The sequence below is a fragment of the Melanostigma gelatinosum genome (assembly GCF_949748355.1).
Source record: "Melanostigma gelatinosum genome assembly, chromosome: 11".
NCBI classification, from domain to species: Eukaryota; Metazoa; Chordata; class Actinopteri; order Perciformes; family Zoarcidae; genus Melanostigma; species Melanostigma gelatinosum.
This window is the reverse complement of record NC_136644.1, coordinates 6,100,602-6,386,468: the sequence shown is the minus strand read 5'-3', so window position 1 is coordinate 6,386,468 and position 285,867 is coordinate 6,100,602. Positions and strand designations below refer to the sequence as shown.

The 285,867-nt window shown below is 43.5% G+C and overlaps 16 protein-coding genes and 1 long non-coding RNA gene across 25 annotated transcripts in view; 10 read left to right on the top strand and 7 right to left on the bottom strand.

Annotated features, from left to right (window-relative positions):
- Window positions 1-3,961, top strand: part of LOC306784570 (nuclear factor 1 X-type-like) — a gene marked incomplete at its 5' end in the record, with an annotated part of 12,336 nt that extends 8,375 nt beyond the window's left edge. Inside the window, one exon of the mRNA XM_079278603.1 lies at window positions 1-3,961. This exon is cut by the window's left edge and continues 826 nt beyond it.
- On the bottom strand, window positions 2,866-6,434 carry LOC306784073 (uncharacterized protein). Its single transcript, XM_079277906.1, has 4 exons — window positions 6,263-6,434; window positions 5,675-5,842; window positions 5,476-5,598; window positions 2,866-5,379 (listed from the first exon to the last, which is right to left on the bottom strand). Exons 1-4 carry the CDS (start codon window positions 6,263-6,265, stop codon window positions 5,320-5,322), a joined length of 354 nt encoding a protein of 117 aa, XP_079134032.1. The 5' UTR covers window positions 6,266-6,434; the 3' UTR covers window positions 2,866-5,319.
- A 1,188-nt stretch (window positions 6,435-7,622) lies between these two features.
- Window positions 7,623-10,376, top strand: rnf11a (ring finger protein 11a). The gene is made up of 3 exons (XM_079278369.1): window positions 7,623-7,898; window positions 8,380-8,552; window positions 8,824-10,376. Exons 1-3 carry the CDS (start codon window positions 7,800-7,802, stop codon window positions 8,993-8,995), a joined length of 444 nt encoding a protein of 147 aa, XP_079134495.1. The 5' UTR covers window positions 7,623-7,799; the 3' UTR covers window positions 8,996-10,376.
- Window positions 10,377-10,663: 287 nt separating this feature from the next.
- Window positions 10,664-14,209, bottom strand: hmox1b (heme oxygenase 1b). The gene is made up of 7 exons (XM_079278829.1): window positions 14,109-14,209; window positions 12,596-12,740; window positions 12,397-12,453; window positions 11,915-12,026; window positions 11,595-11,810; window positions 11,209-11,481; window positions 10,664-11,079 (listed from the first exon to the last, which is right to left on the bottom strand). The coding sequence occupies exons 3-7, from the start codon at window positions 12,444-12,446 to the stop codon at window positions 10,888-10,890; spliced, it is 843 nt and encodes a 280-aa protein (XP_079134955.1). The 5' UTR covers window positions 12,447-12,453; window positions 12,596-12,740; window positions 14,109-14,209; the 3' UTR covers window positions 10,664-10,887.
- Window positions 14,210-14,349: 140 nt separating this feature from the next.
- Window positions 14,350-17,402, top strand: hmgxb4b (HMG box domain containing 4b). Of its 3 annotated transcripts, none has more exons than XM_079278832.1 (6): window positions 14,350-14,532; window positions 14,759-14,829; window positions 14,918-14,974; window positions 15,213-15,438; window positions 17,042-17,164; window positions 17,266-17,402. In XM_079278832.1, exons 2-6 carry the CDS (start codon window positions 14,762-14,764, stop codon window positions 17,308-17,310), a joined length of 519 nt encoding a protein of 172 aa, XP_079134958.1. In that variant the 5' UTR covers window positions 14,350-14,532; window positions 14,759-14,761; the 3' UTR covers window positions 17,311-17,402. The 3 variants fall into 3 exon arrangements, with proteins under 3 accessions (XP_079134958.1, XP_079134957.1, XP_079134956.1); XM_079278831.1 differs by having other exon boundaries at window positions 15,070-15,438; XM_079278830.1 differs by having other exon boundaries at window positions 14,350-14,829.
- Window positions 17,403-18,904: 1,502 nt separating this feature from the next.
- LOC306784727 (uncharacterized protein) lies at window positions 18,905-25,782 on the top strand. Of its 3 annotated transcripts, none has more exons than XM_079278826.1 (8): window positions 18,905-19,025; window positions 20,789-21,123; window positions 21,389-21,499; window positions 22,256-22,378; window positions 22,788-23,142; window positions 23,234-23,293; window positions 23,397-23,707; window positions 23,883-25,782. In XM_079278826.1, exons 2-8 carry the CDS (start codon window positions 20,791-20,793, stop codon window positions 25,413-25,415), a joined length of 2,826 nt encoding a protein of 941 aa, XP_079134952.1. In that variant the 5' UTR covers window positions 18,905-19,025; window positions 20,789-20,790; the 3' UTR covers window positions 25,416-25,782. The 3 variants fall into 3 exon arrangements, with proteins under 3 accessions (XP_079134952.1, XP_079134954.1, XP_079134953.1); XM_079278827.1 differs by having other exon boundaries at window positions 18,916-19,009; XM_079278828.1 differs by lacking the exon at window positions 23,234-23,293.
- Window positions 25,783-29,269: 3,487 nt separating this feature from the next.
- Window positions 29,270-35,071, bottom strand: lyl1 (LYL1 basic helix-loop-helix family member). 2 transcript variants are annotated; one of them, XM_079279422.1, is made up of 4 exons: window positions 34,977-35,071; window positions 32,400-33,856; window positions 30,626-30,723; window positions 29,270-29,961 (listed from the first exon to the last, which is right to left on the bottom strand). In XM_079279422.1, exons 2-4 carry the CDS (start codon window positions 33,203-33,205, stop codon window positions 29,390-29,392), a joined length of 1,476 nt encoding a protein of 491 aa, XP_079135548.1. In that variant the 5' UTR covers window positions 33,206-33,856; window positions 34,977-35,071; the 3' UTR covers window positions 29,270-29,389. The 2 variants fall into 2 exon arrangements, with proteins under 2 accessions (XP_079135548.1, XP_079135549.1); XM_079279423.1 differs by having other exon boundaries at window positions 29,270-29,922.
- A 19,258-nt stretch (window positions 35,072-54,329) lies between these two features.
- On the bottom strand, window positions 54,330-55,338 carry LOC306784127 (forkhead box protein D3-like). Its single transcript, XM_079277969.1, has one exon. The coding sequence runs from the start codon at window positions 55,289-55,291 to the stop codon at window positions 54,425-54,427; it is 867 nt and encodes a 288-aa protein (XP_079134095.1). The 5' UTR covers window positions 55,292-55,338; the 3' UTR covers window positions 54,330-54,424.
- A 15,653-nt stretch (window positions 55,339-70,991) lies between these two features.
- Window positions 70,992-109,822, top strand: stx8 (syntaxin 8). Its single transcript, XM_079278800.1, has 8 exons — window positions 70,992-71,103; window positions 72,156-72,255; window positions 72,324-72,418; window positions 72,680-72,790; window positions 76,612-76,739; window positions 77,818-77,910; window positions 102,677-102,778; window positions 109,391-109,822. Exons 1-8 carry the CDS (start codon window positions 71,087-71,089, stop codon window positions 109,453-109,455), a joined length of 711 nt encoding a protein of 236 aa, XP_079134926.1. The 5' UTR covers window positions 70,992-71,086; the 3' UTR covers window positions 109,456-109,822.
- A 283-nt stretch (window positions 109,823-110,105) lies between these two features.
- ntn1a (netrin 1a) lies at window positions 110,106-160,522 on the bottom strand. The gene is made up of 7 exons (XM_079278798.1): window positions 160,395-160,522; window positions 159,129-160,186; window positions 133,480-133,668; window positions 125,956-126,105; window positions 123,924-123,977; window positions 116,778-116,852; window positions 110,106-112,615 (listed from the first exon to the last, which is right to left on the bottom strand). The coding sequence occupies exons 2-7, from the start codon at window positions 160,150-160,152 to the stop codon at window positions 112,287-112,289; spliced, it is 1,821 nt and encodes a 606-aa protein (XP_079134924.1). The 5' UTR covers window positions 160,153-160,186; window positions 160,395-160,522; the 3' UTR covers window positions 110,106-112,286.
- Window positions 160,523-165,928: 5,406 nt separating this feature from the next.
- On the top strand, window positions 165,929-186,579 carry pik3r5 (phosphoinositide-3-kinase, regulatory subunit 5). The gene is made up of 18 exons (XM_079279537.1): window positions 165,929-166,042; window positions 174,319-174,434; window positions 177,525-177,640; window positions 177,760-177,828; window positions 178,847-178,985; window positions 179,474-179,543; window positions 180,016-180,190; window positions 180,535-180,703; window positions 180,817-180,885; window positions 181,057-181,988; window positions 182,191-182,316; window positions 182,527-182,658; window positions 182,771-182,864; window positions 183,186-183,262; window positions 183,623-183,716; window positions 184,124-184,206; window positions 184,671-184,786; window positions 185,215-186,579. Exons 2-18 carry the CDS (start codon window positions 174,335-174,337, stop codon window positions 185,363-185,365), a joined length of 2,712 nt encoding a protein of 903 aa, XP_079135663.1. The 5' UTR covers window positions 165,929-166,042; window positions 174,319-174,334; the 3' UTR covers window positions 185,366-186,579.
- A 287-nt stretch (window positions 186,580-186,866) lies between these two features.
- pik3r6 (phosphoinositide-3-kinase regulatory subunit 6) lies at window positions 186,867-206,328 on the top strand. 2 transcript variants are annotated; one of them, XM_079279050.1, is made up of 21 exons: window positions 186,867-186,942; window positions 194,017-194,101; window positions 194,212-194,316; window positions 194,908-194,999; window positions 195,273-195,341; window positions 195,533-195,665; window positions 195,957-196,026; window positions 196,143-196,341; window positions 198,334-198,475; window positions 199,001-199,087; window positions 199,357-199,600; window positions 199,878-200,180; window positions 201,466-201,565; window positions 202,121-202,243; window positions 203,134-203,241; window positions 203,411-203,513; window positions 203,630-203,691; window positions 204,021-204,111; window positions 204,245-204,306; window positions 204,438-204,544; window positions 204,845-206,328. In XM_079279050.1, exons 2-21 carry the CDS (start codon window positions 194,044-194,046, stop codon window positions 204,999-205,001), a joined length of 2,415 nt encoding a protein of 804 aa, XP_079135176.1. In that variant the 5' UTR covers window positions 186,867-186,942; window positions 194,017-194,043; the 3' UTR covers window positions 205,002-206,328. The 2 variants fall into 2 exon arrangements, with proteins under 2 accessions (XP_079135176.1, XP_079135177.1); XM_079279051.1 differs by lacking the exon at window positions 186,867-186,942 and adding an exon at window positions 192,713-192,762.
- Window positions 206,329-206,728: 400 nt separating this feature from the next.
- Window positions 206,729-214,439, top strand: pik3r6a (phosphoinositide-3-kinase, regulatory subunit 6a). Its single transcript, XM_079277896.1, has 6 exons — window positions 206,729-206,813; window positions 210,787-210,907; window positions 212,010-212,083; window positions 212,872-212,986; window positions 213,950-214,020; window positions 214,304-214,439. Exons 1-6 carry the CDS (start codon window positions 206,735-206,737, stop codon window positions 214,414-214,416), a joined length of 573 nt encoding a protein of 190 aa, XP_079134022.1. The 5' UTR covers window positions 206,729-206,734; the 3' UTR covers window positions 214,417-214,439.
- A 5,517-nt stretch (window positions 214,440-219,956) lies between these two features.
- On the top strand, window positions 219,957-224,814 carry LOC306784178 (uncharacterized protein). 2 transcript variants are annotated; one of them, XM_079278035.1, is made up of 7 exons: window positions 219,957-220,073; window positions 220,781-220,903; window positions 221,268-221,409; window positions 221,537-221,645; window positions 222,664-222,754; window positions 223,288-223,473; window positions 223,770-224,814. In XM_079278035.1, exons 1-7 carry the CDS (start codon window positions 220,037-220,039, stop codon window positions 223,895-223,897), a joined length of 816 nt encoding a protein of 271 aa, XP_079134161.1. In that variant the 5' UTR covers window positions 219,957-220,036; the 3' UTR covers window positions 223,898-224,814. The 2 variants fall into 2 exon arrangements, with proteins under 2 accessions (XP_079134161.1, XP_079134160.1); XM_079278034.1 differs by having other exon boundaries at window positions 223,285-223,473.
- A 1,148-nt stretch (window positions 224,815-225,962) lies between these two features.
- On the top strand, window positions 225,963-236,691 carry LOC306784262 (phosphoribosyl pyrophosphate synthase-associated protein 1-like). Of its 2 annotated transcripts, XM_079278153.1 has the most exons (11): window positions 225,963-226,574; window positions 228,930-228,982; window positions 229,387-229,453; window positions 230,442-230,614; window positions 230,843-230,958; window positions 231,092-231,147; window positions 231,255-231,412; window positions 232,589-232,630; window positions 234,339-234,409; window positions 234,740-234,886; window positions 236,211-236,691. In XM_079278153.1, exons 1-11 carry the CDS (start codon window positions 226,417-226,419, stop codon window positions 236,367-236,369), a joined length of 1,200 nt encoding a protein of 399 aa, XP_079134279.1. In that variant the 5' UTR covers window positions 225,963-226,416; the 3' UTR covers window positions 236,370-236,691. The 2 variants fall into 2 exon arrangements, with proteins under 2 accessions (XP_079134279.1, XP_079134280.1); XM_079278154.1 differs by lacking the exon at window positions 232,589-232,630.
- A 3,024-nt stretch (window positions 236,692-239,715) lies between these two features.
- On the bottom strand, window positions 239,716-240,786 carry rasd4 (rasd family member 4). Its single transcript, XM_079278521.1, has one exon. It carries the CDS (start codon window positions 240,583-240,585, stop codon window positions 239,959-239,961), a length of 627 nt encoding a protein of 208 aa, XP_079134647.1. The 5' UTR covers window positions 240,586-240,786; the 3' UTR covers window positions 239,716-239,958.
- A 34,163-nt stretch (window positions 240,787-274,949) lies between these two features.
- Window positions 274,950-279,985, bottom strand: LOC306784060. The gene is made up of 4 exons (XR_013772341.1): window positions 279,814-279,985; window positions 279,566-279,650; window positions 279,021-279,347; window positions 274,950-276,596 (listed from the first exon to the last, which is right to left on the bottom strand). It is a non-coding gene; the product is annotated as an uncharacterized lncRNA (long non-coding RNA).
- Between the last annotated feature and the right edge of the window lie 5,882 nt (window positions 279,986-285,867).

The window sequence follows — 285,867 nt, the reverse complement described above, 5'->3', positions numbered from 1 at the left end:
GATCGCCATGAGGCCAGCGCTAGCGAGTGAACACGCGACAGACGGTCATAACACTAACTCTACAGGTGCTCTTTCGTCCCCTTCACCTATGCACTATTAATTTTTGATAAGGGATGAACGGTATTGCACATCGATGGCCAGATGAGCGATTAGAGAAGCGAGTCGAGGCTGGCCGCCACAGCGGGGATGTGGCTGCGCTCGCGGTCAAGTCTAGGCCCTGAAACATGCAGCACGCACACACGCGCACACACACGCTTGCAGACAGCACATACAGGCTATCTTCTTGTTATTCATTAACTTGGAATTTGATTCACAGTAATGCACACGCAGCATCGGCTTCATATTATTGGCTTTCATTTCGTTTGTAGGTGTTTTTCTTGCGAGTTCCCTTTTTATTTCCTTCATTTTTTGCCAGATTTGGTTTTATTTTTTGTCTCACTTGGATTGTTTTAGCCTTCTCGTGCATGTCATAACACTTTCTATTTTTCACTAGCTTGCAGTAATACGTTAAGTATCGCATTTCAGCGAATCAGTAACAGCAGTTTCTCAAATCTCTCACATATGGACACAGCGCAGTAACAACAGCTCATCACATGCAGCCCATGTATTGCTTCACCTTGTATCCCTTAAAACCCAGAGTACTACACACACACACACACACACACACACACAGACGCACGTATATAATGCACGCTAACACCAACAACCTGACATCGAATATTAAAGGGAAGCCTTTATATTTGGTTCTCCAGACTGCCTTTGTTCATGGTTTTTCATTCACTTCAGATTTGTCTTTTTTAATTTGAGATATATTTTTTTTTCCGACGTCAATGTTCACATCGAAATTTGCGATCGGTATCGTTCTCACCATGACGCAATCCAACAAAAGCCGACCTCACAAAATAACTGGACTGCCTCGCTGTTGGTTCTATTTTGCAGGGATAGTAAACGGGGCTGAGGCGTGGATCTCAGCCGCTCTAGTAACATTAGCTCTATGTACTAAAACCATATATCAAGACTATAACAATATATGAAAGTGCCTCTGTATTCCCTTCATGCAATTAGTAATAAACGTGACTTCAGGTTCTCTTCCCACAGATAAGCTAAAGCTACGGGGAATGGTAGTGTTGGTGCTTGTGGAAACCATTGGCCGAGGACAGATCTTTATAGAGGACTGCAAACCTTTTTGTTTTTGTAAAGACAGAGAGAGAGATCTTATACATATATATTTATGATATATGCTCCTTTTTAACTTTTACTCCATGAGCTGGTTGGCAGTCTAGTTATTTTCTGAACTCCCCCCCCCCCCTCACACACACACACACACAACCCGTTTCAGTAACGTCAGCTTACTGTTACCAGTACGAATCAAACGACACACGCCATCGCCACCTGCAGCGCAGCATCATAACGACTAGATGAACATGTCAAAAAAAATCGACAGTAGGTTTGAAGAAAAAAAAAAGTGTTTGTTTTTTGATGGAAAGTATTATTGTTGAAAAATATGTGTCGATTGAGCCACGTGCAATGCATTGGGTAGATCATTGTGTTTGTCTGTTAGAGATTTTTAAGAAAGCTAAGAGAAAAGAGAAAAAAAATGTATTTGTTTCAAGTCCGTAAGCTCCGGGACTCTAAACCAGGGGGCCATGAAAAATCCTAGTCTTTGTAAGTTGGGGGTATTTGTTTTTATTTCCTTTGTCTCTTTTTTTATGTTTTATGTGTAATCAATTGTTTATAAAAATGTGGGAGGGCTGAAGAAAAAAAAATAATTCTACACGACTTTGGGGGGAAAACATTCTCCATCAGATAAAAGCTGGTGCTTTAACACTATAAAGTACATTCAGAACTATTGTACATGAATGGTAATGAACAAATGTAACAGACCATTTAGGAAACAGCATTATTCCTCTCTCTATTTTTCTTCTTCTATTTGTATAGAGTGGGGGGAGAGGTTCCTATTCCTTAAGGTTGTGACACAAAAGGCATTTTGGTTCGACCTTTAGAGAAAGACTGACCCGTGCACTGCCTGAAACTCACCAGCAAAAAAAATAACAATCAACCCTCCCAATTTAGCTCATTTTTATCTCGTACATTGGCATAAATACACGACACGTTCCTCCCCGTACTGCGGGAGGCGCTTCACATCCAGACCTCTTTTATTCCCACGATCACGTTTCTGAATCTAGAGCTGGAGTCCAGCTGGTCGTGTGGAGACCCACCTGCCATGGAAAGAGTAATAGGTTACACGTTTTGTATCCTGCACGGATAGCAGAAGAAGAAATGGGGTTCATGAAAATCGTAAAAAAGTAGCTTCAAAATCTGCAAAAATGAGAGAGAATCCATTTGTGAAACAGGCAGCAAGATGAGCCTCTCCCCTGTCCCACCCCCCTCCTCTGTAAATGACTCTTATAGTGCTTGTGCTGTAGTGTATAGTTTCCCAGCAGTTAAAGGTTGTCCCTTAAAAGTGCCTTTTGTTCACAGACTCCATTTTGTAATCCAGATCGCCCCCCCCCCCTCCCCTTTTCTTTTTCTCGATTTCGAAACGGCTCGAGGTAACCGGTTGCCCCTGAGTGCCGCGAGGAGGCTGAAGGTCAGCGCTCAGGGACGACTCCCGCCTTCGAAATGAATCCCCTCCATTGTACCGCCCCTATATCCTCTCTTCCTTTTCAAAGCCATATGTATATATATATACACATATGTATGTGTATATATCTAGTACAAAAGGAAACTGGTGTGAATTAGTTCTTTACTTTTTATCGATAAATGACAAAAAAAAAAAAACTTTTTGAAAAGGCAAAAAAACTTGTTCTCGTTCAGCTCTTGCTTTTGTCTTCCCCTCTGTCTCCGCTGTCTGTTTTCTCTTAGACACTGGAGTAGTCTGTAACTGTGTGTCCGTCACTCTCTCTCCCTCTCTTCTCTCCCTCTCTCTCCCGCCCTCTCTGCCGTTGTGGGAGGGTGGGGGGAAAAAAAAAAAAAAAAAAGATTGCCGAAAAAACTTTTGTCTGAGCAGAATGCAGTTAGCTCACATGTTATTCTTGTCTGTATGCTTCACATTGTATTACCATACCCATCTTCTTCATTCAACAGCTAATGTAAGTGAACAAATTACGCTGACGGGCTTTTGGGGGTGTCCTTGGGTAGGTTAGGAAAAAAGGACGACCGGGGTTCGGGTTGAGGAGGTTTAGACGGACAGGGTCGAGAGGGCTGGACGAACTGCTTCAGGATGTTGGAATGGGGCTGCTTTGACTCGGATAAGAGTTTGCTCTTCTGTTTTAGCTATTTATTTTATTTGGCTTTGTTTTATTCCCCCTCCTCCTTTTTTTTTGATTTCCTTTTAATTTGGATTTCTTTTAATATTTGCTATCAGGGTATGCTGTCGTTTAGGCTCTCTTCGAGGATGCCTTTGGACTGTAAATGAAAGCTATACACGCACCTTATAACCGGACTTGTCCTGCACGAGGCTGGAAGAGGGGGAGGGGGGGGCATTTCCAGGACATATCCACAACCATTCAAACCAATCTTATAAAGTGAAGTATTAATGTTCGCGGCACAGCAGTATTATCCACTTAGAACGCACCAACCAGATCGATAAAAAGGCCAGCGTGAACCTGATGACTCAGATATTTGAGGATTCAGCGAAGTCCCTCCATTAGTCTCCTCTGACCACCTCATGCTGGACTGCTCCGTGTCTTTGTTCTGTTGTTCATTTTGTTCCTTTATCTTCTTAAGCGTGTCTGGTTATCGGTGTAATAGGCAGCACCCATAGGCCCCCTGACCCCCCAGCTCTGCTACGCCTCTGTCTAACGCCCTCAGTGCAGCACCACTTCTTTGTGAGAACACCCCCAGAGCTCTAGGTGAAATGCATGTGTTAATTACAGTTTCTTTTCCATAAGAAGAAAAACACAGTTTGAGAAGAGCAGCGCCGGATTGAATAAAAAAGGATGTTCTTGACTGTACCATCTTGCTGTGTGCCATGTCTTTATTTTCACCGACCAAATAAGGAAATGTCTCTTTAGTTTCACAATGAGCAGATGCCAGGAGACTTCCTGTAACAAGTGCAGCGTTATTATGAACTGTTACATTATGTGGGATTGTTGACTGATAAGCAAATGTTCACTAAAGCACACTAAACTGAATGTCATACTTCACTGTGCTATTATTGTCATTGTGAGCATGCTGACGTTAGCATTTTGCGAAGCTATCTTAGCTGTACGCTCTGTTACATCCTTCATATAGGGATTATAAAGCCTTAACAGCAACGTATTCAAGCTTTCCTCGTTGGAAGACATTGTGAGAGTTCAGAGCACGATTGAGTGCAATTCATGAAACACTTTGGAACGTGACAGAAACAAAATTAGCTCAGAATAAACATTTGAACACCAAATACGCATTTAAATACAAATTAAATAACACAAAAAATTTTTTTTAAAGCAATTACAGTATATATTCAATTCAAGTGCTCTTAATGTTTTGGAGTATACTGTGAATAAAGAAGTATTCCCACAGTTTACTATTGCACACAATTCCATACCAGGGGGGGAACTTAAAATAGACTTAAATAGAGAGGTATAGGTCAAACTCCAAAAACGCTTGATCCTACATTTACCATAAAGGTGCAACATACGGGATTCAGCCTCGTTCACGTGAACAAAGGAAGGAAAATAACCCTGGATTTGGCCAGTATGCTTCTTTTTTTTTACAACTTTTGGGGCCTAATGGATAAAATAAGCACAGTTAAGTGTCCACCTCACGCCGAGTTACAGTCGTCTCTATGCCAACGTAAGTCTAGGGGAAAACTTATTTTTGGGCCCCGTGACATCACGCGACGGACCCGGAGGTTTGGCCACTATGTAGAGTTAGCTTCAAAGCCCAGCACGCTTCCTGGGGGCTTGTGTTAGAACTGTTATCTGAGAGCCGCTGGCTCAGCCGTCGCCATGCCGAGAGACGTAATCTTGGATATTGCACCTTTAATTTAAACAAATCATATCCGTCCCGGGTAAGTGCCCGGTGTCTTTTAAACTCCCCGTTTTCTCCCCAGTCTGTAAAAACAACAGATTGGTTACGTCACTAAAACGTATATTTGAATTAAGGCTTTAGAGTTTCTCAAAGGCACAATAAAGGTGTATAACTAGAATTTGCATCACTAAAAGCAAAGCACTACATTATAAATTCAGCTCAGGTAACAAACATCTTTGGCCTGAGCATAAAGCGATGTGCTCAGTCAAGTGTACCATGTAACAGTGTTTCAGTGCAGTTCAGAACAGCCTTTTCTAGTACGAATGTAGATCCTTGTTTTTAAGTCACTAAAGAGCTTCAGGTCTATTGGTCCTCGTCGGCCTGGTCCGTCTGGTGGGCTTTTTCACCTCGCTGCTCAGTCATCTTGGAACAGAAAGAGAAATAAAAACACAAAGCTCATTTATTTCTTGTGTTTTATACGCGACATAGAAAGTGAGTTTGTACTTAAAGATAATCTACCTGCAGTGCAGGGTCAGTTTCCTGCACTGGTCGGTTATTCTCTTTACCACCAGACAGACCGTCTTCTTGTCCTTCTGAAGGAGGAGACTGACGGACATTTTGAATTAGGTGCAGCGCTGCATCCTGGATGTTGGGAGATTTCACAGTGAGTCTCACACCAACATAAGATTGTAGACAGATTGTGGAGGGAGACACTCACCTCTGCATCATGTACAGTCATTGGTGAGGGACTTGTCTCTTGGACCGGAAGGCTGGAGGAAAATGGTAGTGCAGCATACCCAGGGAGCGGTGGACGAGTACTACGAGGCTGGTTCCCACAGGGTTTAGGAGGTGTTGGTGGTTGTGGTGGTGGTGAAGGAGCAGTGGCCTAAATGTGTGAAGAGACCGATATTAGAGACAGCCAGAGTCACACTTTGTATCCAATCTAGGCCTTATTCCACAGCACACAAAGATCCAGTCCTCTGACCACTTTACCCTCTACAGCGGTTTTGTTTTTCGGCTAAACAGACAAATATATGCGACTGTAGTCGGGAGATACCTGCTATTCTCAACTCACCAACTCCTCCTCTGTGCAGTGTGTGCTACGGGGTCAGAGCCAGTATAAGTTTGAGCAGCTCGTTATTTTATAGCCCTAACAGTACAATTTGAAAATATTATATATTATAAAGTAATATATATTAGAGTGTAATATATATATATATATATATATATATATATATACATATATATATATATATATATATATATATATATATATATATATTATAATGTTGCCTCTTCCTCTTACCATTTTCAGTCCTTAAATCTCTCCTGTTGAAAAAAATGACAACAACAGCCCTGGACCGGAGTGGAGCAGGACGGGACACAAAGAAAACAGTACGTTTCTCTCCACCAAGTTTATCAGCATCGACACTTCGTCTCATCCACATCACCGTATGCGGAATAGACTGCATGGCATCTTGCAGTCAACAACACATCACGTGTATCCCAGCATCATCAGTACATCCGGCAATAGCAAACTTCAGAGTAAAAGCATCGGAATCACACTCTTTCATCTGTCATGTAATGTGTATCTGTGAATTTGTGTGTTTCAACAATCAAAGAGAGGTTTTACAATGCCCCGCATTGTAAAAAAATTGTTGTAGGTAAAAAAAATATTTACATGGAGAAGAAATCTGTGCTGAAGAGGCCAATAGAGCACAGGCCCAAGGGATCAGACCCCTAGGCCCGAACTTTGTTGGAGTCATCACAGAGATCAGTTAAAAGTAGATATGTCCTGATTACTACAGAAATCTTTATCTTTAAAATACACACAAATTAGTAAAGCAGAATAGCATTGCTTAAAGGTACGGTTCACCTCAAAATCAAAAATACATATTTTGTCCCTTACCTGTAGTATTTAGCAATATAAATTGTTTTGGTGTGAGTTGCCTTGTTTTGGAGATATTGGCCGTAGATATGTCTGCTTTCTCGCCAATGAAATGGACCTTTATGGAACTCGGCTTGCGGCGGCGGCAAAAAAAAACATTTGAAAATGTTAACAGCAATGTCCCTTTCCAGAAATCATGCCTCTGTCACTGAAGATCATCCACAGACCTTGTTGTGAGCAGTTTCATATAGGAATGGTTGAAAGAAAATAGTTCCTGCATGAAACATGGCATTTGACTTTTACGAAATGTATTTTTTCATGCTTTGAGTTCCAAAAGCCAAACTCTGTATCGTCCCATTATATTGGAGAGAAGGCAGACACCTCTGTGGCCAATATCTTCAACACTCTGCAACTCACAACAAGACAATGTAGATTGATAGCAACACCGGTAAGAGGGAAAAGATGTATTTTTGATTCGGAGTGAACTGTCCCTTTAAGAAAATAGAATCTTTCTATCATTCTTTGAGGTATTCTGTAGGATTTTGTGTGAATGCTACGGAATGATAAAACTTCATATTTGCAACCATTGTCTCATCATTTGTCTATTGGTGTTGTGATTATATACCAAATTATAGTGATAACATTTATTTAAACGTATCTGCTTTTATTCTGAATGTCCGAGGAGCGTATAATTGAAGGCGGAAGTGTTGTATTTTGCAAGCTTTCTGATGACGTCTTTCCGGTTTGTGTTTTTTTTGTTGTTATAAACACGGTAAAACGCTCCTCCCGTCGAGCTCCTCGCGGAATGACAACAAACTATCAGCTAACCGCTAGTTAAGCTAACGTCAGACAACTCGTTGCAACGTTAGCCGGATAGCTTAGCTCCAGTTGACGCTTGCTAAAGTGTCCGTCAGCCTCATAGCGACGTTGACACTCTCATGGTGGTCTCGGTTCAATGGGGAACTGCCTGTTTTCACAAGGTGCGGACGACCTGTCGCTGCTGAACGAGTCCGAGGGGGGCAGTCTGCCCGGAGAGCCTCCGCTGCCCTACCAGGTGAGTTTATGGGGCTCAAGTTAAATACACTCCGGTGATTTACGATCAGGTCACTTCGGTATGGTCAACTATGGTATTTTAAAACATGGACCCTGTTTCCCCTTGTTTATGTGTCTAAGTGAATAATGGACCTCTATACTTTATTCATTTAATTAGTTAAACACACACAGATGGACGCATCTTTTATTTTGTATTGAACATCCTTTCAAATGAAAAACAAACTAACAGTGTTAAATAAGGTTATCATAAATCACAAGGCCCCCCTGTATACACACATCAGAAATTAAACAAGGGATAGTTTGTTCTTTCTAATAATTGTTGCATCTTTTTTTTTTTTAAGTCAGGCTCTATTTATCCACTTCTCTGCCATGGTAGTTCAACAAAGAATTCCAGTATCAGTCAGGCTGTAGTGCAAAGTCTAAACTCCTTCCTTCAAGTACACTTGCTTCATAAATGTTGTCTTCTGTTGCTTCCTCTCCAGGAGCACACCCAACCTATGCCAGTGTACCATCCCACCCCGGGGGAGAGTCGCCTGGCTTACCAGCTGACCGAAGAGGAGCAGGTCCGCATTGCCCAGCGAATCGGTCTCATCCACCACCTGCCCAAAGGCGTCTTCGACCTGGGCTCTGACCCCTCTGACAAGAAAGTTAAAGAGTGGGTCTTCTTTTTTTTTTTTCTTTTTTTTTTTTTTTTTAACATTCTTCTCTTGCAGCTGTTGTTGTTTTGATCGAACCCAGTGGACTGGGCTCATTTTTGTACCCTTTTTAATTTAAAGCGGTACTCTTAGCCTTTGAAAAGGATGGGATCCTGTCATATTGAGTTAATAAAATAAATAACAATACTTTATACAACAAAGAAGATGTAAAGCAGTGGACTTACAATGTAGATCAGTACAGTCGCACAACTCTGTTTCTGTCTCCACCAGGTGTGTGATCTGCATGATGGACTTTGAGTACAGCGACCCCATTCGGTTCTTGCCCTGTCTTCACGTCTACCACGTGGACTGCATCGACCCCTGGCTGATGCGCTCCTTCACCTGCCCCTCCTGCATGGAGCCGGTCGACGCGGCCCTGCTGTCCTCCTACGAAACCAACTGAGCAACCCCGCGATGGCTGCTCCCGCCTAAAAGTAACCGCACCTTTTTAGCCGAAAATTGTCCTAGCTGTTCAAACAGGGAGCCGAGGTGATGTGGCACTATGCAGATGTTGCCTACAGTACGTTGCTTGAAGTCTGATATGCACCTGTTTGGGCTTTTGGAAACTCTTTGCCTTTAACAGTAGGACGATGTGCCAAATCACGCTAGATGAAGAATATGGAAAGCTGTACACGTAGCAAAATATTACTGCAAAGTAATGTCACTTTTGTACGACCGACAGCCTATTTTAATTTGTGATATTTTTACGGTAATTAGACGCATGTCACCATTGTGATTTACTTCCCCTTTCTAGACTCATTGTGCAATATGTCAAATCAATGGAGAAAATGCAGGAAATTTGTCTCGGTCCAGTGAAGTTTTTGTGTTTTTTTTTTTTTAAATTTTTTTATAAAACATGTGGCCTTGAATGTCACAAAACCACAGGCCTCTCTACTGATATGCAATCATCATCGTCTACAGCGCCATGAGATAGAATGGTGTCCCTTTTTAGATCTGTTTTATTTGACCACGGTTATCTGTACTGTTTTTCCTTTTGAAGCTGCTTTCCTAAATGTGGATGTTTTTTCTTTTTTTTTTGCCTTTCCGCAATATGGATCATCTCTTTTGCTTTGCCTTGAGTTTGTGCTCTGTTCTGTTTTAAACATCAGTCCTTAGCATGTCCTAATCATTGTTTACTGCCAGTGACATTTACAAAGACAAGATGTATGCTGTGCACCTTGGGGTACTCCTCGCCTGTAGACTCCGTGTGTGTGTGTGTGTGTGTGTGTTGAGACGGCAGGTAGAGATTGGCATGTCAGTTGTAAACCTCTGTGTAGTTCCTTCTCTTTTTCTAGCTCCAAGCTGTTTGGGTTTGTTCTGTGGTGATGGCTGTCTTACAGCAAATGATGGAGAGCTCCTGTGTCTGGTCAAACAAAAACACTCCTTTAGGTATTAGACGTGTACTCTCTTGATACTGTGTAATGTATAGTACAATTCTGAAAGAGAAGCTACAGCAGTAGAAAGGAATGTGTCTTGAATGTAAATCATTATTTCAGCTTTTAAAGATCCGGACAGTACGCGTGACAATAAGAGGACCTGACTGATTTACTCTGCTGTGCCTTTTGAGGTTGAGGAAAGCCAATTCCTGTGAAGTACAATCCTTTGTGACACGACTTTTTCCTTTTAGTTGTCCTCTCGGGGCAAACAGATACCAGCACTGTTCTGATTTGTGTCACTATGAATGAGCCAGACATTTAGCCAGACTCTGGCTGCTGTTAACAATCAGTTTGTGTTTTAATTTATAATGTGTGCCACCATTGGCAGATTTTAGGGAAAATCCTGAAACCACAATAAAGATGGAAAATTTTACACATTGCGTGTTGTCTTTTTATTGTGTGTGTTCTACCAGCAGTTGTTTATTAAATGTGCAATTCTGTGTACGGGGAATTTTTCCCAGTGTTTTATCAGGAACTATAATAAGACCGAGGGCCGAGCAGCAGGCTCCAACATGAGTGCAAATGTCAACCAGCTGCTCCCTGAACATCAGCAGTGTGCATGAGCAGCGCTAACTAAATCAGAGATGCACACTTCACAAAGCTGCACTAGGAAGAAGAGGTACTTTTCTCAACAAAAGATTTTTTTATTAAAAAGGTAACATATTTACAGTATTAAAAGCTCACTTTATTGCACACTGGAAAACAGTGTTACACAGAAAATCAACTTTAATTCAAACCTTGATAATACGGTTCGCAGTTTAACGACAAACTATTTTACAGTATTTAGTCATTTACAGGTATTTACAGTAACTGCAACAAAATAAAACAACCACACAGTATTCGTTGTTGTGTATCATCTCTAAAAAGCATAGATGCCTATACTGACTGTGGCCAGAGCCACAAAGAGTCCCAGCAGCGTCCTGAGCAGCGGGGATGATTGCATGATGGCTCCGGGGATCTGCAGTATCTTCACCGGTGTGGAGTGTGTTCTAGACGTCTGCAGCTGGTTCTCAGGGACACTCAGCAGCATCTTCTGCAAATCATCAAAGACCTGTGTGAAAAGAAAAGGGCAAGAACATCCATCAGCTGCTTCTGGCTTAAAAACTGTTTGAAGAGCAAAGTCTAGTTGACTGTGACATTCCCCCCCCCCCCCCCCCCCCCTCTCCACCTCGCTCTGTACCTGAATGTTAAACTCGAACGATCTGACAGCCTCCTCCAGCACGCCGTTCCTCTGCTCCTCCGTCAGCTCCACGCTGTTCATCCGGCTGCGATACAGCTGTTTGAAGCGGTTGGGGCTGGACACACCAGGGAAGGCGAAGAACGACAGACCCTCGCTGCCCTGCAGCCCCATGGACTTCTGGGCGATGCGACTCAGGACTTGCCCTCCAGACAGGTCACCTAGGTAACGAGTGTACGCATGGGCAATCAGAAATTCAGGGTTTTCTTTACCGATCTGGGGGGGAAAAAAAGCAGGAAAGAAGAGTTATTTTAGTGTCGAACAGTGGAGAAACGATTGTGTACTATATATGTATCTAAACATAAGTATCATACTATTGTGAAACATACTTGTCTGAGTCTGTGGCAGTATCTTTTAGTGGCAGCCGGGACAACAACCTTCTCTCTCCAGTCCTGGCCGTAGAAGTATTCCAGGTCTTTCTCGATGGCCTCCAGTCTGGCCAGTTCAGCCGGGAAGTAAATGGGAGCGACACCGGGGTGGTTGGAGTTCCTGTCCATCTCTTCCTCCAAGGCCTTGTAGACTTCATACATCGAGCACAGGAGGAGCTGAAGAAGAGGTGGTGTCAAGACAAAGACATCACAGCAGCCAATACAAAAAGGTATGAACGAAAGTGAGATCATCCAAAAGAAGGATTTAGGTTTTGTGTTACCTTAAACTGCGGCAGGGTGACTTGTCCCCTCTGGAAGCTCAGCATCAGCTCTGTGTTTTCTGCCCTGACGTGACTGTCCTTGGTCACCTTTTTGATTTGTTCTGACAGATCCCTGCAAAAAGAAAATGAAAAAAAAAGGTAAGAGAGGAAGGCATGAAATGAACATACAGAACAAACGTGGCACTCCAAAGTACAGAAGATGTACATCGTGTGAACCACTGCACCTATAAATGTTTGTCTAATGGAGGCGCCGTACAGATGATAAGACTTTACAAGCACGAACGCTGCACTAGAAACCTACTTTTGGATGCTGCAGCGCTAATGCAGACAAGAATCAAACTCTGTGTACATTTTTTTTAGGAAACGTACAGGTCGAACGCAATAATCTCAGGAGCATTTCAAGGGTGAACATTGCAATGGCCGTGGGTGAAATGTGAGGTGGCAAAAAAAAAAAAAAAAAAATCACAGCAGCTCATTCTCACTTGTCAGTCATCTGCTCTGCCGCTGTCTGAGTCTTCTTCTCTGTCTCCATTGTGGCCCTGAAAGCAAAGCGTTGAGGTGTCAGAAAAGTGCTTTTGGAGGCAACATGATCCCCAACATTCACATTCAAGAGCGATAAAATATCAGCAAGAGGTTATGGAAATCAAAAAAACAGCACCATAGATCATGTGTTTTACTCACTAGTTGGGATGACGACGTGTAGGTCTGGTAGTTTGTTGAATATGTCCACGGTGATTCTCTGGATGTGCAGTGCTGCTTGTGCTCTGTGTGCCTACAGTCGTCTCCCTCTTTTATAGGATCCTCCTCAGTCTCCTCCCTCCAGCAGCTGAATGAAAACAGGAACTCTGTGTCACAAAACCTCAGCTTAACATGATATGGCAACTTCAGCAAAAACAGAGGGAGGGACCGTGAGTTAACGTGATGCAGCAACTTTGAGAACAACTTGGAAAAGTTCAGAGGGAGGGACTACGGGACTTGGCATGAGCGAGGACGTTTCAGCAATGCCCGGGATCCCAGAGGGAGGAGGGCTGGGTGCTAAACATGACGGTGCAGCCGTGGAGCTCCCAAAGTTGGATCGGACGAGAGGAGGAGCCGACTCTAAACCTGACTGTGTGCGTTCCTGAAGCCAGAGGGAGGAAGTGTTGAAACAGTGACTCATGTTCCCGAGTGAAGAAACAATCACATGATTGTATCGAGAGAATGCAGCAACCGTTTTTCAAGTTCTTTCAAGTTCTTTCAAGTTTCAAGATCTTTAAAAACATGAACAAGTTTAACCACGTTAATAGATCACTGACACACGAAGAAAACAAGAGGCGGAGAAGAGCAGATATGAGCCGCGCAATGTCAAGCAGAAGACGCTGCTGCAATTATGTAATTGATGTAAATATGTATTGAGCCCAACCTACAAATATCAAATACAGATTTCGAGAGGATAATGTCAATGTTATGTAAAAAATAAAAAATAAAAAAGAGAGATAAATAACTGCAGACGAACGTGCTTCTGCACAGCCAGCTGCAGCGGGACGCCTACTAATTAGTCATCTATTAAATCCGTTGCCCTCCATGCTTAGCATGAATCAGCAGAGAGACGGGGGCGAGCACTAAACGTGAGTCAGCGCTTTATTGTCCGCTCTCTTCTGATTGTGGTTCACACTGTGACCCACATAAAGTCGACACAGAGTTTACCCGTGGCTTCCGACACGAAAGAAGACCCCAATTCAAGGTTGTTTTTTTCAGGTTGTTAGCCACATGCTCGCTTGTTGTTTTTGCAGTCGACAAAAACCCGGATGTATACAGAAAAGTTTCCCGAAATGAACGTTAGTTTGTAGCCATAACGTCACCGTCGACTTCTAATTTGTAATACGGTGACGCGTAACTTCTTAAATTACAGCCTGTCCTCAACTCACAAGACTTATTAGAGTTCGTTTATGTTGTCGACATAAACTGACTCAACCAGTTGGCGCATGCGCATTTGATCAAAGAGCTGACATTGAAGCCCTGCAGCGTTGGATGGAACCGTCCGCTGTTATTGTGTTCTGATGAGCAACACCTCCATGGTGCTAGACTCCTACAGGCAGTAGCATTAGTAGCAAAGCGAATCTAATCACCCACAGAATAAGACACACACCCCATACTGAGTTATTTCTGTTAAATGCACTTTATTCTTAATTTCAATCATAAATGGGGCTCATACCTTAATATTACTGCCGTTAAATCGTTGTCCCTCTCATCCTCCAGTGTGCAGAGAAGCAGGTCCACTGAGTGGAGACAGCCAGAGAGAGGAAAGGGTCCGAGAAAAGACTTAAAAGATGGAAGTGGAGGAGCCAGATCTGGATTTTGAGGAATGTAGCACCAACATTTAGTCTCTTGGTTGTTGTGGTATTGATACATTGGCATAAACAGTGTGCTACGTTGTGTTGCAGTGTCCGAGGTGTGTCCTGTAACTGCAGACATTTGAACTCTCAACCGTACTTTGTTGTGGCACTGTTCCTTAAAGTTGTTATTTTTGGATGTTGTGATTCATTTGAATTCCATATGTGTGACAGCTTATTGTTCACCTTTCTTTCTTTCTTTTCAGGAAGCAGAAGGCCTGCTCAACAGGGAGAGGAACCCCTCTGGTAAGGTGCTTTCATTCACCATGCGTCAGCTGCGTAGATGCTGAAGAAGTTCTCTCACAAATCCGTCATGGCTGTCATACAGTCTGTCTCAGTGGTGACTGTTGAGCACATTTCAGCTAAAGCAGCCATGACCAATCATATGAACACAATGCAATCTAAAGATGCAGGAAGGGCACTCCGTATGATGAAGATATGGTTCATAACAGCATCTGCTGACATATTGCAGGTGATGGTGAAGTCCCTGCTTATCCAGTCTGTGTGCCACAAGGCCGATGGGAAGGAAGAGGAGGAGAAGAGGTACGGGAACAGATACAATTATTTATATGTCTGTAATTTCATCCCCTCCATACTTACTCATGATTTATGTGCAAACTGTCTCTTCTAGGATATCCAAGAGAAGTTGTTGCATTTATGTTACACAGCAGAGGACAGCTTTGAGCAGGTAGTTATCCTCTATGTTGTTCAGTTCATTTCTACTTTCACTTCTACTCTTTATCATTTTTCGACCTTTTTTTTTTTTTTTTTTGTTCCTCCCAGGCAAGTCCATGCTCCATGTTGGAGTACTGGTTGCACTCGGATAACCAGCACAACATGGCCGACTGTCCTGGAGACAGGACCATCATCACCCCTCCTGCCACTCCAGTAACCCACAGGCCTTGTCCCTTCATGCCCGTTCCCAGTTCAGTGACGGCCGCTGCTTCTGCAGAGAGCTCTGTGGTTAAATCCGTGGCGTCCGGCCCCGTGACTGACACCTGCGGTCCTATTAGTTCTGTGTGCAGTCCCACCGGTTCAGCCTGGGACACTCTCAGATCCACATCTGACCGGGATCCTGTCAGTGCTGCAGCTCACCTCCACCTGTTGGGGGAATCCTTGTCCCTGATTGGACACCATCTGCAGGAGACAGACGTGAGTAGATTCAGTGGAGGAAAAACAATGTTTCCTATTAATTACTGCTCTGGGAAACTTTTTGTTGATATTGTGAGTTTGTTAAATGGATGAGTGGTTGCCAAACTGTTTTCAGTTATGTACCCCTTTGAAGTGCCCACGGACCAGCGCAAAATATGACATTATAAATGTACTTGTGAATGCGATTGTTGCGGCAGTTGACAGATTAAGGCAGCTCATGATTTCATTGAAAATAGGAACACCAAATATAAAATGTGGTTTGTTGAACTTACAGTGAGAGTTTTTATTATGTCTCTGAGACAGCGACCGCTGTGGCATTATGTCGAGTCCGTTCCCAGGAACGCAATATTTCAGGCCTGGAGGGAATTTCCACGAATGTCCACCTGCACTCGAGGTTGAGCTGATTTAGATTTTGGTGGTCAAAGGTCACTGTGATTTCTCAAAACACATTTTTAGCCATAACTCAAGAATTAATATGCTGATGATAACAATTTCACACAAATTTCTTTGAGGATAAAATGATGAAGTGATGACCTTTTGGGCAGACATGGACGTGAACTGGTTGGTGGAGGCATACAACCGCGAGGTGGGAATTCTAGTTGAACTTATTATTGCATAACTTTCTTTAGGAACCATGACTGACTGATATTTTATAACTTATATCTCACATACCTGCTGCAGTACTCCAAAGCCCTGGAGGTACTCGTACCCTCATTTTATGAAACACTGACAAGGATAATAACAGGGCTGCACCTTCATAATTGCATATCCATATTTTGAATCTAATTGGTCTCTAAGCAGATCATGGCTCTGTCCAGCAGCTGCATATTGCTCAAATCAACATGGCTACATCATGACACATTATTTAAAGGGCCAGGTTCGACCTATTATCGCTGACCAGCAATTATAACCACATTATTTAATTAATGGCTCTGATTATAACTGGTTGGTATAGTATAGGACTTGACTGTATGCTTCAAAGCCTGCAGTTTGCCTCAGTGATTTATATTCATACTAGTCATCTAGCCTACATTATGAGCTGGCATACACATAAGTCATGGTCGCGAATAAGCGAGAGAGACTGTTCAATTTGCTGCAACGACAATAACACTACAGCTCCCCGTCTGTTTCTTTTACACCTTCACGAGGAGTATTTATGACCAACGTTAACGGTTTCGTCTTCAAAAAATGTCTCACAACAGAGATATTGCCGGCTAACGTTTAGCTCAACAAAGTGCAAATGCTAACTTAGTTCATTGACAGAGAAAGTGACAGATACTGGTATATAGGTCCAGATGTATAGAGGCGTAAAGGAAAGAAAATTGGCGTTTGGCAACACCAATGTTGGCCCTCCTGAATATTGTTAAATATCACCACAGTGTGATGGTTGGTTAGTTATTGATAACAAAGATGATCTGTTCCAATTAAACGCAACGAGAGTTCAGTGACGTAATGACCCTTCCTTCTATTCATAGAGATGTGAAATATTACGAGGTCAAAATGAAACGGACTAGAAGATTAAGAAGTGTGGGTTGAATGTATCCTCCATTAAACAGCCATGCACTGCATTAAGAGCCGCTCGCTTTTCTTCCTCTCTCTGCAGAAAGCGGTGAGCATGTCGAGCAGCGTGTCTCTGCTCTTGGACTCTCTGCTGTGTGCTCTGGCTCCTCTCCTCTGCCTCACCGCACAGATACCAGAGCTGAAGAGCTGCACTCAGCACACACTGGTGAGAGATGCAGCCGCTGAACAGTGAATAGTCACCATACACCATGTTCGATGCTACACGCTCTACAAATGTAATATGATATTATCTGTGTTGTTTTTAAGCCCTCCACTCTGGAAAACATTTCCTATCTGATGCCCGGGCTGTGAGTGATGACGACCCCGCTGACGGCACACAGCACATTCTGATACTGAAAGTACATCTTGAATCTGTTTTGTTGTACAAAAACATTTGTTTGCACTATAGAAATGATTTGAGTGATATCACAATCATGCAAGTTTACTTTAATATGTCGGGATAGTTTCTTGTATTTGTTGTTTGATTAAAAGAGGTGTTTAACGATTGAATTATGGAGCTTTTTACTGACTCGATACATCGGTCTGTGTTTAAAAGTGTCAATGTTTTTTCTTCTGCCCTACAGTGGAGTTGATCAGGTGTCCCATACATTTAGTCTCTGAAATGTTCTTGGATTTACCCTGAAATGTAAAAGTTGAAGAAACTACAAATTTCATTTTAAGTAATATTACTATCTTTAGCCTGATACGTTTGACTGCATATGACCACAGAAGCCTCCATTTCATATATTATTGTCAACTAAAATAATTAATTTTCGTAAAGCTAAAACTAAATAGAAAAAATGTAATGACTGTAAATTCATTTCATTTTTTTTAAGCTATGACTATCTACCAATATAAAGGACACAGCACGAATTTCCGTCAAGTCTCGTGACGTTGAGCCACAGAACTGAATCGACTTTGACATTCCAGGAGATGGCGCTCATGAGATGGCGCATGTGCCACGATTGCTTCACAATCAGTCCCTGTTGTTTTTCACATGCAGTCTAGCCTTGTAAAATGAAATAACAAGAACATGATTGAAATATTGTCGTAGATTAAATGCCATATATCCTAGCTGTTCAGCTCAGGTGCAATGTTCACCAACTGGGGTCAAGAGGAAAAGGTCAGAAACGTTTGGTCTTGAAAGAGTAATCAAGATGATTCCAAAATCAAAAGATTTAAACATAGTGGGCATTTTTACTTTTCCAAGCACTTATTTTATATGTGTGTATAGCTACATACTTCTGAGTCATTGTACCTTAACAAAACAAACTACAACTAAGTCCATCAAATATTTTCTGAAAAACTGAAACGAAACAAAATCTTGCAAACGCACTCTGAAAATAGGAAGTCAAAACTGAACTGAAAGAAAATAATTAAAAACACCAAACTATTTTAAAGTAACCTTGTTTCATATCTAATGTTTACAAATGGTGCTCACAGTTTATGTGACCAATCCACTCGTGGCAAGTTAAATACATGCCTGGGAGAGTCATTTCAATTGAGCTTTTACAAATTATGAATTGACCACAGGTTAGCATTGTAAGACAATTGTCCACAATTGTTCACATCGTCAATTCGCCCTGACGACTGCAGCGTTACCAGTTATTAACCTGACGAACCCTGAAGTCCATGCTTATTTGACAGTCATCCATGCGTTTTGACACCTCCTGGGTGTGGTGGTAAAAGTAAGGTATGATTCACATGTGCCCCGGGATGCTCCGCCTCAGCTTGGAATGCCTGGCAGCCCGCGGCCAAAATAAACCAGTTGTGTACGCGGAAAGAAAAAAATATAAACTTCTGAGTGCATTCATGCGAGCATGCGTTCAGAATTGGGAGTGGCGAGCCGCCGGTTACCTCCCTAAAAGACTGCAATTCTCACCTGCGTAGGCAGCTGTTAGTCGTCGACATGAACTGTGCTGGTTGAGTTGTCTGGATGAGAGAAATAATTCCGTGAATACCGAACAAACCGAGCACGCAGAGAAGACAACACATGAACACAACGTAAAAGGTCCGAACACGATTGAGTAAGTATGTTTGCTTATTGTTTGAATGAGGCTGTTTCGTCACCATACAAATGGTTGTCAGTGTTCTGTGAAACAAGTGTCTGTCTGGCTTTACTCTCTACTTTCAGAATTAGGTTTAGTGCCAAGTTTGAGTTTCACTTTAGTGCTAAATTGTGTGCATTTGTTAGCGGATATATTTAGTGCAGGGGTCTCAAACTCATTTTCACTCCGGGCCACATCAGCATCATGGTCGCCCACAAAGGGCGGTTGTAAATGTAACTACTCGAAAGATATTGTTCAATAACTCTGCATTCACAGTTTAAAGTGGTCTTCAATGTACTCACAATACATTTCCATGTCAAATGTACAGTAACCAGTCAAAGAGCTGCTTCTATGACTGTTTAAGTATCTCATCATTTTGACTTTCTATTTCATAATTTTGACTTTCAATCTCAACTTTTTGACTTTCAATCTCATAATTTTGACTTTCAATCTCATCTTTTTGACTTTCAATCTCATCTTTTTGACTTTCTATTTCATAATTTTGACTTTCAATCTCATCTTTTTGACTTTCAATCTCATAATTTTGACTTTCAATCTCATCTTTTTGACTTTCAATCTCATAATTTTGACTTTCAATCTCATCTTTTTGACTTTCAATCTCATAATCTTGACTTTCAATTTCATAATTTAGATTTTCAATCTCATCTTTTTGACTTTCAATCTCATAATTTTGACTTTCTATCTCATCTTTTTGACTTTCTATCTCATCTTTTTGACTTTCTATCTCATAATTTTGACTTTCAATCTCATCTTTTTGACTTTCAATCTCATAATTTTGACTTTCAATCTCATCTTTTTGACTTTCAATCTCATAATCTTGACTTTCAATTTCATAATTTTGATTTTCAATCTCATCTTTTTGACTTTCAATCTCATAATTTTGACTTTCTATCTCATCTTTTTGACTTTCTATCTCATCTTTTTGACTTTCTATCTCATAGCTTTGACTTTCTATCTCAGAATTATGACTTTCTATCTCATAATTTCGACTATGGGGATATTTCTATTGTTATTAGTCTGACTTAAAAAAAAAAAAGAAAACTTACTTTTATTTTTTGCGGGCGGATTCGCGGGCCACATAAAATGATGTAGCGGGCCGGATTTGGCCCGCGGGCCGGGAGTTTGAGACCCCTGGTTTAGTGCATTTGAGTCCAAGCGTAAATGTCCTTGTAGAATGCTGTTGGACAGGACGGGCAAGGTGTGACGCATCATGCAAGCGAAGAAAAAAGGGATTGCGAAGGAAGAAAAATGTGACATGAAAGCTTCATGAAGGAGCCCAGCTATCCATTATCTTAGTTCTTGTTCACTCGGGTGAGAGGATGGAGAGAAAGGTGATGCTCAAAGGAAACTAAATAAGAAGACGGCGTTCTTTTAACTATCGGACACAAACGATCAGAGAGACACCCGCATCACAGATGAAAACGCATCGAAAGCCATCACATCTTTCAGCTGTTTGTTTAGACCTCACTTCTCCTGTTTACATTTCAGATGAGATGCGTAAACTCCTGCCCAACCCGTCCAATTCTGTTTTTCCAGTTTTATTTGCATCTTCTAAAAGTCAAACATTTGGCCGAAGGCCACATGTACAGTCACGCAATCTCACGACACACCTTTTGGTTGTTTGGTGTCGCTTCCCATCAAATAGCACCTGTAATCTTTGGTACTGAAATGCATCCAGCACATTTGACCCCTTCCTCCTCCTCCTCCTCCTCTCTTTCCAGCAATGAGTGAACTCTTGAGAGGGAGCTACTACGGGTCCTCGTTCCCAGAGCTGAGGCTTGTTCTCCTCGGAAACATCGGGTGTGGAAAGACGTCCTCGGGCGACACCATCCTGGCCCAGCTGTCCCTCATCTCCCCCGCTGCTTCCAGGAGCTGCCAGCTGCGGCAGGGCATCACAGAGGGCCGGAGTGTGACGCTGGTGGAGGCGCCGAGATGGTACTGGAGCGGCGGCAGGATGGAGGACAGCGTGAGGGAGGAGACAAAGCGAGCGATGGCGCTGGCCGCACCAGGCCCACATGCCATTCTACTAATGGTGCCTGTTAACCAATTCACAGAGGTGGGTTGTGGACTCACTCTGCCCTTCCACTTGTGTTGCTGTCATGGCTTTATGTCTCATTTACTCATGCAGTCAGCTGGTATCATTTCGGCAGTTTTAAAAGTAAAAGACGTGCTTTTGATTCCTCCTAATATCCAATATTCATTCATTTTCCTTTAATTTTTTTTTACAATGAACACCGATCTAAGGTGCATATATTTTTACATGCATATACAGTAAATTTAGCAATTAAAGTCCTAATATTATTCGTCTTTCTCGTTCCCAGATGGAGAGTATTGTGCCTGCAGAGCTGGAGGAGGCGTTTGGGAAGCAGGTGCTGGACCACACCATGGTCGTGCTGACCTGTGGGGACTACTTGATGGGAAAAACAGCGGAGGTATTAAGAGTTGCACACGCTGTCTGTGGTGTGCTGAGATATTCATTCCGAGCACTCTAATTTTTACTATAAAAAGGTTTTAAAGCCTCGGATTCACTTTGGTATCCTGCGACTCAACTTCAGCTCTGTATTTGAGTTTTAAATGAGTCGGCCAGTCTTGTGACACACCGAATATGAGAGCCATCCGCCGAAACTGAAGAGCCATCCGCCGAAACTGAAGAGCCATCCGCCGAAACTGAAGGGCCATCCGCCTAAACTAAAGAGCCATCCGCCTAAACTAAAGAGCCATCCGCCTAAACTTAAGAGCCATCCGCCTAAACTGAAGAGCCATCCGCCGAAACTGAAGAGCCATCCGCCGAAACTGAAGAGCCATCCGCCTAAACTTAAGAGCCATCCGCCTAAACTAAAGAGCCATCCGCCTAAACTGAAGAGCCATCCGCCGAAACTGAAGAGCCATCCGCCGAAACTGAAGAGCCATCCGCCGAAACTGAAGAGCCATCCGCCTAAACTAAAGAGCCATCCGCCTAAACTGAAGAGCCATCCGCCGAAACTGAAGAGCCATCCGCCGAAACTGAAGAGCCATCCGCCGAAACTGAAGAGCCATCCGCCGAAACTAAAGAGCCATCCGCCTAAACTTAAGAGCCATCCGCCTAAACTAAAGAGCCATCCGCCTAAACGTTCCCCCTAATTCCAAACTGATAACATTTTGTGTATACTTTGTGTATACCCGTTGCAAATCTAAAATGTTTTCCTCAGGAATACCTGCAGATAGAAGTCCCAGGCCTGAGGCAGATCATTGAGCGCTGCGGGGGGAGGTACCATGTCATCAATAATCGTCAGCGACAGAACAGGGAGCAGGTCTGCGAGCTGCTGGACAAGGTGAGGGCGTCTGCGTATGGAGCAATCAAAAGAACAGCATCAAGAGTCGAGTTTGCACACACACTTTGTTCAGTGTATATTGTTCACAGCTTCTCTGTTCTCATACTGATTGCGGTGGTTGTCTCACACTTTAGTCAGTTTTGGTGTATCGGCTCTTTGTTTTTTTTTTGTTTTTTGTCTGAGCATTCCTGTTTTTCCCACCAACGCCCTGTTTCACATTCAACGATCACACCCAGACGTAGCCTGAACTGGTATTAATAATTAGGCTGATTACAATGTCACTTTGACAGACATGAATTGTTTCCACATCGGAGATTAACTGCAGGAATTACAAAACATGGCACTATAATTGTAAATGTGAGGATGGGGGACATTTCCTAAATGAACTGTTTGTTTATTTATCCGAAAGGTGGACAATATGGTGATGAACAACGGTGTTTTCCATATGAAAACGGTCCAGGAGAGAGAGCTGGAGCAACGAGTGAATGACAGAAAGCGAGAACTTATGGAAAGTTACAGAGCTCAAAAGGAGGAGAGGAGAGAGGCCGTGTCCATCCCCAACCCAGAAACACGGAGGAGTGTGGAGCACAGCACCGCCTCAGAGAGGCGGAGGAGAGAAGAGAGGGACGAGATAGAGGGAAGTGTCGGCGTGAGACAAAGGTCTAACGGGCTCCATTCAACTCCAGCACCAGAGCAACGGTCATCTTCAGAGCCACACAACGACAGGCAGGCCAACAGGGCGCCCAGTTACAGACTAAATGCAGGTAAATATTTGCATTTTTGTACCTAAAAAAACAACTCGAAAATGAATGTGAGCGCAAAGCAGGACTCATATTTACTGTTTTTCCTCTGTAGATGGAGCTGTGCTCTCACAAATGTCTGAGGTTAAATCAACTCCAAAAGTGGTCACAACTTGTGAGTCACAGGGCCTCACTGTCTCGTATTATGTCACTTAAAAGTGCACTCCTATGATGCCAGATGTTACAAAAATAATTGTCATTTTCCATATTAAACTCAGTTCACCACAGAATGAACAGCTTCGAAGAGAGATCCCCCGAGGCGTCTCCTACCTCCGCTCCTCATTCGCCCTTCTTTTCCTCCTCGTCGACCTTCGCGTCCTCACCCGTCTCCCCTTCCTCATTCGCCGCATCGTCCTCGCCTTCATCTTCTCCGGAGCTGCGTCTGGTGCTGCTCGGGCGATCTGGAGCAGGGAAAAGTGCAGCTGGCAACAACATCCTGGGGCGGGAGGAGTTCGAGTCTCGCCCGGAGAGCCTCACTGCCATCACTCAGGAGTGCATGAAAAAGAAGGCGCTGGTTGAGGGAAGACAGGTATGTGATTAAGATGTTGTTTGCTTTCATTTTCCTTTCACTCCACGTGCCATCGCCGGCCCCCCAAAAATCTGATCCTTGACATGCTGCTTGTTTTGTGTCATAAAACAATCATGCTGGTTTTCCCTCAATCAACTCTCCACGTGGCTGCACGTGTCTCCTCTCTCTCCTGCAGGTGGCGGTGGTGGATACCCCAGACTGGTTCAATTCAGAGCAAACCCCAGATGAGGTGCGAGCTCAGATCTCCTCCTGCGTGGCGTTGTCCAGCCCTGGTCCACACGCCTTCCTCCTGTGCATCCCCTTAGACCAGCCTGCGAATACCGAGCTGCAGGCTCTAGAGGCCCTCGAGAACGTTTTTGGCCCTGAAGCGGTCCAGAATCACACTCTGCTGCTCTTCACTTACGCAGATAAACTGAGGGAGAGCGAGAACGTGGGGAAAGACGGCGTGGAGGCATACATCGCTGGTCAGCGGCGAGATTTGTTGAAGCTCGTAGAGAAATGCAGGGACAGGTTTCACGTGCTGGAGCAGGGAGAGGGTGGGGGGGACAGGAGGAGTGTGGCAGAGCTGCTGGAGAAGGTGGAGCAGATGGTGAAGGAAGCTGGAGGGCAGTGCTACTCCCATCCTGCTTTTCAGGAGGCGGAGAACCGAGTGAGGCAGAGACAGGTAGAGTTAGCAAGGGAGAGACGGAGAGGGACACCAGAGCAAGACGGACCGCTCGGCTCTGAGAGGCGGGTGCTTTATTCCTACATGCAGCCTGTGGCTGAGGCAGAAGAGGAAGTGAGAGAGGAGGAGATTGAGCAAACAAGGGATGAGGCGGAGATGAGTGTAAGGTCGATGACTATTCAGAGCCTTCCTCCCATTACGCGTTCCACCATGTCCCCTTCACTCCTACACTCCATTATGGAGAAAATGGAGTCGAGCGCAAAGATGTTACCCAAACTGTTGGCGGATAGCTCTGTGTGGGTCGGCGAGGGAGCAAAGAAGGTGAAGGGTAGTTCGGTGTGGGGGACAGTCGGCAGCGGAGCACAGAACGTCCACAAGAAGATGGTTGATAGTTCTGTATGGGGGAAGGTGGGAGCTAGTGCCGGACATGTGTCCAAACTAGTAGGAGATAGAGTTCCTAAGGTAATGGTGGACGGTTCTGTGTGGGTGGGATCTGGAGCAAAGTCGGTAGCAGCTAGTCCAATGTGGGGAAAAGTTGGATCGGGGTCCATGCGTGTTGGAGCTGGGATTGGAGCCGGGGCAAAGAATTTGGCGCAGAGTCCCATGTGGGGTAGAGTGGGATCCGGGGCCAAAAGTGGAGCTAAACGGATGGCTGAAAGCTCTGCGAGAGTTGGAGCTGGAATCGGTGCCGGGGCAAAGAAGGTGGCGCAGAGTCCAGTATGGGGGAAAGTGGGCTCCAGTGCCAAAGCAGGGGCCAAAATGGTGGCGGAGAGCTCCGTGTGGGAGAAAATTGGGACTACTGCAAAACAGGTGCCCATGGTAGTCATAGGGGGCGCACTGCTGGGTCTGGTGCTCGGAGTGGTCTTGGGAGGTGTGATCGGCGGAGCTGTCGGGGCAGCTGCTGGGTCTGCGGTAACCGAGGTGGGCAGACGGAAATTCAGCAACAAAAGCACGTTAGAAAAGACGGATGAAGCAGCGAAAACAGTGAACGACGGCATCGACTCTCTGGTAAAACAAGGAGAGAAAGCATTGAAGACTGAATGAACGGCTGAATAGAGCACGTATTTAAAATATATAACAGAAAGTTAAGACTTTTATTTGTGAATTGGTACCATCAGAGTGTAGAATTCAACAGTGGCAAATATGGTTTTCATTTTTATTTTGACACATTGACAATCTTTGTTTGTTTCCTTCTTTCGACACAAAAGTTGATTCCAAACTTCAATATCATTCCATTATTTGCATCAGTTTAATTCCAGCAGCTAATGAATAAGGATAGCTTTTTTTTTCTTTTTTAAAGGGTGAATGTCACGCACTAAATTATTTGTGCAAATGTTTTAGTGCAAAGGATAAGATTTGTATTTGATGATGTGTCAAATCATGTAAAAAAAATAAAAATGCTATTATTTTTAACCTACAATTTGTTATTTTCTGTCCAATCTCAGTGGTACATTCAAGGTGAATTTAAGTCATTCAAAAAGTTGTGTTAAACATGTACACTACAGTCACTTAGCAAATATAATACAGTTTGTTTTTGCATTTACTGAACCCGACAGCTTGTTACCTACCCTCTGCATTAAAGAGCTGTATCCTCATCATCAGCACACTGAAGCTGCTTTAGGAGAATGCTCATTCTTCACATGGGACGAGCAGTTTTTAGTGTGGGTGTGGCTGATGGAGTCGGGCTACTTTTATTTCTGTGTGCAGTGAGTGTATCAAGAGGGGCTCGACGTAGGGGTGGAGGCAAGGACATTATCTCTGAGTCCCAGGCTGGCCGCCATCACCCTGCTTGGCCTCCTGTATCAAAAGAGGGAGAGAATGTTAACGCACCAGCAGTCCCAAGCAACATTATGTGGTTTCAGTTTCCGAACCGAAAAAGCTGTGAAGTTCTTTTGATTTCTATACATTAAAAAAAATAAAATTGACTGAAAAAAGTGTTTGCAATTGCAGAATTCTGCAGTACCCCATGTTTGACCCCTGCCTCAGTCCTCTCTGTGGTTTCATAATGAAACAGGAGGGGGGGGGGGGCAGAACGGGCCAGAGGCAGCCGCATGGCAGCGTTGTGAAAGCTGCTCTTCCTGTCGTGTGGTCCTGAAACCGGTTGTGTAGGGGTTCCCAGAGCATCCTGGTGGTTGCGTTCTTCTTTTTTGTTTACCCCCACTCCCTTTCTCCCATGCAGTGGTTGCCACCTCACACACACACACACACACACACACACACACACACACACACACCCCTCCACCAGGAAACTCGTTGGCCGTCAATGAGACAGCACTAACTGTAGGCGTTTCCTGGCCCCTTGATAAACTTCTAACTTGTGCAGCCCTTCCCCCCCCCCCCCACACACACCACCAAGCTGAACCCCTTCTTCGACCGCATCCCACATCCACCCATACCTTCCTCACACAACCGCACGCCTGCAATTGTTGCTGTTACATAAATCTTTTGCCACACACGTAATGCACAGACACATCAAAAACATGTCGTGGAGGAGTAGGCCGACGTTTACTCAAGTACTGTGCGGAAGTGCAAATTTGAGGTACTTGTACTTTACTTGAGTATTTTAATTTTCTGCTACTTCACTATTTATTCAACAACATAGTAATACAATATATAAATCAAATAATGTGTTGTTAGAGATTCAGCCTAATTTACTAAAATACTGACTAAAACTACTCAATGAATAACACACACACACACAACCCCTGATCAATATGCAACCTCTTTATTGTTGTTTTCTTAGATGGACATTGTTATTGCTTCTATCTTTTTTTATATATATTGTTATATGTGGCATATTTTAAGTCTTTCTTTTATGGAGCCTCCCAATGAAAGCATTTCAGACAATTGTTCTCGTGTAACCGGAGTGACAATTAACATCTTGAATCTAAATTGAATTAGCTCCGTCAACTGAAACATGAGTGATGCACACATTATTGCATCAATAATTATTATCAGGGGTGGAAGTACCGTACATTTACCCTTGTTACTGTAGCAAAGTTGTTTTTTATATGTATGACAATTGGTATTTTTTTACTTTTACTAAAGTAGCCTACTATTTATCACCATTATTGTACTTTGTACATTGAAAGTCACATGTTAAAAGGCCTGATAAACTGTGAGTATGGAACAGAAGAAAGCTGCAGGTGTGTTCATGACCTGAACAGTAGGGGCGCGGTGGGTCTGGCTAACATGCTGAATGCTAACATGCTCTGGTGGATCCATCAGTGATGCCTTTGAGTTCACAGAGTAACTGTTATCTTCAGCGCACTGGGACCAGAGAGGCGAGCTCCCCTTTGCCGTGATATGTGTGTACATGGCTGCCGCTGATATGGAGGTAATATTGTTTATTACATGTCTGTGTTGTCTACTTTGGCGATGTGTTGACCAATTGTTGGATCCGAAAAGAAGTTTCAGGCCCATCACTCGTTTTTATCTTTTGTCGATCAGCTCATAGTCTGAGTTTTGTCTCTTGTCAGGTTAATTCCTGTGAAGCTAATCTGAGGAATCTGGTTGGTTTGGGGCAGAATGGGTCTTTCCACATGTATTAGGTGACATTCAATGCAATCTATTTAGTAGCGCCCCCCCCCCCCTTTAAAAAAAATTGAACACAGTACATTTTGACCTACTTTTACTTTACTACGTTTTTATACAAGCAGCCGACTCGTTACTTGAGTAAAATGTATTTAAAGTAACAATACCTGTACTTGAGTACAATATTCTACTCTTTCCACCTCTTAAAATCATGTGATATTGTTCTGAAATGGACGATTTTTGCACAATGAGTACTTTTACCCTTGGTGCTTAAAGTATGCCTATGCTTCGATGCCGATACCTTTACCGAACTAATGTTTTGAATGCAAAGAGTTGTAACAGAGTATTTTTACAATGTGATATTGCTTCTCTTACTGAAGTAAAAGAGTTCTTCTTCCACCACTGAAAACATGTACATACACCCTGAACCAGCTGCCCTGGAAGACTCCAAAACCTCATGGGACAAGCATCATTTTTTTTTTTTTTTCAAACTGTTATATTCATCTTCAGGAAAACACATCACTCACTATTGCTTTGAATATTCAGCACGCAATGTGTAGTAACAAGTTGTTGTGTCAATCTCTTAACATATGGACACATGACTTATCTACACGTTATTTCAAATAAGCAGTCACATTAAAGCCGGTTCTTTCATAACTCTTACCCAGTAACATTGCATTCATACATCTAACATCTGATGGCGATGGAGATGGTCTCACACGGAGAATCTCTTTGTACTGAACACTTTAAGGATACACAAATGTTCCCTAAACATTCGGACGTGTTGAGAAATCGTGCTGACAACGAGCAGTCTTTGGAGCGCAATAAGAGGATGTCAAATAAGGAACAGCAAACTAAAACGCACTTTATTTCTGTCTGGTACAAGTGTGTCACAATGTGAGGGTGGTACCATCTGCCTCGCCTCTCTGACAGCGACATTAAGAACTGGAAACTTTGCAGAGTATTCTATTGCAGTCACCATAATCGTACTGTGGCAATGCAGATTATTTACATCTATGAGGCCGCATGTAGACCAGAACAAAACAATACTGGTGTCTAACCCTCTGGTGGGAGATTTAGTATTTGTATACAGAGGAGAGTTCAAGAACCTGTATTTCTTCTGTTCTGTTCCTGTTTTGCATAATTCATCCACATTGTTAGACATGTAATGTTTGACAAAGGAACATTGTGACCTTATTTGGATATCGCGCGTTTCGAGTGTTTGAATGTTCTGTGATGTTTCGTGCCTCTCAGCTTGCCGCACAGCACAGATTCACTTGTAAAAGACATCGAGACAGTTAAAACTACAAAAATGTCTCCAGACCAACAACCCCCCCCCCCCCCACCCCTACTTCTTTCCCTACTTGTAGGTTGAGGAGAGAGAATCACACTTGTTCGTCAAACACTTGGGGTATCTGGCGATGATAGTGTGTCCTGTTCGTCACCGTGACATTTACACGTCTTTGTTTGGCCGTCTTCTGGTGTCACCGCTCGTCATTTGTGGCTGCCACCATCCTTATCTGACCCCTGACCTTTCCCAGAATGCCATGGGTCACCAAAGAGGTCTTAGCCCCAAAGCTCTCCTCGCTGTCCGTGTCGCCATAGCAACTGGATGTTGCCGGGGAGTTAGCCAGAGCGATGACGGAGTCAGTCGAGTCCCTGTCTCTGTGGACTGTCGCGGGACGGGCTGAGGATGGCGGGCCGGCGTGGGACGGAGGAGGAGTGTTGCACTGACAAAGACGGTTCTGTTTGTTACTGTCCAGCCCGGCCGCGGTGCTCTCGTCCTCGTCCTCAGCCGGGTCCCTGGTCTTGTCCTGTGCCTGGTCACTGAGCAGCGTGACCAGGAAGTTGATGTACTTGACAGCCAGACGGAGGATCTCGTTCTTGCTGAGCTTCTTGTCGGGTGGATGCGTGGGAATGAGTTTCCTCAGCTCAGAGAAAGCCCCGTTCACGTTCTGCTGTCGCCAGCGCTCGCGGCTGTTGGTGAAGACACGGCGAGCGATTTTCTGAGGAGGGCCTGTTAGACACACATAATCACTGTCTGAGTGTGCAGGGCCTTAAGGGACATAAGAAGAAGTTAATATGTATTGTTATTGTCAACAAATCCCATAAAAAGAACAACAATGAAATTGCACGAACAAGTCTTGTGTGGCCAAAGCCTGGTGTATCACATTCAAAACACATCAATGAGCCACACTGTTGTACTGGGACATCTTCATTCATTACGATGAACATGGACACTTTAGTTTGTTTTGAGTCAATCCCGCATATACCGCCTTGCTGCTGTGAATACTCACGAGAGCACCAAATGTGTATTAATCCACCGCTGAAAATAGTCCCCCAACAAATGCACTTTTTCAATCCTGTTGAGTTACATTTTCTAAAAACTACAGTGCCCTACTGTCTTCGGTAATTATTTAACTTTCAAAAATAACACTTTAATTTGTATCTATGACCCGTCTTGAGTGAAAACAATGGGCTTTGGGCTGAAAGGATTGTGTTGGAAAGTGTTGAGATGTGCTGACACGTCGTTGCTGTCAGTTGTTTCATAAGACTTGTTGACAATAAGGCAAACACAGAACATCCGCAACCTTATCTTTTAAATATATTGGATATTAACCTTCTCCACGACGTGAGCAGCAATTACATCAATACAATTTCAAACATTCTACATGTTGATATTGATGTCTCATTCTGTATTTGGTCACACAGAAACTCACAGTCATTGATCTCCAACTCAAAGTGTGACGAGGGTCTCCTCTTGATGCGGCTGCTGCTGATGACGCCATAGCTTCCTCCCGAGGGACTCAGGTAAGAACTAGAGATAAAAACACAGCGAAATGTGTGAAAATGTGGCATTTTTGTAACTGCATTTGCAATCAAGTGCAGCGAAATATATATAAAATACAGTTTGCAATGTTAAGTCCCTCCAGCATCTCTGTCCTTAAACAGAAGGAAATCTCGGGGAGTGGATGGAGAAGAAGGTGGTGGAAGCCATTAACTGCGTTGTGATTATGTTGGTGGCGTTGATTGAGTGTGCATGCGGAGTTTTAGCTCAGTCTCATTAAGCCTGCTGACGAGCTGATTCTACTTCAGGGGGATGAAATAGATCAATGCTTGCTGCTACAAACAGACCAGAGAGAAGTCTGCAGGGAATCTTATTCCCAGACCTGCGTGACAGATGGTGAAACCTTAGATGTTTTTTTTTAAATATTCACATAGCTACTTCTTTGTTACGGAAAGAAACTGTGAGGAAAATCTTGTTTTGGAGTCGAGAATAGATACACAGTATGAGGGCTCTGATAAAGTCTGCAAATGAGTGCCTTTCTTCATGAGAGTAAGCAAAGAGTTGCCAACTCTACAAGCCCCCAAAAAAGGCTTGAAGAGGTCTGTTTTGTAGTGTTTTGCCGGATCGACGACTAAATTTAGCTGCAATTAAAAGTAGAATCATTGTTTCAAAAGTGATATTTTTTTTTTTTTTAGTTTACTACTAAATGCACACAGAAAACATTCCACGATGCAACTCGTGGTCAGCGACCGAGTGTGCTGATGAGTAAATGTAGCGTGAGAAATGTGAGGTCCCTTCATAACAGCACACATCCTGCTGTCAGTTTTGCATAACAGCCACAATTAATCACCATGGGAAGTCGTGAAATCCAAGCAGTTGAGGTTTCATATGAAACGGGAAATTGTTACCAACGAGGAGGTGTCATCGTCGCTGGTATCTCAGGAAAGCGTATTTTGGTAGCTCCACACCTGTTTGCGTTCTCTGATGAAAAGAATGCGAAGGAGCATTGTGTGTCTTTTATTTAAGATACTGTTTGATGTTTCATAACTTATATTGTAATATTTTCCATCATTCAGAAATCCTTACATGATCAAATGCAACCTCCAGAAGTAATTAACTTAACGAGATGATTTAATACACTTCTGCTCATAACATTTGGCTTTCGGTGTTGTCTGCTAATGCTGTGGTTTCCAACCTTGGGGTCGGGACCCCTCAAAGGGGTCGCGAGATAAAAATGAGGATTTTCAAGATGATTGACTCAATAGGGAATATATTTTTTTGTTGACTGTTTTCTGACTTTTCTTTTTTTCAAATTAAGGAATAGAATTTTTTTCTTCTTTGTGTCCCCAAAATTATTCAAATGAAACAATCTGAGACAGGAAATCCACACCGGTTAGCTTTCACTGATGAGGGTCTGAAGAGGAGGTAAAGGATTCCACATTGCTTATGGATGAATCCATATCTGGGTTAAGAGGTTCGTCTGGGAACCGGAAGGTCAACGGTTCGATCCCCGACTGGGACGTGTCACATGTCGAAGTGTACCTGAGCAATACACTGAACCCCCGGCTCCCCGGGCGCCTGTCATTGGCAGCCCACTGCTCCCTATATACAGGGATGGGTCAAATGCAGAGAAAAATTCCCCCCTTAAAGGGATCAAGACAGTATAAATTCTATTCTATTCTTCTTCTATATCTACCGTATCTCACCTGGTGAAGAAGGGGTGTGCAGACAGGTACTGCTGAGGCAACAGGGGTCCTGGGGAGAGAGCTGAGGGGCCCCCAGAAGATCCAGAAGATCCAGAAGCTCCAGGGCTGGCCCCGGGGAAACAGGTCCGCTGACAGCGGCGAAAGTCCCCGTGGGGCCCATGCAGGAGGTTGGGTATTGGGTGGAGGGTAGTCAAAGGGGTATTGGGGAGCGGGAGAGGAGGTTTGCTGTGACCGAGGCTGATGACTGGAATGTGTGGAGGAAGAGGAGAGGATGATGAGCATGAGGGGAAGGAGACGGTGGAGGTTGGAGGCGGTACAGGGCACGTGGAGGTCCTGGCTGGTGCCGGGAGGAGCGGAGGCGGAGAGGAAAGAGTTGGGGACCCGTGGGAAAAGGCAGCAGGTCCTGCCTTTGCCTTTGGTCCTCCTCGCTTCTCCTCCTCCTCCTCCTCCTCCTCCCCGGTCTCCATGACAATGGGCTCAGGTGCAGCAGCTGAGTCTGCGTGGTGACCGGTTAAAGCCGTCGTCGTGGCAATGGGGGACTGAATCGAGCCAGAAGAGGGGACATCCGTGTGTCCCTTGTGCCCTGTCTTGTTAGCGGGACACGGGCTGCTGATGGCGTCCGAGGATGCCAAAGTCTTGTTGTGGAGGGGCCTGTGCTGCTCTACGGAGACGCAGGATGGGGAGGAGGCGGAGGATGAGGCGGAGGATGAGGATGAGGATGAGGATGAGGATGAGGAGGAGGAGGAGTGGCGAGGTAGGGCGGGGGGTGAGGCAGGTGGGCCGGTGGGGTTCAGCTTCTCCATCATGGTGGTGAATCCCCGTTAGTGCCAGCTGCCCAGCGAGTGAGTCAGCGTGTCTTTAGTTTGTGTGTGAGAGTCAGTAACGTGCTCATGTGTACCACCTGCAGCTCATCCTACAGAACTCTTTACACCTTCTCTAAACGTGTCTTTTCCTTGAAAGCCTTTATTTCTTTCTCCTTTGTTCCACTTTCCTGCAGATTACGCAATATTTTGCTGCTCTTCCTCAATAGATTTTCGCTTTGGCCAAGCTGAAATCCTTCAGTTATCGTTGCCAGGGTAAATGTGCGAGTCGTCAGTCTCTGGCTGTGTCTCTGGCTTTGAGTAAACGTGAGCCTGTATTCATTCCCTCACTTCAACGTCTCAGAGGGTGCCAATGACCGAAATGTTGCAGTCCATGGCGTTTTTAATGGAGGGCTTCTCCTGCAGTACCGTCTTTGGGTGCAGCGTGGAGCCGGGGTGGGTGTCGCGGTCGGATTTTGAGTGGATTCTTCTCACAGGGGATCCTGAGCAGCAGATTCTAGGTTGTGAATGTGAAGTCTCTAGTGGCTGCTCTCACTGAGTCCATCTGTCTGTGTGTATTTTGAGGATGTGAGTCAAAATCCTTTTCAGCATTCAAAACGCCCCAGACCCCCGAAGATTGGATTGATATCAAAGAGTCTGTTGAACAAAGAAAAACACACTCTGGTAAGTATACGGATATATATGGATATGAAAATGTGCTAAAAGGTCATAATTTGCAGATAAGCGTCACTAGAGCTAGAGACTAAAATGTCAGGAGTAGTTGTTGTTGTTGTTGTTTGTGGTTTCTTCAGTGGAAGCTGGTCCACAGATTGCATTACACACTGCTGCCCTGATGTTAAACTGCTGGATATCAAGTGAATTCACTGTTTGAAGTCCACTTCTTCAGGGAGACGCTTGTTGTCACTGAGCTGACAGGCGTGATGCTCTTATGATTTCTCAGGTTTTGCAATCGCAAGTGTTCCTGTTTTTCTCTTTTTCTGGTGGTCATGACTTTATTTTGGACAGTTCCCTCTTTCACAATGCTCTCAAAGTTATTTTTTTTTATGATTTCATTTTGCAGCAGTGTTATATTTACTGTGGTTTAAATATCTCGGTGGGAAGAACCCTTAGAGGAGCTGCACAGAAACAACCATCGATTCATATTTAAAAGGATTCATTGTAAAATACATTCACTGAAAACATAATTAGCTGCACACTTAATAATTCATTTTGCTGTGGAAGTCTGTGTTTCTGCACAACGAGCTGTTTCAAATCCTAAAATATAACATCTTTGATCATTTTGATAAACCTCCATGCTATTTTAATTCATTAATATAATCTTTATTACATTTTTTTTCTTTCTGTTTCTTTCTATATTATGTTTCATATTAATGTTTAAGCCAACTGCACAATATATTGGATTTTTACAATAACCAGACTGGTTAGAAAAAGGATGTAATTCAGCTTTCAACAGAACAATTTGTAAAGATAAATCTTTTAATATCACATTTATATCTTCATCGATTTAACACAAAACTATCAAATTTGAATCACCAGTTTTCAACAATTTGACTAAAAGTACACACCTTACATGGCTCATGTGACAGAAACTTCAATTAGATGCTGTTCTATTATTATTATTCAGACAATTATTTTTTTAAAACCACATAGATACATATACACACATATACATATATATATGTAATTGTTAGAGGCTGCGAACCTCAAAAAATCCACATATAAAATAAAAAAGAAGACACATTAAATAAGTACTCACAGATACATTATGACATCCAGTGTGGCTCGTCTGTCTGTCATGCAAAATCCATCAGAGTTCAAGCGATCTCAGAACGCACATGTTGTATCTCCTCAGTGTTTAAGGCCCTCCTCCTCCTCCTCCTCCTCCTCCTTCTTCTTCTTCTTCTTCAGGTCGCTCACACTCCACTGCAGCCTGTCAGTGTCTGAGGTCAGAGCTGTCTGACACCATATAAAACACTCCTCAGAAAAAAATGAAATCATAAAGTCCCAAATATTCACAAAGGCATTAAGTTTGATTGGATTGTAGAAACGCACATATTTATTTTTCGTTGAAAAGTTGCTCCTTAGAACGAAGACGCGCTCAAAGTGTGGAGATGTTCTCTGCCTCCCCCTCTGTCCATATGTCATTCTCACACCCCCCCCCCTCTCTCTCTCTCTCTCTCTCTCTCTCTTTCACTCTCTGTCTCTCTCTCTCTCTCCCTTTCACTGTCCTGTCTATCTCTTCTGTCTCTCACTCTCCTCGCCAAGGAGGCACAATGCTTTCGCTGGTTGCCAGTCGGAGAGCTCTGGAACTGGCGAGTTGGAGGTGGGAGAGAGAGAGAGAGGGGGGGGGGGGGAGTTTTCCGCTCCCTGCTGGACAAGAGGATGTGCTAGTAGAATATGGTGGCTGCTGATAAGAGCCTCAAAAGCTGCCTGTGGCCTGCAGATAAGGAACCTGCACCACCCTCCTCCCCCTCCTCTCTCCCCCCTCCACCACCACCAATACCAACACACACACTTCTCATAACACACACAAGCCGGTTCACGCCTCCATGCATGTACGCTCACACACCACACGAGACTGGTCAGTCAGACTTTGAAGATACCCGCCACTGCACTGATATCAAAATATAATAAATAGACAAAGGTGCACACATTCTTCTTCTTCACGCACAAAGTGGATGTTCATGCATAGACGATGACAAACAAGCCCCATGGGGAATCAACTAATATCTATCTATGTCTGCTGTTGATAGTCATCTTTATATCTTGATTATTAGCTGTAATCCCTTTTATAATGTGTATTTGTAGAAGCATTATACATTTATTTTATTTTATTCTGGATTTGAGACAAATTGATGTAGAGGAGGAGGTGAGCACAACACGAAGGATAGAGGAGGAGCAACTGCTCCTGAAGAGAGCTTTTCTTTTATTGAAGGGGATTGTCTTATCGTGGTTGCAATCTCAGTATGTCCGTCAATCAATTAGTTGATCAACACACAATCTGTTATTATTATTGATCTAACATTGTTTCAGTCATTTGTCCAAGGAGAAAGGCCTTCAGCTTTCAAATATGAGGATTTGTTGTTGTTTGTTTGTCTATGATGATGAACTAAATGTGTTGAGTTTTGGATTGTTGTCTGTATAAAACTGGCAGTATGAACATGAGCTTTAATGGGATATGATGAATTTATCTGTGAATTTTTTAATGGAGGATCACTTTTCATCGCACGCCAGACATATGTTTGGTCGGAGCTTCTCGGTTATGACATCAGAGCACACCTGTGTCACCGATGACCAACGCGCACGTCGTCATGGTGGTAACTTTCCTCTCCAAGAGTTCCCGAACTTCCTTCCTGAATCTATCTCTCACCCGCTCTCCTCCATGCTCACCCACGAATGCTCCTCCCGAAGTCTCTCGCTCTCTTTCCCTCTCCCGCTCCCTCTTTTTTTCCCTCTCTCTCTCTCTTTCTCTCTCTCCCTCCCTCTCTCTTTCCCTCTCCAGCTCCCTCTCTCTTTCCCTCTCCCGCTCCCTCTTTCTTTCCCTCTCTCTCTCTCTTTCTCTCTCTCTCTCTCTCTCTCTCTCTCTTTCTCTCTCTCCCTCTCTCTCTCTTTCCCTCTCCCGCTCCCTGTCTCTCTCCCTCTCTTTCCCTCTCCCGCTCCCTCTTTCTTTCTCTCTCTCCCTCTCTCTCTCTTTCCCTCTCCCGCTCCCTCTCTCTTTCCCTCTCTCTCTCTCTTTCTCTCTCTCCCTCTCTCTCTCTTTCCCTCTCCCGCTCCCTCTCTCTTTCCCTCTCTCTCTCTCTCTCGCTCGCTCTCTCTCTCTCGACCTCAACCTCAGGGTCAGCACCTTTTTTTTTTTACATTGACTCATTTCCTTCTTAGACAGACTGAAGCACAAACATTATAAAGGCTTTACAGTTGCGTGACCTTCGAGGTCCTGGGAAAGAAAGAAAGCAGTGCTGAGCAGCCGCTCAACAAATCTGTCATCACCTTCATCATCATCATTGTTGACGTTCTTTTTTTCTTTCATTGTAGTCCTCATCATAAACAATAACTGCACTGGGGTTCCGTACATATGCTGAAATAATATCGTCCACTCAGAGTGCAGACAGTGTCATCTATCGCTCCGTCACACTCTTTTGCGTCCGGCAGCTGTGGTTCCAGTCGGTCGCTCTCTGTGAGCCAGAATAACGTTGCAGTTGCACCGCTGCGCCTGCAGATGCTGCATGAATTTGCCTGTAACATAAAAAGCCACACAAGGGACAGCGAGTGATCCTTTGGGATTAACTTTCCCTGTGCTTTATATACGCTTCTCTCACGAGCAGTGTGATTCAGTGTCGTCACAGCGCTGTACTGTCAGCACGCGTTTGAGCCTGTTGCTTTTGGGGGTTTGTTAATATAACTGTAATAACGCATTCATATGCTTGTAGCTATTTTTAACTGTTTTGGTCCAAATATTTGACTTAGATAAAATTCTAGAAAGTAAAAATGGAGAAAAACAAGTTGGGATAAAAATGTATATGTATATATGCAATGCAAATAGATTGTAGTCTAGTTTTATTTCATGCTTTTCTTCTGTTTTCAAGTGTTTTTAGCTGCAATAATTGTTTTATAGTTTTGATGCTGTTTTCAGGTATTTCCAATGACAATAGATAGACTTTGAAAGAACCTGAAAGAAAAACTAAGTGGGAGGAAATGTATTAACAAGTAAATGGTTTAAGGTGTAAAGGTTTATCAGGTGCTTAACAAAGACGGAAATAAATGCATAGAGAGATCAACAATTATCCAAATGAAGCCTGGACTCCAAAAATGTTTGAGTGACAAAAGCCTCGAAACTCCTAAAGATAAAAAACAAATCAGAGAACATTTTGGGTTTCCCCTCTCTTACTGTAAACGCCTCATTTCTCACATAGTCACAATTTTATGGGCAGCTCATGGGCAGAAGAGAAATGACAAATCGTTGACTCTCTCATTTACGGCTCAGTGTGAACACCCAAACTGTAAACAGGGAATAATAATAGAAGCAAACGATAACAGACAGCTTCAGACTTTCCCTTGAGTGAGGAAGAAATCAAGAGAGGATTGTTTGAATCTCAGAGCCTCGCTGTCACGCCCTCCTCCTGGCTGCCTCAAAATACCAAACTCGATAAAAGGAGTACTGATTGGGGAGCCATTGAGCATGAGTGACGTGTTTGTGTGTGTGTGTGTGTGTGTGTGTGTGTGTGTGTGTGTGTATAAATACATGCATGCTTAAAAGCCAGGGCCAGGCTATTTGTTAAAATACCCGAGAGACTTCAGTAAAAATAAATGTAAAGGCTCTCTCTCTCTCTCTCTCCGTGTGTGTGTGTGTGTGTGTGTGTGTGTGTGTGTGTGTGTGTGTGTGTGTGTGTGTGTGCACCTGCAGAAACAACATTGATCTTCTTGCTGGGCCAGTAAGCATGTGTGGGTGAGGAGTGGAAAATGAAAAGCTTGTGGCCTATTCGAGATCTAAAGGAAGAACCAGCTGCTAAATTGTCATCCAGAAACCACAGTAATACAACATTAACTTCCTGTGTCCCTTCTGCAGAGACATAACGTTGACACGTCTAAACGTGTGACATTTTACAGCGAAATTTGAAGAACTTTGACACTTGAAATGTGCACGATTAAGCAATAGCCATGACATGGCTGATCTTTGGGGAAAATGAAAGAAAACTATAGCTTATTAGCTGTGTTGCATCACCAACTTTAATCTCACCCACCTCTTTCATAATTACTGCACAAAAATAGGCATGATATGCAGACAGAAGAGGATGGTACAAATACACTTTTGGAATAAACTTTTGGAGCTCATATTGTCGTGTTATAAGGACAGGCATGCTAATTGACAGTTAGCAAGCTAGTTTTTCCCTCTTTAATAAGCCGTTGTTGAACAAAGGGATGTACATTCCTGGGAAGAAAATGCTAGAACTTCGAAAAAAAGCCCTTGGAGTTATTATTGTTATGTCCACAAATAGCAAGCACGAGAAGGCTTACGTCAACGGATGGATTTTGCTGAGTCACGTCGTCTCCCTTTTCACTCACCCATTTCGTCAACATTGATAGTGTTTTTTCTTTCTGCTTGATTATTAATTTCTGTCCAATGTTTCAGTTTATTTGATAATTTATCAATCCGGTTATAGAAATATTAGTTTTACTGTTGTTTCATAAGATTATGATCTGTTGAGGTTCTCCTTTTTCACAGCACACATTTTGACATGTCACAGTAGGAGAAGCGCCTGTGTATTAAGTAACATTAATGATGGCTGCATTCCAGTTAGGAGAGGTCCTGGTATTGTCCATGCTGGTTCAGTGGAATATTTTACTTGGACACGAAATTCAACTGAGCCATCGTCGGCGTTTTGAATTTCATCAGCTTCGTCAAGTTGATGAACTTTGTCACAGCAAGTCTGCTGTGATAATATTCAATTGTGTGTGATATTTTTGTTGTTGTTGTTGTTCTGCCTGGGATGTCGGGGTAGATCAGCTGCTCAATCAGGGATTGTGAAAACAGGTTTGGCTAATTATTTCCTCTTGACAGGGAGGGACTGGGCCCTGTTAAGATGGAGGACGATAGGTCGAATAGTTCTGTAGTAGATTGCACTATGTTACTATTATATTATGTTATATATTATGTTTGTTTGATTTAGGTGAGGCTGAGAATGTAAAATACCTTCAGTGAAGTAGGGGGGAGGAAGGAGCTTTCATTGGTTTTGTGTTCTTTTTTTTTAGCTTCAGTTTAATTTTGTTTTGTTGAATTTAACGGTTTCATTTTTTCAGTCAACTTTTTGGTAATAAATGCTGTCCTTTGCACTGTTCTGCCTATCAATCTGGTTCTTCAACATCCCTTTTCAAAGTTTTTGCCCAGCAACATCCCTTTATTTGCGAAGGCGGCGCAACAAGTGGTCACTGTGACCACAAGTGGTAGAAACAAGATAGCAGCACATTGAATAATCTCTTATCTTTCCAAAAATCAGCAACATGTTACAACTTAATATTTCATCCACACACTTGTCAAAGCGTAGGAAAGTACATTGCTATCGCCAGATGAACTTTGTTAGCTAGCTAGGCATCTGTATGCTAGTTAGCTCGCTAGCAACACTTACGGGCCCACTGACGCGTGTTGTCACCACATTGATAATCACCACTATCTTTTTTTGTACTTGTCAAATTACCATTGGAATCAGTCCAATGTCCGTCCAACTCCCCTTCTGTTTCTTTGGTAGAGCCATAAAGACAGGAGGCTGACAAAGAAATTCCCGTTACACAACAATATGCGTCTAAAATTAGCTAACGTTAGCCTCCTTGAGCCACTGGTTGTACCAGACCAAGTAAAGCAGAACCTAAAGTGAGCTAGGCTGCACTGTATTCCCCATAAATAAAACTTTTGATTTTCAAAAGGAACATTGTGTTCATATTTTGAAAATTAAGAAAACGGGAGAACTATAACACCAATATTTTTCACCCTCAAAAAATACAGTGTGAACTTCATGAAAGTCATATGAACACACGTGCCCAAGAAAACACAGACACACACACACACACTCCCCAAAGTGGGCTCCATGGCCACATTTCCTCCACGTCATGTAAACACTATTGTGTGTCGGGCGATAGCGATCACTGGAACCTAATTGTTTGAGGCAATATTCGCAGTGCATTTCATGAAGAAAGTGACAAACAATGCTGCGAGCGCTGGCCAGGACAGACGCTCTCTCTCCTCCTCTGCTGCAACAGACGTCAACTCTATTTCGTTTTGCTGATTGTGCTGGAGACCGGCCATCCAACTACCGAAAACGACAACAAGAAGAATTTGAGTTCATGTGGTAGATTTAGGACAAAACATGAGGGTGTGTTTACACTGAATCTGACCTTACCCGCTTACATGACAGAGGCGGGACCCACACATGCTGTGTTTTTAAACTAGAGGTGGCGAAAGGAGCATGTTGCAATGTTATTGACACTATGCACATGAGAAAACTGATTTATTTTTAAATGTTTTCTAAAATATTCTTGTCTTGTAGATGAAAGAGTCAAATGAATAAAGATAGTAGAAAAAGTTGAGTTGGAGCGATTATTTATTCGTGTAAAAAAACATTGGACGAGCATGACTGCAGTGATATTATCACATCATAAACATGAGCGAATGAAAAACATGCACACAATTTGGACAAAAACATTGTTCAACACGAATTAAAATACTAGTATTTAATAAACATGATTGGACTCATGGTGGAAAGTAAAAAAAAAGATGAATGCAACAGAACCAGATCTATATTCTTTTTATTTCACAAATTCTTCTTGCTTGTCAAAACCTTGCACCTACATTACCCACAATGCAACTTGTTGGGAGATTCAGGTGGGTTATGTATAGCAGCCTCAAGCAGAGTTGAGGAGCGTGCATGAGGTCTTTTAAACTCACTTTTTTCTAACTCCACACCAACAGATTATTGTTCAGTCAGTCTTCAGCCCCAATCACTTGAGGCAATTTATCAGACTTCACGCAGCTCCCTCTGAGGCCACAAAACGCAACGTACAACTTTTTCCACGTGTGCAGTCGTTCTCCCCAACACCTGTAAACAGCCTTTGATGTGTAAAATCAGTGGAGTTCCTCTTTAAGTTCAGGAGAAGTGATCATTCGTCAGTCAACTGTGTCCGTTTCGTCCCAATCAGATAAAACAAATGATTTCACATTACTGATGTGTAACAACAAGGCCCAAACATTTTAGGGTTTCTTTCAAGTACAACAAGGAGCTTTCATTTTTATCTCGTCACTGTGTAAAGTTCACGGTGATCCTGATTCCTGTAACGACACCTCGTACCATGTCAGCCACATGTCGACGGTCACACATTGCTCCGTTCCCAGGATGCACCTGGACTGGGGCTAGCGGCCGGACGTGGGGGACAGCTGTTTCCTGTGCACACTTCCTGGTTCGGCAGTGCAGAATGGAGGGGGGGGGGGCTTAGTATGGGGAAGGGGGTTGGGTGGAGGGGCAGTCGAAGGGGTAAGGCCTTTTCCAAACAGGATATAGCTGCCACAGCCACAGGTGTGAACGTACCAACGCTCCTCATCCTCAAATACATTTTGAAAAATAAATCAAAGACCCGACTGATTTGAAGGGAGGGTTTGAACAGAAGGACGAGACGTATATAGAGGAAAAAGAAAGGAAGGTGGGTGAGACAGAAATAGGGAGGAGAAAGTGTTCCTTTATTGTCTCGGAATAGACTCACTCAGCTGGGAGGGAGAGAGCGGCCGGTGGGCCAATCAGAGCTTAATGGGTTCAATCAATAGTTTCCTTGATTGCACACATACTGTCCATGCAACGGCAACAGTTGAACAGGAGCCAGAAAAGCAGCATGTTTTCATGAGGTACTTAATTCAGGATGTCAAATATACAAAACCTTGTGATGATGTTTAATTGCACCGCTCTTCTGCAGCATAAACGGCACGTTGCTTTGTTTCTATGGCTACCAAAAAAAACATATTTAAAATGATGTATAGGGACAGTGAAGAAAATATTCACTGATACTGAAGATAATGAGGTAAATATTTACCTCTTTTACCCATGAGTAAAAAAAAAGTTTGGCTTGAAAACCTTTTTTTTTTTTTTGCCGAAGGCGTAAAAAGACGAACGTTTCAACTTCAGAGGTTCGGGAGAAGGCTGAGATGGAACTAGAGATGCAAACTTGTGCATTTAATGGTCATTTTGAAGATCTCCAGTTCAGATAAACTGAAACTATATGAGTGCTGTCACAATTATAAACTGACGAGAGTAAGATTATCATGCTCATTATTGCATTATATTTATATTTTGTACACAAATCATTTAGTATTGTTTGTTCATGTTCATGTATCTGTGCTTTAATTATTATTCAGGATAACAATTTTTAGCTGGAGTCCATTCCGTACTTGAGTGTCACCACCAGTAGAAGGAGAGCTGAGCAGTGTGGAAGAGATGATGACACTGCCCAGTAACTCTCACTGGGAGGACTGGTCTGACTCATTCCACCTCGAAGCCTCAGCATGACCTTTGACTCTGGGACGTCGTCACCTGGGCCGGATTACGTGCAGAACTTTACGAGTGCGCTGCGGCTTTTCAAACAGCCCACTCGCATCCACTTCCACTTTTGGCAACACAACTACAAATATTTCCAAATGAGATGAACACTGACAATAGCCTGTATGTGTGTGTGTGTGTGTGTGTGTGTGTGTGTGTGTGTGTGTGTGTGTGTGTGTGTATGTATTTATCCATCTATATTTGTGAGGACCAGTTTCAGACCTTCAGAGTGGGAACATTTTGTCCGGTTGTTTGAGGGTTCAGACTTAGTTTAAAGGTTAGCATTAGGTTTAGTGTTAGGGTACAGGGGTGAGTGTGTGTGTGTGTGTGTGCGCGCTCGGCCCCCGGGTCACGATGACACTGCGTCGAACAACAGCGTATTGCGTCTTCCTCTCTCATATTTCTCATCATCAGCACTGCCGCTGTCCAAATTCCACTGGTGCGCTCGCAGCATGGCGGAGGGACTCGGCCCTGTTGTCGACCTCCATCCTGCAATAATAGGAAACACAGCATCACTTTTCCACTTTCTCCCTCCCTTTTCAACGCTAATTCAAAATATATGAGTTCCTGTTTGGAGCTCCCTCGCTCCGGACTTTATTGTTTGTTTTGGATAAAACGCTGCAATGCAGTTTGCTTTCTTGTCCAAAATTCTTTTGTTGATAATGTGCTGCTGTTTTTCTGTATATGGGTGGAGGTTGGAACACGTTTGTAATGTAACAACTGCCTCTTCTGTTTTGGCACATATGCTGTATGTGCCAGGTCATGAGTAAAAATAATATCTAACCATAATGCAATTGACTCAGTCTGAAATTTTCGGGTTATATGTCACTGAAATGAAATCGCTTTTTCAGAAACACCATGTGCATTCACATGGTGTTTCTGAAGCCTGGATCAGTTCTGTGGCTTTTATTGATCGTCAATGTTTTGGTAAAACAATGATGAAGCAGCAGGCTTATGGTTAAACTATTTGATCACTACAGGCCCTGTTTTATTTATTATTATTATTACATTATGCAATGTTCATTTTATTTCATCAAGCACATATGACATGTGTGATTCTCTAAGTCTGAATTTCAAAATTAATTTTGATGTGCTCCACTGCATTATTTCCACATCTAATTTCTCTTTCACTTTTCTCACCGCGTCAGTCTGGGAAGTCTAGACTAGAGAATCGACTTCGCACCTGCAGAGCTGTTTCTCTTCCTCGCCTTATAACTCGCTACAAACGACAGGTGTTTTTATTATTTCGCCCATTACATTTATATCAATGAAGGTAGGCTAAATAATATAAACACCTGTCAGTGGACATACAGTTTAACAGCACCACAAAGTACAACAGTATACAGTTTAATCGACTCCTCTCTAAAACAGTTTCAATAAAAACTGAACCCTATCAACCTTAATCGGTTTAGCTGAGTGCTTCGAATAAACTGGCAACTCATATCAATGGATATTTGTTGTCTCACGCATTGTACTGTAAACAGATTTTATTATTTGTTTGTATTTTGGTGGGCTCACCACTAGATGGCGACAAAGACTAAGTATTACTAAACTTGCAAAGTCCAAGCAGCTTAACTTGATTATTTAATTAAAGGGACATTTTGTCAACCTTTTCTCTGTCACAGTGTGACATGTGTTAGTATGACATGTGTGTATTCACCATGGCCCCTGTCATTAAATGTGAAAATGAGATTACATTAAAAAAAAAACAGAAAAACTAAAGTTGAACCACTGTGTAAATGTATCGTCAGATGTAAAGTTAAAGTTGGCAATAGTTGTCCTGCAAAACTACAATTAACAACAAATAAACATGTCAATGCACACAATGTCCCCAAAGAAAAGGAATGGAAGTGCTTTCAATCTCAAGAAGGAACGAACAAGACGTTGTTTCGGTCCATATATTTTATCTTGTGCTGTTTGTAAAATGTAAAAATAAAATCACAGCAATGATATTTGTTGCATTTATAAACTGACATTATCATGTTTATGTGCTATCGGAAACTTAGAAAAATAATTTATAGGGGTTCTTTTGCACCAAACATACTGCTCATTTCCATTTGGGTAAACAAATGTAAGTACAGTTCTTCTATTGTAGGCATGAAGATGTAACACACACACACTTGCTCTCTGCTGGTGGGCCGCCGCCGCACCGCTCAGTGTGTGGGTGGTCTGGACCAGGTGGAGGAGAGAGGGATTAACACCAGGCCTGCCTAAAGGGGAAACAAAGTATAGAGGGAGAGAAAATAAGAGATGGAGGAGAGATACACATCTGTCCACCAGATGTGCTGTTCCAACATACAGAGGTGGTTTATGAAATCGAGAAAAGGGAATGAAAAGACTTTTAGTCACGAGGATCTGTGACAACTGGATGCATTGTGACTGAAATAACATTCAGCCTCCCTCTCCGTCTTCCTCAATCACTCTCTCTACTTTAAACGTGTGTGTGTGTGTGTGTGTGTGTGTTTGCTCTGGTTGTCTGTCATTTGGGTATATACATAACACACACACATTGGTTCTGTTTCCGTCTCTTCTTCCGTTCCCGGAGGAACTTCTGCAGGCTGCTATAATACAGTATAAACCAATGATGACCACCTGTCAAAACATGTCCAGTTACTGTGTGTGCGTGTGTGTGTGTGTGTGTGTGTGTGTGTGTGTGTGTGTGTGTGTGTGTGTGTGTGTGTGTGTGTGTGTGTTTAGAAGGGCGTTGATGACAGGGCATGAGACAGCTTGAACTTGCAGAGGAACAAAAGACTCATCTGAAACAGATCTTAGTGTTAAACATGATAGAAAATAAAGTAGAGCTGTTTACAGAGTACACTTTTCCACAAATGATCCACACTAAATGTTACATGACATTCCCTTGAAGCTCAACTTTGGTTGAACATCTTTTTTCTTTAGTTCCAATGGATTCACTGTTTCTTTCCTCTGCAGCATATGTGTGTGTGTGTGTGTGTGTGTGTGTGTGTGTGTGTGTGTGTGTGTGTGTGTGTGTGTGTGTGTGTGCGTGTGTGTGTGTGTGTGTGTGTGGTTTACAGCTGTTTCCAAAACTAACAGTGTGAGCCCATGTTCAACAAGCCCTACCTCTGGGATTTGAAAGGCCTATAAACTCTGGATGAAAGCTGAGGCCAAATTAATAAAGTCTAACAGGATAAAGATGTGGCTTGTTACACAGCACGACATTAAAATTGCCCTCCTAAGTGACAGAAAACAATCTGAATTTATGAGTTCCTGGCCATAGAACACCATATAAAGTACACCAGTTTGTTTTTGTGTGCGTCCTGTTTGCATTGCATCTTTTGCTCTTTCCATACCGAGTCTCTCCCTGAGCTTTCATATCTCCCGCTGGCTCAGTTGGCCTCAAAGCTCACTCTCATAATGAGATATTAAGTTAAACCAGCAAGATTCATTGATATTATGAAAATAAGAATTGTAGCCCATCTAAATGAACAGCTCCTTGCAAACTGCAATTGCAGCTTCTATCATATTTTTCCTGGATGGATACCCCAAAAAGAAAAAAACAACTCACACAGAGGGCTAACAAGCCACCATGATATGAACAGTACAAGCAAATCACTTCTGTAAAACAGACATCTCACACCAGTCTGCTTTTTTCACCGCTTCCCACTCACGGACAAATATTCCATAATTCATCCCTGTGTGGTCTACCGTCAACTTTCAAAAAAACGAAAGTCAAAAGCTTTATTTCTAAGTAAAATGCAATTTGAGAAGCAGCGCTTGTAGTTTTATTATCGGTTTTATTTGGCAGAATAAAAAAGCAGACTCAAGTTCTGATTGGAACTTTGATCAGTCGCTGAAGCGATTCAATTCTTTCAATCCGTCATTTTCCTGTCGTTCCACCTCGTGAATCATTAATGCAGCGGACATTAACAAACACTGAGCATTTCATTGATAAAGCGTACGGCCTGACAGACGGCTTCTTTCCTCTCCGCTGCAGAAACAGATGAGCATCGGATTCAAAGCATGTACAGTATCACTGTGGACGGAGCTGTCAGTCAGCTTTGGCACACACACTCACACGAGCTGCCCGTCACGAGCAGTCTGAAATGAAACAGACCCGCTCACGTTGTAATAACCCTCCCATTCATCCTCCCTCGCCCCCAAAAAGCAGGAAAGCTTGTATTTGGATCGGAAATCTGCTACAAATCTGGCAACCATATGTTGGGATGGATTCAGCTTTCATGTCTTTCAACTGGCTCTTTTTGTTTGTTGTTTCATGAAAGAGTCCACTTCTCCAAACATGTGCATCTCCCTTGTTGTGTAGTCGTGTTGTTTTTGCAGCGAATCCTGGCATTGTGTGCTTGCTGACAGTGCTCCGCTTAGCGAGGCCTTCTGCTGTGTGAGTGAACGTTTTGGGGGTTTACGGCTCAAAGGGAGTCGGCGCTGAGCTTGTAGAGGACATGGCCCGCACATGCACTTATTTCTGTTACACGTTGTCAACAGCTGGGGGATGTACTGCAGATTGGTTCCATATTGTCGTTACCGTGTTCTGACATTGACCTTATGTAAACCTTTGGTTGGATCACCAATTTTAAGAGCAGAGAAAATAAGGGGAGATAAAGAGTTAGTATGAGCAACATTTAAAGATGGTGGTGGGTAGGGGGTGTGCGCGTTTTAAGGATGATGTAGTTTGAGATCGTCATACATTCACTCACTTATACTGTGGCAACAATAGACTGTTTGTGCGTTGCGCACCTGGGACACTTGGAGATCGTATATCTTGGAAAGCTTGACTTGGAAAATGTGAACTCTGTTGTCTGAGACACAGCATGAAGTGTAGCAACTAGTTGTAGTATAGTTGGCGCGAGGTGCGCACCCTAGAAAGTTATGCAATTGGCGATCAGAGCTTTTCAGAGAGCTTACAGTTCATTGCAATCCCTCCTGGGCATTGTGGAAGTTGGTTTATGGCGTTGTTCCGGTTACACTCGTCTTCTTGCTTCTTCACAGCACATTTTTGTTTGTACGCCCTCCGGCCTTTTGGAGAACAATGCAACGTACGGTGCGCCATCTACAGAGGCTCACGCGAGCGGTCTATACATGCAAGTAAAGACTACGATTAAGCTCAAGTAACAGTTTCGTTAATCAGTTTGCTCATCTAGCAAATCCGTGCGTTTTCCTGGATGTCATTTGTCAGGAATGAAATCAGCTAAAATGGCTTTCCTGTCTGGTTATTTCATCCAGACAGGAAAAAAAAGTCTGCTGCATTGAAGTTTCCCAAGAGCACAGTGGTGTCCATAATTCTTCAATGAAGGACGTTTGAAACAACCAGGACTTTTCCTGCATGCTGTTAAGAGAGTGAACCAAGACCTTGGTGGTCACTCTGGCTGAGCTCCAGAGATCCTGCTTTGAGATGGAAGAAACATGGTGAAGCATGGAAGCATCATGCTGCGGGAGTGTTTTTTCAGCAGCAAGGACTGAGGGGGGATAACAGCCAAGAAAATGCAGTCGGGCTTATAGGGTCAACTCTTTGAATGTCCAAGAGTGGCCCAGACTCGAACCAAATCAGGAAATCTCCTTCGACATGGAAATGGCCATCTACCAACAGCCCCCATCCACTCAGACAGAGCTTGAGAGAATCCAGAGAATGGTAGAAATACTCAACTTTCTGCAAAGTTTGTCATGTCGAGCAAGAAGACTTGCCAGAAGTGCTTCAACTAATTACTGAGGGTCTGAATACTAACTTTTTTCTTTTGAATACATTTGCAAAAAACCCTTCCAGTTGTTGCTTTGTCTTTTTTGGGTTATTTTGTGTAGATTGATCACTTTTTTTTGCTCCAACAACTGAAAGAAATGCACGTTATATACATAAACTATGTAGGCTACTCACTGCAACATATGGGGGTTATGGTGATTGTTTTCATGGAGCCCCGGGTTCATCATGAACAACTTGCAGGATGCACGCACAAAGATAACAAGGCAGCCAACTAAGAAAACAGAAGTTCACGAGCTCACATGTGAGCGGAGGAAAGAGAGCAAGGGTGAAGGGGAGTGGGCTTTTATGAGGGTTGAGTCAACCAGGGTGGTCCTTTAAGCGGATGGGAGGCTTATCAACACAACACAACAGCAGAAAAACCTCCAAATCATCCCACTCCTTCAAACTTCTCCCATCTGCGGCTGCACATCCAGAGCTGGCCAATTGCTTCCCGCTACCCGCACGCCAAGTTCGGTCTGGCCAGCGGGTGTCTGGGAGCAGAAATGCCTTTGTTTCAATCCAACTCAAAACACTTCGCAGCTGTTTGTTTTTGCTGATTCAAGTCTCCCACTGTTGGCTAAAAAAAAAAACACAGTTCTAACCAGTCAATTTGAATTTGGACGGCAGCGGTTGATGTGTATACTTTTTGAAAGAAGCTGAAGTACTGAATTGTTTGATTCGTAAGTATTCCACAGTTCAAGTTCAGATCAAGCCAACGCTCATTAATGATTTCTCCAACTCTTGTTTTCCTGGCTCGGGTCTCCAGCACCTGTCAGCTTTTTTTATGAGCGCTGGAGGCAGGAGTGGATACAGAGCAGCAGGGTGGAGCGGTTTGGAGGGAGGAGGAGAGGAAAGGGGGATATTTGTGATATTTACGGGCGGCAGCGCAGCATATACTGCACAGCGTTTTATGGCACTTAGAGTTGTATTTCTTTTTAAATACTTGTCAACAAGCTGAGATTTGGAATTTTTAGGTTGATTCTTGTTTTAAAAAAAGGTTATGATTCTACGAATCTTGATACACCTGAACACATCACGATAACGTTATAATATACCTTCACCCTATACCCATTTTACTGAATACTGCAGAGCTTGAACGCATTTAACAAATTACAATGTAACTCAATGCAACCGTTATTCAGGACTGTATCGCCCACAGGTTCGCTCTCCTGCTGATTTCACAGAGTTTTTGTCCTTATAGTTGGTCACTTTTTCTTCTCAAATTTCAAATCATTTTCATACTGGCTCGAATTTCTAGTGTGGAACGGGGGAGTCAAATTAAGGCGAATAAGTCCATCAAGTACAGAAACATTTTTGAATGGGAGTGCTGTCACGATGAGGCTTTGCCTCCTGTGTCTCTGTGACTCTGTGACTCCGCCCTGGTCTCCTCCAGGCTCCCTCCTGATTGCACTGATTCTACTCACCTGTCCAGTCCACCCAGCTGCCTTCAATCTACTCATCACCCAGCACCTGTCAGCTTTTATGGAAGCCCGTTTCCGCCACTGTGAGGAGAAAATAAAGGTCCTGTTATCTCGAAATTTCGACTTAGTAAGTAGAAATTTCGAGATAGTAAGTAGAAATTTCGAGATAGTAAGTAGAAATTTCGAGATAGTAAGTCGAAATTATGAGATAATAAGTCGAAATTATGAGATAGTAAGTTGAAATTTCGAGATAGTAAGTAGAAATTTCGAGATAGTAAATCGAAATTATGAGATAGTAAGTTGAAATTTCGAGATAGTAAGTAGAAATTTCGAGATAGTAAGTCGAAAGTATGAGATAGTAAGTCAAAATTATGAGATACTATCTCGAAATTTCGACTTTCGATGAAGTTACGGTGCTTTTATTCTGAAATTGTATTTGACGTTGCGAACTGTTTCCGCTTCCGGTTGTGGTCGAATCAGATCGAGTCAATGACGATGTAAGTCATAGAACTGTAACTCTGAACCTATGTGGCGTAACTGTTCCGTTTGTAGTTGATGTTCTTCAGTGCATTTCCTGTTCTCGGCCGCTCAGTGTGGTTCATTCTGTTTCTGTTATTCTCACCTTGTCGTCGTCTGCCTGCAGTTTGGTCCATTCTCCCGGTTCCCGAGTCTGCCTCGGCCTGCCTGGGTTTCATCCTCACACCCTTGGATTCCCTGTTAAGTTCCCTTTGTGTTCACATTTCATTAAAACCTGTTTTCACTTTGCAATCTGGTCATGTCTGCGTTTGGGTCCACCACACCACCCTGTGACAAGTGCAAGTGTCTGTGACGCAAACACCCCATTCTATCATCCTTGATCTTGAATCCCATTTCTGTATAGTTGGCTTGGAAGTCAGATTTAGAAGATGTAAAGAGGTTTGCATGGACGTGGGCCTGTAACGAAGCTCTCTGCAATCTAAAGCGGTTCCTAAATTGCAACCAGATCTTGTAAGTGTGGGAGACCACGGGTTGCAGCGATTTGAAGCCTTGAGCTCGGCATGTTTGCCAGCGCCATCTTGGTTTTTGTGACTGATACTGCACTAACATGTTATACTTCTGTGGTGTAGTTCAAAAGATGCTATATTTGCAAAGAGTTCATGTGGATTTGTATGAAGAATATAACAAGATTTCTGACAAATTTAGTTTTTTATTGGTTGGAATTTTGTTTGACTGAAGAACCAAACAGCAGAAACCGGCTTCCTGTTTGTTAATAGAAATACAACAGGGACCCCTATCTAAACCATTTCTCAAATATTTATGAAACATAAACTGCATTTTTTTGTAAGTTAAACCACAACTGTAGATAATGGTTGTAATGACCTATACGACAATGAGATATGCATTTGACAAAATTAGCATTTACCGCCTGTTGGTCTGTAACACATCTGTCTACACTCCATAATCTGAGCTGCTGCTGGATAGATTTCCATGAAAGTCATGACAGTGATCACCTGACTTCTCCTCCAGCGCCACCATCAGGTTGCATTTTTCCTTGAAATGTGATTCGACTGCTGGACAGATTGCCGCGAAATTTGCTAAACGCATTCAGATGAATTGTGATTACCGATATGATTCTCGATGACATCATTGGATCAACATTTCAATTTGTCAAATGTTTTGGTTAACGACTGAATACCCGCAAAGCTAACGACATTCCCATCAGCCTCAGCACTCAGTACTTTGCATTCAGTGCTAGTTAGCAAATGCTAACTTAAGGTTGTGGACGTATACAAGCATCACCTGTCAAATATGCATGTCAGCAATTGCCAATGTGGGCGTGTGTGTGACCACACTGCAGATTAGCAGTTCGCTTATAAAGTATTTAGCATCTAGCGATGATATCGAGCAATTCTAAGCGTGGCTGTTTGGATAAAAAAGCTGCCAGTGGAAATAAACTGGATTGTTACCTTGACCTTTACAGTACTGTCATTCAGCCTCTTTTACCTGCACTTTTGTAGGATATCCATTTTCGCCAATAAAAGAAAAAGAAAAGTAAATTATGACGCTCATAGTTCGTCAAAATATTCCAATTTCCTACTTTTTTCTTCATGTTATACTTTTTACGATACAGTCTTTCAACAGAGCCATTCTCTTGCTATACAGACAGGATAAATCATGGGCTCATGGGTGGCTCTGCTGTTATATATCTGTCATCTGTCCATGTAGGTTTTAGGGATTGGAGAGGGGCCCCTCTCTTTTCTTCAAATATACACACTCTATCATATTTCCTGTCACGGGGCTCATGCTCCGGTCTGATTCACACACCACTGAGTGACTTTAGTGGGTCGCACTCACCTTTTTGTTTGTTTAAAGGAGGAGCAGGACTGTGAGCGTGCATGTGAGCTGTAATTGAATAAAACTCAAATATGACAGAGAGTGTCAGGAAAGGCAACCTGCTCCCTGGGGGGTTATTTAGGCGGTAGACAGATGTTTATGAGCTACATCCCACTCACACCAGCAGCTACATCCAGAGAGAGAGTTCCTCCACCCATCCTCTGAGTGGATTAAAGGAACAATGAAAACAACGTTCCTACGTTCTTATTATAAAATAACTGAAATAAATACATGCACTTTCACATGTTTCAGAAATTCAGAAAAGTTTTGAAAAAATGTGAAAGTGTAAGACTAAAAAGATAGAATAAATGGTTAATACGTGAGATAGTTCACGTGAGGTTTGGTATATGTGAGGAATGCTATTTTGGATTAATGGGGCTTGGACACTCACTCAAACAGATGAACAATCATCACACTGCAGATTTGTTCTAATCTCTCATTTGCCGGTGATAGTGATATATGTTTCCACTGTTTTGATTAGTGTTGCTGTTTACACTATGATCTCTGACAAACACAGAGATGAAATAGTTTTATAAACATAAAGATACATTAGCCAGGTGGAGTCCCTCCCTCATTCACAAATAATAACATGCAAAATCATGAAGATATTTATGCATTTATGGACTAACAGATGAACTCCACTTAAAGCTGTACATTAAAATGGTGACAATACACATAAATGCATCTTTTAAAAAAGGTCCATAATAATGTTTACGTTTTGCAGTTCATATTTACAGTATATATTAAGTCATGATTGTATATTTTTCAGTTGTGGTGTTTTTGCTGAACGACCTGAATCCTCCCTAAAAGCAGGAGCACTTCTACCGCTGCTATTTCCACATAAAACAAAACAGCAGTTTGAATGTGTAATAACCTGACGACCAGATGAACACGTGCTTGATATTCATGCAAACTCTGCTACGCTCTTGTTCTACTTATTCGGCTGCAAAGGAACAGCTGAACATCTTTTGGACTGTTTTTTTTGTAAAGCAGAACTTGTTGAAAGTGATGTGGCGGAATCCAGGGAGGGAGAGATCAAATGTGCACGCGCTCAGATATTTTGTGATCTCTTGTGTTTACATTTGATAAACCAGTAAAATAAACGCAATTCATTTTTCAGACGAGCGTATGTGTGCAAATCCGTAAAGGCCTATTGGATGAGATGAACATTAAGAGATGCGACTGTTATTTATTATAATAGGCTATTATTTTATTCATAAAACGGAATCCTTTGCCCCAAAATGATCTAATATTATTATCGTTGTTTTATATAATTAGATGTGCGCAATCATTTCAAAATTATTAAATAATTATATTTATTTTTGTGATTTGTTTCTTTTCTTTAGTGTTCTTCATTTCGCGCACATTCTTTTGTTAAGACAAAGAAAGAAAAGAAAAAGAGAAGTAAAATAGTCAATCAAACTGTAAAATCGTATAGGAAGCTATGTTTTGCTTTTTGATTTAAATTGCACAAACTCTGTAAATTCATTCACGTTTTATTCAAAACATCTTTTAAAAATTCGTTCAGACACCGATATCTAACTGAGGCCTGTCACATCATTAAAACACTGGGTGGCCATTTGTACATAATGCGGGTTTAGATTCATCGAGACAGTCGGGCATCATTACGTTACATAAATAAATTAGAGGAAACTTTTAGGAGTCCAGTGGGGGAACTGGACAGCTGAGAAACAGGGTAGTTGGGAAGCATTCCGTGCAGCGAGACGGGAGACACGAGCGAGCAGCCCGTAGACAGACACGGGACAGCGGCGCAGCGTCCCGGGCCGCAGTGCTCAAAGGTTACACACGAGGGGAAATTCTTGGAGAGGAGCGAGGTGAGTGCAGGTATGATGCTGGGACTAGTCTGTGCGCTTAATCGACTCCTTAATCCCAGGGCGTGGTACAAAGCGGGACCCTGGGGAGGAACACAGCTCATCCTGTGCGCTCCGAGGAGAGGAAACGCGGGCGTCGGACCGCGCTCCTTCGCCCTGAAGTCCCTCAAAAAGAAATGTTGCCTCTTGAAGCGTTTCCGCCGCCGAAGAAAACTCCCGTTTTCAAACATGCCGGCTGACATGGGATCCAGGGTCCAATAATTCCCCTTGCCGGGATTCCCGGGCTCCCGGGGCATTTTGACAAAGCAGTCGTTCAGAGACAAGTTGTGACGGATCGAGTTTTGCCACGCGGGGAACTTCTCCCGGTAATACGCAAAGCGCTGACCGATGAAGTTGCAAATCTCGCTGAGCGTGAGTCTCTTCCTCGGGCTCTGGAGGATTGCCATGGTGATGAGAGCGATGTAAGAGTACGGGGGCTTCACCGAGAAGGTCCCCCTGTCAGGACCCTCCTGTAGTCGGACCGCAAAGTCTCCCTCCTCCCGCACTCGAAAGGATGAAGCGCGTTGCTCCAAATTGGGATTGCTCGTGTTTATCAGTGAAGAAGCGGCGTTGTTCACGTCTTCACCTTCGCCCGTTTCCCTCATGACTTTGCTGTCCAAGGTCATGGTCCGAAATGTGTCCGGCGGCACGGCGGCCCCAAATAATGCGCTGATCTAGCCAGAGCCGGCGCAGACCCACTTCTCCCCTTTCATTCACATCTGACTACATGTTAAGACTCTTCCAGCCTCCCACTGCAAACTTTCTCCTCCTCCTCTTGCAAGCAGTCTGTCTTCATGAAAACAACAGCAGATGCAAATCGGACACTCGAGCTTTGAAGCCTAAAGGTTTAAAATAGATCTTCTACTGAGAAGACATAATCACAACGATTATCCACTGGTCTCAAACATCACAAAGTCGGGTTTTTTTAACACCAATAATCACTTGATTTATCCTCTATAATAGCCGAAACGTGATTTGCTCTGGATTGTCTTCTTCTTTTATTGTGGTTCAGTTTAAATCCAGACTCTCAGGAGGGGGACATTGGTCTTGCAGTCATGCCAAACATAGAACACACACAGACTTAAACACAAGATGCATAAACATAATAACATCGGAGAAACACATGCAAAGGTGACCGGTGACAGCTTTGAAACAAGTTGAGTACTTCAATCATGTTAAAATCAGTCATCTATATGTAAGAGGAAGACTGATTATCATCTGACTCATCCTGAACATTTATTAACAGCCAGAGAGATACAATCCTGCTTCACTCCTTTATTACTCATGTCTGAGGACTGAAAACAGACCCGCTGCATAAACACCTGACTTTACTAGATTATTTTCAAATGTGCATGTCTATATCTAGATGTTTTATTGGCTTGCGCTTTATGGCTCAATCATTCGTTAAGGTTTAGTGTGATATTAAGGTGGTCACAGCAGGTTTTTTGGATTGAAATATGTTGAATGTACACGTTCATTTTACTGAGCTTGTTTCTAACTTGTATACTCTTGGCGTACACAGCGCTCATTTCCGTCGGTTTTGCTCGTTGCAGGATGGTCTGGCACACGGTGACAGAGGCTACTCTGGCTGTTCACGTAAGAGGAAGATGTAATCCGTTTTGAAATAATAGCTGCTCTGTATCAATTCATGTGCGGCCACCCACTTGGCAAATGGGCCTGTACTGCAGGGAGGGCTGAGGAAACTGTGGGAAGTCTCACTAATGAACAATTCTTCCCTGTGCCTCTCGTTTAACGTGATGTGTGTGTGTGTGTGTGTGTGTACCCCTCTGAAACATATCCTATTTTATAATCATTGCCCTTTTCGCAGGGGATTCATATCAAGAGCGGGTCTTACCTATATCCCTACAAATAACAGGAAACAAATCAAATGTTTCATACAGAATTTAATACAGACCAAAACGCATGCAACACACACACAAATCTATGCGTATTCATCTCACAGAAAAACAGCAATGCTGAGGAAATCCGTGCACCAATTAACCTGGCATGCAACCCAAATGAACGACAACAAAAACAAACAAACCACAGTTATAATCGATGTCAAAGACAATAAATAACTTCATTTAACATGTGCAACTAAATGTGTATCCACTGAGCTTTCTGTCGAAAAAGGTCCCGAGAAGGAAATTGTTTTGCAGTTAATGACAGTGAACGCATGCACTGAGCTCAGGTTGCACTTTGTGGTCCTGTGCAAAAATAACTTTCGGCTGCAGCCATATGGCGCAGCGGACCATTATACACAAGCAACGCTGGAGCTATTTAGATGAAGAAACGCCAACACTTTCCACTTCTTAGCCCTTCAGGATCCCATTAATGCTACAGCGATGCTACAAATCAGTACAAAGTACGTCAACTGTACAGGTTGTTCTTTTCATGTTGTCTGTACAGCACCTTGAGAGCGGCCATAGAGCCAAAGGGAATTAGTGCCATTTCCTGAGGTACAACATTGTAGCAGTGACACTCATTTAAATACTGAGTCATAGAAGAAGCTGGTGCTGCTCCTCTACATTGGCATTCCCACCTGCAGTGAACCGTAGAGGACAAAGAGCTGCGGAGCCAGAGAGAGTAGTCTTGGATCGTCACATGTGGACGTAAAAAAAACCTTCGCTCCGAGTGTGTTTCTCTAGGCGGTGGGTTTCCGCTGAGCTGAGGTCAGCCTCACAAAGTTTCCACACTTGAGGCAGCGAGAGTTGGAGTTGCCCTCTTTCCTGGGGATGTGCCAGCATTTGACACAGCGCACTCTGTACTTCTTATACCTTGCAAGGTCAAGACAGAAAAAAAACACAGTATAGCGATTAAACCTTCTTTTGCTAGTTCATATTTATCTGTGACATGCATGTTTGACAGACCACATTTAAGATTGTCCCTCTGATCAGTGTAACAGATTCAGCAGAGCATCGAATCGTGTTTATTTCTGCAGGCTAAGACTATGAAAGACAAATACAACATCAACATACTCATACAAATAGTTTCATTTCGTCATCCTGGGATTAATTGTTGCATGTATCTCATGTAAGCAGTACAGTTTGTTTGACATGTATTCAGACTTTTACCTTTACTCTAGAAAACTTCCAACACTGAAATACTAAAGAAGAAACTGTGGGGAAGTAAAAGTATTTGATTTCACCTTCACGCTAATGAAACCCATGGTGACAATGAGCCAATATCTGTTTAAGTGTTATGCATGAAAACTATTTTTTTAAATTGAAAAATATGACAATATTTGAATGCAATTATACAAAGTCAAAGGCAGCCTAATTCTTGATATGTTCTAGGTGTTGGATGATATCATTTCTTCATAATAATTAACTTGGATAATCAATCTTCATGATCTAAGCAATGTCTGCTTCAAAGTAAAGACTAAATAGCATTAAATGTAAATGTGGCTTTCGGCTCCCACAGTGATCCAACAGATATGCTCTCGTACTTCATGTCTGTTTTTAAAGCATCCAACAGCCTTCAGTGTTAAAATGAGCTACCTTATTCCACAGGCATTACAGAGTGGGGTCCCGTCCTCTGCATCCCTCCACATGGGGGTCTTCCTGGTGCAGCAGGATGCACACACTTTACCCTCTAATGAAACCAAAACATATAACATTAGTGTTACAGTCAGTTTGAACTGCGTGTACTTAAAACTGTAATAATCGCGAACATAAACGAACAAGGCTGTGTATCTGGGTGGAGTCAGAGCAGACTGTCTGGTCTCTGAATGCTGGAGCTACAAACGTGTTCAAAGCACATGTACATTTCCAATAGTCAGGGTTTGTTATTTCAAACATGTGAGTGAGGAGAGACGCTAAATCACTGCAATGGCTTGAAACTCAAAGCATTGGCTGCACAGCTGAACGTTCAAATGTATATTCTGGTGCTTGTTTTGAAGGGAAGTTGATACCCATTATGGTCATAGGATGTTTACACAATAGTTTCCTCAAATAAATGTGCACCACCTGTCCTCAATAATGCTGTTAAGTCACATGTTTTGATGCGGTGGCGCCCTCTAGTGGAGAAGAAGGGCATGGCATGCAAAAACACTGTAGAGTAATGTTACTGATGTATTTATTTTAAACACATAGCATGGCATCATTCTATTAGAACATACGTCTGAACGCATGACCATTATGTATTGATTTAGTTAATATATATTATGTTAAGTCGCTTTATGTGGTTCTGTTATTCTCCTCATTAAGGTTTTTTTTGTTGAGTAAATGGTTTCTTATCTGAATCGAGGGGCTGAGGATGGACAGCGTTGTATGTTATACAGATTTTAAAACCTTCTGAGACAACATTTTTGACTCTGTACTGTGAATTTGATTCATCTATATCTTTATCAATGAGATTATCAGTTTAAGTTGCAGGGCCTCCACATTGCTGTCTAGGGAGCCTGTAAAAATATGAACTGACATCAGCTCCACAGACCAGCGAAGGCACTCAAGTGTCACTCACTGGAGACGCTGGCCGTCAGGTAACTCTCCTCATCCGAGCTGCTAGTTCGAATGGATTTCTGGGACGTCCGCGTCCTCGGCTTCCTCACACTCTTGTGGAGCTCCTCGCTGCAGCAGACACCAATGACAATGCGTGTTTAGTACTGTTAGCTGTTACTCAAGTGTTCGTCTACATGCCCCATGCAAACATGTAATGAATCTGTCACTACCTGTATTTGGAAGTTATGAGGAGCCGACACTGTTCCCTGTTGTTGTCCAGCTCTCTGTCCATCCTGAACGTCACTCCCTGGAAGTCTGGATCATGGATATCGGCACTCCGCCTGGGATGAGGTTGCTTTCTGGAAGTCTTGGTTCTCCACCTCTGGGTAGATGGAGATGCAATTTCCTCCTTTTGCAGTGGCCCCTGTTCCGTTTTTGTTGTCGCAGAAGGGGAAGGGTTTGTTTCTCCATTATAGCGTGAGGATTTCAGCTGTGCTACTGGAGGCCATTTTTCCGCTGTTGGAGCGTGTGTACATTCTGGTTTAGATGATGGGATTCTGTCATCTCTTTTTGCGAGCGACTGACACTTCTTTGTCGTGCCAAATAACAGCGATGCTGATCGCGGAGGAGGCAGGACGGGGTTCGGAGGGGGCAGCTGGGAGTGACATGGGGGCTCTGCAGTCAAAGAAAGGTTCGCATTGAGGTCCAGTGTTGGCTTCGACAGAGCTACCTGATCCGTTACATCTGCTGTCGCAGTCGATGATTTGTCAATTGAATGGCTTAACTTTGTGGTAGCTGATACTAAACTTGGTTCTGACTCCACATCTTGATGGAGGAGCCTCTCACACTGCCGATTGATCAGACCCAGTACTTTCCATGGGCTGTTGCATTTAGGATGTGGCTCAATCAAAGTGGTGACCGTGCTGCCGTGACTCTCCTCCTTCACTTTTTTCATCTGTTTATAAGGCGACAAACTATACTGGCAGGAACTATTAGAGATGTTAAACAGATGTGCATCCTCTTCTTCTTTTTTGACTACGAGAGGACCTTGTCTAGACGTCTCGTGCAGCCATGTGAAGGGTGGATTTGTGTCCAGGAAACTGTTGTGGACAGGGGATGCAAGCTTGGAAACTTCTTGGAAAAGGTAGAAGAGTGCTGAGTGGGAAGCGCCGTGTTCAACTGTGCTCTGGTTTCCCTGGATGAAGGCAGCTTGTTTCCTTGGTCCTGTGCTCATGTTGAGGAAGTGTCTGTAGCATAAAAACAAACAACTTTTAAGAACAGTAGTTCCCAACCTGGGGGCCAGGCGTTGTTTAGCAAAGTGGAAAATAATAAATAAACATATTTACTAAAATGTAAAAATCTTGCTCACAAAATTGCTTGTTGTCAGACATTTTTCTATATAATATTTGCTTTTTTTGTGGAGTTTCACCTCTTTCAATTACTAAATGTCTTTCAAATAAAACAGTCTGATGGAAAATCTATTTTTTATTAAACTGCTCACAGCTCATAGACATGCATGCAGCCTGTGAGGAGAATTGGACAGTAAATATTGCTTCATATCAAGACGTCACAAGTTTAAACGGTTGGAAACCGCTATTCTAGAGCGAATGGGATTTAAAACATTGGCACAACATAGACTATTACAATAATTGTACCATATGAACAGCCATTATGTCGTACAACTGAGCTACATATTGCTACTGGTGTTCGCATACACCACACTAAAGGAAGATAAGCCAGGGCTACTGCAGTTTTTGACAAGTTTGTTTCCAAACTGTGTCCAACTGTGGAAGTGATATTGAAAACGTGAACTGAAGAAAAGTTTAACTCGGCCCACATTATTAGCATTAGACCAGACATGGGCTAACGGGAATCAGCTAACGTTAGTGTCATAGTGTTGTTATTTAAAAGCCTAACACGGCCGAGCTGTCATTTCACTTGACAATATGACATGAATTCGCCTGAAGCAAGAAAGAGACGTCTTTTAACACATTGTAACTCAATTAACTCACCGGAAGAACTGTAACAAAACGGGGGGCTTTCAGTGCAGTTTAAATGTGTTCTAGAACACAAATGTAGCACTTTCGTTCTATGATTTTTCGCGGTTTTCGCGGAGTTTGACTGTCGCGAGCGCAGAAGCAGGTCGGAGGGATATTGACACAATATCAATTCCGAGAATCCCTGAAAGTATGACAGTAAATTCATATTGTTCCGCCTCTATTCTCTCATATCTGCATCAGATATTAGTTCACTGAGGCCTTAATGTTTTGGAGTACAAAAAAATAACTACTAGTGTTAATGGTCAGTGTGGACTACATTTTTAGCAAATGATGTGATTCAATGTATTACCTACAGGCATTCTGAAGCATACAGTCTGCTGGCTCACTGCAGGCGCCTGTAAGATAAATGGTTGCATGTTCCGATCCATTAACTATGATCTTAAAATTGGCAGTATCGACACTCTAGCGTTAAGAACACCGATCCTCGTCTTTATCCATTTGTTTACCTGTCATGGCCTCTACGGCAATCCACGTCTGTCACAGTTGGGCCTGAAGACAACAGTACACAATGTGGTCAAAGTCACACAGTCCAGTCCACCCAGATCGCTGTGCACAACTGTTGATGCTCACCTTAGATCTCCAAAATCGATCATCAACCTATTGCTGAAGTAAGCCGACTTACTGGGAACTCGCACCGCTGGAGATGGTTGTTATGACCGGGGTCGTGTTATGGACCAGGAGGAGTTACGCGGGTGTTTTTAGTTTACTAGATTGCACCTGCTGGGGAATAAAAGCGTTGCTCACGCTTCACTCCAGTTCCACTTGGTAGCTGCTGCAAAGCCCTTTTTGCGACAACACAAATGTTTGTTGAGATACTTGCTGGGTAAAAGTGGACATGTTTTACAAACAACAACCGCCTGCTAATTACGCAATTAACTAGCTGCGATCATTTAAGTACAATGGAAAGATCACCTTTGTCCCCTTTGAGTCCTCGTAGTGTTTGGTGGAACATGTTCTAGGTCGGGCCATCCTATCAATTTCAGCAAACATCCCAGTGTGATTTAATGCAAAAAAAAAATTAAAGTATCAAACACGCATTACTACTTTGCAGTTAAATATTTAACATTTATTCCAACACGAAAAAAGGCAGTAAATAACACTTATATAATATAATAGAACATGTTTATTTATTGAGATGCCCCTATGGACCTTGTTATAGGAGGTAAAGATCAGGAGAAGTAAACATGAAGTGTAATTATGAATACTGATGTTAAATTAAGCTATGATGAGTTTTCACTGTTAATTTAACATCTCTATTACATGTTGATGTCTCCATGACCAAGTTAAGCAGATGAGACTGAGGACAACTTTGTAGAAGAAAAGATGTTCACTTTGCCTAATATGTAGCTTGACATAGTACAGGGCAACAGTATGTGTATCAAGGCTGCATTGTTTCAGGCCTTTAATACAGGTCTTTATTTCCCTGTATTACACACCAAATGTATTTAGTTCCAGGTCAACTTTCAATAAATTATTTAACATATAATACTGATAATAAATAAATAATAAATATACCATTACCGCACAGTTCCCCCTCCCATAACCCAAATAGGAACATGTGATGAATAAGAAGTCTGTTCCTTGTGTATGTGTAAAATGTTTTTCTGTATCACATGATGGGGATTGCACCAATGTGATAACACTGGATTAAATGTGTCGTAAATATGAAGAAACATGCTTTTATTGATAATTCTGTGTGTCACTTGTCGTCATAGACATTATTGTAGAAACCAGTGTCGGGCCGTGCATTTTATACCTGGGCCTTCACTGCTGTCTTACCTCCTAATAACCTCATGATGGAGCCACAGCTACGGTTATTTGTTTCTAGGGGTGTAACATCACGTATTTGTTTTAAACCGTTCGGTACAAGGCTTACAAACCGAACAATAATACTGGTGCATTTGTAAAATGCAGAAGCTTAAATTGTGGTAAATATAACGTTTTCGGTAAACACCAGTCTGTCTGTCTGTTTTGCTTCCGGGGTCAGCTTCTGACCCCGGAAGCAAAACAACACGCACAAACTCACGCTGTTTTGTAACAGCATGGCGGTACCTCTGGGTCCACCTTCAGGACACAATTCACTTCTTTTTTTTGGTTTATTTTTTTGCAGAGTGGTATCCAAGAGTAGCAATGTTTTTTTTCCTCAATTTTTCATCCTTCAATGTTTTTTGTTTAATGATCATCACATCTTTACTGCCAGCATGGCCTGTTAGTTGTATGTGTGGAGAAAGCATTGTTTTTTTCTGTCTAACAAACCCAAGTTAATGCTTAATTACCTCATGAAATACTTAATATTATTCCTGAAGTGTTTACAATCCGTGTGTTCATCTTCTTACCTCCCTGACCGTTGATGGTTTCTCAGAGCTGTTGGATATGTGGCACTGCTTTGATCTGTGTATGGACTGATTTAAAATCCTGTGTTCTACAAAGTAAACCTCATGACTAGGTGTAGCTGCTTAATTGATTAATTATCTGTGTTTCTGTGTTTACACAATAACACACATTACTTTATATATATATATATTTATTTCACTAACAAAGACCACGGCAATAACAGTATGAGTTTCGAGAGGTTTATTGCATAGTGGAATGATTGTTAGATTCAAGAAGCGGAAGGGGTCGAGGGATGAATAGATATAGGGTAGGGGTAGAGGGATGAAGGGATGTGGGGTGGGGATGAAGAGATGAAGGGATGTAGGGTAGGGATGAAGGGATGTAGGGTAGGGATGAAGGGATGTAAGGAAGAAGAAACGAGGAGGGTTTGTGGAAAGGAAGTTAGGCGATCGATGGGGGACCGTTGATGTCCGGCGGCTGGCGGGAACGGGGGGAATGGAGACTGTAGGGTGGGGGCCGTCTCTTCGGAAGCTCCGGCGGTGCAGAGTCCCCTGTTGTTCCTGTAATCCTGCAAGAGAGAGAGAGAGAGATAGGAGGACAAAAACGGGGTTGGGGAGGGATGTGAAGACAGAGTCGAAGAGGAAGTGAACGGGTTCGTTGTGCTTAAATACTTTGTGCAGAGGAGATGAGCAGTGTTCTGGGCGTGGCCCTGTTCCTGAACTAAGTTTATAAAACTACATATAAGTATATATGCTCATACTCATCTTTTAGTCCAGCGTGAAAGGTAGCGGCTCAGGAGGTGGAGTGAGAGAGAGGAAAATAAAGACAACGGTAAGACAAATAATATTGTATTCATTGAATCAAAGACACTAAATTATTCATATAGTAAGTAAGACGGACAAATAAACTTTGAATGACTGAAAATGAATGAAATGAATTATGAACAAATAGACGTAGCATACAGTTTGTAGGTATGTTACATAGTATTACTTTGTTTTTATGTTGTAAACTATTCTAGGTCACTTTCTCAACAAAACAGAAGCTCCTACTTACTTCCCACCAAAGGGAACACACTGTCAGCCAGTCCCATCGTAGAGTCAATCCGAGTCGCTCTCTTCGGACCACCTCGGCCTCTTCGCAGCAGCCTCCTCCTCGTCGTCGCTCTCTTCCCTGGAGGAGTCCTCAAGGCCGACGACATCGATCTCAGGGTCCTCCTCCTCCTCCTCAGGTAGCCCATACCTGTACCTGTCAATAATACACTCAAAAGCAGCATTAAAAGCGTCACCATCATATGGGTCAGCGTTAGGGAAATCAGGGTCTTTGGGGAGTTTCCCTGGTCCATCCAGCATGCATAAACGAGTAGATACGATAGAAAAGCCCCAGTGCAAGGCGCTACATGGGGTGTCACTAGCTCAGCCAGAGGCAAAGGCCGGCCCTCAAGAATAAAGAAAGGTTGAGCTGTGAAAAAATGAAGAGATACTACAGAAAAGCCCCAGTGCAAGACGCTACATGGGTTTTCTCCAGCCTTGAAGATGCAAAGGACAGCACTCTGGATGAAATAAAGGTTGATCGATCCAGTGTGCAGATATGAGGCCCTCTGGGTTAAAGTGGGTCAATCCAACGGCCCCAGTGCAAGGCGCTACATGGGGTGTCATCAGCCCTGCCAGATGCAAAGGCTACCATGAGAACCACTGGTCCTGCTTAGATGTGGACTCAGTGGTTGCTCCGATGACGTTTCTGGGAGGATTGATCCATCCATCATGCATATACGAGTAGATACGATAGAAAAGCCCCAGTGCAAGGCGCTACATGGGGTGTCACTAGCTCAGCCAGAGGCAAAGGCCGGCCCTCAAGAATAAAGAAAGGTTGAGCTGTGAAAAAATGAAGAGATACTACAGAAAAGCCCCAGTGCAAGACGCTACATGGGGTGTCACTAGCTCAGCCAGAGGCAAAGGCCGGCCCTCAAGAATAAAGAAAGGTTGAGCTGTGAAAAAATGAAGAGATACTACAGAAAAGCCCCAGTGCAAGACGCTACATGGGTTTTCTCCAGCCTTGAAGATGCAAAGGACAGCACTCAGGATGAAATAAAGGTTGATCGATCCAGCGTGCAGATATGAGGCCCTCAGGGTTAAAGTGGGTCAATCCAACGGCCCCAGTGCAAGGCGCTACATGGGGTGTCATCAGCCCTGCCAGATGCAAAGGCTACCATGAGAACCACTGGTCCTGCTTCGATGTGGACTCAGTGGTTGCTCCGATGACGTTTCTGGGAGGATTGTTAGCCCGTCCCATCGTAGAGTCAATCCGAGTCGCTGTCTTCGGACCACCTCGGTCTCTTCATAGCAGCCTCCTGCTCGTCGTCGCGCTCTTCCCAGCGTCGTTTTGTGGAGGAGCCGAGGCCAGAAGTTGAAGGAACTATGTTTTCAAGATTCTCGTCCTCAAGTCCGACAACATCAATCTCAGGGTCCTCCTCCTCTTCAGGTAGCCCAGCATCAAAAGCATTATAATCAAAAGGTTCAGCGCCACGAAAAGCAGGGTCAGCGTGAGGGAAAGCAATGTCAGGGTCAGCGTGAGGGAAAGCAATGTCAGGGTCAGCGTGAGGGAAAGCAATGTCAGGGTCAGCGTGAGGGAAAGCAGGGTCAGGGTCAGCGTGAGGGAAAGCAATGTCAGGGTCAGCGTGAGGGAAAGCAGGGTCAGGGTCAGCGTGAGGGAAAGCAGGGTCAGGGTCAGCGTGAGGGAATGCAGGGTAGTAAACAGGGTAGTAAACAGGGTAGTAAACAGGGTAGTAAACAGGGTAGTAAACAGGAGGAGGAACAAAGCCTTGTTGTCCCTCCATCACAAAGTGTGGTGGTGGGAACTGCAGCTCACCCTCAGCCTCCTGAAGCCCGTCCACAGGATCCGCACCAACGCCAACCTCTTCCTCCTCGTCCTCGTAATCAGGAAGGACCGGGTCGTCGGGCACAAGGGCGGCATCAGGGCGGACTGAGGTAGGAAGAAAAACATTTATTTAAAAAAGTCACATCCACAAGCCACCAACTAACACAAAGCCACCGCTAGTCTGCTTCAAAAGGCAACTTTTTCAGTATTTATCAGGAGCAAATTATGAAAATGCTATTTCCATGTGAGACCATAGCCACGGCTTAGCTTAGAAGCTAGCTAGTCAAACATTCTTACACATTGGCTTTATTCTGGATTGTTGTTTTGTATTCATGTATGTGTATATGGACAGTTTGTAAGGCCATATTTCATGTTGTGTTTCCACAGTTTTACAAATTAAGAATGATCCTAACTAAAGCCCTGAAACTCTTCGACGGATGCCTGCGTCTTTATTGAAATGATCTACTGTTAGCTATCTGCTAAGCTTGGTGGAGGCGCCATTTTGTTTCCGAGATTTTCAACACAAAAATCGACAATTTGATCCCCTCGAACAAAAATAACGGTGTTTTCATGTCCCTACACATGTGTTAACACATTCCACACCTATTTGGAAGAAGAAAGTCCAGTCTTAACATATAATTATTGTTTTACACCAGAAACTGTGAGTGGCCTCAAAATCTGAGTTTTTCGAATTGCTAGCTTAAATTCTGAACATTCTTTTGCTTAATATTCAACAATTTAACGTAATTAAATGCACGTTTTGTACTGAAATGGCCTTTTATGGAGTCAAGGAACATTAATATACACATTTAGCATGAAATAAAAAAACATTTAAAAAAAATGTACCTGTAGGTCGGACGATACACACTGGTCTGCACACCGGGGGTCCACTGGAAGCCATTGTATCCAACAGGTATTGCTTGCTGTAGGTAGTCAAGTCAGTTCTCCAACAGGTTGTTTTCAACGTGATCAGATCTCTGAGAGCTCAATCTGGTAGGTTTTGCAGGTAAACTTGTTAGGTTCAAGTGCAACTCAGACAGGCCGTTTTTCGATGACGTCACTATTATGAGGCCACGCCCCCTCCACTAACGCAGGGTTGCGTGTGTGAGAGAGATTTTATTTTATCGTAAATTGTGTAAATGTAAATAGTTTGGACTGTGTGTGTTTACAATAGGTGTTTCCATAAATCCGTGATGTGTGTGATGATCTGTGATGAAACACTTCACATCATCTTGACCCAGAGCATACATACAAGGTTCAACCAAGAATGAAACATATCAGCAGTTTCATTTGTGTTGTTGTTGATTTAGATATGAATATAAAGGCAGTACACATGAGACATGAACTAAACTAAACTTGAATCACTGCATGCTTCCAACAACATCATGCAACGATGTGAAGAAATAAAATCACAGTTTTATTTTTGAATTGTTGTTAATATTCAACTTCATATGCACATAGTGAGAAGATCACTTTGTGGTGCATTTTGCGACATATTTCTAAAAACAAGGGACACGAATCATGCATGTATGTCATCTGGACAACCTCCACATGATGGCAGTATTGTATTGTTCATATCATGCAAATTTAACACTGATTTGAAACAGCATCTCCCCCCTGAACCAAATGTATTTACAAAACTCTGTTTCACTGATGTGGTGTTATATTATGAGTTCTGAAAATACTATAAGGTCACTAATGACTGTTGCTAATTGCAACAGCTTAGTACCACAGTCACATTTATATCATATTAATACAATCAGTGATAGCTGAATACTTGAAATGCTACACATAAAGTGAGCCTATATGTGATAATGATGAATGCTAAAACAGTGAACATATCTATTTAAAGGTTACATTTAAACATTCGCCGCCGATAAACTACTGGTCAGACCAGACCAAGTAAGCCTGTTGCAGAAAACCCCTGAATGTATTGAATTAATGGTGTCTTTTTTTGGTAAAGAACTTACTCATCTGTAAGGGATATGTTTTATTTCTTGATTCAAAAGCCTTGTAGTCTGGCATGCAAATAGTTTGGAATCTTGGCCACTCATGTGGGTCGGTTTCTTATGCTCCTGTATTGTTCTTATTTATTTAGCAGTCTTCTGGTTTTTAGACCTTACTAATCAAATTGTAAATACTCTTCAAAAAACATTGAGAAAAGAATCATCAGCATTAGTGACTTACGATTGTGAAACCAGCAATACATTCCAATGCAGAGGAACTGTTCTTAATGTATAGCTAGTATTTCTAAGGTTTCTCTGGAAACGGCCACAGTGAGATGATTGATGTGCATTTATCCAACATTCCAGATGTTGTACATAATTACCTGTTTCTGAAGTAACCTGTGGAAACTAAACTAATGCTCTTTAGCAAAAATCCTCCTGTCTTCATTTCATCCTCTGGGTTTCTCTTTTTTCAAACCAGTGCAGTTAATGAAGAACACAGTTCAGTACAAAATGGACGGCCCAAGGTACAGGGCAACAGTATGTGTATTTCATGATTAGAATTTCAATCCAACAATTTAACCTCCCTAAAAAGCATGTGCCAGACTTAACACACTGCAGATCTAAAGAAAACAAAAGCAGTTTCACTTCCCAAATGCTGTTCCATTTAAATACAAAGTCCATCCTCCTCTTTGTTTCCAAAGAGGTCAATAACTCGGCTGTGCAGTACATCCGTGCGTTTCAGTTCCAGCTAGAGGTCCTTTTCAGTATTTCCCTATTCTTCTTAACTTTTTCATTGTGGAGCTCCGTTTCCCTGCGAACTTGTTCGTTGATCTGGAGATCCACTCGGGTCCTTCCAAACGTTTTTAAGAGCATCGTAGCTTGCAAGTGTCCCGCCGTACTTTGGTGTCGTGTAGCGGCTTTGCTCAGGCAGCTTAATGTCCTTCTTGAGAAAGACGTTCCCAGTAACTCCGCCACTAAATCAGCTTCTCGTCCTTCCGCCATGATGTTAAAAAAACAAAGCGAAGTAAAAAAAACAACTAAAAATGCCATCATTTCTTCCATATCTTTCCACTTGAACTCTGACTGCTAACAACCTCAGTTCTGCTAGCAAGCACAAGTTTCACTTTAGTCACATGCTCGCCCACTGACCAATCACAGCACACTGCACCTAGCGGGAAAGCTACAGATGAACACTGAGCTGCACGTAATGCTGACGTCATTATAGGCCGCTAGCGGCCGCTGACACGTCAAAGAATACGCCCAACATGTCAAACTAAAGATCTGATTGGTTGAACACTATGACAATCAACAATATCGTCCCCATGTTCTTTAATCTGCACTGGCCGCAGAGCCGAGTCTGCAGGCCTCTGGCATAGACACACAGATCACAGATCACAGATCACAGATCTGAGAGCAACTGAGAGCAACTGAGGAAGACAGACGCTGTGCAATGAGAAAATAAGATAATGGGAAAAATATTTTTATAAATTATAATACATGTAGTGCATTTAAGAAAAATTATGAAATTATAAAATATTTTTTAGATATAAATAGCTTTGTGATTCTGTTTAGGCCAGCAGAGAAGGCCTTGCAGGCCCTGACGGCCCGCCACTGTCCAAGAGTGCAACAAACTGTCTGTGATTCATGTTCTTGCCCTGATGACGTTAACTATTTTAGTTACAACATCAATAACATGTTTAAGTTTGAGCACATTCTGATGTATAATGCAATGCAAAAATACACATTTCAGTTCTGGGTTTATTTAAGTCACTTTATCTTGCATCCGCTTTAAAAGTCCGACATTTCTCCCCGTCAGATTTGGACAACCATCGGTTGTGACACATGCCAGTTTGTCCCATTTCAGTCCAGAATGTACAGAATGAAAAGCATAACAGAGTTACAACACATATGACAGAACCACGGCAGGAGGCAAGACCATAGTGCAGGTATAACCAGGATCCACGGAAACCTGCGAGGCCAGAAAGCACAGAGACTCTGGGGAAGAAGCAAAGTTAGTAATGTGTGTTAAAGGTATCGTGTCAGACAAAGAGTCAGTCAGACAGACAGAGTCAGAAAGAAAGTCAGTCAGACAAAGTGATCAACAATCAAAATAAATATTATTAAGGAATGGCAGCATAGTTGGGATGTAGGAGACACAGGAAGACATCTTTATGTGGTTCAGAAAGAAGTTGGCAAAGGGAGGCCATCCAGAAGAAACACCATAGAAGAAAACATATTAACCAGACTGAGGATTGGGCACACAAGGCTGAACAAAACAATGCAACTAATACATAAACACCCAACAGGACTATGTGAGCACTGCCAAATATCAGAAACTGTCATTTGTCATTGTCAGAAATTCTCACTTGAGCGAGACAGGTTGAAGAGGAGGCTGGGAGTGGAGGAAATACATCTAAAAGATGCATTGACCTTGGGGGCAGGAAACTTGCTACAATACTTGAAAGATACAGGATGGAGCAAAAGTATTTAAGTGTCTGAAATGGTGAACTCCTTTTTGTTTTGTTTGTTTTATTTTATTTTAGTTTGGGTTAGGTTTTGTAAGGGGATAAGTTATCGGAGCCACACTCCATTATAGTAGGTGGCGGTAATGCACCATTCACTGGATGCTATCAGCCATAAAATCAAAAAGAAGAAGAAGTGCCGTCGTGACGTCACACCCAAACAAGAGACAGATTGCTGTTGATTACTGCATGGTGGTGCAAACTAACTGGATTTTCTCTTCATAGCTAACTTTGATCGTAATGTCTCAGGACCCGTGGTAAGCAATGTGTTCTCAGGCTACCGTAAATGATCTCAACTGTATTATTAACTACAACACATGGTGTTACTAACGCTAATAACCTGGCTACTCTTTCTGTATCCTTATCCTCTGCTAGCTAGTGTGGTAGCTAGCTAGCTAGCTCTTCCCTGTTTAGACGAACGTTGAACAAATACAATACTTGCACTTTATTAAGCCATTTAGATGATCTCTGTAAGTTGTAAAACGTAACGTTAGTATAGCGGTCACGGATAAGACTCATGACATTCGTGTTATTTAAGCGATATACTTGTATTTACTTTTCAGACTGAAGCCTGGTAACGTCAACAGAATCAGGAAAGAGGAAAAAGTCACATGATGAATGCAGCTATGGCTTCTTCTCTGACGTTTTACCCAATAATACCAAATTGTAATGACAAAAACGCACATTAGCATTAGCGCTGTATTGAATAATGCAGTCAGTGGTGTTTCATCCTTTCCCGACACTCGGTGGTAAGATATATTTACAACAACATTCAAAAAGTCCAGCATTAAAAACGACTAACGAGTTACATGAAGCAGTCTGAGCACTGATCATTATGAGCTAGATAGCAAAACTAGCTAATGTTTACTGCACTTTAGTGTGTTCCTGAAATACATGTTTTGTCGGTTGCACATTAGGAAAGAGACAAGTCAATTGTCTTCACCCTGTACAAATCCAATGCTCAGTGAGTGACCGTTTAGTTTTGTACATCACACTTTAACCACATAACTTATGTGGCTCCTTAATGTATATGTGCCAACTGTTTGTCACGAGGCAGTAATTCAATTTACACGTTTTCCTCAATTTTGTATGTGCAGATGTCGACCATATTTTCTGCCATGAGAATTGTTTTTGTTACTGTTGTTTACATTCCCTATGATGCAAAAAAAAAAAACAGAATAAAAAATGCACTCCAGGAATGTGCTTTGTGTTGCATCTGAATTTCGTTGTGGATCCCTGTGTTGCATCATGACAATAAATGAACCCCGAATCCCTGAATGACATCTCTATCCCGTTCACTGATCTGCAGGTTGCAGAACTATGACGCCACCTGTCGCTTGGCACAGGAAACAGCAGAAAACATTCATGAGCGCAACAGGCAGCAGAGAACAGGGGGGAACCCTGCAAAGGTAAGGTGTGCCGTCGCCTACACATTTCTCTGGTAGCCAGTCGGTGTGAACATCTTCTGTCTTTTCAGATCAACATGACGCTGCGGGCATCACTGCAGAAGCTCAAACAGAATATTTCCCAGCTTAGAGAGGGTTTGTTGCGAGCATCATCCAGTCGGCGCTTGTATCCTTTCTTCTGAGAATGTTCAGAGCGTTGGAAGTCATGCGGTTGAGATTACATCTTGTGCTGCAGGCTCCCCCCCTTGCTTGCAGTAGCAGTTGTCTTCCTCTAGAGGGCGGTAGAGTGCTATGAAAAAGTCTGCCCTAACTTCTCAAATAGAACAGTGTCTGTGTTCATGGGTTCATTCCAAACTGGTCCAAAGAAACATGTCAGGAGCATCCAAGGTCGTTTAAGGGATGATGACCTTTAACATGGCCCTATCAGAATGCAGCCAGAAGCCGATAGGAGGCAGAACCTCATCGACGACCTGCTAACCAGAGAGAAGCAGCTCAATGCCACCTTCAAGGGAGACTTCATGGAGCCTGAATCTTCAAGGTATTCAACATTCATGTAGATTATGCTGTCGTAAATGAGAGGGAAAGTTGGTAAATCTCACTCGGCATTCTCTACTGTTATGAGTGGGTCACACAAGGACTACATTTAGTAGGACTACAAAAACGATCTCTGTCCACACGGTTTTAGAAATTATATCCATTCATACTATCACACCTGAAAATTAATATCACGTGACTTCACGTACACTGGGCAAGCTTTAATAATAAAAGGTCGTGCTTGATACCTAAGATCTTCTATATTTCCCAAACACGCCCTCAAAACAGACAAATTTAGTGGAACGTTTTATTTCTCTAACTTAGTTGCAAGGCAAGGGTCTTGCTCTATCTTTCTCGCTCTCGCACACACATCACATTTAATTCAATAAATAAACACAAATCAAAATTTACTCGATTATGGGTCAATAAATTTGGTCAACACACGTCTGTGTCTCGGTCCCTCTCGGTTTCCTTGTTGTCTGTTCTCACACTCATAGCTTTGCCGGGTGGCTGGATGTCCCTGTCACACTGGAGAGCATTTATGCTTCGGTTCGTTTCCAGTTTCTTCCTGAACTTCACAATAATTGTGCCCCTAAAAAAAAAATCATTGATAACGAAAGAAAAATCCTCCGTTTAGTGTCCGTCACCCTCCTCAAAGCCGCCAACAGGGACTTGTAAACATCCGCTCCTTAGAGCTTATAATGCCGCCGGACATGCCAACAGCTTGCTTCTTCCGCATGTAGGCAGTAGTAGAATAATGAAATGCAGAATTAATTTGCACAACAGCCGCTAATACAGACAACAAGGTCAGCAACGCCTGTCATCGGTGATCCATGATGAATCCACCACTGGCAGTGGATCGGTAATCAAGGCTGGATCGGGGAAGGACACGTCTTGACTGCTAAGACCCAATCAAGTAGCGACCGCAAATGTCTAGTTCAGCGTTTTCAACGGTCTCCGGTTCTGCCCGTCCACACTACAACACACGTTCCAAACTAAAACGCTGTCGGCAGCGTTTTCAAACATCTCAGTTTAAGGGGTTCTACAACGCCGAAGTAGTGTGGACGCTAAGCGTAAACCTAGCAAAAGATATGCGTGTTAAAACTAAAACATAGTCGTTTGGATGTAGCCGAAGACAATTGGACCATTAGATCCAAATTTCAAAGGTTTGGGTGAGTCTCAACATATCTTTGACCAATGTGGTACTTTTGTGGTTCTCCCTTTTTTTTTTTAAAGCACACTTTTATTTTGAAAATGATTCTGGGACAGCCAGCTTGTTGCTGAAGTAATTTCTCCACCCTGAGTCTCCGTCAGTCAGTGTCAGAGTGCTGGGCGCCCAATTAAAAATAATGAATCCTCATTCTCTTGTCTATGTCCTGGACCAGAGAGGTCACAGGCTCCGTTCCCCGCTTTGATGAGACGTCACCGGTCACTGACTCTCTGCGAGAGTCCTCGTACATCCGGTACGACCCATGTGCCGTGACCTCTCCCTGTGCTATCACTCGGAAGGAAGTCTGCCTGTCTGCCATTTTGACAGGCCGCTTAACTTCACGCCTAATTCTTTTTCATTAAGAGAAATATCTCGCTTCGCCCTGCTGATCACACCTCCTGAGATGGACTCTCTCTCACACACACACACACACACAATCATGCGAATGCAGTTGTGCGTCTTGATGAACAAAGATGGAAGGAGCGGGTTTACAGTCAATGTGACAGCAGTCGTTACTTGGTGTAATGTCTGGCCCAGGTGTGACATTTGTTTGGACAGGAAGAGGAAACGGTGTCACGTTGTTTAAAGCCCGCCAGCTTTTCACGTCTGTCTTGTAAGTCTGTTTTTGGAGATGCTGCTTTTATATCGTACAGGACAGCGCAGGGTCTACTTCGCGCGACGACTTTTGAGGGGTAGCTGAAACGAGCGGTGAATGAAACCAAGCGTCACCGTTCCGTCAGATCAGTAGAACCAGATTCGAAAGCCCCTTTTCAATTGACGCCTTGACGATAAGACTGCCTTTCCCTGATCACTCTCACAAGCGTTTTTGGGATTGATCTACTTGGCGGTGCTTTGCACACACTTTCATCATTTTTTTTTTTAACAGACCACACACGCAATTACATAAAAGGCCCAGTAAAGAAAAAGAAATCTCAAATGACATTTGCCAATGAATTAGCTCAGCAAACTGCAATCATGTGGTCGTACGTTCTTTTAAGTTTTTTGAAAAAGTTTGCTCAGTCAGACCGAACTTTACTTGTGTTATGTGGAAGGTAATTTGGATTTGTGGGTAGGACACTTTCCCACTGTGTGGTCTCCCAGGACAGAGTGAGGGAGGGGGTGGATTGGCCATGCTTGGATAATCTAAGCCGCTCTCTTTTTTTTTTTTTTTTTTTTTTGGGTAGAAGAAAAGGGATAGAGGTTACAGCGGGGACTTTAATCTATCCCTGAAACAATACATTCTCAGCATCTCCATTTCCGACTCAGCAAAAGAAGCACATGGCGCCTACATTTGAAGACTCGGTTCGCCCTGTCGCCCACCTCTCCATCATTGTTCACTAACCTTTTCCTTTGCATCTGATCGCACTGGAAATAGTTGCAATGAGTTAAATCTCCCCTGTCCGAGTCAGTCAAGTCAGGACCCGGGTGCTCGGGGCCCCGGCGGCGGCAGTCTAGCGCCTCGCGGCTGCCAAGAGATGTGCCCGACTGATTTCGGCGCTCCCCCGCCGGCTGGTTAATTGGATCTTCACACACTGGGCACTTTTGCGGAGGAAGTGGCTAGCTGGCACACGGTCTCATAGTAATCAAACATGTCAGAGAGATTAGACCGAATGCCTTGTCTCACCTACTCCCCCGATGGTGTCAAGCCTCAGCTAGCTATCGCGTTGTGGATGGTCTGACGATGCTTTGCACTGCGAGGTGTACAAGATGAAGGGGAGATAAAAGCATGCAGAGAAAGAGATTCACCGAAACAGCTTTCACTGCTGCATTTGAAAGATTGAGTTTAAATGTGCCATTTAAAAGATGGCATTATGTTTTCGCTGGAAAACCCGCAGCAACACAGTTAGTAGTGGCATGACATGTGGTCTCTGGTCACTGTTTCCCCCGAGCTCAACCAGCAGACGACTTGCTCTCAGCGTACGCGGTTAAATCCGACCTCACGCAGCGATTGTGAACCCGTCACGGCAAGACGGGCGAAAGCTGAAACACAGCTTTAAGCTATTAGCAGAATAATAGCTTTTTAAAGCACACGGCGTTGTTCAGCATCGCATAGCACAGTACGGAGAGCTCTCGCTCTCCGCTCTGTCACTTCGTCAGGGCTAAACCTCCCCAGCAGTCCACAGTCCTGTGAAAGATTCACACGCAAGCTAACCTGGTACATTTCAATCAGTCAAGAAACTTCAAAGACAAAGTGGGTAAATACTTGTCCCTGTGATCTAAAGGGTTCCGTTGTCATAAACTGTTCGAAAGGGTAACGTATTGGAAAAGGAACATGCCTTGTACAGATGTGTTTGCTGCAAGAGGTTGTACAGATGTGCATTGCGCTCCTATCCGTACCAGGCATGTTGACCGTGTTTACTTATGCAGCTAAAAGTCACTCATGCGCGATGAGTGTGTCAGACTTGTGTGGAATGGTGATTGTCATCAAAATAAATGTTTTTTTTTGCCATTTATGTTGCGATGTATTGCACCGTTGGGTGATTTGTCTTTGTTAGTTTTACAGCTGCTGCTTTGCTTTCTTGGAGGAATAGTAATTTCATGGGCTCCAGAACTAATTAGATGAAAAATTACAAAAAGTTTTGCAAACTAAGTATTGTTATGACGACGTCCTTCAGGTCGACGTTGATGGGGACGAGCGGCGGCGGCGTTGCGGCGGCCAACCCCTGGCTGGTCAACGAATCAGAGGAGACCAGAGGGCTGACCTTTGGAGAGATCAAACAGCAGCAACAACGAATCATCGAAGGTAATAAGCAGCAAATGGACTGCGCTTGTTTCACGCTCTTCTACTTCTAAAAGCCAGAATCGAGCTCCACTGCGTGATCGAGCAACCGCGGTGTCAAGTACGCCGCTTCGTTTCTTTTTCAATTTAGTTGGCATCAAGACCAAATATGCGCATTGCAACCGTCCAGCATTAACAATTTCCTGCATCACTCGGATAATAATTATAACTCATACCTGCCCTTATTTATACCTCTCTAACAAGAATGCATTATGAACATATGAAACATCTCTTAATGTGTGTGTGAAAATATTATATTGCAATATTACATGAAACTAGTACTGGCTCTGCTGGTGTATGCTAACGTATAAGAAGATGATCATAATAATTCCCCTCTAGAAGACGTATTGAAAGCCCCCGCCTGCCTTTTCCCCGGTTTTCCCGAATGGCTCCGACGTGACTTGACATCAGTTCCCCTGACTCCGAGTGACACTTCATTGCTGCGTCTCCATCGCGGCTCTGGTTCTTGTCAATGTGGGATCACAGATTCCTCTTAAGTCGGTGAGAACCGAACCACACGGAGGTTGTTCTGGTCCCCTGTGGGGATTTCTGGTGGAGCTGGGTAATGGCGAGCGCCTGAACCTGCGGTCATAAATAAAATGATCCCAGTGGAGGAGAGCGCGTCAAACTCGGAAACCTTGCGGAGGCCAGGACCTTTCTTTGCTTTCGGCTTCACTGTTTTTGCTCTCCACCGTGGCCCGCCGCAGTTATAATAACAGGAGCAGGGCTGAGTGGGGTAAAGTGCTGAATGACTCACATGAGGCACTGTGAGCTGAGCTGGACCCCCGACAGCCTGTCATTCCTCTTTCCCAAATAGTTGCCTCATCATATCACAAGTGCAGTATGCTGTTATTATATTGCTCCCTTCTGTCAATTTGCTTTTTCAAACGTTTACTTTACCGTCTGTCCGCTAAATTTGACGTCTCATTGATTTAATTTGTCCTCCGAGTCTTTTTCTCTTCTCTCCTGCTTGCTCCTCTTTCTTCGTCTTTGGCTCAAGTGTGTTACAACGTTTCTATTTTCTGTCCGTTTCTCTTCACAGTCCAGGACGAGGGCTTGGATGCGCTAGCAGCCGTCATCAGCAGACAGAAGGTCATGGGCCAGGAGATTGGCAATGAGCTGGAAGAACAGAATGGTAAAGTTTAACTTGCACGTGCGTCTGTACAAATTCGTCCCAAAAAACTCAAATTCCAGACACATTACACACCGCTGTGTGAATCAGACATACTTGTTCTGGGACGGAATGACTCGCCTCATGTAACTTGCTGGACGGCGATACTCCCTCACACCACCGCAACACGGACATAGTTAGAACCAAGCACACACACACACACACACACACACACTTCCATTGTCAGAGCAACTGACCTCACATTCAGGTCAAGACCTTTGTCGTATATGTCTGATAGCGAATCTCCATTTTTGCTTAAAATGCATTAAAAAAAGTGTTCTGGAATCAGATCTGCTCAGAGATAATGGTGCTTTTGAGTTATTTCTGGCTAAATGCTTCTCTTTAGTCCATAAATAGCTTCCATCACAAGTAGAACGCGCCACACATTAACGGAGTGCATTTCCCCTGACTGCTTCTTTTTCTTTTTTTTACGCTCAGGCAGGTGGCACTCAAGACGTGAACACTGGTGTCTTTAGAGGGAACTCTAGACTTGATATTTCTCTATCGGCTTCAGTAATTAGTAGACTATGCCTCTATTATGGGAAGACATCTCAACAGAGGGATTGTTAGGCTTTATAAAACACATTCTAAGAGTATCCTGACAAGCTGTTGTCTCACACGCCTACAGCACAGCCAGTTATTGTCTTTTTCTTCCCAGCATCCGGTTGGGGAAAGAAGGCGTTGCACTGTCCTGTAATATCCTGTCTGAGCAGTTGTACCCAAACAAGCCCACGAGGTTGTACAACCGATTGATCTCGGCATGGAAACAAACGGCCAGCCCTTGTGCTGGGAAGGAATGGCAGATGTTTCTGTCGACACTGATGGGAGACTGGACGAGAAAGAAAGAAAGAAAGAAAGAGGGAGGGCGGATTGTTTTAGCCCCGCTCTCCCGTTACCGTATCGAACTAGACACAGATCACTGCTCGAACGCCCCGACTGGCGTGTTTTTCTTCTCGTTCTTTCAGCTTGATGTCAGTGTTTCCAATAGTATGAACCTGAACGGGCGATGGGAGGAGCCGTAACTGGGAATTGCACCAGTTCCACTGCAAGTAAGCGAGGGAAGGCAAATAGCTGTGGCCCTGGAAACAATGGCTTGTTACTGCTCCCGTGTTTAGAGCCAACATGACTCTTCAATATAAATTTGATGGGAACGCAACTCTTTTTTTTTCTTTCTCCTCTCCTGTAATGGCCCAAAATATCTAAGCAAGTATTGTAATCGGCTCCATTTGGGGAAATCCAAACCGTACAAATTTGGAGAAGCCCTCACTAAAAAAGGAACGCCTATCTTAGTGTTTTGCTATTATGATAAATCTATACTTGGATATATACACTGCGTTTTGTTTATTACAAAAAATATTTGTGGCGCATGCAGTGTAACCGGTCCCTGTGTTCACGCAGACTGTTGATAAAGTGTCGACATAGAGTTTCCTTACGGTCTGGCCACAATTTATGGCCAAACTTCAGGATCATAAGGCCTGCTGACACCAGGCAATGATTCTCAGGGCCGTCAAGGCTCTGGCCTTCCACTTCTTTCCTTTTGGGGGGACCTTTGCTGCCCCTCCATCTCTCATCTCACTCCCTGTTCTCCTGCGCCCCTTTTCAACAGTCCTTTATTTTATAAAGCTCTTTCCCATTTCTTCCGTCTCTGTGTCTCTTCTGCATCCTCCCCTGCTGAGTTATGGGAGAGGTCTTAGTTCCTTCGTGATTCTCAGGGTGGCGGGTGATATATCGCACATGTCGATGTGGAGCTAGTTGACCGCTGGTGTAGTCCCTGCGTTCCTTAAGCCTGATTTAGGGTTCTTCGGAGTCACTCACAAGCTTTGAGAAAGGAGCGCGGCTAGCTTTGGACACATTTCAAAATACACTTATGTATTTGTTCCTGTGTTTCCGAGAAGTTTTTCCTGACAAACAGAAAAGCCTGCCAGAAGGCTGCACCCATGTGTAAGTAACGTTTCCTTTTTTTTACCCCGTTAGTGTTTAACTCTGCATGTTGTCAGTCGGAACAGTGTGATCAGCCCCTCAACCAAATACGAAAAATGGCAAACTAGAAACCAAAATGTTCAATCATTTTTTCAACCTTATAGAAACGGAGCGCTACGAGTCATGCTCTTCAAACCACGCCCACCTGAGAAAAAAATGATCGGTGCCACAAAATGCAACTAAGGGCTGAAACACGTCGGTAGCTTGCTAAAAACATCAGAATTTATCATGTCAACGGATGTTTTAGCACACTATGTCTACCAGGGATGCAGTCTGTAACTAACATGGTGATGGACAAGTTAGCTACGTGTTAGCAAGTTACTGCAGACACAATAGTGCATCGCTTTCCACTATAGCACAAGTGTCCAAATGCTTTCGCTTAAAGTACAGGAATAAAGTTAGCCTAAAACTGACATTTGGACCGAATGCTTTCCCCCCCCCCCCTCAATCTGCTGATGCCTCGCTTCTTATTCCCTGTTTCCTCAGTTCCTCAACTTTTTCACCACACAGCAGATTTTACGCATGTTTCTGTTTGCCAGCAGACAAAAGTGACAAGGAGGCGGCTTCACACAATACAAAGTTAACGGAGGGCAGTGGATTGTTTTCCCCTCTGGTGTTGGCGGGACTTAAATGCGCTCCGTCTCTATTCCTACTGGGCATACCAAGTTACTGTGTAGTAGCGCTGTTGCTATAGCAGTTGTATTTATTACATATAATTCAAGTATAAAGAGAGTGCTGTGACTTCTCCGTTGTATGCCTTCAGGCCATAAAGCCGCAGCACTCGCTCCAGCTCTCTCCGGTAGTTAATCCAGTATGTGAGGAACGTGGCTTTTGTATTCTTAAGTTTTTATACCCTTGTTATTACAGCATTACCTCTGCATAGATTCAAACTATGTTTAAAGTGCGGTCTGTCCCAAGTACGGGTTTTCCTAATGTGAGACATTGAATCTCAATCAATTCACGATTTCTGCATTCAACAAAAATCTAAATCGTTCTTGTAGACGTGTACTGAAATGAGTTGTTAATATTATTGCACGAGACAGCTTTGTAGGTGCTGCATTTCTTACTCGTATTAAATGTCAAAATGGTTCATGTAAAATGTAATGGGATAGTTTAATGTTTTCGGAGAGGCAGTTGAAATAGATTTAAGTTGTAAAGCAGGGCAATGGCACGGCTCCTTGTTGATCTTGACAGTTGGCGCGTAACCCTGGCGTCCGACCGTCTTTCTGTCTCGCAGGGTTCCTTTTCCCCCCCTGATCACTGTACTGTAGCAGTGTTTTCCTATAAATAGATTAAGCTCTTTGTAGTTTGGCTCCTCAGGTTTAGCGCATGACCCAAGTGCAGTGGAGGTTGCAGTCATTTCCTTTTTCGGGAAACGAATCCGGTCGGCGAGGAAGATGACCCTTTTCAGAGGTTTAGTGATGAACCCAAAGCCCCCAGTTTCTCCCCGTCTCTGTCTCAACTGGGTCAGAATGGACCGAGATGTAGAAACGAGTAAGCAGACCGATTACCTTCATCTCGGTCTGCTTTATGGCTCATAACATGAATCCACTGCATGCTGAAGATTTTTCCAATTCGACTCGCCAGTCATAACAACAAGAGAAATTCAATCACGATTGTTAGTGTGTTAAAATGAGTTAAATGATGTGATGTCGTCCAGTTTTTTTTTGTTATTTTATCTTCATATTTTCAACATGATGCTACCAAACAGTATATTTTCATTTCCAAATTTAATGTTGCAGAAAATAGTCCGCCGCATATACCAGCTGCTTGCCTCAGCAGTAGTCTCCCTTCACACCCGAGAAAGATCAACATCAGTTTCACTTTACTGGTGTTGATATTTCTCAGATTGTGGCCTGGAACAATGACATCAGTCCACGTCGACATCTTGTATCCGGCGCTGGCGACAAACAGACCCTCATTTGGATTGAGACCTTCTGGAACACATTTTAGATGGATGCCGGAGATGTTTTTCTCCTCAGCACTGCAAAAGGCCTGACCACATGTCCACTCTTTGTTTTGTCTGACTCTTGGAGAAAAGAAGAAGTGGATGTCGTCTTTTTTGTTGTTGTTGCACGACACAGTAGCAGCCTGGACCAAAAGGTTGAACCTTGTGTGGTCTCGTAACAAGCCTTTGCTTATTTAACAACTTTACCTTTCACGATTATGCAGAGGGATTTAGCGCAGAATTAACTTGTACCTTAAGTGGACAGAACTAAATACTGTCGCCGACCTGACAGAACAAAAATATTCTCATAAATCTTATGAAATAAAAAGCTCTTATAAAATCCTGAATTCTGGGATCTCATCTGAGGATGCACCAATACCAGTGTAGTCATATACTCGTGAAACTGTTCAGATACAACCGCACCCGACACCACTGCTTGCGTCGTCGTGGTCACATGCAGCCGCTTAGCTTAGCTGCGAGGTTGTCATCTGTGTGTCTGCCTGACGTACTCGGTCAGGGTTTACGCCAGCGCATTGCAAGCATGGCGTAGCGTTACACCTGTGAACGTAGCGGTGTGTGTGTGCATGTTATTTGTTGGTGAGTAAATGCTCCTCAGGACCCGAGGAGCATTTATCACCTTTTATCACCTTTTTTGCTGTAGGGAAGGTTCAGTTCTGCAACCAAGCGTACACACGGTGACTGCAAAATAGCTTAATATGTGCAATTAACTTTGCATTCATAATTCCATCCTCACACCTTTTGCTATCGCATATGAAAGTGGTGATTGACAGAGGATGACGCATGCATACATAATGCCAAGTAGTGTCAGTAAAGCACATATAAAGACCTTTTCTTTTTTTAGTAATGCCTCTTTGTAATCAACTGTCTTTATAATGCGTTCAAAATGTTTGCTACTGCCCAGACACTGACAATGGGATCCTTTTGTTGCAAAGAATAATAAATCTAAGTACAGGGCAAAAGTGGTTACTCTATTAAGCCAAAGTTGTTTACATTATTATGCACTTCCCATTTATGTATTTAATGTGATTCATGGAGCCCTTAAACAGAACATATGGCTGTTGCAGTGACCTTTTGGTAATTGGAGTGTTTTTGAAGCACTCTGTCCATTCTCAAGGTAAATGTGCGCTACCTGCCAAGCGTCTTCTCTGTTAGCAAGCCAGCCGCTTAACAAAGGCTTTGCTCTTATGATGGACTTCTTGCTAATAATTAGATCACTTATTTTTGCGTCAGCAGAGCACGTATAGGGCCGGGGGCTGGACAGCACTAATGACTTCCAAATAAACAGTAGAGTGAGAGGAGAGAGGCACTCGCATGCTGCAGCACAGTGACATCAACCACCAGAGAACGCAGCCCTGCGCTCGCTTCTGCTTTTAGAAACAGCTCGGTGAGCAAATAAACCACACTAATGATGGCACTGGGCAGAGAGTCGGTGTGGTTCGACTTGCGGATTGATTTATTGTTTGTTTGATTCGCTCCGTTGGAAGGTGAGGCTGGTAGTAGTGAGTAGTGTTTTCCAGACTGCATGGAAATGCGGAGAGTCGTGATGTGATGTTCAAAAATAAAAGAGTGTTTTCATCGGAGGAATGTCAAGCTTGCAATGAGCCGCGAAAGAGGGCATCATTTTGTGCGACCACCAGATCGGCTGACTGATGTTTGACTTTGGGAATTATTGAGAACCATAGATGATGGAGGGATAACACACCCACTCTGTGATGTTATTTGGTCTATTTTTACATCAGAAAACCCAAAACTATCAGATTTGGGTTTTTTTGCTTTATGCTACAATTTTGATATGTATGTAAAGCTGCCACTAAGGATCAATTGCATACTTTGTATTCTAATTGTATTGATTAATTCATCATGTATTGTAAATATACCCCAAAAATGTGATAAATGCTGATTACCAAGTAATTAAAGTCTAAAATGGCCATTACCAGTAACTTCGCTTGTCAAATCAAAAACCAAAAGGTAACCAAATATGTGGTATGAAAAAGGACAAAAGCAAATCTTTCAAATACTGTGATTACAAGTCTGACTATGATATGAACATTTACTTGATGCTGTGCCTTTTAATTAACCCTTTGCTAAATCCCGCCCTTGAACACAGACCGGCCTTGCTTCTTCATGATTGTAACAGTGAATAACGACCTACCCGGCTTTACATTGTTCCTTTTATAACACTGTCTTCTGTCTCGATCACAAGATGATGTGGTGGTTCACTTTACTCCAGAATGATAATCTGTCTCATCAATGAAATTGTTTCACATTTATACTTGTAGATTCAATCTGTTTTCAGAGGGTTTAAGATTCCCAAAAGACATCGGATGTGGGATGGAAAGATGGCCAAATGAAGATGCACCGCAAGTCACCGGGTCAAGCCTCCTGTGCCACGCATCCTAACCAGGGCACAATCAATCATGAGCCCTTGTGTCCTTATTTCTCTATCTATCCATCCCGGCATCCATCTCTGTCTAAGGCCTGTTGGTGTCACACTGATAGAGTTGCGAAGAAGAGGGAGCTAACAATGAGATGAGGGACTTGGGTCACATCGACTACAGCCAAGTGATGAATAATCCAGTTTAGGCGCAGCAAGGAAATTAACATTCTTGGACGCTAAACAAAAACATCTTGAGACATTTCATCAATCACGCCTTCTTTTGTTTCCCTCAGTGGATTGATGCTCCCTTTTTATCACTCAGAGAGTGAGATTTTAGACTTTGGGTGTCTTTATTGTCTGGAAATGCATCCTGTTGTACCTTTTTAATGCCCCTGATTGGTTTCATGCGTCCTTTCACCAGCGTTTTTAGATGAAAGTCAGAAAACATGAGATTCTTAAGTGATTTCACTGGCTTTCATTGTGCAGAATTTCTTCATGGTCATGTAATGGCACCACAATCAGTCTCTGATCGGAATGAAAGTCTTTGGTGGATTGAGTGAAAAATCCATATATATAAAAAAGTTGCCTGAATGTTTCCTTATGTGGTTTTTCTGACACAGAAGGCTCAGTGCCAGTAGCTTATTTTCCATCGCACACTCACTTCTGATTTACTGAAGAAATGTTATTCAGTGACAATGGAGAGAAGGTAGTGGTACCCGGCTTTGATTATTAAGGTAACCTCATATGTTATAAGCATTAGGGCAAATTTTTGACGGAGTTGTTGCTTGTGTAAAGCATTTCAAAGCCACATAAGTTGCACAAGATATCACTGATATTTTCCGTGCCTGTATCATATAGGAGGAGCCATGTTTGCCCCGGAAGCAGCAGCAATTTACAAGACCCCGATCTCAATCAACCATTTGAACATAGTTTTAAATATAGATAAAGTAATCTTTACATTTGATATTTTCACACTTAGCTAACTCTCATAACACAAAGCTGTGGTACTTTAAATGTTTTGTGTCTCTCAACAGAGGACTAGGAATGAATTCCTCATTCTTATGTCATTTGTTATTAATAGATGGCAACATGTAGGAGGCTTTCACACTTGGAGTTTTCCCTCCTTCATGCTTTCTGCTTTACAAGCTGCACGCTTTGTTGCCGTATCGTGGCTTTGATTTGTCTCGATCCATCTGGAACAAATGTGTGCCGGTGTCGGTCGTAAGCAGGAAAGGCCCCACATTAAAAGGCCAGTGGCAGAAATTGTTAAGACTACAGGAATAGACAACCGTCTGAAAATGGGGAAGTAGCCATAGCTAGTTACGTTTGTATAATTGATTAATTTATTGAATGGCACCAATTATATAAACAGTAGCTTAACAAGCAGGTGATGGCTCCTTGAGAACTGAGATTTAGTTTTGGTAAATCCTGGTTATTTGTTGCCCAATAGATGGCAGATTAAAGCAAGGTGGGTGGAAAGAATAGAGCATATTGGAATGTGGCCAATGTCATCACGTTGGAGAATAATCACCAAAGGTTATCACATTTCTGGATGTTTCTATGTACTGTTGTGTCAGGGATTTTATAGTACATGAAGATTTATCCACCCCACAAGCTCTGTGGATCAAATGATCCTGACTCTGCATGTTCGTAGGAGCGGATGTTGTTTTTAACTGGAACTGGTATGGGAGAAATCTCTCATTTGACTCTTATTAATCTCAAATATTGCCTGTTTTGCACAACATTGGTTCCAACGCACTCCTCTCACAAACCAGTTAAAATGCGGTTTGTCTTGCTGCCATATTTTGTTTTAAGCAAATAAGTTGGAGAAATGATAGCTTTGAATTTGATCGATAAATTTGATTTGTAATAAAGACGTCTGCTTGATGCAGTAGGAGCATGGAAATAAAATAGGAGCAGAACAGACATTCACATTCCAATCAACGTAGCAGGATGGTCAGAGCGGTGGCCATTTTTATGTGTACCCTAACTTCCGTATGAACTAAACTGACATACAACAAGCCGCCGACTCACTGAGGGGAGGTTTTGCGATAACGAGTAAACAACTAAACAACTTAATGCTTCATTCTCACGCTCCTGATGAGTGACGACTTTGTTCGGCTCATTTCCTGTAACCAGTGTATCATTAAAGCATGGTGGAAGTAACAAACCAGCTAGCTGTCAATTTAGCTAGCTCGCTAATTCCCCCCATGCTTTAATGCTACATAGCTTACAGAAAACTAGCTAAACAGCAGACTGGTGGTCAGCAACAGCGCAGGAGGACAAGCTAACTAGCTAACTAGGCATCCATCTGTATGATGCTGGAATGAGGTGTGGTCGGTTCTGCTCAGCTCATCTGCAGACGCGGATCACATCCAGATGTCCACCAACAGGCTCGTGCATAGACTGGGCGAGGTTGTTTCCCCTTCTACTCCCTACTCCATCCATCCTTCACAGCACGCACAGCCACCATGCTGGCAGCCGCAAGCTTTCTCACAAACTATCAGTTCTCCCAGAAAACACATACGCCAATAAGAAAGGGAAAAAAGAGAAATCCAGGACGGTATGATTTCACCGGTTCTTTCCCACCACCATCCTTAAAAGCAGATGATGACACAACACTTGGAAACAAACACCTTTTGGACTGTGTGTGTGTTCTTTGAAGGGTTTGGTCTCATTGCCATGTCCTTGGGTAATCTGTCTTTATAGTACTGTCCAAGTGGACATTAGAGGGGGTTTAGCTGGCATTATGAGTTTTATTGTGATGCTAATAATGTGATTCTGCAATCGTTATAATCTATGATATTAATGTATTCACCATGCATGATTTCAAGAAGTTCAATACATTTTTTTTTTTACCATTTTACTTTCTATTATTGAAAGAGAAGGTTTGATGATAGTGAGGCAAAGTCCTGCCCCTTCCTGTGGACTACCATGTGACCTTATGGAAAAAAATAAACTGGTTGAGATAAATATTTGGTTTGAATGGCGCCATGAATTACACATATAATAATTTTGCAAGTCTATAAAGTTGCAGTTTGTCTGGCATACATGTCTTTTTCTGAAATATGTCCCATGGGGAACCCCGGAAGGGGAGGGACAAGCCTCTCTATTTTCAACCAGCTTCGTATCATTGCAATGTGGGTGGTATGTGCAAATGAACGATGTTAGGCTTCCCTCTGTGTTGCCGACGCCCAGAGCTCCCCAGTCCTTTGCCGTTGAGGGTCCAATGGATGATGCGAAACGTGCCATTTCACGCCGTCCGATGGACTTTCTCCGGCGAGTGAGCGTGGATCTCTGTGTGCTTGCAGCGTGGGAGGAGGTTGAACGCTGTTAATTTGCATAGACTACCCCGCACTGCAGTGATGCAAAGCTGGTTGAACACCGGCAAAGTGGAAGTCTGATGTGCCACTGTGGCCAGACTCTTGTACTCATCCACTTGGGGATGCTGAGTAGGGCGGCAGCCTCCCTGTACTGAACCACCATCAATCACTTTTAGATTTTTGCTCTAAAGGTACATGTCAGCGAACGCACACTTTAACGCAACTTGTTTGCTTGCTATGCCGCTGCGCTGTTAATACCGTCCTCCATAAGAATCATTTGGAAAATCCCACAATATGACTGTGAATGAGATAAGAACTGAATTCTTTTTCAACCTTTTTATTTATTCAAGAAAGTTTCACTGAGAGGAAGCCTCTCTTTTGCAGGAACGCCCTGAACCCATTTGCACAATTGACACACCTTCGCCGTCGTAACACTGAATGTGTGGTAATACATCAATCATATGAAGAACATGAAGTCATCATTACACTGATATTACTGGATTACCTGCTCAAAAGGATTTGCCTGCATTACGTTTGCACAGCCATTGCTGTGTTTAGTTTTTTTGGGGGGGGGCAGCCCGAGTGCGTGTGGTATGTGTACAATTTAACGGCAAACTGATGTTGATACTTTGCTGTAATTTTTCCCTGGGGAGTTCTTGCGGGCGGGTTGTCCAGGGGAAGCACATTAGCTGTATGTGTTGGTGGTATTGGCGGTTGGGAACCTCTGCTGAGCGTCTGCTGCCAGGTCCTTTGGCTCTGGGCGAAGGATTCCCTGCCATTTAACGGTACCTTAGACTGACTCGGGCTTGGCCCAGCAGGTTCCCCCCTTTTTGGCGAACGCAAGTGACAGCGGGAACAAATCCTCCTCCTCTGTTTATTTAATTGCTAACCGCTCCGGTTTGGAGGCCCCGTTCAAAGGGGCCGACGAGCCGAGAGCCGCCTCGCGTTCCCCTCAGCCTCGGGGAAGCATGGGTCATCCCACGTAATGAGTGGAAGGACTTACTTTACTCGACCCAAAGCCAGCACGTGGTTCCCATTTAAGCATTTGGGGAGGGGGGACTGCACCTTGATCTGCTGGGCATTTTTATGTGTTTATGTGTGTGTATACATCTGTTCTTCAGCACTCAGTGAGTGTGTGTGTTTGAGAGTGTAAGTGCCTCGTCTGAGTGTGAGGTCATTGTGTTTGTGCTGAAAGTCGACACCACATGTCCAGCATATTGTCGGGGTTGTTGCTGGCACACAGACCATGTTGATGTATCTGCACGAGGAGCTCAGAGGCCACCGGCCGGCCCGGGATGAGATAGGGACACACACAGAGTGCAGTAGACAGCAGGGTGGGCTAATCTTACAGTTGCACTGTGCAAAGACGGGGAGGCAAGGGAGTCTGAGAGTGACGAGATGGAAGGAGGGCGAGGGAGAAAAACAAATGCTAAAGAGTGTAAGAAATGGAGAGAGCGAAAAAGAAATTAAGATACTTCGAGATGTTATTCTTTCAAAGAAAAACTTGGCCAACTGAACTCACTTACGAGGAACATAAAAAAAATGTGTTGAGTTTTTTACTGACGATTTGTACTAAAATATCAGCGTAACTGTAGACATAACATCACTGTGTTGTTATTGCGTTGGGGAGGTATTTGACGGGAGGTAAATTTCAGCGATGGCTATCGCCTAACCTTCAAAGCGATGCTGTTCGTATCTGTCCCATTAGAAGCTGTTACAAGTCTTTGCAAAAGAAACGTGTCGCAGACATGTCACCTTTCTAGAACAAAAACCTTTCAAGTGGGAAACGCTTCATGTGTTATCTGATTACACATGAAACATGCATGTGTGCCGTCAGACACAATCTGCAGGCCAAACTGAGGATGAGTGCCCCCCCCCCACACACACACACACACCCCCTTAGACCAAAGATGAAAAACACAAGTTTGCCTCACAATTTAAATAAGAGGCCCTTTATTGGTCTTTTGTTTTCGTGTGTAAAATGTTTGAAGTCCGTTTAACGTGTTATGGGCACTGCAGAGATCTGTGCCTCTTGAACAAGCAAGGCCCCCCTAGAAGGAAGAAAGGCTTTTGATCCGTTATCTAATCATTCTCATCTGTTTCCAAGCTGCTATTGTTACACATCCAAGACTAAGTGCTTTAGTGTTAGCATATACCTGCACTGTCCAGAATAAAGAGGACAAACTTACGCGCAAAAACATATTGAACTTTTTTAGGAATTACTCAGATCTCATTTTTTTAAACATACTTGTATTTCTTAATAGTGTTCTGCCATGTTTTTGTTCAAAGGTAATCCACATCAGTAAAAGTCTCTTTACAATGCATACAGTATTTCTTTTAGTTTTGATATTACACATTAAAGTCTTTGTTGGCCAACGAAGGGACTTAAAAGAAGTATTTAACATGGCTGTAAAACTAAGTTTTCCACATGATTTCTGAACCACGATATAGTGTATGAACATGAAACGTTTTTGCTGTTGATATTGTTCATTGCTAGTGATTAGAAAAATGATAATAAAAGTGGTAAATGTTGCTGTCGTGAAGCACTTGAGCACTTGAGTCATTCAATGAGATTGAAATGGAGAAGGAAATCATGAGCGGCTCCCTCATGCAGCCCACACATGGACCCACTAGTGGGCGGCAGAGGCGGCACACCAGTTGTGTTCCTCAGTGAAACTCTTGGTGTGGAATGATTCTCGGCTCTGTGCTTTCCCCTCCGTGGGATGGAAGTGATTCGGTGGTGGAGGGATCCAAGTTTAGGGGCGGTGGTGGAGGGAGTCCCAGGATTAGTTTAATTCCTCGGAGGAGGTTTCTTCTTCGTCTTCTCCTCCTCCTCCTCCCTTTCAGCTCGGAGGAGCTGGGTAATCACACGACAGCTGTAGGTGCAGCTGTTTGAATGGCTGCAGCTTGTGTCGCACCGTCAGACCTCAGAGCCGCTGGACGACGACGAGACTCTCACCGTGGTGTTTCATTCACGCGCGTCATTCATTCGTGGGTCCTGTGTGTGTGTGTGTGTGTGTGGTTTGGCCTCCATGTCTTAGCTGTCCGTGCATCCAGCCATGTTTTTTAAGCGACTGTGGCCCACAGTGGAGCGTGCGGTCTTGTTGCGTCATGTGTTTTTTTGCCTGTTTGCTTAGTGCCCCACTCCGCTCCCGTGCACAAGCTATGTGGGAGGCTGTTTCCTCTCAGGATGGGAAGTTGTTCCAGCCGCGCTGTTGGCCAAACATTTACTCTGGCCTCCACGAGAGCGCAATTACCCAAAATCCACCGCATACTCACTATGATTTTTCAGCAATTACGTGCATCTGATGTGCCAATCCCTGGTATGCCCAGCTCCGTCCCGGTCAGTTCCAGATTCACGCCGGAGTTGTTGGCATCAGCGTATTCAAGCACATTGCGTCTAGATTGGGTTATGTGTGTAATGTAAAGCCCTTATCAGTTGGCTTTTGTCTTTGTTTGTCTTTGGATCCCATCCTCATGTGGCCACATTGTGTTTTTTCCCCATCCTGCAACTGTACTTTTGGGACTCTCCTCACGCGGTGGTGGGAGGAGAGTGTCTCCCTCTGTGCATGGCACATTTGTGTTTCTCTCATCTCCAAATTATGCGCTTCCTCCCATTTCCCACCTCTCTCGCTCTCTCTCACTTGCATTTGCAATACAAGAATATTTGCCCCTGATAGCGTTCCTTTGCCACAAAAGGAAAAGGCATTTGAAAGCCACCGTGACCTGCGTGTTTTTATTTTTCCATACACGGCTTCTTATTGTTTCCGAGCCACTGATAGACTCCCCTATCAGAAGTGCCACTTATTAGGACTTTGGACTCAAGATCCATATTGAAAGATGCTCACGCACAGTGCACGTTCCAAAGTAAAGTCCACCAATCCCGTCTTGTCTGAGAATATTACAGGCCGAACAACAACCCTGTGCTGTTTCATGTCCCGCACCCCCATTGATCTTTTCGCAGATAAATACCAGCTGGCCCTGAACTGTCTTTCCCACAATAAAACATCTCTATCGGGGGTGATCGAGCTCTGTGTGTCTCAACGCTCCCGTTCTCTCTCCCTAACGCTGTTGAGATGACTCCTCTTCAGCCCGCGGACGGAAAAAGTTTGTCTGACGCGTGTCACATCCGGGAGGTTTAGGTCTGTATGATGCTCATAGACAAAACACAGACGCATGTTTGTGTCAGCGTCTGTGCGTGTGAGCACATGTGTCTCCATGTGTGCGAGTGCATTATGAGTGAAACGGGGTCTGGCATCGAGATCAAAGTCCCTCCATAACTCCTCGGTCGGTCGGCCAGCCGACGTATTGCCAGGAAGCTCCACTCACCGCGGGGGATGTTGAGTTATTAGGCTCAGATCATTTCAATTACAACACAGTTGTTCACCCAGTGAGGAACTCTGTGTCTCTCTCTCTTTCTCTCTCTCTTTGTCTTTTTCTTACTTTGTTTACAACTCGGTCATGATTAGGAAAACTAATATGGTTTGTGATTGGAAAAACAGACTTGGATACTTTTCATGTCAGTTGAAGTGATTTTATTTGTTTATTTGTACATATATAAAAAGACAAGTTCAAACACTGTGCAGGAGAGGTTAGAAGCCAGAAATGACAAATTAAGGCACCTCTCCTATTAAATAGCAATAGTCATACTTGAAAAGAGGATAAAGGATTTAAAAAATCTAATAATTCAACAAAGTTTCAAGGCTAGGCAGTAATACAAAGTGCAAAATGCAATAAAATCCATGTAGTTATTAATTTGCTATTTTATGTCCTTTTCTGTGTTTTTTGGAATAACGATAAGATTGCAATCCTCAACAGGACACGTCAGAAAGCATCTTTGTTATTTTGGATGAATGTCATTCCACTTTAAACCTTGTCAAGCCTGCTTTGTAGATGAAGTGGGGGCAAAAATGTCCTTTAAGTTTTTTTTATTTCTGGTTAACGTTACAAATTGTAACTCGTCATTGCCAAAAAAAACAACATTTATCCCGTAGTTTATCCAGGGCTCTGGACTGTGACCAAGATGGTGAGCGTTCAAGTTCAACTTAACTGGGTTGCATTCGAACAAGTGCGTGATCATTGTCATTGGTGCCCCCTCCAGCACTTGGCAGCCTACGCACAGCGGGTGATTCGTGTGTCTAGCAGCGACAAATAATGTACATGTACACAAGCGGCACAGAACTTCAGGAAACAATCCGTTTAGCTGTTATCAGTTCCAAAAATAAAACTGTCTTGAGCTGGTTATTTAAAAAATAAAAGCAAAACAAGGAAGGAGAGACAGCGAGAGGTTTGGACAGACGCCACTGATGGCGAAAGTGCCGGGTGTGACCCAACCATGTGCTGCTGCGACCAAACGGAGAAACTTGGTAGCAGCAGTTCTACCAGCGGCATCGTTAGTCTGGAGCCCTGAGTTAATCGAAAGAATGCAACCTTCAAATAACCCACAACTGCCTTTGTGTCAATGTGTAATCATTAAGTTTACTTAATACTACAAATACACCAGTAGTTCATTTTCGTTCATAACACCTGTGGAAATCTACTGGTTCACTTCATCCAATCAAAACTATTCTCTTTCATCTTCTTTAAATTTATATTAATCAGCTCCTACGAGCTTCTCAATATGCAACCCCCCTCCTGGGTGTCCCTGCTAATGAAGTGTGATGGTAGTGATGAAGTGTAACAGCGGCTGGTTTGGAGGTGCTGTGCCAGTGACAGGGTGGTCCCTGCCTCACGCTGCTGCTGCTGCTGGCACCCTCATGCTCATCATGCACACATTGTTCGGTGGCACCTGGCCATAAGAAAGGTGATGGTGTAAAACCTGGTAATGATCAGACTTCTCCTCCATGCTGTTGGTCTTTGCGCTGTGTTCTCTGTGTGTGTGTGTAAATCCTTGTTGCTATTAATCCTAAAATGACAGAGCTGATCACGTGCGTGTTAATTGCATGTAATGCACCAGTCACTTCAATTCATTGTTGTTGCATTCACTGCCCGCCCAAATAAGATGAGGGATGGTGGTGAATCTGGCAGCCCTACGCAGAAAGAGTTAAGTGTAAAAGGCTGTTTATCTTTGTCTGTGGATGACATTATGGGTTTGATTTTTAAGTCATCGCGTGCATTATATATAGAAGGTTTCCAGCTGTCTCGGGACAGCCCACGCTCATAATTGTTAAAACCCATTACAGCCAAACGACACACGCCTGACAGTTCTGATAACCTCTCTGATTCTGCCTCTGGGGTTTTGTTTTTATTCTGCCGGTATCACAAGATGACAGCGTGACTCACCTGTTTTATTTTTTCTTCATGTGCACAGTGTTGATCATTTCCAGTTTCCAGGTTGTTTTAAAAAAAAAGCTGCAGCGCTATTCTAGTCATGCGATGCCCCTGAAAAGGCCCAGAGTGAATTATTATGTCCGATCCCAGCGGTGCGTTGGAGCGTCACAGGATGGGCAACTGTTGGAAGGAAGGAAATACATGTTGAAAGAATGAATGAAGAAGCAATTTTAAATGTCATAATAGTTGCTACTCAACAGAGCCAGCAAGTACAAGTGCCAAGTGATGAATGAACATGTCTTATCACCATAACTTGCCTGTCACCATAACGTGCTAACTTTGGTAACATGCTTAAGATAGCAGTCGCATGAGAAACCTTATGTTCTCCTCCCACATCACTTTGGTGGGTTCCCATAATTCACATGGACCTGGTCTTTGGAGTCCAGCAAGCGCAAACCCAATGGTCTGTGCGTGCTGAAACTGAACTAGTGCGGAGGCTTTTTCTCAATTTATGTGCTTTCCTTTGAAGTGTGCTCTTTCAAATGGAGGTTCAATTCCGAGAAATTCATTCATCAGCCGGTCGTTCAATTTTCGGTGTCCGTCATGTGCGGTGATGGATCTCGGGGTAAACCTAGCGGGGTTAGGGAGGTGAAACTGTCCGTGGACACACAGCCGGTTTCAGTTTCAAACTGGCACACAAGTGGTTGGGATTAGGGCTGGAAATGTGGAGGCCATGTAATGTATTGTTTGTCAAAGTGGTGGGTCACTGCTGTTCCAGCCTTTTGGTTTATTTATACTGCTTTTCGGCCTCTTCACATTCAGTTTGTATTATTTTTTTTTTTGTAATTTGGAATCCAAGAACGCGGGACTGTACGACTGTCTTCACAATGTACCAGTGGCTCTCTTTGTACCATTGTCATGAGAATACTTGATTCTGATTCATCGGCGAGTGCTCATCTCTGATGCCAATACTGTTTGAAATTAATATTTAGAGGTGGAAGGCGGCTTCCCTCTGCTGTCAGCGGGCTACAACCTCTCCTGCTGAAGTAGTAAAGGTACATTCAGTCCAAGGTTGACAAAGACGGTTCCAACACAAAGTTTTCATTGTTAGAGCGGGTGGCCCCACAACATGAATAAACAACACTATGTTTGGATCATTGGCTGCGTGAGCTGCTTAAAGCAAGACGTTTATCATCAGTCGGCTAGCCAATATCCTGGACAGAGAAACTGTCTAATGATGCAATAAAGGATATCTTACCCCCAAAGGTGTTGACCGGGGGAGCCTGTCAGTCCTTTTGGAGGGACTCAGAGATTCATTGGGGCCGGTGGTGATATCCAGCAGTGAGACTAATCTGTACACATGTGGCCCGGCACTTCAGAAGGCCAGATGTTGGAAGGGCGAATTGTTTGCATGGCGATGCCCTCAGAAACCCCACCAACATATGTGCACAAATTCGTTCAATAAGACACAAAAACAGGGTAGATACTAAACAGAGATACAGAATGGAGTTACCGCAATCAATGAGTTTGATGAGTGCATACATAATGGTGCAGTTCTGTTCCGTTTTTGGGACATTGGCTCTTTTTTAAGAATAAAGGCATGCAAGAAATGTTGAAAGTTTTTAGGACAAATTTGTTTTGCAGCGCCGGCCATTCTCGTGAACGCGATCTCTCAGGAACACCTGGAGGGAATCTCTTTAAATGTGGCTGAAAAACTTCCACCTACACTTAAGGATGAACTCATAAGAATTTGGAGGTCAAAAGTCATTGTGACCTCACATCCGTCCAATTTGTTGAGCGCGATCTCTCCGGAACGCTTCCGGAATGTGGCTCAACGCCCACTTGGACTCGAGGATGAACTGATTAGATTTTGGTGATCAAAGATCACTGTGATCTCACAAAACACATTTTTAGCCATAACTGAAGAGTTCATATGGTAATGATGACAATTTCACAAAAAAATCTCTTAATTGAATGAAATGGTGACATTTTGGACGGACATCGATGTAAACTGCAACATCACTGGTCGGCGGCATACAACCACGAGGCTGTGATTCTAGTTACATGTACAAAATGTTCCTTGAAGTGGCCTGCATTGTTTTTCACAGCAATAATATCCCTCGTATCCTAAATATCGCTCATTTCCCATCTTGTTCGCTCAAGTGGGCAGTACTGTGCATCATATTTCTATCGCATTTCAGAGAAATGTTACTTAATATTCATTGATTTCTGTTGTAGCACAATATGACCGGTTGGCCCCAGGGTGAAAAATATCATGGCCTTTTCCCGAACTGTTGGTGTTGGACACCACAGCAGATATCAAATCATTAGCTATCCATCACCAGTGTGAATATTTATACAATAGTAGAAAGCCCATCATGACGTTTTTATTGTCATGCTAGGGGATTGTTTCGGAAAAGAAAGTGCCTGTGTTTATGAGTCCTCACTTCTAACATGTCAGATTGACCATACACATTTTTAGGATTATTTCTATACCAAGGCTGATCTTTGCACATTTGTCTTTTTCTTTCTTCTTTTTTTCTTTTGTTGGCAGGCATTCAACTGATTTGTTGGGGTTTAAAACTGGTAAAACTGAGGTTTTGAGTGAAACTCCCCCTAATCCTCTCTCCCCACAAATCCTCAGGGTGAGTTTGTTTACAATAAGCAGCCGAGAGAGAAAAAAAATAAAGAAGTTGAAAGAAACTCTTCCAAGACTCTGCAACTTCTTGTAAATACCATAATTGCCCTGAGTTGTATCATCATGCTGAGTGCCCTGTGTGTGCCAAGTGAAGTTCCAGTTACATCCAGAGATGTGTGTGTGTGTTTTGGTTGGCAACAAAGCACCACTCTCTATACACAGTCAGTCACACCAGGGCCAATTGGTAACAGTTGTGGTCAGACCCCCTTGCACTACAACAAGGGATACAAGAGGAGGGTTGAGTGAAGAAAAAGAAAAAACCTGCTTCGCTCCCCTCTTTCTCCATATCCTCAGGAGAAATCATCTCCTGAATAAGCACAACAGAATTAGCCCCACTGAGTCGGATTGCGTTTTAAATCGGTGAGAGAAAACAAGCCTTTTCTCTGTGCGCTGTGCCCTCTCAGGGAACGAGTCCTACAATAACACACAGAGTTAATACAGCACATCCTGGAGCCATGCTGGGGTGTCACTGTTTATGGCAGTACCGCAACCACATGCACACACACACACAAACCAAAACCACCACTGCTATAGCCTCTGCGAAGATGAGTCAGCAATTTCCCGAGTCCCGGGGCGAGTATAGATCTGGGATGCAGGAATTTGATCATTAAGATAGAGCGTGTCGCCCAAACTTCTCACCGTTCTCCTGCGTGTGAGTGTCATATTTGCTGTCTGACTTGAATTAGGCTTCGTGGAGTTTTGAAGTGGAGGTTTAGGCTTTAATGCTAGAGTTGCATTCACCCAATGTGGTATCCGATGACTATCCGAGAAGGAATGGGCGAGGATCCTTAACTGTCTTGACTGCATACTCACGGTCCTTTCAGTGATGTCACTACCGAGGAAGACGCAGTCAGATTGTCAAATCAAGCTATTTATTACACAAAGTAACGCATATAAACAGCGATCTCGGCACGTGCACCTGTACTCACACAGGACGGTATAACAGCAATCTAACAGCGCCATAGATTATATTTATGGGACCAAAATAACACACAATCACATTTTTTTAAGGTGATACACGTCAAAAAATGTGACGACATACATTCAAAGCTTCATTTGAAAACCTCAATCAAAGCTTTACAAATTACGTTCGATACCGCCCAAAGTCAGGAACGGCTGAGCAGCGGTGGCTTCCCACAGTAACCGCTAACACAGCATATATCAATATGTAATTTAAATCTCTACATTAATAAGATAATTATAATTTAAACCGTCAAGCATTACCGAGGGTAGCGATGTTTAATCGACTAATGGCGCACATCCATATCTTCTTTGTATGTTTCCCATTCTCTGCATCCCGGTCTGTATAGTCAATGAACAATAATTAAGACCTAATGAGCAACATTCTTTCACAAGTGGTATCTTGGCCTGCTTGTTGTCCGTGCTTTGGCACTTGGCAATTTGTTTTCCATGTTATCCTGTTATTTTTTCCCTGGCCTTGACTTGCCTTTGTAGGTCTGGGTAATGTATCAAAGCTCTGCAGTTCTTTAGTGAACTTGCATCTGGCTTGTTTTGTTGTTACTTAAGTTGAGTCAAACAGTCCACTAATTGCTCAGTGAGTTGGTTTTCCATCATGTTGAGTTCTGTTGAAGGAACTTGGCTGCCGGGATAGGGTGTACTCCTGCAGGAGAGTTCAGCTGGTCGTCACTTTCAAGTCGGGCCGTAGTACGCTGCTGGACAACGGTGTGTTGCTCCCTTTCAGTCTGGAAGTGAGTCACTGTCCCACGAGAAGGAAGTATCTTGGAGCCATGTTCACAAGAAAAGCAAAGAGGGTGAAGGAGATCGACAGGCGGACTGTCAGCAGCCTGTTGATCAGCAGCTGGACGAAAAGCTCTCGATTTGCTGGTTGATCTACGTCCAACTCTCAGGCATCGTCATGAGCTTCGGTACCGAAAGAATATCACAAATACAAGTGTTCAAAAGGAATTGCCTTCTAAGGGTGTTTGGGACCACCCTTAGAGGTGGTGTAAGAAGCTCGGACATCCAGAAGGCACTTGGATTAGAACCGCTGGTCCTTTGCATTGACAGGAGTCAGTTGAGGTGGTTCAGGCCTCTAATGTGGATACCTCTTGTGGCGGTGTCCCAAGCACATCCAACAAAACTGGAGAACTAGCTTGAGAGAAGGAAGTAGGGGTTACCTCGCCACCGTGACCTGGACCCAGATAATAGGCAAAAAATGGAAATTTCCAGTTTGAAGATGCTTTTGAACCCAATAGCCACCATTGACCCGCGAGTGTCCCTTCGACTGCGAGCCGGGCCAGCAGTAGCACGGTCAGCCTTGCTCAAAGGTTCTGAGGACCACCTATAGGCTCACCGAATCTTCACCTCACTCAATGAAGATGGAGCAGAGTTCCAAAGTGCAATTAATTATAAATTCAGGGCCAGTAGAAGCAATCCAAACTGGATTCATATGGAATCTCTCTTAGTATTTTTTTGTAACAAAAAGAGTACGGTACATTGCAAGAGGTTAGCTACGAGAACACAACAGCTGGAGGGGTTTATTGTGTCTGTGTGGCACCCTCAGTCCAGCTACGCAGGGTGATGGGTGGGTGTGCTGTAAACACCCAGAAATTAAGTGGCAACGCTACTATCTGCCCTGTGTACAGGGACTGGCGGTATACTTTAACTGTAAGAGACTCGGCCCTCAAGTCTTTCCCTTCAGTTAGTGCCTTGGCCATGTCATCATTTAGCCCAGAGTGACCAGTGGCAGCCAATCCTGAGAATACTAGGTGTCTGTTCTTGGTTCCAGATGACGCTGACAGCCGCGGTAGAAACAGACCTGTTAACTAGTTAGCCCCCAGAGAGCGGGATGGCCACAGCGAGAGGCTGTTTATATATAAAAGCGGCAAAGCATTGGAACAGAGATGTAATGGCGTTGAGATTGCGCAGAGAGTCGGCAGCACGAGGGGTGACGTCATGTGAGCGCTACATCTGTCTCCTATTGGACTCTGTGCTCCAGGGCCCTCGTGCCGCTACACAGAAGGGCCACATTTTACCGACATTGGTTTTTGTGTGAATGAGAGGCACTGTTGGTAGCAGAGAAACAGAATAGAGGGTTTGCATTCCTGTTGCTTTCAGCCGAAGTATTTAGAAGTCAACATCTGCTTTACTTCCACATGTAGCTATAGATTCTTACATTTACAATTGTATCGACCAGGTTACTTTAAATATTACTGGTTACTTTAAATTACTTCATATTACTTTTCGTGTTTCATTATTTTTTATGTGATACACCAACTAGTGTAATATAACTGAGGTAATACACCACATATTTTTTTATGCAACAACACCTGCAGCTCGATGAAAATGTCTCACTGATTTCAAAAGGGAGAAAACCTCTTCCTAACCAGGACTAGATACCAGATACCAGGACTGTTTATGTTTAAGTCAAAGGTGTCTGCTAACAGTATTTGTGACCGGTCCTGTCTGTGGTTTAACTGAACTTTCCTCATATTGACAACAGCTGCAAAATAGTTGTCAGTCAATATAACGAAATATTATATATTCTCTGCCTCAATGCATTCAAATGAGTGTTCCTGTTTTAACAATGTCTGTTCACATAACCATCAAGTTTTTTTTTTTTTGTATATTATTATAACAGTGACTAGTATCGAGTCCCTGGGCCCAAAGAAAGCTTGTGACCTCTTGTTGAACATGCAGTAGATATAATCAGCTGGAGTCCCGACACGGAAGTGTAGCGTTTCCCCCGTCAAGTAAAGACTGTTAGCTCTGTTAGCACTTTTGCTGTAGTTTCCACTGTTGGTGCGGTTAGCACCGTTAACCAGCCATCGCCATGTTGAGAGCCATTGAGAGGTAATAGATATGCTCCCGAACTTGTAGATAGAACCTTTAATTGCATAATATAGCATCTCGTCAATCCAAATTCATGTCATTTCCAAATAATCTGAGGTACAGCACTCATGAGAAATGGTTTCGAGGGAGGGCACCCATTGTCTATTGTGCTTTAGAGGCCAAACAAGCATAAATGAATGCATCTTAAAGCAACTGGTGTTTGTGTACGGGCCGTGCTCTCCCACACTGTGGCTTTGGGGGTTCATTCAGCATTTTCAACTAACAATCCTTGCCTGAAACAGGGCTTTCTTTGTGGTCTGGCAGATCCAAGCCGCAGCTGTCATAGTGTACATGGAAGCAAAAAGTTACACTTGAGGAAATTGAGAATTATGTTGTTAGAAACATGACTTGATAACAGGGTGAGTTGAAGGAATATGCGCGTGGAAAGCGTGTACCTTGTATGTATCCCCTTCTGCAGCTGTAGTTTAAGGTCACGTCTTAGCTTAGAATTCGTCGATGAATTGAGATGTTACTGCAGGGCCAGAACTGAATCAAGAAACTTGGCAGCGGCAAACCAAAAACATCCTTTGTGAGTAGTTGGAGTGGCACGCGGCACAAATGGTTCAGCGTCTACACACCCCCTCCCCCGCCCATAAAGGAAGAGTTTCCTCTCTGCAAATTATTGCCTGATGCGTCGACGATGATGTGTCCGTCTCTGGGGACTCTGTACATACGGCGCTCTCACATCTCCCATCTCCTCGTCCTTCACGCTCCGGCCCTCCAAACTGTCATGCTTTTTACTTTTCCTTCCTTGAATTATCGGTGCGCCTTAATTATCTGATGTCAGCGAAAACGCAGACAGTCCCCGTCGAGCTGTGATTGCTTCTCGTTGATGAAAACGTGTTCTCTCACCGATCCAGTTGAAGGGCGGCTAGAGCTCGAGACAAGTGCGCTCACGAAGACAAATGCTGCAGATGACCCTGAGCGCTCACCTGTGGGAATTTGGTCACGGTTTGAAAAAAAAAGAAAAAGCTTAGAACGCACCGACTGTGTACTAATTTTCCATATTGCTGCAGCAACAGCAATAAAATGTCGTTTCCTCCCCAGAAGGGACCGTCTGTTTAACTTGGCACTGAACTGTGGTTTGAGGATGAGTCGAGCTTCCCATTCCTGTAAAACTTCCATTCATCAGAGGCTGTGAAGACCTTCCCTTTCTTCAACTCGACCTTGGTTTCTGTTTTACTAGTTTCTTTATAGTTCAGTCATGTATTCTTTTTGTCTTTTTTTAATTTAGAAGGCTACTGGAGAGGACATATCTAGCTCTCTATATTCACAGGTTTAAGTTGAAAGGGCCATTCTATTTCAGTAATGCAACAAAACTTCTACTAGAACGTGTTTACATGCTTTAATGTTCAATAAAACTTTCGATATTTTTCCGATACCGTCTGTCTGAATAACCGGTATTCACCCTCTGTCTGAGACGCTCCGTTTTAGCAAGTTTCAACAGAATTGCGTCGCCAACCAACGGCTTGAGTCCATGTTCACTTCCTGTCAGCTGATGTCAATCGCATACACCCCAACCGGAAGTAAACCGGGACACATTTTGAATGTTTAAAACTGTGAAATAGTCTTTATATTGTATAGTTGTGATTCCACAACTGTTCGGCTCGTTTAAAGGCACAGTGTCTGAATATTAGCGTAAAGGAATTGGACAGTTATCTGTTTTTGTTGTTGAGTCGGACCCTCTGGAGGCGCCGTGTCAACACTGCGGCTGGCTCTGACAAATCACACAGGCTTCCATCTGGACGACCTTCGAGTCAGGAACTCCTACTGAAGGGACCCGAGCCGCACAGCCAAACACGCACGCGCACAAAACCCACGCTCTCTTTCTTTGGACGCGCAGGCATAGTCCCCGAAGCACCGGGCTTACATCGTTAAAACTCATGAACAATGAGTGCCTGATTGAATCCAGAATGGATTCAGGAAGTAGTGAAACTGTTTGAAAGCGCGAGGAGCGCTTTCACACAGCCCACTCCCTCCATCACCACCACTCGTCTGTGCGTTGGCAGCCTCTTGCCTTTTTGAAGTTGTTGACTGCTCTGATGTCAACTACTCCCTTTAGAACCTGTCACTTTTTCATTTCGGGTAATTTCTTTTATTGCACTAAACATATTGGGAGGTCTTTTATGCAGTAAAATGAAGGGGGGAAAAAACATTGTGAAGTCTTAAAAATTGCAGATATCAACATAATACAAAGCCAAAATGTACTTTATTGACCTTTTCTCCTCCCCTTTTTTTCTTTCTCTGTCTTCGTCTCTCAGAAATCATTGACGACATCTCGCATCTCGTGGACAAGACGGACGACAGGATTCGTAACGAGACACGAAGGGTGAAGCTTGTGGAGACAAAGTCGGCCTCCTGTGGTGAGCCTTTACTGTGGAGCATCTTGGTCCAAAGCAAGCCTGGTATCTGTGTCCTCGAAAACAAATCACAATGAATCGGTTTATTTATATGAACGAGTACTGAGTGTCAGGTTTCCCCTGTTTCTTTTCCCTTCACGCAGTTCACAGAGCAGATGTCTAACAGACTATATAGCATTTATAGAGGACACGACGCCGCCTGGTGTGAGACGTAGAGTTGGACAAAAGAGTAACACTTCCCTTTGACGTAATATCATTTGACAGCGATAAAAAATTAGCAATACAAATTTTTCATCTTTAGTGTTCAGGAATTGAGCAATGTTGGCCTCAGTGGTGCAGCAAATATGATGCTGATATTGAAAAGCCCTCTGGGCACAGAGGATGTGGGTGGTGAAGGGTCGCTGGAGGCGTTTGTTGCCGCACTTATGACTCTGATTTTCTGATTTTCTGCCTGAATGTATCCCGTGTAGACGCACACGGAGCACCGCGGCTGTTAACGTGCCGCTCACGCTACGCCTCCGCTCAGACACGGACGTGAGTCATCGGCCTCTGTTCGTCTCAACTCCGGATTTTGACGAGTTGTTCAACGAGAGGCCTTGTGAACGCACGGCCCTCCCCTCTCAATTATCTCGGGTCCGCTTCGCTCTGTTTAACTTTTGTTTCGCCTCTTACATAAAGACTGTTTTTTTTTTGTTTTTCTCAGTGGGTAATGTTTTTCAGAGGAGAGCGGCTGCCATGAGAGGTGTGTCAGCTGGCTGAAGCCGATCCATGGAATGCGAGGGCTTCAGTTTGCCCAGTCAAACGCCAAACAGCCTTTCTATGGCAAAGGGCTGCATTGTTGCGCGCTGGGAGACCTGGCGAACGGGCGGTCGCAGAGCGGGCAGAAGGGAGGTCAGCCCTTCAGGATGCCTCCTTCTGTCCGCCGCGTCCCCATGGTGCCCGAGCGCGAGTTTGTTTGAAGATCCCAGAGCTCATATTGTGTTAGAATCAGGTCTCTTTTCTTTCCGTCTTTCCATTTGTTTATCTTGTTCTTTTCGCCACCCCAACTCCCTCCTCCCTCTCCTCCGTTCCAGGCTGAAGAATATCCGTGTGTGTGTGTGTGTGTGTGTTTTCCTGTGTGCATCTGCATGTTCATATGCATCGCATGCAGCGCACGGTACATATGTCTTGGAGTGCACTGGAAAGTGTGTGCAACTGTATTTGCAAAGTATGTTCTTGTGCATGCATGTATGTATTTGTGTGTGTGTGTGTGTGTGTGTGTGTGTGTGTGTGTGTGTGTGTGTGTGTGTGTGTGTGTCTTCTCTGTGAATGGAAAATTCCCCCATGGTCTTCTTCACTCTCACCTCTCTTTTTTTTTTTTTCTCCCCTCCATTCCTCTCTGTCATCCCCCTGTTCGTCTCCTCAGTTGTTTGACACTTGTCTTTGTGTCAAGCAGAGAAAGAATTGAAAATACCACATGCCACAAATAGTTTGGAGGGCTTTCCCTCTCTCTCTCTCTCTCTCTCTCTCTCTCTCTCTCTCTCTCTCTCTCTCTCTCTCTCTCTCTCTCTCTCTCTCTCTCTCTCTCTCTCTCTCTCTCTCTCTCTCTATCTCTCTCTATGGAAGCGTGTTTGTAATTCCTTAGCTTTAAGGCTTTATTTATTTTTGAAACCACTTCTCATCCGAAGCCGCCGTTTGGGTGTTATGTCTCAGCCGAGTCCTTCTCCAGCTAGAAACGTCTGGCTCTGACAGGCGGGAGCATGCTTAACATAACGATTGGTGGCCGCCTCGTTGTGGGGAAAAAAGGCGTCTTTGTTTTGCAGCCTAAAAGCTGGAGACGTTCCAAGAAATATGTTCTTCTCTGTAGGATTATCAATAGAGTTCATCAGACATTTGCACTCAGTTATTGGGCAAACAAACAGTTTTGAACGCAGGCACCAGAGATCTCCAAGAAGCAGCTGAAAGCCGAGCTGGGGGACGGCTCATCTCACTAAAAACAAGAGGGAAGGACCCACATGCTGCTCGAGCATGGTTGTTGTGGCATACTGTGCATGACTGGTGCCCGTAGTGTTGTGAAACATCCATTGTGTTGAAACATACTGGATTCTTCCACAGCACGGCCCTGCAGAGACATCCGTCTCCCTAAATGTACACGAGATTTAGACATTATTGAAACACTTTAAAGCAGTTGAAACCCGTCATTATTTTTACACTCTGCAAAAGGAACAAAGGGTTTTTTACAAAATGAAACCAATGCAAAACAACAACCTTACTAATTTTACTTCTTCAAATCAGTTTACTAATAAACTGTGTTTCATTAAAACTAAAAACACGAAATTAAACACTTTTGTGAATTCTGTTATTTTGATGAACTTATAAAAGGGATTTGGTAAGAAAAATACAATTATGTAAGTAAGTGGAAATAAGTATTGGTGCTGAAACTCACAATTGTAGTAGAGATTTGCAAACAATGCCCATCCTTATTTTTTGGTGGTGGTGACCAAGCTGTCACTTAGCCAAGCTAAGCCTGATTCACAGAGTCATTACCACTTGTTTTAGATGATGTTGGTGGGAATTGAGGAGTGGAGGCTTTGAGTTTGGTTGGATTAGTGTGGCAGATTAGTCCACGGGACCAAAGGGTCTCTTTGGAGAGTGGTGTGTGTGTGTGTGTGTGTGTGTGAGTTCCCCCAGAGCTTAGGCATCACCATCAGGCAACATCGGTGCTTGAGCAGCCCTTCTCAACAGAGCTAATCCTCAGTGTGTTCAGGGGGCACTTCTGCATCGCCGTGAATCCCGCATCTCAAGTAGGTTGGTGCTGTTCGGACTAGAGGGGACGCCGAAAGAGACTGTGGGTGAGGGGCAGCGTTTTAACAGCGTTGGAAGAAGAGCATGTAAATAGTTGGGAGTCGGGAGTTGTCAAGGAAACACTCATTTTGGTCAATAAGGAGGTCCAACTTTTAAAACTTTAATCAACTGGATCTTTCTTTCCAGCTCCTCCTGTTGTCCTGACGCGGTAAAGAGTTGGAAACTAGAAATGGCAATTGAATATGTTTCACATGGTTGATGGAAGGCTTGCTTACATCCTGCTAATGAGGTTCTCCTCAGCGAGTGGCAGGTCAAAGTAAACCTGCCTTTAGAAATCTATAAATATTTTAAACATTCATTCATGTCCCCCTGAGGACGAAGTGGAATCACACAGGTTTCATCTACCGTCATCATCAGGTCAAATGTTTAATTTGCTGTCAATCAAACCCCGGTGAGGACCGAAACGAAAAAACGAAAAAAGTGGACTCTGGTGCAGTTAGTTTGATGTGTAAAAGGAAAACCAACCAACCACAGGTTTTGGTGGTAGCAGACATGCAATTTTTGCCTGATCTCAAAAGCTAAACTACTAATAAATTCATCGGCGTTGTTGTAATTTAATCTGTATTCAAGGCTAGATATATATATATAAGCACGTCGGCGCCTGATATTTTCACAGACTAATAGGTCAGAAACTTTTCTCCAATAAAAAATGTGTGACAATGTGTGTCCTGATGAGCATCACACTGACCTTGTTAACACAAAACGATTCCCTTTTTTTCCTCGAAAGGTCACCCTGGCCTTTTGTGGTCCAAAAAGATCTTTGAACCATAAGCAGGGGGCCACGGTGGGGTGGGGGTGGGGGGAGGAGCAGCGAGGGGACGTTTCGGGGGTTGTCTCGGCCCGTCCAGAGTTCTCACCAATTATTCTTTCTCTCTGCGAGTCGTCTCACCGATTGCGTCCGAAAAAATTTGCCGAGATGGGATGAACCCAGACTCGGGCCTCCCAAAGCTCCTGGGTGGTCAGTCTATCAGCAGACACCGACTATCTCCCTCAGCATCAGTGTCACACCAGAGCCCCGAATCGATTTGGCAAGCAAACGCCATGATTGTCATTAGTCTCCGGAGGCCTCCTTGGGGGTCAGGAGTAGCTTGTTTAGTCACTGAGGCAGACGGGGCTGGTCCAAGGGGAGCGGGAGGGCGAGGGTCAGCGCGGGTGTCTTGACGGGGCTTCATGACTGACTGCTGCATGACATTAGGAGGGTGTGAGAGCCTCGCACCACACTAACATATGCGTGTGTTACACTGCCTTTATTGCTATTGTTGCTATGGTGTCGGCGAACGGAGTCGCTGACAGATGTTGGTCTGGGCTGAATGGAATTCTGATGTCTGAATCCAGCGCGGGCTGGGTGTCGTTTACACCCAAACAAAGATAATTGCTGGGAATGTGTGGTGTGTGTGTGTATTTGCTTTAAACATAAGGCTTTTAAAAAGCCATCACGAAAAAACTATCCGAGCGTGTGTTTCTCCTTTGACATTTATACTCCGCTCACATGTGTAAGTTATCAGGAGGAGAGGTCCTGTCTGGACCAGTGATAGCTTCTAACACGCATGTCCCGCGGACCTTTAATACAAACACCTTCCCCTCAAGTGGAAACACACTAAGAATTAACTATGCAGAGAAAGAGTCTATTCGCCATAAATACCTCAACGAAACAAAGGAATGGCACAATGAGTCAAAGACATCTGGACCCCTTACAGCCGCAAACCCCCGACTGCTGGCAGAGAAACCAGCGTCAGCCGTGCATTTCATCAGACCGCCGCCGCCTGCCGCTACCACCGCGGGCAATTAGTTCAGCATGGCTTATATCTCGGGCCGTCTCCCTGTGGGAAAGACGTCCAATTAGGCCGCTACAGGGGGAACGCGGGGAGGAGAGGGGCCAAAGAATGAGAGAAATGTAAACCCAACGTGAAGGGCTGGGGAAAATACCAGCCGTGCTAAAAAACAATGGACGAGTTGAGTGAAGGGGCCCGTCGGAGAAGCAGTTGTTTGAAATCTTCACTGCCGAGCATCTCTGGATGGAACGAAAGGGAGGAGGGCGGTGGGGGGGGGGGCAGGGGGTGACCGCGCCCTCAGAGAAAGTTCTCCATATCTAATGTGTGTGTGGTATAGATGAAAGAATATATGTAATACACTACACACCACATCCTAAAGACATTCACGTGTTTATGAAGCACATGATAGAAGCCACCCACCATCACTTCTCTTTCATATCCTCGAGAAAGCTGATGTCAGATTTTAATATATTTGACCGACCACTCTTTAAATTCCCAACGCTGTTGTGTTATCGCCATGACAGATGTTACCAAAGAGCTTTTAGGGTTGAGTTTCCATAGCTACTCCTGTTTTAAGATTCAGTAAAACACTGGATTTCTTTTTTTTTTTTTACAGATGTTGATATTCAAGAGTTGAAAATAATCTGGCTCCAATATATTCGCTGGTTTTGATTTCCTTGAAGACAAACATTTGTCAAACATCTCTCTTGTAGAGACACTAATTCTAAATCTTTGGCATTTCTCTAGAATTAATTGTTGCGTATTGGCCTCTGAGATACGGATATAACTAATGTTGGCCAAAATACCGGCCCAGCGGTTTGTTGGTCGGGCTCTAGCTTCCCTTCCAAGTTGGCAACATTCCATCAAATTTTATTGTCCAGTTCTCACAAGACGTTAATCTTTTCTTTTTTTTCTTTTTTTTTTAAAACAAAGAATGGAAGTTCCACCTGTAGTGGATTTCACAACAGAAAGGTTTTTATATATTTTTTTGGGTGGTGGCTATAATAAAAAGTGTAATATTTTCAGGGCCTGGGGGTGAAGCACTTTCATGAAGTGTGAGTGAGCTTTTGCACATTTCTTCTCTGCTTCCATGGTATCAGTGAAAAACAATGATGATCCTCTCATGGCGGAATCAGAAACATATGCCTATCAGCTGTTTTTAAAGCTTTTTTTAAAAAAAAATTGTGTGTGTGTGGCTGTTGAACGCATGTAAATTGCATAAAGTCATCAGGAGACAGAATGGCGACGTGCTGCGAGGGCATACGCTTGGGACTTGCGTTAGATCAAGGATTTTGGAAACGAGTGGTGAGGTATGTCGGCTTCGTACCTCTTCCAAGTGTATTCCCCTGAGTCTGCGGCATTCCCCTCCTCTCTGAGATCCCTCTCACATCATGTGTGGAGTTCCTCAGCTGCTCGACGTTTGAATCTTCGACTACTTAGAGGGGATGTGTTGCACTGCAAAGGTTTTATCACAAAGGGGGTAAAGTATATGAAAGATAAAGTACTTTTTTTTTGAATAGTGACCTCATTTAAAGAGTCACAATGCTTATTTGTTTTAAATGGTGAGTTATCTTTCTTAAACAGTTAAGTGCTGCGTTGTTTTGCAAATGACACTCAACATGAGTAGGTAGTGTATTTTGTATTGTATGACTGTTTTCAGCTGCGGATTAATACACATTTGGTGCTCTAGTGCAGAGTTTTCCAATGTATGCTAGTATATCTTATTAATCGGCGACAATCATAAGAGCAACGTGAACAGTCAGGCGTCCTCGTGTGGCTGAAAGGGGTACTGCAGATTTAAACGTGAAGGGAAAAGAAAATGGAAGAAATTCTGCTAATTTATTTTGGCGACCCAAATAAAACCCGCCGCAGCCCTCCCGTGGGTCCCGACCCCACCCCCACCCCAATTACTTTGTTGGCACGATCAATTCATTGTTTGTTTTACTGGTCTGGCCTTTGCCATCTGATGTCCTTTTTCCTCTCATGTTCCCTCCTTCAGGGATGCTGGTGGTGATCGTGCTGCTCCTCATAGCCATCGTAGTGATCGCCGCGTGGCCCGTGTAGCTGACGACGACCTGCGCTCAACGACGGCCGTTTGAAACCTTTTTGCATCTACGGTACACACATGCAGTCGTATAAACACTGGCATCGGATTCATATGGAGACAAAGGCCCGACCAAGCCAATGTGAAAAGAAGACTTTTAAAAAACAAAATAGAATGTATGCTTGTTCTATTTATCAGTTGTCGAAGCACTCGTATGTACCCGTGCATTACTGTAGCAGCTGTAACGTTATCATTCGTCTTGGGATTTTATAACGTTTATAAAATAGCTTTCAGCCGAAACTGTCGGCTCGGCTGTGGAGCTAACATGGCTGCTTTTCCTTGCTTGTACATCAACTCACCTTGTCATTTCTAATAAATGTTGTTTCCACTTAATAGTCCCCGGACTCCTGTCTGTCCTCGTTAAAGCTCAGGGCTCGCTCTGGAGGATCGCGGTGTTTTGTTACATGACATTTAGCCGAACATACTCGTTCCACACTACCCATATTTCCATTTCGAAATCTGCATCATATTTTTTCCCACTGTACTTGTGATATTATGAATAGGCAACGAGTAAATGGAGAAAAGTCAACGATGTGCCTTTTGGAATAACTTAACATCTCAATAAATAAAACGTAATCATTCCACTCAACAGAGGCAAATGTTTTTTTTTAATGTAACGAGTTTATTTCAACTGAAAATCTGAATGTAGTTCTACCAGGTTGGTGTGTTCAGTAGTTATTATTTCCTTCTTTAGTGGCAACGATCTAAACAACCACAAACAAGTAAAAAAAAAAAGGTTGAAAAAGACAATAGAATCCACAATGTCTTGTGTCATTAAATATATTCATAATATAATAACCATAATATATTAGTACGCATTGTAAAACAACATTGCAAAAAAAAAAACACAAAAATGGCAATGGTGACAACTAAACATTTACAATTTCATAGTATGAACACAAAGCAATGCTTTGACAGGTGTGTGTGTGAAGCGGTTCATCAGGAAGCTTGTCAAAACTGCCGCCCCAGGAGACGGATGTAAAATGTACAGCATGAGGCCACAGAGACCAGAGGTGGGATTACAGATAACAGAAAGAAACAAACATGTCATGTTACGTTGTAGGATTAACAATGAAAGGCAGGGCCATGTCAATATACTGTATGTGTGAGTGTGTTGTCGTCAGCACAAACACAATCGGTTGAAAAGAAGCACATCAAACCCTTCATGTAAATACTGAGACGTACTTTAGCAACAAGGGCATCTGTTCTTTTTATTTTACAGTTGAAGCCAGGTGATTTTGATTTCTCGTGGTTTTAAAAGCCACGAGGAGGCATTTGAGTGAGATATTGGAATAAGAAATTGTTACCATTTTAAACAGGAAGTATAAATCTATAAAATTAAAACCATGTGTCTTGAAAACATCTCAAACCCCTCCTTTTTCTTTTCTTTTTTCTTTTACAGTTACTGTGGAACAGATTAAAAGGTGCTAAATGTGATTTTCTGAATGTACAGTCGTGCATTGTGTTTGCAATGGAGAGTGTTGGACTGTAAAGGCTTTCGTCTGCACTCAGAAGCCAGAATTGTTGATCATTTTTTATTTTATTTTTTCCAAGGTGCAGTTTGCACTTCAGTTTTTTTATTTTCCTAGGATTAATGTCTGCACTGCATGAGGTAAGGGCATTGTTCTCCTTTCTTTATGCCGGTTCTCATTGCTTTCTACTTCCTGCATCGATCGAGTTCAATCGGATATTTTACCCAGTATAATCTGACAACATGCAGCGCTTTCATCGGCACAACTGTAATGTTGCATCCACTTTGCACAATGAACTACATTGTGGAAACTTTGTCACTAAACGCATGTAATGAGTTAAAACTAAAAAAAAAAAATCTTTTACCCAAGAACAACTCCTGATTTTGTAAATATCTCTGGTCACTGTGTAAAAACACCAAGTCGTGAATTGAACATTACAGTCTCAAAAGAGATGCATTCACATGCAGGTTTGTACAAATACTGAACCACCAACATGTAACCAGTGAAATGTGAAAGGGGGCAACGAGGGGAGTAAAAATATGTCGATACTGTGTTTTATCCTTCTTCCTCTTCTGTCACTTCCTGTTCTGAATTTGTAAAAGTCCTGACAGCAAAAAAAAAAAAAAAGTAGAACTACAGATTTCTTGTTTCTTGAGTTGCAGACATACCTGGATTTGTACAGCGGGGAGAAAAGGAATCTAATGTATAATGCATTTCTGTGGCTTTGCAAACAATAGTTGTTTTTTTGTTTTTATGGCACAATTCTTAACAGAGAAATATTATTACCCCTCAATCAGATCAGTGAAGACTTTTGATGAAACAAGCTCGCCTCTTCGCTAAGAATACAACAAGAAAACCATGCAGAGGCAGAAAGTTGCAGTGGTAATTATTAAGTGGCGTTTTTTTTTTTCATTTTTGCACCAGCAGGACATGTCCATACAAATTTAAACATAAAATATAATGGTTTCATGCTGAGATTTAAAAAAAAGGGAAAACAAATAACTTTATATGCTGGTAATAGGTGCAAATTCGGCAAATCCATAAGAGACGCAAATCTCAAAGTAAAATAAACCATGAAGCCAAATCTGCGAGGTGAGCTCCTTCAGCAAAAGTCCACTAGAAAAAAACAAATCATCCTAAATAATTCTCTTCATGCTTCTACACGAAAAAAGCAGCGACATAAACAGTCTTTTGTCTGTCCGTGGTCCTCCGTCTGCCTTCTCTTTTTTTTTCTTTTTTTTTAATCATTTTTTAATCACCTGCTCATCTTTTCTCTTGAATTCCTCTCCGGCATCTTCTCCATCTTTTCTTTTTCCCGCTTATGGCTTCTTGCACTTGCCTTTCTTCTCGCGCTGCTGGAACTTCCTGAGCCTGCGCGCCCACGTGTCCCTCCACTGGATAACCAGGCTGCCTTTGTCCGCCACCACTCCGCCCTGGCCGGGGGAGTCCTCGTCGTTCCCCAGCAGCAGGTACTTCTTCCCGGGCTTGATCTTGGGACACTTGCAGGCCACGTCCTTGGCCCGGACCCACAGGAACTGGTCGCCGCGGCGGATGCGGCTCTCGCCCTGCTTGTAGACGGAGATGATGTTGACGGTGAACTTCCACCACTCGCCGGCCTTGTCCGCCTTCAGGATGTGCACCTGGACAGCTGCGGAGTGAAATCGGGTTGGACAAATGATACGACACATTATCACCTTATAAATATATGAAGGAGAAGTTCATTCCAGTACACGGCTACAGCCGAGCTTTACGATCCGTCCGAGGACGTCGCAACACCCGGTTGAAAGATCGGCCAATCTGAAGATGGCTAATCAAGCAGTTGAGCTACTTTGAGGGATTTGAGGGCAGGCGCAACAGGAACGCAAATTCCCAAGCACCTTGGATAAAAGTAAATGAAATGAAAGATAAACTCAACATCCAGCACTCATTCGTCATCATTTTTGACATCTAGTTAGTATGAGCTGCTGATAACACGAATGACCTGAGAAATAAGAGACGTGATAAACACAGATAAACCTTTGGGAACTCATGTACTTGTAAATCCCAATGAACTCGACTTGTGGTATGAATACTGTTTTCATCCTCGGTGGGAAAGGCTGGTCTGTGGTCCAGCTATAATATACAGCCGCACGTGCATTGTGTCCATTACCACTGACTGAGCAGTGTGATTTGTAATGTGATTAGGAGACAGGGTAGGGCTCTTAGAGACGTGAGCCGGAAAGACACTCGGTGATATCACATGATGAATCAACCGGGATGGTCCTCGGCGAGAGAGGGAGGGAGGGAGGGAGGGAAAGAGAGGAACTTAACCCAGCATGTGTCAATATGTGTGACATTGACCAGATCTCTATTAACTTCATTATACTTCTCCTGTACTCACGGGAAAGCTTTTGAAATGTGCTGCAGGGTCACTGGTTTCACTTTCAGTGTCGAGCTGATGGAGGCGAACACCATGGCAGTATTAAGAGCTATATCCTGCACGTGTTGGATCACCGCCTTGGGAGACTATATATCAGACTGTATATAAGAAGTGGAGGTCGTCACCGTGACGTCACCCATTGGTTCGTTGACTGCTGTTTTTAAGCCTCGAGTTTGGCATTTTGTCCGTCGCCATCTTGGTTTTTGGCCGTTAGCCAAGCACTGAATAAGACGATTAAGTTTCATGAAGTGGAAACACACTGTGGAAAGGTTAAAGTTGAAAGACGTAAAACACGGACAACTCCCAGATCGGACAACGCCGTGGTGGCGACCTGTCAATCACAAGGTAGCCCCGCCCTAAAGCATACCCTGCTTTATGGTCTATTTTACTCTAAATGGGACCATAATTTACTCAATGAACATCAAGATGTATCGAAGAAACTAGTAATTGAGACCACAAACTCATGTTTATCATGTTAACTGAGGTAGTAAATCAAGTGAGAAGACGAGTCATTTTCTCATCGGCTTCTATACAATCTGACTGGATATAAAACTTTATTGACTTGGGGAAAAGACAACACTTCTGATTCTAGATTGCGCATTCCAGGGTCAATTTGTTTAAATTCTCTAAAGCACATTGAGATAACAGTCCATCAGTTTGTCAAGCCGCACAGTTCAAAACACTACACTACCCATGAGCCATTTCAGCTGCAGTTTGTCATTTTTCTTATCAACCAAATCTTTAGTATCCGCCGACCACCACCAGCAGTGCAAATAACAGATTCTTTTATTTTTTACTTCTGCGAAATGATGTCCCCTTCCCCTCCAAATGCACCATGGGAAATCATGCTTACAGCCTTGTCAGCCAACAAGTATTTTCCAACATCGTTGCTCATCGTTGCTCATCGTCCATCCAAGCAGTTGAATAGCTCCAACTGTGAGTCTTATCGCCAATGCAGATAGCGAATGGGACTTTTACTTCCTGAACCAGGGGGGCACCCAACGTACCACCTCCCTTGTTTGCAGATCTTTTTCACCCCAGTTGTACACCATGTCCCCCGAGGCCCCGTGTCAACAGAGACTGGTCTGGTGCGACCCGACGGTGACCTCTGCACCACCTACCGGCTGCCACCAGGTGCTGGTCCCTCTTGTTTGTGTTTAGTCAACAATCACAGCAGATTGAAATACCCGGAGTAGTTCCACCCGTGATGTTTCTGTTCATCAGACATCTCCACCCCCCCCCTCCCTGCGCCCCGCTCCCTCCTGCGATTCTTTATGTGCGGCTGTATGTCGACCGCAGAAGCTTGTGGCGGCGTTTCCCTACGCCGCATGGAGCCCCGCTCCCCTGCTGATCTTTTCAAAACGGTCCAAAGCTGTGGCTCTCTCTCAGCTGCTCCTGTAGATTAACATTGTGTTTGACTTTTCCATCCGCTTCGCTTCGCTCGTGTGGTAAATACTGTACAGGGATCTTGTTCTGGTCGGTTACGAATCTTTGAACATGCTGCCGCAAGCTAAGGACACATATGACAAGGAGCTTAATGGTTCTTACCTACAAAGATCGCCTTTGTGATGTTTAACAATAACCTGATTCAACAATGGACGAGTTGCTCTTTCCTATATCAATACATCAAATTAGTTTTATGTCAATGAAAAATATCCTGCATCTTCACTGATGAATGTTGGCGCACAAGAGGACCTTCCGACTGTATTTAGCTTGGTATTATCCCACCCACCAGCAGCAGCAGATCCCCTACACTTCACACACAGCACATGCCAAACCAGCTGGGAAGCTCTACTGGCTCCGGCAACGCGATGACTGGTTTCTCCAGCAGGACGTCTCTCTTTACCACTCCGTCCTCGAATCAATGCTGCCGGCCGTTATCACGCAAGTGTAAATAGCCTACTGACAAAATCCATTTGTCATCTACAACTTCTAGATTTAAACTGGAACCTGATATTGAAAAGGCTGACGACATTGCTTTTTGGGCCAACCAAAGAAAAGCAAACCGCCATGCAGCTGATCCACGTACTCTCATACATACGACATCCTACGAAAAGTTCCTCCTCATTTTTCGTGCGTTTTCCTACGAAAGCACGTGTCAATTTCCGCTCATTACACGCATTCGGCCTTTTGACAATAAACGTCTTCACAGGAAACTGAGTTAGGTTCAGGCATAGGTCGCCGTTTGGGTTGAGATGACTACGGAAGCGGGCGTCACTGGAGTTCCCAAGTTACGTGACCAAAACATCGACGCCGACTTCTCGTTACGCTCGGGGCAACAAACAACGGCCTCCTGGCTGAGAGATTGCTGTTTGTTGGAGCCATCGACCCCTCCCGCCCACTCAGTATGTCTTTATACTCCCTCGTCCATCATTACGTGGATAACACACGATTCGTTTTGTGGGATATCGACAAATTACGGCGCATTATTTGTTGTAGGCATTGCTACGAACGCTGGATGAGGCCGGCCTGAGCCGACACGTTCGTGGATGAACGGACGCGGGCTTCAGAGGCGAGGCTCTTCTCACGACATCAGCGGGCGAGGTATAGGCACTGGTGGAAGAGGAGGTGTCTATAAGCTGACCCCCCCCCCCCCCCCCTCTAACTCCTCTAAATCCCTGCGGGACAAAGCCCCCGGGGCCCTGTCTGTCAAGCTGCCGAGGTATGCCGCAGGATGCCGCTGCTTGCTTGACCGGTTCAGCGGGCTGACTTCAATCGAGGGAGGGGACGGAGGGAGGGGGAAGAGGGGAGAGGTCATACGTCTTATCCACACCTTGAATGGCGTGGCGGACGGGCGGCCACAGGAATGCAGCGGGAATGGCGTCGGCCGTGGGCTGCCTTAATGAGGATCTCTTGGAGAGAGCGCCCACTGTCCGTCACACTGTCTTTGCTTTATCTCCTCGGGTCTTAAATGCCCGCTTGGGGAGACAACCCCCTCCCACACACACACACACCTCTGCCTAATTCTTCATCCTGCCCTTTCTCTCTTTCTGTTTGTCTGCTGCTCTCTTCCTCCTTGAAGATCTGCTGTCGTCCGTTTGATCCTTTGTCTCTGTGCTCAGAAAGCTGAAGTAAGCCATCAGTGAAAATGCCTCCCCTGTAAACTGCAGCAGCTCTCCAGCAACGTGCTGGACTGGGATGTATGGGATGGGAGGTATTCTGGGCCCAGTGCGTATCCCAAACAGTGCTCGGTGGTTCTGCTGCCTCCCAAAGAAGCCTGACACACACTATTTGTTCCTGCTGAGTAAGAAACTTTTAAAAATGTTTTTTATCCTGAGCCAACCCTCAGTGAAAGAGGAAACGGGGTGTTTCTTCCATCAGACCACCTGTTTTAAAGCTTTCCTGTAGAAGTGAACGTTAATCCAAGTCATGAAATGGTTTGTTGATTTACCGTAATCTTTCTTGCAGTACTTCTTCATGTTGATCTTCAGTTTCCCTTTAGACGCTTTGCAGTAAGAGTCACAGTCTGCAAGAATGAGAGGGGAGAAAATACGGTTAGGAGGCTGGAGGGGGAAACAAACAATGGTATTTCATTTAGTAATGGAGGGCGAGCGTTCTCACAATAAGCAATTTTCAGAACGGGGGGGGGGGGGGGGGCTACTAAGTCATAAAATGCATGACTCAACGTAATTTTCACAGAAATCTATTAAATTGTCAAATACATTTTGGTCAAAAATGACTTGATGAAATAAAAATGAAATGTTTATTACAAACAAACAAATTGGATTGAAAAGAAAAATCTAAATTTTATTGAATAATGTCTCATTCATACTCAGTTACTCAACTGATTAACAATAATGTTTGTTTTTAAATTATTATTATTATGAATTATTATTATAATACGCAAATGTATTACATTCACCGCAAATGATCTACAATATGTCAAAACCCAAATCTGGTAAATATCCCCTTCAATATGAAGGACAAATATGACAGTGTGAATTATTGATTATTTTTGATCAACTTAAAAAACAATTATTTTAGATGGTTGTGAAATGAAAACTCACTGTAGATGAGCTGGGAGTTTGAATGAGCACTAATCCATGATTAACTTTATAATTTCCACTAGATTGAAATGTAAGAAATATTTTCCTCTGTTGGACCTACATTTACAGGTATGGAAATATGGAAAGTGGGGAAATTTCTGGTTGTGGACCAAAAGGCCGTCTTAATAAAGAAACAAAGAAAGAAAGAAAGGGAGGAAAAGCCTTTACTGCCTTTTGGGAACAAAGAGAAAGTAAGGTTCCCTTAAAACAACTTTAGAGAACGACAGGACTGCAGTGTTGATGGCACTGCTGGAATCATGGAGGGTGTGTTGTGTGTTCTGTTCGTGGTGGAGGCACTTTAACCTTCTGACCAACCTCCATGTGTGATGGCGAGGACCTCTGAACGGAGCTGGTGGTACCAGCAGCGGTTTAGGAGGAAGAACCCCGCTGCCATCCACCTACTCACTCCCCGTCAAGACCCCCACCACCACCACCTCACTTCGAAATCTCACCTCGCTTGTCACCTCAGCCCCCGACCTCCCGGGAAAAAAAATAACCCCTCGGATCACATCAAGGCCCCACCGAGGACCACGTCAAGCTTTTGCATTTATTGCAGTGTGGACGTGACTGGGGGGGGGGGGGGGGGAGGGGGTGATGGCTGGCAGCTATTTGAAGGAGTAGAAGGTGGGGGGTGTGAAAGGGGATCAATGCCACACAAAGGGAGGTCAGAAAGGGAAAATTAGCCATCCATGAAGCGTTACGCAGAGGACCCCTTTTTTTTTTTTTTGGGTGGGAGGGCGGAGGCGTCGACTCTGGAGCCGTGAACAAATAAATACCTCACGCAGGCAGAGGGGTCACCCGAATCTCCTCATGGCTCACTCGTATGTGTATGTCCGAGGCAGCCGAGTGCTTAAAGTGTATTTCAGCTTGATTCGTCATCTGGATAACAACCTCAATGGGCTCGATGATATTTGAAAGAAATCTCGTCGGTAAGGGAACTCATACCGTACTGGATCTCCCATTGGTTGCTTTGAATTATCAGAAGTGTGCATTGCAGAACCAACCCTGCTCCTTGTCCATATGGATCCATAAGGATATACATATGCTGTACCTTTTATGATTGATTACCTGGAGGCGAAGGAGGCAACGGTATCGGGCTCCCTCCACTTTGCACCAGCAACCCAGAGCGTATAGCTGCAAGAGATTGCCCCCTGCGTTGCTGTCATGTTGACAGCCACACACAGCGCGGGCCAGGATAGCGTGTGACGTGAGGCCATATCATAAGAAAGAAAAAACAACTTGTTTTCCTTTCTTTTCTGCTCCTTTAGCGCTTTCCCAACAGGGCATACCGATTTGGTTTACACTTCAGTGCTGCAAGTTGTAATGAGCGTAGTAGTGCAAGAAAGGAGGGAGGAAGAGGTGGATGGACAGCGAGCAGTTGTGGAGGAGAGTGATGGTCGGAGGAAGGACCGGCGCTTTCAGGCGGCCTGAATATGAACAAACTTCATTGTTGTGAGCAGATCTTTGCCCCATGCCTTTACTCTCCTTTATGCTCCGTGTGAATGAGGTTGCCCGGGGAACACCACGACGAGGAAAAATGCAGGGAGGGAGGAGGGAGAATGGATACTGGTGGAGAGCGAAGGGGTGGAGAGGTTGACAAACCCCCCCCCCCCCCCCCCCACCACCACAAAAAAAAACAAAGACAGGAGTGAAGTTTATCAGGGGGGGATGGGAAGAAGAAGATGAGAAGGAGGACCAGGGCTTTCAAGTCTAATTCCCAAATCAGCAAAAATTCCAAATCTGGTTGCCTCACAAGCTGGTTGTTAGTAAATAGAGAGTAACGAAAAATAGGCAGAGTAAATGAACCAGAGGAGTCTATATGAGCTGCACCTGATTACCATGTAAATGATGGAAGGGGGAGCTGTGGAAAGGAAGCTTTGTTTTCTCATAACCCCCCTTGAAGCCATCATGATACTTCCCTTTGATAGCCTTTCGTTCCCCATTAGTGGACCCCTGAGACACAGCTCCGGGCCCCGCTGAGAGCACCCCGAGATCCCCATTTAGGGCCAGGCAGTCCCCTACCGTGAGGACAAATGTTCCCTTTGTGCGCGCGTTACAAGCAGGGGAAGTGGGAGCAGTCCTGTAGCACTGAGCTAAAATGTGCTTTGGGTGTTCTGAGTAGATGTAGTTACTACAGCGCTTTGTCTCCTGCCTTTCAGAGGCACTGAGAAGTGCGTAACTGAGAGGTGGACCTTTGCCCCTTCCATCAAAGTGCTGTACAACCCTTTAAGCTAATCGTTTTCATTTGGGATGCTTCTTACTAAAGCTGCTTTAAGACAGAACACTGCACTGTACAGTTCTGTGTGTTTGAGCCAAAGCTTTGCGGTGGCAATGGAAGCCAAACCAGGCCTGGGTTTGGTTCAGCAGCCAGTGTTGGCTAGAGAAAAAAAAACATGCCCCAAAATATAACATTGGTAGTGTATGCTTTTGTGTACCCACTGCAACTTAGTTTATAATTGGAGGAACTAAAAATATTCACAAACAAAACACAACAACGGCTACATTAAAATGATGGCCAACGGAAGTGGCTGATTGAAGCCCGTGTGCGAAGCAAACATGGAAAATAAATCACACTTGTTTAAATCACACTCCCCGATATCCATCTTTTCTTTTTTTCTTTTTTAAAGAGAAAAATGGTGTTATGGTGACACCACATGTCAGTTGGGCCATAAAGACGCTGCCGCGTGCCACCAAGGCCGCTGGTCAGCCCATTTTCTGTAACCAGCGCAGCATTTTAAAGTATGGTGGAATTAGCTAGCTCGCTAACTGGCCAGCTGTCTGCTAGTTAGCGAGCTCTATTCCAACACGATTTAATGCTACACGGTTTACAGAAAATGAAACAAAGTTGTCACTTCTCTGGCGACAGCAATGTGCTTTCTCGCGCTTTGACAAGAGTGTGTGGATCGAGCATTTAGTTGATTGTACTCATTTTTTCAGGCTCTCTCAGGTTTGTACGGAAGTTAGCCCACTGCAACCAATCGCAATGACAACTGTACACATGAAAATGGCCGCCGCTCTGGCCATCCTGCTATGTTGATTTGAATGGGATTGTCCATTCCACTCCTCTTTTATTTCTACGTCCACAACACACCTCGAATACGGTTGATTTTCCGACCAAGAAAAGGCGTTGAAGTTCTATGTTTCAAAAACAACCATCCCCACCTCTGCAGCGGTATGGCTGAGTACGAATACGTATTTTGTTGTTGCACAGATAACATCAAATGTACCAAGGTGAGTGAAATCTGATCTCAAGAGGTCTCTCGAAGCCAAAGCCAGGTGTGAACGGCCATTCTATATGAACTGGATCTAGAAACACTCTGGATACATGTCTATATACTCAGTGATAACGTGGCCACAGAGGCAGGGCGGCATCAGCGTTACCACAGCGACGAGACAAGGAGGTGTAATTGACGGCCCAGGAGGAGGGCTTTCTCCCTCAACCAGACTGATTGAGAAACAAATTGCGGCAAATAAAGCATGTAATTAGATTACGGAGCCCAGTGTGCTGCCCCTGTTCCGTCCTCCTCCGCTCACACAAGAGCCGTGAGTTTGGATCCCGTCCAGCAAAGACGAGGACAGAAAAGAGAAGGAGTCCCCCGCTTCTTTTTTTCCCCCCTCATTGTATCGTCGGAGAGTAAAAGACGGTTTGTCTTCGGGGCAGACAACAGCCAGCGAAGAGGCTGTTCGAGGTCCTGACCTGATTGGAGTGGTGGCGTGCAATCAGTTGTGATGAGTTGATTCGTCCTCTGTTACTGCAGCTGATGAGGTTCACATGAGTCAATGGGGACACGGAGAGAGGAAAGAACCCTGCCAAGGTTCGTCATGTCATTAAAATAACGGTTCTGGGCAACAAGATGTAAATTGCGTGCAAAGGTTTGATATCGATCGTGAGAATTTGATACTGTCCTGTTCTATTTTTAGCCCTGCGTATTACAGACATTTTTTTTCTCCCACTATTTCTTCCACAATTAAGCGCCGTGATAAGATCTCACATTGACAGGACTGTGAAGCGCGGTGGAGTCGACGACGACTAAACAGGGTGTGTGAAGCGAGACTCACGTCCAAAGAATCCAAGGAGGGGTCCGCCACAGATTCTGATCACTTCCAGCCTCGAACAAGACACACACACACAATAAGACTGAACCCCGTTACCCTTACGTGCCTCATCGTCATCACTCTGATTCTCCTCCTCCTCCTCATCCTCATCATCATCATCATCATCAGTCACTTTCACATCTTCCTATCCTGACAGGCCCGGGTTGCGGCCATCGCAGGTCATCAGCGGTTAATCTCCTCCACATTTCGCTGCCGCTGCAGACGTCTCTGTCACGGCCCGTGGGAGTGGCGACTCACACCATCCGTGACCTACCAGCACAATGTGTGTTTTGTCTGGGCCACACCATCGGAGGTATTCTCCATGCATTCCAGCCCTCCGTGTGTCCGAGAGGGGGAGAGCCCTGCTTGCGGGAGACAAATTAATATCCACTCTATTTTCCCTCACGCTCTCCATTCACCCCCTCCAAAAAAATACGTCCCCCTCCTCCTCCTCCTCTTCGTTCGACTTAGGCGCAACAAGGCACCTGCCTCACAGCTGTCAGCCCAACACCCCCTGCTATCACACACACACACACACACACACTCGTGAACACTTGTTCCACATATATATTATTTCAAAATTAACTTTCATGTCTTAATAGAGCCTAAAAGTCATCTTCTTCCTTTTATTCTACCCCTCCATCTCCTCATTCTTTTCTCTTTTCTGTTTTTTTTTATTCTCCTTGATTAATCCAATTTCCCCATTTTTCCATCTTCATCGTTTTCTTTTTCTACTTCTCCTGTCCCTTGAATAAACATATTATAACCCAACCCTTACCACTTAACAACTTCTGCTACTATTAATGATGATGATGATAATAATAATATAATAACAAGAATCATAATAATAACCATGATAATAATAGTAATAATTATTATTATTATTTAGTCATTAAAAAATGTTATATATTAATCTGGTGCAGTATTAGTGGGGTGGCAAATATTGTTCGATGTTCTGATAAAATCCCCTCATCTGTTTTGCGATCCCATATTAGCTGATATTCCAGCTGTTTGAAGATCATCTGAGGAGGCTCAGAAGGTTATGTATTCATCCTCTGCTCCTCAAGCCCGGGTGGTCCAGCGGGACCCCCCTACTACTCATGATTGTGATGCAGGACGTCCATAAGAGTGCTTGATTTCAACCTCTTTGGCTGACACATATGAGAGGGAATTCCCAGAACTCTGATCGTGATTAGATTATCTTTATAGCTACACGGTCAAAGACATTACAGTCTTCTTCAGGTTGTGTTTACATTAGTTTAGTCACATGGTTTCATCAATGAGAGTATAAGAGGCCTTGAACCAGGATGTAGCCACAGGCAAAGATTTCACATGACAGTGAATTAGAGGTAAGTTTTAATACAAAATAACAACAACAGATATCCAAAACCCATATTTAGTTTTTCGATGCTAAACAAAAAAAACAATACATTTGCTGAACAGTAATATTAATACGGGTCCTTCTCCCACTCATCCAGTATTCCCTCAGTGAGGTGAATTTCCTACAGCCCAAAAGCGGATAGATTCTTGACAAAGGGGGCCCGGAGAAACTCCAGATTCTGCTCGGCACCACCCACAGTGTTATGTGAAGACAAAGCGTGAAACAGAGGGAGACGAAGGAGGTGGAGGAGATCGAAAAATAGACTGAAAGAGAAAAGAAAGGAGGTGGAGGACAGCTGGGGGACCGGCAGTATCCCGACGGCGCTGAGCGTCGTGAGCCGGAAACAACGTTTTCCACCACGAGGCCAAAAGACACAACGCGGGACTCGCTCCCAAAGGGTTTGTAGAGTTACGTGTGTTTATGTTAATGAGGCACAAGATGCAAGTTTTTGTGCTAGAATTTCCACCGCATCACATATTGAATCACCATTATATAACGCCATAACTCTTACTGTTCCAAGTTTACTCATATCACAATTTGCAATGAAAAAAAGATCCCATTTCAACTGAAAATAGCTCCAACAAACCACTAAACATGGAGCCAGAAATTCAACCAATGAAATACAAGATCCAGTTCACCTCAGCCAGTCCTTCCTGCGTCAAACAAACAGCCCCCGAGCTGCACGCTGCGGACCAACACCCCCACTGTGCCGCAGTTAGGCTGATTAATTGTGAAAGTGTGAGAGATTAAAGGAGGCACATCCCAGGGAAGCTGCCAATGGGCTTAATATTCATGAACCCCCTTAATAAGGAGGGGGAAGGCGAGAGGGATCCAATTTATCCTGCAGTCTGTTTTTTATGGGAAAATATTGTGGGGAGAAGTGAAACTGTTGAAAAGAATCCTTGTACTTCACAGCACTCCCTCAATGCCAGGTGGGCTTTATATGGATGCGTAGCAGCATATGGATAAATATAAGTTTCCAAAGGAGAATGTAAATGTTGTGATCGGTACTCACCTGATGGCTCCTCTGTGCTGCTGGATGGGGTTGTAGGAGGTGCAACTGGAATCTCTACTCCAGGAGAAAACATGACATTGACACAAAGACTCATTATTATCCGACATGTCCATTTGTGTGCGTTTGTCTTTGCGTGCATGCATGTTGGTACTGTGTGCACATTTGATGATGAAGACCATTAGAAGGGTAAATCTAATGCTCGACGCGTGTTACCTTAAATTCTTGAGGGAAAACAGTTGTTCTTGCATGCCTCCACGGTGGGGGGGAGAATCCGAAAACACTTCAGACTCGTCTGGACTCGCACGGACTTGCAACGCGCATGCGCAAGCTTGAGACCGTATTGGCGGAAGCATATTTCAAATAGTACGACTTTTTGGGGAAATACACGTGTTTGGGAGATCCTGAGCGTCCCAGTGGCTAAATGGGATTGGGATTATACTGCACGATTGGGCTTCACCGTGGAGGCATGCGTTTTTCACAGATTCATCAACATATCGTTCCTCCTTAAAGTCCGTCTGACATTTCACTACGGAAAGCTGATCATAAAACGTGACTCTCGTTGCGTCTCCAAGTTTTATGCGGCCAGACCATCAAATGTGAGTAAAACATATCGTTCCAATGTGGCATTTTAGGAGAAAATAGTCGACTTTTTCATCTTAAAACAGGATACTATTGAGTTCTTATTTTTCTGTTTCATCCTCCCCTCCTGTACCTCTTGGCTGCTGCTTCCTGTGGGTAGGAAGTTGACACTCCGAGAAACCATGCATGAAGAAGGGCACTCTAATCTCCAAAGGAGCAGGATGGCAACGGGAGATAACAAACACACATTATGTGTCCTTTTGTTGTTGTTGTGGGCCGAAAGGGACAGGAGGGACTCGTCAAACAGTCTGTGCACACAGCAGCGGTGGGACACAGACATGTATCAAAGACGCATGCAAAGGAGAAAGAGGTGCAGAAGGTGAAGAATCAAGTCTTTTTGATCGAGTCGAATCAGATCTCCTGCTTGCTACTTCCTGAACTTCCTACACTGTTTGTTTGACCTGCGGACATAACGAGGCCCTCTCCCGAGACGAATTGGTCTGCCGATAATGTCAAGACAAACAATTGCTGCCAAACAAACAATGGCGCCTCAGTGAGCCCAAAGGTCCCTCCTCTGATGTTGTTGATCAGAAATCTCCCATCAGCATTCAGCCGCCGCGCGGGCCAGTTTTAAATAATGAGCCTGCTTCCCGCGTATAGATTTATGGCTGACAGCGCTGTACTCAAAGTCAAAGATGTAACAGGACTCAAAATAGAACTCGGCAAGACATCCAACAGAGGGAAGTCAAAGATTTCATCTAGATTTCATAAAGATTCATCAAGACTTTATTTCCATCTCGCGGGGGATCGTGTTCGACACCTCAGCTCTCACCGTGAATGTCGAGATTTATCCCTCGTAAGCGCTTAACTCCCAGTTTCTAACTACAACGCCAAGAGCGCCAATTAAAACGTGTTTTCAGACCGAGACAAAAGGGCCAACAGCAACGTGCTGCTTTAAGTCTTCCCTCAGGCGATGCCGTATTTATTTCATCATCTTTAGCCGTAAATACGAGGCCACGTTTTGGCTGATAAATGTTCATCGGACGCTGAGAACAAGATCGATTTTGTAATTCAACCCTCCGAGGCACCTTTGGGGCTCGGAGACGCTGGTGTTAACGCCGTCTTTACTCAAATTCACGGGGACCGAGACAAGCCGGGGCCGTGACCTCGAGGCTCAGTTCTTAACGCTGTGTTTATTTCAGCTAGAGCAGGTTTACCGGTCAGAAAACAGTCGGGACACAAAAGCTTGTCTGGAGAAAAGAGGATTCAAGCGTTGTGACTTTCGAATATGCACATGTGTGTGTGTGTGTCATCACCAGTCTGGTGCGTCCCTCCCGTTTTTTTATTTTTATTTCATTAAATTCTTTTCTCAAATGTGTGCACACAGACCGGAGGCCAGAGCCACAGTGTCCTACAGTGAGGCAGACATGGTAAAGACTTGGGCTCCACGTACTTATGCAGGGGGCAATGGGCGAGCGGCTCTGCTGGTAGCCTTTAGCGCAGCGGTTGCACGTGATACCGGTCACGCCGTCTTTACAGGGACATTGTCCTGTGGTTTGGTTACAGGTTTTGCCAGCAGCGCCCACGGGATGGCAATCACATGCTGTGAGGAAACAAAGGAAGAAAGAGAGGCACAGTGAGTGGTCTCGCACACACACACACACACACACACACAAACATGTGCTATCTACACAGAGTGCAAGTGGTGCACACAGCAGTGGAGGCAACAATAATAAGAGTGGGTGAGAGACAGGTGGAGGCGTGCACACAGAGACAGAACGTACTCGGGGTCCAACGCCACGCTCGCTCATTTTGAAGCGAGCGTGGCGCCGCGACGACAAAGAGCAACACATCCTCCCGTGTCTACAAACATTTTTTGGCAGTGTTTGCTCATTAGCTAATTAGCACGTGCACATCAGGCATAATCCGAATGAATCGAAACCTGCCAGGATATCTGCACGATCTTCAAATCCCAAAGTGTGGCTGTTTGGCCTTGGCGTGCACGCTCGCCGTGCAAACGCTTCGCAGCTGTGAGGAGAATGGCGCTCGCATGTTTACCAAATGATAAAATAATGGAGGCTAATCCTAATTGCCTGGTTCTGATTAATGGCGGGCTTTGAACGTGCGCCCAGGACATCTGTCACACTTCCTCCCAAACTGGGGGGTCTATGGAACACACATGCTGCAGGAATGTAATCATTTTTCCAATTGCTCCCCCCCGATGCAGGCCCTTTAATTCATTTCACAGCCTGTCAAGTTCGGAAATTGGCGTTAAATAAAAGTTATCTGCGAGTTGGTTTCTTTCTTCTTTTGTATGTGAATCACTGTGAGGAGAGGTGATCGAATGAATCTTCTACTGTTCAGTTGGTTCAGAAATATCCTGCCGGTATATGATCCAGACCAGAGCAGTCTTGGTGATCTATCAAAATTTTCCACTCGAAAAACCTGCAAACCCTGCCGCTATATCTCTCACCCCATGGGTGTTATAATTTGTGTTTTATCTCCTATGGAGAAGCAGTGGTGCCGACTCTCGGCCCCTAGGGTTGGGCCGGCCTCTGCTCCTTTGCCCCTCCTCCCCTGAAGATTCTTTTTTTCCTGCGTTGTGTTACTTGTCACTCTGAAAAGCCTTCAAAGGGCGTATAGCTGAATTAAGTACTTTGAGGCTGGGGGGGGGGGGGGGGGGTGTATTTAGTGGTTTGGCCTGTTTTTGTTTTTAACCGCACGGTCTGCGTTTAGCCCCCGGCGCGAAATTACAGCTTCAAAACAATCCGTCCGTTACGGCCCCGATTGCATTGAAACGAGCGTTTCATACGAATAAATGTCAAAACAAGTTTTTAATTAATAGTGACGCCGATGCATACATTCAAAACCCGCAGGTTTCTACTGTGCATTCATTCAATGGATTCAATGATGTAATCCGACTGCAGGGGACAGATCCTCTTTGATTTTAGTTTTTTTGTTCGAATTTATGTCTTTTATGCGTTAAAAAAAGGTAAAGTTTCAGCTCCAGTGTAAGGTCATCCAGGCTGTCTGACCGAAGTGCACTCTGGGAGATCCGCATTACAGCGGGGCCATGGGGGGGGAAACACTGCCGTAAAGTGGTAATGTAATACGGAATCAGCACTCTTCATGATCGACCTCGGGCTCTTGGAAAAGGACACAGTTGTTGTTGTTTTTCGTGAGATGTTTTGAAGTGCTCCTCCTGAAGAAGTACTGCAAGACAACTCTGTCCTGAAGGGTGAAGTCCGTCACTTAGGTTTCAGCAGGCCACCTCCTCTCTATCACACTCTGGCGCTTTCATCTCTATTCCCTGTTTCCTGTGATTCGGCTTCTGTTGCAGCTCTTATCTCTCCTCGGTGTGTGTGTGTGTGTGTGTGTGTGTGTGTGTGTGTGTGTGTGTGCTGTTCACCCTCCTTATCAGACTGAGAGAAGCCTCCTTGTGTATCTATTTGGACCTTTTTATCAAACCAATCTGTCACCGCTTTCATTGCTTGGTTGTGTCTAGCTCGGTGGGGAGGAACAGCTCTCACACACACACACACACACACACATCAGCGAGCCCAATAAAGAGCGCGGAGGCCGGTACAGCACGTCTTCAGGCCTGTAAATTTCGGAGTGTGTCAGAGCTGGTTGAGGCACAGGAGGGCAAAGTGCCTCTGGTTCGGAGCTTCAGAGAGCTCCGGTTATATTTATAGAGCGTCTTCCTGGTAACCGCAGCTCTCAGAGCCTCGAGCTCGCCAGTAAATCAAGTCCGCAGCACATGGCCTACAGGTGGGGAAACGCTCTTCCTCCTCCTCCTAACCTGTGTTTGGTCCCTCGAAAGGACCGACTGACTCGCCTCCGAGCTGTTGGCTGAAGGGCCGGGCTCGCTCTGGAGGGCAGCGAGTGAGAGTTGTGTTTTTAAGTGTGTGTCCACTTAACGGTTAAGTGGCTGCCGGCGCTCTGCTCCGTGGCTGCCGCAGATGGCTCAGGGAGATACGGGGGTGAGAGAGGGGGACCTTTCTGTCTCTGTGACAGAAGTTCATGATCAGAAGTGTCGGAGCGTGTAGCAGAGCTGAATCTAAGGGATCAGCCCCGTCGTAGCTGTCATGTTTCCAGATGAAGACGGAATTCTCAAACGCTTAAATTCGGCTCTTGGCGCCGGCGCTATAAAAGAATGAAAAATGTTCTAAGTTAACTGGAGAGAGTGGATTTCAAAGGCGTCCTCAGTCTGAGATTGCACAATGTGAGAATTTTGAACTCTGCCAATCGTTTCACCATAAAGCTGGCGTTTAAAAACCACCGCCACCACCACCACCCGTTTGGTTTGTGCGTTCTGTGCCAATAAGAATAATTTGTCGGCCCTGGAGTGAAGCCAAGCTACCCGAGTCTGTGCTCTATTATAATTAGGTTTTACGCTTCTCCACAAGTATCTTCAGAGAGCAGAGAGAGAGAGAGATGGAGTTATCGGGTTGTTGCACTAAACATAAACAGCTCCGTAAATGACGCGTTTATCTTGTAGAGGGTGTGTTTCGCTTGTCGTCTTGTTTGAGGTTTCATCGTTCTTAACTGAAAACACGCAGATGTTGCCCCACGACGGAAATTCCAAAGCGAAAAGTGAAGTTGTGAAAAACAATATTTTATTATTGAGTGTAGATTTTCCTCTGAGGAGGACTAATCCAGAGCAGGGCTCAGTATTTGGTGTAATTACCGATGTCGAAATGCTGTAGACTCCACATCAAGATGGGTTCTTAAAGGGGAGACACTACTGGTGAACAGGGTAGAACATGGAACAATATCACGTACCTCCCCCAGTTGGTTACTTCCATTTAGACAATTATTTGTTGTATTACAAGTTTTATGTAAATGTGTGTTTGAGTATGCCAATGAGGCGTTATCTCATCAAATATGTGCTGATTTGCATACATTTCCAGAACAGAAATGTGAACATTGGTTGAAGCCAGGTCCTAAATTCCTGACTCAAGTTTTTTACAGAGGGAATTTTTGGATATCTCTTTGTATCACTCCATAAATCTAAAAATACCTCCAACAGCCGTTAAAAAATACAATTTTCTCCATGTTGTAGGAATAAAATGTTGTATATCAAGACAATGAATGATAATTATATGAATGGCATTACCTAATGCTTACTGTTGGGGAATTTATGAGAAATCTAAAGAAACAAATAGAAAAAGTAGTAAAATAAACAGCTACATTTTGGTGTATTTTGGATGTTTTTTTCTCACTATCTGTTCTGAAAGCACAATAGATCAAAGTTGACCAGAGCATTAAAATCAATGTTTCTACCTGCAATGTCTCCCCTCGAGGAAAAAACAATGTTTAACTTTTTAAATGAATTTGAGACCGTTAACAATCAGTACATGGGTGACAGACAGCTGATTAAACGTATCTCAGTTTTATGACAGAGGTGTTGAAGGACCACCCAGAGTGCTTTTTAAGTTCACGCATTTCTTTGTCAAATAAGCTCCGTGTGTTTTACTCGGAGGCTTCAAACGGCGAAAGACACAAGCAAGAGCTGCTTGAAACGCACGCTGTGTTTACACTCTAGTTCAATGAGGGGCGAAGTTATAAATTCAGCCGTGTCAGCGTAGCTGCCGGGCACAGTTCCCTCTCTTTTGGACTCGTGATGGCCTCCCGTGGAAACAAGGTGCTTTTTTTTGGGGGGGGGGGGATCGCATTTCGCAAGTACAAGCTAAATCTCGCGCTGCCTCCTTCCAGTGCCCATTCTCCCCCCTCCATCTCTTTTTGAGCTCAATAAATAACCAAACCTCTTAATTGCTGTCACTTCGGCGCAGCGCTTACTCTGCTCGAGGAGCGGACAGAAAATGAGTTCTGCGGTTTGAGTTTCGTCGAATTATCGTTGAGTTACGATGTTTTTGAAGCTGAGACTTTTGACAGCGCGCATGCAAAAAAAAGAGCCGCGTGTGGTAACTGTAAGTATATTAACAGAGAGGGCATGAAATACAATGACACACATCTTTAAAGTCTTCATCTGTAACTTTCCAAACATAGTTTGCGAAAATGTTTGAATTGGCGAAAAGAACCAGCTCATGCGCTGTATCATTTGTCAGCTTCGGGGGGGTTTTAATTACCGCCGATTCTTTATTGTGAGTCTGTTTTGATGTAACCGAATGCCTCAGTCGAACTTGGACAGCGTTTGCTTATAATCACACAGGAGAGGCGGGAAACAGTGCACGGGCTCTGGCAAATTTCATGGATGGAATCGAACAAAAAAAAAGCAACAATTTCATACGCGATGACGAAACGTGTTTACGTTGTAGTCCGGTGAGGGAGTCAGCAGTGAGTTGATTTCGTGTTTACCAGCTTGGAGACTGATGTAACGAGTGTATGACGCGCCTGCACTCCTGCTAGCCTGCAGCGCTATCATGCTATAGCAATAACACAATTATAGATCAGATTGAAGACTGGGCCGATGTTGAGTCACGACAATGACATTAGTGATGATCAGAACAATAATTACAGCTGTAACTAATGTATTATACTGATTAACCTTTCAATTCGTTTATCAATCGGTTCATTCATTTATATTTTGCTTTGATATGTCAGAAAATCGTGAAAACAATGCCATTGCAATGCCCCCAGTGTAATGACGTTTAAAACAAAGACAAAGTGTTGCACATCAGCAGCAGGAGAGCAAGAGAAGCATGCAGAGTCCAAACAGATGAGAACAGAGACGTAATCCATGCGTAGAGGACAGATGAAGATGAAGGAGGCAGAGTTCCAGACCAGTAGCACTAGATTTCAAGAAGCTCCACGCGGACATAAAATCCAGAGCCCCACCCCCCACATGTCCCATATGCCGGAGGTCCACACCAGGTGCATTTTTCACCTTTTAAATTATTTTTCTACTCAGTGTTTTGACTTTCACGTCACCCATTCATCAAAGCAGTCATCATGGTCGTTACGAGAGCAGATTACCACGGAAACCGCTTTGTCTCGATACAGGCCGGCTGTTTTCTAGTTACGGTGAAAAACATTCAACACGAACTGAGGTTTAATTTGGCTTTACACAACGAAAGCTTGGACTCAAAATGTTGCCTGCGTGGTTCCTGCTTCTCTCATGTTCGGTGGCGAGCAAACTGAGAAAAAGTCAATAGAGTAGGCAATGAAATAATGAAGACGAAAACCAGCCTGAAATCATCAGAAATATGCTGGATTGATCATTTATTTACTGATTATAAAATGTGAATCATCTAAAATGTGTAAGGCATTAGTGAAAACTGTGGCATAATGATAAATTATACAGTTAATTTAAATTTAAATATGTTTTAAATGTTAGACTAGGATGAAAATTTGCTGTATTTTTGGCACAAATCCTCCTCATTATACGTTTATGCTCTGCATTCATATTTTATCGACTATTTATTGTGAAATGTATCTTTTGTCTGCAAGTAAACCGATTCAACTAATCTGAAGAACTCTGTGGTGAAACGCTCAGCAGGACATCCGACTCCTTCCGTTACGAGAAACAAACCCCCATGAAAGTGAGTTATGGGACGCTGAAAGAATCGAGCCTCTGACACATGAAGAACAACAACATGAAAAAAATAAATGAAGAGGTTAAATCTCCACAATTAGCCGGCCTGACAGACACAGCGGAGGATAGGGGTTAATGATACACAACGTCCCGTCGTGATGAATTGTATGTTTGCATTCCTGGCCGACAGGAGAATGGGCCCAAAGCCACGGAAGGTGTTAGTGTCAATGGAGGAATAGAGCTTGTGAGCGGCTGCAGGGGAAAGGGCCAAACGGGTGCGTTTGTTATGAAGTGGTGTTCATGCCGGAGGAGCGGAGAGCGGTCGCTGGATCTCAGGAATTTAACGTTTTCTTTTGCGTCGGTTTGATCGATGTTTGTGTCATCAGGGAAAAGGTGAAAATGACATTAATCAACTGTGTTAGTCAGAGGTAAATTAAATACACCTCCACCTATCGCATCGTCTGGTCAGAGTCATCTGACGCGCCGTCTGTGAAACTGACTGACCGGTCAGTTTATTTACCCCGCGGTGAATGATGGGAGACAACTCGGCAGGCTTCAACTGTCAGCAGGCAGCTAATATTTCCTCTTTGGAAGTGAGCGCTCTGAAACCCTGGAACAGGTGTGTGTGTGTGTGTGTGTGTGTGTGTGTGTGTGTGTGTGTGTGTGTGTGTGTGTGCGTGTGTGTGCGTGCAAGCTGTATTTCTACAGAGCGACTCTGGGGTGTCTCTGGGCTTGTTTGCACATGGATTCAGCTCCCATTGTCTCTCCCTGCAGCTATAGAGGAGGTGAGAAAATCTCCTCCTCCTCCTCCTCCTCCTCCTCCTCCTCCTCCTCCTCCTCCTCCTCGCTTCCTTTGACCCTTATTGGCTACGGTGAGGGCTGATGCCGGGCGATTCATCCAGCACTGAGTGGCGAGCACACCTGTGTGGGGGTGTGTTCCTCTTCCTTACCCTCCCTCCCTCCCTTCTTTTACTCTCTTGCCACCTCTCTCTTTTTGCTTTAACCCCCGCCTCCCTCTTTTTCTTTCCTTTCCTCCCTTCCACCGATCTTCCCCGGGTTTATCGTTCGTCTTTGACCTGCACCGAGGATCACTTCACACCTCCGCTCTGTTTGTTTTGCTTGTCCTGTCATCCCCCCCACCCCCCCACCCACCACCACCACCACCACCTCCCCTCCCCTCCCAGAACGAAGCCAAAAAACTCAACTGTCGATGAGGGAGCAGCCCTCCCTTTACCACCACGACCTCAGGAATGAGAAGACTGCCGACCCCCACTTCCTGTAATTCACCTCGAACTGTTTCCTACCAGAAGTAAACAATCAGTGCTGCTATGCGTGTCTTGGTATAAAGGTTTTGATGAAATGGCGTCGAGCGTTATTTCCAAGACTTTGCGATTAAATCGGATACTTGGTTTGTTGTTCGCCATGTGTGTTAAAAAAAACTCCCCCTGTCCAGAAAGCGAATAAAAACAAGCTCTGTACCTTTGCAGGCTTTCCTGTGTGAGATGGGTTTGGACAGGTCTCGGTAGTAGCCCTCCTTGCAGTAGTGGCAGTGGCGCCCCGCGGTGTTGTGGCGACAGTTGAGGCAGACCCCTCCGCTCTTCCTCCCCGACAGCTTGTACAGTTCCATGTTGAAGCGGCACCTCCGGGCGTGGAGGTTACAGTTGCAGGCTGCGGAGAGAAGGAAACGGGACGCAGAGAGGGTTGAATCGGTGAGTAACAAAACGGGTCACAGCAGCAGCAGCTGACACGTTTGTGCGAATGATTGAAAGAAAAAAAAAAACAGCACGTGATGAGGAGCTTTCAGGGGCATTTTTGACTTTATTTGACAGTGTATGCGACGTGCTACAAAGGTTCCAAGGCTGGAGTCCAATCTGTGGCGTGTGCTGTGACCACTCGGCTAAAGAGGTGTTCCAATATGTTTCCAACTGTAACTTCTCATTGTTTCTCACTGAATTGACCTGAATATAAAACAACAGCTTTATGCCAGTGAACAAAGTCCTGACTTGTAAAAGATAATGACCTCGGCAGTGGGAATAAGCTGACTGTCATACTTACACCTTTTAAAGTATATTCACAGTCAGTTGAAGCCATGATGAGGTTAATGTAACCTCATAATTCAGTAGGAAGCAGAACTCGTTAGGCTGTACTTTTATTCACTACTTTATAGCGTTGGCATCCTTTTCCCCACCTCTCTCCAGCTGTCCCTTCTCTGACTCAAACACGCTCCCCTTTTCATTCCTCCACTTCTTCTCCTCGCCGACCCTCGCCTGCTCTCCAGGGTCCAGTGAAGTGAAGGCCTGGCATCGTCGTGCCTCCCCGGGACCCCCTTCGCCGTCGCTTGTTCACCGACGAGTACGGTGAGTTTAATTAGCCAATCGATGTTTATTCGTGACTCTCTGGCAGCGGGAGCGAGGCTGACATGCCCGACTTCATTTGGGCCCGGCCGTCCGAGACACCGGTCCTCCCACCACCACAGGAGCGCTCGTGCATTATCAACAGCAACGCTTCTGATACAGATATCTGCAGGTACACACTCTGTGTCGACTCTGTTTGTGTATTTTTCTTCACTGCTCTTTTTATCATCTGCTCCATCGTAATGGAGGAGCCCTCACTTCCCGTTAGCATCCCTCAATCTGGCTTCTCACTGGCATGTGTGTGTGTGTGTGTGTGTGTGTGTGTGTTTGTTTGGGACCCCCGAGACTCCTCGCCACTCCAAATATGAGACTATTTTTTTGTTTTTCATCCCATGCAACAACAAAAAACACACAGCAGTATATTGGTCCTACGTCTAGAAGTGGAAGTCTTTTCCCCAAAAGACACCAGAACACATTCCGAGTGAACCCTGCTCTCTGCTGCTGCTCAAACAACTGCCCTCTTTTCTCAAGGGGGCCAAATAATAGCATTGCTGCACACACGCACACACACACACACACACACGCACACACAGCATTCCTCACACCAGCTCTTTACAATCATCGGTGTTTCTGCCCTTCATAGAAGACACAAAAGCTGAGCTGTAGTTTATTTCAGCCAAGCGATCAGCTCACACACCTTGACAGCGAACAAAAGCTACTGCGACCATTCACACTCACACACACACACACACACACACACACACACACGCGCGCATGCCTTCAGAACACTTTGCTTCCTACGATTCAACATTGCATCTGTGTTGTTGATGAGAACAACAAATTGTATTGCATGAGAATCAACTGTAAATTTAAGAAAGAAAAAACTGTCGAAAAAATATAGGTATTTTGCTGATTAAAAAATAAATATAATATTTTTCCTAATATCACAATTTCTATAGAAACTTTACCTTTTTATCTGACAACTTCTGATGTTTGGTCTGTTTTCAATCAAGTTAACTGCTCCAGGCTGGATTAGCAAGTCCCCCCCCCTCCCCCTGTCAGCAGTAAAAGTAAGTGTGAACCGATACCTTTTTAAAACACGAGTAATTGAATTAGATGGATAAAGCGAAGCTCAGCCAGACAACACCTTCTGTAATGTGCACCACCGCGATCTGGAATTGGTGAAGGCTGCATTGGAGACTCGCAGCTGTCTCCGACTGCAGAATTCGACATGAAACTGATTTGTTTATCGGGTGCTGCGGTTTCCCTGCACATCCTAGGAAAACACGTGCCCCCCCCCCCCCCCCCTGAGCCGCGTCTTGAGTCTGTTTGGGAAAAGTTGGCCAATTAGTGTCTTTGAGTCGGCTCCCAGCTGACCTCGGGCTCGTATAGTGGCACAGAACGCGGCCTTCCCCTCGGCTAATTAGAGAGGAAAAATTCACGCACCGGAGCTGGAGGGTTGAGGTTAAGCCCGTCGTTCTTACGATAAGCCCGGTAATTGAGTGACGTCGGTCACAGCCTCGGATTGTTGTCGAGAGACACTTGAGCAACTGATCTCTGCCACTTTTGCTCTAAATCCGCATGCTTCATGGCTGCTCAATTGAAGAAACTCAAGAAACTCGTTGCCTTTGTTTTGTGTCATGTGAGATGGTATCCACGCTGAGACATTCTCGTCGTTTTCTGAGGTCTGGTGAGGTCGCAGGCGCTCTGACCAAACCAAGGCCCGGGACAGAAAACCCAAAAGCCAACACCACCGCCTGCCAGCAAAGGCGGAGCAGCAGGAGCTCTGCTATCCTGCATTCAATGAAATCAAGGCAGGCTGTAAAGAGTCCCTCTTTCCCCCTCACACACACACACACACACACACGTACACACTCACACACACATTCTGTACCAAGCTGGATTCACAGAGCTCTTGTGGGCAGAAAGGTTCCTCAAATAAATCCAACTGAAATGTTTTGAAGGACATATTTTCTTGCGGGACACTCTCATTTCTTCCTGTAGGTGTCAAGTAATTGACGGGCACCGGTGGGAGATCCTTTACTCGAGGAAAAGTACCAATACCACAAAAAGTACTCCATTAACAGTAAAGGAATATAAAAAAAATACTGCATCACGAGAAAAGGAATATATTAAATACTCTTATTACAAGTAAAGGTAACTAACTCCATGACAAGTGAAAGTATATCAAATACTCTATTACGAGTAAAACTATAACAAATAATCCATTACAAGAAAAGGTATCTAAAAATACTTGAAGAAATGATCGCCCTGACGACTGACGAATTTCAGCTTTTTTTTTTTTAAAGCCTCCATAATCGCCAAAACACAGAGTGATGTGAGATTACGAAAATATTCATGTCCACTCGGTAACCACGGCATATTTAGCTCTCTATTTCATATCAAACAATGAACCTGTTTGATGGCAACTGTTTATTTAGCCTCTTATTAATTAGAACAACACAGCCTTTTAATCTTGCGTTTGTTGATCCAGACACTGGCATGGTAAAGGCAGGAATTTCCAAAATAAAAGAGAGCTAATTGAGGACATTTGAGGGATTGAGATGACTGATGGAGTGCTCACATCAGTGTTTTGTGTTTGACGCAATCATGGCTGTATATCAATGTAATTTATTACCAGCTCGAGTAATCTTTATATTCAAGCAACTCATTTGTCTTCCATCAGTTGTTGCCACAATATGTGTAATTGCCGTACAAATTGCTATAAATTATCCGAATACAGACTCGTTTATTTATTTATTTTATTCGATGTATGCAATGACCTCCTCTTTCAAAAATTCTGCTTAGACGCCTGTTTCCAGCCCACAATACTTTAATTTAATTTAATCTGTATTTAATCTGAAGAAAAAATTGTGGTCCTTGCAATGTGGGAATAATAAAAAAAGAAAAAAAACGATTTCACAAGAACAGAAAAACTTACTGTCAAAAGCAAACCCACTACTTTTTATAATGGCAATATGGACAAGTATGAAATCCACCAACCAGGATGCTAAAAGGTCAAAAAAACATTCACACTCCATGAACGGTTGGCCAACAATTTTCATTTTCACCCCCACATTTTCTGCTGAAAACACGATGTTGTGAATTGCACGGAGCACAGGGAGAGAGTTTCTGAAAAAACAAACAAAGAAAAAAAAGAGTGGGAGAGCGAGATTATGCTGGTGTTGTGGAGGATGTATGAAGTGTGTGTGTGTGTGTGTGTGTAAAGGTCAACGCCGCTCAGTTTGTATCGGGGAGCACTCTGGGAATGCTGTGAAAGTATGGGGCGATGGAGCGAGGGCGAGTGGGAAGAGGAGAAGGTATGAAGCGCCCGCTGCAGAGATTATATCAGCCTAATTTAATTCCTTTATTGCAGCCAATTAGCCGCAGCGCTTTGGCCCCCTGTGAGCCCTCCAGCCCTCTTCACGCTCTCTAATGACCCCAGACCTCTGGATCTCAGCCGCTCCCAAAGAAGGCCATGTTTCACAGCCGCTGTGGTTTTTCTTTATTCTTAATAAGCAGTTTGCGACAGACGCTGTACCAAGGATGAGAGAGAGAGAGAGAGAAATATAGAGTGAGATAAGTGAGAAAAAAAGAAAAGATGAGGTGGACAGAGGAAGGGAGAGAGATCAGCCTGCTGCTTGTTAAATCCCAGGCCGGACTGGAGGAGACTCTGCTAATTGAGATCAAGTCACACAGAATATTCATCAGTCCTGCAGGGTTATCAAAGGCAGATTAAACATGCGGTGAGGACTGATTTCCAGTGGACGGATTCCATTCGCCGTCAAGCAGCCTTCATGCGCACGTCTGACCTTTTTTTTGCGCATCAAGTCGAGCTGTTTATCTTTTATCCTTTTCTTTGCTTCATAATTTAACACTCTGATGTTTTCTCATATTTGGTCAAATTATGCAACTCCCAGTGCAGGCAGGAGTCTGCGGGTTGCTTGTCAGCGGGTGATAACATGCGTGTGATTTATTAAAGAGCTGTGAGAAGCGCCTCGCCTCAGTGCGAGCACGGATCCCTCATGAAGCTATTAGCAGTGGAGCGAAGGTTGACGTTAAGCAACGGATTTACAGTAGACGGCAGAGTAAACACCAGCAAATCCACATCTACACAGCAAGGGCATGCAGCTTTGATTCAAAGCTTGAGAACAATCATACGCACAGAACGCAACACATGAATGCAGATTTAAAAAAAAAAATAAAGTACAGAAAAACAAATATTTGCAACAATTAGACTGAATAATAAAACATTTTTTTGTGACTGCATACTTTTTTCATTGTGTACAGCTCCTACTTTTTTTTCTTTTATTAGTCTGCGCTCATTACTGTGATTTCTGTGTCAACAATTACTTCAACAAAGGCCCTCTTCTATCAGCTGTCTTCATAAAAATCCCTGCACCGTCAAGAATTTCCTGTCACTGCAACTGCAAGAGGATGTGTGTTTCGAAAGTCTTGCAGTGCTGACGCAGGACACTCGGTCCATGTATGGACATTTGTAAAGGGACTCATCTATTCCGGCCTTCGATACACATGAAACTGGGAGTTTTTTAATCCACAAACTGAACAGGCTTGAAAATGTGCTGTCTCATGTTTTGGTGGGAATGGTGGTGAAATAGCTTCAACAAATAACTTGGATAGAAACACATGGGATACTGTGGAGGGCCAAACTGCCCCACAATGAGAGCGACGCATGCACGCGGCGTTGCAATCTTCTGCAAAAACGCTACCGAAACTGGTTTACAATTAAAAGGAATTTAATCCTCCTGATGCAAATACAATTATACAGTGAAGTACACTACTTCTATGAAATATTAACTTATTTTAACCCGGTGCAAAAAACTCTTCCCAGCTCCTCAGGAGACACACCCGTCCCCTGGGAACTTAATCTAACGAAGAGAAAAAGACTTGGCTACATCCCTCCCTCATAACCGTTTCGAAACCCCTCCCCTTTTGTCCCTCCCAATTCCTATTGGCTAACTCCCAGATGCACTCTGTAATCGCCTGTCTAAACGACTCTCTGTCCCTTCGTTCTTAACACATTCAATGACTGTCTGTTATGGCTTAACCCTTCTATGATAAACATTCTACATAAAAGACTTTGCACCTTTTGGCGAAAGCTTCATCCAAAACACTTATGATTTTGACAAATATTGAATTCTTAAATATGAATCATTAAACACTTTTCTTATAGCTTCTAAACACACAGCTCGACACTCAAATTTCTTACAATACATTGTTTTGAACTCTAAACTTGCTGGTATTTGGTTTCCCTACTGTCCAACCAGCCTGCAAACTTCTTCAAACACATTGAAATCACTAAAGTGCTTGTAAAGCCGTTTTACACATTAACACCATGTCAGATGTACATTACGCTCACGTGCACAACGGCCTTACAATTGTGCAGCAGCCTCCAGCAGCAGGCCGGCCTGCCCCACGCTGAGCTAAATGGCCCGTATATTCACTCCGGCTTCATGTGGGGGCTAATAAGGCCTTTCCCTTTTTCAAGAGTCCAACTCGCCACACAGAGGCACCGACAACAAAGAGAGGCCTAATGGCCTCCAATTTCCCGCATTAGTGCCCATTTAATGGCTGACCTGCCCTCTCGTTAGGCGGCGCAGCATGGGAGCACTTCTTAGCCTTGGTTGTGGTGCGTGCACACACACACACACACACACAGATAGTCCTTGAAGCCCTCCACAGCCACTCTGCCTCGGGGCCCTGCAACACTTCCACCCCACGCTGAGACGGCATAATTGGCCAGTTTATAAAAAAGAGCTGGCCTGTGATCAGCGGTGCATCCATTTGCTGAGTAATCAAGGGTCTTTTGTCTGAGTGGTGTGTGCGTGTGTATGGGTAAGAAGGTGTGAGCGTGCGTGCGTGCGCGTGTGTGTAAAAGCGTGTGCACCTGCGTGAGAGAGAGAGAGAAAGAGAGAGAGAGGGGGGAGGGAGGGAGATTCTCTCTGCCCATCTGTCTTTATTTGCGCGCCCGTCGCTCTCAGAGTGCGTGTCTCCATGTGAGTGTTTGCGTGAGTAATTCCAAGATAAAGTGGCGCTGCCTGGAAAATTCATGTCTATGGGAAAACAACCAACTGACATACAGTGCGGGAATAAAGGGGGCCCGGCCGGGGCCGCTGACGAGAGTGCGTTGTCTGTATGTCAGCTGTGCCATAAAAATGCCATGGGTGGAGGATGACGTTGGCAGGTCCCATTCAGGGCTACAGCACTGAAAGGCCCTTTAGGGGTGACAAAAAAAGATTCCTCCGGCCTGTCAGGTTCCCCGTAGCTCCCCCGCTGAACAATACCCAGTAAGAGCAGCTGTCTTAATAGCGTGAGGGACTGACAGCTTTAGGGGCGATGCGATGCTCGGAGCCGCATCCGCGCAAACCTCAGCCCCCCGAACAACGCTCCGCTGTGTGACAACATAATGCAGTCCAACGGGGAGAGGTTGCCAGACACTGAACGCATCGTGTACATTCCCAATACCCGCAAGTCTTTAAGGAACCTGAGCTGCCAGTGTTGGCCGGGGGCCGCCATGTTCGGGAGCGGATGCGGTGGATAATCACAGTGTGAACGTTTTTTGAGACTCCTCCTCCTTCTCCTCAACTGTTAGCCGCGAATCAATTGCTCAACGGTTTGCAAACCGCAGCGCAGCTTCCCCGTCATCGACCTGGCTGTCAAAGCCAAATACAATAAGGTCTGTGCACTCTATTGTTTTACATCCAGCCATTACCCAGAACACCCGTCTCCTCCGCCGAGAGCCTCGCACGTCCACAAAAAACGCCGCTCTTTCACGATGAGTGGACGCGCATCGGAAACGTGCGAGACAGATCTCTAAATCTCCCCGAAACAAGAGCTCTCCCCACTGATCATGTCAGACATCACCTCCAGTCTATTTACTCCGCCAGTCTGGTTTCTATGGTTTTGGGTTCACATAACTCCTGGCAGGCCGTCTCGTGCGCCGCCGGCCCCCGAGGCGGACGGGGATGGGCCGCTGCTGTCAGTGCAAGACAATGAGACGGAGCTTACACAGGGCTAACTCGCGCTCCTCCATAACCATGATTCATACTAATCCCACAGACTCTGCAATTAAGGCAATCACTCTGCCCCGACGATGTTAGCTCAAGATTTTAAACCCCGTCGCATTATAGCCGAACGCAGTCGGCACAGCGCTGATTGGCAGCCGTGAGCTGAGAAAACAAACAGTGTTTGAAGATCGGATGATTGGAAGATTAGATGAGTTAATTTGGCCCTTCGGGCAGGAAAACAAGGCGGAGAGCGTTTCCTCCTTCGTGAAGACGCTGGGTGTCTCCATCAACCTTCATAATGGCTCATCTTTTTCTTTCATTTTGTGCTTCTTTTTTTTGCTCTGTTTTTTTTCTACCAACACAATGTGAAGAAGAAGCCCGTGGGAGAAGGCGCTCCCTATACCTCGCTTTGGAAAGTTTTCCCATTTTGCACTGACTCAGCCTTGAGGATAAGCAGATGAGTCTTTGGATTAGGGATGAGATCGGAATGCTAGTTTGGATTATTTTCTTCTGGGTACACATTTATGGTTTCCTTTCCCCTCATAAAACGCACTTTGCACACAAGTTGATCTGGACAGATCCTGTTTGTTAAGTATCTGAAATAAGGTGGAATTTATTGATGTGGGGAACTTTCTGAAAATGTCCCTCTTTGAACTTTCAGTTCATTCTTGACCCATAAACAGCAGTTGAGAAAAATCGCTCGAGGTGGCTGTTCTGGATCCTCCCTGGGCAGATGTAGCTGCCTAGATGTTTAAATTTCAGGTTGAGCACTTTAAGGACTTTTCATCCATGTCGGCTTAAAACGTAAACAACATTGATTCTATTCCATCAAACCAATCAAACCAAAAATGTTCAAGTTCTCAGAAAAAAAACACGATCTCCAAAGGAAGATCATGTGACAAGTTTTAAATGTCTAGCAGCTACCGAGCGGACCCTGTGGACTTCACTTTGTGTATCCGAAAAAAAAAAGTTAATTAACCCCCCCATTCTTAAATACTACACCATTGTACTTAATGGATCATTTTATTGTAGACTCATTAGCAACCGCAGCACCGTCACTGAGCAGGTGGGAAACCTTTGACCTTCACACACACACACACACACACACACACACACACACACCCTACATTCCTTTGTCAAGTCCCCATTACTAAGTTACCATTCCTCCAAAATGGGCCGTGACCCTGCTCCTCCTCCTCCTCCTCCTCCTCCTCCTCTTGGAGAAAACCTTCTCCTGCTGCAGATGTCATTAGTGACTCTGGACCGTTGAGACAAATTTCTCTGTAAAATTGATCAGCCATGAAACGCGGCTTCAGTTCAAACAAGAGAGGACAGAAGAGGAGAGCTGGATCACCTGAAACACAAGTTCATCTACTGACAAAGAGGAATGGAGGAGTGGCGAGATGGAACGGAAAAGAAATAAATCTCATTTAGACAGAATACAAAAAAATGAAAAAAAAGACTCTTCCTCCTGCCCTCCATCCCTCTGTTGTTGTTTTCCCCTCCTGGTGAAACTCACGATGAATACAATTCCACTACTTAGCTGCCTGACCTTTTTGTTGCACTTTTACAACCTGCCAATCGACCACAAACACTGTCAGGGGGAGCGGCAGGTTTGGCTCGAGACCAAGTCGCAAATGAAAATCGTTCTCAATAACGGCCCCGACTGATGACTGCGAGCACCGGAGCTCGCTGTGGAAACGGCTGTTTTTAGTGCCTGCGCAGCGGTGGCGGTTTCACACGTTCTTTATATTGAATCTATTGAAAAAAATCCCCGGGTTTTTTTTTAACACACACGGAGTCGAAGGCAAACTGTCCTGTGCAGGAAAGGTGGATAGTAAACGTCCTGCATGAAAAGAGATTAGAAAACACCACCACATTGTGTGCTACAGGAGCAGTGCATGATTATCCCGCTAGAATGTAAACACACGGCGAGGCCTGGGTTGTCAAAAAGTGTGCAATCAGAGAGACATTTCAACTGAACCCGGGGTCACTAATCGCCTCGGTGCATATCGCACTTCTTTGTTGCATCTGGCCTAACGGGCAGACTTTATTCAGACAGCAGCATGTGTGGGAATGATGAGGGAAGTGTGTGTGTGCGCGCGTGTGTGTGTACTGTACATTTTTGACTTCTTGCCACCAAGTCAAGCACAGTCTCCCATCCAGAGGAGGGAGTGAGCGGGAAGCCGCTGAAAGCCATAAATCTAAAACCCCCACGGCGCGGTTCCTTCACTTGTGTGACACGTTTGTTGTCCTCTTCACATTTCCCCCTCCTCGTCATATTCTCTTCAGCTCTCATGCATTTCTTTATTTTTAAAAATGAATTTTGTCTTGGAAGAGGCCGAGTGGAGCTGCACGAGTAAAAATGAGCTTGTGAAGAAACAGTTCTTGAACCGATGAACCAGGTGACCAGCGCACATTATTGAGGCGGGAGAAGCACGAGTCTGTGATGGACGGGGGACAGCTCCTCAGTTACCTCCATGCTGCAGGGTCTGAATTTGTGACTTGATCATAGGGCAGCAACTAACAATCATTTTCACCGTTGATTCATCTGTCGATTATTTTCTCGATTATTCAGCAGTTGTAAAATGTCAACAGTGACAAATATCGATTTGAATTTCCCAAAGCCCCAGAAGACGTCCTCAAATGTCTTACTTTGTCCACAACTCAACTATAGTTCACTGTAGTGTAGGAGTAAAGAACACCAAAAATATTCAAATTTAAGAAGCTGGAATCAGATCATTTCAACTTCATTTATTGGTCTATTCATCAATATGATTTCTCAGACTCACTGGCACAGTACACTTTAACAATGTGCTTAATATGAACATGGTTGCGTTATGAAACTGTGCACCGTTCCAATATTTGCTGGGGAGCAAAGGGGCCAAATGGTGTCGCAGATTTCAAAGAGGAGGAGAGGATCAGAAATGATCAAAATGAGGCGCAAAGTGTGCGCATGACATTGTGTTGTCTTTGGGCTCTAAGAAGAAGTCTTTCCTTCTCGGCTCTCACGAGTCATAATCCAAGACCATCAGGAATTTATTTGATATCCAACAATAAAAGCTGAATTAGGACAATGGCATGACAAATACAAACGTCATCAAATCCCGCCAAAGACTGCTCTGCCGAATTCTAGCGAGGACTGAGTTTATTTACAGTAACATATCCACTGAGCGGCTTCCTTTCGAAAATAAGAAAGTATAATAATACGTTTTGGTGGGGTTCATTACATTACTAGCACAAAAAAACAGGAGCGTGCTGCCGTCCTGCAGCAGCTACAGCAGAGCGGGTTTTCTGCGCGTTGAGGCGGTGTGGCAGCTGGTTTGGTCCACGCAGATTGTTTCTGACACTGATGGAGCGGAGATGTTTTTACTGTACCGGCTCCAGAACCACATTTTACTGCACTCCTCTACTGTGGCATAGTGCCGAAATGGCTCAGTACCAATTAGGCCCTCGAGCACACAAGCAAGCAAGCACACGCACACATTTGCATACTTCCACTGCTCGAATTGCAATCTTGGAACAGTAGCCCTTCAAGGTTGTTTTTTGATTTATTTATTTATTTCTACGAGAAACCGTTTTCGAGCCAACAAATCGCAGCACTTCATATCGTCTGTAACCAAGTGTGACACTTGTGACTCAGGCAGGAAGGATACAGTTGGGGAAGGGGAGGGGGAGGAAAAGAGACCCCTCTGATCCAGAAACCCAAAACCTCATTGTAATTTAGTCATCGGTAGAAGGCAATTAGTGAGGGAAGGACTGGTCTTTGCCAGAGCAAGCAAACGGCTGACACGCCGACGGTAAACTCCACAGAAAGTGCAGCCAATAACATGACAACAGACAATGGGCGCTTTAAAAAAAATAATAATACCAAGTACAAGTTTTAAAATGAAGAAAGAAAAGAACAAAGGAATCTTTATCTTGGAGGAAAGCAAAGCAAACGGGAGGTTAACGTAATTTTTCCGAATAGAAAGACAGCGACGCTCGTCGAGGATTTATTGATGCCCCCACTCGCTCGGAAGATTAAAGGCAGGAGGTGGAACGCCTCTCTATTTGTCTCACGTCTCATTTCAAATGAGGATTTATTCGGACAAGGCCTGGCCAAAAGTTCAAAACCTTTTTTTGCAGCAGCCAGAATTGTTTTTCCTGAGTGATAAATGACACCTTTTTGGTCCAGCTTATCATTACGCTTCACTTTATGAAGAACGTACATTAAGCAACCGGTATGGAAGTGTTGTGTGGCAATTGTGATTAGAATTAAAAATTAGAATTAGAATTAGAATTAAAATCTGCACATGGCAACTAAGATTGTGTTTATGGCAAATACATTATGGTTATGGCATATTTAGGGTTATAGCTAAAAACACGTGGTTGCTCCATGGGACTAATTATGAGGTGCAGAATCGCAGGGATATCCGGCTGTAGGGGGAGGAGGGTTTCAAAGAGCCAGACAGATTATCAGTTTAAGGCTGCTGAGGAAAACGAGGCTACTTCCTGTGTCAGCTCACAGATGCGGCTCACGGGTTTCCATCCAAATGCTGCCACTATTGTGAGCCCCACTGGCCGACGGACTCCTGTGCTTTCCAGGGAAACGTTAAGTGGTTTTGTGTAATTTATGTCAAGAACAACATTATCACCCCCAGTGCGTTATTGATTCTGTAGATATTCCCTAATATTTGCTCTGGCAAAGCAGATTGACTCTCCGGGATGATTGCGCTGCTCAGCGGACCGGGAAAATTGGCTATAATTATCAAATAGGCCACTTAAACTTAATCTAATGACTTCAGAAAATAGTTTGACCTCATAGTGAAAAGACTTTCTTTTGTCTTAGCATCTTGCCGTTGATTTAAGAGAGAACCCCCAAACAGAGGGCTCTTCCTACGGCATTTGATACGGATCAACTTGATCGTGTTTTCTGAAAACACTTGTTTCAAATGTCTATTTTCCCATCTGTGAAAATATCTCCCTGTCGACACATTCACAACTTGCCCATTGTACCGTAATCTACACGAAAATATGAAATCCACTGCGTTGGCAAGAGAGGCGTCGTTTCCGATGAGGTCACCGGCCGAGGCAGCAACCCAAACACTAACCGCTGTTATTCTTCTCTGTAAATCCCGCTCTTCTGTTTCTTTTTTTCTTCTCTCTATCTTTGTGATCGCCTCGTTCTTCATATTTTCCGTGACCTCGTGTGTTATTGGGACTCAGAGTTCATTTCCCAACTGGTTTTTCAGGCGGTTTGTCCGGCTCACTAACTGCTACGACTGTCTACTGTCTACTGGCCTTTACCCTTACATGCCTCTGTTTACCCCCTCTTAAAGAATCCCTCGGTCTTAAAGGGACAGCTCACCCCAAAATCAAAAAGACCCATTGTTTCTATTGCTTGTCGTGCTATTTGTCAATCAAGTTGGTGACATTTGGTTTATGGTTACGTTCAGGCACCCACAGCGGTAGGTTAAAGTGAGGTAAGTGATTTGAAGCACAGCACAGGACATGTGATTCATTGACGTTTAACTGGAACCACAATCTTACCCTAACCTAAACCAAAGTGCTTTTCATGCCTAAACCCAACCGCAAGCAAAACTGCGTGAAAAGTACCACACTTTGTCCGACCACCATCCACCCCAACCCCATCTCAACGACCAGTGTGCGGTACACACAGCGCTTCCTCTGCAAGAGGCAGTATTGCCAGGGAATAATTATCCAGGCAGAAATTATGTTTTTACTCAATTGGAAAACAGAGTACATACCGGTAAATGCAATTTCTAGGAGACAGAGTTGCGAGACTGAAGGCCAAATGAACAGGACGAATGAACGGCCCTGCGATAGTCTGGCGACCTGTCCAGGGTGTACCCGGCCTTTGCCCAATGTCAGCTGGGATCGGCTCCAGCCCCCCCTTTATTCGCAGTGCGAAAGCTCTCTTCTCCCATCAGCTATCTCTCACGCTCTCCACCTTTCATCTCCAGCCAAGTGCCTGTCCTGGCCGAGCGGGAGAAAATACGAGGAATAAAAATCCAACCAACAAGGGCGGTGAGCTCCAAGACAAAAAGATGGCTGAAATGCATTCTCCAGGTTCTTTGACATCTGGATTTCCACAGACACCTGGAACATAATCATTTCAATATCTGCAAGTGTCTCTGGCGGCTGGAGAGCAGGAGACAGACAGCGGGAACTGAGGCCGAGGCCAAGTTGTTTTTTTTTCTTCACCCTGTGTCATACAAGTCCAGGTCTTCGCTTCAAAGAAAACACACAGGGGCCCCATTTGGAAATGAATTTTTTCGCCACAAACTATCATCTCATAACACAAATATTACCATGAATGACTCAATTTCCTTATCGACCCCCCTCCTAATTAGGCCCGTTTGTTTGCTTTGTCATCCTCCAGTGATACGGGGCCTTTTTGTTATTACAAGCAGAGAGGGGACCCGTGTGGGAACCTGCTGGAGGAGGGGGGGGGGACCCCCACAGCTGCAGAGAAGCCCCCTGCAACACACATTACGACTGGAGAGGCAGCCCTCATCCTGCAACACCAAATAGCACCTAAGGTAGCACGCTGAGTCAAGAGCCTCTCTCTGTCTTTATCTCACTCCCCCTATCTTTGTCCTCACCCTCCCTCACTTTCTCCCCACGCATCCCTCCGTCACCCCTGTACTCTTTCCTCTTTCTTCTCTCTCTAATGGGCCCTCTAGAGCTAAATCAGCTGAGGCCAGCGCTTCTCTCTGCTCTCTGCTGGACACCGAGCCTAATTAATAGGGGAGGAAAAAAAATGTTGGGCAAAGGAGAGGAGAGGGGCACGGCTTTATTCTATCAGACTTATTTTTTCTTCTTCCGAAAGACAGAGGGAGAACATGTGTGCTCTTGCGTCTGAGGTGACCGTGACGGGAAGGGAAACTGAGGGAAAGTGTGGACTGGCAGCCCCCCCCCCCCCCCATACGAGTCTTATCTGCGAGAGCTAATGAGTGATGGATTAACCCGGGATCACCCCTGGCAAATTGAGATGACCCCTGCAAACCTACCCCGAGTGCCCCCTCCCAGAAGTCCGCATTCCACTTCACACAACCAAACAAATACACACACACACTCACCAGCTGTTGGTGTTATTTCTTCTCAGGGAAATGTCATCCTCTTTAAATTTAGGGATCTGCGTTTTTTGACACATCGATCATCAGAGCCTCTCCTCAAGTTAATTGTAAATATGTCTACTTCGTGCCGGCCTTTGCTGACTAAGATCTCTTTGTACTACTGAGTCAACCTGCAGCCTGGAAAATGCAGCTAAATAAAACGGAAACGGAAAAAAAAGCTCCCTGTAGTACTGTTGGTTATACAGACAGTCATCATAGGCCCACACACACACTCACACACACACACACACACACACACACACTCACACCACTGTGACTCGAATGCATCCATGACGACTGGGCTGCTACAAATCTCTGGCTGCCACACACACACACACACACACACACACACACACACAGACACACACACACAAAGCCAGCGCCGTGACTTATATGGGAAAGACAAAGACGCGGGTGATAAATCACAGTCAGCTATTCAGCCACACGCACACACACACACACACACACACACACACACACACACACACACACACACACACACACACACACACACACACACACACACACACACACACACACACACACACAGACAGAAGGCATTCCAGGGCAAGATTTCTTTTTTCTGGCAGCGTGTGAGCACTTTTGACGCAAAATGGAATTGTTTGACTCCGCTCGATCCATCACAGGAGCTTTCTCCGTCTCTGTGTGTATAAGAGACGCGTAAAAACAGGTAAAGGAGCAGATTAACCCGTAGCTGCGTTCAGGTCGCTTAAAAACCAATAGCATGAAAGAACAACTTTGCATCTAAACTCAATAGTTTAAACATTTACATCATAATTAACCAGCGCAGAGGAGGCAGCCGACAGCAGTGAGCTACAGAAACATGGGGGGGGGGGGGCTCTGATCTACACAACAGGCTGCTGCGTCGTGCAGACATTAGTCATCTGTAGCTGTGGGTGTTGAGGATGCCGGCTTCATGTGCTCGGTGGTCCTGTCGGCGAGCAGCGCTACTGCTGCCAGAGAGGCCTTGAATCAAACGCCGGGCCTGCTGCAAATACAAAGCAAGAGTCTGTTTTTTATTTGCTGTTGTTGATGCTGTTACGGCTCCATCGGCTGCAGGGAGATTTCGGAGGCCAAGGCTTTTTATTTTTGAAGCGTGAACAGGCTTGGATTAGCATAACGTAACCGGCTTCAGTGCTTGTTCAAATGTGTTGATTCTACCTGAAAGCAAGAGAAGGAATGCCGCATGAGAGGATTTTAATTCAATCTCATTAATATTGTACTTGCTAATCACCTTGAGGCACAGCGCGAGAGAACGACTCTCTCTCTCTCTCTCTCTCTCTCTCTCTCTCTCGCTCTCTCTCGCTCTCTCTCTCTCTCTCTGCCGTTGCCTCCAGCCCAGCATTATATATTTGCTTTGGCTGCGAACACTCTCCCTCCTCTCGGTAACTGTGCAGTAACCTGCTGCCACACAGAGGTGCTGAGGTCATCAGCCCTGATCCTCGTCTACAGCACCGCTGGCCCCGGCCTCGGGATCAGGTCTCTCACACACACACACACACACACACACACACCCACCCACACACACACACACACACACACACACACACACACACTGCTTTTTAATTAAAAGTTGGCAATCCCAACACATACATCATACACATGCATATAACCAGGTCTCTCTCTCTCTCTCTCTCTCTCTCTCTCTCTCGCTCTCTCAGACACTCACTCACAATATTTTCTTTATTGGTTTGCTGGTCTCGTGATGGCCCCCTTTTAACAAGTGAGACTGCTCTGGTACATGTATGGTGGCGGCAATGAATGAGGATAGTGCTGCAAGTGACTTTCCGACCTGATGACTTGTGCAGAAACTAGCAATGTTAAAGTCAAGATTAAATGAAAAAAAGCCCTTTTAAATCCCATCCCCCGTCATATTGTGCACCTATTTAACAAGATATGCCCCCAAAAAAGAAAAAAACATGTCTTTATATTTTTAAATCAAAACCCTTTTTTTCTTGAAAAACAAAATATGACGTGGGCTTGCAAAAACTAGAACCAACTTCCAATCATTCTTCTTCTTCTTGTAACTTTACACAGCTCCGATATTCAGTTTCACTGGAGAACACGTCACAGAGGCTAAAGAAGCTCTAACTTCCATTACACCATCCGGGACTTTAGAGAGGAACTTCTACTGCATATGTGGACTTAAATGGCTCCCGAGGTATGGCTACGTAAAGTCTGGTCAATTGCCTCAAGTGATGTCACTTGAGTCAGCGTCGGTTGAGTCTGAAGACTGAAAGAAAATGTTGTCGGTGTGGAGTTGGAAAGAAGTGAGCTCACCAGACCTCTGTAGGTGCTCCCCGAGGCTACATAAGCCTCTGCTAGCATAACAAATCCAAATCTGCGACTGTCAGCTGTCAAAAAGCATTGTGGGTAATGTAGACTTTGACACATTGATGGTAACAATGAGTGAAGCTCTGCATGTTGTCTACATAAAGATTACGTCCAGCTGTTGTATCAAAACGGAATAAAACGTTGTTGATCACATCTCCCAGACGGGGTGCTGAATATGTTCCACCGCTCATCTCCAGTACAATGGGACAGAGTGTGTGCTGTCTGATTGGCCTCTGTGTTTTGTGGTTTATGTATATATACAAGTGACAGGGAGGCTGTGATTCATGGAGCTGATGAGTGAGGCACTGGAGTGTCTTGTGTCTAATGTGTGAACACATGCTGATGTTGTTTGGTGCGGCTTTTAATTACCCCTAATCATCTGGGACCCGCTCGACCCGAACCATTCCATTACACACAAACACCTCTGTCTCTCTTCTGCTCGATCCCCCCCCCCCCACACACACACACACACTCATCCCGCAAGTTCATGCCAAAACCCACAGCACACAGAGATCCTCCCTCGGCTAAGACGAGCTTTCACGATGCCATCAAGTCACCAATTAATTCATTAACAGATGTCTCCCCAGGCGCTGAATAGCTGCTCACGTCCTGGACAGAATTACTGTTTTTGTAAACTCCCACTGGCAGACAATGCAGATTAAGACACACACGCCTGCCTCAATCTGTCTCTGTCTCTACAGCAGAAAGAGTTCTACTGACTGCATAATGTCGAGGCCTCCTGGCGGCTGAAGAAAGACACGTGGAAACACTCACACTTGCGTGCGCATGCTCGAATATAAACAGGTAACCGGCAGACGGCAGAGACAGGTATCAACAGAGGCTGAGAGCAGCATCGTGTGTCTGTCTGTCGCTGGGGGGATTAAACACGAAGAGCGACCTGTTGAGTAGCGTGTGTGTGTGTGTGTGTGTGTGTGTGAGGAATGTTGTGTACCGAAATTGTGACTGCCTTAATATCTCGATACTAACACAGAAACAATATGAAAAATACCTAAAATATCAGGAAATGTTATGCTGCCGCACATCCACGCAACTCATAGGAAATACCCTACTGCTCTTATAAACTAATACAATTGATTATCGTACTGTTTTTAACAGTGTTGGAGTCGCACGTAGGGCACGTATCCCTCGTGTCTTTCAAATATTTCAAACACCTTTTCTCCAACAGCTAGCAGCACTTTTGCAGATGTTTGGGAGCCATCCTAGTCATGTTGGAACACTGTTTTGAATTTTTAATGCATTTAACTTTTTGCACCTAAGGCGACCGGCTACGATCGAGCTCTCGGCGCTGTCAAAGAGTCCAATAAAAATAATGAAGCAGCTGTCATCGCTGTAAAGAAAACCCACTTCATGTCTGTGGTTTTGAAAAAGATTAATCAGATTGTTGAAAATCTTTAGTGTGCAGTACGCCCAGATTTCTCTCTTGAGAATGTACCTGACAGCGTAAAAACATAGTACGGAAGTGTGTGTGTGTGTGTGTGTATGAGCGACTTCTGCAGAGTGCAGCTTATTAGAGGAGTGCTGTGTTTGAAGGGAAAGAGGTTTGGATCTCATCGGCCGGACCAATTATCACCAGCTGCTGCTGTGAACCCGCAGATTGGATGGAAACATTTTAAATGCAAGACACCCACAGGCATGCAGCAATATTTCTGATCATAAGTAGGAGAATGATGATGATGATGAGAGGGACAATCTGAGTTCCTAGCCTGGCTGGATGTTGTGATAAACCAGCCACAGTCATCGGTGAGTTCAAGCACCAGCGAGGGCGACAAGAGGAAGTGAGTGCAGGCCAGAAGCCAACGGGGTAACACAACATGGCTTCCAACCAAACCGTTTCTCAAAAGTAAGGTTGAGGTTCCAATCCCAGTACGAGCTCCGCGCTCACTCACTCACTCACTCTGGCTAAAAATGTGGACTCCCAACGTGAGCGGGATCTGTGCTGCATTATGTGTTGTAGCCAAAGTAATGAAACCAAAACCACAACTGTTCACTTTTCCCAGAGGACCCTGAATTCAACGACAGGCACACAGGCTTGGAAATTTCAGAACAGATTTAGTCTTTTCTGACAAGTGAACACATTCCATCACCAGTGCGACCTGAGCTTTGTCAAAGGCCATAAAATGGATTGCAATGAAACTGATCTTTTTCCACTTAAGGCTACGCCACACAACACGCAGATAGCTCTGGTCAAACACAGTTACTACAGATGTGTTTTGGATTTAGTTTGATGAATGGTGGCAGCCTTCTTTGTGTTTCTCTCAAACGCTTTCTAATTACCGTTTTGTGTGTAGTCTTTATCTGAATGTTGTCCTCAGACAGACTTTTTGAGACAAACCTATTTCCACTCGTCAAAGGCCTGTCAGAATTTATTAATCAAAATCAAAATTGTATTGTTTCTCAAACAGGCCTCATGACAAGCAACAACTAGATCCAAAATTCCAGCTCCAAAGGGCTGCTGCCAAACACTGACATTAATAGCTTCAAGATCCTCCATGCTTCAACATACGCAGCAGCATCAGTGTTATTTGTCACATCTATTGCTTCATTTGAGCCTAACGTTTTGCAATTATAAATGATCTCACTCATGGGATTGTATGGTCTCTGGTTACTCAAGTGCTCAAAGTAGCAGCTTTATAAAAGTCCTTTGATGGTCACGGCTTTATTTCATCATCATTATTGTTTCATACAAATACTTTGTGAATTGCTTCTGGAGCCAGACGTCAGAATTAACCCTAAAAAACAAAATGGATCTACTCTTGTCTTCTTTTGACCCAGGCCTGGTGACTATTTTTGGCCCAAAGAGGATGGTTGAAGAGCCAGGAACAGAAAGTATCTCCTGTCACCAAACATGCTGTTAAATCTATTTTCAGATCACAAGGTAAAAAACACACTTTAACATTGTCACATTTCAAATAAACCACCTGACCTCACCCTACGGCAAAAACATGATGCATGAATCCATAATCGAATAGAGCTGCAGCACCGCATCTATCTCGCATTCTATCCTTGAAGGTGTTATCAATACTTCTAATCAGTGTAGGCTATGTACCATTACTTCAATCAGGCTACAGCACTGTGACAGCCTTCAACAGCTGTCTTCTGAACTTCCAGTTCCATACATTTGAAATGCAACTCCCTTTCAAATACCTGGTATACATTGTCAGGCCTTTCACTTTAACCCCCAAATGGACACACACACTTGCAGAAAGAATAATGTACACTCCCAGTTTATATACTCAACTGGAGCACAGACCCTTTAACAGCCGATGTCATGATAATGTCACATTGTTAGCTGGAAAGACTTTTGCAATCAAAAATCACCTCAGAACATAGTGGGCTAAAGTTACACATTGAAAATGTCATCTCGTCAATGTCATGTTAGGCAACACTCGTTAGAGACAATGATCCGTACAAAGTTTCCGCTAATCTGGCGATAATGTGCTTTCCTACGGTGTGACAAGAGTGTCTAGACGAAGCATTAAATTGTCAAATTTGACTTGTTTAGCAGCTGGCTAGTTAGCTAGCTAACTTGCTAATTCCACCATGCTTTCATGCTGCACTGGTTAGAGAAAATATGCCCAGCGACTTTGCTGGATCTAACGGTCCCTCTGCCTCACTGCTAGGAAACTACTTCGCCGGGAGGAGAGTAAGCGGGGGCTCCAGAGACTAGCTAGCTAACTAGCCAGCTCTGGAGAAGGACAAGCTAGCTACCAACCAGCCAGCCATCCTTTCCAGAGCTAATGCCTGCTGTCCTCCCAGAAAGTAGAGGCTCCTTTGCTCGCAAAACATGCTGCAGAAAGTTTGTCATTATTGCTGACTTTCCACGACGTTTGTTTGTGTGTGTGTGTATCTTTTCTGTCTATTTTTGTGTTTGGTTACAGCTACTTGATATACCGTACAGTCAGGCTTGCTTACAGTGCTGGCTCAGTGGCCATGTTTCTGTCTGTCTGAGAGATACAACAGGCCTCAAAATCTAAAACAGAGGGTTGAGCCGGTCGCCTGGACCATGAGCGACTTATTTTTGCAGCGGTTTACAAAACGAGCCATAAACACAGATAAGCGCTCCGGCAAAAGAGATTCTTGAAGAGAAAGAGGCCATTCCCCCCTGTTTGAACTAGCGGCTTCAGACCTGAAGAAAACTGTGTTTGTGTGCATGCAAGAAGTAGAGGTGAAGACTAGTAGAGGACAGTGCAAAGTGCAAAGCTACTCTTGTCAGTTTATTCCCAGCTTTGTTTGCTATGAGCGGGACTAACGACGCATCCCGCCGGCACCTTTGAAGATGAAGGATGCCGGTTTCATATCGGTGCGCGGCGAGCTGCTCAAACATTAACCAGACCTTCAGTGATGTCTGAAAAGGTAGCGAACGAACATGACGGCAAAGGAGACGTCTGAAGGAAAAACATCTTTTGTTCCTCAACTGACTTGATGCATTTTAAGTGAAAACCATCGCTTCTATGTGCAAACAAAGGTGGAATGATCCGTGTATGACTAGTATCATTTTTACTGGTGGAATGGTTTACAGTTTGAATGTCATTATCCAATACATGCAGGACGACTGCAAACACCTCACCTGAGTAAGCAACAGTGATTTCAATGGAAGAATCCACTCTGTAATATTTGAACACAGTCTGTAAATAGTCTGTAATATTTGATGGTTTTTAGCATCTTTGATGGTTTATTTGTTACAACTTTTGGTCCATTGTACATTGGGACATCTCTATGATCAGGGCAGCTATTGTTTCATGCACAAGCACAACATTTTTCGATGCTGCATTGATTCCTTGAGTTGGTGGACAAATATTTGCAAAAAGCTCCTTCTTTTTGATTCTGTCAGAAAAAAACTTCTACTAAATCTAGAAATTGATTGTTTCTGATCGCGTTGCAGGAAAATTTTCTGTTGTCAAACTCCGCTGTAGCTGTTTCTGGGATTATCTGAGACCTTATTAAGGTTTTGGGCAGCCATCCATAGAAGTTAGGAAAACACACCAGCAAACATCAGTATGCGCACAGCTGTTTTTAAGTGTTTACTTATGTTCGCTCGAACATTTTGTTGGAGTTAACACTCAAATCTAGTTGAGGCACTCAGAGGACCTGTTCAAGAATCATTTTATGTACGGAATTATTTTTTTTTATACCCCTGACGGTGTCAAGTTGAAAGCGAGCTCACATATCACAAGGCATAAAAACAACTTTAAAGTGTTTTTTTTTTTGTCCATACAAGCGGTTGTGGCTTTAAAACTCAATTATTTCAATAGGTATCAAATCAACCATGTCAACTTGTCGACACCACGCGTTTGTTCCTGTCAGTCAGATGCCTCTGAGCAGCACCTGGGAACATTTGAGGGTGATTTATGCAGTTCAGATTTGGATATAACGAGGCGAAAAAGAAAGGAAGCAGCTCCGTTCCAATCACCCAGCTGAAACTGCTCGTGTGCAAACAGGCGTAAATCGCAGCTAGGATGGAGAGAATCTCCTCCAAGTCACTGATATGTTACAATATGCAGAAAGAATAAAATGATTCCTGTCCCAGCAGCCTTTATATTCTAATTGAAAAAGTAATTTGTGAACAGGCCATGGAAATATTACTCTACATCCCCTTTATTTCCCAGTTCCTCTCCCTCACACATTTTTCTAAAATATGTCTCTTTCATTTTCACCATTGTCATCCTGCTCCACCTCCTTCTGTCCCTGCTCCTCTCCTGTGGTTCAGTCGCTTCATTCTGCATACCTTCAGGCTGGTTTTTTTCTAATCTGCCTGAATTATTCATCAAACCTTCTCCTTTCTTCAAACTCAAAATGTTAAATAAACTGCACAGACTTAATTCGAAAATGAAAATGCTGAAAATGAACAGTAAATTTGCACTCCTACGGTTGCTGCAAACCCAGAAGAACCGGCTAAACTGAGATTGAAGCGTGTCCCCGTCGTGGCTATTGAACCCATTGCATTAGAAGCTGCATCTTCTTCTGCGATGAGTCAATAACCCAAATGGATGGAGGCGGACACTCGGGAGCGTCCTCTAAGATCCTGATGGAAGTAATCAGCAAAGTGCCCTTCCGCACGGTGCCAGACCTTTTTACTGCACACACAAACACTTCTGTGCTGAACTAGAACCTCATGAGAGTCCAGAGACACTCCACGTTGCTGTCATTAAGGGGAGTGCAACGACAAAAGCTCTCTGCGATGGATGCAATAATCGACAGGCTTTCATGGTTCGAGTGTGAAACTTATTACACACGATCTAGTCCTCTAAAACAAGGTGTTGAGGATTGTTGACTGAAGGAAACGGTTCATTTGCGTGAGTTTATTCGGAGTCGTGCCTAAACTGATTTTTGTTTTTCACGCATGATTAGTCTGCATCGTGCAGATATTTAAAAGCTGCAAATTGAAAATCCTCCTTTATATTTGATGCATTTGAATGTTGCATTGCTGAGTGCTGAGATATTTGAGTATCATCTGAATGCTGTAGGATTTTCACGGCGGCAATCTTTCTTACTGACTGCCTATAACGTTATTATGCCAAATAAGAATTTAAATGTTGTTTGTGTTGCTTGATTCTTAAATATAATAAAGACATGGGCTTTTCTTTTGTTAAAGTGACACATGTAAAACATGTCAAGTATAACTGATATTGAATCGAGTGCGTTGTTCACCTGACTAACTTGTAATTCAAGCATTTATTTCTTTTACACATCAAGTGCTATTTCGAGAGTCCAGGCAGAATGTGGATATTTCCACAAAACTGCGCCTGTTGATTTAGCAACACCTGCCAGCGAGAATGTGTCAGAGCTTTAGCAACGGACAACGGCAGCAAACAAAAAAAAAACCTTTTAAACATCTGCTACGTGTCAAAGTGGCTGACATGTGCCGTGACCGTCAAGCAGTATAGAGTCTTATTTTTTCCCCAACTGCAGACCTGCAGCACACTGGGGGAATATAAAGGGATTCACTCTGAGGTTTTAGTCTCTATCAGCAACATCTTTCTGCCTCTTCTTCAGTTTCTGGAGCCGTCCCTCCTCATCCTCCTCACTGTACACCTCATCAGCAGGAGCCGGGCCAACATCAAACTACTGGCAGTCTGTCTTTCCAGTAATTACAATGAAATGAAACGAAGCGAAAACAACGACCAAGAAAAACAATTTTGCTTGGAATACAGCAACATAATTCACCGATCAGTCAGCAGCTGACAAAACATGTTGGCTTGTCAGACGCAAAGAGCAGCAGAACAGATAAGATCAGGAATTTGCTTCTTTTGTTGTTGTTGTTTTTACACCTGCTTTCTTTTAAGCCTGGCAAACACTGTGTTAGATGGGGGTATATTCTATTTTCTCAGGTTGTTTTTCAGGGAATAATGTCAGTGATAATTAACAAAATAACCAAATGAAAGTAATTCTCACTTTTTTATTTTTTTAACTAAATTTATAACAGAATGAAATTCAATAAATCTCGGGCCAATTTGCTTTTTTCAATGTAATAACGAAAAATATTTGATTGTAGTGTCTTAGAATTTATACATTGTAATACTAGATTTTTTTAAATTCTCAACTGCAACCCCTGACATTTTGATGCAGTATGTCGTATTGATTTCGATGCAAAACATAATGATGTGACAATAAAAAAAATCATGAATTATGAATTAAAAAGCTGTGTTCAATTACCACCGCGGTGAGTTTGCTGCAGGATCCTTGAGATGGATTTAAGAAGGCATCGCTTTATCGCAGCGGTATGAAGTCGAGCATGTGAGAAATGCTCCTGTGGATGATTAGGCTCGGTGGTCCCGTGTGAGGTGGTTTAAAAGCCCCCAGTGTGGCCTGCAGTGAGCTAAATGGACTTTCAAATTGCATTTCCACGTCTCGTGTGACTTAAACACAATTGTATGCTCGTTGACGAACGCCAGAATATCAGGACAAATAAATGCGTTTGGTTTTGTTTAATTAAAGAATTGTTTGAATGAAGTCAAGCTGTAAAATTAGTCGTACATTGAACTATAATACAATTATTTTAATTATTATTTAAAAGACCATCAAACGCATCATTTTGTATGCCCACAATTCACTTATTTTACATCTATTTATCTAATAATTCTCTTTTTTTCACCCGAATGAAATATTGCCACTGTAGGCCCAATCTTAAAATCACAGCAGTCCGTCCAGCCACCACAAGCACAACCCAGCCCACATGTATCAGCTCGACCCTGCACAGGATCAGAGGCGCGCAGCCGCTCCGGGACGGAGCTCGGCGGGGTTGGACTTACCGACGCACTCGTTGGCCTCCCTGGCCGTGGCTCTCTGCCACGGTCTGTCGTAGTGGAAAGGCTTGCACCTGTCGCACTCCGGCCCGGCGGTGTTGTGCTTGCACTCGCACACCAGACTCCCGTCCCGGTCCTTTACGCACCGGGACGCGTGCCCGTTACATTTGCACCTCCCGCCGACCTGCAGGTCCGACACGGCGTAGAAGTACGAGTCCCGCGCGAGCTCCGAGTCGTCCTCGTTCTCGTCGCCGAACGTGTGCAGCCGGCTGAAGATGACTTTGATGTCGGTGGCCGTCACCCAGTCCTGCAGCACCGGGGAGTTGTCGAAGTCGTGCGCCGACGGCCTGCCGTCCAGCGTGCTGAAGGCGATGAGCCCGCCGGTCAGCGGGTACATGTCGGTGTGCGAGTCCGTGCAGACCGCCTCCTGCTCGTTCTGCTTCGTGATCATGGCCCTGTTCGGCTTGTTGTACATCTTCCTGCACTGCGGAGAGTAGAACTGAAAGGGCACCCAGGTTTTACCGTAGTCCATGGACTTGTAGATGACCATGGATTCGGGCCGCGGCGAGCAGAACTGCAGGCTCACGTAGGTGACCTCGAACTTCTTACCGAGCGACAGAGTCAGCGTGACGTTCTGCGGGTACTGGACGAAGTTCTTCGACTGCCAGCAGGTGAGGTTGTGCGGGTTGTTGAGGTCCGTCAGGTACGCCGGCGGGTGGTACTTCCTGGGGTCCGAGGCGTCGCAGGTGTGACAGTTCCTCGTTCTCTCGTCTCCTTTCTCCGCCGCCGTCACCACGCAGTAGCGACCGGGCGCCTTGCCGCAGGTGCTGGACACCTTCACCTCCTTGCCGAAGGCGGAGTTGACGAAGTCCGGGATGCAGCGCCGCGGGTTGCCGTGCTCGTCGTAGCAAGGGTCCGGGGGAGAGGTCTGCGCCGCGAACAGGCTCACCCCGTAGCCGCCGAGGGCGCTCCGGCACGACAGGGACGCGGCGAGCAGCACAGTCAGCGCAATGTCCACAGCCCTTATCATGGTAGGTCCCTCCGTCCCCAAGTGTCTCTGCCGGCTGGGGGAGAAACAGGGGAAGCAGCGAGCGTGAGGTTAGAGAGAGAGCGAGAGAGGGAGAGCGAGAGAGGGAGAGAGTTAAGTTTGGCGATGCAGCAAACATCCCCCCCCGCAAAAAACATGGGGGCAAGAATTTGACAATGATATCAAATTGACTTTACACGCATGCCAGTTTTTTTTTGGCGAAATTTCTCTGAAGCTCACTTTACCTGAGAATGATTTAAAGAAAAAAAAAGAAAAAGATGTGAGGCTACTTCTTCTCTGATGGGCTTCAATCACAACTTCTCCCGTGTTCTTGTTTTGTTTCTTCAACAAACAAAAAAATATTCTCCTGCGTAAAAACAGAGGAGCGGCTGGATTTAAGAGTAGCTGGTGTCCTTATAGCAAGTCCCTCTCCTCCTACCGTTCTTTTCACAATCTCTCTCCCCCCCCCCCCTCTCACTCACTCTCCCTGACTCTCTCTCTCTCTCTCTCTCTCTCTCTCTCTCTCTCTCTCTCTCTCTCTCGAATCTTGCTTGGCACAGCTCCTTGGTCAGCTCATCTCGAGGGGGGACACCAGGCGGAACAACGACATCCACTGGACTCGCGCAGCGTTAATTCAGCACGTGCCACATCTTCATCTGAACGTCACCTGCACATCTCAGACACTCACTTAATGTGGAGTGATACAGTGATCTATAAGTATTTATTTAGATGACTGTGTACCAGTTTTGTCTCCAGCATGACGTTGTACTCTCACTGAAAACCAAACCCCACGAGTGCTGGATGTGATCAGTGAACAGAGAGCCACAGCCTCAGGTCCATCGCGACATGACGTGACACACACGGCGTTATTTATATGTTTACTGGATACATCGCGCCTGTTCTGTGCCTCGCTCGTGCAGTCCAAGCTGGTGTCGCGTCGCTGGACCTGTTGAATGTTGGCATTCGGGGTAACAGCGCCATCTGGCGCCCGGAGAAAGAACCGCCACTCCGGCCTCACACCGCAGCGAGCGGTGTCTGCTACTTCTCCCAGGCGGTGGAGGCAAAACGCCGTTTGTTTAATGAGCACGAAGATGATTGGCTGCTGCAGGTCTGAACGGTAGATACCGGCAGAGCAGACAAGATACTTTTAGAATCAATACATTCAAGAATAATTTCGAACAATTTAGATAATTTGCAGGATACACTTCAAGAGATGATCATTGTTTATGATAATATATTATATAATATACCATATTTTTGTTGTTCTATTATTATTTCAGTCTTACATTGACAAGAACGGTGACAGAGCTACTGGCTTATGTGAGCTCACATTGTTGTATACATTTGTGATCATTAAATAACTTTGAATCACGACCAAATACATCAACTCATGTCAAATAATGATCATTGGGGTCTTTATAGTTCAGTTAAATACATTATTCTGTGTAAACAGGTCCTCATATCTGCTAGATCTCTCCTTTTTTAAAGATCCTGCAGCAGTGGTTCCTCATCTCTCTGAAGAGAATCCCATCCTCTTTGCTGGACTCCTCATCCAGGAGCTCACTTCAAATCACATTCATGAGACAATTTGTCTTATTTCAGATGAGATTTTAGAGGAAAAGGTGCATAGTCATAAGTGTGTCACAAAGACGGCTCGTCTTAAGTGGAATGACGAATCAGCAGGTTTTGTCAGCTGTAATCATGTATTTGGTGAGTGAATTTTGTTGCAGCAGTTCGAAAAAAACCCTTCTAAATGAATTAACATCTAAGAACAGGGTTGGTGACCGTCAATATAGGCGACTACATTTGACAAATTCAGAAAAACTGCAGCGACGAAGAGGAAGTTGTTCAGGTTGCCCTCACGCATGAAGACCTGTCATTGAGGAGGAGTAATGTTCAGAAGCCCACGCATGGCCCTGTTTCTTTGTTCTTCTTTACAGACCGCAACAGAAAGAGAGCGACAGGATGTCGGCCGGAGAGGGGAAGATAACTATTAGTTAGGACCTGATTAGATTCGGTTAAACACTTCTCCAACTTGGTTGGCAACATCACAAATTCTGTTTTCTATTTGATTCAAGCTGAAGTTTAACCACATTTTACAAAGTGAGACATTCACCCAAATCTGTTTATTTCACTTTGTTTTTGAAATGTCTGCAGCATTAATTCAAAGATGAAATGATACTTCCTGTCTTCTGTTTAATACTCATTTGAATGTTACTACAGTCTTGATCAGAAACCTGATTTAAAATACTGCACATATGTATGTTACAGTATTAAAACAGACATGTGGCTTGAAACAACAGACCTGTTATTCACTGTTGATAGAAAGAACCAGTATGGCAGCCTTACAAGAGATCATGAAAAAAAGAACACCCTTTAATCCACAACAAACACGTTTACTAAACATACAGGTAAATATTAATCGGAGGGGCTTCTATCTGAAGCGGGGAGCAACATTCTTGAAACAAAAAATGCACAGACACAAACTTTCCTCAATCACAATCAGGATTTAAAACTCAATGGATGAGGCCATGTTTCTGGCAATGCACATTATTCCGTCACACCATCACACGGCAAACATTCACAGGGTCGGAGAAATGTGATTAACTCGTCCTATTGGATGAATAGCCCTCGCTCTAAGTGAGTGCACATGTGGAAATATGGAACCATCTGAATTTGGCACATAATCTACAGCAGATAAACATATAATTTACAGCCCCTTCTAGTTTATTCTGATGAAGATATTTTAAACAGATTTCATCTGGACTACAGGAGGAACCTTGTTCACCAGCGCACGTTATCAGTTTGTTGTCGATATCTTTAACACTTTTAATGACCTCCCATTCATCTTTGCTAAAACCTCTGAGGTCGTGGCTGTACAACAGTCTGCTTGTATGTGTGATATTACAGCTGATATCTGAAATGAAGAGCAGAAAAGGGAGCATGTGCGGGTCTTTGTCTTGTGTCATCTTTGTATGCATTTACTGTTGCCTGGAAGCAACTGCATCAGCAGAAACAAATGGGCTCATAACGGTAACAAACACCAGCCAAACAGAGTAATGACTTGCTTTTATTCGTGAGCTGTTGTGATGTAACTTCATATATTGTGTGAGTGCTGAGACAAATTCATGTTAGAACTGGTTATGACATTGCAACACTGTCTCCTTAAAAAAAAGACTAAAATGCATCCTCAAATACGTTTGACTGGAAACGTATGTTCTCCCTGATTACGTTTGTTTTCAACTTATTACAAATACATTTAGAATCAACATATCTTTGCTAATTATTATGCTGGTTAATGGTGAATTAATCACAGGTGGGTTTTTTTTTGGCATTTCATGTACCAACCATATATATTCTACAATCTCATGCCAGGGTTTGATATTTTTGGGATGTAGTGCGACCTCGTGATCTCATTCGCAGCTTTTGAAAACAGGTTGCAAAGTTCAGACTGTCAGTTTTGTTCTGAAATATTTTTAATTCACCAGTTTTCAATTTAAACAATGTTAGAAGAGCTTATGAAACATTGTGCAGAGCGACACAAGCTGAACTATACCGTACGTGTTTACTGTCACTGTTTTGTATGGCTTGTCACCACATTTCCCTCATTTCACAGAAGGGGAATTCACAGTTGCACTAATACATGAAATGTAAATGACAGGCAAAGCAGGAGGAGGAAGTAAGGTTGTGTTTCCCTGACACACACACACACACACACACACACACACACACACACACACACACACACACACATATATATATATATATATATATATATATATATATGTATGTGTGTGTAAGAAAATGATTCATCTTCCTTTTTCATTTGCATCATTGGTTTTGAAATGTTCGTGCTTCAAAATCACTGAAAAACAAAAGCTCCCTTTTCCGTTTTTTTGTGTTAAGACAACTAAGCACAGTGATACTTGCCTAAGCAAATAATCAGTGGTGTATAAAGTACCCCAAAGCCATACTTGAGTAAAAGTAAAGATACCTTACTGGAAAATGACTCCAGTAAAAGTAAAAAGTCACCTATTAGAATACTACTTGAGTAAAAGTTTTAAAGTATCTGATATTTATTGTACTTAAGTATCAAAAGTAATTTTCTGATATTAAATGTACTTAAGCTCCTATGGGCCTGATTTGAACACAATAGGCAAAGGTTTTGCTCAAGCTGAATCTGCAATTGGGCGACTGCTACCATCATAACTCCATCTGATCATCCACAACATGACTCAAATATCAAAACATGATCAACACTAAAGCAGCAGCGAAAGTAACAACCCAGTCATTACTTGAACCTGAAAAATGTCCTGTTCATCTTCAGAAGATAATTATATTAGAATGTAAAGAAGTTACATTGTATTAGAATGTAAAGAAGTTACATTGTATTAGAATGTAACTTCTTGACATTCAATTAGAATGTCAAGAAGCTACAGTGTATAGAATGATTCTGTTGAAGTTATTCCTTTTTTAAATGTTTTAGACGAGTCACTAATCACTTTAAAAGAGTGATGATAGCTGATTTAACTTACAGACATGAGATTGATCTTCTCATGTCACTCTCTTTATACAATGATATAAATTCATCCCCGTTTTATTGATATCTTACGAAAAGTTACTAATTTTTCGTGCGTTTTTCCTGCAAAAGTCCAGCAACATGAGTCTGTTTTGGCTTGTTACATGCATACTGTCTTTTCAAAATAAACTTCCATCTTCACAGGAAACAACTCAGGTTTAGGCGATGAAACGACTTAGTTAGGTTTAGGAAAAGATCGTGGTTTGCGTTAAGATATCTACGGAAGTGGCGTTCCTTAAGTACGGAAGTCACGTCACAAATAAATCAACATTGGCTTCTCGTTTCACACACGGCACAAACTGCGGCCTCCTGGAGGAAACACAGTGTTAGTTTGACCGTCCACCTCTCCTCATCCCACCAGTCCTGTGTGGAATGCTACTCATGTTGTCGCCCGCTAGCTTATAGCATGTAGCATCCTGGGCATCACTGGGAATCACAACACCGCGGCTTTAAGAGCACTTGTTTGCAATTGCGCATTAACGTGATTAACCAATGATTTAACTTGCTGCTAGGACCACTGATTCACCAAACCTGCTTGCAGTCTGTGTTCCACCACAGTCCCCGACGCTGCTCTCATGATTCATTTTGTTTCTGAAGATAGATTTGATTTTGTAGCGAGGAACGAAGGTTTCAGGGGAAATGTATCGGAGTAAAAGTATCACTTTTCTTTGAAAAATGTAGTGAAGTAAAAGTCAACAGAAATATAAATAGTAAATTAAAGTACAGATATCCAAACAACGACTCAGTAACGTAACGAAGTATTCTACTTCGTTACTGTACACCACTGCAAATAATGAACAAAGCCTCAACACCCAAACAAAGACACTTTACTCATTTCTCACAAGTGTGAAAATAGCATTAAAAAAAACAAACACGTCAAACAGATGACTTCCTTTTAGGGGCCAACATCCCTCCATAATCCACACGCAACCTCTCTTTCTCTCTCTCTCTCTCACACGCACGCACATGTAGGAACCCACGCCACTTCCCACCTACACACATACAAGCAGCCTCCCTCATTGTGCTCACATGCACCTCTTTCATTCCACTTCCTGTTTGTGAGGTGCAGTGTGTGCGCGCGCGTGTGTGAAGCGCAGGAGTCTCTGAGCGCAGCAGAGAGCTACAACCAGAACTGTTGCTTCGTCAGCCTGCTCCGCCCGTGCCCAGGATGTGGCTTCGCCTGATAAACCCTGACGTGCGCGGCGAATGAATGGCAGTGGCACTGAGCTGGAGACACTTTGCCTTGGACTATTCAGACACACACACACACACACGCACACACACGGGACATGGATGCTGGTCGGTGAACTGCAGGTAAGCCAACGGAGGCAGGAGATTTTATTTTGAAGGGCATCGGCTCGCCTGCTCATGTTTGCGTCTAGATATTACACCGAGTATATCTGAGAATATGACGATTTGTGAGAATATGATTTCAAATGATTTAGCTTCATCCGTCCACCTTATGTGATGGTGAATTGACACGTTGGGTACTTTTGTCTTTTGAGATGGTTTTGTCAGTCAACTTTTATTTAATTTAGACTCACGCAAATGTGTTTTCTGATATCCAGAGTTAATTTCAATGCCATGTGAAAGCCTCGGCCGTCTTGTTTTCTGCCAGAGGAGCTGATGGGCAGCATCAGCCTCAACACTGATGGGAAATGCACCTCCACCCCATCTGTGAGCTCACAGGCCCCCCTATGTGACACCACTTTGGGAACTTCTGCTTTTTCAGATGCCCGAAATGATTAATGCTTTCAATAAACGCTGAGGAAGTAGAGACGCAGAAGCACGTGTCAGGCTCCTGGACGTTATCTCGGTTTAAATGTCTGATAATGTCAAATAATAATTTGAGCCGGTGTTATCTCTGTGGATGTCAGACATCTTTGTCCCCCCGCCCCCCCAACCCTGTTCCTATATATTTCTGTGGCTGTAGTTGGACTCACAGAGCAGGTGAAGTGTGTTTGCTTTGCACATTCACATGCAGGTATGGCATCATTTATTTGGACGCAGGTATAAAAACGGCGCTGACAACCAGGGACGCAAGCAAAGAATCCTGTTGGTTTCAGATTGACAGTCTGTCGGTGGTCTTTGAGGACTCCACCCTGTTGAAACTCAGCTGAGCCAACGCCTGAACTCAACATCCTATTTCTCTACCAACCACTTGAACATGTTCTCTTCAAAGCTGTGTCACGTTCAGGTGTTCTTTTCTTAATCTGACATTCAGGTCCTTTCAGTATGAGTCAACTTCAGTTAAAATCAGTCAAATAATTATTATTCCAACTGTGTGGCTTTGCAGGATTTTACCAAGTGCAAGTCTCGAGTAATTCTTTTTGTGGTTCTGACTCAAGTGTCAAGTTTCGATATGTAGCTGTGTTCTGGATGGGGGGGGGGGGGGGGGTTGATCGCAGAAAGTGACAATTGGTAAACTTCACCTGTACAGCCATGAGGTAAACACAGTGAATGTTCACTGGACAACTCTTCTCTCTGAGTGGTGTTTCTACGACTCTTAATAAATACCATTCCCATCATTTTCAACAGAAGAAGGCAAAGCCTTAAATGTTCTGCGGCCCGTGCTGCTGGCCTCCTCCCTGTCGGATGACAACAGAGGAAGGGATCATCTATTCTTCTTAGAAATTGTGAAAATTGCACAACCAGTTTGAATATAATCATCTCCTCCTGTTGAGAAATAACAACTGCCGTGGGCAGGTCACGTGTCGGGCTTGAAATAATGAAAAGACAAAAGAACACAGATTGACAACGTCGAGCGGAGGACATTGGCCCGCTTTGTCGTCGACCATCAGATATCAGATGAGAAGAGAGAAGGATGTGTGTTGTGTTTTTTTTTAATTTCACATCTAGCTGAGGTCGATGGGTCTCCCAGTGCAACGCTGTGTGTTATTCACGGCTCTTCCTGTTTGTCTCTTTACGGCTGTGGTATCAGTGAAATCTTTACTTTCTCATTTACTCATACTTTGAGGTCAACACCCCCGTGCGTGTGTGTGAGCGTATTCATCGCCGCACATGCACAACACACCTGTTGCTGCAAAGAGTTTTTTGCTGTTTTTTTATTTTTATTTTTTTAACCCATATCACATTTAAACAAATAAACAGGATTTGTTTTTCCACTGGGAATCCTGGATACTTGCATCTTCATCACTTGTGGAATGATCATGAAACCAGCGTGAAATAGACCGGGACAAGGACCCACTCAGTCCTGTTGGTGTAGCAGAGTGGCCCGTGTTGTTTGGAGTTCAGTGTCGTTACCTGATATTACAGCGCCGGACATTTGCATTAATGGTTGTTTCATCATGTGTTTATCAGGATTTATTGAGGAAGCAAAGACCAGAGGGCGTACGGAGTGGCTTTCGGTTCTGTAAGTCACAGAACATTCTCTGTTGATCGCCTTTGTTGCCAAGTGATCCAATCCAGGGTGCAATTCGGGGTCTTTGTTGCATGTCAGACCCCTCGTTCACTCTTTGTTTCTCCCAGTTCTTTGCTGTCCTCAAAGAAAGGTGAAATAGCCCCCCCCCCTCCCACAACCTCTTGGTGCTGTAGTTAGATGTACTCAATTCTTCTTACTTGAGTCACATCTATAAAGTTGTTGCAGAAGTTCTAATTGAGTGAGTTTAACATGAAGGAAAGGATTATACTGTAAATACAGCAATATTGCAGTAAAATACAGGAAGAATCATCTCAGAGTCGCAGCAAATATAAGATTTATTTTCTAAAACTGCCAGCAGACAAAAAAAAAAAAAGTGGAACTTGAAAGTTTGTCCATGACCCTGAACAGCGGTTGACAGAACACTCTCACCTCAGGGCCAGCATGAAGAAGAAGTCTTTGAAAGCGTTTCGAAAGTAAATTGGAAGTGTCAACATGCACAATTCCACGACAGCCGGGCGATGGGGATCGTGTGAGGTGATCGGGCGGACACAAAGGTTCCCGCTGCCCTCCGTGATGTGTGGAGTGCTGCACACTGGTCCACTCGGCGAGTTCCCACCGGCGGCGGCCGTTTGAGCTGAAGGGAAGCACTTCGTTACAGGAGAGCTTTGGAGTCGGGCCGCTGTTGTTTCCTAAAGCCATAAGAGGTCAGAGTTCACATCCAGTAGGTCAGCGGAGAGAAAGTGTGTGGGGGGGGGGGGGGCTGGATGTGAATATCAGACTCTATCAATCGTAAAAAAAAGTGACAGGCACGCATACTGTACACACACACACACAGTCACAAGCTGCCCTCCCTGGTCTGTGGGAGTGTATCTGAGAGTCCGATCACACCACAACAATAGGGAGGCACCTGCTTCCTCAGCTGAGCAGGGAAGCCGTCTTCCTGTGAGGAAGCAGTCGGTAATGGGATCAGTGGGAGAGATGGGAAGCGGCCTGCGAGGAGATGGAAGGAGAAATAAAGACGCAGGTGGAGTTGCAGTGCTGGGACCGCGTCGGTTTATCTGTGAGATGATACTCGCAAGAGAGGGAGGCTGATGAGGAGGAGGACGACAGAAAGACTTGTCCTGTGCTGCATCTCAGCAGGGATTGGTTGATCCAGTGTAACTGTAGTTGTTCTTCCGCTACACAAGCGCTGCTTGATATTGTCTGACATGTTGCAAGTTGCAACCCGTGAAAAAGTGGAAGTGACCTTGTTGACTCTTAGGGATGTGCTGCATACATCCTCTTACGAAACACCGCAGACTCATGCATTTGCAACATGACTAAAAACTCTGCGTGAACAACGATGAGGACACTCTGGAGTTGGGATTGACATATTCGGTACAAAAATCCCAATCAGTGTACATTGTAAGCCCGGGTCGGGGGATCGTCACGAACTGTATCGCCATTGGTTTTGTTGCACATGGACACCAATCGCCAGGTTTTTCTCAGGACGAAAACAATGCCAATGGAAAGTCAATTAGGAGCCTTTTTCTGCGCCGCACACACAAATTGAATGCATCCACATGGTAACGCAACGGTCAGAGCTAGTGAAGTCGTATTTAGTATTGAGTGGTGGGCGGGAGGGAAGATCGATGGGTCCAACAAAGGCAAGACTTTCAACCATGAGACCCAAAGTAACGTGGTTTTCTTGCCTATTTTGTTGTTTATTTTAAGCACAACCATGATGTTTTTCCCAAACCTAACTAAGTGGTTTTGTATTGTTGCAGAAACAAAACTGTTAAGTTAATCAACAGATGCCTTGAAATGATCTTCACATCACTAAAGACTCTGTCTATAAATTCTTTGTGGCATATAAAAAAACCATTCCAGTACCATTCTGTGTAATAAGGCTCCTGTCAAATGACACCAACACTAAAACTTGACGTCGTGAGCTGAACTACTACTAGTTGATAAACTCCCTAGCAACATTTTCACTGCATCGTGCCACCTCATATAAGATCTTCACCTCTTTAATCGCCTCTACGCATCTCCATTGAACCCCATCCTGGATGCAGGAGTCATCACGACTCTGACTTATTGGTTCCTTCCACTCTTGAGCTGGGCTCTCATCCAGCTCTATCCGACCCTGACAATGACCGGAGCCCTGAGCGCAAGTGTCCAAACGCGCTCGGCTATATACCTCAGAGACAATGCCTCTCTGGGGGGGGCTGCTGAGCAAAAGGGCTAAGTGTTTACCTCTGGGTCTGTCGGGATTGTTGTTGAATGGTAACCGTAGGAAAAGTGGGGGATAATTATGCTTCATTTCTCTGCCCTCCTGAACTCCTGCCCCTCTGCCGGCATTAATGATGAGGTTGGATGTTTGTACAGTGTATGTGTGTTGGTACTGTATAATGTGCGTACACACGCATGTGTGAATATATGAACAATGGGTTGGGTAACACTTCAATAGGTCCCCCCCGCATAATCATTTTAAGGCGAGAGACCTCAGGCAAAAACATTGTTTTTCAAGCACTGGTCCCCTTTGGTCTACTTTCAGACGAACACAGAAAGAACACATGCAAAATACACATTTAGGTGTTTATTTCACGAAACGTTGTCTATTTGCGTCGGTAGATTTCCCCTAGATTCACCAATAGTTTGCATTAGATAATGGCTCATTTGCATATTTAAACATAACATTTCAGAAAACTTGTAAGACAAAAAAAAAAAATTGTCTTAATGTAAGTAATCAACTGGGGACGTTTTTTTATGGTGACATCTATTTGTTATTTCTTCACCCTTTTCACCTGTATTGTCATTTTAAATGAGCTTTTTCTCACTCTGAGCCAGAAATCTCTACTTCAGCAGCACTTACATACACTAAACTTTCCATTTTATTCAATATATTCTAAAGGTTTTTATAGAGGAGGTTGTTCATATATCATTCACAGCCTGATTTATGAATTTTTTTTATGACTGTTGATCCCCTTTGTAAAAAGATATGACTCTAATATGTCAACTAAATATAACAACAGTGTTGTACCTGGCTTTATTCAATGTTTTGATTTCTGTTCTGGAAATGTATGCAAATTAGCACATATTTGATCAAATATTGCCTCAGTTAAAGAAAAATACTAAAGACAAAAAAAGAATTGCATGAATGTAAGTAATCAACTGGGTGAGTTTTATGGTGACATATGTTATTTTACTCTATTTGTTTTTGAATAAAAATGAGAATAATTATGTTAAAAATTATCATTCACACGTAATATATCGCAATTTCTGGTCTTTCTTGCAGTTTAACAGGTTGTTTGGCCTGTGACACTTTATATGTCAATCAAAAAAGTTCAACCAAACCTGCTTTAGTGTGTGTGTGCGTGCGTGTGTGTGTGTGTGTGTGTGTGTGTGTAAGGGTTATTTTGTGAGTGGGTACATAAGAGCAAGTGAGTCAGAATTCATCTGACAGCCTTCATTTATTTCTGGCTTTCATGTGAAAGGGGGAATTTGTCTCTTGTCTCTTGGGAAAGTTTTAGAAGATGTAATCGGGCAAAAATTGTTTTCGAAGTCATTGCTCATTTCTGTCCGTGTGCTGACTTCCACTCTGTAAGGACTAATGTGAGCACATCTGGCTCTGATCAATAAGATCAAAAATAATTTAACGTTTTTCAGAATCTGGCTTTTTTTAGTATATTAAAAAAACAACAACAAAAACTGCTAAGCTGGTCAAATTCTAAAAAGACAAATCTTTAAAAAAAAAGCTTCTTTAGGGAAGTAAAGTTGTTCTGCTTCTCAAATTGAGTTTCCCAGTGTTTTGCACACAACATACGGATACTGTATTTCCATGGCAAAAGTCTAAAATGAGGTAAGGCTTTAAAAATATATAGGAACATAACGCACGAGCATATTTTATGAATCAAAACTAAATGTCACAGATACGTGCAGTGTCTGTACATTCATAGAAATAATATATTATATTGTTTTGTCAATACATCTCATTCACCGAGTCAATCCCTGACTTCCATCCAGAGAAGCTGTTGGTCAGTGAGCCACGTCATCCGAGCTTGTGTTAAATGAACTGTGAGAGAAAATTCAATTATTGCCAAAAAGCAATAGAAATGCTGTACGTTTACAAAAAAACGTGAGGATAATTCATAACTCTAAACAACCCAAAAACTCATGTTCACAATGTTTATTGAGCGAATAATTCAAGTCAGATGTCGGGTCATTTTCTCATAGACGTCTATACGTCAGAGGAGTTGCCCCCTGATGGCCAGTAGAAAGAATGCAAGTTTAAGGCAATTCCACATTGGCTTTACTTTTCAGACCCGGAGGTTGCCGCCTGGAAGGGGTTTTTCCTAATAAATGGAGAGGGGCAGCAACATAGACCCCCTTTACACTCTAATCCAGATCTAGACCTGACTTTTACCGGATTACATTTACACCTGGTTGTAATATGTGTCTCCAGTGTCCACATTAAGATCCGCTTGTGTCCAACATGCTCACAATGCCACAATTTGTTTTGGGGCCCATTTGGGGCCGCGGCTATCCATTGTTTCAGACAGTTCATAGATCGGTTCAATCAGAAAGATTGTGATTTTGCACTGTAGTTTTGCTTGCATTCAGTGTATTATAACACAAGAGACCGAATTTCAGGGTCATAGTGAAATTTGACAACACAAATATGAACTTTTCTCAAATAAAGAGAGAGAAATAATTTCCCTGCTTGTAAAGGAAAGACGGAGAATGGACCTGACCGTGTCAACTCTATATCGTGGAGTATGATGATAGGCTATTGGATTGTAATTTGAAGGGGGAGAAAACATACAAACCAGAACGCACGCATGTGAGAAACAATAGTTTAATTTAATGACATCACCAAAAAAATAGTTATTTTGTTTGTTTGTTTTTTAAAGCCAATAATGCCAAATTATTTGGGGGGGCTGAAGAACATTTGCAAAAAAACCTGTGCAGTTTTCAGGGGAATTCAAAAACCTCGCAATGATGTAGTTACCAGCGGAGAAGTGGTCACTGTGCAGTTTTGAGCATACGTTGACATTGAAACATTTTCCCTGGTTGATGACACAGTCTGAGTCGACTTGGTCGTGTTCGGTCACAGACTCACTTCGTTCAACCTTTGTCATTAAACAGCTGCCGACATTGTTTATCGACTCTGAAAGATAAATCAGTCACTCGCCCGATGGGACGTCCCCGCATATTGCCTCTGATGAGATGTGTTCATAACAGAACTGAAACAACTTGCCACACCTGGGTTGTCCTCAGATGCTGCATGAGGAACAGCCAAGTGTCAAACTGAAAGCTATAAAAGTGAAGTTCAGTGCTGAAGACATGATGCACTTACACTGTTGAATGTTTTTCACTGATTTTGTTTTTCTGATTTTAAAAACTGAAAGCAGTGGGGGCTGTTTTTTCTCTTTCACCCATCCATAAAAGTCATACGGTTAGTCATGTTTGTTTCGGTGTGCCTGAATGTTGCTGTTCGGAATAGTTGTCTGTTTTGTTTTTTTACACTAATTACTCATCTACCCGACCAGAGTTTCAATAAGTATCGCGTTTATAAAACTGCCAATCCCTTTGTGTATGCTTTTGTGGCTGTTTGTTGTTGTATGATATCATATTTAAATATGTCCAATCGTATGTGATTGGACATTTCAGGTACGATGGCAACAGAACAGCAACACATGCGACGCTGTCTGTATTTCCTTCCCCTTAGAAATGTCCCATTTCTGGCAATGTTAATTCTATTATATATCACATTTCCTTACATGTAAGTGCTTTACATTTAAAGACAAAGTATAAAAATATCGGCATAGAAATAAGCATAAGGTAGCATAAACAACACAAATATAAGTATACGGTAGCATATACAAGTATACATCAAACCACACAGCTATAAAAAAAAAAGAAGAAGAAACAAACCTGTGCACTATCACATAGCTGTACATGTTACCAACTGCAAGAAACAAGTGCGACCAAATGAGTTGACACACGGTGTGTTATGGTTTGTGTCTTCAGACTATTTTACATACTGGGTTATCTGCCTTCATGCAAAAACCAAGTGATAAGGCATATTGTTCATGAATAGAGTGGAACATGTGGACATTATGCACACGTTCAATCGAATTTGGAGATAATATTCCACAGAATGCATGAATGGGAATGTATTATATTCTGATACTGAATATCGGTTCTGTCTCCCGTCCCTCCGCAGAACCTGAGTGGTGAAGATGCAGCACACCTCATGCACGGAGGACAGGATCCAGCATGCTCTGGACAGGTGTCTGGACGGGCTGAGACAAAGCCCCACAGCAGCACAGCATTGGAACGGTAAGACACCAGAGGCCACAATAGTGATGAGGACTACAGCTAAGCTTTGGTTTAAGATGAAGCATATAACAAAAATGTTTCTGCACTGCTTCAATAAAGACGAGTGCATTTATGTGGGAATTATGATGTATATTTTCAGTTAAAGCCTCACAGCTTAGAAACGAGAACGTCACACAGAAGCAGGCTTGTTTTTAAAGGTGCAGTGTGTAGGATTCTGCGACATCTAGCGGCGAGGTTGCAGATTGCAACCATCAAAAAGTTCTGTGTGCCAACGTGAAAACTAGAGCCAGTGTTTGGTTTGTCCCTTCTGGGCTACTGTAGAAACATGGCGGCCGGCTCCATGAAGCTTAGTATGTAGATATAAACGGCTCATTCTAACGAAAACGCAACGCATACATGGAATTTGACTCCGGTTTTCCCATTGCTCTCAATGTACATACATGGAATATACAAATAAACAAGACAAATATAAAACAAGGACAACAAAGTAGAACAGAGAAACAAGCCACTTAACAGAACTGAGCTTTTGGTAATGTTGTTAGTTCCACCTGTGCGTGGCAAAATTAGTTGGTGGTTCAAACCTGTGCACATGGGCCTCTGCCACGTTCATGTCAAATTAAATATAAGTTTTCATCTTTTGTGGCTGATGCAAATTTTCCTGCATATTTTCCTCATCTTCAGGCTGGTTTTGTGGATTTTAGCAAGTCATGGCTAAGCGTGTGATCCTCGTTACCTGAAGAGGTTGGAAGGAGCCAGACCTTTCCAAAATGTTACGTTTCTACGTAGAAACCTGTGGTGCATGAGCAGAGTACATCAGCACATCATTAACTCGTGTTAGCATTTCTATGCTACGCTAGCTACTAAAAGTTTACCGAATGCACATGCTTTATTACAGTGTTGTTCCTTAATTCCATTGTCTTCTGTCTCCATCACCATGGTGATGTTGTGGTTCACCTCTCCACTGTGATCTGTAGGCTTTAGCTTCTATCTTTATCTTTTGAACGGTTTTCTCTGAATCAGTTTGACATCCTGAATATATATTTCAAACATGTATCGTTAACCTGTTCTCTGATTTTTCTCTGAAATTACTTCTTTTTTTTTCTTCAAAAACCAGACATTTATTCAGTGAGTGCAGTTAGTGACAGTGTGGGCTCCAAGCAACGTGGGGCGTGCTTAGCGAAGGGCCAGTCTTGCTCGGTGGCTCGTAGGTCTGCCGTTGAGTCAAACCTGTGACCCTCTGTTTCTAGGAAGGTACAAGCGACAAACTTTGTCAGAAATATCGAATACGCACTCACACATTTCAATGTGATATGTGCTGGTTATAGTGCTGCCTCGAACAGAGGGCAGTTGTTTGTTCTCACTTTCTCAACACGAGAGCAGCGTGTGGCAGACAACGTGCGCGGCCTACGAGTATACGTGTGTCCTAGCTTGTTGTTGGTGACACTTTTTGGGTGCTGGCGGAAGCTGTGTGAATAGACAGCTGGAAGGAAGTGGTGGGGCCAGACCGCAGTGTGTGTGAGTGAGGCATCATGGGGCAGGAGTTGCTGTGGTGCACGGTGTGAAAACGGAGCACAAGATTAAATCAGCATCAGCCTCCCGCATGTCAACCAATGCCAGATAGAGTGTCGCATAATTACACAAACGTGTTCGAGGGTTTTATATCCCGATAGACCGTGATGATGTGATTTTTACATTTAAAACATGCTAGCTGAAGCTGGAGTCTGCTTTCCATGTTTTATTCTCGTCCTCACTTCATAACTCCGTCTCCTGTTTAGACGATTTCCAGGGATTTGTATGTTGACTACGAGTGTGATCACATTCATATGAACTCAAGTACTGAGATATTCATATGTACATCTCAAGAGGATCGTTTGAAACTTGCCGCTTCATTTCCAGTACTGGCATCTTTTCAAAACAAACCTGTGGAGCTCTCCAGCACATGTGCAAAACACACGGTGGTGAGATGTTGGATAGGGCTCCCGCGTGCGGAGTAATACTGCAACTGACACGTTTCTTGGAAAACATTTCTGCGCAAACCTGAACAAGTGCTGATGTGTTACTTCCTGAGCTCCTCAGAGATGCAGTCGGCGCCGTTGAGACCGAGGGATCAAATGGAAAGTAAGGTGCTTGCGAAGAGTCATCAATCACCCTCAGTGTTTTTTTCATGAGCCAGACGTCAGATTGCTGTGGTTGGAGATGCTGTATGCCCAGCTCTCTGCCGTTGTTTTATCTCAAGTTTCCATTTCGCACTTTTATAGAAAACTTCCAACCGAAAGTTTCCAGTGGGCCATCAATGATGTGTGGGTCTAGTTATCCCCAATTCTTTTTTGTAGATTTCACTTTAAATCCTCTTCATTTTACTTTTGATTATTATGATCGTATTTAAATGTTTAGTCCCAAAACAAGTCTTTTGGGAAAGATATTAACTCATATTTCCTGCTGCAAGAAAATAGTCATGCCTGCTGTCATGGCAAAACAGCAGAGTGCAACAAAAAGTGACCCGGGATCACTCGTGTGTCTGCTGGCTCTGTTGCAGCACAAACTATTTGTTTTAATTTATTGCCCTGGCTGTTTGTTGAATATCCTTCGTGATGAACTCTGTCTCCTACAGGTGTGCTGCAACCCTGACAACATACAGTCTGTTGAAGTGCTTAATACATGCATGTGCACACTGATAATTCATTTTTACAGCTGTTATTGTCTTGAACCCGCTGATGATCGATCATTACAAGACCGTGCAGTGTGGTGCAGCATTGCTCAGATCCACAGCGCTTTATTACCGCCACAAAGGAGGTCATAAACTGCTACTGCACGATTTTCAGGAAACTTGGTGGAAGGGTTTGGCATAGGCCAAGGACGAACCGGTTACATTTTGGAGCGGAGGTCTGCTCTCTCCGAGTGCCTTTTTTAGTTTTGTAAGTTGTTGTGTGTGAAGTCAGAGCTTGAGAGGTTACAGTACAACAAGCGACTGTCGCTTTGGAGCAAAACTGTTGCGGTGAGGTAAAACATGTGACTTCCGTCTTCTGACTCTTTCTATGTTTAACATTTTTGCAATAACACGAGTCCACATGTGTGCTGCCTTTCTTTCAGTGCTGATGTGCTCGGCGGGTCAGTCAATGAACCGCTGGAGCCTGGAGGAGCTGGTGAAGAGGGACCCTGAGAACTTCCTCATCCTCTTACAACAGATCATCAGGAAGACCAAAGAGGTGAGAGGTCAAAGGTCAAGGAGAACAAAATTGTCAACCGGTGATGTCCTCACTGCTGTCATTTCTGAATGTTCGGCGTAATCAATGCTCTCTTTCTGTCTGCCTGGATGTTCGTTCAGGTTCAGGAGCAGTGTCAGTATGAGCTGGTGGCTCCCCTCGCTATCATGTTCTCCTCCACGTTGCTTCAGGTACATCCAGATATGATCAAAAACCTCTCAGCACCAATCAGCGTGTCACGCATGTGGAAGTGCCCTCTCAAAAGTGTTGTTGGTTCCTCAATGCAAAACCACCATGACATCATTGGATATCTCATTCATTGATACTGGTTAGACAGGAGAGAGAAGAAACAGCCACTGTTTGACTGCTTCAATAGGTTGACGTGATTCTATAAATGTATTCTTACACGAATTACTTTCACTGAAATGCAACATACTTCTTGCGAGTGTGTTTTTTTTCAGTAGGAACCGGGAACCCCAGAGTTCAGTTTGAGCTCTGTAGCAACTGCTAATGTCACAACTTTGAGGTTTTGTAATGACGTCACAAATGTGCTTTTTGGTTGTTTACTGTCATAAAGCTTGTAATATAGTACGGAGTACAAATACAGTGGCTAATGAAATCACATTGTTACACTAAACTGGGTTACCTCATGGAACATGTGACATGTTTGTCGTTGATGATGTAATATTAAAATCAAGCAGTAATGTAGTAATGGTAAAGAACAAGAAAAGTGTCATATAAGCCAATATAGTTATTACTATCGTCTGTTTAAGTTGTGTTGCACCCTTTAAAGAGGCGTGAAAGCCAATTAAAGGGAGACACTTCAGGTGAATAGGGTAAAAAATAATACTTAGTATATAATAATACGTAGTAAAATAATACAAAGTAGTAGTAACGGAACACCTAATGTGTGTTTTGAATGTTTTCTCTCCACTAGTCTGAAAGAAGACGTATTATGGAGGCAAAATTGCAGAGGGAGAGAAAACGATTTCTGCACAAAGTGTCTCCCCTAAATGTACTAAATGGGTGTAATACATCACATTAACAGGTTTTATTATCAATCTGCTCCATCAGGATTTAATCCAAAAGGGAGGGAAACCTCTCTTGAGTAGACCGGAGTGGTTGGTCCACTCTATTGCAGGAATCCATAAAGTTATTGTCAAAGTTGAGGATGCCCACTGAAATATCTGATCTGTGCCTCGGTTGCAGACCCCATACTGTCCTCCAGACACAGAGCTGCTGGAGGAAGCCATTGAGGTGTTTCGCTGCTTCCTCACATGGCCCGAGCCTTACTGCAGTGTGTGTCGAACCCTCCTCACCACACTACAGCTGGAGATCAAGGCCCCAGGTAAATATAGATGGCTTCGTTTTGCCACTGTGTGTGTGTGTGTTTCTATCCCTGTCTTAACTAAGTCTCTGGTGTCTTACAACCCTGGTAATCGCTCTCCCCCTAGTGACAAGTCAAGGAAATGCATTTAGGGTGGAAGTGATGTAAAAGAGCACTGCTTATGCCAGAAACACCGGTAGCAACAGCATCAATGACAAAACAAAGCAGCTCAACACATTTGAACACCGTTGCTGAAATTCACTGGAAGGGCCGAAAGCACAGTATTCAGTCCTTTGTTGATTTTGGTTGAATATTTGTGCTCATCTGAGCGCTGCTGAACATGATGAGCTGCTTTAAGGGAAAAGTAATTCAGCGCGTATAGGCACCGTATTTCATGATGATGCTGTAACGTCATGAATAACACTGTGTTCTTGTCAAGTTTTTCATTCAGAAACCACGAGCAGACGGAAGAGGAAAATAATAACTTTATTTTTCTATTTTCCTCACAGGGATTTCCTTTCAGAGACTTGTGAGAGAAGAACAGTTCCTTAACACCCCCAGCCAGAGCTCCAAGACCATGTAGGCCAATAAAAACAAACTGTACTGTATAGACTGTAGAACTATAGAATGTGCTACATGTGCTCTCTGGATTCATAGCAGAATGAGTCGCTCTTCAGTTTCTCATGCTCAACAGTTGTTGGTGATATTCGGACTGTTAGAGTGCAAATGTAAAACTTTCTCTTTGATCAGCAGCCATTTCTTGGGGATCTATTTTCAGTCCAGTGCAGACTGTGTGTTATCTTTGCACCTTCTGCTTTCTTGTTAAAATGCACCATCTGATCTGACACCATACCTTTTTGAAGTAAAAAGAAAAAGTTGTCCACAAAAATAATAACTGAACTTCGGTGATTCACACTTCCTGACCTGAAAAGTCCCCTTTCATCCCCCTCGCCACCCACCCAACACCACCGCCATAGCGTCCTGTTGCCTCGTCGTGTGAATTTGCGTACACGTTCAAACCAGTGACCTGTTATCTGTGTGCTGCCTGCAGGACCGTGCTCCTGATGAACCCGTGCGAGGTGCCCGCTGACTTTCTCTCGGTGGCTGAGCAGCTCAGTCGCATTCAGCACTCGCAGGAGGAGACCTACATCAAACTGATCAAACACGCCTTCCAGTCCACACTCGGCACCAAATACCCGCTACAAAGCATCCACAGAGCCCTGCAGGTATGTGCTCACAGCTCTGGACCATGAACTGGAGTCTATAGTTCTTCAACACAATTAAACGAGTATAACTTTTGTTTAAAATGTCCTTTGTGTTAAGGGGGTAGAATTAGAGAATCAAGTGTCATTTATAGAGATATGAGTAAAAACTACATTTACCTTTAAACCCTGTTTATAGGCATTTAATAAGAACATCAGTAGTTTATGCAATACCAAGGAAATGTTTAGCATTACGTCTACTGTAGCCAATACAAACCATCACTGTGTCAAGAATTAGCCGGGATACAATTCAGGAATATCTCAAGACATGTACCTTTACGATACCATCTCGTGAATGCACTTTGCAGGCAAACACTGTGGATGAATTGGGGTCGATCTTCTCCACGGTGAGTGATGTCTTGGAGACGGCCGCTGCCATGAGTGACCCCCTGAAGGGCCGCGGTCACGTGACCCAGGGACTTGAGCAGCTGAGGGAGACCATGAGAATACCAGCATCCAACGGAAGGAAGTCTGAAGGTAAGCGGGCAGATTTCATGAACTGGAGGATACAAACACTCTTTGTCACACTATACTATTTCCGTCTCCAGCGGTTATTGCTCTGAGAGTGATTTTTATGTCGTCCCTTTCAGGAATGCTACAAACTCTGCCCTTGCCGACAGCCAAGTGTTACATGTTTCACTGGGAAACAGATAACTTTGGTAAAGTATTCATGATACTTTATTGATTCATACACAGGAATATCTTTCTGCTTTGAGCGGCACCAGGAAATCCAGTCCCTGTTTGAAACCATCTTCCTATTTCTTTGAGTATTTCTTTTATCTTTCTAATTGCTGAATGGGATTGATATTTGTCTTCTTTGATCCCTGCAGATGTTCTCAACACCCTTTTGGAACACGAGCCTGATGACCAGGTCATGAATGGGCAAGCTGAGGAGGAAGAAGAGGACGATATTGATGATGATGATGATGATGATGAGGAGGAGGAGGAGGATGATACAGAGATTGATATCGAAGAAGACGAGGAGGGCGAAAACAAAGACGAGGAGGAACATGGATTGGAATTGCCTTCCATGTCCATCATCCCTAATGGCTGCGTCGTCAACCACCGTGCCTCCACCTTCTCCACCATCTCCTCCCTGTCCACCGCCTCCAAAGACTCCATGTTCTCCACCTTGTCCATGGCCTCGGAGTCCTACGCTCCGTCCCTCTACTCTGTCACTTCGGGCGGTGACAGTGACTACTTTGACGACTCCGACGACTACATCTGCTCCTCCCCCGTCCCTGAAAAATGCTCGCCAAAGTCCATCAACAAAACTTCGTCCCGGTTCAGCCAGCACTTGTACCGGCTCTTCATCAAGCCCAAGAGACCTCGGTCGCTATCTCGGGCCAAAAGCTTAGGAAACACGGAGTCGATGGACCGTTTAGTGGGGCGAGAGAAGCGCTCCAACTCTCTTCCACAGCAAGTCCGGTTACGCTGTCCTGAGCCCTTCCTCCAGCCACAAAGTCAAACTCTCAGACACGTCTGCTTCCGAAGGAGGCCCATTCTCAGCAGCGATGAGGACAGTAAGAACACCACGCTGAGGGTGGTGGTGTTCGGTGCAGATCGTGTGGCGGGGAAGGTGGCCCGGGCCTACAACAGCCTGAGGAGGAAGGAGAGTGCGTGTCCACGTCTCAGCAGGGCTTTCAAGCTCCAGTTCTACTTTGTGCCCGTGAAGAGGGACTCGGCGGCAGGAACGGGGAGTCTGAAGACTCCTAGTCCTGTGGTTCAAACTGGATCTCCAAAAGGAGCCGCCCTCTCTAATGTGAGTAAGAGCACTCAAACCAAACGTCTTACATTGAACACAAGGTTTCCTTCATGACACCATATCAAATTCCTTTTATGTGTAACGTACTTGGCAATAAACGGTTCTGATTCTGATTCACGACGCTGTCAAAGACCTGCGTTGTACTGTACAGAGTGAAGAAAGACTTCCGCTGTTGTAATTGTCTCTTTTGCCAAAGCAGGATCTTCTCCTCAAGGGCGCAGGGGACAGCACCAACGACATTGCCCATCTCCTTGGTATGTTGGACCCTTGGTACGAAAGAAACACCCTTAGCCTGCTTAACTTGCCTGCCAACGTCGTCTGCCAGGTACAACTGGAGTCCAACTTTTCACACTGCCTAAACAAAACTCAACCTCTCACGTTCATCCAGCTAAGAGCATCTCCAGCGTAGTTTTGTTCTTACTCAATCAATATGTATTCCAGAGAACTGTTCTAAAGCCTGGAGCGTAAACGACATAAGTAACTCTGCTGCATTACCGTGTGAAGTATGAATGAGTTGTTTTGTATTGCTCTGCAGCAAACCTCAAAGACGGAGTCGGAGTCGTATGCTGGTTCCTATGAGCAGCGTCTGCCCATCCTGGCCGACTTGGTCCTGTACTACTGCCGCTATGCTGCCCGGCCTGCTCTGATCCAGCTCTATCAGGCTGAGGTCAGTTACACTCTTACAGCAGTCACACACAGCCATAATAAACTACACGCAGCCCTGCCGGGGGCCTAATCACCAAGTTCAGTGATTGATTGAGGAATCCTTGGTGTTGCAGCTGACGTTAGCTTGTGGTGAGAGGAGGACGGAGGTGTTCGTCCACTCCCTGGAGTTGGGTCACACCGCAGGAACGCGAGCCATAAAGGCCATGGGTGAGTGGGACACACAGGCCAAGCACACGCACGTCTCCGAGCAACCGTGCCAGCAATGCTATGAATGCAATTTTCCACGCACTTCAATGCGTCATCGGTTTTCATGAGGTGCAAGCTGAACTCCATTTACAATAGCGGAACATCAGTTATTTCTACATCATGATTCAGTCTACTTCTATTTTTTTCTAGTTTCACTTGTCGCTTACAAATTAGCTTTTTAATTTCCTTTGGAGAAGCACAAATTCAGGGAAAGCTCTTTATGCCTCATGCCCGCTGATTGGTTGCACCTTCTGCGTGTGTAATGTGTGTGTGTGTGTGTAGGTGCTGCCAGTAAACGCTTTGGTATTGACGGTGACCGGGAAGCAGTGCCTCTAATGTTGGAGGTGGTGTACAACAGGGTAAGCTGGTGATTTGGTTGCCGATCCAGATGAAAGTCTTGAAATTGCACTTTACAGGAAGAATATTCATAATTTACGAGCAGAAAATGTGAGCAGAAACGCGTCCCGTGAGCTACTTTTGGAGCCTGTCAGAAGATTCTCCCCGTTTACCCTCATTCAACTGGTTTCGGTTGTGGTCACTTCTCCACCCACAGGAATTGACGCATCAAAATCGTGTGGCAAAACAGTCTGGTAGACAGTCACGAGCATGTGCCCCGTCCTCTGTGGTGCGACGCATTAGAGACAAGGCGTCCCTGTTCACTTTTTTTGCACTTTTCCCCTCCAAAAAACTGCAATAATCGTATCCCTTCTCCCATTCAGGTGGTGATTAGCGGGAGAAGCCAGTGGAAGAGAGAGACCAAAGTCTGTACGTCGGTAAACTTAACCAAAGCATGCAAGAATCCTGAGGCACTAGGTACGCTACTGCCACTGAAACTACGTGCTGAACTGTGCTTGATGAGAGTGCTGCAGGAACGGGTCCTAAAACCTAGAAAATAATCAGTGTTTTTGCACTTCCGGTTCCCTCGGCTCAAGGCCAATGGGTTTTTTGGGATTTGTATCTGGTTTAGATGCCTGAAATAAGGCCTGTGGTGGACAGACCTTTTTTGAGCAGCACTCTATTCAGACCGTTAATTAGCTACGTGGAGATTCAACCTGATAATTACTGTTTAGGGATGAAAGGAACATTTGTCATTAGTCAGCAAGCATTTGTGTCTCTGGTTAATGTGAAATACAAATCCCTTTTGGATATGTTCCTTTTGACCGCGATTACTGTCAGTTGTGTACGTGTGCTCACAATGTCATCAAAACGATCTCCGTCAGACTCAAAGATGGAGTGCCTGCAGCTCACGATGACTGAGGTCCTGAAGAGACAGAACTGCAAAAGCAAGAAGGGCTACAACCAGGTGAGCTTGACGCGACGTCAGCCTCTCGCTTTTAACAAACAACTCTGCAACACCTTCTCTATTTAAATACAAAGGCCTCTGTCTTGCTTGATGGAACGAAAAAGCCACGCGTGTGTTCTGCCAAAAGTGTTATTGGCTCAACATTGCAGCTTCATCTCTTCACTTTGGTTTGATGCAGAGTTTTTGGATTGGCAGCAGTCGTTTCGCACCTCAGCAGAGTGTCTTTACAAGCCAGGGACAAAAAAACAAATGCTTCAAAAACAAAAGTAAAACAACTCCGACAAGCTGCAACAGCAATGGACGTCATGTCAAATGATGTGCAAATATATATGTTGCACAAGGTTGAAGGAATTTTCCAAACATCGAGCGTTTTTTTTTTGTTGGTTCTTTTTGTGTTTTCTTCATCAACATGTTTATTCATGAGGTGCCATGCATTTTGCTCTGTTCTCTCTCTCCTTTTGTAGCAGCTGAGCGTGACAGAGGTGAAGGTGGATAAGGTGCAGGTCAGCGGTGCTGGAAACACAACCTTTGCTGTATGTCTGGACCAGGATGAGAAAAAGATCCTGCAGAGTGTCACCAGGTCTGGACACACACACACACACACTCACACACACACAGACACATACAGAGGAATTGATGTAGACGTACATAGTGTCTGGAGACGAAGTGGTACACCTCAACTTTTGAATCTTTCAGTTCTGTAAAGTGGTGGTAGTGTAGCTCGACCGGCTCCCCTGATCTTGTAACGTCTTCAGCTTCAATAAGTTTCACATGTCAGAGAAATAATTTCTCGTCTCAAAGACAGATGAGACCGGCTTATTATTTCTTGACGTATTCTCACTGCAATTTCATATCTCAGCTGCATCCTCTGCAGCCAGATACCTCTCTGAAAACACACGTGAATAGAAACACACACACACACACACTTCCACCATCCACTCACAAGTCACAACCCTCGCAAAGTGTTGTTGCTCACCTAACCCATGCGTCTCCCTCTGTCCCACATAGATGTGACATATCAGTCTGCTACAAGCCTGACAGCTCCGCCGACTGGAGGCTAAGAAAAGCCCCGACCTCGGCCCAAATCCAGCCTCTCAACCCCAGCTTCTGCTCCCTCCTCTGCCTGCCCATCGTCACTTTCAGTGGGGCTCATCCCTGAAACTTGACCACTGGTTTGAACTGGGTGGTTTGAAAGGAAATATTCTGCCCACCTATTCATGCTCTCAGTAACCGACACAGACTGAGGCTGTAGTCAAGTTCACATGATGGTGGCCTGAAACAGCAGTGGGATGCAACACGATGGAAAAGAGGGGGCAATCAGGAAACGGCAGACCCGGCCTGTGATCGTCAATACGAAGACATGTCAAAGAACACGAAAAAAAGAAAAGAACGAATATCTACAATAGTTCTAATGATGCGCAGTCCAGCTTCCTCTGTGCAAAGCAATCATTAGCCGTTGTTAAGGAAACTGTTGAAATTAAATTCCAGGAGTTTCAGTTCCTTTTTTCTGGCTGACGGAGAAGTGACCGTACACATTCACAGTAACATTAGAATGTAATTTGGTCAGGGTGTAGATGGGTTGAAAGAAGCCTGGAGATCTCTTACCAGGAGATGGAATGTTAAAATGTGGACATCGTCTTCGAGTCAAAGTTTGAGAACTTGTCTCTGGATCAACCGACGTGGGACATGGAGGACCAGGGGGACATTTACTGTGTAATGCCTCCATTAGGGCTGATTACGGGACGGTGTGACTATATCTGAGAATGGACACTATGGACTGACTCAAAATGTCAATAATATGTTTGCAAAATATTATATTGCATGCTTTAACTTGAATGCTACATCATAATGTTTGATGTCAGTCATAGATGGGAATTTAGTGATAACATTTCTCCTAAGTGGTTACTGTTTTAACTGGAGTTTTAAATGTGACCAGCAGGGGGCTCTGTTGACATTCCAACCGACTTCAGTTGAAGTGAAGATTACTTTAATATACCATAACTGGAGTGAAGTCTCACTTTGTAATAACTGTAATGGAATTTATGTACAGACCATATTTTAGCTCTCGCAAAGTGCTGACCTTTATTTCATCAAGGGCACAGATGGAAAATATAAATTTGATATTGTGGTGCTAAAAAATACCTTTTTATAAAAAAGTAACTGATTCGTTGCACTTTGCATCATGTTTGACATTTGAAATATGTATATAAAATTGCTGTGTTGCTGTAAAGGGATAATACCCGGATCACCTGACCGAGACTGAAATGGTAGCACTGCAGGTAAATATCTTGTGTTGCATTGGAGCACTTGAACATTAGATTCATAAATTAGGTACTTTTATGTTCAGATAAATGCCCTGCATGCCTTCACTATTGCAAATGCATATTTATAATTGTGTGTGTATCATCTGTGCAATGGAAACCAATCTTCATTAAAATGGATGTCTTTAATCCGCATCATATTTGCTTTAATCTGTCTGTCTGTCTGTCTGTCTGTCTGTCTGTGTGTCTGTCTGTCTGTCTGTCTGTCTGTCTGTCGATCGATCGCTGTAAATAATAGTTTACATGGACACGTGCTCTGATTGGTTACCAAAGCGCAGTTGAGACGCGATGGGCGTGGCCTGAAGACGAGCCACAATGTCACGTTGACAGACGCTTTGAGGTGAATGGTGTCACCGACCGAGGCACGAGACAGCTGGTCCCGGTACATGGAGCTGTTTACACCACTTAGCAGCAGGTACGTTCTCCAAAAGGCTGACATATTTGATGTTTTAGCAATTGCAGACTTCTTGACATTTTCATTTATTTGTGTGTCTACGTTGGCAACTCGCGAAACATGTTGACGACTGTATTGTAACGTAAATTAAGTCAGCCAATCCCGCAGATGATGACATTTATGCCGAAGTAACTGTGTGTAACGTTGCGCAGATGAACACACCAAAACGTATCTAAAGTCATCTTATATCCGCAGCCCTTCCCTTCTGATTTGACCTGTTTATGATTGTATGTATTGCTCCGTTTTTAATTCACGACTCATCGTTTTAATGATGTTTACGGTCCGCACTGATGAGCGGCAGTTTATCCGATTAAGTATGCCGCTCACTGTCGCGCGCAGATAAGGAGCGGCAGTGTGGTTAACTGTGCAGCACCTGCCTGTCTGATAAAGTTGACCATAGATCACAGCTGTAGGCTACGGCACATGGCAGCCCTCTCTTCTTTTTTTGGAATGGGCTCTTTCACTTGTAAATCAGGCTATAAAAAAAGCCGTCCTCAGGGCTGATGTACCGACCGACTTTTCCCCCCTCCTGGGATAATAACAGGGTTTTAAAACCAATGCCTGATCTGATTGAAGCTCTGGCTCTATGTTGTGTCTGCTGGGAGTCTAACAGCACAGTTGTATTTCTTACAGCTTCCTTGTTTTAGATCCGAGCTTCCTGGTACCACTTTGGGCTTCAGGGAATGCAGGCTGGCTCCAGGCTGTGTGTGTCACTTTGAAAGTGGTATTTTTGTTCCTAAAATGAGCCAGTAATTGTTTAATTTAAGCCATCGTATGGGAACATTGCTATCCTGAACAATAATCTTTAGTGGTTTTGTAAATGTCAAATGTTGACGACATAAAGGTGTTGGAGCTATTCACGCCCCATTAAATAATAATCTCTCTCCAAACAAATCACACTGGTGCTGTCAAGGATAAGGTGAGGCGTTCCAGTAAGACATGAGAAGACAGTGAGATAGTGGTTTGAAATATTTAGGCTATTGACTGAATGCTGGCAATCCAGTCTTGAAGCTGATGCTCGAGGGACTAACTCAGAACATATGGGGACATTAAGTGTCACTGTAAAACTAACAATCATTTATCATAATTATACCACACATGATGAGCAAAGAAAAGTGGTTACATGAGTCGAGATCTGATCTCCGTCGTGACGGTAAGCTTATTATTAGACTATGACAAATATGCCAAAATATGACGCAAACACCAACAGTGACATAATGCAAGGCAAGGCAAGTTTATTTGTATAGCACATTTCAACAACAAGGTAATTCAAAGTGCTTCACATAAAACCATTAAAAGCATCAAAACATAAGGCAAAAGAAAAGGAGATTTAAAAACAATTAAAGAAACAGTGTAAGAAATAAAATTCAGTAGTAAAAAGTAAAGGAGATTTAAAACATACATTGAAACAATAATCGATGTCTCCCTGAGACATTACGCTGCACGCAATCAACCATACACTGCCGCAATTCTGCAATTACTCGCACACAAACCACGTCTGGAAAAGATCTCTGCCGATATGCGTTGTATAGTGTACGCCTTGCACGAACTCGGTCCCGGAGGAAATGGCGATATATTGTGCAGTCCTTTTAAAACCATTAAAAGCATCAAAACATAAGGCAAAAGAAAAGGAGATTTAACAGCAATTAAGAACAGTGTAATGCAGCGACAACAACATGTGTATAGCTGTTCAGGTGAGACGATGACTGGAACAGCAGAACCAGGATTGCTATTTGAACATCAACACAAAAACAGATGACCACTAACTCATTGGCTGTCATTAATCATAGGCCGAACCCAACGCCCTTTTAGTTATAAGTATAAGTCTATAGGCTGACAATAATGAGCACATTAAATGTATTAAGCTTCACACAACACAAAACTTTTTTTCCCCCTCTTAGTTTATCCTCTTGTAAATATAGCCTGGGAACATCATTTACCAGTTAAAGTTGTTTTTCAAAAGGTTTTATACTGTAACCGCTTAAGTTCAATGGAGAAAGTTGGCTGCATGCAAGGACTGGAAAGAATCACCACTAATGTACCCATCACCGCCATCGTCTTTTAACAGGATGAAGCTGCTGCCAATTAAAGAAACATTTGCTACTTTTAGGCAGAAGTCGCCTTGGAGTGCTGAGCCCTCGTCAGCCCACACTCCTGCTCCGTATTCCCGGCAAAGTTATGACAAAACACCCTGAACTCCACATACTGCAGACAGCCGCAGACTCCCTTCAACATGAGATCGCGTGGGGGTTATGTGGGGGTTATGAAAACAAAGGACAAACACTTCTTGGCAGTCGTTGTACCTGCGGGGCTCCCTGGAAAGCAGTCTCCACCGTGGCTAAGGCTGTTTCATGCCAAGTGTGTGTGAGCGCGCGGATCTATTTCTGCTGCTGATCATGTGACGCACTTGGTGCATCCTGTGCTTGTAGCAGTTGGACCGCTTTCCACTCAGTGACCTCCTGCGAACCACTGTGGCTAAATAAGGTCTGCTGCGTGGTGAGACTGGTGATCCATAGCAATCCTCACATTTCTCTCTGTGCTTTTGTTGTAAGTCAGTGGGAGTTGCATGTGCATTAAATCCACATGCATATTGTATACGTGCTCATGTGTGACCACACAGGATGTATGTGTCTGTTTGACTGCAACATATCCTCAGGTCAGTTCGTATGATATCTCATGTAAAGTTCCTCCTCATCTTTCCTACGAAAGCCAGCAACACGTGTCATTAGTTACATGCGTATCATCTTTTGAGTATATATAATTCGGTTTAATTCAGGTAATTAATGATTAATTATGTTAAATACCAAAACTGGGTTAGGTTTAGAAAAACCTGCCTGTCCTGTTTGCATAGTGCATTTGTGTTTCACAGTAGTATTTGTTCAAAACTCCTTAACTGACACATTGTTACCTAATCCAACCTAAACGCCACATCCTCTGACCCCTGAACCCTAATAGACCAATAAACCCAGTTATCGCCATCACAGACCCCATAGACCCCACAGAAGGATCACACACACACACACGCACACACGCACACACACACACACACACACGCCTTCTCGGGAAACCCCTTTGTATCTACCTCTTCCTCTTGCCTGATGGATTTAGCACACTATACTCCCCACAGCATACACCATCGACGTGTCCATGCACACCTCTGATTGTTGGAAGTCATATTTACACCAACTCCTCCAATTGGCAAATTTCATTTCGTTTTTTTTAAATGACACATCCACCTGTTTGTTGCAGATGTTGCAGCATTATCTTATACACTGTATGCAGGCCCTGACAAGACAAAACACATCTTTGGTCAGTCAGGCCATGCAGATTTACAGACACACACACATGCACACGCCTCACACACATTCGCCGGTCGAAGTGGACTTCCTCATATTGTTCAGCATGTTGATGCAGGAAATCACGTTGATTGATATCCCCCCCGTACCTCACACTGAATTAAACGTTCGGGGTGTCGTTGCAACTTTTTGAATGTGTGTGTTTCTGCCCCCTTTGGTCTCAGTCAACTCAGACTTCTTTGCTCGTTTAGAAATCTTTTTTTAATGCTTTGTCATGACTGTTTTTTACTTATTGTTGGCACAAATGTAAACTCTTAGCTTTTCTTTCTTTCCATCCACATTTGCACAGTGTCATATTTGTTATATCCTTGCGAAAGGGGGAAAACAGGGAGGAATTCCACGTTGGCACACACACTTTGCAACATGCATTTCCTTATGAGAAAATATTTGTTTCATCCTTGCGAAAGGGGGAAACAGGGAGGAATTCCACGTTGGCACACACACTTTGCAACATTCATTTCCTTATGAGAAAATTCAAGTGCTGTCACTCTGTACTTTTTTTCAAGTTTTGCTTGCTAGCTGTATAGGGAACAAACTCTGCAGGTGCTTTCCTCGCTCTTCCAATTTCTCCAGGTCTATATGCAAGAGAGGATGAGACACACCATGCTATCGTAGGTTGGGGATTTCCAATCAAGCACACGCACACACACACACACACACACACACACACACACACACACACACACACACACACACACGCACACACACTCTCTGCTGCACCGCTTCTCTCTTGCTTTACGTACGAACGCACTTCCACAAGTCGCTGTCAGGTCCTTCCTGTTTTGTCTTTTTCTCTGAGATTTCTGCAGCGCGCCTGAACGGAAACGAGCGCTCCTGTTTTCTGTTTTTCGGGGGCCGCATTGTTTGAGAGACTCCGGGCTGACCACCGCGATGCACTGTGACGGCTGCCCCGCACAGGGAAGGTGTAGACAGATATGTATCACTGGCGAAACTCGGATCAGGAACCTAATTCACATCAACATTCATAAGGGAAGTTTGCTTCACTGGCATGTGGCCTTGGCTTCTGTAAGCATTTTCAACTTGTCTATTTATAAGCACTGTTCCTGGGCATTTGACAGGATTTAATGGTACTAAATGGCAAAGGAAACAGTGTGTGCTACTCAAGTAATGGATGTTGTAGTCCATACTTGACCACTCGTGGTATGTCCAAATGATGGAGGAGGATGTTGCTGCTGTAAACTCCAGAGTGTAGGTCCGAAAAGTTAGGAAAGATCAAAGGATGGACTCTGATTGGTGACCTTTGGAGTGTTAATTGGTACGGTGCAACAGCATTTGTACGAATGGTCATTTAATATCATGTCCGTGCGTTGTGTTTGTACGGTGAATCGCATTGCTCTCACCTCAGTGTCCACATACACAGTGTGTTCAACTTGGCTTCGTTTGTTAAAACTCAAATTCCCTCTCGACTCCCTGGTGATGTTTGTTTGAGCAATTGTGTGTTCAAGAAGGCTCTTTGTGTGAGACATGCACAGAAATAGCTTGTGGACTTTGACCAAAATGTCAAACTAAATGAAGTCCTGTATTTGAAAGTTTCATTTACAGTAATATTAGCAACAATGACATGCAATCGAAGAGCTGATGGTTGTGTTGTATTTTTAGAGGCTTGCTTTCTGTCAGAAGTTGTCCTGCAGACTGTGGTTTTTTCTAAGTTCGTTATTTGTAAAGGTTGTGAATGATGTGGTGCATCTATTTTAAGCTTTTCTAAACTCGACTTACCCCGGTCACTCTGGCTCACTCCCTTTCTGCAGCTCTCTCAGTCTGTCCGTCTAAATATAGAGTGTTGTCTGCCCACTCATTCATTTCAGAGGAAATGCTGTGTGCGTGTGTGAGCTCCTACACTGCATTAATAGCTCCCGTCAGAAAGGTAGAACCAGAGTGTAAATTTGCACATCTGTGTGGGCGAGAGTCCACATGTGTACACTTTGGAGGCCTTTTGCATGCACCTGTATGAATGCATGGTGGAGGGGTGAAAGACAGAGAGACAAGAGAGTGAATACACCAGAGGCAACCGGAAACTTGTGGTCAAACAGGCAGTGTTCGGCTGCGTTCGGCTGTTTGACAGGCTGTTAGTTTTTGAAAGCACTGCTTTTCTTAGGGGGGGGGGGGGGGGTTTAAATCCAAATGCATTTAGCCGACGAAACAGGACTCAAACAAGTTATGACTCTTTGACACCTGCAAACAGCCCCCTCTCCTCCTCCTTCTTCTCACTTGCCTGTCACTCTCGCTCTCTCTCTCTCTCCCTCGCTCTCTCTCTCTCTCTCTGTCTCTCTCTCTCTCTCTCTCTCCCTCGCTCTCTCTCTCTCTCTCTCTCTCTGTCTCTCTCTCTTTCTCTCTGTGTGTGTCACACTTGTTAGTTTCAGTACACAGAGCGCTGCGTGTGGATGGAAAAGACCTGTGGGGCAGAGTGAGTTTATCTGACATTATTTCTACTCTACACCTGCTATGATTTGACTGGTAAACGAACGAATACCTTCCATTAAGAGAGAGCATTATGGTTTGTGATGTTTAGTTTCTGTGACTGAGGCTTCTTATGATACATTTCTGCTGTATCTTTATCACAAAGATCGTGGACATGAGCTCTCGTATCGGGATGATTTATGAAAGTCATCTTCCACCAGTCTGCATTTACATGCTGCAGGAAATGCAGTCACTGTGGCAATTAGCGCTTCGTGTTTGTTGTGGTTTATTGCTGTTGGATATATTAATGTCATCATCGTTCATTTCATGATCTGAAAGGGGTGATTTTTGGTTCTTGTTCAGATAAATGTAAATGAAAAAGATGAATTTCGTGCCGCGGATGGTTGAGAGGTGACTCACAAACCTGTGTGGGACCTGAGATAATGTGGCAAGGGGTTTTGAAGTAGGTAGCTTATATAGGAACACTTTCTGACAGTGTTGGGGAGGGTTAGCGTGGGACAACTGCACCTTGTGGTGTTGGTAGGTGTGTATATGTGTGTGTGGGTAAAGATATCGAGGAGTAATGTCTGCATGCTTATTGAATGATATCGCTCTCCCTCTGTGTGCGTTGTGATACGACGAGCTTCTCTGGGTTTTGTTGACATAGCCGGGCCGTACGTGAGTGCCTTTTCGTGCATGTTCTTGCATTTGAGCATGCCCCCACTAGCTAGCTCATGTGTGTGTGTGTGGAGGGGGCTCATCAACAGTTGCAGCTGATAAGGACAGGATTGTCCAGAAAGGGACTTCCTGTAACCTCCGGTTACCCCCTGAGGTTAAAAAAAAACGGCGAGCTCTTTCAGCCTTGTTGCCGCCGTTCGCACTGTTGGCGCTGTTAGCACCGTTAGCTGTTAGCCTGCCAGCGCAGCGGCCGACGCCACAGTGAGAGCCGTGTGGATTCAACCCTTCAGCAGTAACCACACTGGCATGGATGTTAACTGGAGGCCATACGGTTCTCACGCTCAAATTCAAAAAGAGAAACGTGTCGAGATATTATTGTCACCCTGCCTGTGAACAGAGATAGTTTTAAATAGCTTCATTCAATGTATCAGCAAGCAGACAGAAAAGCAAGAAAACAGTCATGACTTACCCACAGTCACGGTCAGCCACCACAAGTGAGGCAGGCTCTCCGACCGCTTCGTGTTTGACCTCGGACGCACGTGACTGACACCTTCCTGTCTGTATGTCTTCTCTCTGCTTAAAGATGAAACACCCACAATGCACGTGAGACATGACCAACAACGCCCCCTGGGATAGCGCAGGCAGTACGCGCAGCATGGAGCCTCCAGGTACGTACAATAACACACGTGCACTGCCGACAAATGGATCTCCCTCTCGTATAAATACATCGATACATTTGCAGACTCAAAGCGCTCAACCTCTCATCTTTTATTGTCAGCCGGCTGCTCCCCCACAGTTCCCGAGCCAGAACTCTACCGCAGCGTCATGGCTATCCTGCCCCGGGAAAGGGACAGCCAGCAGCCCCAAGACTGTCCCAACAAAGGTAAAATAGATCTACTACAACACTGTTCAATAAACTATCAAGATGTGAAGTGTTTTTTTTTCTCGCAGCGCTGGTGTGGTTTGTATCCGTCTTTGCCGTTGGCTCTGCTCACATGTAATATTATGAGGTCTCACAAACAGCATCCTCTGAATATATCACAGATCTTAACTTGATCTTTATGGTGGAGAGTGTTCCAAAATTGCCAACAGCGAAAACACTTCATCATGTAAATAATGCATTCACATTGATGTCGGTTTCAATACATCTGCGCGTGTGGTGTAGACGTCACAAAGCTCACTCGATTCTCTGCTGGAGACTCCATTTGTTTCCGGGTTTTTCTGTATCCAAAGCAGTTCCTTCCCGTAAACCAATGGGTATCTCCTGAAGCCAGCCTGCTCGTGTTAATCCCACTGTGCGACATTCAGCCGTGTCAGCAGTGTGACGGCTGTTCAGTTGCTAGTCATCGGACATATTTCAGATGAGTCACGGAGAGCGGTCTGACACATTTTAGCAAGTCTGTGTTAGACCTGTGGAAATGTTGAATGGCTTGTGTATTTATCTGTGTGTCTGGGTGTGTGTGTGTGTGTGCAGGCATGCTGAGGTGGACGCTTCATAAGAAGGTTCAAAACAATCCTGCCAGCGGCTTATCTCTGGTGTGGGTGCTGATAAAAGAGCTGGAAAAGGTACTTGATCTCAGCAGTGGCTATGTTGACACTTCGAGACTCCAAATCGTGCTTTCAACAGGGTTTTTTTTCCAGATGATTTCATATTTACTGATTGGACTTGACTTGACTGACCGTGAACCTTATTCCTTTCAATCGCTAATTATGATTTGAGTTCATCAACTAATTGTTTTATCTGTGAAATTTGAGCTAAAATCTTTCCAGAAGCTGGTTGTTCTTCTTCTTCTGTCGATGAACTAATCGGCCGACCGCGTGTGTGTGTTTTCTCTGCAGGCTGAGAGATGGGACTCTCGCAAATACATCATCCCTCTGCTCCACACACTCATGTATGCCATCATTCAGGTACAGTATAGCTGCCACATTGTTGCATTGTTGAAAAAGTAGTCGCTTCAGCTCTGTTACTACAAAACAAAAAGGTACTTGACAGGAGGACGAATGTTGTTGTTGTTTTTTTTCTGGAAAGGAAAAAGGAGTTTTCCTTTCCGGTATTAGTTGTAACGAGTGAATGTGTGTTTTTTTTGTTGATATTCCAGACAGCCTACATTCCAGATGAGCTGTACAAGCGTGTTTACGACTTCTGTAAGAGACTCCTGACCTTCCCTCATCCCTACTGCACTGTGGGCCTCAGCTACACGAGACGGATCAAAACCGAACGCTCCGTTCCAGGTATTATCCAACTCTCAGCTCGACGTTTCAGTCTCAAATTATAGTCATGTCACAGATATAGTCATGATCGCACAAAGTCACTTCCAACAAAGACCCATCCCTCAGGCGGGTCTATCAAAGCGGAAATGATCTCTTACAGACCACACGTGCTTTGTAATAAAGACTAGAATGACTTGTCTGACTGAGACGAGCTAGTTTTGACACGGGGAGAAAGAAATGCCAGATGCATCAGTTTATCCATATGAGGATTTGCAACCACGTACCGCCGTTAAATTCCCGTTTGATCCACAGGTCTGATGTACCAGAGGATGGTCACAGCCGAGCAGAGACTAAAAAATGAGCACTATCCCTTTCAGGAGAGGTGAGTCATGAATGAAGAAAAGAAGCCTTTGGAGAATCGTAGATTTGCCACGGCTTGTTCTGTTCCCTCATACTGCTGCATGTGTCGCCAAACCCCCGTTGTGTAAATCCTTGCAGGGTCTTCATCCTGGCTGACCCACAAGTCTTCTCTGCCTCTTTGGAACAAGTCCTGTCGGGCGATATTGGGACGTCCTCTTCAGCTGCAGGAGGATCTCCGAGTCCTTTCGATCACATGTGCGGCGTGGTCCAACACTCCATACAGGCTGCTTTAGGAGCGGAGCAGTGCAACGGGCCCAAACTGGCTCGAGCCCTGAAGGTTAGTGGAACCCACCACAGAGCTGTTGGCTTGTCCTCACTCACCGCCTTCTCCTTTCACTTCACGGTATCACTCCAATAACGCTTTGTCTATTTCCCTTTTTTTGAGTCTTGTTATGTTCAGTTTACCGCAAACTTGGCTCTCTCATGACCCTGACCTCATACTGATGCATGGTGTGTACGGTAGAGTCAATTTGAATGCGTTCCGCATGCTTTCCATTTCCTCCTATCTAGTCGGAGCCTGGCTCAGAATTCCTCCGTGTTCGATTGTTTAATTATTAACTTAATCCTCCTCATCAAATGACGTCACGCTGTCGACTCCAATGAATGTGCTGAATGAAAAAGACATTTTTTGCAAGTAACCCTGGTCTTGACTGACTCTCCTTCACATAAACACTGAATAAAATGCAGCTGGAGTCTCTTCTTCTGATCTGGCAGTCCCTCTCCAGGAAGCTTAATTACATCATATTGTAAACTGAGATCCCTTTCTGAAGTAGACCATGCAAGCAATGACTTGCGATGGGTAGCATTGGCTAACTTCAGCAATCTCTTTCACACACATTGCACGCATATGCATGCTCACGTACACACAGAGAAAGAGAGAGAGAGCGAGGGGAAGAGAACCTCCTACTCAGTCAGTAAGTGAAACCGATATACAGCTGTGAGAAATCGTTTTTTTTTCGCCACGACAACTCAAGCTGTAAAACGTTATTACTGTCCAATGAGAGATAAGAAAAACCCCGGACTTCAAAGGCTTTTTTCTTTTTATTGAAACGAAAATGGATACAAAATGTGCAACAATCACATCAAAATCAATGACAGCGATAGCCCAAATAAACAAATGTGCTCTTATGTAGGCCTATGAACAAATTCATTGATAAATAAACTGTAGCATATGCGAACATAAAATAAAAGACCTGGCTTTGTTGAGCCTGTCTGTCGATCAATCTCTCCACTTTTACAGCACACACACACACACACACACACACACACACACACACACACACACACACACACACACACACACACACACACACACACACACACTCTTTACAACCGACATGTGTAATTCATATTGTGGGATTCAGCCTGAACAACAATGCCGCTCTACAGTAAGAAAGCAATGGTCTGCTCATCCCTCCGCTATGCTCTCCCACAGGTTTCTTCCTCTTTCCTCCCCGTTAAAGGGTTTTTTTGGGGAGTTTTTCCTGTTCTGATGTGAGGGTTCCGGGACAAGAGGATGTCAAATGTGTACATATTGTAAAGCCCTCTGAGGCAAATTTGTAATTTGTGATTTTGGGCTATACAAAAATGAATTGAATTGAATTGAATTGAATTAATCTGAAGGCCCAAATGTGTAAAGCGGGACGTGTTGCTGCTCTGTTCAGTCTCCAGTTCGTCTCCAGTCTGAGAAAGATTGTAATTGAGTCATGGTTGTTATCTCACAACTTCTCTTTATGACTTCAGCATTTTCTTTTCCCCATGTGAATGCACAATTTGTTTACGCTGACTGTTGCCATTCAGGAGGGAGTGAATGACCTTTTGTGGTCACTTCTGTACAGTTGAAGCGATAACAAGTTCCCAACAGAAGAATGACTCTCGGGTTACGAGTAGCATCAGCAGAATGTCGTGGGGCTACATTTTTTTGGTGATGGCAGTAAACTTTTTCAGTTTTTTCTCCCGGATTTGAAATGGTTTGAGAGTCCGTGCCTCATATGTACGTGTTGTGTAAAACATCCTGAATGAAGGTCTGTTGGTGGAAGTGTCTCCTGGCACCGATCCTAAAGTAACACCTCAGCAGGACGCACACGAGGGCAGAAACACACACACACACACACACACACACACACACACACACACACACACACACACACACACGAAGGAGCAACAAACAAACCCCTCACCTCTGTGCTATTAATACGGACTCTGTGTGTGTTTGTCTTCCTGTGCGCATGTGAGTTCACCCGCGTGCGTTTGTGTGTTTCCGGGACAGGACATGGGTCAAGACGTCGAGTCGCACTTTCAGGAAGTGTTGGCGGCTCTGGAGCAGAGCGCGGAGGAGGGCGGCAGAGGGGAGGGGGCAGCGCTGAGGAGCCGTCTACAGCGGCTGTACAGCGTGATCGTCACGGACTCGGGTAAGGAGGAAACGCAGCAAAGCCGTGCAGGGCACAGCTCCTCCGAGGCACAGCTGCTCCGTCTGAGGCAGAACACAACTTATTGGCGTGTGGCCAAACATCAAGGAAGGATGAGAAACCACACGAACCGCCGTCACTTTTGGTTGTAAAAAAAGCACACATTGTAAGTGGCATGTTTTCTGTGTCCCAGAGGGCTTGTCACACCGGCTGTTCCTGAGATCAAACGTGTGACCATGTGACCTCTCTATTTAGCGGCTTCCTCCATGGCCAAATCGGTCGAGTCAGTTGTCTGTATATTCTTTTTAATATTCCGGATATCTATTTCTGGGAAATCCACTCTTATCATGTCAGCGACCCATCCGATGAACCTGCTCCCCCTTCATCCCAGCTGGGAGGTGGAGGGATGCACGGCAGTGTTCACAGACAGGACGTTATGGGGGTTGGGGAGCTGTTTTGTTTTGAGGGTCATTGTGACACTTTTGGTCTCTTCCGATCTCTCTTCCTCCACTCGTGTGTGTATTGCAGAGCCATTGTCCGGTGGACGACTGTGCGACTGCCCTCCTCCGAACCCAGAGATGAGCTTCCACATGTGGACGGAGGATCTGGATATCTGTGAGTGGATCTGGAACCGTGGGGGGTCTAGAGGAAGTTGCATGTCAGCTGAACCAAATTAGGCTGAAACCTGAACTGGATAAAGAGAACCAGAAATAAAAGAACAATTAAATATCCGAGTTGTAGATTGTTGGGAGCCTCCTCGGGGGCCTTAGACCTGCGACAGTGATTGAAGGGACTTCTTCCGTGCTGTGGTTCGTGCCGTCTTGCTCCACGTGAGTGCAGACCTCTGAATTACAGGTAACTGATGAATGTTGATATGTCGACAGGGCGAGTGCTGGCCAAGTGGTTTCGATCCAGCTCCATGTCGGAACAGTTCTCCCTCAGCCAGGAGCAGGAGGACGTTGAGCTGGGCGAGTCGCCCGGCGACCTGATGCCGCCCGACATGACTCGCTTCTCCGTCATGTCCAACGACAGCGGCATCGAAAGAGACCTGCCCCCCGGCGCCGATCCCCCCCCGTCGTCATCTCTGGACTCTGCCGGCATGAGTGCAACATGGGAACAATGCAAAAGGTAAATCAAGCACCTAGTTTACATTAAGATAGATCATGCCCGCTGCCAGTTTCGTGTATTTTACGAATAGTCCCTGTAGTAACAGACATGCAGAAATGGAAATGTTTCCAAAGCTTCCCTTGGGTTTGTAGTGTTTAAGAGTCTTTTGCTGAACTTGAGAATGTCCGAGATGCTCATCATGGGATCCCCTGGGCGTTGTCAAAGCCTCACGTTCATTTTGAAATGATTACGACTTTGACGATAGCAGTAAAAAAAAAAACCTTCTCCGTTTTCCCAGCGAGCAAGAGTCGGGGAGGCTGTCACGGCGTGGAGGCATCAAGATGAAACCATCGGTGAAGGACGGCATGGTGCTGATGCAGGACACCCTGGAGGAACACGCAAGCCTCGGCGGAGGAGGAGGAGGAGGAGGAAGAAGTGGAGGGAGGGGAGGAAGACGAGGGGCGACTCTGCAGAGGCGGGCAGGAAGCTGCGCGATGCAGAACCCCTTCTCCAAGCAGCAGAGACACTTTACTGCCAGGATAGTCGCCATGGGAGACGACAGGGTACTGGGTCGCCTGGCCAAGGCCTACTACCTCTTCAGGTGAGTGACTCATCATATCACAAGAGGACGAAGCTTCTTTCAAAGCAGCTGGATGTTTGTGTGACTGTGCTGATACAATACAAATATATATATATATATTTTTTTTTTTAAAGTTTTATGTAACTTTATTACACTAGTCACATGACTTCAGTTGCTCCGCCCTTGTCTCGAAAAAAAAACAGACGCCTGTGTGCACGCAACTGAACGCACCAAACTGTAGACTGTAACAGCAATATTTAAATGTCACTAATTCAACAATATCTCTTTTGGGGCGCACGTTTGGTTGTTTGCTGCCCCTTGTGGTGGAAAATAAAATCGTTTTAACCTCCCAGTGAGAAATAATCACGATGGAAACTTCTTAAAATATAAAAAACATATTTAATGAACAGACACTTCGATAATAATTCAGCTGAATGGATAGAGCGCTTTCCCCCACGGATGGTTCGGAGGTCTAACAACAATGAATAGACAAAACAGAGTATATATGCGCGTTATCTCGTCTCCTCTCCCTTCACCCTCCCGCTGCACCCACCAAGGCCAGGTTCCCAGCCTTTTCGTGGGAAGAGGGTTGGTGTGGTATATGCATGTTTAAGCGATACAAGTTACAACTGAAAGAATGATAAATTTCCACAACATCTCTATTTGTGTGTGTCAAAAGTGGTTGTCACTGATGGCAGTCCGAGACCAAGAAGTGGTTGCAAATCTTTCAAAATGGTTGCGATGGCAACCTGGCATCCCTTACTGTCGAACCCTGAAGGAACAGTACAATAATGGAAACTTTATTCTAACAGAATACTCTGGGTATTTGTCTCATCTCTGGGTATTTGTCTCATCTGAAAGAGATGATGGAGATTTTGGAGCATAACAATGAGAAAAACAAATATTTCCCTTTAAACGGTTGTAAACAAGACGGTTGAAAACAAAAAATACCCCTCTTTGGTGCGAGAAAAGTACATACTGTATCTGAGAAAATGTTTTTAAATGTTAAATACATGTTGATTATTGATACATATTTGGTTTTGATAGGACACCTGTGGATGCAATAATGATGCCTGACTGTAAATGTCTGGTGGAAATAATTTGGCCTGTTGACATCTGATCCTAAATTACTCGAATTACCTTCTATGCTGTCATCAAAGCACGAACAACACAATGAGATCTGAACTGCAGGGCGAATAAATCACGACTCTACATTCTCTCCACAGTCAGCTTTGGGAAGCTGAACCGTACTTCTTCTATTGCTAACGCTAAGTGCTTCTCGCAAATGTTTTGCTTGTCTTTGCAGGAAAAGGGAAGCGCGGAGGCTTTTTCTTACAATGAAAGTAAACCTCCAGTTTTACTACATCCCTGTTTGCGGGGCAGCGACTCCCGTCTCCTCTCTCAAGGTAAGGCCACTTCCTCTTGTCCAGCACACCATCGGTCTGTTGTTGCGTGAGAGTCAGCACACCTCTAGAGATAGCAGAAGATCCGTTTTTCAAAAGGCCTAATTACACTGCAACTGTGTGTTTATTTAAAGTAAACACATAGTGAAGTGGGAAATGCTCAGTAATGAAGTGACGAGATTCCAAAGCATTGGATTTCCATTGGCTTGGCTGCCTCTTTCAGTGTAACTTGTAATTCGTTTAATAATTATTATTTTTTTAGTTGTCATTTTTGTAACTCAGTCATTGAGATTACTTTAAAATGAATGTAAGCTGTTGTGTCTTTTCTCCACCAAGAACCTCCATTTTAAATAGACCTTGAGCTGTTTGACCCAACTGCTCTTTCGAGGCGAGAGAATTTTTTTTCCCCATGCAAAAATCTACCCTCACAAATTTAGCGAAGAAGAACTAGAAGAAGTGAAAACAGTAGGAAAACCTCCAGGCTCATCGCGTTCCCTCACTGCTGTTAATTTGATGCATTTTTGATTGTATTCTACTTTCATGTTCCTTCTTTGCCAGGAAAACCTCCATCGATCCAAGGAAAACCCCTGCACTCTTGGTTCCTACTTGAGCATGGTGGATCCGTGGTACAACTCTAACATCAAGAGTTTAGGCTCTATGATCCCCAAACTGGCAGTGATGGTACAATCCACTTTTTCACAGCTGTGCCTATGTTAGATGCATCTTTTATCTGTGTTTGAGGAACTTGTGAGAAAGATATACTTGCACATTTTCTCCTCCCACTGTGTCGTAGCTTGTCTGAATGACGTACAGACCCGATGTAGGAAACTCTTTTCTGCCCAAGTTGAAACACGGGAAGCTGCATAACATCTTTTACGGCGAGCAAAAAAGAAATATTTCGATTTAATTGAACCACAGCTACAGTGATAACTGTAATAATATATAAATGGTACAAGAATGAAGAGACTCATTGCTTGAGATGACTTCTCGTGATGATAATAATGGAAAAGCTTGTTGTGTTCTAGTGTTGTGTGCTCGCTGGCTTAATCCTTCCTTTGTTATACTCGACTACATTCAATGGGATTTGTAAAATGCGATATATTCGCTCAGGTTTGTCTACGTTGCAGCTCCTGAATTCAAGTTTCTCTCTTTCACCGAACTAAAACGTGTTGAATTGTCTTGTTAAGCCATTGTCAAAACACACACGTCATTGAAACTCAGACAGAAACTAAATGGAGCTCACCAAAACCCTCTCGGTTAGCCTTCCCACTGTTCCATCAACAACGGTCATTCACAGAGTAGGATGTGAAAATGTGCCGGCTCGACTCGTCAAGGCAAAATAAAATAAAGTAAATTAGCCGAACAACAACCAGCAATGTACTCAGCCAATCATCAACAGCAAAACATCTTTTTTACATTCACCCAACTCTAATAAAATGTTTTCCTCGAATTCCTGTATCCGCCCCTCTTTCCCAGAACTTTTCAAGCTACTGAAAAAAAATGGAGAATTCTCCATCACAACATCATGCAGACGGGAAGATTCATTTTTCGATGACTTTTGTCTTCTCCAGCAACAGATGAACCCAGGGATGTCAAAAGAGCCCTTTGTGTCTGACGTCATTTCCTACTACGTCCGGACCGGCCAGCAGCCGGTCTACTTCACCATCTACTTTGTTAAGGTAGTATATGATGCATTTTACGTCTAGTTTATTTGTGTGTGAGGGTTAAAAGCACAGTGTGCTCTCCAATCGGAAAGCAGCTTCATACCAAAAGCTTTTAACACATAATGATTTGCATTTTTCAAATGTCTTTCATTTCTTTTGTAAAGAGTTGTTTGTTTTCTATTAGATCACGTTCACCAGCATGACCAGGGATCCCGTGGAAGATGTGTTTCTCACACATCTAGAAATGGAGTTTCCTGAGTTCAGACAGATCTCAGCGTCAATTAGAGGTGAATTGGGTATCCATGAACACTATTTTCCCAATGCTGTCTTTGATATTTGTTCAAACCTGCCTCTCTACATCTGGACACAACCAAGTTCAACAACATGCCGGTGTCTCAAACAGATAAGCAGAAGAAGAGCTCGGGGGAGGCGTGCGGGACGATGGTCTCATTGAATTACAGAAAGGTAAGTTGTGAGGTTTGTGAGTGAGTGTGCACCTGTGTGTCTGTCCACGGCCAGTCTCCCATTCTGCTGCAACAAACTGCATCATGTTTTTGGGGGGGAGGGCAGTCATGGCAGTCAATCTCAGAGCAAAGTCTTAAACAACTGTTCGTTTTCTTCGTTCAATCACAATATTCTGGTTTCCTTGTTAGATTACTGGCACTGTAGCCACACGCCTCATCAATTACCGAAGCGATTGCTCACGAATGTTGTGTTGTGTGCCGTGTTGTTTGTGTGAATGCTAAATGCTTGACACTCGCGTGCTTTCTTTGTGTGTGTGTGTGTGTTTCTAGGTGACATTAAGTGGCCGAGACGTTGACAGAGGAATGTCAGTCAGGACGACGGGCGCTCAGATCACTGCTATTCCCTCCAATGAGGCAGAAGGTTCAGTATTATCTCGAACTGTGACACATTCAGGATTCAATACTTTTTTTCATATATATATATATATATATATATATTTCATGACTTTGTTTTATTCTTATGCTCCCTATTTTTCTCTGCCTTCGTCTCATAGATCTGAACTGTTTGACCATGACACTGAATGAACCTCCAGCAAAAAACAAAAGCAGCGTTGTGGTGAGTCTAGTGCTGGGCTCAAACATCTGCAGTGGATAATCCTCACACAGAGGACTTGTGCTAAAACAAGGAACAGAATGTCAACGATCAATTCAACAATAAATTCATCCTTTTTATTTTAAAATTCCCAGGAGCCAAAGATTCGGTGCGTCGACATTAAGATTCGTACTTTGGAGAGTCGGCATTTCACTGTTACACTGGACAGAGACTGTCGCAGGAGCTACAGAGATGTGCAGAGGTAAGAGAGTCCAGCCTTCATTCATTCACCACTGAGTAAAGGTCATATAAAGGTTCGGTGTTTCATCGGTTCGAAAAATGATTATTGATAGCCGAGATTGCTAACAAAGCACTAGCAGAACAAAGAGCTCTCTTCTTCTCTTCTTCTTTTAAAGTGGAACTCTACAGTTTGTATATGACAGTGCTCTGTCAGGGTCTAGTTTGTTCCACACCTTGATTTGCTCCCCTTTTTTTGGGTTGACCCAGTTTCTGTGCACCCCTGAACTGATGTCTCCATTTCCAACGTTTTTTTGTGTCGCAGCGTCTCGATCTCCCCGTGTCTCGATCCCGGATACTGCGTCCAGAAAACCATTCGGTCCAAATTCAAGTTGGGAGAGGTCAAAGAGGCGGGACTGAGCAAATACATGAACAAAGGCCTCCCTCTACCGATCAACACATTTGCCGGCATCATCACCTGACGTGGTGGAGTAAACCCCGCAGCGCTGGTGCTTTGATCGCGGGAAACGGCTGTCAGTCCAGTCTGACACATGAAGAGACGAAAGGAATCAACCTTCACACTGAGCTGCTCCTGACAACAAAACCAATCAGTTGGGTTTGACCGGCACGTATGGAAACAGACTATAAATCAAAGCAACACATACAGTGCTCGTGTCACCTCCTGCAGTTGATGGGATAACTCTTTTTACTGTAACGGCAACAAAGTTGTGTTACACAGCAGGGTTATTCTTCATCTCCTAACAGTGATTCTACTACTGTAAATATTTTCAGTAAAACTAGAGAGACCGGCAGGGTGGAAACAAGTAAGCCAAGGTATTCATTTAAGTATTCAGGACTACTGATAATTGGATCACTCATCACGTGATGTCCCAAAAAACCCAGCAGACAATCTGGAAAATCTGGTTTTCTCAAAGTCACCATGTGGCGAGGCAGATTTTAAGTGCTGATGGTAACAGTGACTCTACTTCATAGACACACTACCTTTTACTTCCTTCTTCACACACACACACACACACACACACACACAGTACACACGAAGGAATGCAGACCAGCCCAGTATGTCAGCGACTAAAACGCTCCGATTGACGAAAGACTGGTACGATGACAGCTGACAGTTAACTGGTCCCATCGTCTTTTGCTGAATCCCTCAAAAGTGCACTTGCCAGACGTGCAGGATTCTGTGTTCCATGCTTGATTATTGTCAAGACAAAGCGCTAAACTTGCACACATGCCAGTAATTATCTCAAATGCATCATCAGCCTTGAGGAGGGAGAATCACCTCTGACCTCCATCCACTCACTGCCGTTTTGTTCGATGACGCATAAATGTCCTAAACTGAATGTATTTGCACTCATTTTTTATTGTTACTTGTGAAGCAAAAGTGTGTAAAGCATGTAATATGACTACATGCGTTGTTACGTCATTACGTAAATATGAAAAAGATAATTGCTTTTTGCCACAGAGATTACACAGCCAAGAATGGCTAACAAGCTTATTTTTTTATGCCCCCCCCCTCCCCCCCTCCCTCGGGTAGGATCTCATGCAAAGGTCAACCGCCTCATGAACTGGATGTGATGGACTGCACAACATAAAATCATGTTGGTGTGTGTGTGTGTGTGTGTGCGTGTGCTAGCCTGGCAGGGTAAAAATGATGAGTTTGAAATTCATGACACATTTTGCACATCATGCTTCATCTAATCATCCATATATTGGACGCCATTACAATCTAAATGTAATTGTGTAAATACATGGTTTTGTTTTGTAAAACAGTGTTTGTGTTTTATAATAAATGTGGTAAATCTCAGTACCGGTTGTTTGAATAAACGGCGACTTCTGAACTGATTGAAAAGAGGAAGTGGATCTGAATAGTTTCGACGAGCTGTGGAGCGAACTTTCCCACGCCGGCGGTGCGTTCAGCGGCCGCCAGATGGTGCTATTGAGCTACTATACCCAGCTTGAGCACAGGTTAACATGGGGACAGTCACACCGACCGACACCTGCTGGTGAGCGACCGCTGGAGCATCTCGCGCGTTTCCCGCCTCCACAAGTTGGTGTCTGGCTCAATGAAACGCAGCAGCGAACCGCGACCGTAAGACCCTCCCCTGTAGTTTCCCCCTCGCCGTTTCCCGGTGACGCGCTGCAACTGGAAGCGTAGAGAGAACGGAGGAGAAGAAAAGGAGAAGCTGCAGGACCGATGGAGAAGAAGCAGGGATCTTCTTATCAGTACGGTTCACTGGAGCGCACTGAATGCAGCAGAGACAGCAACAAACCAGGTATACACACACATACATGTACATGCGTGTATATATATATTTATACATATATATATTAAAACATATATTAATATATATATATATATATATATATATATATATGTATTAATATATATTAATAATATATATTTATACATATATATATTAAAACATATATTAATATATATATATATATATATGTATTAATATATATTAATAATATATACTAAAACACACACACACTGGGAGTTGCAGTGAATTCATTATTATTAATAAACCCACTGTTTATTACATAGTATATTCCATAGCATCGCCACAATATCCCCGTAAAGCTTTATATGTTTGTGTTCTATCTTTTCCCACGAGAGGGATTACTCTAATCTTTGCCTTTTATATCTGGGATATTTTTGTAGTTGATGGAACGGATCAATGTAGTTCTCCAGTTACAGTTACAGGCAGCAGCTTTGTAAATGTCAAGAAACAGGTGTTTGATGTGTGTGATGGTGTGTGAGTGAGTGTGTGTGTGTTCTTATTTGTGTAAGAGAAAAGTGAGGGCCCATTACTTGGGAACCTGCACCCTCAGATGATGAATAATGACCCTCATTGGGGACTTGGCTGGACGTTCAATAGACTATAAGGTCAGACGTCACTGAAACCTTTTTATCGCAGTGTCACAGTATTCATGTTTTCTCAAAAGCCTGCAGCTAATATGTGGTTTGATTGTTGACAAGGCATCATTTTCTAAATGATTTGCTTGGTAAATCAATTTCCCAGCCCAAGGTGATTTTCTTCGGATGTCCTTTTTGTTCGACCAATATTCCAAAAACCCCAAAGAAATCTCCACCAGGAAGGCTGGAATCAGACAATGTCTTTTGGTTTCAGTTCTATTCCTCTACATCGCTGATTCATATATTATATTATAAATTACATTCATGATGCTCAGGGCTTTTTGGTCATACTGACGCACCATTCATGAAGGTAAGTCAGGAAGTTTGGCCCCCACACACCTCTGGTCCACTACGTCCTCATCAGCCCTCCTCCTCTTTCCTCCACTGTTGCCTCTCGGTCTCTAATCTGTCTGATCTGTCTGTCAGTAGGGTGTCAGGTGTAAAGCAATTTGTGGCAGTGTAAAATGAAAAAAAAAGAGAAAAAGACGGTAAACTGAGCTCGTGATTCACATCTTCAGGGGTTTGGATGAATAGAGGTATTGGGTGAAATGAGGAGAAGCAAAGGGACATGAGAACTGTGCGAGAGGCAGTGAAACAAGTGCAAAGGAGGTCTAGCGATGAGTCATAGCTGCTCAGTGGCAGAATAACCTGTCCGAGAGAGCCTCTGCAGCAGAACATGTTGTCTCTAACGACGTAAGAATGAACGCTTATGAGCAGTGCGATATCGCGTCTCTGCATCATCTGTAGTGCACAGAGTGTGCAGCGTGAATACACAGTGGTCAATGTCAGGTGAGAACACAAAGAACAAGTGTGTGTCTCCGTTTCTCACTCACGTACGCACACGCACGAGGCTAATGAAGGCGCCGCTCCAGCGATTACTGCAAAGCAATGCAGCAATTATTGTATTTGTCACACCATGTGCTTGACAGGTAAGAATGTATGCGTTTGGAAAAAACTTCTGTTTTGCTATTTCGCTTGTCAAGTTCATTCGTCTCAGTAAGCAGCTTACTGTCTTACGATTAAAGATCAGGTAAGATTAAGTATATGCAAGTAAATGTATTTGGTAAATGCTAAACAAACGATTGGAAATACAATATGACCAACAACAGCATCGTGATTAAATGGTTTGAGTTTTCGGGAAATAGCCTTTTTGCTTTATTGCCTTAATTTGAAGGCCACCCTGGAGGGTACGTCATCACCTTTACTCTACTGGAAGGGAACCTTAGAGGGCACTTCATCACATGTATTGTGCTTGAAGGACCCCCGAGAAGGCACTTCATGATGTGTGTCAGGCGTGGAAGGGCACCCTAAGGCACTTCATCACATTTTCTCTACCAGAAGGGAACCTTAGAGGGCACTTCATCCCAGCTATACTTGAAGGACACCTTAATGGGAACTTCATCGGGTTTTCTCCATTTCAAGGCACCCGAGGGGGAACTTTTGGCGCATTTTCTTCTTTATGCTAAGCTAAGGGGAACTGCCTTTTGGCAAAGCGCCGTTGTTAAAGAACATGAGAGTGGTTTTGATCTTCTCATGTAACATTATCTCTCTGCAGTAAAGTAAATAAGTATTTCTTTAAAATTTGAAAAAAAGCCACAAAATGCTTATTTATGGCTTAAGACACCAAAAAAAAGTGAATCAAATGTTTTCTTATCTTTCAGCGAGAAACACATTTTCACATAATATCCTTACGAATTAGATTGCTACTTTATAACGCAATGCATTCTAATTAACTGTAAATAACACAATGACACATACGAGGTGTGTAGATAGTTCCATGTATTACAGTTTTAATCTCTTTCACTGTTCAAAACCTGCTGCCACACTTTACTCAGCGCTTCCTCCACTAAGAAGTCAAGGTTGTGTTGACGCCACGCTGACGTCAGCCACATTTGTCATCGTAACCGAATACAGAGTGTCTGTGTGAAGATGTGTGTCCGTACTTCAGGAACACTTTTTTTCCTTCTGTCACACCAAGCAGACTGCAGTTGCGTGCCCCCAAACAAAGCTTGAATGCCAGCAGGGATACGGGTCCATGTAAACCGGCAATTATCAGCAAGCGCGGTTAATGCTTCCCACGGTGCTTTTACTGTTAACCTGAAGTCATACAGACCCAGTCTGAATTTTATCATCCGCTTTCATTCTGCTTTCTTCCATGCGAGTGCAGAGGACGTTTCATCACAGCACTTTGAACCCAGCGAGAGCTGCCTTCCCCAAGGCTAAATGTGACTCGAATATCAATATTACTAGAGCTCTACTTAGTAATGGTGTGTGTGTGTGTGTGTGAATATAAAAAGGATTTAAGGGCCCCAGGAGGAGTCGGCGGTGGTATTGGTATCACCCTGATGACAGTTATCACGGGCCGTCACAGTGCTAATTGGATCAATTTCTTCAACATTAAAGTCGCGACTGCCACATACGTCTGTCTACCTTCAAGAAGGTCAACCCTACTTGGATCTCAGGGTAAATTGAATTTAATTACATTAAAAGGATAATCAGAGAGTGGTGTGTGGAGTGACACCTTGAAACACAGCACTGTGTTTGACATCAAACCATCAAGGCATCCTCTGTGCACAGCATATGATTGTTTAAAAAGCTTTAATGACTTTTCAGTCCGCTTGAAACAGATATTAGCTTCAATACATTTATTCTTAAGATGTTTAATGCACCTGCCAAGCCCGTGCTGTGTACATCATAAAGATGCCCAGCCACAGAAGAAGATACATCTTGCCCCGATACAACTTGGAATTACAACTTGAAGTACCGTTTCATTGCGCTTTTCTGTATTGGGGGGGGGGGTATTTTTTGTACAATGGATTGCAGCACATATTTGCACCCCTGTATCTCTCGACAGCAGCCAAAGGCAGTGTAGACAGGACCGCAGTGTGTGTGTGGAGGAGGCGGCTTATTTCCTGTGCTGACCCACCACCCAATTAGTGTGTGTGTGAAAGAGAGAGAGAGAGACTGAGAGGCATGCAAGCCGTGCCAACCACTAACACATGGTAATTTGACTGTGATGCTCTGCTCTTCATCAAGCATCAATTTCAGAGTACATCTGCTGCATCTGTTTGTTCAGTTTAAAATGAATATTCATGTGCAGTTGTTGTTCTGCGGTGCCACATTTGTTATTGGAACTTGAATCATTTCAGTGTGTATGTGTCCACCTATCTCTGCGTAGTATTTGGTCACTGTAACCTCCATTTTAATAAAGAACAGAATCAACATGCACTTTAATGTCTTAGCATCGGACATGTTGACATGAGGCTCTCGCAACTTTCGGGCAAGAATAAAAGCTGTCGTTCTCTTTCTCTGTCTCTCTCCCTCAGAGGACGACGTGGTGTCCATGGCGGACTCCACCATCACCACGGGCGACATTGAGGGGGAGCTTTTCAAGATAGACAGGATCAGGGACGTCCTGGTCCGGAGGGAGTCAGAGCTCAGATACATGTGAGTGGCTCATCAGTACCTTGCTTTTTTTAATTTGGTGTCGTGGCTGCCACCTTTGTGAACAAAAGTTCACAAGCTAGCGTAGTGAACAAGCTAGCGCCTCAGAGGAGAATTGCGTCCATCTCCAGGCTTTTCCCACCAAAAGCAGTTCAAATCACGCTTCCATTTAGGAGCACGCCTTGCTATCAGAAACACAGCTCCTGGCAGCGTTGCCCTCTATTCTCGCTCCTCGTTCCTCTCCATCACACCCCGAGCTGGCCCCCCCATTACAATTCCAATGGCTCTACCTTTGCTGCCGCTAAGCAGGCTAATGTGTGGATATTTATTCATCCACTTCTCTGAAAGATAGGCAGTAACGCCGCTCAGACAGCGGGAGGAATGTGAGGAGTGGCGTGTGTGGGGAAGCAAGCGAGAAACAAGCTGATAAAATGAGAGACTGGAGGAGGAGGAGGAGGAGGAGGAGGTGGTGGTGGTGGTGGAGAGGAGGTGGAGGGAGATGGAGAGTCACTATTTGAAGCACCTATTTCCCCCGCGGTAAACAAACAAACTACAACTTGATGTTTCCTCTGGTACGTTAAGTAAAGCCTATCATTAGTATTCCAGGCCTCGTGACCATTTCCCCGCCGTCTGTGCAGAGCATCTTACATGACAGGTAGGTTTGGCACGGTGGCGAGGCTCTCACTCCGCCGGCGTTGATGAATGTGTGCAATGTGCGCGAGTGTTCGTCTGACCCTGCGAAGCTGGGTGAGGTGAGGGCCTCTAATTCGGTCAGAGGAGAAAGGGAAAGAGGGTCCTCCACCCCTCCGCCTCAGTCAGTGATGGTCCACTGCTGGAGGGGCCATTGTCAGAATGAGTGAACGCTATCTGGCTCCGAGACGCCGCAGGGATTTTCTCTCCTCAGAAAAGATTGTTTCATCTCCTGTGTGAAAATATAAGATCAATATGAAGCTATCGCTGTTTGAATTTCATTTTGCCCTTAACCGTAGAGTCCAGATTCCAGTCATCCCCACCCTTTCAAGTTCAGCGTGCACTGACTTGCAGCACGTGCGGTACGTGTACACGAGTGTTTGAGTGTTTCTTTTGTTCTATCATGCCTGCGAAGGATGGATGACATTCAGCTGTGCAAGGAGATCACTCGTCTGAAGAAGGAGCTGCAGAAATTAGTGTCCATACCAGGTAGGAGTCCTCAGGGTATTGACAGTTGTTGATGGAGGGACACAAACCGGCAGAGCAAATTAAAGGGAAGATATCTGCTTTCTTGCCAAGAATTAGTTGGGAAAATTGATGCCGCGCTAAATATGAAGCTATAGAGCCAGCAGGCAGTTAGCTTTATGCTGTCGTAGCTTAGCACAAAGACTGGAAACAACAACTGGAATTCTCAAAAGTGAAACACAAAATGAATCTGCCTACCAGCACCTCTAAAGCTCACTAATTACATTTTATGTCTTGTTTGCTTTCCTCAACAGAAATGTAAAATCAGACATGTAAAAAAACAAACAGAAGCAACAGATTATCCCTTCTGTTGTGCAGTGTGTTGCTTTTACATCCCTGTTAAAGCAAGGCAAGGCAAGTTTATTTGTATAGCACATTTCAACAACAAGGTAATTCAAAGTGCTTCACATGAAACCATTAAAAGCATAAAGGCCAAAGTAAAGGAGATTTAAAACATACATTGAAACAATAATCGATGTCTCCCTGAGACATTACGCTGCACGCAATCAACCATACACTGCCGCAATTCTGAAATTACTCGCACACAAACCACGTCTGGAAAAGATCTCTGCCGATCTGCGTTTTATGGTGTACGCCTTGCACGAACTCGGTCCCGGAGGAAAAGTAGTAACAGTTGCCCAGTTTTAGAGGTGATGGTGTGCATATTGATTTTCTCACTTTGGACAGAGCCAGGCCAGCTGTTTTGTATTTGCAGTATAGGTAATCTGTGACTCAGATGTCTTGTGCTGCAGATAATGACAAGTCCAACGAGGACCGGCAGAAGGAAGAAGAACTCCTGCAGCAGATCCACAAGCTGGTCGAGACCAGAGATTTCCTGGTGGACGATGTGGAGTTTGAGCGACTCAGGTGTGCTTCTGCCTCTCGGGTGTGATTGCAGCTTGGACACCTGCGGTAGGCTGTGAATGAACAATTAAAGAAGGGAAAAAGGGGGATCCTACTGCACAGATAGAGATGCAGTGCACATATAGTGCAGCCTCCCAGAAAAGGGATTTGGGAATTCTTTGCCCGAGTTTGACACATACTTCTCATGCAGGGGTGCTTCACAAAAAGCCGCTTTATTAAAACACTGGAGCATCTCATCGAGCACAGCGTTGTGAGAGGGTGCGCCGCAGAGCGCGCCGCAGAGAGCGCCGCAGAGAGCGCCGCAGAGAGCGCCGCAGAGCGCCGCAGAGAGCCATTTCAATTAAAGATCTGTCAGCGTGCGTCAGTGAGTATACTGCCAGAGGAGGAAAAAAACAACCTCAATTTCTGCATTTTTCAGGTGCACCAAGCCTCTCACATCTGCTGCTGGCTGTTATTTGCAGGAGATGAAGGGAAGCTGAATCCTGTCCAATCCTTTCAGATCTATTCTGACACTTACCATGTTATACAAAACACCGCAGGGCGCTTTACATCATATCTTCAGCACTTCAAACATTCAAACATCCAAATACTCAAATATGCAGAGTATGTCTATCCAATATAGAAAAGTCTCTGTGTAGACAAAGAGTGGTTGCCAGTTTTATTGAGTTTGTCAGCGGAGCCTCTCAGAGTAAATCCAATCTTCTCTAATAGCCAGAATAATATTAGGTTTCCTATACAGTGCGAAAGTGTTTCATCTCACTTTACCTTCTCTGAAATGTTAATCCACGACTTGTGGAACAGATGGCCAGCAGGTGTAACTTGACTTTTGCATCTGTACAACAAGGGATTCCAATACATTTGTCTTTTGTGATCTGAGGGAAGACTTTACATCGTAGTCCGTGTGCTTTATCGATTCATGTTTTTACGTTTTTCTTTTTTTATATCAATCTTTCTCAATTTCCACAGGGAGAAAGAAGAAGATAAAGAAATGGCAGATTTTCTGAAGTCCAAATTCCCAAGAAGTATGAAGAAGAAAGGTATTTGAGCATGAGGAGAGCTGCAACTTTGCGCTCCATCAAAGTATCAACAAGTACAAGCACATTGTTGGGGAACTGAGGAGTGAAATAAGTAAATATTTCACTTGTTCCAAATATTTTGCTTGTTCAAGGCGTTTCCCTCCTGAGGACTTTGAAGGATGAAGCTTCACACGTCCACTGACTGATTCAGCATGAATTAGAAATGCTCGACCTATCTGTGCTGTTTCTGTTAGTAGAAGACTATTCCGTCTTTTCCTCACAGTATATTGTCTCTGGGCTCCAGGTGTACCAACCAGACGGGTGCCATCCAGGGCTCAGCAGGCCTCCGCTCCCTTCGCCAAGACGGGCCTCACCCTGCTGAAGGAGTGCTGTGGCTTCACATGCTCCGTCATGTAGGCCGGGGCCCCTCGCTGCATGGGGCAAGGGCCACAACCCTAATTTTTCAGCTTTTCAGTCCGAGTAAGACTTTGAAGCGTGGATGCAGCAGTACAGGCGCATGTTGAGAGTTTCCCAGAGGGCGAGCAAAGGATCATATGCTGAGTGTGTCCATGCCATCTTGTGTTGGATCTGTTTGTCTCTTTCATTGGATTTCATAACCCGGCTCTCCGCGTTTTTTTTTTTATTACTCTCATTAATCAACACAGCTATCAAAAGGAACAACCCGACGACCGGGTATTTATTTCGGTTTTTCAAGCCGAGAGGACAAGGACAGAAACGGCACCAAGTGAGGCATGTATTGTGTGCACACTCATTGGAATCAACTAGCGTGACACCTATGAGTTTGATATTTAAAGACCCCATTGAGCGATGATAACTGTAATCTCCTAATTCAAAAAACAAATAGATGTTTTACAGGAGTCAGCAGGCCAGTCCAGACACACTGCTGGCACTTAGCAACACTAATGAAACTGACATTAATCAGGAGCTGTTAGGAGGAAGTCGCCTGTGATTTGACTGCAGATCTAAATGGCTGCAACCTTTTGAAGAGTGGTGGTTCGCGACAACGGATGTCTCATTACGCTCCATTTTCCTTTAATGATTATCAATTTTCCAGTTATTGAAAATGTCCTGGAAAATCTTCTGTTGTCCTGGAAAAATATTTCAGCATTCTCCTATTTTCCTTCAGCTAAAGATTAGCTCTGAAACTATCAGTCAGAGATCCCCAAAACGCATAAACGTTGGCATCTAAAAGAGCTAAGTTATGTTCAGAAATCATATTAAATGGTAGTTTATGGACGAGAGTGTTAACTCTGATTTATGTTGCGGAAACGCTGTGAACGTCCCCCGCAGGTCACCTCACATGGTAGCACATGCAAGTTGGATGACTTTACATAACGTGGCTTTCTTCCCAACTTGTTTTAAACAGTTGAATAATGTTAAATGGGTTAGCATGTGTTGCTAAAGGCGACGCGCTTGCTAGCTTGTTGTGCCAGGTGTGTGTTTGTATTATTCTAGCATTCATTTGTCATAATTTCTAAGCACGTAAGATATGACTTCATAGATATTGAGTTAGTTACAGCCAAAATCTGCACGTCTTTTAAATGAGACTTCTACACAGAGAAAGAGATACGTTTATGGATCATAACGGAAAATGCCCTGAAAAACTGATCTCTAGCAAAGTGCTGGAACTCTAACTATTAATATGGCTTGTAATAAAAATACAGCCAACTTCCACCATGCATAAACATTATATATTTGTTAGCGCCCCACATTGTATCAGTTTGCTATGGCCTGAATATTTAGGTGTATGTACGGCTCCTGAATGGCCTGTGGCACATCCATCCATTACGTCGGGCACTGGGTTGTTGTGGCCAATCAAACTATGGAGCACCTCTGTGTTGCCAAGAAGAATGGTCGCCATAGCAACCTTGTACATCCCATATCTTTACGATGAGACAATGTAGACGTTTGGATGGATGAGACCTCATAGATGTGACAAAAAAGAAATACGCGAGCACTAACTATCATGGTTAGCTTATGAAAGGCAAACAGGAGACGATGTAATATTGCTGTTTTCACGCTTTGGATTCACTCCGGGGACATCACAGCCCACTTTGGATTGCAACTAAATGTACCATAATTGAGCCTCTGAATCCCGTTCGCACTCTTTTAGACAGCTGCTTGGCTATTAAATAAGCAGAAGGCAGCTTTGCCTGCACAGTATTTACAGAAGATGCATACTGAAAGTATTTTTTAATCTTTTAAATCATGATAGATTATATATTTCTCAGTGTATCTTTGTTTCTCATCCCTGTTTTATGGTTTATTCCAGACCTGTCCTGAGGATGGATACAGCTGTCTCTTCTGGTAAATCACTAGATCTATTGATATTCAGTCTGAAAACTGCCATAGAGGCTTTGGGTCACATATCACCCGGCAACCATGTCTGGTGCTGTCATGATGGGTCACAGGGGAATTAGATGTGTGCCAATACTGTTGAAATGACAGCCGCGGGAGAAAAACAACAAAAGCTACCAGGGAAGGATCTCTCCTGCGTGTGTGTGAGTCATATGTGGGAAGAGGTGGACACCCCAATGGGGATATTTGTCTCCAAATGTTAAGTATTAGTGTAAACCATTGTGCCAAAGCAGAACTTTTTAAAAAAAGAGACAGCAATGCTTAGTTAAACAGGCGCACAAAACATCTAATCATCTGAGGTACAAACACATTCTCCCCCCAATTTGTCATATCCCGCAACTTGGTCAGTCAGTGCTCCTTCAGCTTCAAACTCCGAGGTTCCCTTTTCAAGTCTGCTCCCAAGGTTGAGCTGCACAATGCATACATCTGTGAAAACCTTCACGTAATTATGTATTTTGTGTGTGGCATGTTTCTGTTCTTCGTTGTTCACATTTAGACATAAAACCAGCTGTTGACACCAGCTGGAGGGTGTGTTAACGTCTCATAACTCTGCTCGGCACGAGTCAAGCTCATTTTTATTTTGAGGAGAGAGAGAGAGTGGGGGGAGGGGGCACAAGGTTAGGGGGGGGGGGTCTAATCTTCAGTGTGAGTCATCCTTCGTGAAAACACTCACAGTGAACGCTGTGTGAAAAGGACACGACTGCCATTCAACCACACACATGTCCTGTACCCCACTCAGTGTGAATAAGAGGGAATAGCACAATGTGTGGGAAAGAAATAAATGAGAAGGAAAATAAGGTGAGTGCATGTATACCTGTGCTTGTTTGCGTGCCTAGAAACGGGAGGGTGCAGTGACGAGCGGTACTGTATCTGTCGCTGCTTTGTTACTATGGTTACTGTGACTCGATGGCATACTCTCACTTCCTGTTTCATTTGTTCGTGCCATGTAGTAGACTCCACTGGATTCTGATGCAAGGCTGCATGTGTTGTTAAGCTGCTATAGGGGAAGACGATAAGGACCTGTTTTTATACTGTTCAGGGTTCTTAAATGTGCAAAGCTGCAAATGTAATCAATTAAATCATATCTCAAGATTCATTGTTATTATTACAAACTTTAAGTGAAGTATCGCAACAACTGTCGGACAGATTGCCATGACATTTCACACAGAGATGCATGGTGCCCGGATGAATCTTAAAAGACTTTGGTGATCCCTAACTTTCCATCTCGTGCCACCAGCAGGTTGACGTTGGTGGTTTTGAGTGAATGGATGGTTTTTTTCCCCCCTGTTCTTGCACTTGATGCGGATAATGTGTCATCATTCCCTCTCTTTGATCTGCCTTTGTTCATGCTCGCTGACATTTAGCAATTTAGTGCAATGAACAAAGGGGAATTATTACCACACAACTCAACATGAGTGCAGATTCCTCGCAGCCTGATGAAACAACCAAAATGATGTCCGGATACCCGATGGCTCCCAAACGTCACTGGAATATCTTAAAAAGCAGCCTAAAAATGAACCAACCACACAAACATTAGCCTTCTTTTTTGTTTAGTGTACTTTTGTTGTTTTGAGTTTTTATCTGGAGGTTTTCTCCCTGTTTGTCTGTTTTTCTGCTTCTCAGAAACAAATGTGCATATTTTGAGACTGAACACTATTTATTTATTTTTTAAACACTGCGCAGGATTATCTGATTATGAGATACATTGCTAATTTTTGATGTGGGTATCGCGTGAATTTCATGCAATCTGAATCTCTGTGATTTATTTGCTGCTGTTATATTGCAAAGTACAGTCTGCTCACTTTGGAGGCTACCGTTTCTGTGGTGTTGTAATGTATTACGTTACACTGACGGGTGTTCCTATTATTTTGGAAAAAAAAGAACGTTATAACATTCATGAAGGCAGCATTCATTGCAGCACTGTTGTATCCGATTGCATTCGATTCATTTAGGTGTACCTTATAAACTGGAAAGTGAGTATATCCTCTATTAAAAGTTTAGGATTTCCTACCAACTTCTGTGAAAGAGAAGCAACTGTAGAAAACAAAAAAAAAGATTGAGCGGAGGTGGTTTGTTATAGCAGATAATACACATGTAATTGCTGATTGAGCACAACGAATATAATATGTCAAATAATGCTGCAAAATGGGAGAGAAAATGCACAAAAATGTGGGTTTTTTCCAACCCCGCTCCGTGTTGATCCCATGGAGAGCGATCTGCTCTGAAGCACTTAATTGTAAAAGTTATTTGATCCTACGAGGACCAGGACTGTGTGTCCAGGTTAGTGAACGATCCACTGACATCTGAGCACCGAGGGCACCAGCTGCTGGTGTGCGGGAAGCTGCAGCTCGCCTGCTTACCTGCATAACCGTGATGATTACTGTACTATCCCAGTGTGTAGCGGTTGATGATGATGACAATGACATTCCATAAAAATCATTTGATACACCTTTCATATGTTGTCTCAGCACCCGGACAGTCTGTCTCATTGGTGCCGGTGTTTCTCTCTTCAGTCGAGGGGTTTTCTAAATAAAAGCAACCGGCAATGAGAGCGTGGGCAGTACTTTGAACATGCCATGTTCCATTAACTCCCTCCTGAAGTCACCAATGCAGGAAACAAAGCTGATTTCCTCTCTTTGAAAAACAACAACTAATTAAAACTGTGACTCACGCGCCAGTCAACCCTCCCTGCATGCTTTCTCTCTGCTTCCATTCCTCCCTCCCTCCAAATGTATCCTCTAAACACTCCCTCAGAATCTCTCACAAAGTAATCCAGTGCTCACGGTGTCAGCATCATTATGTCAGCATCAACATCGTGCAAATGTGTCTTTGCTCCAAAGAACGCAGCAATGACAGAGTGTGTGTGTGAGCTGCAGACTCTTATCTTTAGAGACATCCTCCTTCTCACAGTTCTGTCCTGTTTATTGAAGCGTCCTTAGTTTGTCACCTTGTGCTCCTTTAAAGTCAGTGATTGCTCAACAGACAAAGGAATAATAAGTTGCTCCTGGTTTTGGCCCTGAATGATTAGCTGAAACTACTGAATGTGATGTTGTTATGGCCTTCATCATGTCATTTTGGCTACCGGCCTGAAATATAATTGGTTAAAATGCAGGTTGTTTTCCTGACAAACTACAAATAAACATATGAATATGTAATATATCACACATCAGCAGCAATGATCTGAATGTCTAATAAACAGATACAGGGGGAACGTAAGAGACTGTCCAGCACTAGATTTGTGCGCTTTCCATTCCAACCTCAAAAGCAAATGTGCAAAGAAGAGATTATTTTAATTATTTGCCATAGACCAATGATGCATGCGCCATCTGATTTCTCTGAAGTCTAGAGGGGATATTGTTTAACATGGGATGCTTGCAGAATCACCTTAGCAACACCAATGAATTGCTCCACAGTAGTGAAAATTACAACAAGTCATTGTTAGCGAAAGAAACTCTGTGCTCATTCAACAGCGGTTCTGTGGCTCCATCTTGTGGTCACATGGAGAAAGCGCAACAACAAATGAAGCGGGAGTCGCCTCCGTTTTGCGCCAGACTCTGATTCTCCGCCAAGTTGAGCTACACGTCAGTAGGGAACCGGTACTGGTGACTGGACGTGTGCAGCGCGCGTCAGGCGGTTCCCGGATGCACCGAACAGAAACATGGAACGGGTGGTGGTGGAAGTGCCGATCAACAACGGTGAGACACATTACCACCTCCACGTCTAACGCGCCCTTTCGACCACTTATATTAACGTCTCCTAAACGGCGTTTGGTGCTTCTCTCGCGTCGCGCGCACACGCTCCTCCTCCTCTGACGCGTGGTTCGGCATTGACCGCGCTGTCTGTAGCCTCTGTAGGTGCTACTCAGAGATCTGCGGGCCATTTGTCTCGCGTTTCCGTGCGTACGTTCTTGGAGCTGCGGGCTGCCCGGCTTCTTGCACTTGTGCACAACACAGTGGAGCACAGCAGTGACGGAGCTGCTGTCATCTGTCAAAAGCAGCAGTTCTGCAACTGCTGCCTACACTTTGCACAGGCCCCATTTATTCCCCACTCATTGCATAGATTAGATCACATTAGATTCAACTTTATTGGCATTGCGGCCAAAGTAATGCACTTCAGCATGTTGTTTTATTTATATATATATATATATGCACGATAATAGCATCTAATAACACGAGTAGACATACAATAACCCCATGCTCATCTAACATAGATCAGTGTACTGTCACTTGCAGTCTTATTCCAGGTACTGTAATGGTTTTGGTATTGTGTTAACAATAATAATGTGATTATGGATTGCTGTTTATTAGTTTTCTTTTAAAGAAGGTCAGAGCCATTCTGATCTAGACCGTCAGTGTGAACAATGGATTCCCAATTCATCATTCTATTCTATTTCCAACTTTAGGTTTTTCTCTGGCCGGCCACTCCACGACCCCACGAAAACGCCAGGTGCGCTTTTCAGCGCGCCATGACATCATCCTGCTGCGGGAGGTTGTCGCCCAGAACCCCTTTGCCTCCAAAGAGCCAGGTTAGTCCTGTTCTTAAAGGGCCGATCCGCCTGAAAACACTCAAACACTGTTCAGATGCAGAGAGCCGCAGTTCCTGCATGACAAATGTGGACACTTCAAAGTATGTCCACTGGTGCTACACTGACATTCAACCCAGGAATAGCTCTATATCTGTCTAAAACGTGAATAGCAACTTTACAATTTCTTACTGAAACAGTACAACAATCGTACAAGAAGAAATCTATCACATAACGAGCAGAGAGACCAATAAAAAAACACCATGCGCTTTAGAGAAGAGATATTTGAACACACACACACACCTGTGCATTCGTAAGCAACGGCCTATTACACTCCCATGTGTGTGCACTCGTGCATCGTCATCAGGACGGATCTGGGCCCGTGTGGGGGAGATCATCACTGCAGCGCTCCAAGATGAAAACTTTGAGGTGGATGCCAGGAGGTGTAGGGAGAGGACCATGCTGCTGCTGGACTACTACAAGAAACAAGACTTTCCCAGTCTGCGCAGGTTGGTTTAGTCAGCAGGAGCAAACTGTGTTGTTTCCTGAGGAAATTACCAGATGTGCTCGGCATTAACCTAAAAGTCGAATGTGTGTGTGTGTGTGTGTGTGTGTGTGTGCTCTTGGTGTGCTCAGATTTGGAACGGAGAGGTTGTACGCCCAAAAGGAAGATCTGCTCCACGAGGTGTTGGAGCTGGAGGCTGAGAAGGGGCTGCTGGCCAGTGGCGAGAACACAAAGTACCAGGTTGGTGTCGTGTTACGAGAAAGAAGAGGAGGTCAACTTAAGTGACACCACCCAGCGCCAGAACTTTATCCGAACAGGGCGTTTTAGTGCCACTGAGCTGATTTAGAGGGGCAGATTGAGCGGATTAGTTGCAGCTTATCACATCGCTTCATGCTGCAATTTCTTTATTTTGTCAACAGCAGCACTTCTGAGTTACAGACATGTTATTGCCCAAAGATTAAACTGAAGTCTATGAGTCATCACAACTGAGAACACGTGAATATATAAACCTGTTTTATAGTCCAGTGTAGGGCCGGGCAATAAAGTATCTTGGTATTTTATCGGTACCATGATATGAGAGTATATATTTCCTCTTATATTTTGGATATCGTCATGTGGCAGAAGTGTCGTCTTTTCCTGGCTGTAAAGGCTGCACTACAGTACGGTGATAGAACTCAACAGAATGTTCTCGCTGTTCTATTATTTGGCGTTACCCACTTCATGACATCACATGATTGATGATTGTTTATCAAAAATATAATTTTTCAAATTACAAAACATTATCGTCACAATATCGTATTCGGTCAAAAATATATGTGACATTTAATGTTCTCCTTCTGCCAGCCCGACATGTGGATGAATAGCCCCTTGTCAGTGGTCTAGTCGATATTGCCTGAGATGAGATACATTATACAATATGTTTTAGCTTACCTTGCACAATACACCTTCTGTCTGTGATCTACAACTTTGAAATTCATTCCACAATTTGTCATCAGGTGTCAGGATGTCCATTATCTCATTACACCTCAAGCTGATGCACCGTTTTTTTCAGTTCTAACACTTCATATTTGAACTGAGGCTGGCCAGAGAAATTGGAAATCCAAGTCAGGAGATATTTTTAGGTTCCCTGTAACTCCTGACCACTTCTCCTTTCTTCTTCTTTGTCCCACTGACGAACCAGATCATTTAGATTCCATATTTGCCTACTTTTTACACACTCATATATATATATAAATAATCTTGTCCTTATCTTTGTTAGGATGATGAACTGAGAAAGCGAGCCATGGAAGAACTAACTCTACCAGAACAGGACAAACCCAACATCACCATGACACAAACACACACTGCAGGTAAAAAGTGATTCAGAACACGAGGCGTGACGAGAGTCACTTGATCGTTAACAGTTAAAAGAACATTCATTCATTGTTGCCTCCGAGGTAGTTCCCTCTCAACCGTTTCATCTGGCTGAGAGGCAAATCGCAGCTTGTTCAATCATGGAATATGACTCAGTGCATGATGTTCATGGAGTGAAAGATGTTGCATATATTAGGTGTGTGAGCCACTGGTGTCACAAATACTGCATCATTGCACTGATAATGAAGGCCATCGAGAATGCTTAAAAAGTAACTGCACGCAGTGTTTTTTAAGCTATAAACTAAATTATTTATGACCGTATATTCATCAATGCTGGTGTTAATATTGTCATTTCCAACTAAATCTGTAAACATCAGCATTTCATGGTTGAAAATCCTCAAAACAGCCTCTATCAGCACATTAGAACATCTGGAGAATCCGTGTTGATGATTATCTGGCGACAGCAATGGGCTTTCCAACGCTGTGACAAGAGCGCGTGTACATTGTTTCATAATTACTGTCACAGCAGAACCAGAAGACGGCCACGAGGAAATGGCAGAGCTTTCAGCGGCGCCCACAGCCAAAAGGCCCTGCCAGTGCTGCTGCCAGACCTACTCTGAGATTCTCAGCTTCCTGGAGAAACGCTCCGAGGCGGAGCAACGGCTACGAGAGGAGGAGCTTGCGCTGCGTCGGGAGGAGCTGGAGATTCAAAGGAGTACGATTTTCAGACAGTAATGTCGTGTGATTTTGAATTCAACCCTCTGTAATGTGGTTATTTTATCTTCCAAAGTGGATTTTGCTTGTATTGCATGGGATTTTGTATATAATCGAGCATTTCTCACAGGTATTATGACATTAATTGTAACTAAAATGTTAATACGCTAGCTCTAAAAACATTATTTTCATCCTTTACAAAATGCTCATGAAATTTGCATTAAAATGTTATGCTGTCATCATCCTCAAGGGCCATTGAACCAAAGATTTAATTTCCATTTTTTTTTTTATTCACAGGTAAGATCGCTCTGGAGAGGGAACGTCTGGGAGCTGAGAGAAAAGAAAGGGAACGGAGATTTGAGCTGGAGAGCCAAGAGAGGCAGGTCATCTTGGACCTGCTAAAAGAAAAGGTGCTGAAAGGCTGAAGAGCTGCATCACCTGCATCTATCGCCGTCTTCTGAAAGAAGTCAAAGCATGAAACACGAGGGGGGAAAAAAACATAGTTGACTGCTGAAACAAGGAAGGAAACCAAGGAAACAGGAAGTGAAAAGATCAATGGCCAAATTCCAGGCCATTGTAAATTAAGCAAACAAATGTAGGGCAGTGAAGTGGGCGGCGTCCACAGGCATATGCTTTATGTGTGTCTGCTGCACAAAGCACCATAAAAAGACACTTGCAGACAGTGTTTGAAAGCTGCAATACGTGCATGAACCAGCTGCACATAGCTGACCCATGTAGATCCCAATAGACACTCCCTGACTTGGATTTAAAAGCGCCCAAGTCTTGGGTGTGGCGGTCCACCGAGCCATTACTGGCAGAGACAGGCTCACTTTGTTTTTCACGAGTCCTGTTCACACCGTACTCTTCTCTGGTGCAGGTATGAAAGAAATCGAGGAACAAAGTTATGGTGCAGCTCAAGCTTTTGAAAACTGTCGCGTTGCACACTCATGACTTTGAACATGCTTCATTCAGCCACTTTCTTTTTCCAATTTGAAGACGTTTTTATGAAAGTAGAAGTAAAACTATATTTTACTGACTGTGAATCCACTGCACATTGACTAGTAGGCACTTTTGTACTTGCAAATACTACAAGCCATTTAGTGGCTGTCCACATTCTGTAGATTATACAGAAACGACTTTTTTTAACCAATATCCGCAGTTTGATTTGCCATGCAGGTCGAGTTAACTACCATTGGTTGCATAAACATGGCATTGATGACAGCAGCTCTTTTTATTGTTCCATTGTTTTATTAGATGACACTTGCCACTGGACTTCTGTATATTTTTCATTACAAAATGCTATTTTTCTTCAAGTCCACATAACATAGCCTACGTTGTATAAAATGTGAGCACGGAAAATAAAAATAAATGACATGAAAATATAAAAGTACCGTGTCTATCTACATTCTTCAACTTGCTACAACTTGTGGTTGCACATCACTCCAGTTGGCATTACAGCAAGATGTGGGTTAGAAATTGAGCCATTTATCTCACTCTTAACCAAAACGTATGCACATGCACAATACTTGAGTCATTTCATTCCATGCTACTTTACACTCCTCCAAAACATTTCAGAAAGAGAAATTGTACTTTTCCCTCCACGACATTTACTTCAGATTTCACATACAAAACAGATGATCAGGTTATGGGATGCTTAAAAGCACAGTAGCAAAAACTAACACCTCAACTTTCTCATCTCATTTTTCATTGGTAATGTACTAATGTAATAATGTACTTATGTAATAATGCGACAGCTACCGCATATCAAATCCTATGTAACAACGCTAAAGGTGCAATTCTGCATAATGAGCTCTCTTGCTGATAAAAGTAAAAATTGAATGCAAGATTAACCCAGTATTTTACACTGCGTTATTACAGCTTTTACTTTAGTTAATCATGTGAACAGCCTACTTATTTCTCCACTGTAGCCACTGTACTCCCTAAACCCAGGGATTGTCTAACTGCTCTAACTAACTACAGCTGACAGTTGGTATATTTAGGACTACACAACAGAGCCTTCTCCATATCTGCCCCCTCCCTCTGGAACTCTCTCCCCAAAAACATCCGAGATTGCACTGACCTTTCCACATTCAAATCACAAATCAAAACTCACCTGTTCAAAACTGCTTTTAATGTGTGACTATTATTGTGTACTTTGTTTTTAGTGTATTGTTTTTTTATATGATGATTTTAATGTAAAGTGTCTTTGAGTGTCATGAAAAGCGCTATATAAATAAAATGTATTATTATTATTATTATTATTATTATAACATTTCCAAAACCACCCACCACTTTTTTTTCGGTCATTGCGTATTCATTCGAGGTCATAACAAATCGCTCGCACTGATTGGTCAAATATATATGTCACACGCCCACTATTGTTTCGATCTGATATCTGATTGGTTCACTTCTAAGTCCCTCCCTCGGTTTATCCACCCAATGAACGTGTGCTCGTGGCGTTTTCTCCCTTGCTGCGACTGCATCGCTACAAAGTTTACAGTCGCCACATTTGAATGCTAGCAGCAGAGTTTAGAAGTTATTACACTGTAGCAGCGCCCGAGACCTTTTGTTTTTGTTGGGTCCATTTCAGCTCGTCTTCATGCTAACACGAACCGGTGTTTGTGTTCTGGAGACGGGAAAGAGTCAGAGACCCGCATGGAAACAGCGCCCAGCTTTCCATCTGCTGTCGACTTACTGGTAGAACGGGGGTTTTGTGGTGCTGGTAGATGTGACCAGCGTTGCATGTGGAGCATGTGCGCTCTCTTGCTTTAGTTTATATACAGTGTGGCGTTACACCGCTTCAGCGAGGTTTGCATTTTCTTACAGAAACATGCGCCTAAACCGCCCATAGTTTACATTTCAGCGTGGAAACAGCTCTGACGGACGGGTTTCTTTTGTTGGTGGGGAAACGTAACCAAACACCACATTGGTTTCTTGAAGCAACATGCCTATTAGGCGTTTTGGGGGTTACAGGTCTCTGGTCTCTCACTCCCCAAAGCTGTCGTACGGTTTCGCGAAAATGAACGTCTCAAAAAGTGGCTACCGTGTTTTTTCCGCAAACTCCACCCCTGCCTGCACCGAGCTGGCCAAGAAGATCACAGAGTAAGTGAGTTTAGACTTCGCGATACCATCACGATTGATGCCACTTCATGTCTGCTAATGTTGAGGAATGGCCTGTCTGTGTGTTACCTGCCATGTCCCTGACAGTACACCTGGGAGTCATGGCTGCTGGTGACCTGAGGCCAGTGGGTGTGTATTGTTTTGAGTTGAATGCTGTTTAAGTGGGCCACACACACACACACACACACACACACACACACACACACACACACACACACACACACACACACACACACACACACACACATACTGTACATAGTGTGGAAATCGAAGGGTAGGTCTGAAGTCGGAACTAGCAGTGATGGCAGCAGTACAATAATTAGTCTGTACGCAGGGAAGAACACTTTTGACAACTCATTCCTACATGGGTGCTTGTGTTGTCACATCGCAGAATCAGTTGGCTTATCTACATTTCTTTGTCCAATCCCTCACGTGCATCACACTTCCGTCTTGTCACTTGCAGCAACAACAACTGTGCAACCCTTAAAAACACCTTTCAGCATCAATACTTCATTTGTGATCAGTCTTTCCATAATTGTCACATGATGTAAAAACTTGCTGTGAAACCTCTTTTTAAAAGTCTGTGTGCTTTGATGGCCTAATTGCTGTTTCAGTGGCCTTTCCCAGCCTGACAATAATCTGAATTTACACATTTCTTTCCATGACTGCGCTATACAGTGAAGATGAACGATTTCTCCTCTCCGATTGTGTCCAATCTGGTGTTTTTTCTTCTTCTTCTGGGTGTTGGTGTGGGAAATTGGAGAGACTTGTCAATGAGAGTCATTATGATGAAAGGAACACACTGTGCTGTCGAGGGAGGAAGCAGGTCATGGGTAATGTACGCAGGATGTTTGCTGTGGCAGCCAGGCATCTTTTTAAGAGGCAATTACTCGCGTGGCCTTTTTAAACCAGTGAAACCAGGAAAGATCCATCTGAATGATATGAAAGTAAAAACATGTCACTGCAGAGCAAACACTGTTTTTAATAATGCCATCAATTATCGCCCCGTTTCATATTCATATTCACAGGGCCCTGCTATTGTGCAATGGCTGTTGACACACCGAAGAGATCGGAACCATCATTCATTTGATCAGTTACACCTGTGTTTATCCTGCTATGACATGCCGAAAAGGGCGTGGGGCGTATCTGTTTGTATTCTAAAAGAAGAACACCGACATCGTCTCTTGTTGGCCTACTGAAATCGGGGAGCAGTGTCATGTTCTCTCCCCCCCTCCCCCCCTCCCTCCTCTCAGACTTGTCTGACAGCCAAGCAGAGGTTGCATTGCTCGCACAGAGAAAAATAGCTCACAGCGCTTTCTCACGTTCCACCGTTTGGCAACAGTGCGGAACATTATTCGGAAAGAGCCGAGTGGACTTTTTCTTGCGGAGCAAAGGGTTGCGTAACAGAAAATGTTAATGACCATTACACTGAATAGTCACTCTGAGGTGCATGTGAGGACACAGCTGTGTGTAAATCCCCCCCCCCTCCCCGAACTTAAGTCACCCTTATTTTCAAGGCCATGTAAAGTCCTTGCAGAATAGAACTCTACAAAAATACTTCAAGGAAATATAATTTGACTTGTTTTCATGTGTCTGCTGAATTGCCCCGTAGTCGTCCTAAATGAAAGGTGTTCTATGAAGAATTGGAATACGGTTGAGGGGTGTAAACGCGGCGAGTCGGAGAAGCCCGTCTCGCCTAGCAGGATTCCGGCTGTCGCCAAGCCAAGCCGCACTCCTATCTGCGGCGTCCTTTTAGAGTTCCATCGAGCTCATTCTGTATCGTGACTTGACACGGTTTTGGTTTTGAGATGAAACACAAGTCTGCGCCTGAGGCTCGGCTGTGTTCATGGTGCCTGGGCTTGTTCAGAGTTTGACTTGTTCTGCACTGAAAGTCAATATTAACTCGGTCTTTGTCGGTGCCGAGTGCTTTATGTGGACGTTTTCTCACCTTTGAAGCCGGTAAGAGATTTACAGTCATATTACATTGACACAACTTAAATCTATAGGACTCCTTTTATGGCTGTCACATCTCCCCCAAATCACTCCTACGAATAAATGACCCGCACGGCAACAGGGGGATGCGTTTGAGAAGTTGTGGCATGTGAAGTTTTACATGTCATAGCTAGCACAGTTTGAAAAATGATTCAAAAATGATTTTAATTATTCACAAGTCTGCCAATATTCTGTCTTTTTGTGGTTTGGTTGGTCCAATAAGATGCTGGTCACAATAATAAGAACAAGTAGGTTAGTACTAGTTTAGAACATTTACACACCTCAATGAATGCGACACGTTGAGGTTTGTGTCTAACGCTCTGTGGCCTGTTTGTTCTTTCGCAGACGCTTGGGTGTGGAGTTGGGCAAGTCGTTGGTTTATCAAGAGCCAAATAGAGGTAAGGCCGAAAAATACCCCCCCCCATCTCGTTTCCACACGACGTATACTGTAGCAGTTGTGTACTCTCTCTTTGCGTTGTGTTTTGATTCGGGTACACTTCGCGGTATGTCTTTTTTTGGCTCCAACCAGCCGTTTATTCACAGGACAGCATATACGTAGACAAACAGAACGATTTCAGGGTTTCTCACAGCCCACCTCGTGGTCACAAACTCCGGGCACACGGAGACAGCGTGCTGCAGACCGGTCTTACATGTAAATAAAATGACATTTCAGCTCAATACACCTGGCAATATACCGTCTAAGAGGTTTTTTCACGTCTTAGATTAAAGAGCTGATGGGTTAGTGCCGTCTCACTTGACTTGAACCCACAATGTGTTTTTTTATTTTTGGTTTTGGTTTCAGAGACTCGAGTGGACGTGAAAGAGTCCGTCCGTGGACAAGACATCTTCATCATTCAGACCATTCCCAGGTGAGACAGAAGGACGCTCTCGATGCCTCAATGGTCTATATCAACAAATAATCCTATCACTATGTGTTCATGTGATGAACCCTCAGATAAGCTCTCATCAGTTCCAGCAGCTGTTCAGCACAAATATTGGCCTGGCGTGAAATAACAGACTGATAAAGTTATCAACTTAACGGCGAGGAAAACTGAACATCTAGCAAGCTACAGACCCAGATATTTGTTCACTAGGACGACGTCTGCATCTGTCGCCAAGTAGCCGACAGATTGTTTTACATTCAAGAATCTTACAGCATCCGTTTGCCTGCTAGGTTCAAGTCCAAATGAAGATTAACGTTGCAGCACGTGAAACGGTAAAAGCCGCACTTGCTGTGACCCTTTCGCTCCTGCCAGTTGAGCCCTCGGTGTGTTCTTGTTAATCAGTTACCGGAGGCCACAGGATGGGGGGGGGGGGGACATCGCATTGTGAGATCTCTGGTTTCAACCAAGCTGCCGAGGCCAACGCGGCTACACGCGGGCTCCTGTTACACCAGCAGCTCTTCACCTCTCTGAAGAAGTGAAACTGTCCTCGTTATCAACACAACAGACGTCAGGGTACTCTGTCACAATCTAATGAAGATTTCAAAAGTGGCCCGCTAGTGAGGGCTTTTTTTTTCTCCTGAAGATAACTTTATAATGCGGCCATGTTTGGCTGTGCAGTTCAGGCTGTCTTTATTTTGTCCCAACCTAATCACATAACAGCAGCCAGTAACGTTCGAGGTTATCTTTGGCTTCGGGCTCAGAAGAAAGGCCGGTTAAGGTGGAGTCTAATAACGGGGCGCGTGATAGCACTGGGAATAAAAACAGGTGACCAGCTCATCAACATCTCCATCTATACCTGTTTTTGGATCGTCTTTGTTGTCGACCATTGCATCTGACAGATTGCGCACCAGCGTGATGATTTTGCGAGTTGTGAAATCGAATCTAATCCCTCGAATTCAATGTGTTTTCTCAGAGATGTCAACACGGCCATCATGGAGCTGCTGGTTATGGCCTACGCCCTGAAGACGTCCTGTGCCAAGAACATCATCGGGGTCATTCCCTACTTTCCTTACAGCAAGCAGTGCAAGATGAGGAAGAGAGGATCCATTGTCTGCAAGCTGCTAGCATCCATGTTGGCTAAAGCCGGTATGGACTGTGTTCTGTTATTTCCTTTTGTCATTATGTAGCCATTTACTCGGACGTTTTTTCCCCAGTCGCTGTAGGTTTTCAGCTGGTCTTCAGGTTTGTCCCACGCTTTAGCGGCACATAACAGAGCCACTTAGAGCCGTGCACTTATCAGACAGTGTGCAAGGTGGAGTTGGGCCATATTGCACTTCCCCTACTGACGATGCACGTGTGTCTTTGGTGTTTCAGGGCTAACTCACATCATCACCATGGACCTGCACCAGAAAGAAATCCAGGGCTTCTTCAGCTTCCCGGTTGACAACCTGAGAGCTTCCCCCTTCCTCATCCAGTACATCCAGGAGGAGGTGAGGCTGAGTGACCCTGGACACAAGCACAGAGTCACAACAGTGATGGTGTCCAGCTGGACATCAAAGAATGGCTTTTGGAACCAATGTATTGCTCCATATTTTATTCAGTTTTTTTTTCTTTTTTCCTCAGATCCCAGACTACAGGAATGCAATAATTGTTGCAAAGTCCCCTTCAGCTGCCAAGAGGTAACAAGAAAGCCTCAAGTTCCATTCTCAGGGCATCACCCGTCCTGCTGTCTCAGCGTTTTGTTTTACCATTTTCTTTGACTCTTGCGTGTCTCCGTCCGTCTCAGAGCTCAGTCCTACGCTGAGAGGCTGCGACTCGGGCTGGCAGTGATGCACGGGGAGGCCCATCATTCAGAGCTGGACAGGGTCGACGGACGAAACTCTCCCCCCTTCTCTCCCCCCCCGTCCCGCACCACCCAAGGACACACCGGCCTGGAGCTGCCATGTAAGACACCCAGCATGGCTTCATGACTGATTCTGTATTGCTGGATGTATGGAAACAAAGTTGCTTTTTTTTTTTTTTTTTTGGTACATATTCCTCCGAACCTGCTCTTCTTGACCCGGCGCCTCGTGGAAACACCAAGACTGTGCCGTGGGTGTTTGTTTCCGCTTATCTTTGTGTTTTTATTGTGCACGCTCAGCTAAGAGCAGTGACGGGGAGAATCGCTCGGCATTCACCAACAGTTCACCGATGAGTGAACTGTTGAGTTTATTAATAGCAGGGGTCATGCATGCAGCTATGAACTGCATTGTCAGCCGGGATCTTATTAATTGTTAATGGAGTGTTTCCACTGCAGACAGGAACCTTTCCTTCCTCCGTCGTCTTGGCCAAATGAAGAGAAACTGTAACTCCTGACCAGTTCTGCTCTTTTGTTTGGTGACGTGGAGAGCTACATTTCCAACAGGGAGATTAGAGTGCTCGAGTTTCAGGCTCGTGTGTTTATCCGACTGGAAGAAGCGTTTGGTGCCACGGCAACTTGACATCTGCTGCTCGTGTGTCTGTAGCCACAGAAATCATTCGTCAGAGTTGACTTCCTGGATTTGTTAAACATCACTCATGCCTTGGGATGTTTTTCTTTTTTTTTAATGTGAGGACCAGTTTCAGGGCTGCCTGAAATCGCCAGCTTACGGCCGGGTTAATGCCCCTGCTGACCCTGCAGTAACACGAGCGCACAGTGTTTCTCGGCACGTTTCAGGTCAGCCCGGCCACAGGCGTCGTCGGAGCCAGCTGTGAAATGCTGCAGCCGGTGGCTGACGTTGCCCCGTTTTTTTTTTTCTTCCTTTTCCAAATTTCTTTCCTTTCCTCCTTTCAGCTGAATTCACCATCCTCCTCCTCTTTCTCCCCCCTCGACTTGGAAATGTGTTTTATGTCAACCGTCTCTCCCTCTTCCCCAGCAGGAGCTGAGCAGGCTCGCGCTCTCGCTCTCACACATGCATTGATTACGTGCAAGATCAATTCATGGTACAAGGCTTATTAACCCTAAACACAGCTGCTGCTCCTCCTCTGTAAGAGTTTGTTTTGGATATCACTGATGTGCTCTGTAAGAGATTGTCTGTCTGTCTGTGCAATAACATTTTCTCTACCATCCTATCCCCCCCCCTCCCTCCCTCCACACCGCAGGCAGCAGACCTCCTGCCCCATTTCCTGGGATAGAGCTCCCAAGTATGATGCTAAGGCTTGAATCCATTTGCGCTGCCTTTCGATGCCTCCCTGCATGGAATGACTGAGTCACTGAGGGCTTCCACTTCATTTCACATCGGAACGTTCAGTAATCAATAAATAACCACAAACACTTGTGCGGTAAAGATTAGGCAGCGATGAAGGATTTGGGCAGTGGAAAAACAAGACTCATTATTTCCCAGTCACCCAGAGACTGACGAGCTGTCCAGCGTCCTCTCACCCAACGCCGTTAGTTATCGCCGTCGTAGTTATTACCGGTGGTGCAGCAAAGGTAAAGCTGCCGCCCACCACCGCGTAGAATCTAGATACTGTATACAAGGAGCGCAGCATTTTACTGCACTGCAAGTTCAGATTAATGGATGTCTCTCCCCAGTGCAGCAGAACTGTGTAAGCCCATTTTATTTTTGGCCTCTTCCTGCAGCTAAATCAGAGCTGGTGTCATCCTTACTGAAAGGTATTTCATACCTCGTACTGCTGAGGTTTGAAAGGAATTTAGGTCACGCATTATTTTTTTTCTTGGATCTGTTCAACAATAGAAATATAAGGGGAATGTTTACATATATTTTTATTTGTCATTAAACTCACATCTGGGTCAAACGGGACTTTATACAAATGAATTGGGAAATGGAACCAGCCGACATACAGTAATGTGGGCCGAGCAGACTTTGTGAATACTTGGATCATGAGATGAAAAAAAGTTTTTAGTGGTGAGGATAACTGTTGGAAGCCCTCAGTCTCATATCCTTTCAGTTGAAATGAAATAAGTTCTGGGGAAATTCAAAATTATTACAGGAGTCAGAAACTGTGACATGGATGATATGACTTCTGTTATCTTAGTCGCCACAGATAGATGTAATCCTCAGGCTGCCTCATATAGCGCACTAATGATTGTGAACTGGAGATTGTAGTTCATTCATTGCTTGATATGAGCCGAATCATGTCAAGTGATGATGAACCTCATCATGTCACGTGATGACACCCCTGCCTGATGTTTCTCTGCTTTTTGCATCTTTCTGCTTGATCTGCTTTGAGTTGAGGGCTCAGAAACAGCTTGATTATAGTTTCTTGGCTTCCCTTTCAAACCTGTAACCATTCGGAAAGTTTTGAATTTTAGTTTTTGCACTGATGCCTGGCTGGGTGGTCTTGTGGTGGGTTTGGGAAGTGACCCCTGAACATGCCTTGCTGTTTGGAAGAAGGTGTTTGGCATGGTCAGGGCCCCTTTAATTCAGATGTGGCGGGTTCTAGACCTGGATCGATTATTACTTGAAATCCTGAGAAAGTACTCCAGATATTTGAATATGTCTGTCGGGGGTTGAGAGAATTCAATTTGAGGGGGTTGGATCAACTCCAAGATCAATTATGTTCTTAACGTCAATATTGTAATCTGTCAAAAAAACAAATGGTATTTGATGAGATTATTATTACAAATAATAATCGATCCGAGTCTGTGGTTCCTAAAAGAGGCTGTGCTCTACACCCACTTGCCCATTTCCTGCTAAATCAAAAGCATCCCCATGCAGTTGCACCATAGAAAGCAAGTCTGGAGTCTGATTAGGTCTCGGTAGCCTGCAGGAGCCTGCAGCTATTGGGTCGTTGCCGTGGTAATGGAAGCTTGCTGGGGTAGAGCGGTCTTGCATGACATTTGCAGGTTTTTCAGTAAACGTTCTTTCATCTCATCTGTGTCTTTCAGTGATGATGGCAAAGGAGAAGCCGCCAATCACTGTCGTTGGAGACGTAGGAGGCAGAATCGCCATCATTGTTGTAAGAATGCAAACTTCAATGTGACTTACTGAAAACTATTGCAGCTACTAGTAATCCATTCCTCTTTTTGAAACGGAGGAACATTTGTCCTACTGTAAGAGTGGGGGGGTTGTTTATTGTGAAAGATTATTTTCCATGTGGTGTTTGTTACCGGTAGTTCTTGTGGAGTTCATTGCTGATGTTTCTCATGAATGCAGTATTTCTGTAATCAGATTCATGTTAGTCACCTCCCAAAACAAAGTCTTCTCAGAAATGTCAGATCCTCCAGCAGTCCAAATATATGTATTTTCCTTTTTTCTTTGATGCCCAACCCCGTGGCCACTTTCTCAGGATGACATCATAGATGATGTGGAGGACTTTGTTGCAGCAGCTGAGATCCTAAAGGAGAGAGGAGCCTACAAGATCTACATCATGGCCACACACGGCCTGCTGTCTGCAGATGCACCAAGAATAATAGAGGAGTCCGCCATCGACGAGGTAAAGTAATGAGTGGAGCTCGTCACTGGAGTTAATCACACATGTCAAAAGGTAGACTTATATCTACCGGTACATTCAGTAAAGTGATCTGATTCATTCGTTTTGTATATTCAATGTAGTCCAATCGTAAAGAAAAGAAACCACCACTCATAATACAAACCTGATGACAGACAGACTTGAACTTAAGGAGCCCTATCTAAGCAAATGAGGTCTTAAAATGAGTCAGGCGCATTATTGGCAGCACAAAGCATTGACAAACTAAAAACTGCTCTAAAGTCGATGGCGAAATATTTTCCTGGAACCACGGCCTGAGGCATGATGTTTTCGGATTGTCCGTCCATCAGATCTATTTTCAGGAACGCTGGATGGGATTTCTTCAAATTTGGCACAAATTCACTTTGACTCAAGTATGAATTGACATGCTAATTATGACAATTTCACACACGCATGACTGAGGATAAAATGATGAAGTGATGACATTTTCGACAGGCGTGGATGATAACTGCAACATGATGGTTTGCGGAGGCTTAACGAATATGACAACGATAACAACGTGTCATGATGAGGCCACGAGTGCTGTTTTTACGCCTCGTGTGGACGATGCACGCGCACACACACACACACCCCATCTCCTCTCCTCAGTCCTCTGTGCGGAAGTGTAGATGTAGGCGTCTTCAAGGTTTGCTTGCCGTCTTACCCTAAATAGCGACGTTTTGAGGCTGATGTCTCTCTCAGGCAGTGCTTGGCTGCAAGCCCATTCTGCATCCCTACTGTTTAACTCGCGAAAGTAGAGTTTGACCCTAAATGCACTCATGCCATGCACTTCAGACCAAGCCCTATAGATGTTTAAATCGGGGCCCAAACAATGTGATGTCCTCTACTTATGCCTTGACTTGTGTTGGTTTATGGGGCCTTGTTTCCTTTCATTCAGCGTCCCATCAACTGTATTGGCAAGATGTGAGTGTGAGGAATGTCTTTAATTATTGGGGAATCCTATGTTATGAGAGTGAGGTTTCAACATTAAATATTTAACATAGTTGGGGGTTTAGTTTGTATGCAGAGTTATGTGATAATATCATTTCCATGTGTTGTTTGTAATGCAACCATTATTCCCAGGGTACGTACCGCCTCAAGCAGCCCAACTAATCAAATGCTCACGCTTAGAGCTTGAGTTGTAAAGTTAGTGGGTCTGGTCTCTTCTAGCTTGAGAGTTGTAGTGCATCCTGAGAACCGAGACTCAGGGCTGCAAAGTCTCCCTAGCCATTAAAAAAAAAGAACAAGAGACTGACACCAATGCACTCAGGCTGTTGTATTGTGCCTCCAGGTGGTGGTGACCAACACTGTACCTCACGAGGTGCAGAAGCTTCAGTGTCCAAAAATCAAAACGGTGGATGTCAGTATGATCCTGGCTGAGGCCATCCGGCGGACCCACAACGGAGAGTCCATGGCCTATCTGTTCCGCAACATCGCTGTCGACGACTGAGGCAACACACACTCTCACTCGCATTCCTGCGCGCACACACACACACACACACACACTGATGACCAAGAACCTGTTGGTCCTGTTTGTTTTGCTGATAAACATGACACGAGATTGGTTCTATTCCCTGCATGTGACATATGAAGCAACTCAAATTCTGCTTTATTCCACTGTTGGTCCATAGTGGCACTGTACAAACCATACAAACTGTTTCACTTCACTAATGCTGTATATGCTTCCTACAATCGAACACAATGTATGGTGTGCAGCCTCTCGGTACGCTGCAGGATTTGGCAAATAAAATGATTCATCTTGGGTGAGTAAATGTCTGTCGTTTTCATTTTTTCCCCTCCAGGCAGATTTAAAGTGGTAAATGCTTGGATGGACATAAACAACTGGTTGAATGTAGCACAGTGCTGTAGGTGGCATTAGTACACGTACAGTTTACGTTGGCAGTGTGAAGACATTCCTGGAACTGCCAGACTCATGTAACGGCCAGTGGCTTCACACCTGAACCTAAACTCTCAGTAGCAGTTTCAGTCACAGCCGAGGCTGCTGGCGTCGTGAAGCGTGGCATTTCAAACGGTCGCGTTCAGCTTCGGCTAGATGAGAATGCTGATGATAACGCTTGAGCCAAAAGAGCTCTGCATTGCATGACGTGTTATGTCATTTTACGGTTGCCGTGTGTATATTATACAGCACGCCGTCGGACGTGTTGGTCTAATGTTGGCAGGGGTCCTGGATTTAATGTCAGCAACGTGCCTTGATTTATTTGTTTTTCTTTTTTTGATAGTGTGTGTGTGTGTGTGTGTGTGTGTGTGTGTGTGTGGTGACCAAACACAAAAGGTAAACTAAAGTAGTTTCACAGTAGGTATCATGTTTTTAAAGTTTGATGCACAAAAGGTGACCAATGATGCCCATGAGTCTCTGTGGGTATACAGTGTATATAATAAACCTTTAAATGACATTTTGGGGAATGATAATTTCCAAATCTAACTTCTGACAGGAATTCAACGAAAGAAACATTCATTGCTACTTTTTATTCATGATTTGAAAGTGTGCCTTAGTCTCTCACATGACATAAGACCCAGGGTAAGAATAGAAGAGACAATAGATGTGACGCATGTTTACTCTCCTGCAGAGACAGAAAAAAAACAACTTACTACTTTTGCTGACATTTCATCACACACACACTCTCAATAATAATCTTGCCGTGTTCTGCCCAGGACCCTGAACTTGTTCCAAACGCCTCAGAGTCACTTTAATCTGCTGAGGAGCTTTGACCAAGTCCAGGGGCGAAGACATCTGAGAAAACGAGTCGCGGCCGTATGAATGGCTTCCCCCAGTGCGGCTCGACTCTGACCACTTAACGTTGATGAAAGTAATACTAAAGTAAAAGGTAGTGTAGGTGAAATGACTGTCCAGAAGTCCTCAAACGTCCACCGGAGACACAGGTTGAAGAAGAGCTCTGCTGTACGAGATGACAAATCCACACACCTGCGTGCCTGAAGCGTCGAGGCCTCCTTCCCGTTGCAAATGAACAAGAACGCAGTGCGGAAGACCGTTTAAATGTGTCCTGAAAGAGGAACTGCCCGCAAACGTGTACTCGGCCACTTCCTCAAATAGAAAACAGGAAACTTGTTTCAGTCTAATCTGATGGCGTGGAGTGTGTGTGTGTCTCCGCTCGGCAGGTTTCATTGAGGGGGAACTGTGCACAGCTGTTTCAGGAACTGCACCATAACCTGTTTTGTTCAACAGAATCGCTGCTGAACTGTTCAAATTAAAATTTTGTGATGCTCAAAGGTTTTTCCTTTTTCTTTTTTATTTATTTATTTATTTTTATTTTTTGCCAAACCCTGACTGCTGTCTCCTCAGGCCTGCAGCCAGCAGAGGTTACACTGCCACCTTAATTGAGATGTCACACATAAAAAGTGCTCGTGCTATTGTTCCCGGCAGTTTCTTTCGCTTACTTTACGTAAAGTCTCGTTTTATGGTTTCGGAAAAGTCATGTCTGACAGACGATCGATGAGGCTTCAGCAGTTTGTGTACATGCTGTCCATCAATCCAATCCCTCCAGACTAGTGATGGACAATAGCGTCGGCTCCTATTTATTTAGTTATAACACGAATGAGAATATGCAGGAAAGTCTGTCTGGATATTTCAATACTGAAGTAAAAAAAAAAAAAAAACCTGACCGACACTGAGAGGGTCTCCCGGTAACAGCACGGTTGGGGGTTGGATCCTTGGCTGCTCCGTGTCCTGTGCCGATGTGTCCCTGAGCAAGACGAGTTTGAGTTTAAGTTTATATTTCTAGTTTCAGGGGATGTAATGTGCTTTTGTCATCAGCAGATGGCGACAGAGATCTGATGACGTATATTGCAGACGGTTGAGAAATGTAAAGCTCAGACTATTGATTTCGGTCCACTTTACACATTCATTTTCTAGTTTGAGTCACTTATTTCAATAACTAATCCGTTGAAGAACCCTGAACACACAGAATCATTTCCGTGCTTCCTTTTTGTCTTATTTGACACATTTTAAGACAAAATAAATTAGCTGGAACCCCGTCTACAATGAATCGGTATTCAAATATATGTACATTTGACCAGATAGCAGTCAGAATGACAGCGGTCCTACAATACACGATATATTCCGGCGCTAAAAAACACTTCTTTTTTCTGTATATTGTCTTTACTTGGTGCACTGGCACGGTTTCCTTAAACTAAATGTTCATGTGTGATTGATTTACGTTTCATAACCGACCTCCTTTCCATAATAGTTTACTGCGATGAATTCATAACCTATAAACAATTTCACACAACACATTTCTCTTTTTTTTGCTTATATCTTTTATTACACAGTTAGATACACATTCCACTTACATTTGTTAAAGAAACGGCAATATAACGATTGTCAGAATTTGCCATTGTAAAAACAAAACTAAATAAAAAATCCAAATTATAAACAAGAAAAACAGCGTAAAACATTTTGAACAGTCATTTAAAAATGACAAGTGCATCAACAGTTTATATTTGCATTTCGCCATCTTTTTTTTTTTTTAAACGGGTAACATCACGCTCTGGCAAATTGTAATTGAATACAACAAAAAGAAAATGTAAACATGATGTGCTACATACACTGAATTATTAAATCAACATACAACTTCTACACACAGCACAGTAAACAAGCTGTGAGCAACAGTCCAAATCTCTATGCAAGTGAACAGTTCCATTTCAAATATAAAAGGTACACATTGATCTACACACCAGCAGCATGTCATAATAAGCAGCAACAACATTACATTGAGTGAACAACTGAGTAATTAATGCGGCGTCTTTTTTTTAAAATTTTTTAAATTTTTTTTATTTTTTTCCCCACTGGCAGTCTGTTCAGGTCTTAATGCCCTTCACCTCCTTAGTTCTGTTCCTCTCACTTTTTTAACCCTGAAGTGTCCTTTGCTGGTCCACAATCCTTTATCTCACTTAACGCCCCCGCGGACTTAAGTCCAGGCTTTTCTCTTCACTCTCTTTCTCCGAGTGCTCTCATCTCTTGTCCCTTCGTGAGACAAACCTCCTCTTCCTCCTGTCTATCACTAGGACAGAATACAGCTGTTGGTCTTGTTCATGGGCGGACGGAAGTCTGTGTCTTTTGGAAAGGTCTCCCTGCGTCTACGCAGCGCCGGGCTGAGGCGGCTGGGAAGGTTTGCCTGCTGCAGGAGCTCCTTGAACACCTCCACCACGTTGGCGTTGTCCTTCGCCGACGTCTCCAGGTAACTGTTGTTCCAGTCCTGCTCCACGGTCGACAGCACGTCCTTGTTGGACACCTGGCGCTCCTGCTCCCGGTCCGACTTGTTCCCCACCACCACGATCGGCGTGTTCTTGTCCTCCTTGATCTCCATGATCTCATCCCGGAGGCTCTTGACGGTCTCCAGGGACTCGGCGTCATCCAGGGCGTACACCAGTGCGAAGGCGTCGCTGTTTTGGATGGAGAGCTTGCGCATGGCCGGGAAGGAGTAGCTGCCGCTGGTGTCCAGGATCTCCACTGTGATCTTGACCCCGCCGATGTCATACTCCTTGCTGTGCAGCTCTTCCACTGTGCGCCGGTGTTTGGGCTCAAACGTGTCTTGGAGGAAGCGCTGGATCAGGGCCGTCTTGCCCACTCCTGCCGCCCCCAGAAAGACGAGTCGCACCTGCGTCTTCTCCTTCACCTCCAGAGACATGCTGCTGTTTTCTTTGTGGAGGGGATGTCCCAAAAAACGCTCTCGGTCGACTCACTTCCTCAGCGGTTACAACAGCTGTTATGAAACTGACACTGCAAATGAAAACACCTGTCACTGACTTTGACCTTTCTAAATCGATTTCCTTGAATATCTCTCTTACAGCAGTTTCTTGTGAGTCCTCATCTTGAGCTTCCTTTCTTGTTTTGTTTCACTTTCTCGTTTCTTCTTTTTTTTTTTAAACTGGTGGTTCTCTGTCAAAGCTCCTTTTTAAAGTCGCTCATCGGATGCTCCTGCGCGTCTGGTCCCCACAGCTGCCTTTTATGCCTGTTTTGGTGAGAGAGCTTCCATGCCCTCGTGCAGCTGCAACCAATCAGCAGAGGGCAGCCTGTTGCAGTGTAACATCCAGGCAACCAATGATGAAAGAGTATGTAAATCAGCGTACATGCGGCCCAATTCAGGGGGAGAAAGGAGTTGAAATCTAAACGGCAGGCGGGAGCGTGGAAAGCATGAGGGAAACAAAGACACATAGAGACAAATGTCAGAAGATCCTTCACTGCTTCTATTTAGATTGTGTAAGCAGTGCAGCAAGACAATCAAATCCATCCTGCTCTCGTGGTTGATTAATGCCTTCTGTGGTTCCTCTTTATGAGACGGGATCATCCTAAAAACACACAAACCTTTGTGAGGCTACAACATGTCATAAATTCGTATAATTACAGCTTTGTACGAATATAGGGTGAGTAAATACATTCAGTTTGTGTTTATTTGCTTCTTATGATGGAGAACAACCGCCTCCAAAGTATGGGTAATAATATGCATTCTGCTCTGGTCACAGGTGTGGAGAGATGAAAGATGATGTGACATTAAATAATAGACGGTGGTGTATTCTCATCATGTTTGGGTTATTCTTGTGGTCAGCTTCCTGTTTTGTAAACGCATCACAGATTTCTATAACCTCTTCTATATTTCTATATTCCCTGTGCACAATATGAGGCAGTTGTCACACTTTGCTCTACACTGTATAGAAACTCTGTTCAGGCAAATAAATGTCTTCGCATCTTTCCACAACAAGGCAATTCCAAAGTGCTTTTTGTTTTCCACGTCCTTGCTCTTAGTGTTGACTCGCTGAAACAAAGTCATGCAGTTACAAAGTGGTTGGTTATGTAATAATTAACTTGGTCTGTCATTTAAAAAGAAAAAAAGGAGACCAATGTACTAAAGTCTGTGTTCTTACCAATAAAATAGGTTATTTGACTATTCACTGACGTAACCAGCACCATATTTCATGAGGAAGAAACCGTGTTTGACTTTTCCCCTCTCGGTCTTATCATAGTATGAATGTAGAGCGAGCAAGGGGCAGGTTTCTCCACTATCAGTCTGTTGTTTCAGTCCTCCGGTGGTAAAGGGGAAGCCACAGCAGCCGGAGCTCAAATCAGAGGATTTGCTTCATGCAGTGTTCATTGAGAAGACAATACCTTTTGCACAGCTTGTCTGTCCTTAAGCTGATGACATTGTATGCAGATTCTAGGGAGAGCAGCTTGTAGATCAGCTCAGTCTCACACACGTCTTCCGCTGTCCTCGGTGTCCAATTAGCTATGAAGCATCGGCTGTAACTGTCTGCATGCCTCCAGTTTATCAGTTTGTCCCCGACTCGTGATCCCCCCCGAGACTCCGCAGACTGTGACTCTCCCTGCCTTGTTGGGTTAGGCAACAGCGTGGAACCACGACGAGCCCCTTTCCCGCCCGCTGCACCAACGCAGGCTTTTAATATGCACCTGATGGGCAGTGGAGCAGAGCTAAGCACTGTGGGAATATTAGCTGTGAACTCTCCTGGCCCGATGCACACCGTGAGTAAGAATAACGTCGGCAGTCACTGCTGTGGAATTTAAAGCAGGGCGTCCATACCGATGACAGTCCTAGTCATATTCTTCTGGCAGTTCAGTGATAAAGAAAAGCATCTTCCTACATTAAGGCTTTGACTTTTCTCTGTCATATTAAATATTGTTAAAGGTGCTATTTCTATTGCCTCTCAGCAACTCTCTGGCGACGGCTGAGCCGGTGGCTTGCAGCTAACGGCGCTGACTGTTTTTACCTGAAGGGCAACTGGAGGATGGGATGCTATAGGCTTGCGCAACATCGGTATCACTCTGGAGCGAGTTATCAGCTGTAACCGCCAATATGAGAGCGGTCAGTGCAGAGCGGAAGCAGTGGGCTTGCCAGTGGAGAACGCTCACAATGCACGGACATGGCCGGGCTATATCAACAAAGCACGGAGAAGCTCGCAGAGGGTAAACATTACTCCACTATGTCTTTACACATGTTCAATGTAGGGTTTAATGGCTCTTTAAGTAAACGTGCAATAAAACCTTCTCGGGGATTACTCATTAGAATCAGATTTGATGGACAGTGGCCATGGCAACATCAGCGAACGGCACCAAAACTCTCGCTAGATATGAAATACACACGTCACTTGATTGTGGTGCGGCTGAATCCCGCTCACTTCAAGCCAATGCACAGACAAAGAGAGGTGTTCTGGGAAAATGTAGGAAATGAAAAACGGAAGTAGGCATGCATGAGGCCGATTAAGGTCAAATTGATGCACTATGAATAAAATGAATGTAATGGTTGATACATGTGTGGTGTTATGAATACAAATGTATTAATTCCAGGTAAGTAAGCCATTGTTGCATATCCTCAGATCTAACTCGCACATGAAAGAATGCCACAAAACTACAAGAAATAAAAACTGATCTCATACGACATAAACGTCTGCACCATTAAGAGCTTAGAGTGAAATGCAAAGTGAACCTCCCGTCTGTGGCCACTGGATGGATATTCATGTGCCATTATGTCTCATATCCCAGGATTTTTTTTCCTTTTCTATTCACGGTCATGCTGCCCTGTGGTGATGATTATCACCAGATGGCATTGCCTGTTGGCCTGAAATAGATTTTCAGAGAAATATGAAACTCACATTGTGAGGCTATCATGGCGTGCAGTTAACTCTTACAGCAACATATCTTTATTTGCGGGCTGTAATTGTTTGGGGTCGAAGCTCTGCATGAATTGTGTTGTTTGACACAGCAATAGCCCGATATATTGTCGTTAATATGCTTTTGTTCTCCTGTTCAGTCGCCGATGCCTGTTCAACAGGCTGCTTTGTCTGTGTGACTTGTGTCGTGACACTGTTGGACTGAATGTGCCATTGTGTGCACATGCAACCTCGCTCAATCAGTTTCTCATCTTTCTTTCTCCTGTTTCTTGTAATTACCCTCCTATTGCCTTAATGTTGCTGATGCACACCCAAATACATTTTATTTACAATTACCCAATATCGCGAATCCCAAATATACCTCAAGGGGCTATACAATCTGTGCAGCATACATATGAAAACATCTGTCCTCAGACCCCCCCCCCCCCCCCCCAAGTGCAGAGCAACACTCTTGTTAGAAACATGCACTGCTGTCATCCTGTCAAAATGATGCCGCGCTGAAAAGATGACGGTGTGGAAATGTGACAGATGCCCAAATATAAATATGGCCCTATACGTGTGAATTAACCTTCACACATCTGCTCTCACTGGAACGGTTGAAGGAGGACTGATAATGTTTTGATGCGGCTAAAAAGTGAACGTTGTAATATAAGCAAACCGTTAATCCCCCCCCCCTCCCCAAAAAAAACCGAACAAAACAACTCACAAAAAAAAAGAAAAAAAAGGCCATTTGTTCCTACTAAAGACTTGGATCTTGAAAACATTTCATAAATATCTCGTTAATTTTCTTCAAAAGGCTCAGTCATTGACTAAAACCGATGGACACTGTAGTTAACCCAAACAGGAGTAAAACTTTTGGGGGGACCATATTCAGCTGCGGATTAACACACATTTGGTTTTCTAGTGAGTGTTTTTACGACAGGTGAAACATTTCATTCTCCACACTGTCGACACCGCACAGTTTATTACTAAACACACTGACAGGCCATGCATTGTCCTTACTGCTCTGGCTGTGAATCTGACCCAGAACAGCTGGTGTGCAGCATCTGATTGCTTGATGCTTACACGAGGTTAGTCATTGAACAATATTACATCGCGATCTACGCTTATGTAATTACCCCAGACTTTACCTTTTGGGATTGGCAATCTGTGGGGGTGCTGTATTACTGAGCAAGTGTGTGGCAAACGTCCCCACTAAACACATTGGTGCTGAGGAGATGTTAAAATGACAGCATCCGCCAACCGTGAAATCCAGTGTGAATGTAGTCAAATGAAACTATTTATAACATGGATTAACCAGCATCCTCCTATTATCATTTTTTTATTGTGAAAGTAGAGCGGGTGAGACGGCCTTCTGCCGCCACTGTCCAATCTTTGGCTGTAACGCTGTGTTGATATGGTGCTTGGGCTTATTCCAAATGGCCTTCCAGTCTGGCGGTGCTGGGTCATAGTCTCACCTTGTTGAAGCAAATTGAGTTGTACATGTCCAGTAGTTGAGTAAATAGTGAGTAATAAATGTTAACAGGAGAAATGATAACATCTTTATGGTTGTGTTTTTGACTTTATGGCTTTTTGTGGCCCCGGACATTTATTTCATGACTTCCTTAAGTGGAAACTAATCATCTATTCCTTTTTTTTGTTTGTCACATTTTTGGCAGAGAAACGGGTCATTTCGAAAGGAAAGACATACGCCCACGCTGATAAAACAAACTGCTTTGCGGTCATTCAATTTGGGAACGAGGCTACACGCTGTAGTGCAATTCTTATTGATGGGCCGACAGGATGTCTGCCAGGATATTGTACGTCAACAGTCAAATCGCCTGTGTGACTAGGCAACCACTGTCAGTGTCCTCCTGTCTTTGTCAGTGCAGAGAGAGAGAGAGAGAGAGAGATTTTTTCCATCCTGTCTCATTCTGTCTCACGACACATTCTGTGCTGTATTTTCTCATACTTATTTTTGTACTTTTGGCTTCGCTCATCATGGTGTTAACAAGAAAACTGATGATGTCATGAAATGTGTATGACTCACTCTCTGATCTGGATCAACTACTTTTTCAACAAAAAGACCAAAACCAACAATGAATTTAAACAAGTAGTGTCCGTGTAGTTAAACCCTGCCATTGTTTCTATCTTCTGTGCCTCCATCGCTGTCCAAAAACGACTTAAGCCACAGTGTTACAATGAAAGATTGCGTTTGTTTGTGAGTGACTGAGTGTGAGTGTGCATCTTTGTGTCCGTCCACGGCTATAGTCTCGCATACTGCTGCAGCAAACTGCATCATATTTTGATTGCTCATTTATGGCTGTATACTCAAGGAGCTCTCAAGGTTCCGGTGAATCACACTTATTGCCTGTTTAATACCACCATTGATTGACTCCTGGCTTTTCCTCACTCACAACCCAAGTGACTCTACACTTGAGTGCATTGCCGCCGTTCAGCCGCCAGAGACAGAGGCTGTGTTCGTAATCGCATGCTAATGTACTGCACACGACATACTCAAATCAGTATTTCCAGCATACTGCCTACTAAATGATGAATTCAGTATAATTTTACCAGCAGACTGTTAACACTGAAGTATGCTCGAGCGACGGTCGGACCAGTCTCAAGGCACCCTGTGAGCGGCTCAGTTACTCTCCTCATCTGACTGAGTCAATTCAGGACATGCAAAGGAAAAAAATGTCCCGAAAAACTCTGGAAAAGAAGGCTTTTTTAAATGATTGTGTCCTGCATGTTGCGCTGATGCTATATTTTTGTCTATTTATAGGGCTCCATTGTTGCCTGTTTCTTAACTGCATTGCGATTCAGGTCAGCGAAGTACAATATCATCTCTGGAGTAATTTGCAATGCACTCCAACTATTTGCGCTGCTCTTTTCAAAACACTCTTCCTGATGCAAACTTCTCCAGCCGCAGTTGCCCCGTCATACATTTTGGACAGTCAAACGCTGGGCTAAAATAGTTTTCTCTCTCCAGCGTGCATCTGTCATACTTTGTGCCACTTAATCTCAGATTGAAGAATGACATATTCAACATATAATCTATGTTTTTAGTGTTTACCTCTGATTTATTACCAAAAATGATTAAATAAATGTAACAATTCAAAACTATGACATCAAAAAGGAAAGGAGACTTAAAGCAAATTACCAGGGAGTTTGTTTTGACAAACATCCCTCTGCCCCACACACATGTCAGCTTCCTCTCAACATTTCACGCATCACTTGTGTGGAATAAATCAACCAAAATCCAAAAATGCCTGGATTATATATTCAGGTTTTGGATGTGAGCTGCATGTGTGGATGTACAATACGCCTCCATGCCTGAACTGGAGGCTGGTGACTCATAGGCATTATGTTCATGTCTGGATTCCGAAAGCTACAACTTCAAAATACTGAATACTAGTGAAACATGCTCAGGTGACAAGTAGATGTAAATCACCGTGACGGATGAGGGTGCTGGAATATTCATGCTGATTTGCGAATTGCCAAAGCAATTGAACATTTTTAACAGTATTCATAATATCTTAATTGAATTAAAAACAACTCATTACTCAAGTGATTTAGGGCTAATTAATGTGTCACTGATGAGAAACATTTCATAATTTTTAATGCCTGGCAGGGCAAATGGGGTTTCATAGGAATTCAAATGGATCGCAGCAATGCATCTGCATGTTCATAACTCAGCAAGGCACACCGCAGATAAGGATGAAATCGGATTATTGTACATTTACGGTGACGCACTCATTTAATGATGTGTTTACACAGGAACCAATGAACTTGCTAGTTGACCTCATTCACTCGTGGTTTGGCGAAGGGTCAGATGGGGTTGCAAACAACTCCACGGTCGCGTGACCCACAACTATTTGTTGCAACCGCTGTCAGGTCCTGTTACTACTGAGAGCTTCCTGTGAGATGAAGCCGGATAGAATTTCTGTGAAACGACAAACTCCATCAGTCAAACCACGTTAGCACATCTCATAAATATAGCTCATTTAGTGACATTGTTATCTCTCATCTTCATTAAAGTTGTGAACACACGTAGGAGAGCAAAAGCACTCCAGCCGGCAGCTCAAACCCACATGACTCAAACACTTCATGACATTCATGAAGTGTGAATGAATGTATCCTGCTCTATGACCTTCTCTGTTAATCGCTCGATAATAATTTGTTGGGTTGACTGTGACTCAGTGCTGATGTTTGTCTGGGTACGAGACGAGAGTCAGAGATGTACAGAATAGCAGTGAAAGGTGCCGTGTTTCCTGAAAATCATGGTGGGTGACACCAGATGCATAAACAACTGGTGTATGGAAAAAGAACTGCATAGTTTCCGAGATCAAGATGAAGGACCAACTCTGATGCGTCACTCGTGGGCAGTAAGAACATGGCGTCATGGGCATAATGTGCAAAAATAGATATTTGAATAGTTGGAACAAACATTCAAATGTCATTTTTGGAGGCTTTGACAAAGAGTACGAATGTGTGGAGGTGGATAAAAAAAAGATTATCTCTTGATCTGCTGCATTGTGTCCAACACTGTCGACGGAGGGCAATGCTAAAGCTTGTGCATGTACACACAATTACTCAATGACTGATAATCACGAAACAGACCCATTTATGGCTGAATATATGCAGTTTGAATGCGTGTACATTTCAGAACTCATTTCCTGTTATTATCTCAAAAGACGGGTGAAAAGCTTTTAGATTGCGGACGGTTCAGCTTTTTACCACTGTCTGTGTGGGAGTGAACATGCATGTATATGTGTGTGCCTGTGTGAGTCAGCAGCAGTCAGATCTGCATTGGGCTCAACAGCGATCAGTTGGGTGATCAGTCATGCTGATCCTGATCCTGACGGATTCATCACAGCAGGCGCTTCCGAGGTTCCACACGATGAAAGTGAAAATTTGAAAAATTCCAAATTTCCTTTCCGTCGTTCTTGCTGTGTAAATACTGCATACATGTCCATATGTGTGTGGTTTGTGTATTTCCATCTACAGTCTTTGAAGCTGATGATGATTAACCTAAATCTGTCTTTTAATCTGTAATGTCATGTTTTTGTGGTTTGCAGGAGTTCAGGCATCCAGCACCATGGACAGATGAATCACATGGAACAGAGAAGATTGATTTGACTGATTCCCACTGCATGGTATCAGTTCGTCACGTCTTGACTCAGATTCCTTGGAACCACTCTTTTGTGGTTTTTCCATTGGCAAAAGTTGTGGATAGTACCTGGTACCTGGTTAAAACAATGCAAACCATTGATTGGTCAGAGCGAACTGTCACTAGCGCAAAACCCCGCCATTTTTAATTCACCAAGCTACCGTCAATAGCGACCGCAATTCTTTTATTCGCTCGACCTAGAAAATGGCAGCCAGCAAAACCACGCCATTCGGCTTGGTTTCCAAAAGAAACGATGGACGGAGCAACGTCAACTGTTTTCCCGTTGAGGATTATGTCACGTCAGCTTCGATCCGCTAACAATCCGCTAACAATCCGCTAACAATCCCTCCTACATTGACGAGCACCTGGTACAAAAAGTGAGTTGAGTAGAGTCAGATTGAGCCAAACCATGCAGTGGAAATGAGGTGATAAAGTGCTACAGGAGAGACAATGGATACAATGTCAGCGATTAAATTAAGATCAGATTTTGCCGTACAAGTTTTACTGAATGAACAGATAATTGGCTCCAATGTGTTTAAGCGGGATCATTTTTTTAGGTAAGTTTAGGGTTAGGGCAGGTGTGTTTCATATTTAAAAAATTGTGAGTATAATAGAGGTAAGCAAGGAAGCATTTCAATTGATATGAGCCAAGAGGAATTATTTGGGCAAAACTGAATCAGTTAAGAAGGAACAGTCTTTTTGATTCAAATAATCTCAAGAAAAATGTCTCAACAACAATCGGATGTAGATTCCAATGACGTTCAGTACGGACATCATTTGATGGATTCGCTGACTTCCTAACCTCAGACGACGAGGCTTTCACATTTGCAAGCGAAGACCAATTATCAGTGACCCACATACTTCAACCCTCAAGTAGATGATGAGTTGATATCGTGCACATGCAGTTCTGGAGCTCTGACCAAGAACCTGTTTTCTGCAAAATGACGTTCCCATAAAACTAAACTGCACTCTCAAATACATTTCGAGGAAAGCGGTTTTTTTCCTCCAAGTTTACAGACGCAGTCTTTAAAGATTAGTGTTGTAAATTGGAACAAAACAAAACTACTTCATTTTTCTTTCTGTATTTATATGGATTTATTTTCCCAATGTGTTATGTTGTTATCCACGCAACATCACAACCCAATCGGTGAGCCCAACGCATTATTTGCTGTTGGTGTGACTCTGCTTAACACATTTGTAACACTACATTAGGTACAACATATTGAATTCTAGCCTTTTGTTAATATTTAACTGCTTTGGTATGGGCTACTTTTCACAAGCTGACTGTTTAAAGTTTAGAATCTCAATGAACTTCCTTATTATCTTCATCTTTATTAGCATAATAGTATCAGAGGGAGGGACAGGACAACCCAGATGAGTCATGGTTGACCCGTGATGAATAATTCTTTTGAAACTACAGAATTTCAGAACCTTCCAACAAGCGCTTCTTGTGTTCTCCATGTTATGAGGCGTCCGCTCAGCTTCATACAGTTCAATGGAAGTAAAAATGCAGAGGATGAGAAATTGCTCCGAAAGTACATTGTGTTGTGTCTGGCGGGCTAATAGTTCATGCTCGCTGCATGACTCAGAGGGTCTACTTATCCTCCCCTTAGCCCAGACACAGCAGGGCTCTCGCATACACAGAGCTACCTCGAAATGCTTGTCAGAGATATTTAACCGAGCTCATTACGAGTCAGAAATAATACCAGTTAATGATTGATAACATCAAATGAGAGCTGGGAATATCTCCTGCAACCTGCTCCTTTTGTCACGCTTCCTCCCCGTCTCCTTCTGTGACCGATCAATACAACAGCTGTGCATGAGTTCACACGTGTGTGTCTCTCTCTGTGTGTGTGTGTGTGTCAGTCTGCGTGAAAGTCCTATTCGATTGCAGGTCTGCGGTGTAGTGGGAGCGTGAGTTCACCGGGCCTGAGCCACTAAACCACTGATCTACATGAGCTCGTATGGCTGTGTGGAACACCACGGTGGGAGAAGTAATCACTAACCAGGTACACGATGTGCCACATTAGTCTGCCTTTCTGGAAAAGCTGATTCCACGAATGGGAATTCCCCTTTATCTCTATTAGGGAAGTACATTTTAAGATGCCTCTGTTAGACAGCAACATCAATCGTGTTGTTAGCCTGAAATCGGGTGAGGACAAAAATCAAACAATGGCAAATGACAAAGACATGACGGTACAGGCATTGTATCTGCAGCTGACAGCACAAATGGACATATTTCTAATAATTATGTGTACAAAATCGCACTTCCTCCAGTTTTCACTTGCGTTCAGTCACACCTTTACATCAGCCTCTAATATTCAATACATTCTAGGAGTTTGTTATTCTTTCTTATTGATTATTTGCTTGCTATGTATCAGTTTCTGACTTCCTGCATTTCCCAGATGCTCTCAAACAAACCCCAGAGACAGAACTATTTTTGTTTCTTTTTTGCAGAAATGTGTCCATAGATATATGAACTTGATGTGTGAGCATTGCAGCATGTCTGTGATTATAGACCTCACAGCACTGCATTGTATGCTGCTCTATTGAGGCAACCGTGCAGGAAGGAGTTGCATTTCTTCTATGATGCATTTCTTCATTTCTGATTGTTCAGCAAAAAGGGAGCTACAGAAAAAAAAAAACTGCATTACTTTTTTTTTTTAAATCTCTTCCATATTTGGCATGACAGGTCCTATAACATATGCACAATATGATAAAGTAGGAGGAACACCAACCTTTTGATGATGAAGCATCAAGTATTGCACTTAAGTTTCTCAGGGAGTCTGGTTATAAGAGGTTATTATAGGTCACTGTTTTATTTTGCATAAATAGTATATGCATGAGATGAGTGGTGTGTTATCGCAAAGGCCAGCAAACACCACGGCCACATTTAATCCGGATTACTGCTCTCTCCTCCACTCTGCTCCCACCTCTGTCCTCTCATTTCTCCTTCTTTCTTTCCTCATTTTAAAGTTGCTTTCTTTCCGTCTTCCTCGCTCTCGTCGCACACATTGCGGCTCCCGCCATGTCATGCATAATAACCTGAAGACTTTTCAAAGACGGAGAGGAAGGCAGCAGAGTTAACAAGCTGTATCTGCCCTCTGTGCTACATCTATAAGCTTATAACACTCGTGCGTTCTTCGTTGGTCATCTAATCGTCTAATCAGGATATTTGGGTGCTCCTTCAATTCTTGCTGCAAAACAGAGATTACTGCCAAAACAAAGAGGTGAATCAAACCATGGTCCTGATTCTGTCACCTAAACTCAGAGTGTGATAAAAAGCTTCTCTGTAGTAGCATAGCACTGGCCCTTAACGGGCCCCAAAGGCCAAAAAACAAAAGCAATCAAATGCATGTGACAATTCAAAGGACTTGGACCGCACTCACTCTTTTAAAGATGTTAATCCACTTGGTGTGATGCTGGCTCTGGAATTGCCTTTTCCTGCTTCGGTGTGGAATGGAAAATTGGGGGTCTTTGTTGGAAATTGGGGTCATTATTGTGAGGAAATGGGAACTAACTAAACCTACCACATTAGTCAAATGTATGTACGGTAGTTTTCTTCGGGTTCCCCCTGGAAATGAGAAATGAAATTTCAAGGGTAATACAGCAATTTTTAACATCCTCGTACTCATGCCATCTCCTACTTCTCCACTAACACTTAACAAACCAATTTTAAAGCCACAATAATGGATTTTTGGCTACCAGGGGCCCGGAGAACTCAAAAACAAGCTGACAGACCTGATAATAAACCTCGATATGTTTTCCATGGTGCATATGATGGGTCTAGAATGTCTCAGAATGTTTTCATATACATTTTGAAGTTCATTGAGGTTGAGTCTTCATACTCAAAATTTAAAAAAAAAAAAAAAAATTGCAAAAGCGCTGGTCTAATCTTATAAATAAATGCTAATGAGAACTTTGTGCTTCATGCTCCAACATGTGCTTTGAGAAATAAAAGACTTTGCTCATAAATGATAGACCTACGACTGGGGGATCATTCATTCATACAGGACCCCTCAGAGGATCCAAACCTGTATGTGAAAAAAAAAACAGCTGATGTTTCTGAACGCCACATACAGTATGAATGATGTCTCCCATGTATAGAACTCATTACATCCTCCACGTCTGAAGTGCAGCGAAGCAGAGGGAATATTGATGATATCATCCAATCCCCCCTCTCCCTTAATTCTTAATTGTCTCCATATTTACCTTTCACATAAACTCATATGCGCCTCCTCATCACCTTGTCTCCTGTCTCTGATTCCAACCAGAGAGCTGTTCATCTGCTCCCGCTGTGGGTCGACCCGGTGGCCTCAATGAAGGTTCTCACGACTCCAAGCCCACTCAGAAGCTTGGATTAGAAACACAAACAAATCGCTCAGAAGTATAGACTACACACACACACGCACACGCCCAACCTACCCACTAACACCTTTATAAAACCACAACACCAACCCTGCTGTTAAGCTCTGATGTTATTGATTTAGTCAGTGTGATGATCTGTTGTGTTGATGCAAAGAACGTCTGGGGGATTGTTGCGTAACCGAGTTGAAGAGTCTTCCGCGTCCTCGGCTCTGGTAGAAATCAGAGGAGAAAGGAAACAGCTTGTTCTGTGTGCTGAAGAGCAGCATGCGGGAGAGACACTGTGAAAAGGGCAGGCGAGCAGAGCAGAGGCCAAAGGAGTTCCACTCAGATATGGAACACGGCGCAAGTGCATTTTAATGCTAATGTCCCTCATTACCATACATCTCGCACAAAAGCGGAGATCCTTGGACGAACAAAAGTCTCCTGTATGCTGGCACAATTAGAGTTGATCGGTGGTGTGTTGCAGGGCTATTCCTTCGACAGTTTCATCAACAAGCCCCTGACATCTTGATGGTCGCAGCTGTATAAATAACATGGATTGAATTGTTTTATGAAGGCGTCACTGCAGCAAGAAACTACTGCCAATCACATGCACGACGTAAAAGGACTTGAAGTAAATAGCAGGTCCCATGATGGAACTGTCTTTAGGCCGAGGCAGAGGGGGACAAGCAACCGTCGCCATACCAGCTTGCTATTGATGATGAACACACTGGCCTTATATTCTTCATAAAAACAGAGTTGATAACAGCCGGACATTCGTGTTTACCGGCATTTCTGCCATTTTTTTGCTCGTTGATGTGTGCAGAACTGTGTGTGTTCAGCCTATTTACTGTAAGTTTCCGGGCGGCAATCAGTGCTAACATGTTGATTTTTCCTTCTCTCTCTCTCTCTCTCTCTCTCTCTCTCTCTCTCTCTCTCTCTCTCTCTCTCTCTCTCTCTCTCTCTCTCGCTCAGCCTCCACCGCTTTGGTTGAGTTGATACCTGCTACCAGTTATCAGTCGCCATGGAAACCCGGTACCAGCCTGGCAAATAGGTTAATGAAGGGAAACACGGCCCACCTGGCCAGAGACAGTGAGCGCTCTGTGCTCTGGTTGTTGCAGTAACACATATCGGACAGGGACAACAAACGTCAACAGAATGCATTTAGCAAATGTCAGCTGTTGGGTTCAGACAAATCTCTGTATTCAATATTATATTTAATATAATATTCAATGTATTCAATCGTGTTTATTTAAAAAAATAACTGATTTATATATTTGACAGGGAGAGTGCACAGCCTCCTAGCTGTACCAGAGTTAGCTATAAGATGATATACGGGCAGGAATCAGAGAAAAGCATCTCTGTTAAGAAATATACACTGATCTTCTGTTATGAAATTGAGAAGCGATTCATGTTTTCTCTGGATGCTTAGTTTCCTGTTATTTGTCTTTCTCTCTCAGTCAGGGAAGGCTTTCACCACAGAATTTGAAACGCTATCATTATGTTAGTCTGTGACTCTAATAAATGCTCCTGGGTTGAACACCTCAGTGACAAAAAGCTGAACATATATCTGTCAAACACAAATGATGAAAGTATTCATCATGTGGAAGGCAAACACAATTAAGGGTCCTGAGTTATCAGATGAAATGGACGCTGTGAGTCAGCTGATTTATCCTGGTGGCTTTGGTGATCCAGTGATGCTTCATCTCTAGCGCCATCATCAGGTCAACATCTCAATTATTACACTTATTTGCTTAACACGGTAATAGTTATACCTGCTGAGCATCAGTATGCCACAATCGTCATTATGAGCATGTTGGCGTGCCGACATTAGTCGATGCTGAGTGCAACCTGTTACAGCTGCGAATGTTCCCTGTGCTGTTTCTCTCTCTAGTTGTTCTTGTACCCTGCCATCCTGTCAGTTTTGAGATTTTGGCATGCAGGCAGGGAGGTGAGGGCGTCAAAGTAAATCGAATTATCTCTCACTGTGACTTCAGCTTAGCATGATTGACTTGCCTGCCCTCTTTGCCCTGTAGGTTGTCCTTCGCTACTGCCGTGTCAGTTTACAGCACATGAAGAAGTAGCTGAGTATGAAAGTCAATGAAGGCAACAGTTTGGCATCAGTCCTTTTTTTAGTCCTGGTATACAAGCAAAAACACAAGTTCACAAACAGATAAGCCTGTTAACATGTAAAACCTTTTGCTTTTTGGGTCATTTCCTGCAGTTGGGTCGATTATCACAGGGCACTTTTCCAAGGTATTTGATGCCAGCAGTTAATGCTGCAAACATTCTGTTCTAACCATGTGTGCTTCATGGCTTTTCTCCAGTATTTCTTTGAAGTGCTCGGCCTGTCAGTGACAATATTTGTTGTGTGCGATGTTACTTTCTGTGACAAGTTGTCTCTACCGTTTATTGCCAATATATCAGCTGTCGCACTCATGAGTAGGAGCATAGAAACCAGACAGCTCGTTCCTTTTTGTTTTTGGTCTGTAAGATTTGTTTGTTCAACTGTGGTGCATGTTTTTTTTTCTCTCTTCCAGGGGGAAACAGAACACTACGTACTGTAGCTTTAAAGCTGGTCCCACTCCACTTAAAAGAGGAAGGGTATACACATCCGACACCATTGAACGTTATCAAGGATACGGAATCATTAACAGGAACTGTAGCTTGGAAAAACACCACAATCACATGTATCTGTCATTTCACTAGCTAGGACCCCGCCTCAGCCGGGGGCGAACCTTCATCGACTATTTGGAGCGTTGAGTATTGGTTGAGGGAGATTAAGCCAGGGTGGAAGTTTAGCGGTTTGGGGAAGGCTTAGTTGAGGATAATGACTTTGAAAAATGATAACCATATGTGAAATAGTTTAACAAGAGGGTGGGATGCAGAAAGCGCAAACAAACCGAGGCTTAGAGTGGGTAGATATTTATAGGAGTGTGGCCGGGAGTGGTTGAGGTGTGGTCCTGCTCCTGACATTCAGCAATTATCTCCAAGTTAAAGCTAATATGGGGTTATTGCTTTCTTTGTAGCGTTTGACCAGTAACAAAATGCCATTAAGATACGAAATAGAAATTGAAATTTTGGGCAAGTGTTGCCAAAATGTGAGACATTGCGAAAAAGAAATAGAGCTAAACATGAGCACACAAGCTTAAACATGAGCACGTCCTCTTTCACTGTCAGTCCGCGTGTCCTTAAACATCAATCAAGCATAAATCTCAAATGTCAAACAAACAGAATACATCTTATGACTGTGGGTTCAAAAGGAAAAAAAAAAAAGAGGGAGAGTTGGGGTTTTAAAAGCAGCGTCCGTCCATCATTTGTGTGTGTGTGTGTGTGTGTACGTTTATGTGCGTCCATGTACCAGATGACATATACAGTATAGTGCTGTGGTCTTAATCCATCTGGAAAGCTCTGCAGGGCTTCTGCAGAAAGAAGCAGGCCTGGTTGATCACATCTCGTACATTTCTCTCTGGAGGAAGGTGTCGAGAAGAGTTGAGCTCACAGAGAAAGCCGCCTTGGATACATGCATACACGTTCAGGGCAGCAAGCATCATGAGTGTGGAACACCGAGACGTGGGCATCCAGACGGAGACCGCAGGAATAATACCAAATCTGATGGGGATGTGGGGATACGACGAGGAATGCGGAGAGCTGGTGGAGGTTATCCCTGAGGGATTAGCGGGATATCGCGAGTCCAAAGACGACGCATCAACCAGCCCTACCCCGGCTTCCCTCTCCCCAGACAGCATTCCGGACCAGAATGTGATAGCCCTAGCACTGAGCATGGACGAGCAGCTGAGGGACGCGAAATATGACGACCCCTTCCTGGATTTCCAGCCACCAGGTCTGGATGGCCTGGTGGTGATCGACAGCTGGGAGCAAGGATCAGAGCCATCATCACCGGAGAACGACGTTCTCGTCATCACCGCCGAAGGCAACGACGAGTTCCTTGAGGACTACTTGGGGCACAACGCGGCAGCCTGAGACCTCAAGAAGGGGGTGTCAAGAAGAGTTGAGCTCACAGAGAAAGCCGCCTTGGATACATGCATACACGTTCAGGGGAAAGTCAGGATATAAAAGCACGAAGCTGCCCTCTCCCCACTGCTCGACTTTAACAACTGAACAACAGAGGAACGCGGCAGTCCTAGAAAGACTTTGTACTGAGCCTTGAGGACTGTTGAACGGACTCCGCTGCGAGAGCAGGAGGACCGAGGGTCCGGCCGGACCTTCGCTCCTAACAACTCCAAAATAACTTGCTAACTAACTAAATATAACCTGCAATAAATATCTAATCTGCATTTAAAGTAAATTTCTCAAGTGCATTTATTTGCTCAAGTAGTAAAAGTTCCTCGTGGCAGTAAAAAGTTAAATCCATTGTATGTCTAACAACTGAGTTCTGTAAGGTTATCCTAGGGACCGAATCCACTTAACAATCCCTTACGGTTTTAGAAGTAATCCTAGCCGTTAAAACCTAACCTGGCATTTACCAAGAGCACGGATCCAGAAGAGGGAAGCTGCCATAACCGACGCGACTGGTAGGAGCGCCCGGGGTCAGGGTGGCCCCTCGACCGAGTGCACTCAGACCGGAGGAAGCAGGGTAGACGTCGGAAGTAACGGCAGTGAGCAGAGCCAGGCGAGTTCCCTCGCAAGAACACCAGCTCGACAATCTTTTAATAGAGAGCTGAGTCAGTAAGTAGCCCCGTATCGGGCCAGAAGTACCCCAGGATCTAACAAAGGTCAGAATAACCTAGTACAGCCTCCCTAACCGCTGCATTCTAATTTACTCTGCTGCTGCACAGTTCTTAGCCAGGCATGTCCCTCAGATTTGATGTATTTTTTTGTTCAGCTGGGTCAAACTGACAATGGGCTTCTTTTTCTCAACTTAAGTACTTGTTTATGCAGCAAATACCTTTTGACCTAATGTTGAATTCACAATGAACCTGCATCTAACCTAAAATGTGAAGCTGTTTGTCTTTTTCCATTCCATATAATCTTTTTATTGCTGATTTGAAGACATGAAGCGATTAAACGGGTCTTAAACTGTTATTGTGAATCATGTACTATATATCAATGCAAACTGAGTGACGGGGCCAGAATAAACCTGCAAATGAAGGGTGTCATTTCCCCCATGGCTCAAAACGTTCAACAGAGCAGTCAGCCAGGCAGTAATCTGCCATGGCTGACTGGATACATCAATGGCTAAGTGCTTCACTGCAAGCTTTGCAACAGCCACCAGATGCTGGCTCCCAAAAAAATCACATGTAATATGGGAAACCCCCAACTTATCGCTTAAATAAAACTTAAATATCATATAAAGGCAACTTGAAATGTGAGGATGCATGTAGATATCTACCTGATTTTACTTGTAACAACCTTTCACCATATCTTAAAGGAATACTTAAAATGACCATTTATGTATCAATTAGAACATGTATTTTTCTTACATGCCGGCTCTCTCCCGGCTTCTCCTTCTTCTCCTCCTAGCACACTTGCCCAATCCAGTGTGCTAGACACGCATGCACAGTTGTGCTGTTGTGTATCAATCTAGGTAGATGGCGAATATGTTTGCGCTTTGCAAATATTTGTAATTGCATAAAGCACTAACACTAACTGACGAGTACAATTGCTGACACCCCCCTGCGTTGCACATGCATACACTCTAAAAAAAAAAAAGTTGAGTATACTTAAAAAGGTTAAGCAACCAGCTGCAAAGGCTTTTTTGAGTATACTCAACTAAGTTGTGTCAACTTAGGATAAGAAGTTAACTCAAAGTGCTATTTTAAGTTTCTCAAACTTGATATTTCAAGTGTTCTTTACTTAAGTGCATGAGTAGACGTGAGGATTAAACTCAATATTTTAAGTTATGTTAACTTAAGTACATAAGTAGGTCTGAATAGTAATAAGTTTGAGAAACTTAAAATAGCACTTTGAGTCAACTTAGGATAAGAAGTTAACTCAAAGTGCTATTTTAAGTTTCTCAAACTTGATATTTCAAGTGTTCTTTACTTAAGTGCATGAGTAGACGTGAGGATTAAACTCAATATTTTAAGTTATGTTAACTGAAGTACATAAGTAGGTCTGAATAGTAATAAGTTTGAGAAACTTAAAATAGCACTTTGAGTTAACTTCTTATCCTAAGTTGACACAACTTAGTTGAGTATACTCAAAAAAGCCTTTGCAGCTGGTTGCTTAACCTTTTTAAGTATACTCAACTTTTCTTTTTTTACAGCCTTCATTTTTAATTAATTGGAAATGTACACCGTTTTGTTTGGAAAAGTCAACAGTTAAAGAAAACAAAATATCTTCAAACACCAAATGTTTAATGAACTTCAGGTCAACAGCCTTAAAAACACTATTCCCAATGACACCGACTTAAGTTATGTCGTGTAAATACTAGGTAAAAACAAAAAAACTGCATGGCACTATAAACTATATATTAAATTATAATACACCTTAAGTGCAGGACCAGCAGTGGCGATTTCAGCTGTAATATACAGTAAGGCAAATAATAAATGTCTATATTTAAAGTTAACTAGAGGAAACATTATCCTAACCTAGCAGTGAAAAAATAAAAACAGCACTGATCAAAGGTGTGATGGATAAAACCTTAGAGAATGGTACACAAAAATGTGCAGTTAATGCAGAACAAATTAGGAACCTGATAGTTGAAATACTTCCGTAATAGTTTGTAACAAGACAACTGTACATTGGCCATTAGAAACATTTTTGACCACACATACCACTGGCATTTGGTCAAGTTAGCGGCATTTCAGTCCAGTCCAGCCAAGATCATAGGCGGGGTTTAGAACTGGCAGGCTACTTGAGCAAATTGTTCTTTACAGCCTGAACTCGGGCAGAGCACTGGGTGCCAATGTTCATGAACACCTTTTGAATTACTTCAAAAGTGTACCTTAACTCCTTGGGATAGTCCAGGTTAAGAGCATAGATGAGCCCAAACAAAAGGGCAAATGCAGTTGGGATGTCACATACATCATCCAGGACAATCCGTTCCTCAATGACCAGGGCGATGCGTATTGTCGTTGGACTTGAGCTGACCGTCCCAACGTCATCTTCAATAACTGTGAGTATTCCGAGTTGAACTCCCTTGACACAGAATTCCTCCGGGTCGGTATTCTACAGAAAAACAAGCATATAGAGAGACTATAATAAATATTCACCCCCTCTTTAAGGTTTTTTTTTTTTTTTTTTTCTGTAACAATACAAATTAAAAGTCAAAATACATCGGTACATTTTCATGCAGATTTAAAAAACAAAAATATACCACTTTCATACTACAGTATTCACCTCCTACACATTTGTATAATAGTATTTGAATGTTTGAAATGTTCATACTCTGAATGTCCTGTCAAAATTAAATAAATAAATAGAGCAAAATATAGGGAAACATTTGCTCTCACTGTACAGGCTCTCTTTAATTAAATAAATGATGTGTAGGGGCTTTTTTAGTTTTATTTTCTCGAAAGCAGCTCACCAAAAATGTATTTCGACTTTGAAAATGTACTGATAGAGAATAACTTTACAATTAGAAATCCTGACAAAATGTGTATATGCATCATTTGTAAGTCAGACAAATCTTCAACAGGTCTAAATACTGTACTTTCTGAATACGTATACGAGGTCTCAAAAACCATTACCAATTAGAGTTTGGAATTGTAAATTTGAAGGAGAATTGCTGTTACAAAATGCCTGTGATTCAGGCACCACACTCACTTGTAACCTTGATGCTACAGTAATATTGCCGGTATTGGCAATATTACATGAAATGAAATGTTAAAAACTGTAAAGTTACACTTATTTAACTATTTAGGTGGATTAACAAAGTAACAGTGAAGTAGAAATGAGGGTTTGATGAAAGTTTGCATTAGTGTTTTCTTGCTCAATGTGCAACCTAAATGACATTGACATATTAGTCTTACCAGACATTTCTTCAGAAAGCCGTCCGGCTTCTCCTTCACAAAGAAAGGTAGACCTCGTAGAATTGTAGACTTTCTGTGAGCAAGCACATCAGTTGTCTGAAAAATATAAAATGAAGATTAAAGCTACGAGCAGCATTGATCGGGCCCTCGCAACTTCACACGCGTCGAGGGTACTAGCAGGACTCTGGCCATGCATTTCTGTGACCGTCATACACTGCATGCACGAGTTAAACGGTATTTCCTGCGTAGACCAGCGTAGCAAGATCATATTGCCAGGTCTTAAGCTTCAAATGTTTTGAGTGTACATCCGATACGATCATAAATTTAAGCCTTTAAAGATTAAGAAAATGAATGTGTGTCAATGTGCTTCAGTGTTTGTAACATAACGTAACAGTTTACTGGGATGGGGTTCAACTCCCTGCAGTGTCCTGCTAATTGTATTTGGACTTACATGAAAGTTAACAAAACAGTAGTGCCATTTGCTGTTACTTGAACACTTTAATTTAACATGGTTTTCATTTTAAGTTCTTCTGTAACTTTAGATTTAACCCATATTTTCCCACTGTATATATGGGCACCATGTTTTTGGACATAGCTTAAGTGTGAAAACACAATAATGCGCTGTTGCTTTTCATTTCCAAGATCACCAATTTGAAATGTCAGTTAAGTCAAACAATGCAATACACCTGTTAACATTAACATGCATTCATACAGTATGTATTTTGTTCGACAAAAATTACCTTATTTGAAAAAGTACAGATGGAGTCACAAAATGTTATTTCAATAAAAGTTCAACATGGAGCATTTTGTTGGGGCGGTGGGGCATTAACATTTTTCTCCCTCCAAAGTGGGGCGCGATAGAAAAAGTAACTGTAGAAGCAGATATGCTTCTGTAGTTAGATACCCCATGGCAAGAGCAAAATTGAAAAAAACAGTTTGCGTCAATTCTACAGCAAATGGTTTATGGCCAGAAAAACTTGATTCTTTGGTGTATCTGCTGGCTTCATAAGCTGGTTGGAAAATGTACTTTTCTCGTCAATTGTTAAGTAATACCAATAATAATTGCATATCCTACGAGACTGAGACCACTGAGCTTGTAAATCTGTAAAGCTGACATGTTGTGCCTCCTGCTCCTACGTTACTTATTGATTACCTGTTCATCAAAGTGGTCTAGAAGGATCCTCATGTCTTTTCCAGGTGTTCCACTGCATGATCTGTACAGCTTAATAAGCTGCAATGAGTGTGCATCCAATGATGACAGGAAGGTCTTCTTCAGGTCCACTCGAGTGATTCTGAAGAACTCTGCACAGATCTAACAAAGTTGACAGTTTTTATGTACAATTCATTCAAACCTTTGGTGTTGGATACTTCAAAAGAAGGTAGAACATTTGGCAAAATATGTAGTCAACAAGTTTAAAAGATACCAACCTGTTCTTGCAAAAACAACCCAGGCCACCTCTCCATGACATCGGCAACAAGTGGTTCTTCATCCACTATTTCCTTCCTCCGCAGAGAAAAAGTCACTTCCATTTGGGAGTCAATGAGAGCCTTGTTGGGATGTCTTTTTTTAGTTTCTTCCTGCAATGCATTTCTTTCACTTTCTAGAGATTCATCAGTCTGTCCTACTGGATTGTCTGGAAGAAAGTTCACTTCACATTTTCTTGCTTTCTTTATACGCCTGTTCCCCTCTGCCTCTCTTTTCTGGTTGATGCCGACTTCTTTACAGCCTGCCATCCGTAGTTTTTGACGATAGTTGCCAAGCTTGTATTTTATACTCATGACCCACCCATGGTAGCCTGTACCCACTCCTGGATCCTTAAGACATGGGTGCTTCTCAATTAGTGCAGCAGCCACTGATTCAATTTCTGGATTCTTTGGGTAAGCCTTGTAGGAAAAAACAGCCTTAGCTATGTTGTCCAAGATGTCCATTCTCATTTCCCTTGGTGTAGTGAGAAGTGCTCCACTTCCCTTGAACAAGTCATTCCCTTTTGCTAGCCTCAGTTCAACATCATAAGAAAACACTGGAATTGGGAATGGAGAAGGCCACTGGTCGGAATTCTCGCGCTGCATAAGCTGTACTGATGTACCCTTGCTTGTACTAGTGGATGGAGATGATGAGACGCTATTAGAGTCCAGCATAGAGAGGGAGGAGTTTGAGGATAGAGAAGATGCTTCTTCTAGTTGTACTGATGATTTCCACAGAATCCTAAGCACAGCTCTGTCTTGAGGAAGCTCTTTAATGTCTGTTAAATTACAAAGTTCGTTTCCAAAATCAGGGTCCTCAAACTGAATCAAAAAGTCACCTTGAAGTTGCAGCCTTTCTTGAAGAATTTCTTTTAATTGCTCAACTGACAAGAGGTTTTCTGAAATATCCACTCTTCTGATGTTATCAGGGGACACAAACACACGTAGCAACATGATCTGCAAAAGAATAAATTGTACATTAGAGCAAGGTCACAATAGAATGCGGTCATTATAGTTAACAGTATTTATAATGTGTGGTTTTTCTATACAATTGTTTTTTAACAATACTGCTATGAGTGCTCAAACTACCTTTCAGTGAACAAGGAACTTCTTCAGCGAGACGATTGCCTTTCCCTGAACTACATAAGACGTTAGAGGATAGTGATCATTAAGGTCTTCTAGCTCAAGGATTTCAATGTCAGTTGTTTCAGACACCTCGTAACACCTGAAATGTTCAATATACCATGAAGAAAGCTTTCTGCACAAGAAAGAGACCTTGTTACTTGAAGAATTCACAAGAACAGTAACAAGTCTGAAGAACTCTGGTAAGCCACTGCATTGCCCAGCAGATAAAATCATGCCTTCACTGAAGTGGGTTCCATGCAGATGTACATCTGAAGCAAGAGACAAAATTTCCAGGTGTGGGTATCTTTTTTTCACTGCATTCCTCTGTGGGATGTCTAAAGTAGATGTGCTGACTGTTTTGATGTTCTGCACTGACACGGAAGGTGGAAAGAGGCTTGGACCACTTAGGTAGTGAGCCATCATTAGCTGGTGCTTGGTTGCCAGGGTGAGTAGAATATTTTTGAAGTTGCGGACATCATGCACAACCTTTTTGAAAAAGCTGTGCTTAGCCTCAAATCTCATGGTCCATAGGTCGACTAACGGCCCAAAACATCGTATCAACTGGGGATAGTGCTCCACATAGTGGTGTTTCGGTCGTAATCTCAGGTCAGGGAAGGTCTCTCTGAGTAATTCCCTATGGTCAGCAATCTTCCTTTCAAGGAAACTCAAGCTGGCATCTGATAAGTCTGTTGATACAACCAACTCAACGATCTCTTTCAGGTCCATCAAGATCTCCCAAGAGGCTTCATTCTCTGGCACAAGATTACCTACCATCAACGGCAGTAATCGCAGTAAGGCCCAATTCTCATGGCCATTCCCACCTATTGTAGCTTTTAAAAAGCTGGACTTGGAAATTTTTTGGGGCTTGTTCACTCTGTCAGAGTCCTTGTATGGGAAGTTATTAATCCGACTGTTCAGAGTATCAAGACTGAAGAATCTCTTTGAGATCAGGTCTTTTAAGCAAATAGATAACTCAAACGGGACAATTCCTTCAAAAAAGTCGTGGAGAAGATCTGGCGGGAACCCAGTTATAGGATGAAAGTAAGACAAGTGTTTAGCGAGGACACAGTCTCTTTTAACACCAAGTACACTTTGAGAGTCAGTCTCCCTTAACTCTGCTACAATAGAGTTGTGTTGCTCAACAGTTCTCAACTCACAATGGCTGAAATTTTTGGTCTGTATGTCCTCTTTACAGACTAAGCAAAACCTGCAAAGATTTTGCACTTGAAAGCTTTCTTGGAAGCCAGCTAGACCATGAGCTCCAAGATTGTCAGCACATACACAGAACACTGTTCCCCTCAAATGGGAATTAAATGCTTTGACAAATACACCTTGCTGCTCTATACGGCTTAAATCTTTGAGTAGTGGATCAAATAATCTTTGAAACCCAAATTTTTTCACATCATCACTTTTTCCAAACAGTGCAAGCTGTATTGAGGGAAGAGTCGAACGGAACTTGGGAGGCAAATTTAAAAGCACCCAGTATACTGCTGTAATCTTGTGTATCTTTCTTGAAGTCCCCAGTGGATTACAGACTTCAAAGTCATCAATGTAGACACCTAATGAAATGCAGTTTCTCTGGCCTCCTAACAGTGTGTTTAATTTGTAATACTGCCCATTCCGAAAAGATCTGTACTGGCCTGGTAAACAATCTTCCTCAAAGACAACTTTTTCTAAGACATCTGGTCTGTTGAGCAAAACTTCAAGGACTTTAAACACTGAAACATACACAAAAGTGTTTTGATGTGCTCTATCGTAAAAATACTCGACAGGATCAATAACTTGAAAGTGTTCTTTAAAGTATTTAGTCCTTCTATAATCAGTTGAGAGACAGCCCTTTTCTGTTGTAGCCAGAAGAATAGGATTCGTATTGTATAGGGAGTCTAAAATCAACTCTGTTAGTTCTTCTGCAAAAGACTCGTTAATACGACTTTGAAATGTTTTCAAAATGTCCTTGATTGATTGCTTGGCTGTCGATTTGGAGAATGACACAATATCACTAAATCCACTTATTATTTGCTGAGTTGCACTTTTAGAAACATGCAAAACAGTTTGCATGTAAAGAAACAATGATGCAAGTTTATGCTCAATTGTATAATTGTCCAAAGGCTCTAGGTACGTGCTGCTCTCTATTTCAGAACAACAAACAGTAGGCTGTGGATCATTGTACTCTGCAGGCAATTCTGTGTCTGCTTCTGGTGGATCAGTTGGAGTTGTTGGGGGTATTACAGATAATTTAAAATCTTTAACACTGTAAGATTTGTGCTTCCGGGTTACATGACTACTGAAGGACGAAAGGACATTACTTTTAAATCCACAGTTTTTGAATGGACAACAAACAGTCACATGCTGCTTCAAATGAGCCCTGAGATGGCCTATGTATTTTGCTGGCGCACAGCGGTCTGTAAAGTCACACAATTCACAACAAAATGTGAGCTGCACTTCAGATTTCCCAGACTGTTTATGTGATCTTGAAAGGTGGGATTTTAACGCACCAGTTGTCTTGAAAGTGCAGATGCAGTCTGTATACAGGCACGGGAGTGGCCAGAATCGCCCCTGGTAATGTCGTAGTCTGTAATGCGTTAAGAGGACATCTTGACTGGGGTGGGAAAACCTGCACTCTTTACACTGCATCCAAATCCTATGAAGCAAGGAAAGACAAGAAAATGTCAATAATTGTCAAAAATGCATGCAAATCTAACAGCTTCACATCCCCTTAATTTCAAAGTTGCTCAAAAATAGGCAAAAAAATATTGCCATGGAGTAATAGTACACTTTTTTTTACTAAAGCAGTTTGCCATAATTTACTACCTTAAATGTACACTGAGAACTGAGGATTTAAAAGATGATTTCACTAAAATCTAACTATGTTTACCTTAAGTGTGTAAAGGAGCTATTTGCAAGTCATAAATGGTTTTATCATTATGACAAACAATATGAGTGATTGAAGGAAGGGGGTGACCACGAAAAGCAACACACCCTTCATCCCCCCTATTGCTCAGTATTTTAAATTATTATTTATGCATTATTTGTCTTTCATCATCAGGGAAGGGAAAGCCTAGGTCAAGGAGTCTTACTAGTTACACAAAGGTGCACAAAAGAACGGCGTGTTGCTTTATGTCTATTTCATTAACGGAGTTGTACCCCAAACCGGACAGTTTTTAGCTAATGTTTCAATACAATTCACTTACAATGTTGATAAAAAATGATCGTGTAATGTTTTCAGTTGATTTAATGGTGTTAAACTGAAGTTAAACTTCGTACCTTTCAAACGAAATGTTGTTGTAATTATTACAGTTAGCTTTGCCTTTACCAGAGTCGTTAAAACGATGCTAACACAGCTGAATTAGCCGTGCACTGCTATTGTTGGCCTAATCCGTGGGGACTTCTATCCTCGTTGTAAACACTGGCTGCTGCTAGTTTTTCGGGGATATTCGCTTGTTCCAGGGTCGCAAAAATGACCATCAATGCTGTCAACACATCCGGGACCGTAGTTCTGTCCTTCACAATAAGATATCACGCTTAAACAACTCCAAATGATGCAATAAAAGCTCCTTAATTTCCGTTTGAGCTGTTTTAGCGTCGCCCGAGCGTTCTTTCTGCTTTCTCTCATCAAAGTCACTTTCCTATAGTATTTAGACATATAAACGTGCATATATATTCATGAAATTTGACATGTATGAATTAATATTATTTACGTTTGGTTGGCGATCGCCGAAGAAGATGACAGCGTAATGACCGGAAAGGGCGCACGACGGAATCGTTCGAGACAGGCAAAATAGCAGCTAGCGCCGACCGAGGCAGGCCATTGTTACGTTACCTGAACGGTATCTAGTGCACGTCAATGGTACACGCGCACGGGTAAACCAGCATGCTAAAGCCCTCGTGTTTCAACGCCAGCACCATGTTAGCTAGCTAACAAAAACCAACCGATGTAACGATGTAGCATACGGCGCTATTACGTTGTGCACACGACTTAGTAACGTTAGCTTTAGCTCAAAAGAACGGCGTGTTGCCGCAAACACTAACGAACAGCGAAGCAGTTTGCAGCAACATGTTAGCTAGCTAACAAAAACCAACCGATGTAGCATACGGAGCTATAACGTTGTGAACGTGGCGCCGTTAGCTTTAGCTAGTACAGACGTTAACTTTAATATGTGCAAATTCATTCGACCATGCAAAACCGCAAGCCGCGGGTCGTTGTTAAATTACACATGACATTATGAACACGTTGTAAACTTCTTAATGTTAACATTTTAATTAAAAAAAGAACAGGTTCGCTGACTAGCCAGTTAGCTAACGCACACCGGAACATACACAGCCATACCTGGTTAATTTGTAACCCGTTTGCTAACGCACTCAAGAACACCAGTCTTACCTTGATAGTTTGTGCTCGAGGCATTCTGCTGCAACACTTGAACTGGCACGGAATTGCTATCGCTAACCGAAGGCGCTGGTGTAGCGCAGTGATAGATGTTTTTCCCTCTTCTTTTTCTTCTTCTGGTGCTACTCCTTGTTCTTCTTCTTCTACTGGTTTTACGGCGCTTAGCGGGTTTTTTCTCTCTATTGAACATTGTCAACAGACAGACATTCAGCAGGTCATGAACATTCTTACACAAATAAGATTTAGGTATAAAAAGTAAATGTCAATCATATGAAATATGAAAAATAAGGTATCTAAACATTAAAAAAATTAAAGTATCTGAAACAGGCTAAAGAAAATAATGTTTTATTTATTTTATTTTATTATTTAATATATATATATATATATATAAATATATATAAATATATATATATATATATATATATATATAAAAATATAAATAAATATATATATATATATATAAAAATATAAATAAATAAATATATATATATATATAAAAATATAAATATATATATATATATAAATATATATATATATAAATATATATATATATAAATATATATATATATATATATATAAAAAAATATATATATATATATATATATATAAATATATATATATATATATAAATATATATATATATATAAATATATATATATATATATATATATATATATATATATATATATATATAAATATATATATATATATATAAATATATATATATATATAAATATATATATATATATATATGTATATATATATATGTATATGTATATATATATATAAATATATATATATATATATATAAATATATATATATATATATATGTATATATATATATGTATATGTATATATATATATATATATATGTATACACATACATACATACATACATACATACATACATAGTATACATATATATACATGTGTGTATATATATATATATATATGTTTACTAACATCCATGCGCAGTGGCCTTAGTTACCTCAGGATATGCCCAACCTACTATACTAAGTTTTCTCGACTTAAAAGTTTCAGTGGACTGCACTCCTTATTGGTAAAGTTGACATTTTGAGTTAGCTCAACTTTTTCCAAAGGGATTTGTTGACCCAACTTTAAAAAAGGTGTTAGTCCAACAAATTTGAAGTTGGGCTTTTTAGAGTGTAGTATGCCTCTATCTGAACTGATGAGTCCGTGCACATCAGATAATTAACATTAACTGCAAAGTCAGGAACCAAAGCATATATCAATTATGTGATTCCTTCCTCTCATATTGACATCGTTTTCAACTAGCGTATATACTACAACTGCGTAGCAGAATTCCTGAAATTTTGTTACAGCTTTTGGTGTTGGTGTGCCGCCCAAAGATGCTGAGGATTTTTGTCTGGCGTGCTTCCTTTGCATTCAGCACTTTTTCATCAAATTGTTTGCTGTTGACTTTTCCAGAATTCTAAATATGTGTGAACACCAAATGAGTGATTATTCTTACAGTGACTGAAGAAGGCTTTTTCTCAGTGTTCGATGTTTATGGTCATACTGCACTACCACTGTTTACCACTGTCAACATTTCATTAAGATATTCCCTGGTTTCCTGTCGTAATGTAACTTGTGAGAATTGTAGAAATGAGGACGAAATTAAGTGGAATATTCAGAAAGAAATCACGTGTATTGTTCCGTAACATATTTCTATTGACATACTGTATCTTTACAAGTTGATGGCTTCGAGAAAAGGTCACACGTCATCCCTTCAAACTCCATCCTGAAATCAACTCAACTATTAAGTTTACGTTTAGAAATAATTGATGTTATGTTACTGTAAATCAATAGATCTGCTGTGCTTTCCTCCTATCCTAAACCGCTCTAGTGTCACTTGTCGTTCTGATGACTAAAAGTAATACGATGCCAGAACAGCAGCCTCCTCTAAGTGTCTTGCCAGAGTTATTTTTTCCTCTTTTTTTGATAAAAAAATGTAACGCTAAAACGCGATGGTCTGTTGTGTGAAAGAAAATCCAGTTCACAACTTTGAAGGATGAGCCAACATATAAATAAGAATCAATTACAGGCGTTAAGAGTGAAATCAAATACCCGTGAGAGAAACCCTGATGGCATTTGATTTCCGTTGTTTCGTAACCTCCATCTTTCACTAATTCGGTGCTTTTCATTTGCCGAAATGAAATGATCCGATCAGAACGTATCGGGAGAACTAATTACCATGTACAGATATTCTTCATTGTGCACAAAATTTGTCAAAACAGGAGCTGATCATGAGGGAAATGAAAACTGAGATGAGAAGGAAAAAGTCACACTGCCTGCTTATGACTTCTATAATTGCCTTTCCCATACTAGCTTTTCAACTTGTGTACCCTAAGAGTGAGTCATCTACCAGATGGAGTGTGAACATAAAGTTTGACAACAGAAAATCTCAAGAAGTTAATAAAAATAAGCTATATATACATAGCAGAATCATTCCAGAGCGGCCTATAAATTGGCACAGTCAAACCCCCTTTAAAGTGTAAGCCACCTCCTTTTAAGGTTCCTGACTCTCCAATTATCCTTTTCTCCCTTTTCTCCCCTAAGCAAATAACTAGCTGCCGGGGCCTCAGAGTAATGAGGACCATTTGGATGTTATTTTCCGAGCAAATCGAACCGTGACAATGAGACACCAGTTTCGCCTCTGGTCCTTTGACCCCACTGTTTGTGCCGAGTACGGATGGTGGGCGGTGGGAGCGGTAGATTGAAGGGAAACGCTGAGAATGAGCACAAATTACTTAGAATTCTTCCCTTTCTTCTCGGAGCTGAAATGCAAGGCAAATGGGAAGGTAGTACACACGGAGAGCAGACAGGGAAAGACTTTTTGATATGCGCTAATCAGCAGCCCTTAGATGCGAGACGTGGAGGTGATTGCGATCCTCCAGAAATGGTGTGTTATGTAACGAGTGCGGTAAATTGAGCTTTTATTGATCCATATTCAAAAGGGCTTGGTTTAAGTCTGGCTCGGTCTGTTCTCTTACAGTCCACCTCGTCAACTTTCGTGCTGTTATGGATATATGGTAAGACACGGACCATTTGTTAGCTTGAAGAAGATATTGATTCTGTATTACTCAGAAGTGTTAAAACATGCATATTTCAAAGGTATCCAGTAAGACCTGCTCTGTACGAGGGTAAAGTAGAGGATGCTCTCAATTTGGAGTCTAACAATTGGTTTGCAAGCACTCATGAAATATGGCGACTGCATCTAGACAGTCTCTCAATATTGTCACTTAATTTGGACTTTGATCAAAAAATGCACCAGTTTTCCTTTGATGTGAGTAAGTGGAACAGAGCGTCACTGAACCCATGCAAACAGGCTTCCTGTTACAGGAAGTTGGAGTCAATTTTGGTACTGTGACTTTGGAGTTTTTTTTAAGGAACATGTAAGGTAAACGATGACCTCATGTATCCATCTCCCCGAAGATGAAAGCAGTCCATTGCTTTATCAAGCACTTGTTTTCTTTGCCCTCCATCCCTGCTCTTGTACCGTACTTCTGCTTGTTTTGTTTCAGGATGCAGCAACCATCAATACATCCCCAACGAGAGATCAGTCCTACCCTGTCACGAAGATTGAATGATCAGCGGTTCGTCTTCTTGACAGTGGGGCTTGAGTGAAAAGAGCGCTCACTCAGTGCCGACCTCACTCTTCGTAAAGATTTCGAACAACGTCAATGGGAGGGTGTCGGTTTGCGACTTAAAAATTTTTGTCCTCATTGTTAGTTTGACACAAACATTGCAAAATGAAGGGTGTCATGATCACCGGTTAGCACGGTTAGCTTGACACATATCATACGATGTGTTTGTGAGTTGCTGGCCATGTTAACGGTGTCTGTGTCGTACATCTCTTACACTCAGGTTTAAGGACAGAGACGTGTAAATGTGAAAACAGCCTCAAGCCTCAATCTCTGCACAAACATAACTATGCAGTCAAAAGTCCAACAAAAGTCTCTCACTTCTGAGTCTGTAGCATGTTCACGCCTCATAAAGTCACGGTACACCCGCACGGATGCGTTCAATTATTTTGGCTTAATAAACCTCTCAGTACAGTGTGAGTTTGATCGATCTCACCTTTACCTGGTTGTTGGCATGCGATCTGTATTTGGAGGCATTCTCTAGATGAGGACATCTGCTCCACCGTCCTTTACGTTGACACTTGGTATTAATAAGCGTTCTTGTTATATCTCAGGATCGGTGGAGCTCATGTCTGCCAGCGGGGCCTCTAGTGCCTTAATTCTGCAGTGGAATCATTTAAATGTATAAAATCATTTAAATATAGAGTATTCAAATGTGCACCTTCTTTCGTTCTACTGTGTATTGCAAATGTGTACAGGACTTGCCACTTGTATTTTGATAAAAGCATTATGTTAATAAGAGCTTTATTTGAGAGGTATGGATGATAAGTGTCCGTCATCTACCAGGGCAACAGCGACTAAGAGTGCATGCAGTTGCACAGAAATGCACACATCTAAACGAACATGCACGGCTGCTCTCTGTGAGCTGTATTAATGCAGCAGCTATAGTGTGAAATATAGTATGATGTTCACGGTTCAGAGGAGGGATGAAGTGTATAATAAATACTTCCAGATATAACAGGACGTTCAGTGTTTGAGCCACCAATGCGTTCTCTGCAGCTGTGACCTACAAACACATACTGTGTAAACAGTACAAGTAATATGTACTCGAGTACTGTAATTGGGTACAATTTTGAGGCACTATACTAATACTCGACGAAATTTCAGAGGTAAATGTTGTTTTCTTTTTTTACTACATTTATGAAACTATAAAATACGCTTCTCTGATTTAGATTTTCAAACACAACTTATCCAACTAACAAATTACAAAATAGGATGCAAGATCAAACTTCCTAACAGTATATACATCTTCTTACATGCATCATGATCCATTAATACAAACAAAAAATACCGCAATATAATATTTGTACTTCATGCCCTTGAGGTGCGTTTTGTTGCCAATACTATACGTTTTCTTAAGCACACATTAAAACGCAGGACATTTACTTATAATAGATTTTTAAAGTCTGGTATTGCTGCTTTCACTGAAGTAAATCTGACTTTGCTCTCACGCTGAACGCAATAAAAACATGCTGCAGGCTGTGAAGAAATGTTTCTTTGTTAAAACCAATTGGGGGAATCTTATAACGTGTGTGAAATAGCGTTGTACAGTAAATGTAACCGCGTGTAGAGACGGAAATACAACATACAGAAGTTTACGGGAACTGTGCCATGACTGTCACCAACAGCGCTGACCCTTGTGCACATCAGCTCTTGGGGCAATGAATCCTAAACCAACAGCCTGTTACCGTAACGTTGGGTAACAGGCTCATCAGTGCTTCACATAAAAACTCCCTGTTTGTTGACAATCTGGCTTTTATCTCCTCTTTCCATTCCTCTATTCCACCGTCTTCCCTCTCCCTCCCCGTCCCATTTATCCATCCTTTCGAGCTGTTTGTCGGTCAGTCAGTTTCTTATCTTGTTTCTTTTTCTTTCTTTTTTTTTTATCTGTGCACCCTGCTCTTGTGTATAACATAACCATCTGTGGCCACTCACCTGACAACGACCACCAGGCTGTCACAGTGATAATGTAAACCTCTCTGAGAGGAGATAACAGCCCACTGGGATAATTGGCCAGACACACACACACACACACACACACACACACGAAACCATGGGCACACTGTGAGACACTTCTCAGTTACCATGGGAACTTGACCTGAAGCCCCTGTGTACACTCTCTCGCACACACACTCGTGCATCTCAGTGAATAGACACCCCCCAATGTGTGCTTGTAAACTTCAAACATGAGCGGTGATGTAACAAGGCAGCAGGGCCGCTTGCAGGAACAAGACCCATGTTGGGTAACGGAGAAGACCCTGCCGCTCTTACACCACCAACATAATTATGTAAAGAGGGAGCAAGACATCCAAACCGCAAACATTTTGGCAATGAGAAATGCTGCGTGGTTGCAGATGTTTATTCAGTTTGTGTGTTGTTGAGCGCGTTAGTCTGGCAGTGTGCTTTATTGCAACATGTTGAACTCTATCGAACAGTATTTACGCAAGCTCTCATCATGAAGCAACGTATATATTGACTTACCAGTAACTTTGACCCTGCAGTCCAGCGTCAACGTGAAAAGCAGTGTGGACTCTTTATTTGCCCGGAGGATGATTGGTAAGTGTGTAACTTGTTCCCTCTTGTGGTAAGAAGTGCATGCTACAAGTACAGAGGGAGGCCGTGATGCAGTGTGTTTTATTAAAAAAACCATTGAGCATTTGCAATGTACAGTAGTTGAAGATGTTCAGATATCCTTTTCTTGTTCTGACCATTTCGAGGACTTCTTTTCGACGTTGGCTTGGATCAAGAAACCAAGAAATATGAATCGAACAAAAAAAATTCCATGTAAGACCGTCGCTCAAGAATAGCCCCCGAACAGACTTTGAGATGTGATTGTTCATTTTGTACAGAAGTAGAGCTTCATTCTACAACTTAAAGCCTCTTACATTACATTCAAATGTTGATCTATGATCAAAAACATCACTTTCATCGTTCAACTTCAGTTTTGTTACAGATTTGTCTGCACACTTTCCCCTCTGAGGTTATCAGGAATAGTAGAATAGCCTTCATATCTTGCAGTTCCGTCTTTTACTCCAGGTTCTAAGGACTGATGTTTTAGCATGCTGCCTTCTTTAGGTCGCAGTCCTTTACCTTTGCATTTATACATTTGGCAGATGCCTTTGTTCAGAGTGACGTACAAATGAGGTACAATAAAGGCCACAGTAAACGAAGGAGAAGCCTTCATCACATCAGAACATGAATAAAAAACTAAAATGATCTCCAGTCTGTTATTTTCATAGAGAAAACCATAAATCATTTCATTGGTAAATGTTCTTTATTTCTCTTTAAAGGCTCTATTGTAAAAGCTTACACCAGGTTCACTTACAGGATTTATTGGTGTAAACGTTTAAGTCAGTCAACCTTTTGAGAATCACAACATGGAAACAAAAATCAATAAAGTGTTCACATTAGTACATGTTATAGATAATCAGAAAGTTTAAAAATGTAGACATTTTGAATAATCCAGTCATCACTCAGTTAGTGAAAGCGTTATTTAGTCTTGTGATAACATATGCAAACAGCTTTAATGTGCAATATTTGGTAGGTGTAGATCAAAAACAACATTTCACGAAACAATCATCTGTGGGATTATTTCTCAAAATGTGAGAGATCATTTTTCCACAATCACCCAGTGTGTGTGTGGGCTCCCAGACGCAGCAACGTCTTGGTAGAAGTTGAACCTGCCCCCCGTGGTGGCAACGATTTAGCGACACATTTAGCAAAGAGTCATTCGGTCTCGAGAAGCCTCTTAAAGGTGTCTTCTCAAGAGGGCTGGTTGAATATGGGGAACCGGGGACAAAATGATCTGCTGCAGTAAACCAACCCTTTATACACACCCATTTAGCCCTCCATGGACAGCGAGTTGTACAACAGTCACATTCCACACTGACCACAGCTAGCTCACCAGAGGGCAGCATCCATCCACGATTGCTTCACTGAGAGCTCATGTGCCCAGATATTTTGCACACAAAGGCTTCTGTGTGTTGGAGGGGAATTCATGGGCAGAGCCCATCTTTTGAGGTCTGTATTCTGTTCAAGACGGACGGATTTGTCTTTCACAGTGCTAGTGCAGAAAGTGTGCGTTCACATAGTATAGACAACCATCCCGAGGACACACGGTGGACACGCCTGTCAGCAGATCGACATTCTCATCTCGCTCTCCCAGAAATAAATCTTGAGACAAAATTGAACCAGGAGCCAGAAGTAGTCCATGGTCATTTGTAGAGTGTTTTACTACCGTGTGTGTGTGTGTGTCTGTGTGTGTGTTTGGGAGTAATGAAGCCACCAAGCTCTGCTCACTTATCGTGACTCTCTATTGACACAAAACTACCAAAAGTATTTTCATACAGCGTCGTGATTATTGACTTCTGAGCAGTCTGTAATTTACTTATCCACTTTAGTCAAGAGCTAAAAGGACCATGCAGGATGACTCATTTAAAAAAAACCCACAAATCTCAGTACCTCATTGTTCCTAATCAATGTTAACCATTGCGTCACCCTGATATCTTATCACACTCCATTATGTGGAAGTACTTTAGCAAATCCATTAATTCAGTGTGGCAACAAGTAAGACTGAAAAACACAAAAACGTCCAGATAGGTCCGTGTGATTCAACTCCATTCCTGCCCTGGTGTGAAGGTTGCTGTAATCTAACTCTACCCGGGGACTTTGGATTCGGTACCAAAGTGCTCGCAATGTGTCGACCAGTTGTGGTGCTCATCAAGGAACAGTTGTAGGGCCCATGTGAGCTTTTCCGTTCCAGGTAACTTTGAATCGTCAGCCAACCCCTTTCGTCCACTTGCTTAGAGGTGTGTTGCTCCACAGACCCGTCTGAGAGGTTGTGGGAGCCGTGAAACCAGTGCACATCTCCGTCGGGGTGGACGTTTTTGAAGGTGCAGGTGAGTCGGTCCGTTGTCCGAACACCCTCAACGATCCCACAACACTCTGTGGGGGAAGACCATGAGAAGAGTTTTGAAATTACCTTCAATGATGCCCTTTTTGATATGTAGTGTTTTCGTTTAGCATGTGAAACCATGAAAGACCCCCCCCCCCCATACCTCACTGATATTCATGATCAAATCTATACCAATCGCAACGGAGCAGTGGTGGGGAGCACATTCACTCACATATTGAAGTTGTACATTGCTTTATACGAGCCATATTTAAAATAAATGTTCATTTGACAATTATGGAATCTTTGCATATTGAGATTTTACACACGAAATGCATTGAGTTTATGAAATAGGATGTTTATTCTAATAGGTTACACCTCAGTATAGAAAGTAGCTCAACCAGCTGCTACATTAAACATACTAATTAGTTATTCTAGTAATTCATACAGATATGCAATACAGATTAGCCAGTATAAAGGACAACTTTTGGGTTGCAAAGTTGGAAAAAAATGAATTCACAAGTTCAATAAGTTCATCTGCAATAAGCATAACTGGCTTTGTCTTTATAGCTATTGAGTTAATTCATTCATCAGGAAAGATCCTCTAATTGGCTGCTTCAACCACTTCATTTCAGCAAAAGAGCTGCAGACCAGAATGGATTTACACCTGGTGCCTCATTAGAAAATTGCAGTTACAAATTGTATTAAGCCATTCATAAATGGTTCTTCAGCAATAATCCACTAAAGTGAGTACATTATTTTTTTAAAAGAGGGGTGTGGAATTCTCCTTTCATATATCCCATTAGTTTGCAATTGTAAATAATGAATTCATGATTTTGTAACAATTAATTTTGGTTCAGATTCTCGACAGTGGTTTTAGTTCAGAAGGAGCATAAACCGTTAAGTTGCCTCTCTGATGGAGGATTAAAAACAAGAAGAGAAATGTTCCACAACCTGACTCATAGGTTGTGTTTACAACCTGGTTATTGATCTATAAAACAGTGTTACCTATATGTTACCTATTAACCAATGATAAAGGCTATAGTTGTAATTCACCAACAGCCTCTGAATTGTAGAGGAGTAGAAGTATAAAGTCAGAAAAACGATTTTTAGTTTCCGATGATTACACACGACTGAAAATATTATAATATATTCCATTTTTGACAATAAATCCCCTTAAGTCCTACACAATGCTCCTTTAAGTAAATGTACTTATTTACCTCCTACCACTGGGAGTTATGGACCACAAGCAGTGCTGTGGAGATGACATTTAAGAGTTGGTCTCCGTTTTCATTCCACATGCAGTAGAACACACATGTGCACGCCATGACGCTACACATGGGCCTGCCAATGGTTTCATACTAGGCTATTGTATTCACCGACATGTGCCGGAAATGCACCAAGATACTCGACAATCAACCAACAAAGGCAGTGAAGAAGAAGACGACTTCTCATTTCCCTATTTTGTATTTGGCCTCCTCGTCGATCCTTTGCAAAAGTCTTTTTGTCATCTGTGACATATAAAAGAGGCGTGACACATCGTTGTCACATTATCCCACGTTGTGAACTCATTTAGAAAAATAAATATATAAGTTGTCATGAACACTGTTATGCTCGTCAGACAGAGTTCATCGAATACGGCGGTGTAACGATACAATGGACAGCTGATGCAGCTGTTCCACGCGTCATCTTTAATTGATGTTGCTTTTAACTGACGGCGTCGAGGATGTTTCACTCTGTTCATTGCCTGTTGCCACGACTCCTCCGCTTGCTTCTCAGGGACTGAGATTTGAAGAGAGGAGGCGAGGAAATGAATCGAGTGTGTGAGAAATGACAAGAGCCTATAAGCATCAATGCAACCGACGCAGGCTAACACTTTGTATGACGCCCATAGAACGCATCATAAACATGGTTACAATGTTTTATAATCTGCAAGGGTCATAGCATATTATAAGTCCCACATTATACTCTTTTTATAATGCACTAAAATGTGTTTAGAAGTAATTCTAAGTGATTATTGTTTAAGTAAAATGAAGAAAATATCATTAAATCGATACTAGAACAAATTGGCAAATAATGACCACTGGGAGTAACTTACAATCACATTATAATGTGATTACAATGTATTTCAACAATTGTATTTACAATACACCATGATCATCGCAAAACCAGTCAGTCAGTCCGATGCAGGATTCAAAATATTGAATAAATCAGCTCTTCAAATGTTTTATAATGAAGGGAATGCATTCAACACACTTGTGAGACCACGAGGACACACACAGTGCACTTTGGTGAGTAACACTGAATGTAAATACTTTTTTGCTTGTTTACTGGAGAGAGAAAAATAAAGCCACAGGCCACCTTTATGTAAAGAATGTGAATACCTACGCCACCACTGCAATTGAGGAAGTAGCGAAAGAGAAACCATTATTTTTGTTTAAGTTCAATCACGAATGGTGTTGAGACGTATAACTGACCTTGTAGCTCCACTCTTGTTTCTTTGTCCGTCGCTCCCTGGCTGGATTGCAGCTTGCACGTGTATTTTCCTTTCTCCTGTGGCGTCACTCTTTTCAAGATGAGGGACAGTTGTCCGCGTTTGTACTCGCAATAGAAATCACTTCGAGAGCGTGTGTGGTTTGTGATTTGTCCATCCGTGTCCACTGAACAGACGGAGTTGTCGCTCTGAGACCACTTCATGTGTTTGATCGATAGTTCCTCCAGTGGCAATGACACGTCGCAGTTCAGGGTTACCTGTTTGCCGCACTCTGCGACGATCCCGGGGCTAACACTTAGTCCCACCAACCCTGTTGACGAACACACAAATACTGTACTCTTGTCGCTTCAGCGTTGTAACCAACACCATCACATTGTTACGCTTTACATTATTGGAACATTACACCCTGATCATCCTTCAACCTTTTTGAAGGAAAAGGATTTTCTCCCCCTCATCATTTTTGAACAAATGTTACTTCAAATCAATGTTTCTGCACAACAAATGTAAAATAGTTTCCCACAGGACTACCTTGTGTTGTAAAAGTGAACGCAGGTAGAAGCCAGACAAGTGTGTGCAATAATGTGTAATCCATTGTCACCTCTTTTGCATTTCCCTGTAACAGAGAACAAAGAAATTCAAACAGATTTCAATGTACATTCAACACACCACATGGATTTCTGCAGGCGGGTTGAAACCCTGATCTTTGCAGGCTGATTCACCAGGTTTTTGTTGAAAAGCAGCACGTTTGCTCGGCCCTGCTTTTGAGTGGAACTGACCTCAGGAGGGTTTGGTGCTTCTCCTCAGCTCTTCTCAGTCTCCGGTCCCGTGCGGTGCTCCACTGCGTGAATACCGTCCTTCACACTTGTCCCTATAAGTGCAGACAGTTAATGATTACAGAACTATGACCAGGAATTACAATGCTTTTTACTGCTGAGGGGGTGTGTGCTGGGACCCTGAACAACAAGAGGAAGTGCAAAGAAGTGTGGCGATCTGTGCTGCGTGTGTGTGAGAGCGAAGAGAGTGAAGCCCTATTCATGAAGAAGTGAAGGCTGCAACAAGTTGAGACTTGTATGAATGCCTTTGATGTGTTGCAGCAGAGCTCTTTTTTTTCTTTCTTCATTTTGCTGAATTTAACGTCCATGTAGTTCCCATGAGGTCATTATGACTGTTCTTGCTCAACACTCCATGGCAATAGCCACTGGGCAAAGTCTTTAATCTATTCTATGTTTCAAAGGGTCTTTCTCACTCAGTTGAAGACTTTTTTGGAAATTCATTAGTCATTTTATCGGAAGCAGTTGTGTAATCATGGAATATTAAGTTAATCGTCCACACACACACACACACACACACACACACACACACACACACACACACACACACACACACACACACACACACACACACACACACAGTGGTCAAAACATTGTTTCACGAGACACACAAATGCTGATAAACTCATGCTTGTGGCCTTCACACGCTATATACATCTGTTTTAGGTTTCCTCTTCATTTATTGATTTTGGTGATTTTGGTATCAGAGGAGTCAGTTTCTGTGTGACAGTTCAATTTTGGAAAATAGGGGGAATGTGACCCAGGTGATGGGAAAGCTGTATTTTTGCACAAAAGTCTTGCTAAATGCAGCTTTCACATCCATACACAGATTATCAAAGGAATATTTAATCGAATTCTAATCTGATTATCGTCACCAAATACCAGAAAGAGATCAAAACAAACTCTGAAATGATCCTCAGCGACACGTCACTAATGCTGTATAGGGATTCTGTTAAACGCTAAAACAGTTCGGCGAAACGTGGGGATACATGTTTTTTATTGGATCAGGATATACTGTCAAAACTTTGGAAATGCAGTAAAAGTTTTTGTATTTTATTTATTCTCTTAATTGTAAAGTGATGCCAGCATCATCCTTTAAAAACGTGTCTCTAATCCACACAACAAATTCTCCAGTCATAACACACATTGATTTGCAATGGAGTGGTCTCGTGTGACGTCACAGTTTAGCTGTCGGCCATGTTGGAGTACATGTTGGAGTACACACAGCCACTGGCATGCACGGCTGAGTCGCAGAACCTATCGATCATGGTGAACTTTTGTGCTGTCTTTGGTTGTGGCAGCAGAGCTGATAGAGACAAGAAATCATTCTTTGGTTTGCCAGCGGTCATTACACATCAAGGAAATTACACGAAGGAGCTATCCAAGCGACGTCGCCAGAAATGGCTGTCGCGCATCTCTCGAGATATAAAGGAATCGAATTTGGGGTACACTCGAGTATGTGCGGATCACTTTATAAGTGGTCAGTGATTTTATTTGCAAATTCGTTTGTGAACAGTATTTAATAAAGGAAATATAAATTAAACATGGACATGAGAAGGTTACCGAAGCTTCATCGGCCCGTGACAGCAGTCGGTGCCAGAGACGTGTCGAGCGTGTACAACAGGCGAAACACAGAGATGCAGCCTCAGCATTGCTTGATATGAGTTTAACGTCGTATCATGTATATATATATATGTGTATATATATATATATATGTGTGGGGGGGGATGAAGTTAGGAGTTAGTTGAAAGTGAATTCCTACACACACGCACACAATGACATGCACGTACAATGTAAACAAACACACGTGTCTGTTTGCGCTGAGTAAACATTGAATATTGCTAAATATCGGACCAGATCTGTATATATTTACCCTTCCAATGACGAGATGAGAATTCTCGACGACCGTTGCTTTGACGTCTCGGACCCATCCACTGACAAACTGATTATAAGCGTCGAGCCCTTTGTAGCACTCCAGCTCGTCTTTCGTGTAAGGACTCGGGGTGTTCACGAGATACGCGTAGATGTTGGCGTAGTTTACCGATGGAAGACAAGTAGGATCGGCACTGAAACGATCTGCACTCATCGTATAAGGATCCAAGTTACCAATAACCTTCAATTTGGCAAGGTAGCGAACCTTTGATGCACTATCCAGTGATTCAAAGTATGGTATTTTCGCCGCACTTCCTTGTTTACTCGCCGCCATGGAGGATCTGTATGTACTCCAACATGGCCGACCGACCTGGTAACTAAGGAGATCGTGACGTCAGTGAGACCACTCCATGGCACTTGCAGTGCGAGTGTTAATTAGAGAGCTGATTGTCCAGTGTGTGACAGACACGAAGTAATTGGAAGTCATTTATGTGATTAAGCACGAGGAGACAGGGAGCAGAGCAGTGCCTGCCAAAGAGATCATAAACAATGGAACTCAAATTGGTAACTTGTCGTATATTTTCCTCTCTTCAAATGGGACCAGCATCTTGGTGTCCTTGTTCAAATAGACAACAGCACTGCATGCAAAAAATACAGCATCCAGCAATTGTTTGAACGAGGCCGCGTCGATGACAAAAACAAAAACGTCTCTCAGTATCTCTCAGTAAAACATCAACATCTTCAAGTCTTCCTGCCTCACGTACCTTGTTGTGGCGGAGTAGATGCAGTAATGCCCATAGAATCAGTGTTCCGAATCCCTCCGCCAGGCTTCTCGCATTTCACTTAAAAGTGGAGAAAAGAAAATGGAATTCAAATGACTCTCGTGATCTGGTGTTATTACATGCCGTATGCACATATTGGATGCATGTTTTATGCATAATGTGGTGACTTCTTCTTTCTGCCCGCACATACAGTATGCCTACTTGGAGCAGCACCACAGACAGCAGTCAGTCATGTTCGTGCATCTCAACAACTTCATCAGCAGAAGCAGGTCAACTGATACACCTTTTAGAAGTGGTCAACATTTAATCTACCCGACACTCTCCAGTGAGCCCGTGTCTCTTGTCTGCTGCAGCATCTGTTCACACGGAATACATTCTGAATTGCTGTGGTGTTGTCCTTTGCCCTGGCTGCAGGTTTTTATGTTTTTATGAGCCCACTGCGACACACTATCGTCAAGGTTGATGTTGCAATAGCAATACAATATTAAATCAACAGTATGGCTGCCGGTAATTTACCGTTTAATTGCATATTACCGTAAACAGGTGCATGAAATCTCTTGTTTTTTATAGTAATTTACCGTAAACAAAAAACTGTTCTCAACTGTGAAATTTACGGTTGCAAAAATGTATACCGTGATGTATTATACGTTCTCACTTTATTTTTTACGGTGAAGTTCTGGCAACCACAGCTGCCGGTAATTTACCGTTTAATTGCATATTACCGTATACAGGTTTATGAAATCTCTGTTTTTCATCGTAATTTACCGTAAACAAAAAACTGTTCTCAACTGTGAAATCTACGGTTTGAAAAAAATATATACCGTGATGTATTATACATTCTCACTTTATTTTTTACGGTGAAGTTCTGGCAACCACAGCTGCCGGTAATTTACCGTATATTACACAGAATTTTTTTTACAGTGCACCCTCAACACCACTGGGCTTGTTTTATTTTTTCCTCAGTGTATTCATAAGCTTTTTGTGTCTCTGACTTATATCTACCAGTGCTCCTTTTATTGGAGTACTAGTCCCCCCTGGTATGCTGTGTGCAGCAGGGAATGGACTCAAACTCATAGGCAGGCAGGTTCAATTAAAGTGAGTGATAAAAACGCTGACTGAATTCCATTTAGCTACTTCAGTTTCAGGGCCCTGGGATTGTGCATGCTGGATCACAGTCGCACTGTCCTGACTTACTGGGATACTTGAATTACAAGGAGCAATATAGTTGATGTTGTTAGTCACATGACAATGCTTTTATTATTGTCGAGCATGTCAAAGTTTAACAGTTTAACAAGAGAACAGACTCTTTCAGTTAATAAATTCCAATTTATTGCCAGTACAAAGTAAACAGTGGTTAACCTTTTGCATTTTAAAAAGTTTCGATCATTTAGCCCGTGTTAAAACATATGGCATCGATTTTGGCAAGGGTGTGAGTTTTTGTTTTTATTTCGAAAGTTCAACATCAGCTCCTATGATGAGTCTATAATAAACTGTGGAGCCAAAATGTAGACACACCAAAAATATTGAACTCTGTGAACGTGGAACACAATATTAATATATAATCCTATGACATAAGGACATAAAAACAACTTTTTTTAAAGTGAGTCACAAGAGTAGTCGTTGCACAGCAGGGTAACAAAAACATGCCACTGGAGGCAAGCATACAACCCCACATATATATAAAGTAAATACAATATTTAATGAATGATACATTTATGTTTACTTGGATGAATATCAAGGTTTTTTTTTTGGTAATTCGTATTCCCCCTATAATAGTTACAAATGACCGAGCTATTTCAATTAAACTTCCTATGAAAATGATTCCAAAATGGATATTAGTAAACCCGTGAAAAAAAGAAGGTCACGAGGATTTAAGACCACTAGGATTCTCTAATCACTTCCTTGCTCAACAGTGTCTGACTTCTCTTGAGTCATGATGCTGCATTCCCACATCCCAGCGATTACCTTGATGAGTTCAATGCTGCTACACCCAATGTCTCCGGTCGACATTATGACTTGTCAAAGCAGTGTACAAGTGTAGCACACAGTGACAACTTAAACGATGACTCCATTCCATTAAGTGTCCCCAATAATGTCATTGGTGTGAGCATACACCACAGCTCTGGAGCTGGCTCACTTAAATGGATTGCAGCCATCATTAATGGTACTAATTCCATTTAATGCCCCGTCTGTAATCTGTCTTTGTGCGCACACACACACCCACACACACACATGCAACACATCGAAAAAATAAATGTTATATTTCGATTCGCTATCACAGGGGAAACCATGGTGTCAAAGTCTCATGACTCCCCTGCTCTCTCTCTCTCGCTCTCTCTCTCTCTCTCTCTCTCTCTCTCTCTCTCTCTCTCTCTCTCTCTCTCTCTCTCGCTCTCTCTCGACATGCCTTTGGTTTGAGCCCTTAAAGTTCTGAGGACATCTCTATCACACACGAGCATGAATCACATTTATGAGCTGATCTGGAAGCTTCCCTGCACTCATAAACACACCAACCGGACCAATCTCCACCCATAAAGAATGGCATGTCGCACAGTTAATGTCGATTGGAAGGTTTTTTTCGCAGGGTACAGAATGAGAGTTTGCAGGAATGAGACGAGCTGTCCTCCGGGGTTTGAGGGAAGTTTTGGACTGAACGGAAATTACACGTAGTGCTCATTTTAGGATCCTGTAAAAGTTAATAAGTCTGGTCCAGAGACTGCACTCAGTCTTGTGTAACGCAATGACACGAAGAGCAAAAGAAATCCCTTAAACGACTGTCATCAGAAATTTGTTTTTCAGTTTAGTCCAGTACGATTGAACTCCCACATCTTGCAATTTGGTGCGACTGTCAGCATTTTTGGGCTCATTATCAAACATCCAATGACCAAACATAAGGCTTTGTCATTTGTGTGACATTTCAGATGGTTGAACATAATCAGTACCAATTAGATATGCAGTTGGAAGCATGAAGTATCGAGCAGAATACTTTCAAGTATACCTTGACTCATCAGCCGACATTTGTTTGAGTCTTGCACACATTGTTTTATCAAACTATATATATTAGACAGGCCCTTTAGGAACGATAATCAAGCCATGTCATGGTTGTTGTTTTTTCATGCAAACTATATAAGTCTAGAAAGAAGAGGCAATGTCATGAATGATTCATTGTGCCCTTGCTTTATTCCTGATGGCCATAAATGACCTTTTCAATGAAAAAGAAGCCAAAGAAAAAAACCCTTCAGATTGCTGACAAGTGACAGGCCAGAGAGACGATGTAGAGCAGACAGGAAAGGTTAATTGCTGATTGTTGGTGAGTTCTACAGCCCTCCATTCTCGACACGCCACT

What these genes read in the sequence shown, in the direction of transcription:
- hmox1b (XM_079278829.1), bottom strand. Translation starts at nt 12,446, where the DNA reads ATGGAGACAGAGAAGAAGACTCAGACAGCGGCAGAGCAGATGACTGAC. An exon ending in TCACCCTGCCGCAGTTTAAG is followed by an intron (nt 11,811 to 11,914) that starts GTAACACAAAAC and finishes CCTCTTCTTCAG; the next exon opens with CTCCTCCTGTGCTCGATGTA. An exon ending in CGTTCGAGTTTAACATTCAG is followed by an intron (nt 11,080 to 11,208) that starts GTACAGAGCGAG and finishes CTTTTCACACAG; the next exon opens with GTCTTTGATGATTTGCAGAA.
- stx8 (XM_079278800.1), top strand. An exon ending in ATGGAGCCTGAATCTTCAAG is followed by an intron (nt 72,791 to 76,611) that starts GTATTCAACATT and finishes GACGTCCTTCAG; the next exon opens with GTCGACGTTGATGGGGACGA. An exon ending in GCAACAACGAATCATCGAAG is followed by an intron (nt 76,740 to 77,817) that starts GTAATAAGCAGC and finishes TTCTCTTCACAG; the next exon opens with TCCAGGACGAGGGCTTGGAT.
- LOC306784127 (XM_079277969.1), bottom strand. Translation starts at nt 55,291, where the DNA reads ATGACCTTGGACAGCAAAGTCATGAGGGAAACGGGCGAAGGTGAAGAC.
- hmgxb4b (XM_079278830.1), top strand. Translation starts at nt 14,570, where the DNA reads ATGCTGAAGAAGTTCTCTCACAAATCCGTCATGGCTGTCATACAGTCT. An exon ending in ACCATCTGCAGGAGACAGAC is followed by an intron (nt 15,439 to 17,041) that starts GTGAGTAGATTC and finishes CTCTCTCTGCAG; the next exon opens with AAAGCGGTGAGCATGTCGAG. An exon ending in GCTGCACTCAGCACACACTG is followed by an intron (nt 17,165 to 17,265) that starts GTGAGAGATGCA and finishes GTTGTTTTTAAG; the next exon opens with CCCTCCACTCTGGAAAACAT.
- pik3r6a (XM_079277896.1), top strand. Translation starts at nt 206,735, where the DNA reads ATGGAGAAGAAGCAGGGATCTTCTTATCAGTACGGTTCACTGGAGCGC. An exon ending in GTGGAGTTTGAGCGACTCAG is followed by an intron (nt 212,987 to 213,949) that starts GTGTGCTTCTGC and finishes CAATTTCCACAG; the next exon opens with GGAGAAAGAAGAAGATAAAG. An exon ending in AAGAAGTATGAAGAAGAAAG is followed by an intron (nt 214,021 to 214,303) that starts GTATTTGAGCAT and finishes TCTGGGCTCCAG; the next exon opens with GTGTACCAACCAGACGGGTG.
- LOC306784178 (XM_079278034.1), top strand. Translation starts at nt 220,037, where the DNA reads ATGGAACGGGTGGTGGTGGAAGTGCCGATCAACAACG. An exon ending in GACTTTCCCAGTCTGCGCAG is followed by an intron (nt 221,410 to 221,536) that starts GTTGGTTTAGTC and finishes TGGTGTGCTCAG; the next exon opens with ATTTGGAACGGAGAGGTTGT. An exon ending in GGAGCTGGAGATTCAAAGGA is followed by an intron (nt 223,474 to 223,769) that starts GTACGATTTTCA and finishes TTTTATTCACAG; the next exon opens with GTAAGATCGCTCTGGAGAGG.
- LOC306784073 (XM_079277906.1), bottom strand. An exon ending in TGACTGTACATGATGCAGAG is followed by an intron (nt 5,599 to 5,674) that starts GTGAGTGTCTCC and finishes CCCAACATCCAG; the next exon opens with GATGCAGCGCTGCACCTAAT. An exon ending in AAACTGACCCTGCACTGCAG is followed by an intron (nt 5,380 to 5,475) that starts GTAGATTATCTT and finishes TTCTGTTCCAAG; the next exon opens with ATGACTGAGCAGCGAGGTGA.
- LOC306784262 (XM_079278153.1), top strand. Translation starts at nt 226,417, where the DNA reads ATGCCTATTAGGCGTTTTGGGGGTTACAGGTCTCTGGTCTCTCACTCC. An exon ending in ATCCATGTTGGCTAAAGCCG is followed by an intron (nt 230,615 to 230,842) that starts GTATGGACTGTG and finishes TTGGTGTTTCAG; the next exon opens with GGCTAACTCACATCATCACC. An exon ending in AGGAGTCCGCCATCGACGAG is followed by an intron (nt 234,887 to 236,210) that starts GTAAAGTAATGA and finishes TTGTGCCTCCAG; the next exon opens with GTGGTGGTGACCAACACTGT.
- ntn1a (XM_079278798.1), bottom strand. Translation starts at nt 160,152, where the DNA reads ATGATAAGGGCTGTGGACATTGCGCTGACTGTGCTGCTCGCCGCGTCC. An exon ending in GGAGGCCAACGAGTGCGTCG is followed by an intron (nt 133,669 to 159,128) that starts GTAAGTCCAACC and finishes TTCTCTCCGCAG; the next exon opens with CCTGCAACTGTAACCTCCAC. An exon ending in ACACAGGAAAGCCTGCAAAG is followed by an intron (nt 126,106 to 133,479) that starts GTACAGAGCTTG and finishes GTTTCCTCACAG; the next exon opens with CATGTGATTGCCATCCCGTG.
- pik3r5 (XM_079279537.1), top strand. Translation starts at nt 174,335, where the DNA reads ATGCAGCACACCTCATGCACGGAGGACAGGATCCAGCATGCTCTGGAC. An exon ending in GCATCCACAGAGCCCTGCAG is followed by an intron (nt 180,191 to 180,534) that starts GTATGTGCTCAC and finishes TGCACTTTGCAG; the next exon opens with GCAAACACTGTGGATGAATT. An exon ending in AAGGAGCCGCCCTCTCTAAT is followed by an intron (nt 181,989 to 182,190) that starts GTGAGTAAGAGC and finishes TTGCCAAAGCAG; the next exon opens with GATCTTCTCCTCAAGGGCGC.
- rnf11a (XM_079278369.1), top strand. Translation starts at nt 7,800, where the DNA reads ATGGGGAACTGCCTGTTTTCACAAGGTGCGGACGACCTGTCGCTGCTG. An exon ending in AGCCTCCGCTGCCCTACCAG is followed by an intron (nt 7,899 to 8,379) that starts GTGAGTTTATGG and finishes CTTCCTCTCCAG; the next exon opens with GAGCACACCCAACCTATGCC. An exon ending in TCTGACAAGAAAGTTAAAGA is followed by an intron (nt 8,553 to 8,823) that starts GTGGGTCTTCTT and finishes TGTCTCCACCAG; the next exon opens with GTGTGTGATCTGCATGATGG.
- rasd4 (XM_079278521.1), bottom strand. Translation starts at nt 240,585, where the DNA reads ATGTCTCTGGAGGTGAAGGAGAAGACGCAGGTGCGACTCGTCTTTCTG.
- lyl1 (XM_079279422.1), bottom strand. Translation starts at nt 33,205, where the DNA reads ATGATGGAGAAGCTGAACCCCACCGGCCCACCTGCCTCACCCCCCGCC. An exon ending in GCACACCCCTTCTTCACCAG is followed by an intron (nt 30,724 to 32,399) that starts GTGAGATACGGT and finishes TTTTATCTCTAG; the next exon opens with TTCTTACCTGAGTCCCTCGG. An exon ending in TGAGTTGGAGATCAATGACT is followed by an intron (nt 29,962 to 30,625) that starts GTGAGTTTCTGT and finishes ATGTCCCTTAAG; the next exon opens with GCCCTGCACACTCAGACAGT.
- LOC306784727 (XM_079278826.1), top strand. Translation starts at nt 20,791, where the DNA reads ATGAGTGAACTCTTGAGAGGGAGCTACTACGGGTCCTCGTTCCCAGAG. An exon ending in CTGTTAACCAATTCACAGAG is followed by an intron (nt 21,124 to 21,388) that starts GTGGGTTGTGGA and finishes TCTCGTTCCCAG; the next exon opens with ATGGAGAGTATTGTGCCTGC. An exon ending in TCCAAAAGTGGTCACAACTT is followed by an intron (nt 23,294 to 23,396) that starts GTGAGTCACAGG and finishes TATTAAACTCAG; the next exon opens with TTCACCACAGAATGAACAGC.
- pik3r6 (XM_079279050.1), top strand. Translation starts at nt 194,044, where the DNA reads ATGACCAACAACGCCCCCTGGGATAGCGCAGGCAGTACGCGCAGCATG. An exon ending in AACCGAACGCTCCGTTCCAG is followed by an intron (nt 195,666 to 195,956) that starts GTATTATCCAAC and finishes TTTGATCCACAG; the next exon opens with GTCTGATGTACCAGAGGATG. An exon ending in TCCCTCCAATGAGGCAGAAG is followed by an intron (nt 204,112 to 204,244) that starts GTTCAGTATTAT and finishes TTCGTCTCATAG; the next exon opens with ATCTGAACTGTTTGACCATG.